Raw genomic sequence first — 288,358 nt, 5'->3', positions numbered from 1 at the left:
AGTTTTTTTTTTTAAATTACATAAGTACAAATTAAACTGCATAGAGAACATTTTAAAATAAGGTGATTTTAATATTTTGCCTTTTGTGACATTCCAGATATATTGCATTAAGTTTTGTTCATTTTTTCCTGCATTTTGACGTGATATCCTTTTTTATATATATAAAAAAGGATGATGGAAGTAATTATATTCTCACGTGGCTTGTGATGTTTAGGTTTGAGGAAATATAATTATTTTTGAAGTACAGGATAAAATGGACAAATCTAGATTGTGTCTATGATGCACACCAGCTGCTATCATAGAAAACAGAATGAACTCCCACTAACTTAAGTGGGACTTGCGGAAAATGTGCTTAGGGTCAGGCTACATTGGTAGTGCTATCCTCCCAAGTCATAACCACCGATGTAACATTCCTTGGGAATTGTGAAGAGATCATTATGGATGTGTGTAAAAAGAGTGATTTTAAACGGCCTTCAACTGTGGTGGGATGCTGGGTGCTGAAGAGCTGAGTCTTAAGTTAATTTGTTAGAGAAGGGAATGTGAGTAGGAGGGAATTTAATGAAAAAGAGAGAGGAGGAGGTGAATAGAAGGGAATGTTAGCATTTTAGACATCGGAGTCATGGCAGACTTGTATGCAAGGATGAAGGAGAGTGCTTTTCACATTTCTGCTGTCAGGGATATTCTGTTCCTCAAAACTGGAGCTGTCTTCACATACCCTTCACAACTTCCTGCCTCTGTTCCTCAACAATAGCAGAAAGGCATATGTGAAGAGTAGGGGGGGTGATATTTTAGCAATGTAGATTGCAACACCCGAGTACAGAGTGGGAAACAGATAAGAAAAATGAAAGGAGAATGAACAAACTAGGGAACTGACTCTTATGCAATTGACCATATATAAAACCTGCGGACCAAGGTTACACAATATCTAGTTTCCTGAAAATATTACTTGACCACAACATATTTAGTGCCATGCTGGCAGAGAAATAAGTCCAGCCCCACTTTACAGACACACCCTGTTAGTGATGATGACCATGAGTGTGTTATACGTGTTCACAGTACTTTACAGAGAGATAAGCAATGAGATAGGTCCCTGTTCCTAAAGGGAGGACAATCCAAAATAGATAGTGGTGAAATAACAGAGGAGAAAGTTGTTTCAAACTGAGTTGCAGTACTGGTTCATCTATCTCAGTATTGTCTACACTGACTGGCAGCAGCTGTCCAAGATTCAAACTTGGAGAGTCTTTCCAAACCCTACCTGGATAAGGCATGGAACCTGGGTTGTTTTGCATGCACAGCCTGTTCATCTATCACTGAGTGACCCATACACAGTGAAAGAAACTCTGGGCACATTTTGCTGCACATGCAAATGTAAGCCTTGGTAACAGGAATGAGCATTAAAGAAGATAAGCTACAATACATGTTTGGGGTTGTGTTGAGAATGTCTGGGGGCATTGGCACAATAAGCTGGGGAATAATATTTTATTTAGTCATTTATTTTATAAATCTGTCTGATCCTTTGTTATAAACATTTCCAGGCTAGCTAACAATACTGGATAAAACTGAAACAACCATAAAACCACAAAAGAATAAAATATTCAATGGATTTCTGGCATTAAAACCATATTGTCAAATGTTAAAAGGCCTGGGTAAATAAATAAGTGCTGAAAGGACAATGCAATTCAAAAGCTGTTTAAATCCACGCTTTTTCATTTAAGCTGCTTTTGTCTCGTTTAACTCGGGGTGCATTCGTATCTACCCTCTCGCTCAACTGTAATCCAGCAGAAACAATAGCAGTAAAATACTAAATTTTGGAAGACGGAAAGACACGCCAATGGGGACAAGTGATTTACAACACAGTGAGCTGGTGGTGAGAATACAAAACAGACTTTGTTTACAGCTGACATTGTTGATGAAGTAAACTACTGTTATTTGAGAGGAAAGTTGTTAGTGTGCCCTTACTGGGTCTGTACCAGCTTGAATGAAACATGCACAGTTTAAGCACCTTGCGGCCCACAGAATGTAGACTACACCCAGAAGCAATGCATGGCATACAGCTGAACGTACAGTGGGAAGCTAAAATGCTGGAGAACCATGTTGTTCTTTCCTAGTATATTTCAGACTTCTCTTTTGGATTTTGTATGAGAACTGGATTACAAAGTTGGAGTAAAAAATTGGTACCTATTGACACCAAGCAATGATTGCACTAGAAAAGGAAGACAGCGACTGTGTGACATAGCATTCCATTTGGGAATACTGCTTTCCCTTGCCACAATTCTATTACTCCTCTTTCTCCTCTCTGTTGAAGCAGAATCTATTATGAATGACCTATTTCCTCTCTCTCCATTCAGGCTTACTTCTCAGAGGTCATAAAGCTGCTTATTGCCTATAGGTGAAGACACATATGGCGGAATGCTCCACCATGTAAAAAATGTCTCCACACATAGATTTGCCCCATCCATATATAGCATTGGAGGAAAAACCGCTCTAGAAATTATTATTCATATGAGAATCTTCCAAACACTCCCTCCTATTTCCTTTATAGTAAAACACAACAGAGGAAAAATAATTGCTTCCTGAATACCCTGAGAATAATCCTTGTGGAAATTGTTCAGTTTGGTTGTGCATTTTTTCATGTTTCATTTATTGTTCATGATTACTTTTGTTATGTTGTAGTTAAGTACTTTTTCATGTTGCAAGTTGCCTTGAGCATGGTTTGAATTGTGGGAAGGTAGCATACAAATAAAATTATGTATGTATGTATATTGAAAATGCACAAAATTTATCAGTAATTATCAGTAATAATTAGCACAGCAATTATCAGTAATAATGGCAACTCCAAAAGTTTCTATCTTAGCTATTGTTAACAAAGATTATAATCTTCAAGTATATGCTTATATTGAAATATTGGAGATATCATTTTAGGCTGCAATCTTAAATACACCTATTTGGAATGAGCACAGTTGTATTTACCTTTGAGTAAACATGCATATGATGGTTATTACATCGTTATTATTTATTAAATTTATTAGTTGCTTTGTCTCGGCAGGGCAACCCAAAACAACTTACAACCAACTATGTAGTTCACCAAGAAACAATGGTTAGAAAGACACAACTCTGCAGGGGAAAGGTGCATTAAAACAGCGAAAATAACACAACAAAATGCATTGCATGAGGGGGAAATGGATTGCAAAGTATGAACATTACCGAAAGCAACATTTAATTAGGTATCCCATTTCCAACCATCAAATTTGAGGTATTAAGCCATGAGATCCCAAACAAATGAGGCTTGTGTCTGTATTACTGACTTGGAGCTTGTGGTTTAACCTTGAGGCTATTAATGGTGCAGTACCACGCGTGTATCCTCAGAAGTAAATCCGAGGGCAGGTAAAAAAAAAACCAGGCATTTGTAAAACCTAGCATAAATTGATTTTGGGACATCCTGCCTTTGCATCCTCAGGCTTTGATATCAAAGCACTCCTAGTCCCAGTGACGTGTCAGGGTTTGCAATATCACTGCAGGAAGGTCTGTCGGGAAGCTTCTTCCGTGCATTTCCCAGCCCTTCCCGCGAGGCAGCTGCGTCGAAGGCTGTAGCTAGCTTGGACATGCCCACAGCTTAAACTCTTGCATCCCAGGGCTTTTCTTTTTGTGCGTGTGTCTCCACTGCGCAAAAAAGAACCGGGCTCTCTCCCGTCCCCAAAACCTTTACTATTCCCCGGCTTCCAAGACGTCTCAAGACTTGCGCTCGCGGGCACTTTTCCTATAGTCCTCCTCCTGCTGCCCTTTAGTATTTTATCCGTATTGATTGCAACGCGCGTCTGTCGGATTTACACGCTTCCTTTTAACCAACTGTTGCGGGGGTCGCTTCCATTCGCGCGCCACGGCGCCTCACGCCACCTTGAAATCTTTCCGTTTTGAGGATTAAGGTTCAATAAACACATCTCTGTGCCTTCAAAACAAAAAAGTTTCTCCCTGCCCCTACCCCTGCAACAGGTTTTGACACAGCTTAATCTCGGTCGAAACTCATAATATATAATATAATTGATATAATAATACAACGTAATATAATAACAGACACATGCTTGTGGCGTGTTTCATGTGAGCTTTATTTTATTCCTTTTTTCTGTTCTGTGGAACAAGCAGCCTGGGCAGAGAAAGGGCACGAGAGAGAGGCGGGGCGGGGGGGAGGGTGGAATTCAAATGAATAACCGCAGGCGCCCTTCTCTCCCTCGCGCCCCCTCTTCCCGCCTCTTTTTCTCTTGTCACTCCAACCCTCCCTTCCCAACGGCGCCGCTCCTTTCCACCTTTTGCCCCGCCTCCCTTCCCCTTCCCCCGGCACGTGACGGGGGCCTCTGACGCCGGGCGGCGCGGTGCCCTGGAGCTGACACTCGGCGCGGAGCTGAGGCCGGGAGGGGGCGGGGCTCCTGGGCAGGCAGGCAGGCGGGCGGGCAGGAGGGAAGAAAGGAGCGAGCGAGGCGAAGCGGAAGGAGGAGGAGGAAGAAGAAGCAACAGCGGCGGCGGGGATACCGCCTTGTAGTCGGAGCGACCTGGACCTCCGGTTTGGGTGAGTGGGCCGTTATTCGGGGAGGGGGGGGGGAGCAGCGTGCTGTGCTGCGCCTGCCAGAAGTGGGTTGAAGTACCGTGTTTGGGGAGGGGGCGTTGCTGGCTTCACGGGGTTTATTTCTCTCCCCCCCTTCCTTTGCAAGGAAGAACGGAGAGACACGGTTTCCCTGTTTGTCCCTTCCCTCCCCCCTCCCCCTGTTGCGCTTCTTGTTTAATTAAGCCGGAGCAACTCTTCTTCTTCTTCCGCCGCCCCTTCCTCCTCCTCCTCTCCCCACCCCTCCCCCGCCTGCGCCCCCTATCAGAAAAGCGCCTTGTAGCCTCCGCCCCACCCCTAGGTGGAGCGTGGAAAGGTGTGCGGAGGGAGGAGGATGAGGGACGGAGGGGAGCAAGCCCTTTAAGCCACACTTTCGGCTACTCCGGTGGGAAAGCGTGACAGCCGGAGTTTAAAGGGGAGCCGGCGGTGCGTCATGTGCACACGACCGTGTCAAGTCCTAATGCTGATAGACGTGCTGCGTCGGGTTTCCTCCTCGCGACACAACCCCGCCCGCCCCCCGCTTGACCTTGGGGTGTTTTCATTCTGCGACAAGAGCAGGATGGGATGGGGGGATGACTTGTTGGTTCCCTACACAGTAATCACTTGGTAACTCTCGTGTGTGTATGTATGGGTGGGTTTGTAAGGGCAGGTGGGAGGAATGGCAACCCCACCTCTGTCCGCACTTGGGCCCAGTTTTAATTTGTAGTTCGCTGTGCCTTGACTGGTACAGCCTGATTCCGCAAATATATATGAATTCTAACTTTTAAGTGTTTCGTTTACCCTTGGGAGCCAGGGCAGTTTCATGCCTGGAAGCATTAATGTTTGTGCAACTGATACACAGATCGATGCTATCTCTCTGTATTTTGCCTTGTGTCAAGCTGCCTGTGTGGAGAAGTATCCTAAAGTGGTATATTTTGCTTCTGCAGTAAAAGCCTAATTTGGTTATAAGTTATTTTGTGTTATGCTTACACAATCTATATGATATTATTATTATTATTAATAATAAATATAATAATAATAATAAATTTGTCAGGGTTGCCCAGGGCAACCAAAAGTGACTTACAACAGAGTCATACATACAACATACAGCTTGCAGATGTATGTATAGTTGACCAAATAATACAAACACAGAGAGACATTAAAGGAGAGTACATTGTGTTACTTCATTTCTCCAGTTAGGACAAATTATGAAGGAGGAGAATAGCTTAGTTACCAGCTTGAGCGGAAGTTCTGCATTCTCTCTTCCTTGCCAACTGTCTATACAGGCCTTAAAATGATTTGAGCCTTAGTTAGTATGAGTTAACCACAATGTATCAGTCACAGACTTTTCTAACTATTTATAGTTTGCAATTGTAGTCAGCACAATAACAAAAGAGTAGAATAAGAGAGGCAAGTAACTGATACGATGTTATTCCCTCCCCCTTTTAATAAAAACAACTTTGGGGAAATTGGCTTTTTAAAGCTGTTTGGCATGTAAGTACACTATGCATTCAGATTATGAGAAACTGAGTTTGTAATCAAGTTTCAAGAAAGGTACAGTTTGGCTTTTATTTTAAATACCATATTATTGGAGAGCCCATTGTTCTCAAATGTTCCCTAGTGTAGGTGTTCAAGAAGGAGCTGACCTTTTTTTTGGTAATTGATATCTACTGTCCATGGTTACAATCTCTCTCTGTGTTTAAATCTTTAGGCTCATTTTGAAAGTATTTCATATAAAATTGAGTACAAATGAGTCATACCAGCTGTCAAGCAAAATTATTCTGATGAAATTTCAGCGTGTGAAATTGATTTCCTACAGCAAATGTGAAGAGAATGTTGTTATGAAACTCATGGACTTGGCCTTGCATTGCGTGTTTGCTTTTCTGCCATGGTGACTAGAAATGTTTCTGTTACCCTTTCTCCAGATGACTGTGGTGTACTTTATTCTTGTCAGAAATTTTGATCTTAAGCATCGAGAATAATGCAAGCCTTCACATTCCTCTGATGGACAGAATTCTGGCCTGAAGTGAAACTTATAGGTTGCAGAAAAATTTGCATAAAAGACAAAACTGTTTATGCCAGGGGGTGTGCATTAGGTTCTCAAGTGATAGGTATCCAGAAATTGTGGGCTTAATGAAAATGTGCTTAAATTAAAGCTTGTTGCTGAGATGCTGACAAGTAACAACATAGGAGAAAACATCAATTGTGCAGAGGACAGTTGGCTGGGTTTTATTTCATCTGGCCTTCAGTTGGTAAGAACCTATGACATGGGGATCTAAATGTCCTCCAATATGACTTCAATGACTAACTTTGTTTGTATCACAACATCATTAATGTGCTCCTTGCAGCTGTAGGGGATAATGTTTGCCAGCACAATAGTCTGCGGTAAGAACCAAATGACACTGAGAGAGCTTGTTTGTATTTTTGGTTACATAAATAGTAGCGTAGTTTTTTTTTCAATTTTTGTTTGGACCGTGTTATGATTTTTTGATTCTGAGCTTCAGTTATTACACCGAGTGAAGCAAATTATAATTGGTTTTAAATAGTTTCCAGGATAGGAATTATACACAGATATGTTATGATGATTCTGTTATACTGCTTTCTAACCTTCTAAATGTTTTTGTACTCTTTTTTGTACAGTTACTGCTGCTTTGAAAGTAAGGTTGGATTCTAGTACAAATTTCAGATCTTGCTCACCCTTTGTTGACTCACATTGGTTTAGTGAAGTGTGTGGGCTTTAATGTCATGCTACTTCACTTTTATTGCCTCCTACATTACATCCACTCTTTGAAAAGTGCAAATTTAGTGTATAATACAGTTTACCATATCCACTGTTCTAATGCTTACAGCACACCTACTCAGAATTGATCCCCTTTGGCTGCATTGGCACAGTGTTTATGAGCTGGTTGCAAGTTGTTGTGTTTTGTTTTTTTAAAAAGCAAAACATGATTAACATTAACTATGGTTTTTTTTTAATTTGGATGAAACAAAAGTGAAGCAAACTCCTGACAGTGGGAGTGGTGGGGACTTGAGCTCAAGGCTTGCTTGTAGTTTGTTGTTGCTCAAGCACACATCAAACTGTGGTTTAACAAAAGGAGGAACCAATGATGTGTGCTACAGATGCTTCATCATCCCTAACTGTTGGCTATACTGGCTGAGGCTGGTGGGAATTGAACTACTTTTAGCAGCCTTAGCTGGTACTGCCAACAGTATGGATGTTTAGAGTTGTGGTTTAAAATATCTGTAGGGCACCACATTAACTACCCCTGGTTTAGCTTGAAATACAAATGTAGCCATTAAGTTTGGATTGAAGCCTTAGTATTCTCATAATGCTAATGATGGATGCCTCTTCATTTTTATCCTACCCCCTCACAAGTCTGGTTGTCCTTACCAACCATTGGCTACAGCAGGTGATGCTCATTTAAGTACTTAAAAGGGGGGTGTGTGCGGCTTTTGAGAAATGGCATTTGAGAGATGGATTTTGTGAAATTAGAGCTGCTGCTCAACATTTGAACAGAATACAAATTTAAAAAACACTTCGGTTGGTTATTCCAGCATAAATAGATTATTTCAGCTAGTTAGGTAGATGGATTTTATTCTCCAGTTGTAGTACTTCCATCTCTTGTGATGATTATATATGAAATTAAAGTGACAGGAAGAAATAATTTATAGAAACAAAAAGTGGATAAAACACTAATTATTGGTGGCAGTATTCTATAAAGTTACAGTCTTTCTCTTGTAGTTTTAATAGGGCACATATGTTTTATTTCTGGAGCTGACTTTTCTATTCCCTCTTAATTTACAAATTTTGGTCTCAGTCCAACAAGATCCTTAAGATGCACTGCGCTGGAGCTGAAGAATTTCCCTTACTCCTCATGTATTTTCTTTCATTTGTTCTACATTACAATTGGCTTCTTAAACATGAAGATATTTTAAAGAAAATGTAAAGCGACTTATAGTTGCAAAAAGTTTTAAACAGTTGCATAGGCCTATTAGCATTAAAAGTTATTCAAGAGACACCTGACACTGCCTGCGAAATCTCTGCTGGAAGAGTGTTCCATCAAAGGATGGTTTATGCCACAAACTAGGCCCAAATGCAAGACCTGTGCTCCTTCACACTCCCTCCCTTCTAGTCCCTCTTAGCTGTTTGTCGCTTTTCCCATCTTTTTAAGTATGTGTGATATAATCAGCTTTTAATTAATAGTTTTTACTCCTTACCTGTTTTAAGTCTTATGTGTTCTGTTTATCCGTATGCTGGTCAGTGACCGAACTAAAGTTTGATGCTGATACTGATGCTGAGTGTTCCATAGCATGAGACTGAGAACACTAAATAGCAAACTTCTAGTTGAGGCCAGTTGGGCCTCTAACATGGATTAAGGTGGGATATAAGGGTCCAGGTGGTCCTTAATAAAATATACAGATATCCACATTCAAATGTACATCTCTATTCTGGGAACAACAAATCCTGTGTGTCTAGCGCTGACTTCTGTAAGCATGCAGAAAACTTTTGTCTACTTCTAATGGTGTTATTTCTGAACCAGCTCAATAAGAACCATGGGTACATAAATGACCTAGGAAGGATACTTTGACTTGCATACTCCCTTTCCTCACCTTGCATGTTGGAAATACTTCCTGGTTTGTGGCAAACCATAGTTGTTTGTTCCATCAGACTGAGGTTGTGTTTGGCATGCAAACCAAGTCTGGAAGCTAGGATGACACTTTGGTTTGCAATCTTGATTTTCAGGAGGTCAAGTGCAAGCCATATCTTGCCAGTTCAGATGACAGTACTAACTGGTTTATTTTAAACTGGGGAGGAAATGAATTACAGTGCATGAGAAGGATAAGGGAGTCTGTGAGCCCAAGTGTTCTTACAGTCTCATTTGCATATAGTCAAACCATCTTTTGGAATTCAGTTGAAATAATTTCCTTCATTGTGAATTATCAGTGTCTGTTGCCTAATCAAGGATTAATCTTTGCTATTTTGTTTGAACAGAAACAACCCCCTTTTGATGTTAAATGTATAAGCTGGGTTTTTTCCCATGTCCCACTTTAAAGACTTTAAGAGGAAAGAAACCCTACACTAAAATAAATATATGTAACAGCTGAAATATCTGCAATGTGACCTTGGCAAAGCTGTTTTATTAAAACGTGGGAAGCATGCTTAAAGAGTATATATTCTTATTAACAGTATCCTGACCTCTATGGTTCATAAGATTAGGTAACAGAACTTGAAGGGAACACTTTCCAAGATGTTTGGTAATGATTTGTGATTTATTAATTTGATGGCACTACAGAACTCAGGAGAAGTAATACTAAAGGGATATCTGAGCAGAATATGGGAGCCAAATTAAGCGAAACCAGTCTTTTATTCCTCACAAGGTTTAATAATACCTGAACTAAATAAATCCTCTACGTAATCATAGGATTGTCTTGAACTAAAAAAAGACCTGATCCATTTTGCTAAGTAACTGAAACAATAGGCTTAGTAACAGGCAAAGAGCAAGAGCAGAACATATATGAGGGTCCAGAAAAAGTTATTAATGTTTAACGTACTATCTTACACCTATGCAACTTGTGGGCAAAACCCCCCTCTTGTATACCACTTTAGCAGAATATTTATTAATTTCATGGAATAAGAGTGCAGTGATTCTCAAAAGAGTAATCTAGTAATGGGAACCTAGTAGCTCAAGAAAAATTGGTAAGTGGGTGTGATATTTCTGAAAATGGAAATTGTTATATTTTATTTATTCCACTTTTCAGGATACGAATCCTCTTGCAAATACAATCAGAATATATTAATAGAATTACAGGACGGGCAACTTCCCATTTGTGTGGGGTTGCATTTTGGGTCATTGCGCACGTCAGCGGTCTCATGTAAGCCTGCCCCGTTCCACCCTCTTCTGGGGCTGAAAATGATGTGTGTGTCAGTGGTTGTGCATCAATTGAACATGCACAAAATGGTTGCAACCTGTGAACAACATCAAAGCACACCTAGTCATCAGGATGCTCCCACTTAAAGTTGTAGTTAACATTTTTCATATGGTTATGCCTAGAAAGCACTTATATTTATGTACACGGCTATTCATCCATGATCAGAGTTTTCAGTACCCTGAATTTTACTTAAAATGAATCCTAGGTTAATTTGTTGTCATGTACTAAAATATGTGGAGGTATTCATTGAATTTATTGGGATATAGCACACCACACAAATTTTTATTGAATTCCCTCAATCCAATATTTCAGTTTCAACTAATTCTGACAATTTGGAAAAAACTTTTCAGATATTTACAGTATACTGTATGTGAAACTTAAAAAACAACAGCTTTTGTTTGCCTAAATGTAAGCCAATTAGGGAAGGGGAAACATTTCAGAAAAGTTTCTGGGGAAATTTCTAGTTATGGCTCTGAGAGAAAAAACTTTGCGAAAGATTTGGTTAGGCAGTTCTTCCCAAATATGAGACTAGTCAATAAACAGCATGCAGCTGAAACTCCTTTGTGGTAGTAACATTTTTTTTCCCTTACAGGGGGAAAGAAAGACCATAATGTGGCTTACCTTTCACGTAGAAAGGTGAATACAGTTTCTTCCAAGAGATGGCCGACAAGAGTGGAAAGATTCTTTCAGGTCCATTATACATCGAAGTTGAATATGACTATGAATATGAAGCAAAAGACAAAAGGATTGTGATTAAACAAGGGGAGAGATACATTTTAGTGAAAAAGACGAATGATGACTGGTGGCAAGTCAAGAGGGATGAAAACTCAAAGCCATTCTATGTGCCAGCACAGTATGTGAAAGAAGTAACTCGCAAAGCACTAATGCCACCTATCAAGCAATTGGGTGGGCTGCCAAACAGCTCTTTAAAACTTATGCATGGGCTACAGAGGTCAACAGAAAATGTCAATAAGTCTCCGGAGCTTTCTAGTTTTGGGAAATCTTCTCCAGTTCAAGTGTCTAGCACAGTTCGGGATGCCAATCAGAATTTGGGACCAAACGTTAGCCCAGGTCAGAATTTTGGCCTGAGCTTGGACCTTTCCCAGAATAATGGGAAATTGAATGAATTTCAGTTCCCTAAAGTTTCCAATCAGAACAGAACATTCTCTGTGTCCCATTTTTCTTGTTCTGAATGTGTGGAGATAGAAAAGACCAGCTTTTCGCAAGAACAGTCCTGTGATTCTGCAGGAGAAGGCTCAGAGAAAATCCACCAGGATTCAGAATCTGGAGATGAACTCAGTAGCAGTTCCACAGAACAAGTGCAGGTAAGATGAGATGCATCACAGTCACATTTGAACTATTGTGTGTCTTAAAAAAAGGTATGAAGTAACAATTTAGCAAGAAGCTTGTTTATGTACACAAACTTTTTATACCAAATGTATAAGAACTAAGCTCACTCAGCTACTGCGTGTTAGAATAGTGAGATAATACTTAATATTTCTCTGGTGACACCCACCTGGTGGTTTGTTTTTGTGCAGCTATCCATTGATTTGCCATTTTTCAGAAATTAACCCTTCTTTGAAGGGTTCATTAAGCATGAGAAGGATGATGGAAAGGATTGGATCAGTTTAGCCTGTTATGGTCAACATATGTATCCTCTTGCAGAAATTCTTATTAAATTGATAGAAATTTCAAATGGTCAATAGAGCGGAAAGCTTTTAATATTCTGTAGCACATCTGGGAGGTCAGTACTCGACACTGGGTTAGACATGCCATTTTTATTCACAGAGGTTTTGGTAGTTCTTATCAGCTTATTTTTAGGAATCCCTGAGCTGTACTACTACAACAACTGTAGTACAGATGCATTCAATGGATGCTAGCTGTTTCATGTCATCCTTGTTATTTTTTGATGTAGCAGCCATCAGTGATGATTGATACACCTTGAGTTGATAATTGCCTATGAGGGTTTTGATAAATTGATGTGCCCTGAACAGTGAACATAATCTTCATAGCACTTATTATGTTATTAATCCAAATTAGCTGACAGCCATCACATGTACCACTTTCACATTTTTTTAAAAAAAGTATTTATTTATTACTCACCCTTCACCCTAAGGTCCCAGAGCTGGTTACAACATTAAAAACACAATAGTAATACAACTTAAAACCTCAACAATAAGGGGTGTTCTCAAAATGTACCCCTCAAGTGTCAAAAGCTAGGGTAAAGAGATTAATCTTCAACGTTGTGTAAACTTCAGCTGTGTAATGAAGTTGAAAGATGTGCCTTTGTGGGGGGCAGTTTCACAGCTTAGGGCTGCCACAGAGAACGCAGTCGCCCAGGCTTCCACCCCCTGAACTTCCAAGGGCAGAGAAACTAACAATAAGGCTCCCTCTGCCCATCTCAGCACTCCAGGGGGTTTGTAGAGAAGGAGGCTGTGTTTAGTTGGGGCCTGAGTCATTTAAGACTTTAAATCAGGGGTCAGCAAACTTTTTCAGAAGGGGCTGGTCCACTGTTCCTCAGACCTTGTGAGGGGCCTGACCCACCCTCTCCCGAAAGGACCCCCCCCCTGCCGCCACTCACTGAACAGCCGCCGACGCTGCCTCGCCTTCTGCAGCATTGTCGCCATCCTCAGCCTCAGCCAGAGGTCTGCAGGGTGCAGAGCCCATGCCGCTGGCCTGGGCAGCGGAGGCAGCCTCCCTGCCACTGCTGCTTCCTCCCGCTCAGCTCTTGGCCATATGTGGCTGCCTCAGTGGGAAGGATGCCCCAGAGGCATCCGCGACTTTGGATTGGCTGCAGGAGCTTCGAGCAGCCAATCCGAAGCCAAAACCGCCACCCGCCCAGAGGCGTCCGCAGCTTTGGATTGGCTGCAGGAGCTTCGTGCAGCCAATCCGAAGTCGTGTCAGTGTTGCGGAAGTCAGTCCCCGTGCGGCGAGGCCTCCACACCGTGCTGGTTTAGCGCAAGGACTGACCAAGCAGGCAGCAGGGTCCATGGGCCACATCCAGCCCCTGGGCTGTAGTTTGCTGACCCCTGCTTTAAACACTAATGTGAGCACGTTGACTTGGACCCGGAAACAAACTGGCAACAGGTGTAGCTATTTTAAAACGGTGAAACCCCAGACAGATTGAAGTTTCTGAATCACCTTCAAGGAAATCCCCACATAGAGTGCATTAAAGCAATCCAATCTGGAAGTTACCAAAGCATGGAACATAGTGACCAAGTTACCTCTATCCAAATGGGGTTGTAGCTGGTGAACCAGCTGGAGCTGAGAAAAGGCACTTCTAGTCACTGAAGGAGCCTGAGAATCCAGTGACAAGTGTTGAATCCAGGAACATCCCCAATTGCTCTCATAAGCATTTTTTATTAGTGACTTTGGCTGATGTTGGTATTTCCAAATAGAAGCACTAGGGAAACTGTACTGAACAAGTTTGATAAAACTTATAATCAGAATGCAGGAGTTATACAGATGTCCTGTATGAAAACCACCAGCTCCCTGTGGACTGACCCAGTGCAATTCAAGAAGACCTGTTATATGCAATACAGTATGTAACAAATGAAAAGTGCAAACAGGTCAAACAAAGTATGGCAAGCAGTTCTTCTTGAACAACACTCACTTGTAGAGCCAGTTTGCAGTCTGGATAAGGCTCTTGGACCTAATTTTACTACTGGGTACTCAGGTGTCAGCTATATATCCATGCTGCTTGGGGGTGGGGAAGTGTCTAGCCTCAGAATGCTCTCTCTCATTCTCACTAGGCAAGAAACAGATCTGTCACAGTCTTAGACAACAGTCTTAGAAATTTGAAACTGTAACATTACAAAATGGGTGTAATATTTTATCTAGGTATGATGCCCACAAGCTATGTTACTTTCAACATAGCTATGAGTGGTGAAAAGCTGTCATAGCAATTAGACATCAACATTATTTTAATAAGCAAGAAAGACACCCTATAGCCTGGTTCATTGCCCTGCAGAATGTAGTAAACTATAAATATTGTAATAATGTGATTATTCAGTTTGTAACTTCAGCAAAGTACATCAAAATTATGATTGGGAGAGTTTAGGTTCAGGAAATCAAATTACACCAAAACTGGACTGAACTTCATCCCTGAGGAAAACCAGAACCATTAAATGAAAGTCTGTTGGAACTGAAAATGGAAAGAAAAATTCAGGCTAGTAGATCAGAATAAGAACAAGCAAACTTGTTTCCTCTAGATCAAGCAGATCTAGAGATTTAAATGCCTGCTAGATTTTACTGAACTACCCTCCTGCTTTTTTTAAATCTTTCAATAGTGACCATTGTTTGGCAGAAATCAGCTGGGTAGAAATTAAGGTCTTTGCAAGCTGTTCTTATGACTGTTTGTTGCCAGTACATGAAGTTCCAGGCTGCGTATGGTTACCTTGAAAACAAGTGTTAAGCTAAGTGAGTGTTAGCACTATACAGTGAATGTGAGATGTCAGTTCTCTTTATGCCAGTTTATGTGGAGGCCGAAGAGCGTTCTTTCTTCATTAGATCCTACTTTTAACAGGGTTTGCTGTCTGTGTCTTGCACATTTTAAAGTCTGTATAAATGCATTTTAGAAAATAAAAGAAGTTTGTGTTTGTTGTACACAAGAGAGTCTGTGCAGCAGCTCATTGTGGGTTGTAGGAATGCATTCCAGTTTTCTTTGTTTGAACCTATGAGAAGCCTCCTATCAGTTTTACGGGGGGGGGGGGGATGGGATTGAATTTTCATTAAATAGGTTGTGCAGCAGGGCATATACATCCCTTATGTTCCTGATTTTGCGTGGTCTGTGTTAGATTCTCACTGTAAATGTAGAATACCCAATGGCACAAGCATACACAAGCTTCAATAAAAAAGTGATACTCGATTCAGTGTTTTAAAAAAGTGACTATGTTTCCTTTCTCCTCTTTTGGTGAATGGTGAACACCACAGGATGTATTCTCATTTCACTCTGTTATGTGACCTTATGTTCCAATGGAACTGCCTTTATTGTGGCTGTCAGCAGCTCTCTGTATTTCTGTGGGAAGGATGTGTATGGCTTGCCTCTGCTTACTTGCTGTTGTGCGTGGTGGGATTATAATTGCAACAGCCTTGTTTTCTGATTGTGGGCACAGTTGCTTTCTTTTGGTCTCAGTTCCACAGCTGCATTGGGGATCCCTAATAAACACTATGCATTTTAAAGACTTTTCTGCCACACAGACTCATCTGAACTTTGGCAAGATTATTTTCTTCATCAGTGCCCTATCTTCATGTAGGAATTAAAAGTGACCAATGCTTGCTGGTGTTTTGAAAGCAAGAATTTTGCTGATTGTTTTTAATTGTCAAATTATTAAATAATCTATATCTAGCTTGCATAACCATGAATTCATGTAACATGTACATTGAAGCAAGCAGTACTTAATTTGGGGAAGGAAGAGAGTGTGAGGTGACCATTAGGCAGCTCCTTATTTGAATATACAGTATATATAACCAATGTTAAATCTCTGTAGGACTAATTTTGGTTTATCTGGCCTGTTGTTGTGGATAGGACTCTCACAATAATGCAGTCAGCTTCCTGCCTTCTTGCCTCACACCTATCATGTTTGGTGAAAGCCAGTTGGGGGAAGGGTGTTGATTAGGTAGGTCCAGGATGTGGTGAATGTGTCTTTACACGACAGAGTGGTGCATTCTGCTCTTAAACAGATGTGAAAGTGTGTTCACTCCTGAAGAAGCCCATCCTGAATCCTATGGTTTATAACAACTACTGCCTGGTTGCAAATACCCCATTATTGGGTAAGGGGATAGAGAGAGTGGTGGTTGTGCAGTTGCAGGAGTTCATGGAGAGTTCAGATTATCTAGACCCATATCAGTCTGGGTTTAGGCGCAGTTTGGGACTGTATCAGTATTGGCTGTCCTGATGAATGAACTATATTAAGAACTACATAACTTTTAGAAGACATCTGAAGGCAGCCTTATATTGGGAAGTTTTTAATATTTAATGCTTTATTATGTTTTATATATTCTGTAAGCCACCCAGAGTGGCTGGGGAAACTCAGCCAGATGGGTGGGGTATAAATAATAACATTATTATTATTATTATTATTATTATTATTATTATTATTATTATTTATTATTAAGAGTGGGACGGGGGTATGGGACATTGCTTCTTTTTCTTGATCTCTCTGTGGCTTTTGCTACCATTGACCATGGTAATCTCTTTGGCAAGCTCTGTGAAATGGGTATTGGGGGTGCTGTTGGACAGTGGTTCCTGTCCTCCCTGTAGGGTTGTATCTAGAGCATTGTATCTAGTTGTAAGGTTGTATCTAGCATTGGGAGACTGTATTTCAGCTATGGTGTATCTTAGTACAATCTTGTCTCTAGTGCTGTTTAATACTTGAATGCAGCCTCTGGATGTGGTCATTCAAAGTTTTTTTGGGGGGAAAGGGTCATCAGTATGCTGATGGCACACAGTTCTACTTCTCTACAACATCAGCGCCAGGAGAGGATGTGCATGATCTGAACCATTGTCTGGGTGCAGTGGAGAAATGGACCAGTAAGTTGTGCTTGAACCATGGGAACATGGAGGCACTGTGGTTTGGTGGTTCCCATGTCTACGCAGTTGGCTAAGGTCGGGGTTGTGCTCTTTGTCTCTGAAGTCCAAATTACTGCCTATAGCTAGTAAACCAGATGTAGCCATTCTTGTAAATTAGTAGTGTGGTCACAGTGATTTATGTATTGGCCACCTCAAGATTCTATTATTTCCGTGTGCTCTATGTTGGGCTATCTTTGCACCTGGTCCGACAGTTCCAGTTGGTGCAAAATGGTGCAACAGCTGGACTGTTGATGAGGACCGATGATTGCCAGCAGATACATGCAGTGATCAAAAGCATGCACTGACTCCCCATATGCTACCGGGCCAGGTTCAAGATCCTTGTATCTGCTTGGGTCTAGGATACCTTGGAGACTGGCTGCCAGATCCCTTATATCCCTGCCCAATCAATGAGGTCTTCGTGGGAGTCACTGTTAGTGGTCTCCCATGGTTCAGATGCATGGCTCATATCCACAAGAAGATCCTTTCCCTGTTGAACGTACGGGGCTTCTGAATTTATTCCAGCAAGCTTTCTAACTGAATTCTGATTTTATACCGCTTTACTCATTTTTAGGCTTATTGTATTGGGTCTTCTGTACGTTACTAAGAGACAACCGTAATTAAGTGGTATATACATTGTTGAAATAAATAAAAAATTATAACACAATAGGTAACAATGAAATTCTTTCTTCAGCCTGCAGTGCACGAGATCTTAGGGGAGGGAAAATGAGCTTCTGGACATGTTTCGTGCCAGAGGATGGACTTTTGGATTTGTGGCCACCTGTCCTTATCAGTAGGGATGGGGCAGAGGTCTTAAGAGGGAACTCTGGGCACTGTTGCTCCCGGAATGCTCTAGTCTCCCTTTTAAAATATGTGGTTGCTTTGAGTAGAACTGTTATGGTGACATATGCTCATTAACTTTTAAAATCTGTGTGAAGGTGCTCAGTGTAATCTTTGTATGTTGTGTAAAGGAAGTTCATGTCTGATTTAAATGCTTGCCATACTTTGTATCTAATGTATCATTTATAGAGAAGTTGCTATAAGTAGCAAGTTGGGTTAATAATTACAAATATAGGCACTGACCTATTTGCAAAGATTGCTCTGTCTTTCATCCTCTTTACTAATTGACTATTGCATAAACTGTGAGGGATTATCACTAGGCTGTGTCTTGCTTTGATGAATCTTGTGTAGTAATGATCTTGCAAACAGATTCTCTCCTACCACTGCAGGTTTACCTTGAAAATATGCACCTTGCTAAAAACTGTAACACTGCAAACACACACCCGTAAGACATATTTAAATATCTCTTTTGAATGACTGTCTCCCTCAAGTTCAGATTAAGTGTATTTAAAATGTGTCTTTTGTCAACATGGCTGATCCCACACCCCCAAGCAGGCCTCTGGTGGTGGTGAATTTTCTTTATATGCCATCTTTCTTTCCAATCAGGAGCAAAGGGTGGTATACAGCGTCAGTAAAATACAATAAAGTCAAGAACACCACACTTTAAAAACCTCCCTACATGCAACAGAAGAAGACATAAAACAACACTAGCATATTTCAACAGCTGGCTCCCCAGGGCATTTAAAGCCCAGGTTGACCTCCTTAAAGCCCAGGTTGACCGTGTCTAAAGCCCAGGTTGACCCCTAAAGGCCACCAGTGAGGGGAACAAACATGCTGCTTCAGGGACAGGGAGGGCTCCCTAATTCCTGGACCAGAGAACCCCATATTCACAGGACCTCCATCTTATTCAGCTTTAGTTCATTGGCCTGCACCAAACCATCATTCCCTCTGGACACTGGTCCCCTACCTGCACAACCTCTTCAGATGGGATGGATGGGTAGAGCTAATTGTCATCTACATACAGTGGTGCCCCGCAAGACGAATGCCTCGCAAGACGGAAAACTCGCTAGACGAAAGGGTTTTCCGTTTTAAGAGCTGCTTCGCAAGACGAATTTCCCTATGGGCTTGCTTCGCAAGACGGAAACGTCTTGCAAGTTTGTTTCTTTTTTCTTAACACCGTTAATACAGTTGCGACTTGACTTCAAGGAGCAACTCATAGAATGCAGTGTACATAGTAGCCTTTTTTGAGGTTTTTAAAGACTTTGGTGATTTTTGAAGCTTTTCCTAAACTTCTTTTGCAGCCATTTGGTAAGTTAAGCTTTTAAAACTTTTGTTTTTGGGGGGGTTGGATTTTGGGTTGGGGGGTTTGGAATTCAAGGACTTGGTGTTGGGGAGGGGTTTGCAAGAATCTGGAAGCTTGTGGTTTTTTCCTGCATTTTTATGATTTTCTGTGACCATTGGGCCACTCTGCTGTTTTTTTTAAAAAAAATTCTGGATTTGAATTTCTGTGTGCTGGGTGGCTGGGGGAACAGTTGGGCAGGGGTTTGCAAGAATCTGGAAGCTTGTGGGTTTTTTTTCTGCATTTTTATGATTTTCTGTGACGATTGGGCCACTCTGCTGTTTTTTTAAAAAAATTCTGGGTTTGAATTTTGAAATGCTCTTTACAGTATGTGTTACTTTAAAGAGCACTTAATAAACTCTTGTTGTACCAAATTTGGCTTTGTTTGGACTTTTTTTGACCATAGGAAGGCATTAATTGATTTTCAATGCATTCCTATGGGATTTCGTGCTTCGCAAGACGAAAAATTCGCTAGACGAAAAAATTCACGGAACGAATTAATTTCGTCTTGCGAGGCACCACTGTACTAATAGCACGGTGCTCTAAATCTAAAGCTCCCAGTGGTTTCATATAAATTAAGAATAGGGAACTTATGGCCCTCCTGATGTTGTTGGACTCCACCTCCCATCAGCCCCAGCCAGTATGGCCGAAGGTCCAGGATGATGAGAGTCATCCATCAACATTTGCAGGGCCTCAGGTTCTTCATCCCTCATACAGATTTTAAATGTCACTTTTGGTGGGGGGGGTTGGACAGGATGGAACCCTACAGGAACATAAAGACACATCTAGTCCAGCATCCTCTTCTGACAGTGACCAATGAGATCCCCATCAGAAGCAGCCCACAGCAGGAAATGAGTGCACTAGCATACTCGCCACTTGTGTTTCCCAGCAAGCAGTATACAGAGGAATACTGCCTCCCATAGTGATGGTAGAACACAGGCGGCATGCCTAGTCCTATCCTTCGTGAATTTGTCTAACCTTTGAAAGCCTTCAGGGTTGGTGGGCATCACTGCATTTTGTGGGAGCAAATTCAAGAGTTCATTTTATGTACTTCCTTTTGTCTGTCCTCAATCTTCCAACATTCAGCTTAATTTGATGGCTGCAGGTTCTAGTAGCATAAGAGGAGAAAAATGTCTTTCTCTCTGCATAATCTTTCACAGCCTGTATCATATCTCCTTTTACCTTTCTTAATGGTCCTCAAAGGGTATTGACCTATTATGATAAACAGTATATTTTTGCTCCTATATCACTTGCTGGATAAACCCCTTCCTATATTTGAAATATGGGCATGGTCCGTCCTATTTGTGCTATGAGTCAACAAGATTGCTAATTATGTTCAAACCTGTTGATGCTAATATATGGCTTTGAGGAACTGGGTTGAGCACCATCCTTTATCTTGTACCAAGTGGCAGATGGTAGTCCCTTTCTGTCACAAATAATATTATGCATCAGAATGATGGATTTGAAAGCATAGAGATTCCATACCTCATTACTTATCCTTGATTCTCAGTTGCGCTCTTTATTCTTTGTTCCATTTTATTAATCTGGCATTTTTGTTCTTCTACAAAAGGAATGAAAATAAAAATAAACAAGATGGAGGGGGAGGGGATGGAGAGAAGACACTCCATTTTGTTGCAACCAAAACAAAATGGGAGTGAAGTTCTCTGGCTAAATCTAGCTTAAAATTGTTTTTTAATGAACAAAATGTTAACTTGATTCTACATGAAAGAACTGTTTTATATGCATAATGACTCATAGGTTGCTTTTGAAGGTTCAACTGGAATTCAGGCTAGATAAAAGTCTGCCCACCAATATTTCACATATGTTTCTGAATCTATTAGTTTTAGTTAATAGTCAAATTCTTAAGAAACACATTAAGATTTGCAGATTAAAATTTATTTGATGTAGTCATAGCATCATTTGATACCTTGCAAGAAGAGTGAGGGAACTGGATCTGGTCAGCAGGCCAAATCCTTGTCTCAACACACTTCTGCTGGACAGGTAGGTGGGACTGTGCACCTGTCAATCTACGGATGTCACAGTGCTGTCAGATGACCTGCTTTTGACCACATGGTTTGAAATCAAACCGCGTCAGCAAAAATGTGGGTGCAAGGCTTCCCAAAGCCCAACAGTCAGCTGATAATTGGCACTTGGGATGTGATGTGCTTTACAAGCACTGTTGATCAGTGGTTCTTGCAAAGTCCCTTTTGTGCAAGCTCTGCCTTTACACCAGATATGACATTAGGTGTAGGGCATGTGGGTGTGGCTTGGATGAATCAGCTTCATGGGCCAAATGAACTAAATCAGTCCTGCAGGGCTGGAAATGCCCTGTCTCTGCCTCACAGCAGCATAAAGAACTAAGACTCTTAATTCTTCTGTAGGCTATCATTCTCATTAGTAGATGACTTGAATCTCATTTAGTTTTCTGTTGTGTGACACAAATTTTAAGCTAGGATAAATATGTGCTTAGGAAAGCAGCTAATACATGTTAACTAACTCACTGAAGTTAAGCTGTGGGAAATGAGGAAGGGGATTTCTTTAATTTTTTGCTGGGAACAGCTGTGTGAACTATGGTTTAATGGAAACAAGCTGGTGCACATTGCAAGCCTTGACATGTCTATATCATAGAATCATAGAATTGAGGAGTTGGAAGGGACCATGAGGATCATCTAGTACAGCCCATATATATGGTGCTATTTTTAAAAAGGGAAGAAAAGAAAAGAAAAAAGTTTGTATCTCAAGATAAATCTCAAGTGTTAAATGAAGCACAAACCATTTTTGTGTAAACCAGGTCAGTGAGTGCAATTAGAGGCATTGTTTTTCTAGTATAAGTATCAATGTAGGCATCCCTGTTTCCTAAATGTTTTGCGTGTATTTTCTTATAGTGTAAATATCTGGTTGAGCTAACCTGAGAGAGAGAGTAAAAGCAGTGTGGTTTACAAAGCTTTTTCAAGAAAAGAATGGTTTGAGATGGGCTTTCTTATATTGAGGTGCATTGCATGGTTCCCCCCCCCCCGATGCCAGACTTAAATGTGTGTTACATTTTCTATTCAGACCTTCTTCCAAGGAGCTTATCTAGCTTCTGTGTGAGAGGTAATGCTAAAGGAATATGATTTCACCATGTGTGATAGAAACCATTGCCCATATACAATAGTTTACTAGGTACCCTAACCATTTTAGACTATTTGTTGGTTAGAATATGGTAGCCCATACATGCTTTGTTCCAGACAGCAAAACCTTGGGAGCTTATGAAAACAGAATCTGTTTGCTTTCAGCTGCTTTAAGTGGCCAAATATGATATTGAGGCTAGAGGTGCATTGCAAATTGCTGACACCCACAGATTACTTTTATTGTTGCTAGCCAGACGACATGATCGTGGCGCCTTTAAGACACTGAACACTGAAAGCTTCTCTTGGTATCACTGTTATTAAAACACTTTATCAAAGGTGGCCTGTTGATTTTATGTAAGAGTCCAAGGAGCAGACTTCTTGAACTTTGGCTTTCTACATGCTAAACAGATTATTTCTACTTTATTCATGGTGGATCGCTTCTGCTGCGTATGCTCTCTGTAGGCAGCATTTGTTGTTTTCTGTATTCAGAAGATTATTTTGGCTCAACAATAAGCAAATGAAGAATGAAGATGTGGCAACACTAGACATGCAAAGCATTCAAGTAAGTCTGCGGACTAAGTTTTCTTTTTTTAAACTTCCTGTTCTGGCTCAGCAGGTTGGTGAAATGGGGGTTTTTATATGTGCACATGTGGAATTAGTATTAACCATGGTATTAACCATCTGCATTAATGTAAAATGTTTTGCTAATACCTTAAGGAGAATGGCAAGAGGTGGTCCTGTACGTATTACAATAATATTTGAGATACTGATGTAACTGTGCCTACATTTGAGGAGTTAACAAGTGTGTGAAATAACCAAGAGACACACGGAGTAATTGCTGAGAAAAGCAGCCCAACTTTTTCTTCTAAAGGATACACAGATATTTTGGCTCTTTGTAGTTTACATTATTTTAAGAGAAAGAAGGCAAAATACTAATGTTTAGAACTGTTATATTTTTATAGTTGTATAAAATGTCATAAGCAAATGGTAAATTGTGCCTCCTTGTTCTTTTGTACTGGGTTCGTTGGTATCCCGCTATCACTTCCAGGATTGGCATGTTTTTTGTCCAATGTAGTCAGCCCTTTTCCTATCTAAATAGCTATTGTGGTGTCATTAGAATTTCTGTTTGCATACTTTATATCTGGCAGATTACCGGTACTTTTCTTTTGGCCTTTTCATAATGTGTTAATAGTTTTCCTCAGTATTACTCAGTGCTGTGATAGGTGGCCTTCAACTCTTTTGGAAGTAAGTATCATAAACAATTTGCCAATTCCTTCGTTCATTTCCATTGATGGTGGTCTGGGTGTTGTGTGTTAAGCGAGTTTGGGAATTGTAGCATCTCAGAAATGGGAAGTGTGGAAGGAGACGAGAAACAAGCCAGAATGCATAATTCAGGCTTCAAATAAACATTGAAGACAAGAACAGTAATAAGTTACTGGATGAGGTAGATAACCCCTCTAATGCCAGAATCTGATTTGGGCATAGCTTGAATAAGCAATTGATTTGTGGACAGAGCACAGTTAAAAAATGTACATAGGAAAACCATCTAGTGATAGATGACCTTTGCAAAAAAATGAAAGTAAAGAAATGCTATACTGCTTCATCTGATGCATTTTTTTAGCCTTATATAGTTCAGTTTAGCCATTTCAGCATATTCCCACATTTTCCTAATCCATTCATCTGTCTTTTTTTTTTTTCATTTGCAATAATTTGTAAAGAATAATCAGGCAGCTGTTAGCATGTGACTGAATAGTTCTGAATGTTCTCCTTTTAACGTATATATCAATAGTGGATCTAGGCTTAGATATTTTAGTATTTTTTAATAATTATATTTGTTTTATTGCAGAATTAATTTGTGGCAAACTATGAATTTCTATATTTTGCTTGCGTTGTTGGGAATGAGCAGACAAAGATTATTGCCATTGTGTTACAGCGATGCTGATATAAATGAAATCCATGTTCTTCCTGCCGAACACAAATCAATTAGATTAGTCCTCTGTAGGTAAGATAAAGGGCATATGAAGGAGGGGAACCCAGATTAAATGGAACATTTTTTTAAAGAACAGACTAGGTTGATAAAAAGCTTTACAACCAGGTCTGGTTTATATCTGATTTTGTATTCCTTTAAAATGTTTACAGATGTTTTAAGACACCAGAATTTTGTTTGTTTTTAAATAGAAATAGCATAGTTTAAGATGAAAAAATGTATTTAAAATTTAGACTCATATTCCCGTTATTCCTCTTTTTGTTTTGTTTTGTTACGGTGGTACTATTTTCATCTTAAAAACAAACCCAAAATCTGCCTTTTGAGATGTAGCATCATTAATGCAAAAACAGGCAATGTCCCCTATTATTATAGGCTTTTTCACCCTTTGTTACTCTAGGGTACACCATGTTATGAGTTACCAGAATCAACCACTGTGGGGAACCTGTTTGATCTTACTCACCCATATTATATTAATAGAGTATCTGAGCTCTACGCTAAACTTAGTTTCCAAATGAAGGATATTTATGACTTTGCCTGCCAGTCGAAAATGGATATTTGTTCTCCATCTCATGCCAAAGCCTTAATCTACTCTGTAACTACTAGCTCATGCTTCTGGAAAGGTTGGGCATGTAGGTTTGCTGTAGACGTAATAATTGGTCTATTTACATGTGGCTAGATTAAGCAACCCTGTTCCTTATTTGGGGATTCCTTTCCATTTAGCTTCAGAACTAAGTAGTTTGCAGTGCTTGAAAAAATTGCACCAGAGTTGCAAATTTATAAAAATTAGGGGGAAATGCTTGAGTGAGAGCAGGGAAGTACAGAAGCCCACAATGTGTTTTCAAACCATGATTAAGAGACTGGTTTCTATCTGCAGCCTGGATATGGTCTGAAGGCATATGAGACTACCACATTATTGAAGCTAAGCAGGTGTGAGGTCTGTTTGGATGGGTAAAGCACTTGGAAACCACACATAAACTGCTTGGTAGAATAAAAATGTACCGTAGTTAAAATATTTAGTCATATAAATATGCAGATTGTCCACAGATTGTTGCATGGCTTAGAATTAGCTGGACTATGCAGTTGCTAGTAACTCCATGCTTTCACCCAAAACTCTGCATTTGCCATGGAAATTTGGGAAAGTGCTTCTTCTCTGATTCCAAAACACAACAGTGTGGCTGTAGAAATTTCACCTCCCTTATATTTGGGGACCAGGAACTTCTTTCAGCTAACTGGTAATACATGTTCCTCATGTACAGATTGTGTAAGAAAGACACATTCAGTTTGAATGCTAGAGGAATACCATGGGATGAGTCCGCAGAAAGCAAATTCCACAGTATTTCTATAGCATTTAAAGGACACTAGTTGTATATCACTGTGGATATGACTGAACCAAAGTTTAGTACATAGTAGGTCTTTTGTCTTCAGTAGGAAAATTAATTGTGTGATTAACATCTTGGCTAGATTAGAGCTGTTGTTTTGATGGCTGTAGGAAGCATTTAAATTCACTTTTGTTTTGAATTACAAAATAGGAAACTTGATTTCAATGAATGATCTATGTTTCTTTTCTCTTACTGAGTCACTAATACTTTTAAAATGAGTCAAATCTAGCTCAAGTTGCAAGAGTAGCTATGCTTCTAGTTTTTGTAAATTTCCCTTTTCGGTAAACCTAAACATTATTTATGTTCCATCTTTTGATTCCATCTTTTTTGGCTGCCCTCTGTGACATTTGACATCCCCCCTGCAGCCTTCTGAAAGTTTGTTAAGCGAGGCTTTGGGAAGGAGGAGTAAGGTCCCTGACTTGGCCTTAGAGTTCCCCTGTCTTCTTCCAGAGCCTAGTTAGTGCTTTTCCTGCTTTGTGAAGGAGTTGGGAGGGCTCAAGGACTCTGCCAGAGCCCCACTCCTCCTTCTCAAAGCCCTATGCCTCACTTAGCTGGGTTTGGGAAGGCAGCATGCGAGTACAAAGGTGGACATCAAGTTTTGGCCTCCCTTTCCTCTCCGGTGCAACAAGACTATGTGCAGCTCATGCGTTCCATGTCAATGTACTCTTGCAGCCCACTTGGTAAGAAAAGTTGGATTGCCCTGGTACAGAGGAACAAATGTCCTGCATCCCTTCAGCAATGCTTGATCTGTTTGTGTTATTATACAGTGTGTGTGTGTGTGTGTGTGTGTGTGTGCGCGCGCGCGCATGCCCGCACATGTGATTTAAAAATGAATTTTAGGACAATCACTCAAGAATGCGGGGATCAATAGCTTTAGGATTCAAAACTAAAGATCAGTTCAGGGAAAAGCGGGAGTCTTTAATAGGTAATTATAATCTTTAGAAAACCTAAAGCTGTATTTATTTTTAAGAAGACTTTAGAATATCGTTGTGTCTACATTACATATCAGTCTACCTGAGATAAGTTATCTGAATAGATATATTTGAGGATTTTTTTGAGCTGTATTTTCCACATAGTAATTAAACATTTCTGTACATTTTCTATAAAGCGTAATATATTCATGTTTTGTTCTCAGATAAGCAACAACTGTTTCATGTGCTTTTACAAACTTGGTGAATGCAAAACCTTGCAAGTGAAAAGTTAAGGTATAGGGATTTTATTATTTTGCATAACATATACTATTTAGAATTTGAATGCAACACTAGAAAACATCGTAGTTCCCAACCTCACAAACTTTGCACTGGTGGGAAGTTTAGGTCCTCTTTTTGTTGAGGCTTAGTAATGGCAGCTCTTATCGAAAGCACAGTTCTGTTTAGCAAACCCTGCAGGAGGTGTACTTCAGGTCCACTGTAATCACTCCAGGGCTGTAAATGTTGGGGCAAACGGCCAAGTCCTTCATGTCCCTCTGTGTAATTCAATCGGAATTTTAAAAAACACAAGTTCTATACTTAAGTTTGGTTATTTTTGTAGGGAATGTGTAATTAGTAGAAATAATGAGTGGTGAAGGGAGGAGGTTTCTATTCTTGTGAAAACAAAGGATTTGGGTAATGAAACCTATTAACGTGCCTAAAAGTTGATACATAGATTTTGATAGTCTTTTTACAGGTTGGTACAGTATGCTGCTGAGTAACCGCTGTAGTTTAGTAGTGTTTCAAGTAATCCATCATCAGGCAACACAATAGCCTGTGCAGGACTGCCCAATGCATTTTGCTTCTGGAGCTACAGCAGCACATAGCAGGTGCCTTTCTTCCAGCAATCAAAGTGCATAGTATGCGTCTGATTACAAGTAGTAGGGAATCAGAGGTGGGGAAAGTGCTATCGTGCTCACCTCCAGCTTGTGAGTTCACATCATCATTTTTTATTTTTCTATCTTACAATACTTAAGGCGGTTTACAAGCTGAAGAAACAAAAAATGTACAACTTATAACAATCTAATGCAATACAAAAATGTGATAATAAAACAAAACTTTTAAAAAGCAACCTACATCAAAAAGTAACATTCAACAATTATTAGAATAGTACGAAATAATATCTACATATAAAAGTTAAATAGAAATCCTCTCAACAGTTACAATAAATACTGTATTTTTTGCTCTATAACGCGCACCAGACCATAACACGCACATAGTTTTTAGAGGAGGAAAACAAGAAAAAAAATATTCTAAACGAAATAGTGGATATATGATTTTTGTGGTTCATGCTGTGGCCACAGGCATGTGATCTGACAGTGAGTTTGGAGTAGCCCAATGCAAAAATCCTGAGGATCCATGTGGATCCATGCTTTGTAACCACGGAGGAGGGAAGGAAGGGGAACCATGGATCCTCTGCTCACAACTGCAGCAGATCCCCCCCCCCCGCCACCCACAGGCATTCGCTCCATAACACGCACAGACATTTCCCCTTACTTTCTTGGAGGAAAAAAGTGAGTGTTATGGTGCAAAAAATACGGTAATTTCTAAACTATAATCAATAAAACAGTGGCAAGCCACAGTACATAAAATAATACAATACAAATGGAGAAGCAGAGACTAGAGGGTGGGGCAAGGCAGGTGGAAGGAGGCCTTGCCTGATGAAATCTCTCTCCTCACAGTTCTTCCTCCAGGCACAGCTTCCTTAGGAGGAGTCCCAGGAGGAGTTCGCACAGAGAGAGCAGGATGCTGGACTAGATGAGCCTTTGGTCTGAACCAGCAGGGCTTTTCTCAAATGTTTATGTTACCCAAGATCAGCCAAGTTCTTATGGCACTTGAGGGAGAAGATTCCACAAGCATTTTCCTCCCTCCCTCCCTGGCAGTGAAAATACAACCATAATACATGCAATAAAGAACAATTTGCTACCTTTTCATGATACACCAGCCATGTGAGGTGTTGGCCTGTTTTCTGCCTAATAATAGGACTTATCTAAGTACCTTTATACTAAATTTGCAACTAGAAATATTGGCAATGAAGTTTCAAAAGCATAATGATTATCCTGTGTTATAAGAAAAAACTGCTCCTTTTCCCTTATGGGGTATCCAAGAGCCCCTATAGAGTCCTTAAGTTGGTTCTCTATCGGTAGGAGAAAATAACAGGCCAATCAGAGAATATTGAGAAGCAAAGCAGCTTCTAAGCCTGATCTTCATTAAACTGTTGCAACAGGATGCTCACTCACCACACGTAGGAGGAAGGAGGAACCCAGAACAATGGTGTGCAAGCCCTTATATAGACTTTTGAAATTGCCCACCCTGTAGCTCAAGACCATCCCCCAAAACATCATACATACATCACAGAAGGAGGTGGTCTACAACAGAAACCCTGTCTGCCAGGATACCTGATAATGGCCAGTGATTGCTTTACTTGGGCAGCCCGGCCATTCTTTTGTGATGGTAAATACTTTAATTCCTGAATCCAAGTCACAGGCTCACCCTATTCATACACAAAGGTGCCCTAAAGACAAGTAAGCAAAAGACAATGGAGAGGCTTTCCCATTTCCTTCCTCCTTGCAGAGAAACATTTGAGGTCAATTTGGGAGAGTCAAAATGGTTTCAGGTTTGCTCTTCTTGTAGAATTTCAGACACATGGTTTATATACTTACGTATGTGTTTGCCTTGTAAATTTATGAACATTTAATTTATATATTTGAGACCTTAAATTCTTATAACACCTCTGTGGTGCTTTAGCACCCAACAACTAACTGAACAACTAACTGTAAATCATTTGCTGCCTTTTCCTAAAGAAACCCAAAGGAAGAGATAAACTGTAGACTTCAAGCAGGATGGTCACTGACAAAACTTTGGACAGGAAACTGTCAGCTTTCAGCAAACCACCAGAATTACTGTTTGTGAAGCTTAAGAATTCGCTACTAAGATCTGTTCTGCCTCCAGTATTTTCCTCATTTCATTACTGTGCTGAAGGGCACTGGCGGAGGAAGAGGGGTTCAGGGGGAGTGCACCGCCCCCGGCAGCGCGATCCCGGTGGGGTGCCATCGTGGCTGCCCCCCACCTGCGCTGGGAGCCATGCCCCCCGGGACCCATGCCAGCCACGCCCCTGCCTGCTCTCCACCCCCCACCCCCGGTGCCAGAGCATGAAGCTCCACCACTGCTGAAGGGTCAAAACTTTAAAGGTCTTTGATGACTAAAACGACACTAGTTGACTAGCAAGTAATTTCCCACGAATGCTTCCTTTAAGGAAGTAACTAGTACTTTTTGTTTTTTGCTGAAATAATAGACAGATCAGATCAATTGGATGGGGAAGTATATTTAAGGCTGGAATGTGTAATTTGGATATTTTTCTGCAACACATTTCATTGATGTTTTCTTGAATGCTGAAGTTTTTCAATTGCAATTTGCTATTTGATAGTATGCAGAGATCCAATGCACTTTCAGTGAGAGTTCGTATTTTGTAAGCCCTTTAATGAGTTGCCGTGCTGCTTTATTACCCTATTACAGTTTTTAAATGAGAATGTTCTCCAAAGAGTTGCTGTTCTAGCTGATCCTCTGAATGCTGAGTGTGGTTTTATAATTGAGCCACGTGAATGTGTGTGAATGTTAAGGTACCCAATAATTGCTTTGTCAGCTGTAAACTATTCTTGCCGTCTCAGCTATAGGGCACTGTTGGTTGAGGCATTTCCTTACTGATGAGGGCTAATGGATCGATGATGCACAGCATTTTATTATTAGTAAAGTGACTTTACACTAAGCCCTCACAAGATGTTTGCTTGTATCTGTTTGTTTTAAATGATAAAATACAAAGTGACTCATTTTAGCAAATCCGATGACGTGGTTCTGTAAAATACTGCTGCTGAGGAAGCTAGTGACTTTAAATTAGAGGTCCAGACAGTTATGATTAGTTTGTTTGCTTATTTTTCATACTTATAGCCCACCCTTCTCTAAATGCCCCCAGGGCAGCTTACAAAAAGCAACACAATTAAAGTAAGTTCAATGTACATACAAATAAAAATAAAACCACAAAAACAACCATTAGATGAGTGGTCAGGGGTTTCACACAACCAGCTTTAATTACCCTTACATTTCTTGGCTAATTAGAATAAATGATCCTTAGTCTTCGCTGTATATATTTGATCCACTGACCTTTATATTTTACAGCAGGGGTGGGGAACCAATTTAACAACTGAGCACACATAAGTGTAACATCATTTATTATAGAATGTATGGAATTACTATAAAACAATCTCACTAGTTTGGCGTCAAGTATAGCAACACCTTCAGTTCTGTACAGAATTGAACCTGGAACCATCTGCATGCACAGCATCATCTCTACTAGTGAGTTATGATAATTTCACCCTGGGACTAGAGTCTTCAGAGAAGGCTGGAGTCGAGTGCTGTTGGGGCAGCAAGATGCTAAACACAAACTAGGAGAAACCCACTTAGTCTCTTGCTTGCAATGTCTTCATGGCTGGACACATCATGCCCAGAAGAAGGAGAATGTTGCTAGAATGGTTTCTGTTTGAGAGGCATTTTAATTAGATTAAAGTCTTAATTGGCTGATGCTTGCAGCTTAGCATAATGCATATGAAATATTTTAAATCATGCAGATTGGCTTGTGTTTAAAAGATGAAACAGACATTAGTCTTAATATGTTTCCCATGATACTGCCTTCTCCATTAGGATGAGAAAAGTTGTGCACGCAAATCAAATAAAAGTATTTTTGTAGGAATTGAAGCATGTCTTGAAATTCATTGAGCTATCCTACTGTGAGCAAGGCTAGGAGCTGCTCTTTCAGAGGTTTCACACTGGAAGAGGAGGCTCCACTTCCTTCTGAGCGTTCGGTGACTGTAGGGAGTACTTGGATTCTGTCAGGCTTTCCCTAAACCTCTGGATAAGGTAGTGCAAAATTTTCTTACTTTGAAACTTCTTACCCTAAGAAGTTTAAGCAAAAATATAGTAAGTAATCCTTTGACTTTGTTTGTATTGGTTGAAATGGGACCAAGATGCAAGGATTTGTTTTCTCCTACTCTCGTCTTTTCTGTTTCTTTTTATTTTCATGGATAGATATGATTGGGGTTTCTTTCTGCTTACTTTAATCTGGGAGGTTCGTATCATAACCTGGTTCACACATTGCCTTTAACCATAGTTAAAATAAACTTAACTTGGATTCCACTGATGGGTTTGTTTTTCTGTTTTTTGGTCAAACTATGGCTTGTTTCCTGGCAGGACCAAGGGAGGGGTGAAACACCTGCGACTGCCAGTAGTATACACCAGAACACTGCTAATAATATTAAATAATTAAATTATGTTCATTAATTGTAAAAAATGCTATAAAATGCATTTTTAAATCATGTTAAAGCAAAGTTATTTAGGTATGGTTTAATATGATGTGTAAACTGGGCTATTGTTTCACTTTCTCAAAGGACAGAATAGAAATAAATCTATTCAGGTTTGCTTCATCTTTTGCTAGAATAGAAGATTGAGGAAAAGCTAACTAGGTTAAACTGGTTTTGGTTCGTTAGCTCTACATCACTAAATATCATCCTGTGTGTGTGTGTGTGTGTGTGTGTTTCTGTAACTTTTGTGTTTTGTGTAGCATTATGTGAAGGAATGAAGCAAAACAGAAGAATTGGCCCCATATTGCTCAGGAGTAAATGGTGTATTAAGTGGTCCAGGTTTGCTAGGAAATGCTTTACAGATATTTCAAACATCTGCTGGGGTCCACAGCAACACCATTGGCCCAGAAGGGCTAAAAAAACAACCTCAAACTAAAATTATTTAAAGCACATGGAGCATATAAAATACTGTAGGTGGTTTGGAAAGCAATTAACGGAATTAGTGTTCAGTTAATATACAGGTATTGGGCTCCACAGTGACATCTAGTGGGCAGTCTCTTGCTTGTTAAGAGTTTTTAAAGAAATAGCGAATTTGAAGTGTTTTGCTTGCTGTATCATTAGCAAGCTTTTCAACATGTGCAGTCTAATTTAAATAAATCAGATCCAAGTATTAGGAAAAGTTTTGCTCAGTGAATGGTTTGTTAGAACCTGAATCTACAGTGTACTGTAGTTAAACCTATGTTGGTGCAGACCCCATTGGTAACCTGGATGGAGGCCACTGGGAATCCAATTTAAGAGTAAGATATAAGTTTAATAATCAAAACATAGAAGTTGAGTGTTCTTACGATTGAGGAAATGTTTTCAGGATACCCCAGGTAGTATTTCAGAATTCAGAAGTACCAGGTGACTTTGTCGACTTGATGGAGCTGAAAGTATGTTGTGCCTTCTTGGTGGGGCTTAATGTAGTGACTGAGACAGAGCTGTGTAAATAAGAGTGAACATACAAATTGGTGTGGGATACATTAGGAAATGGCTACTGGACATAATGGTTAATAAATGATTCTTGCTGTTCAGAATTGGGGCATTCCAGATACTAGTGCTAAAGACAAATAGGACATTTCCTATTTCCTCTCTCAGAAACCTTTCTTTATAATTAAATGTCCTGTGGATATTATATTTCCCTGTTGACATTAGCATGGTGTAGTATCTTTTTCAAAGAACGAGCAAATATACTAGTTTGTTAATGCACCACAACCCTATGCATATTTACTCAGCACTCACTCCCACTGAGTTCACTGGGACTTAACCCCTGATAGATGTGTGTAGAATTGCCACCTAAAAGATAAAGCAATGGAGAGTATAATTTGATTAGCCTAAAGACATGCTCATTTTTATGGTGTCTTTTTTTATTTAGAACCAAGAATAAACTTCAGCTGTGCTAATTTCAGCGCTCAGAAGTTGTGCTGTATCAGTGAACACACCTAACATCTGCATACATGGAAATTGTGATTGCACAGTTCAAGGGACATTGTGCTGAAGAGAGGGAGCTGTGGTAAAGGTTAAGATAAAATCTCCAGTTAACCACATCCCTGGCTGTTATGGTTGCTGCAGGCCTCTTGGGTGCGTCCTTATGCAACCCCTAATCTACCTGCTATAAAACTTACATAAAACGATTAAGCTGAAATGAATAACCTGACATATTAAAATCTGCATCCCATGCTGGCCTAATATTGGCCACTAATATAAAACATGCACAAAACAGACTCTGACTTTGGTAGAAATGGAACTGCTTTACAGATCATGGGTTTATGCAATTGCGCTTCTTTGGTGTGGAATAAATATGCAACACTGTTTCCCCTGCAAGTATTAACCGAAAACAAATATCTGTGAGTGACAGATAAGCAAAATCTCACACCACTGGTAAGAACTAAAACCCCCTACTTCTGATAGCTTGTGGTTCTGGGGATTCATTTATAATAAAGGGATGAGTCATATACAGACTCCAAGAGCATCCTTAACCAGCATCATGCAAAGTTGATCCTGTGGGTTGCAGCTTTTGTTGCACTGGATATTCCTTGGTACAGTGGATTTAGGTGTGCTAAGATAAGATTGGATATCTACTAGCTTGTAGTGTACAGATGATGAAATGGACAGGGTTTTTTATAGCATATTATTCACATTTTCATAGAACCTTCTATGATCGTTCATGGTTTATTATGCTTCAGTTTTGAAAAAGAAGGATGTTGATTCCTGTATGTTTTGAATTCTTGGGATATACAGTGGTAGAATCATCTTTAATTTTTGAGGGTAGGTGAGAGAATTCTTCCTGTGAAACCTGTGGAGGTTTTTGACCCTTTATAGAGAACTGTTCCCTGTATTATATTTGTCTTTGCCATGTTTTTTAAACCCTTGACTTCGACTCCTGAGTTTGAGACCTTTGGATGAAGAATGATGGAGAATTTTTTTGATGTCATTGCTTGGCTATTCACTGTACATGTGTACAGTCATACCTCATGTTACGGACGCTTCAGGTTACGTGTTTTTAGGTTACAGACCGCGGGAAACCCGGAAGTACTGGAACGGGTTACTTCCGGGTTTCGCCACATGCGCAGAAGCGCTAAATTGCGCTTTGTGCAGAAGCACCGAATCACGCCAGCGTCTGCACAGACACGGTGCTTCAGGATGCAAATGCTGCGGGTTGCGGACGTCCCTCCGTCACGGATTATGTCCGCAACCTGAGGTTCCACTGTATAAAGTTATAATAATCCTTTCTGGCTCAATTTCCACTATGACAAGTCTTCCAGACCCCCCCCCCCAATGTAGCAACTTACTCTGCACAAAGGCTAGCGGTGTTAGCCCTAGTGCTCTAGGCTAAGCTGTTGCATTCCGTTTTTTCTCTTGTCCAAGACTTCAGCTCAGAGCAGACCAATTCAGGACGATGTGGGCATCTTCAGAGCATGCCATGGAGCACCCAGCCCCTTCCAGTTTGCTTTTTTGAAATTGAGTGACTAGTTTTGTTTGTTTTGATTGATTGATTGATTGATTGATTGATTGGAGGGTCATTTCCTTTGAGGTGGGGAGGGGTTGCCTTTTTCATGGTTGTCAGTTTTGGTACAAGAGTGCTGCATGTTGTTTTGAAGAAACCGTTCTGAGCATTGGCTGGTTTTTCTTCTGTGAAATGGATATTTTGTAGATCTCCAAATAATGCCCCTGCACTCCAAAAAGATGAAAGCCTCTGTCTAACACTATTTAGATATAGTGTATGTACTGCACTTGGAACCTTTGGGTTGAAGAGAAGAATGCAAATTTAACTAATTTAACTAAATCTCAGCCTCTTTAAATCCATTGGTTACCTTTTTCTTTTTTAGCAACTTCAGTTTATTTGGCTGTTAAGTGTTGTAAAAATGTCTTGTGATGAGATATTCTTTGGAGTTTAACACATATTCTGATGTACAAATTTTGCTGCAATGCTCTCAATGTTACTATCATAATATTTTAAGTAAAATGCAATTTCTTTTGTTGCAGCCAATCACACCACCAAGCCAAGGAAGGCCAGATTCACCAGTTTATGCTAATTTACAAGAACTGAAAATATCTCAGTCTGCACTCCCACCTTTACCTACAAGCCCTCCAATCCAAATTAATGGGGAATGGGAGACCCACAAAGATACTACAGGACGCTGTTACTATTACAACAAAGGAACACAAGAGAGAACCTGGAAACCCCCACGTTTCACTCGGGATCCAAGCATAAGTAAAGCAGACTCTGTGAATCAAGTAGATCAAGAGGTAAGTTTAATTGATGCTAACAGCATCCAGCAATGATGGACAAACTTCAGTTAAAGAAACCCAACCAACCAGTGGTTTTAATTTTCCCACCTCAGTTATGGAACTATTCATTGAGCTTTTTGTTTTAGTTTATTGAGGAGGATATCGGAGCCAAGTCTAATCAAATGGCCCTTGCTTAAAAGTCATGCAACAGAAGCGCTTGACCCTATTTCCCCCTTGCTTCAAAAGAGGTCCGGGGACAGCGGGGAAGACGCACTGCGCTTCCCCGCTATCCCCGGAGCTTGCGGGGCAAGCTTCGTTTTGCGAAGCAAGCCCATAGGGAAATGCGTCTTGCGAAGCGGCTAAGAAAACGAAAAACTCCTTCGTTTAGCGAGTTTTTCGTCTTCCGAGGCGTTCGTCTTGCGGGGTACCACTGTAGTTATAGTTTGGCTTACAGTGATGTGTAAACTAAACCATAATGTAGTAAGAGCAGGGGGAAACCCTTCCCAGTTTTACTGATGTTTACATCTTTAACATGTTATTACTGCAATAGCTTCTTGGTTTCCTTCTCCATGGTCTCTATGACTTTGAATTAGCTTCTTATGTCTAGTAGTATGTGTGGGTCTTTGCCAGATACTCTAAAAACAATTTTTAGTGTCGTGACTGATGTGTCTTAACATTAGCAGAAAGAACAGAAGGCCTTACTTCTAATGAAATGTGTCTATGTGTCCAGTCAATGTTTATGGGCTTGTTGGCAGGGGAAATATTGACAAGCATATGGAAAGCAAAAGGGAAGAAGTGGAACTGAGAGAAAAGAGCTGTTAATAGCTTGGGGGGAGGGGGAATGTAAAAAGTATATTTATTGTCTAGAGCATTATTACTTTTGTGTGTATCCATGTGTGTGATACTTTTTCTTGCGCTTGTTTTAAGGTGGCATAGACTTGCCTTCCCCAGTTTTATTGACTGACATTTCTGCCTCTTCATTGTTTGTTGGGTTGGATTACTGGTATGTCATCTGATAATTTTAAAATAATTAAGCATTTTTAGTTTTGTTACCTTAGATTTAACAACATTAACTGATATCTTAAACCTAAGTTAACAAAATAAAGTTATTGAGGGTCTTTAATAAGAGATGTGATTCTCCTTGAATTAGATTTTATGTATTCATCACATGTTTTGGGAGTGCCCAGAACATCTTTCAAAATGTTTCAGGGTTCAACTGGATTTTTTAAAAAAATCCCTAAAGTTGAGAATAAATTATAACCATTTCACTAAGTATCTGATCCCCCCCCTAAATGCCTTACTTTGATATACCGTAGATTTTTAAAAATTAAAATGTATTTATATGCTGCTTTTACATAATTGTGCTCAAAGTGGCTCACAGAGTGAAGACATATCAATATTTGTATACAACAAATGTACAAATTTGTAAACATTTAATAAATTGACATTTGTGTATGCATTGGCTATAGTTAACAAACAAAAGTTTTTTCCTAAATTTATCAATTATTTTGAAATTTAGAACAATTATCATAAAACAAATACTTTTAGTTATCAAACCTTTCATTAATTCATATAACTAAAAATATAAAACAGCAAAATGCATAAATATCAAAATATTAAGCTTTTAAATAAATTACATTCATCTATCAAAGCTACTCTTATCTTAACTGAATTTAATGTATCTGGACACGACTAAACAATTAAACAACAGCAACATCAAAGCAGCAGCATTTCACTACATCAGCCAAAATTCCAGGTACATTAAATTCTGTTAAGATAAGAGTAGTAGAACACTTGACATTCTTCAGAGGTTCAGTAGTATGAAATTTTGAGGGGTTTCTTGATTTTTTCCCAGTATTGTTAAATGAATGTCCTGCTTATAGTGGTTGCTCTTCATATTTCATATTTCAATTTCACTTGAAATTTTGATTGTGCCATATGTAAAAGGTAAAGGTAAAGGGACCCCTGACTGTTAGGTCCAGGCGAGGACGACTCTGGGGTTGCGGCGCTCATCTCGCTTTACTGGCCGAGTGAGCCTGCGTTTTGTCCGCAGACAGCTTCCGAGTCATGTGGCCAGCATGACTAAGCCGCTTCTGGCAAACCAGAGCAGTGCACGGAAACGCCATTTACCTTCCCACCGGAGCGGTACCTAACTATCTATTTGCACTTGACATGCTCCCAAACTGCTAGGTTGGCAGGAGTGCCATATGTAGATCTAGATGAAAATAGAAATATATATTCAGGCCTATTCCCAATGCTCCCCAGTGTAGAATTTTCCTTTTTCACAGCTTCTGCATACTGTGCTAACTTCTTCATAGCTACCCAGTATGACACCAAGGTCTTGTTCCTGTCAGTCACTGGCAATTCAGATCCCATTAGCATGTATGTGAAATTACCATTCTTTTTGTCCCAATGTGCCTATTTTCCATTTGCTATTTTACTGCTCGGTCACTCAGTTTAAATGTATCTTTTTGGAGTTCCCAGCAAACACTTTTTGTTTTAACCTCTTCTATCAGTTGGGTATCATCATAAGAACAGCCCTGCTGACCAACAACCCTTCTAGTCATGCATCTCACAGTGGCCAACCAGATCCCTTTCACCAGCCAGGTTGACTACCTCACTACACATCCCTAGCACTAGATAATTTATGAACAAGTTAAAAAGCACAGGTCGAAACACAGAACCCTGGGGCATTGCACTTACTATCCCTCTGGTGGGGGAACTGTCCATTTCTGCTTGCTGAGCAGTGAACATTCGCAGGGAAAAATTGATAGGAAGACAGAATGATAAATATTAAGTGTTTATAGATCACACTTTTCATAAAAATACTACATACATGCATAATTTTATTTGTATGCTGCCCTCCCACAGGTCAAACCATGCTCACGGCGGCTTAAAACATTAAAAGAATGCATAACTATAACATTTAAAAAATATACAACCAAACTGAACAATTTTCACATAAATCACAGGGTCTAAGATAAAGATATAATAAACCAACAGCAATACCCCCACCAAACAATACCCCAGCCCAAGGGTATATCCCCAACATATGGTATACAATGTACAAAATTACAGTAACTTTGATAAAAGCTTGTTTAGGAAAAGAAATTCCTGTTTCAAAGGACTTTCTGAGTAATGGATTTCAATAGATGTCTGAAAGTAGGCAGGGGTTATTTCTTCCAAGTCTCTACTGGCAGGGAGTTACACAGGTCTCAGGACCTGCCACAGTAAAGACACAGTCCTTCGTAAAGGCCAACTGAACCTCATAGGTGTGAAGAACCCACCAGAAGTTCCCAATCAGAGGATCTCAATTATTAAGGTGGAACATAAGGAATCAAGCAGTACTTGGGGGGCTTAAAGTGCTCTGGGCCAAAGTTGCTTAGGGGTTTGTGAGTTAACACAGGCACATTTGTCCCTGACCCAGTAGTGATTGGCAGGCAGCGCAGTTCGCTCAACAAGTTGCCAGTAATCTGCAGGCTGGTTGTTGCACTGTGCCCAAGCTGGAGCTTCCAGATTAGATACTCCCATCCGCTGCCTATTACCTGCAAGTGCCCACCTGCAACCACATTCTCATCAGAGCTCATGTGGATCTTCTTTTTTTGCCTCAGACTTCAGTAGGACGTGTATTGTTCCTCTAATGTAATCTCAGCTAAAATTATTCTTTTTCAACTCTGAAATGCCCAAAAGGCATGTGAGTCTCACCTGACTAATCTCTTCCAAAAGCTTTCTGTTCAGTAATAACCTGACCTTTTCCCTTGGAAGTAGATTGTATTTCACTTTCTGCCTCTTAATTCATTTTTCATTTAAAGTTTTGACTTCTAATCAAGTTCTAACCTCTTCTAGAATTTGACCTAATATAAATTCTCAATACTTCTGTATGTTTGACCATTTATAGACTCTTTCATCACAAGAAAACTCCTACAGTTCTTGTAACAGCCAGTCAGATAGTCAGTATGGTTCTCCTCCCAAAGGGTGGTCAGAAGAGTTGGATGAACATGGCCAAACGCTATATACCAGTGACTATACTAAGGAAAAGGTACACACTTTTCTTCATCACGTATATTCTAAGCTAGTAGAAATTTAGTAAGTAAGAACTCAAATAGGTGTGATTTTGTCATTAGTGGTGGAAAAGTATTGCTTAGTGACAGTTTCTTCCCACTCCCTTGAACATTTTTGTTTTTTGCTCATTTCTAGGCGCTTTTTTGTTTGGTCTCTAATATATTTGGTCTCTTATATATTAGGACTGTACTGTGTTTAGCTTCCACTTTTCCTGCAAAAAAATTATGTTTAGAAATGTCATTGTACAGTCTTATATGTACTCTGTAGGTTTCTTATGTTAGATAGCAAATTTTTAAAGTTTTGAATATGTATTACCAACCCGGTACTGTATCATGTTTGGCAAGTTATAAACTTCAATTAATTTTCTTATCTGTGGACTGCATAATATCCCATTATCAACAGCTGCTTTCCCTCCCTAATGTGTTAAAGGTAAAGGTAAAGGTACCCCTGCCCGTACGGGCCAGTCTTGCCAGACTCTGGGGTTGTGCGCCCATCTCACTCAAGAGGCCAGGGGCCAGCGCTGTCCGAAGACACTTCCGGGTCACGTGGCCAGCGTGACATTGCTGCTCTGGCGAGCCAGAGCTGCACACGGAAACGCCGTTTACCTTCCCGCTAGAAAGCGGTCCCTATTTATCTACTTGCACCCGAGGTTGCTTTCGAACTGCTAGGTTGGCAGGCGCTAGGACCGAGCAACGGGAGCGCACCCCGCCGCGGGGATTCGAACCACCGACCTTTCGATCGGCAAGCCCTAGGCGCTGAGGCTTTTACCCACAGCGCCACCCGCGTCCCTTTACTTTTGTTTAACAAAAAGTAACTCTAAAAATGATGCTTGAAGGAGATGCAGTTCTCCCCTCCCTGCTGGAATAAACAGATTACTATCCTATTAATGTCATCTATAAAATTCAATATTTGAATTATGAGAAGCATAATGATTAAAACTTTGGAGATTTCTATATTAAATCATCATCGAAAACAACCGTGTGCCTGGTCACACTAGCCACAAGGCAAGACAAACTACACTCACTATCTCCTCCTACAAAAGAGAGGAAAATGGTGACACACTTGGTCTCCAGAACCAAGGTCTCTTGCTCTGAAAGTGGAGAGTCTTGGGGACGGGGCTGTGCCATGTGCTGCCTCCAGAATAGAGCTCTATACTGCTGTTGTCCCCTTGGACAGATACTGGCTGTTTTGACTGATCCCCATTTTTATCCCCCTCTAGCAGTGTGAGTAGAAAAGAGAGTAAAAGCAAAATCTAGTTCCAGTGTGTGTGCCATTCTATTCAGACTCAGCAGACATTGTTCCTACTTTTCATTCTGTTCCCCACCTCCCAAAATACTGTGAGAACAAGCTGTGCTGCATTTGAATGATGGATATATCTGAAGAGCTATGTGAGAGACTGAGTTCTGAGATACTGCTTAGATCAGGGACTCCTGTGGATTTTCCTCTTTTCTCTCCTCCAAAGCTTTGTTCTGTTTAGATGCAGTGTGTTCAGTGGGGGGCGGTTGTTGTTGTTTGCTTGGTTATAACTATTCAGGTAGTGGAGAATTGCCTTCAGTTATAATAGTTGGGCATTTAGCCTACAGTAAACTGTTCTTCCACTAAAAAGAATGAAATGTACATCCAATTTTCCTTTAATATGTTAAGCAAGATTAAGTTTTCCTAGTACTATATGATAGTCATGAGTCACAACGCTGCACCTAAAAACACCATTACAGACAATAAGACTTCTAAATCAATGCACTTAGGATCATATCCTTTGGAAAACTATTGTTAATTGTATGTCCTAATGTGGTGTGTGTGTGTGTGTGTGTGTGTGTGTGAGAGAGAGAGAGAGAGAGAGAGAGAGAGAGAGAGAGAGAGAGAGAATGAATTTTACTTTAACTTCAGTGAAGAACTTGGTCCTCTGTTGAAATGCAAAACTTGTGGAGCTCTTCTTGATTGCAGAAGCACTCCACTTGACTATTGGGAGTATGGGAATGCCTTGTGTTACAACAAGAATATGTAGAAGCTAGACAGTTATGCCTTTGTGGACAAGTGGGTGATTTTTTATTTTGGTGTACTGCTTAGTGCCTCCTGATATCTGGGATTCTCCTGAAATCGGTTAGGCTCAGTAAAACGTGGTATGATTTTGTTCTTTTCATGTTCTTAAGAAAAAGTGTCTATTCAGGATTGTGTAACATGGCTAGTTATGCCTTTAACTGTGATTTGTTCTGAAGCATGCACTCCTACTTTTTTACCTTAAAATGCTGTGGGATAGGGGTTTTAGTAAAAAAAAAATATATACTATGGAAAAATAAAGTTAGCCCACCTCTTAAAGGGTTCTTGCCTAAGGCAGAAGATTTTCACATGCAAAATAACCCTATTTTGAATAAAATAACAATATGGCTCTTTTTAGAATGTCTTCAAAAATGGAGCTGCTGTAGTTGACAGTAGGGAGAAGAACCAGTTTTATGTTGTAAAAAAGCTGCTGTCCTTATTTAGAAACCATGGGACTTAAATGTGTATGAAGCAGAATTTTAAATCATTACAATTATTATTTCTTACAATATAAATTAATTGTGGCAACAAAATACTGTGTACTATACATTTATTATAGTTCCAGGTATGTGACCAAAAATGCTTTGATCGGACAGCCATATTTCAGGAATACTCTAGTTCTGGATTTCCTGGACTAAAGGGGTTGGCTGGATGGCCTTTTAACACCCCCTCCCTATTCCCAGGTGTGATTCCTTGGATCTTTATAACCAGCTCTGGCTATATAAAAATAGAGGTTTTCTGTCTGTGTGTTTGGAGGGGCTCAGAATCTGAAGTATTTCTGTTCTCCCATTTGACATATTTATAAATTAAAGATCTGGGGGTTTTTGTATTAAGTATTTTATAAACTTTTGTTTCTGTAGTGGATAAAGCATGTTGATGAACAAGGTCGGCCATACTACTACAATGCAGATGGATCCCGGTCAGAATGGGCACTGCCAAAAGTGAGTAACCAAAGGAAAACAATGTTTCCAGCTTCGATCAAAAGCTGTATCTTGCTGCAATTCATCCCAAAACACATGGTTTTTTATATCTCTGGAATAGGTGTTGATGTGTACTCTGCTATTTGGCAATCCTCTTGAAACCGATTTTGCAAAAAACAAAAATCCTGTTGGGCCTGCCCCAGAACTTAGGCATGCCCACATTCAATAAGAATATCCCCAGGCATAGTGGGAACCCAAGATTTTTTAGAATTTTAAAAAAAAAGTATTATTCCCCACCCTCCTTCCAGGTCCATTGAGGACTGAACATGTTTGCTAACATTAAGTTAGTTGAGAAGGAAAACCAGAAGGGAGGGTGAAAACGGAACTGACGGGAAGCTGTGAGTGAACTGGAAGATGGGGCTGAAGCAGCCCAGGAGATTTCCAGACCCTGCTGATCAGCTGGCAGGAGAGGCTATAGCTGAGAGAGAATGCAAGGAACACACATGGGGCGAGGAGGAGAGTGGGAGGTAGACGGTTGTATCTCCTCGGCATCTGTTCCTTGGCTGCATTTCCCTTCATTTCTCTCCTCTCTTTCCCCCTCCAAGAGATTGTGAAAGAAAATTGAGAAAGTGTCAGTTAGAGGCAATCATTTCAATGTCTGGGTGGGTCACTTCCTAGTTCACAATGGCAAACTATTTTTAAATGTCTCCAAGACAGAATTGAAAGTCACCCATAGAAATCCAAGACTTAATGTGGCAGGAATTGGACACCTGCTTTTCCGCCCCCCCCCCCACAAGGTAGTAGCTAGAAGGAGAGTCACTGCTCTTTCTAACTCATTGCTTATTTAGTGTGAAATATTTTTATTTCTTTCTTTTAAACAAACTTGCTAATACAAAAACTGCTAATGCACCTCGTTGTTTGCAAATTGCCTGTTAGGAAGGGCAGTTGTTGGGAGAGTGTAGTTCATGACTGCCCTGCAGTGCAGTTAACTGAATTCTGCAAATTACTGTATTTTTTGCCCCATAGGGCGCACCTAGTTTTTTTTTGGGGGGGGATAAAGAAAAAAAATTATTTCCCCCCCCCCCAGGCACGGGGCTGGGGCGGGGGAAGCCCAAGCTTCCCCTGACCCCAGCCCCCAGAACAGGCTTGCGGATAGCTTCAGCGAAAGCCTGCATTTGCCCCATAGGACGCACACACATTTCCCCCTTATTTTTGGAGGGGAAAAAGTGTGTCCTATAGGGCAAAAAATACGGTAGTCTCTGATTGGCTTGTAACAGTCCTGTAGTTTTGTCTAGAGGCATTCCAGGTTGAGCTGATGCTGTGAAAGCAACTCACAACAACCCTGCAGTATTTCCCTATTGCTTTTATACCTGAGTTGGAGATTGAGCTGAGAGTAGCATACAACAAGTCTGCAATGCCTATTATTAGAGAGAGGTGGTACTCTGAACTTTGGACAGCTGTGCAATGTATTCCACTGTTAATACTGCAGGCCAAAGCTGTGCATTGGCTGGCCAGGGCAAATTCAGTACTCATATGCATGGTGAAGCCACATGCTCTACTGATGTGCATGTGCACTGGTTGAACATCAGTTATTGATGCTTTTTAAAACATCACATGAAATAAGATCCAAGTTAGAACAGGGAGTTTTGGCTTTAATGCTAACTTTTTTCCAATCCTTTCAGCTGCACCCTCAGGTGACACGAATACACTGTAACATTTTATTGAAGAGTCCCAGTTATTATTTGTAATTCCCCCCCCCACCCGCACACATAAGTGGACAAACACCTTGAAATAAGGCCATTGACTCTGCAAAGAGCTGCTTTTCAGCAAAACCATAAGCAAAGGGAACAGTCATATGAACCAGAACAGTGCACGGAAAATAGGAATTGGCAAATGTGCTTATGGATTCATTGAGATGTTGGGAGAATTGTGTTTCCTTTGCCTCTGTGATCCTAGAAGTAATGAAGCTGACTCCTTCTTAAATGAAGTTAAAATATTTGGAACTAACTTCAGAGCAAGCATATTCTCTTCTCACATTTTCCCAGCATATTGATGCATCCATAATTACAGTGCAGGAAAGTCTGTTTTTGAAGAACATCATGGGGACGTGAGAATGTTAATTTGAAGAACATTGAGTGGCAAAGCTGTTCCAAATTTAAGAAAAGGCATGAGAGAGGTCTCTGAGAGACAAAAGAATGCAGGAAACAATTGAAAACTTTAGGCTTTATATGCCATTGTTTTCAAAATATGGCCCCAAATCCTTCAAGGCATTGGAGACGTCTGCTTTCAGAGTTTGTGCTTCAATCCTTTGCCATTAAAATATTTGACATCAATGTGCATAGCAGTTTGCAAGGCCAGGCCTTTCCATTGGAAGCCTTATACAGCGTAGATCAAGTTCTAGGCCAGATTTTTTTCCCCAGCCCTATAATTGCAGAACAGTTACATCTTGTTGTTAGAAGATGAGCCTGAGATTTTGGTGTGTTTTACTGATATGTGTATTGAGGATACAATTTGGCTCAATTTTGATATGATTGTATAGTTTTATCATTAGCAAAAGGCTGGAATTTCAGGCATGTAAGCATAGTTGGTCATAAGTCAAACCATTTTGTTAAATATCTGGTTTTTGGGGAAAGGGGCGCAATGTATCATTTTTGTAGAATAACACTTTAAGTTATTTAGTTACACTCCATCTCTAGGTCTCTCCTATCATTCAGAACTGTTTATATTCAGACATGGAACTAAACCATGCTCCTCCAGTCCATTTTCTAGGGCCATATCCCAGTCTTTTACCTCTTCTTGACATGCATCTTTGGTTCATTGGTTTTGATTCTGTCCAAAATGCTGATTATGAGCTTTGGAAATAAATGTGTGTCACTCTGGGATGCTTACCCTGGGCTGCCTAACAACAGATACCATGCAACAGGTTCAACCTCAGTGTTGGCCAAAGAGCTCTTCATTTCTGAAAAGCATATTGGTCATTTTTGTGCAGAGCTTCCTTGTATTGTGATGAAATATTGTCATGCTACTGCACTTGAGACTACTAGGATCGATGCCACTTGTTGTGTAGGTGATGAGACTCAGTCAGTCAGTCAAGTTTATTGCTTATAGCCAAAGGCTGCTGCAATGTATGCAATGTCATTCAATAAAATATATACTATTTTGATACAAAAACTTGAAACATTTACTTTATCAAAACATGACCTAATCTGCACAAAGCTATAGAAACTCCTTAATATACAAATTGAAACATTAGACAATAAAATTTATAAGCTGAAATCACCGCGGGGCCACTGATATATTCATCAGTCTTTATTACGGTCCAGAGACCCAACAAATCATTACAGAACAATGCACAATTCATACAGCCTACCTCCAGGTTAAACAAGCATTTTGTTCAAAAGATAGGGATCATTGGTTCTTGCAACCACCGATAAAAACTTTGCCACTGCTAATGTTCTAGCATTTGTCCGGTCTTCCAATAGGAACCTGACATAGTGAGCCTCTGATTTTCCCGGGAAAGGTACCAGCAAAGGTAATATCAGTTCAGCCCTGTCTTGCTCATATTTTGCACAGTGCAGCAAAATATGTTTTATAGAATCGATGTCTTGAGCACACGAGCAAAGTCTGTCCTGGTAGGGAACTCCTCTCAAACTGCCAGCTAACACTGCAGAAGGAAAGACGTTTAGTCTGGCTTTGGTGAAAAGCCTTTGATAATTTGGTCCTGTCAGGTTTTTAATGTTAACTTAAAGACATGCCCATACACTAATATATTAAAAGATGAGACTCAATATACCGTATATAGGGGCTGATTTCCTTTGACAAACTGCTGTGTGTGTTTTTAAGTGACACAAGATTGGATTTTTCTCTTAATGATACTGGCAAATCTTAATTTGGATAATTTTTCTGACATTTGTGGCACTCTTCTTAATGCCTATAGCTTCCTTGAATTCAGTACTAGGTTTGGGGAACTGAAAATTCTTCATCAGGCTCTACAACTAACTGAATGAGGTATGATACGCATAAGCTAGATATCTCTGTCTTCCCTGTCATGTCCCTTATCCTAGACAAGACAGACTTGGAGAGGAATAAGAAATGAACCAAGTTCTTTGTTTCTAGCCTAAGTTGAGAGCCAGAAGGAATACTCAGCATGCAACGTAGCTGCCAACTTTAGTCTGCAACCAAATGTACTGGATCAATTAATGCAAGAAAAACACTTAAGTGATTTGATTGGGGAAGGGGTGGAAATCAGTTATGCCACATACATCTAGGATTGTTATCCATTTCCCCCTCATGCTAATTTACAGACAGCCTTGACTATTTTTATCTGCTTATTAATAACAGAGATGAATGGTAGGGAAGGTTCCAGGAATATCAATACTGTCACATTTTGTGCTCTCTGCATTGGAATGAGAACACTTCTAATGTTAATTCTGATACTTTGTATTTGTTTGTTACCAGTGGATTTGGGAATGAATTTGGAAAATTAAGAGCCTAGGAATAGCAGAAAAGTCTTCATGCACCTTTGTAGAAATGTTGGAACAGCAATCCATTATTTTACGTGGAAGTGCCATGTAATATTTTAGATTTAGTAAACAATTTTTTATCATAGTGGTACCTCAAGAATGGTACTCTGGAGGGAAAGGGTTTATAGAAGGGCTTGGCTTGTACCACAGTAGGATTATGTTGACCTATGATACCAGCCTAATGGAATTGAACTAAAATGCCTCTGAATAGACTGGAAAATAATCTGTAAGCCATGGTATCAACTTTTTCTGCTGTATAAAATCTCAGCTGCCACTCCTACTTGGACCAATGTAATTAAGCCCAGTATGACACTAGTGTCTTTCTGTGTGGCCTTACTACAGATTTGATTAATTGATTGCGTAAGTATTGCATGGGCAGGAGGCATATTTTGTATGTACTGTAGGCTCATATACGGTCTACCTTCTGCAGCCATTCACAGCAGAGGGAGAGGATTAGCTGAGGGGGAAAACGGAGGGAAATTCAAACCCCACCTACTGCAGACAGGTGAGTCACGGGTGCTTACCCCATGATTTATGCAATGCCCAAAACAGAGACATCTGTAAAATAATAGTCCTCCCCCTTGCAATTCTTAATCTGGCTACTTTATCAGAAAACTAGAGAATAAAAATAGGCTTCACCTTTCTTATTCACCTTCCTACAAACAACATAGCACATGACTCCCCAAGAGTAATTTCATTTGTTAATTTTGACTAAGATAGCTATTCATGTGTGCGCATCTTTCCTCACATGACTGGTTCTGTTTCCTCCACTCACCCACCCCAACTCCTTAACCAAAAGTTTGTAGGCATGAATAACAGTGTAAGTGGCATTGCATGGGTTGAATTAATTCACAGAATGTTACTACCCATTTCAGCATGGTTTGGAATCCATACGGACACATGGGGTATCTCTTATCGCCTAAGCAAATTGATTGTAACTGGCAAAGCAAGACTGGTAATATTACTGTGTCAGTTCATAGCAAACATATACTGCTTCAGACATAGCCTTAGCAATTCTTAAAACAGTCCGGTAAAAAAACCCAATTCTTTAAAATACTGTTCCCACATTACAGACTGAAGGCTGGAATTGAGAGATGGTGACTTGCTTAAGACCATCTAGTGAATTCATGGCTCAACTCAGATGATTTGGAGCCACTTTTGTTGTTGTTGTTTAGTCGTGTCCGACTCTTTGTGACCCCATGGACCAGAGCACGCCAGGCACTCCTGTCTTCCACTGCCTTCTGCAGTTTGGTCAGACTCATGTTTGTAGCTTCGAGAACACTGTCCAACCATCTCATCCTCTGTTATCCCCTTCTTCTTGTGCCCTCCATCTTTCCCAGCATCAGGGTCTTTTCCAGGGAGTCTTCTCTTCTCATGAGGTGGCCAAAGTATTGGAGCCTCAGCTTCAGGATCTGTCCTTCCAGTGAGAACTCAGGGCTGATTTCCTTAAGAATGGATAAGTTTGATCTTCTTGCATTCCATGGGACTCTCAAGAGTCTCCCCCAGCACCATAATTCAAAAGCATCAATTCTTTGGCGATCAGCCTTCCACTTTACTATACTATAATACACCTTCTGGGATTTTGTATTTGAAATACTTCCTTGACAGTCAGATCTTCTAACTGCATCCATCCTGTCAGTTGCTGCTCTCTAGCACATGCCAATGTTCCCTTAAGAATGGCTGTGCCCTCATATCTCCATCCCTTCTAGTTCGGCACCTGTTCAGATTATAGGACTTGCACATCTTGACAAAATATATTTCTAGTCTTTGTGTAGTTCAGTTACCTTACTTCATATTCTACATTATGTATTATTTTAGGGTGTGTGCTGTTGAAGTAACAAGGTTTTTTAAAAACACACACACACAAAAAGCTCATCTGTCCCAGTTTTACTGCTTCTCAAAGCAGACAGGTTGTATATTATAAAAACCCATAAGCAGGCATGCTCTGTCTGTGTAGAGATAGCACTTGACCATTAAACCAAAGACTTAAGGGAGTCTTCACTTCTGATCACTACAAATGAGGACAAAACCGGTATAGTTAGAACCACGGGATTATTCTGCGGCAACTTCACCCTTCCAAACTCATAGAAGTTGACAATGAAACTGTACTTTTAAAATGGGCAGAAAACTCCACCGTACACTGAGCAGAGAAGAGCTTTGAAAATGTACCTGCAATTGAGAAGATGAAGGTTTCCAAAGAGCCCTCATTTAGTTCTGGGGTTCCCTCTGGTTTCTTTTCCAGTTGCTTTCTTTTTGTGAAGGTGAACTGCTCAGCATGTGGCAGCTGTAGTGTAACCCCTCACCCTCCCAAAGTAACCAGGCTATGAGTAGTCTGGATATATTCTGGGATGTGGTCTCTGTTGCCTTATTTCAGAAACTTTATGTGCCTGTTCTGTTCATGAGGTTGAGAGGAATACCGTATTTTTTGCTGTATAAGACTCACTTTTTCCCTCCTAAAAAGTAAGGGGAAATGTGTGTGCGTCTTATGGAGCGAATGCAGGCTGCCCAGCTATCACAGAAGCCAGAACAGCAAGAGGGATTGCTGCTTTCAGTGCGCAGCGATCCCTCTTGCTGTTCTGGCTTCTGAGATTCAGAATATTTTTTTTCTTGTTTTCTTCCTCCAAAAACTAGGTGCGTCTTGTGGTCTGGTGCGTCTTATAGAGCGAAAAATACGGTATTTCTCTTTCTCTTCTGTATTGTTTCATCCTTTCATAATGTTAATGGGTTGGATCTCAAGTTCCCATAAGTGGAAATTCACTTACACGATGCTGCTGCTCCTGCGTGAAGGGGGGGGAAGGAATAAATTTTTACTGATTCTTCCTGTTTTGGAGCATTGTGGGACCTTCCAAAACTACCTTCCAACCCAGTCTATTTCAGTGTAGTGAATGGTGGTACTTCTCTAGAGATTTTTCAGAAAATTATTTAAGTGAGAGAACTGTAAATTATATGCAGTTATACTCAGAAAGGATGTTTTAGGAAAAACATGAGTGTGTCTAGATTGATTTTTGCAGTAGTGTTGCTGGGTATTAATAAAGTTTTTGCCTGAAGTTATGCCACAGGGGAGAGTCCTCCAATCATAGAATTCAAGAGAAGAAATGGTTGAGAGCGAAAACGAAGTTAAAATTCATATATGTCAGGGGTTCAGGAGTGGAGGCACAGGGGAAGGAGGAAGCGGAGAGCGAAGGGGAACAATCCGAGGGCAGTGTAGGTGAGGAAGACAGTGGGGCAAGAGATTCCACGAGTCTGTCCAGTGAGTCGGAAGATTCACAGAAGGGGGCACCCATAGCCAGGGCAAGGGGGTTCCCGGGAGGGAGGCACCAGGAGCAAGGAACCAGCGGTGACTCCCAAAGCAGCAGCTGGAGATCGGGACCAGCTTCCCCAACGGAGTGTAGCGGGGGGGAAGGGTCCCACGTGTCAGGGCCGGCTTCCCCTTCAGGGGAAAGAGAAGATGAGTCAGGACTGGCCACGCCCCTATCGCTGAGTGAGGGAACAGAGGGGAAGTCAGAGCCAGCTAACCCCCCCGAAGGGGGAAGCAGTGAAAGGAGCAGCGTAACGGTCAGGAGGAAGGTTACCGGCTGGGCGCGCGCGCCAAGTTCAAATGCACAGGCGCGCGGGACAGCCGGGAGCGCAGACTGGGAGCCAGGTCCTAAAGCACGCCGGAGGGAGGGGGAAGAATCCGCGGACTCAGCATCAGAAGAGTCCAGAAAGGGCAGCACCCCAGCGGGCAGAAGGACCCAGAGGAGAAAGGAGCAAAGGAGGAGGTGGAGCAAGGCTAGGGTCTTGAACTGGTGTTTGGGGGGAGGAGATTCAGACGGAGCTTCAGCGGTCTAGGGTTGAGATGTAGAGCTGCGCGCCGCGGCTTTGGAATCGAAACTGAACCTTAATAAAGACTTTTGTATATAACAAGAATTGGCGTTGGTCCTCTGTGAGCTGGGACCTTGGGCAGCTCTGTCAATATAACTCTGAGAGGGCATTTTCATTTGTGGCACTTGAACTATGGAATAGCGTTTTCCTCCTTCCTTGAATAGCTTGGTACCCTCTTTGCCTGCTTCAAATTCTTTTTTGTTATTATTATCTTCATCCAAAGATCACAGGAGTGTTCACAACATGAAAGTACAAAATGAGAACACAAAATACATAATAAAAACAAAAAACACAAACCAATAGCTCTCCTCCCTCCAACACATTTTAAAGGACATAGAATGTTAATCAGCCAAAGAGAAAGAGAAACATTCCACAAATAGGGAGCCACTGCAGAAAAGGCCCTTTCTCATGTTGCCATCCTCTGGACCTCTCTTAGAGGAGGCACACAAAGATGATGATGATCACAGGCTCTTAATTATTTAAACAGGCACTTAAAACCATTTTATTATGACAGCATTTTTAAAAAGTCAGAGCCTATGATTATATGGATTTTAGTTTGCTGTCTGGACATTGTTAATATCATTTTTTACACTCTTTGTTTTGCTGTTAGGATCATTATAATGTATACATATTTTTATTTTATAAGAAACATTGTGTATATCTTATCATAAAAAGGTGGGATATACTTGCCTAACTTAAGAAATGTAATACTTTCCAGTAACATACAAGTTAACATACAAAACCTCAATTGATTCTAATTTCTCTACTTTGCATGTAAAAAAAAAAAATACTGATTGTTCTCCGGCCAAATATAGGAGTGTGTTCAGCATTTCCAGTCTGCCTTGCCTTTCCCTGCACTGATTTAATGGCAAAGAAACCTCCCTTCACAATTCAGAATTCTGTTTATATAGCATTCTAATACAGATTTGAGTTTTCCCATGTGTGTGGTTGTGCATTCAAAATAACAACATCCCCACACAAGAGAGAGGATCAGCAGGCTTGGGCTATGCGTGTGTGCACCCTGGAGGTTTGCAAAATACCTGCAGACACACAAAATCTGAAAGGAAAGCTCCAAGGGAACAAAACCCCTAAGGGAGAAAGTGGCTTATGAATGCCCGGGAGCATAGTTCACCTTTAATATTGCAGCTCAGACTCTTAAGAGCACTGGTTCTCAAACTTTTTCCCTCTGGGCCACACTTTCAGAATAAAAATTTGCTCATAGCACACCAATTTTTTTAATTGATAAATACATTGGAAAACAAAAAGCAACAACTTTTAGCAGTGCTAGATTCTGAAAACTGTCTATCCATATTCTGCAAATTAAAATATTATTTTTATACTAATACTATGCTTCTTCCTCGTCTTTCTTTGGCAATCACTCGTAGCCGAGTAAGATGGCCTTCCATAAACATGGTTTTAAAAGTGAGACCGTAAGTGACTGTGGAGGCCAATTCTGGATCCACAGTGGGGATGTAGGTTTCCAAGCAGGAGTTGATCATGGTGAAGGTTTGCCAAGTGTGCTTTCCTCTTAGCGCATTTCTCCCTTTCATCCTGAGTTCGAGCATCTTCAAAACCCATGACACCTTTTGGTAAAGGCTGTTCTCCAATTAAAGTGCTTGCAGGCTAGTGTTTCCCAGTTGCTCTGCTATACTATGCTATGTTGAAATGGTTAATTTTTTTTTTATTGTCCTTGAATCTTCCTGCCACACTTGCTGTCCTCTGCTGTAGTATAGTTCACTGTTATAGGTTGGGATCTTGTGCTGAGAGGGTAACTTCCAGTAGCCCTATAAATGAGTTCACTTTTAATACAGTGGTACCTCGGGTTACAAACACTTCGGGTTACAGACTCCACTAATCAGGAAGTAGTACCTCAGGTTAAGAACTTTACCTCAGGAATGAGAACAGAAATCGTGCCAGCAGTGGAAGGCCCCATTAGCTAAAGTGGTACCTCAGGTTAAGGACAGTTTCAGATTAAGAATGGCCCTCCAGAACAAATTAAGTTTGTAACCAGAGGTACCACTGTATTGAACAATGGTGGCAGTGGGGGCGAGGTTACATAAATCCCCTCCCCACTTCTTCCCAAGTCAAATTAAATACTTAATTGCATGGAAAATCATCATGTTCCATTGGTTTATCAGTGTTTCTCAAACTTGGTTCCCCAGACTACAACTTCCACCAAACCTAGCAAGGAGGACCAGTGGTCAGGGATGATGGGAGTTGTAGTCCTGCAACAGCTGGGGAACCAAGTTTGAGAAACACTGATTTAGACTGAGACCAGTTTAGGGTTGCCATATTTTGAAGAGCAAAAGAAAGGACGCTATGACAACTCATTTTAAATACCCCTACTATATGTAGGTTATAGAAGCTGTGATATGTTGCTGAGGGTGGCAGGAGAAGAGGAAAGCAAGTCTTCAACCACTGGTTAATGTTATGTCTCATCCAGAAAGTATAGCCAGAGACATTTTCGCAAATATAAAAAATCCACGCAGACATAAATTTTACCCCTGAAAAAGAGGACGTGTCCTGGAAAAAAGAGGACACATGGCAACTCTAACAGCTGCACTTTTTAAATGTTCAAAAACTTTTAATACATTGGGTTGCATTCAATGAAGTCATCCTGACAACAGACATATTGAGACTAGTTGTCATGGCTGCCTTAAGTCCATTGATTTCATTGGAATTACTCTGACGTAAGTCTTCATTGGATGCAACCTGTAGCATGTGAAGCAAGACCCAAGTTACTCCTTTCTTTGAGGCTAACTTTTTGTTTTTTGTGATAATTTTTATTCATTTTTTAAAAAAACAGACTAAGCAAGACATCCTAACATACAAAAGAGTTAGGAGGGTGGCTGGGCACAGAAGAAGAGGAGGGGAAGAGAGGGAGGGAGGGAAGAGGAAGTCTGTTTAAATTGCTGCATTACTCTTTGTTAGATTATGTGCCATTTTAGGTTACTGCCCTGAAATTGCTTCTTCCAAATCATCCCTTCAACTAAATTGCTTAAACAGGGTGGTTTATTAAGGCCCTGTAAGCTTATTCCAGTAATTTATATATGTTTATATACAAGGGGTGTGCAACTTAGTCACCAGTTAAGGGCCGTATCTGAAATTTATATTAGTTAAAGGACGGCACCATGCATGTTTAAAGGGCATTGAATGAATGTAATTGTACATAAGTAAATGGCAGATGCCTCCTACAGCTGCACAGGAGAAACTGCACTACTTGCTGCTACTTAAGCTACCTTCAAGTATGAAAAGCTGCCAGGCCTTGATGTAGACGTAGCAATTGCAAAAGTTGGTTGACTGGCTTCCTTGCTTCCAGTTTTTCATGTTTTAACTATCAGGCTAAGTTTTCTATGTAGCTATTTCCCTTCCTGTAAAATTGCTTCCTTTAAAATTAAACTTGTGTACATGAAGACTTGATTAGTCCATAGTGGGTGGGATATATAAGGGCCTCATGTGTCTCCATCCTTGGTTCTGCATGGCTCCATCCCTGGCATGCCTTGACACAGTGCTTTGGGTTTAGATTCCCTTCGGCATGCATTATGAAGACCTTTTGCTGAATATGCAGGTAGCTGGTTGGAAATCCTTCATATCTTGATGCGAGTGGGGCCATTGCACTCCAGAGCCCTTATTCAGTAGAATAATTTCAGGACTAAAAGCTGTGGCATGCTGCAATGCCCCAGGCCCCTAGGCAAACTTCTGTTGACTATTTCAGAGGAAAGAGGTGACACATGGCGGGAAGTGTAGCCTTTCTCTTTGCAGGCTTGTATATGTGAAAGCAGCTAAGAGTGGATTGCATGTGCTTCAGCTGCCTTTGTTTCAGTACAATACATTTACAGCGTATGGATTTCCTTCTGCTTTCTTTTTTAATAGTTTAATGCTTCACCACAGCAGCAAAGGGAGATTATTAAAAGCAGGAGTCTGGACAGGAGGCTACAGGAACCAATAGTTTTAACAAAATGGAGGCACAGCTCGATTGTGTTGGACACTAATGACAAGGTAGGAATGTCCTAAAGAATATACTGCAGTCTGATCTGTTGTCGTGTATTTTTTATTATGTATATTTTCTATTTTACTGTGCACTAAAAAAGAAAAGAAAAACACTGGTGCAAAATGGTTAGAGGTTGATCCCTGTAAGTTACATACAGTGCAATCCTATAAGTTGTCTACTCAGAAGTTGCACTGATTACTCCCAGATATGTGGGTGTAGGGCTGCAGTCTTAGCCTGACTAATTGTGTTTTCAGCAAAATAATTATTGTACTGTTATGTTTGCTTTCTTACATTAATGTAGATTGTTTACTTTGTGTTAGATTCAGAAAAACCATTCATTTCAAATGTGCTCTTATTAAAGCAAACTTTGCTATGACAGGCTGTACTTGTTTTCTCCTAAAGAAGTCAGTGGTACAGAACCTGCCTTGTACCCCTGATAATGGAGTTGCTAGCTTTTGGAATTGGGCTCCTACCTTGGCTGTCTTCCCAGCAGCAGTTTTAATGTCTTGCCCTGAGCTCAGTGGCCTGATTTTTTTTGAAGTCATGCAAAGTCATAGTTAAGCAGGAGCTGGGAAGAGGCTCAAGTGAGCCCCAGGTTCATGTGGTTTTCCCTTGTCTCTGCTCCTCCTGTGTGACCAGGAACAGTAGTTCAGCATTGTTTATTTTCAGTTTCCCCAAAGCTTGTCTCATTGTATGCAGCCCTGACTTATGATTTAATAATCAAGTCTGGACAGCTTCAAAACAAAGCCAATTTCAGACCATGAGTTATGAAATCGGCTTGTTAAATTAACCTGAGTTTGTTATACACCATGAAACTTGGTTTGCATGCAGTGGCAAGCCAATATTCAATGAAAATAAAAGTAAACACAGTCTACCTCCTGGCCGTATGGAAGGAGTAGGGAGGGGCAAGGTTTCCTAAGGCTAATTCCAGCTTGTGCATGATGCACTAAACCATAGTTTGGTATACATTGCCACCAACTACAACATTTTTATTTGGTTAGACGTCATTTATATGTTGCTTTTGTATCTTAAAAAAAACACCTCAAGGCACAGTGTATGTAAGATCAAGATTACAAACAATAAAAAAGACATTTGAGACAAAGCAATGGGAGCAAGGACGACCAGACAGTAAAGCAACAGGCACCAATGCAAAGATTTCGCCTGTCCCTCTGGTTCTGCAGTTATATGAAAAAGTATGTTTTGGAACTGTCTTCTGAAACGGAAGTAGTGAAGAGGCCAGATATGTTTCTCTAGGGAGAGGGTTGCATAATGTGGAACCCACAAATGAGAGACAATTGTGTTAAAGCAGTGGTGGCCAAACTTGGCCCTCTAGCTGTTTTGGGACTGGGAATTAGCTGGAGGGCCATGCTTGGCCACCACTGTGTTACAGTCTCCCACAGTACCACTACTGCATGTGTGTGAGAGAGTGTAAGTGGTGCAAAGTCTCCAAAGGTGGCCATTGGGCAGAATCATATGGGAACAGGAGGTCCTTGATATATCCTAGCAGAAGACAATAAGGTCATCAAAGCTCGGGGGGGGGGGAACGGGACGGGACGACCGCAAGAGTCTTTTGGGTTGTGGCCCCCCGTTTGTGCTCTCTCCAGTGAGGCCTGCTTGGCACTGGCATAAACAACTCTTCTTCTTCTTCCAGGCATTTGTCTGTTCTGTTGGATGTTTAAATTGGTTTGCTTTGTTGTAGTTATGGTATGTGTCTCTATTGTGGGGGGTTTGGGCAGTGGTACTGCTTTTAGAATTGTATTGGAAAATGCATTTTTGCTGCTATCCCTATACTGTATGTTTTTATACTATAAGTTTCCTCAAGACAATTTTTAGTAGAAGGAATCTAAGAAACAGAATATGTAAAGATGAATCTGGCCAAAGATGGCAAGGGGTTTAAGTAAAAAAAAAAAAAAAAAGTAACTGGCAACCAAATGTTGCAGCCTGGAGATCACATGTTCACAGTCATGCCCTCCTCTGATCTGGTTTTCCATTCCACCCCTGACCCCAAGCCAAGTTAGCATCTGTGGTTAATGACTGTACAAGGGCAGTTCTTGGGGTCCTTCTCTCAGGGTTTTCCCACCAGGCTTCTTGTACATTTCTGCCCTGTCTTCTCTATTTGTGTATGGCCTGTGCCATTTTGGCTACATAAGCGTTGGTGCTTATGTCTTAATAACAGAAATACAGGGAATTGCTTTTTAATGCCCAAGTTTACAAATATTTTCAGTACTAAATAAACTGAACAAGAGTTTTGGAAGGAGATAGGTATGAATTTCAGGAACCTTTAACCTGTCCTCAAGCGTAAACAGAATTTCTCTTAGTAACATAGTTGCCAACAACACAGGAAAAGAAACTACAAAGCAATTCTTTCTGTATCAGCTATCCCTGCAGGAATTTTATTCTGCTTTTTAACAAAGAATGATCATTGGCCTGCCTTCAGGAAACATGTCCCCAATTTCTTTCTAACCTCCTTAATATTTCAAGTTAGCAGATTTTTGGGGGTATGTGTGTGGAATGCATAATTTATGCATAATTCAAAAGCTTGACACTCTCCAAGGATGCAAATCACTTCTGATTAGATGACATTGGAATATACATTATTTTATTATGTTCAAGATAACAGACTCTATGAAGCAATAATGATATATTAAAATAGTTCTTGTATTTTTACAGTTGCCAACTAATTCTTCTGATCCTCTCTTGCCTAATCCTGCATATTTGTTCTCAACACACCATGAGCAAGTTAGTATCTGACATATGATTTATCTATAGATAGTATTGGTAGATAATTAAAATTGTGCAAGGAAAAAACTGTACTAGAAAAATTAATGAAAGGAATGACTGCTTTAATCTGAACATAACTCATTGTCATTCCAGTATCTCAGTATCAGACACATTTTCTGTTATGTCCAAATTCTGTAAAGCTTAAGGAGATTCTACTTTATTTCTGTGTTATAAATATTTCAATACATCTTTATTCCTTAGGATTCTCCGGTTGCTTCAAAGACCGCTTTTCCTGAGAATGAGTATTCTCCTTCCTCACCAAAGCATCAAGCCACAGTCAGTATAAATATTGTCATACACAGATTGTTGAGCTCACTAGTCTGAGGCAAATCCATGGTTGTTAAAGTATGCCGAACATTGTTACACTTCACATAGTGGATCATTCTGCGTCAGGAAAGAGATTGAAGCCACTTCTTGTGTTGGGCCTTCTCAAAGTAATCAACTTTAGCGGCTTCTAGAGCAGTATTTAGAAGATGTATATCTTCTATTGACTTGTAAGATATATAGGGTTTAGTCATGTCCCCAGCATTGTTCAACCAGGCAGCTTCATAAGAACACTGTGTGCAAATAGATCAACAGAAAATGGAGGTAGTAGTGTTATCCAGTCCTTCTTAAAGGAGGCATTTTGTCCTTTTTAAAAGCAGCCTTGTTGGCTTCTCATAACATTAATAAACACAATACTGCTTTTCCATATTGCAGTCACTGGTGCTCTCCTTTCTATCCTGTGACCCAGTTAGATAACATCAGTCACTAGCAGTTCCTCACACCTTGATAGGGAAGTCTGCCTGATACTTTTGAGATCTGTGTTACAAAGGAAGAGTGTATAGTTTGAGTTCTTACAGCCGAGTCTTACAAAATGCCCTTGTACACTATTACTTTAGATCAGGCCAGGGAACCTGTGACCCATCAACCCCAGCCAGCATGGCCAGTAGCCAGGAGTGATCATCAGTATTTACTTGAGATGGATAAAACAGACTCAGTAAAGAATCTCAATGAATTTCTTGTTTTAAAAACTCGCTCAGCATCTAAATCACATAGCATCTGATAAATAATAACAATTCGTTAAGGTGCGGATAATACCAGGTGTAGACAACTGCATTGCATTTCCGATGGATTTGGCAATCTGTTTTGTCAAGCAAACACAATTTTTAGGCGCAAGCTGTTTACCATGAATAAACTGTGAAAATAGAAATGCTTCTGATATTGAGAATATATAAGTTTTGTTTTTAGGCTACAAATAATGAATAGATGTAAGCAGGTAGGTTACATCAGTTTTAAAAAATGTTGTGGCATAGTAACGTTAGTTAAAAATCTGGTTTAGCACATTTAGGCTGCAATCCTATACCCCCTTATCTGGGAGCGAGCCCCATTAAATTTAGTCATCTTACCTCTGAGTAGACACATATAGGATTGTGCTGTTAATGTTAAGTTCCAGGAACCACGTCTCTGCAGTTCAGGTGTCAGCTATTTAGCTCTTCTTGAAAGTAGTTGTGGAAGGAAAGAGATTATTTTCTAATTTAAAGGAATAATGAGCTGCTTTTAAAACTGATTTTCCGTTTGTTCTCTTCCCCAGGACCAAGAGAAGTATGGATTATTAAATGTGACAAAGATTACAGAAAATGGGAAAAAAGTTCGGCAAGTATCTCCAGCACACTTCTAAGTTTTGACATTGAGGTATTTTAAATTTGGTCAGGCAAACGTTCAATCATCAAAGCAATGTAAGGTTGCAAGTGGGTTACTTGTCAGCATATTTATATGCAAAGAAACCCTGTTTCAGTGAAACTTAAAGGAACTGATCAGCATTTTAAAGCCTGCAGCCACACTCACCACAAGGAACATGTTTAGGAAAGCAATTTTAAGTTTCTTGGATTTTCTGGGGAAGTTTTCTGGAAGTGAGATAAATACAACATTTTTGCAGTGTTATTGGTTGAAGCCAATCTGTAGTGGCTCTCTTTGCAACTGTTAGGGTTCTAAACAGAGCATTTTAATGTAAGAGAATAGATAGAATAAGCCTGGCTACATATTGCACATACAACACACAAACGTGATATAGTGTGTGCTGTAAGTTTGAGCTACTGTGACTCAGGCCCATGCTAGGAGGTGGGGACAGCTGGGCACACTGGCCCCAGGCTTTGGAGGGCTCAGCTGGCCAGGGGCCCCTGCCAGGAACCAGCTGTCTTTTTGTTTGAATTTATAGCTTTATTCCCACCCCAGGCCTCAGACAAGCTCTGTACAGACAAGCCTGATGTGACTAGTTAGTCTCAAAATAAAGGGTTGCTTTTATGTAGCATTCCTGTTTCGGTGATTTCAGTAGGCCAAATTGGCTTTTTGTCAATAACAGCTATACCAGTAGACACAGTGATACAAAGGGTCATTTGTCAAGCACCACTGGGCGGTCTCAGTTATTTGATCAATCTCCTTGACTGTGTACAATTGCCTACCTCTCCTACAGAAAAAACTGGATGTCATCATGGGCTGTATTGCAAGGTCCCTCGTTATTGTTTACCAAGACTCAAGGAGGTGGGACTAGCTGGGTAAGTACTGGAAAGTTACTGTATTTTCAGACTCCTCCCCCACATCTCTACTGTTAATGCAACCATGTGGAGATACGTGCATCAATGCAGTACAAGTGATTGCAGGGTGGGGGTTAAAACGAGCAGCTCCACCTAGTGGAGAAGCTTTGTTCTGTATGAAGTGGCCCAGGGCCATGGCACAAAGAAGTGACTCTTTTAAACTGATGGAATTCAAAATGGGGATTTGTAAGCACTCCCAAGCCATCTGAAATGCCCATATTTCCCAAGGTTGGTTAAGACAAAACAAAAGTAGACCCCTTGTCCAGCCCACTAAACGTCAATAGCCAACAGGGCCATGGTGGAGACAAGTGTTGCGGTGGGAATTTAGGAATATAACACAGGCAACTCCCAGTTCATGCAGGGGTTACATTCTAAGGCATCATGTGTTCATGTGAAATTGTGTGTTTTTGAAACACCATTGAAAAAGCCTGCAAACCGCTGCTCCACTCCCTTTTGTGACTTTTTGGGTAACTTCTGAGTTCAGCGTGATGCACGTGTGCCCAGTTGCACACATATCGGACACGCCGAAAACAGTCATTGCATGTATGGGCAGGTTGTGCAATGTCTGGGGCAGGGAAGCCCTCTCAAAACAAATTGGCAATGTTTGTTTTTCCCTCCAGAAGTTTGGGGTCAACCAATCCAAGCCAGAGTTCACAGTGGATCTCAGGGGTGCATTTGTCGACTGGGCTTCTAAGGAGAAATCGAGCAAGAAGAATGTGATTGAGGTGACTGTTTTTGCCTAACTTTATTTTGGGTACTTAACATGACCATAGAAAAAATGGGTAATGAGTTAAGCATTTTACAAAAAAATATTTACGACAAACCTTTAGAAGTCTTATAACATATAAATGTGAATATTTAGGTGGCATATAATTGTCTTAAACTGTTGGGTTTTCTTAGAATAGATAGGGTATAATATAGTAATTGACCTAGCAATCGGGTATTTTGGAGCAACAGATAAAATACGTACTTCCATTCTAATGCCCAAATTTCTTTTATTTTAAAGCTGAAAACACGGCAAGGAACTGAATTATTAATCCAGTCGGATAATGACATTTCTGTAAATGAATGGTTTAAAGTTCTTAATTTTGCTATCAGTAACCAGGTATGTACTTAGATTATAAACTTTTTATCTGCAAACCATCATAAGTTATTGCTCTCCCCACCACCATTCAATTTCTACCTCTTGCTTGACTGTTTGATGAATACTCCACCCTGAAACAACTAACTAAACCACAATATAGGACCAAAGCAGCACTTGCTCTGGAATTTTGAGACACATCAGTGGATGAGGATTGTTTTTAGAATGTTTTTAATGATTTGTTTCCCGCCCTGGGCTCCTTTGGGATGAAGGGTGGGAAAACTGAATAAGATGATGATAATAAAAATAAGCTAGTGAGATCATTATCTTTATTATGGCCAATAGAGGAAAAATCATCACCTCAAATAACCACAGAATATATTTTTCGAAAACTAAAAAGATATTCTTGTAATTCTAACTGAGGGTTGTGTCCAACTAATGCTTAATGTACCTAAATTAGCCAATAATTTCAGTGGGTCTACTCTGAGTAAAGTTTAGTTGACTGCCAACCACTATAAGAATATATTGATAAAAGTATGTTCAAACGTTGAGATTCTAAAAGGAACATTATCTAGTAAAAGGCGAAAGATTTATACGATCTGAAGAGAAACCAGAGTTCTAGCTTATGTCCTGAAGTATATACTGTGTGAGCTGAATTGCAGCCAGGTCTTCAAGACTTGTTTGGACCATTTCTTTGTCCCCTGATATAGTCCAATATTATTTTGGGATTGAGAAGAGGCATGTGCAGATGTATGTGTGTTCCTGTACTGCAATTTCCGAAGGAATCCCTGCAGTAGTGTTTAGCATGTGGCGTTGATAAACTTGTGGCATTGCACCTAATGATCTTGTCACTTTCACTGCTGCATATACAGATTGATTCTTGAGATACTCAAATGTCTACCAGTTCTGTCCCAAGTGGACAAATATGTCTTGTACAGATTTATTGGTGTTTCAGTTTTGCTTGGTCTGTTAAAGATTTGATTTAGCTACTGAAGAAAAGGACCTTCTTAAGCAGGAACCTGTTTTTGCACTTTCTGTAGGCTCTGAATTGCTATTGAGTGATGCATATATCTGTGGTTCCTCTTGTACCTTTGTTCTGAATTCCTCCTGAATTTCCAGGGTTAAAGATGATTTTTCCTCTGATTTACAAAGAGGAAATAGGTTAGGGTAGAGAGGGTTAGAACTGATTTATAGCTTTCTAACTAGGCTTTTACATAGTAAATCTGTGGGGGCTCAGAGCAGTGAATGTGGAAAGTTAACTATTTTGTTGATTGACTTACTTGAGAAGGAAAAATGCTGGCTTTTGCAATCCTAGAAGGAATTTTAGAGTGGAGAATCATGGTGTTTCAGTATTTAGGTCAAACAATTAAGTTACTTACTAATAAAATAACTGGCAGTTTGCTTGAAATGCTGTCCCAAACATCCTGTTCCAGGTACGTAGCTTTACTGGGACACTGCCAGTAGCTTTCCCAGTTTGCACAAGATTTGCCTGGCACTAACTGAATGATTCCATCAGCGTCAGACGTTTAGCCGAGAGAGTCAGTAGAGCTTTGTTAGGTTGACTTAACTGTATAGTTCAGATCTTTTGCTTGAGAAGACTTTTGCCAACAGGTGTTTCCAGAGTATGAAACCACCAAGACCAATTTTCAGTACATATTACAACGGTGTTGCATCTTTGTCATACTTTGTACAAACAAGAGTGATTAACTTGCTCGCAGCAGTGAAAATTCTGCTTGCAAAAGTGATTTACAGATGCCTTGTGGATAGGGAGTCCATTGGAAATCTATGTTCCATTGTAAAATGAAAATGGCTTCAAAATCATTTTATCAGTTTCATTAAATCTTGTGTTAGTAATTTTGAAATCATCCTAATAAAGAAGAGCTGTTAAACGTGGTAGCAACAAAGACATTCAATCCTTTTCTTATTCTCAATAGACAGTCGAGTCTGATGAGCCATTCGATGATGAGGTGCCAGATTCTCCTGGGGTGGAAAAACAGGACAAAGAAAAGGACCATAAAGACTCCAAAAAACTTCGTTGTAAGTTTAAATTCAGAGTAAATGCCTATGCTTCAATGCCACCACTGGCCACTTCTGCCTGCTGTTTGGTCAGGGGCATCACCAGCACAGGCCAACAGGGCTGGGCAGAAGGATTTCTCTGTCTCAACTACGCCAACTCCATGGGAGATTGGATTGCATTATAAATCAGTCACTTGAGTTGGCTTTGGGGCAGAGCACAGCTCTGAGTTGAGCAAGTGAAAAGAAGAAACCGTCTCCCCTCTCTGCCATAAATATTTGGAACTTGCCTAGTGGCTACTCTTGTAGTTGATATTCAGATTTGATATTATATTGCAATTTCTTCTTCTGAGGATTTCACCTTCAGCACAGACTATGTTTTATAAATTAGGACAAAATAGCTTAAAACACACCAGTTTTTTTATATGCAGCTTGCTTGTTTTTCGTTTGCAGCAATAAAATTATCTGGCAGCATTGATGCTTCAGAACAGAAAAAGACCAAAACGAAACTGAAGAAATTTTTAACCCGCAGACCCACATTGCAAGCAGTCCGTGAAAAAGGCTATATCAAGGGTAAGCTTTTTGTTTTCAATATTTGTAATAACCCTTGGCTAGCAGACTATTAACACCAATTTCTTACGTCTGAGTAGGATAGCTATTTCCTCAGGAAATAGCAGTGAGCTTGGTTGCTTGCAGCATTAATTTTTTAAATCCTAGATAGCTGCACATTGAAGATCTGTGTTGGTATTAAATTCAAAAGAATTTTTCAAGATAAAAATAGTCTTCCCAGGGAAGATTCTTTGTAATCTCTCTGTCCACAATAAAGAAAACATTAAGCATGAAGTTCAGCACAGGCATGTTTTCCATTTTTTAGAGGAGTCCTCAACTTTAAAATATTTGGTGTTATATGGTTCTGGTTTCTGCTTCCACAGCTGTTTTTGCTGTTCTTCTTTCTGTATGTCTGGACAAAAAGAGACTACTTGCAGCATGGGATTGTGATTGGGCCTTCCTGTCCAAACTTACCTGGCGTGGCTTTCACTTATACATTCCTATGTGGAGGGAGAATATCTTCTCCCATTAGTTCCCACAAGGACTTTCTTTGTCCACTGTAGTCCTGTAAAGAGGGAATAAAATAACAGACACCCAAGACAACCACAACACATCCTGTGACATAACACATTTGTTAGTCTTTGTTTTTACTGCAACAAAATAACATGGCTTCTCTTCTGGAAATCTTCCAGGAAAACAGAGACACAGCCAAAGCCTTACAGCCCTAAGAGGAAATAGCCAGCTTCTCAGTATTTCTTAGCTCTCCCCACCCCAAGGGTATCTTATGTCCCTAGGAAATACAGCCTTTGAAGTGTCCACGTTAAAGACCAAAAACAGTATTATTCTGAGGATTACACTTAACATATTTGTGTCCTTGCAGCTCTAAGGCTCATTGGGTTGAGAGAAAATACTTTTCTCAAGATAACCCAGAATGTTGCACAGACAGTCCCTTTCTGTATCCATATATGGATCTGTATACAGATGTTTTCAGTAAGAAATGTAACACACTATCCATCAGATCACACTTTTTCCTTTGCAGGGATGCAGTGTCAGGCTAGACTTGTCACTGAGCAGAGGAGATTTGCCACTTAGCCAAAAATCAGTTTGTCTTCCAGGTTGTGTGCTCTCACCCTGCCACTGGTGGTGGTGAGCACTGCTAGAAAGTTGGGCAAGTTTTCTGGTTCCACCGACTCTAAGGCCTCTTTCATTTCTCCCAATTCGGGTCAAACTCGTTCACTCAGGAGCAACTTTATGCCATTCTCAGAGGGTATAAGGGTTTTTTGAAACTGCTTTTCTCTGGAAATATTACAAATTAGACCTATAATTAGTGTAAAGTTCAGAAGACATCAGGGTCTGACTTAGGTCATTCTGTCATCTGTTGCCCAAAAGGAGCACATCTTTAATGAAAGAGAATTTTGCCCAATCTTATTGTGAAACTGTTCCACACAAAAAACCCAAGTCCTTTCAAAAACCTGGAATGAAGGAAGGGGGAGTCTTTCCACACGGGGGGAGGTTATGTTCTTGAGTATGGGTCTTAAGTGCTGTGCCTCATTTTGTCTCTTTTTGCATGCCAACATTTCCGCTCACAAGCAGAAGGGAAAAGGTAGCCGATTTCTCATTCCATTCTGTATGATGCTGCAGTGGAGTTTCAGGGATGTCATCTAGCTTCCAGCAAAAGGGAGAGAGTAGATTCCTATAAGCTAGCTGCGCATTCTGGCTATATGCCTTCCGAGGCCCAGAGCATCACATTACAGTCTTTCACTAATTTAAGATGTGAAATTGAGGGAAGATGTACAGCAGTGCTGACAATCTTTTGTTGCTGGCTTCTTTGCATGGAAGCAGAGGGGTTAAGCAGAGGAAACAGCACCTGGAGAAAAGGGGCCATCTCTCTCTCCCTCCCCGCCCCCCAGGCTTTAGGGCCAGGGAACAAACAAGTACAACCCCAAGTCCCTTCCTGAAAGGACAGCCCTTTTCTGCAAAATGAAATAACCTGCTGGAGTACAGTACAAAAGGTGTCACAATGGGCCATGTCAATATCTTGCTGCCTGCTAGCAAGACAAGGCTGGTTGGGAATCCCCTCCAGCTGGTATCATTTTTGTTGGAAGTCCTGTTCACTCTGAGAAGTTCAGCTCAATCACTTGTAAACTGCTTTCTTTCCCTGTTTTTCAGATCAAGTGTTTGGCTGCAATCTAAACAGCTTGTGTCAAAGAGAGAACAGCACTGTGCCAAAATTTGTGAAACTGTGTATTGAATATGTTGAAGAACATGGTAGGTGAAAGATACCTCACTTTTTAATATTAATGTTTTTTATAGTAACTGGTTAGAGGCTTAGTAAAATTTTTACATAGAAGGACATGTTACTACTATAGACACATATCGGGGCATAATGTACACTCTGTGAACCATAAAAATAGTTTCTCAGCCCTTTTCCTCCTTAACTACTGGAAATGACTTGCTTAGAAACTTTAGAATCTTTCCATTTTTAACTATTCCTATACAACTGTGTTTTAATGCTTTATAGTGCAATCATGGCCTATTCAGAAATATGTCCCCCTGAGTTTAATGCGAGTTACTTCCAGGTAAGCATGTAGGATTGCAGCCTGATTGTGTTCCTTCTGCTATTCCAAAAGGAGACACAGTCTACAGCTTCAAAAAAGAAATGCAAGATTATGTTGTAATAACAAGTTTGTTTAAATACCTTGTTGACCTCCAGAATAGCTCACTTTGCCACATAGATTTAATTTTAACAAGTAGACAGAACTTTTCAAAGCATTAGCAGAAGCAAACTTCTCAGTCTATTTGAGTGCCTGCTGCTGCAGCAATGGAGAGGTCGAGGATGACAGACAGTGTACTCCACTCTTGATAGTTGCCTGCTACCACCATCTGTCCAGTTAAGCCTTCAAATGCTGGGCAAAATTACCAACTTCAAGAGACTCTAGGAAAAGCAACAACCCCAACACTAAAGGACAATTGGAAGCCCATTGTGATGGAATATAAGGAGGAGTTTGTCAGCAAATGCTGAATATTGTATAATTCTTCTTGTTTATGAAAATTGTATCACCTTTTTGAAGGAGTGTAATCATTTCTTTTTTTAGTGCATTTTATTAAAATAAATGTTGTTCATTCTAAAACATGAATTTACACCTATAAATGCAACCCGCGGCGTTCGTAACCACTTACTGAACAAAACTTTAAAATTTGTTCTAGGATTGGATGTTGACGGGCTGTATAGAGTTAGTGGCAATCTTGCAGTAATACAGAAGTTGAGATTTGCTGTTAATCATGGTAAGTTGCTATACGTAACAACTAGTAGTTTGCAGTGTTAACACTAAATTTATTTAGTTCTTAGCATCTGTAAAGTACAGTGGTGCCTTGCAAGACGAAATTAATTCATTCCGCAAGTTTTTTCTTCTTGCGAGTTTTTCGTCTTGCGAAGCACGGTTTCCCATAGGAATGCAATGAAAATCAATCAATGCATTCCTATGGAAACTGCCTTCAGACCAGGTCCGGGGACAGTCTGTCCCCCGACCTCTTCTGAAGGCTGGGGGGGGCAAGGGCTTTTCTTCCCACCGCCAGTCTTCAGAAGGCTGTTCTGAAGGCTGGTGGTGGGAAGAAAAGCCCTTCTCCCCACCTCCCGCCCCGGAAGCTCCGGAGACAGGAGGGCTTTGCTGCAGACCGCCAGCATTTTAAAAGGCGATTTTAAAATGCTGACGGGCGGCAGCGAAGCCTCCGCTGTCCCGTCCCAGGCGATCTTAAAATGCTGGCGGGCGGCAGCGAAGCCTTCGGTGCCGTCCCCCAGCATTTTAAAAGCCCCCGGGACAGGGGAGACTTCTCCGCTGTCCCGGGCGATCTTAAAATGCTGGCGGGCGGCTTCGCTGCTGCCCGCCAGCATTTTAAGATTGCCTCGGGACAGCGGAGAAGTCTCTGCTGTCCCGGGAAGGCAGGTGGGGGGGAGCAAAGACTTTCGCCCACCTCCGGCCTTCAGAAGAGGTCCAGGAAGGCCGGCGGGGGGCGAAAGTCTTTTGCTCCCCCCGCCTGCCTTCAAAAGCCGTCGGAATAGCGGAGAAACGCGCTGCCCACCACCGGCCTTCAGAAGAGGTCCTGGACCTCTTCTGAAGGCCGGCGGTGGGCGAAAGTCTTTGCTCCCGACGGCCAGCATTTTAAAAGCAGTCCTGGATAGCGGGAAAGCGCAGCGCAATTCCCTGCTATCCCGGACCGCTTTTAAAATGCTGGCGGTGGGGAGCAAAGCCTTTCGCCCCCGCCGGCCTTCCTGGACCTCTTCTGAAGGCCAGAGGGGGGCGAAAGGCTTTGCTCCCCACCGCCAGCATTTAAAAGAGGTCCCCGGAGATTTCCCTATGGGCTTTCTTCTTGCGGAACGACTCAAAAACGGAAAACTCTTTCGTCTTGCGGGGCACCACTGTACCAATACATCAACTAACAAATTATATTTTGTTTATGAAATACTGTATTTTTCGCTCTATAAGACGCACCTAATTTTTGGAGGAGGAAAACAAGAAAAAAAATGTTCTGAATCCCAGAAACCAGAATAGCAAGAGGGATCTGGCTTCTGGGATAGCCACCGAAGTCTCTCCCGGGGAGCGGGATGAAGGCTCCCCCTGACTGGAAGAGGCTGCACGCGGCTAAGCTGCCCTCTGTCCCCTCCTGCAAAAGCCAGCCAAGAGCCGCGCGTTCTTTAAAGGGAGCGCGGCTCTTGCAGGTTTTTCTACAAGGTGGAAAAAAGGACAGCCCGTCAGCGACGGGCTGCCCTTCTCCCTCCTTGGGGAAAAGCCCCCAAGACACGCTAGGCACGGCTCTTTAAAGAGCATGCGGCACTTGGGGGCTTTTCTGGGAGGTGGGGGAAGGGCAGTCCGCAAGAGCCGCGTGAAGCCTCCGCAGGGCACAAGGAGCCTTCATGGGCTATCCCAGAAGCTGCGCAGTGCTCCCTCATACTGTTCTGGCTTCTGGGATAGCCCTCGAAGCCTCCGCAGGGCAGCGGGTAAAGGCACTCCGTTGCCCTGCTGAGGCTTCGCGCAGCTAAGCCAGAAGCTAGAACAGCGAGAGGGAGCGCTGCGCAGCGCTCCCTCTCCTTGTTCTGGCTTCGCCGCGCAGCCTCCATTCGCTCCATAAGACGCACACACATTTTCCCTTACTTTTTAGGAGGGAAAAAGTGTTTTATAAAGCGAAAAATATGGTAGGTTTTTAATCTTTAACGTGTGTGTGTGTGTGTGCACATATACAGTCATACCTCAGGTTGCAAATGTGATCTGTGTGGGAGGCACGTTCACAACCCACAGTGCATGCACGTGATGCAATTTGGTGCTTCTGCGCGAGCGCTGAAACCTGGAAGTACCCGGAAATAACCCATTCCAGTACTTCTGGGTTCGGCGCAGTGCGCAACCCGCAGCATTCGTAACCCGAGGTATGACTTTGTGTGTGTACACACACGCACACACCTTCATACCTTGTTTGAACATTGTATTCTAGAATAAGAACTGTGATGGCTCATGTAGCTAAACACTCTAATACTGTATCTGTTTCAGATGAAAAACTGGATTTGAACGACAGTAAATGGGAAGATATCCATGTGATTACAGGAGCTCTGAAAATGTTTTTTAGAGAACTGCCAGAACCACTATTCACTTACACTCATTTCAATGACTTTGTTAATGCAATCAGTAAGTATATGCTAAAGAAGCCTTCCACCCTGAGACAGTTGTATAGCAACTGCAGAACTACGGCCATGTCAGACAGTTATACAAAAATAAGATACTGAGTTGCAAAATCAGAAAGCGCCCCCCCCCATTCAAATTTCACCTTGGTCATGTCCTCACTAGGATTGTGGCTTAAACAAATCACAGACTGTTGGCCTCAGAACTTCATACTCATCTGCAGCGTTAGGATAATACTGATCTACTTTGCAGGCTATTGTTAGAATTGCAACACAATTATGTATGGGAAGTGCTCTGAATATTCCTTAAAGTTGGACTGCACACCTGTGGCTCTCCAGATGTTGGAATCCAGCTCTCATCAGTCTTAGCCAGCATAGGCAATGGTTGGGGAGGTGCTGTTCAGCCAGACCTGGAGGGCTGAAGGTCAGCCATTCCTGCTGAAAGGAAACAACAGAAAGCACTTAAGTGGATAGGTGCAGAGAAATGATGAAAATCAAATTCATTTTCAAAGTGAGGCAAATAGTCAAGCAGTGCATTATATTATGCAGAGCACATATCCAAGCAAAATGAATATGAAATTCAAACTGTGTGGATATGGTCCCATCTTTTAAAAATTCCTTTTGTTTATCTGAAACATATGATTTTCAATATAGCGAACAATTACACATGAACATGCACACACATTTAATTAAGCTATTTCACACATGTGGGTGAATCACTTAATTATTTTCTTAGCTTTTGTAAACAGGGAGAAGTGTAAATATATACCTAAGAGGGACAGTTACTTTTTGTAGTGAACTGCCCATTCCCAGGTTTCATTTAAGCCGAGTTCCACAGCATTAAGATGCTGTAGAAGTCTCAGGAGTCAATTCTGCAAGAGGCAAATACATTTTCTCTAGTTTTGTTGTTGTAGAATGGCTATGTTCACTATGGCCACTAGGTGGTAATATGCATTAGCTAATGTCCTTGCAATCAAACCATAAACAGTGAAAAGCAGTGTGCTTAAAAGTTCTCTCTCCCCCTCTCCCTCTCCAGAACAAGAGCCTAGACACCGTGTTCATGCTGTAAAAGAGCTGATTAAACAGTTGCCAAAGCCAAATCAAGATACCATGCAGGTGCTCTTCAAACATCTCAAGAGGTAAGTAGTGCATGGAAGAAAAATGTGGCTCGGTCTGTTTTTCACATCCACAAATGAAGAAACATGATGAAATCACGTTTCTATTTTGCTCTGGAGGTCACCTTGCCCAGCCAGTCCCAGCCCCCTTGTGCCTGCCTTCTAGAAAAACAAGTTCAAGCATTGCTTTTTTAAACTCAGTTTTGTGTAAATTTGTGGTGGGAAAAAGGGGCCAGACCTATAAAGGGGGTTTAGCTGCCTGTGAGAGGTCTTGATATGCATTGGTGCAGATATATGTGGCTGTGTGCTTCCCCAGGGAGAAATGGAGACTGATCATGCTGCAAAGTTCCAGAAGGATACAAAAAGTATGCGCAGGCTTCATTCGTTTTATAATCTGAGAAAGCATCCTGTGAATGTGACAATTGCTTAGTTGAAGCTGTTTGCACATATCAGTGTTTCTGGATTAGGATACCTGCATACAGAATTTCATTAGGGAAGTTATTATGCTATCTGCCTTCTCGTTTGTGATATGAATTTGTATTGGAAGTTCAGTGTTTGCTCTCTCCCCTCTTCTCTCTCAGAATTGTAGAAAATGGAGAGAAGAACCGAATGACCTATCAAAGCATAGCCATAGTCTTTGGTCCAACCCTGTTGAAGCCAGAGAAAGAGACTGGCAACATAGCTGTTCACACAGTGTATCAGAACCAGATTGTAGAATTAATCCTACTGGAATTGAACTCCATCTTTGGACGCTGAATTTCTCCGGTGAAACTGGCCTTAGTAGGAGAACAACTTGGTTTCAGCAGAAACTGCACCTCTTTTGTACATTTATGCATTTGTGGACCAAGCAGCAACTTGATGTTTTTTGCACTTTTGTGGGAGAGGGAAGAGTGTGTGATTTGTTTTACCTGGGCTTTTGTGGAACTATTAAAACTTATTTACAGTTCACTTAATGTTGTGAATGTTTCAAGGTTTTAAACTGCATAACTAGTACACACTGGATTCCACGGGGAGAGAAGCTAAGCCTCGATCTCAAACTGGATAACCTGGAATAGTGTTTTAATATTGATTTTTAATTTTAGGTTCACCACTTTGTTTTGGGGAATATAACCCCCATAAACTGACTTTGAAAACCTCCATGGGCATTTTTAGCGAATAATTACATAATATGCTTACGTGTTAAACCATAAGATCATTCCTGTATCTTGTCCACAGGGTTTCTGCATTCCTATTTGACAGGCTTAAACAAATGCTAACAGTGGCCAGTGTAAATTCCTCACGTGAGGTTTGCTATTTTATTGTTTGAACTTTGCACATATTCTTGCTGGCTCTCTTGAATGCACACTAGTATTACTTCACACACTGAACTGGTACACGTATCCTGCAGAGGATATGCCATGGTCTGTGATGAACCAGAGCTTTCAACTAATAAAGTTCATTTTTTCAGGATATGTTTTGGGCTACACTTTACCTAAATAGTACCTAACAATCCTAACTGAAGGTTGATTTCCACACTGTACTGAATTATTGTCATGAACCTGTGGTAGTGAAATTGGATGTAAATACAGAATTAATTCTAACAGTGTTTTTTTTTTCTTTTTAAAAAATATCTATATACACTGTTGCATATAGTTTCAGAGTACCTCCTTGTCCTACATTTCTAATAATGGTGTAGCTAAGTAACTGGTATTGTGATGCCTCGAATGGATGTCTGAGTTTCCACAGAGAAATGGGCTACTTGTGCACTTTTAAATGCTAATTACATCTGCATGCAAAGAATTGTAATGCAAACGGTACTGGAAAAATACTGAGTGTGCTTGCTTACATGGTTAATGCACTACAAGCAGAGCCTCTGATTTATTTAATATGTACAGGAGCTACATTAGAGAAATGTATGACAAATTCTAACATCTATAAATAGCAGAAGCCTATGCTTGAATAGATGGATGTTCGGATATAATGAAAATGCTAAATTTCAGGATTCCTTTTTACATTAATAATGTAGATTGATTTGTAAAATAGGTTTCAGATTTTTGTTACAGGAAATGTGGTCTGCTGAAGATTTTTTTAAAATGTATTTTTCTAGACTAACCGCTGTATCTGACATTTGCTATGTGGGATCTGAATAAAGAAAATTGTTAGCTGTTTTGGAATTTGATGCTCCAGGTTTGGATGGTATTAGATTGCAGTGAAACTGTGTGTACAAGCTAGCATATCACCTGTTTGTTGGTAGCAATTGAATCAGGTACTGATTGTATTAAAATCTCTAAACAGCCTTTTGAAGTAAAAAGTACTCAAAAGTGACATGCAAGCAAGAGTGAAACACATAAAACCACTAATTGACTTAATCTGAAAACTACTGCTGGTGTTTGATCCCTGTGAACACAGAGGGCCTGAAAGATTCTTAAATCTTACAGCCTGCTGTGAGCCAGAAAACCTACTTGGGGGAGGCATTCCAAAAGTGTGGCACCACTGCAGAAAAGACCCTGCTTAATACATTATGATCACAGAAGTTGAAGGAGTGAATTAATTTCTTAAAACATGCTGGGAGAAATCCCCTCGAGGCATTATAGGGAAGTACCAGCATTATACGTTCAGCTCTGAGTTCGCATGTGTAATATACACCACTCACCTTTTTGCCTTAAAACTGATCACAATATTCTCCCCCAGCCGCAGCTTATTCTTCAGGGAAGTCCCTTGTCAAGCGAATGCAGCAACTTATCTACAAGGTAACCAGATATGCATTACAGTAAATAATTATTGTCCTTCAGAAGGAATGTAGTTGCATCTGATGAAAGACATTTCTTGCAAATCACTTGGGCGCTCAGGTGCAAGAGGGAAGTCAATGAAAATTCCTTTACGCAGTATTCTTTATGTACCCCCATCCATAAATCAGCTGCCAGCTATCACTACCTGGATCTTTAGAATATAAGCAAACTAGTATCATCACAATTAAGATTGCCCTGTTACACACAAGTGAAATGGTGTGAAGCAGTGGTTAAAGTTCTACACCAGGACTAGAGTGATAGAAGTTCAGAATCCTACTCGGTTTCGAAGGTCAGTGGATAGTTACAGAATAGACAATACCTCTTAGCCTAGCCTACCTTACAGGGTTGTTGTGAAGACAAAATGGGGGAGGAGAACCAAGGTTTGCCGACTGCACTGGCTCCCAGTTAATTTCTGGGCCCAACTCATAGTGGTATACAAAGCCTTAAACGGCTCAATAGCACTGCAATACCACAAGGACCACCTCTTCCCATATGAACTGACTCAGACCCTGTGAACATAATCTGAGGTTCTCCTTCACATGCCCCCTCCATGAGAGATTTCGAGGGCAGCAACACAAGAAAGGGCCTTTTCTGAAGTGGCTTCCCACTTGTGGAATGCTCTCTCCAGAGAGGCTCAGTTGGCACTTTCGTTGCATATCATTAGGCACCAGGCAAAAACCTTCCTCTTCACCCAGGCCTTTCACCAGTTAAACAAATTACAACCTTTTAAACCAAACAGGATGAAGGGTGGCATATAACTCAAATAATAATATTTAATTCCCTGAAGGAAAGGAGAGAAATAAATATAGTGAACACCTACACCACCTTTCTAGGTGGCGTAGTGCAATTTGATGATTAATGGTATTGAAAGATGGCATTGGATATTTCAAAGAAAAAAGAGTGGTATTCTACCTGTCCTTAAGCAAACATCACGAAACAGCCCTACTGAAGCAATTTGGCTCAGGTTTCAAGCCAGGTGTTGGTTCAGTATTTATTAGTAGACTTGGATCTATTCAGCCATTGCACATGTGAAAGGGCACTACAAGTCCAAAGTGATTTCAGGCCCATGGCTTTAGCCCTGATCTTCTCCAGTATGTTCAGGTCAAACACCTGCAACAGAGAAGCGATTTATGCTTGGGCCAGCTTTCTGCAGTGTCCACACCAGAATCCCTGCTGCAGGCATTTGTCCTGATCCCATGGGAAGCGGGAAAGGGCTGTGTGACAGCAGGACCTGAAGGTGTGGTCCCACAGGTCCCGCGTGTTGCCTCTTCCTGTGAGTAATGGCTGAGCAGAGTCGTTCAAGAAATTTAGCAGCTCAACGTCTCCTGCTTGAAACCGGTCTTCTGCCAAGTGCTCAGTCACCTTGCCAAAAATAGTAAGTTACGGAATGGCTAGAAAAATTCCAAAGTAACTTGGATCAAATTGATAGCTGCTTAATTAGAAACCAAACTTCAGTTTCCTTCAGAATTTCTCCTGTAAAGGAGTAACTGATAATCTCTTGACCAATGGTGTCAGTCTCTGTACTGATCTGATGTGATAGGTAAAGGTCACATGCTAGCTAAACATCTTCAAGCATCTTGTCAGTTCTGGGATACCAATAATTGGCTCTGACTTGAGCAATTGGCATAAGCAGAGGCTGTAAGAGATTGCTAATGACTCTCTTTTCCTGCCTAATACGCAACAGAGGAAGGACCAAAGAGGAATGATAGATCAGAAGCTTTTTTTGTATTAGTGCCAGGTTCAATCACTGGGATTCCCAATTCATAGAATTGCAAAGTTAGAGGGGACCACAAGAGTCATCTAGTCCAACCCATGGCAGTGCAGGAATCATTTGCCCAACATGGGTCTTGAACTCACCACCCTGCGATTAAGAGTCACATACTCTATGAATGGAGCTATGCTCTCAGCAGAGCTGAAAAGACTCATTCTGGACTCTTTGGAGCCACTGCCAGTCACTATAAATTGGCATTAGACCAGATGGGGCAGTGCACTGACTTAGTCGCACATGACATGTCCCACAACTTCCATGACAACAGTTTCCTGAATCTAAATGCTTTTTAAAAAAATGTGTGTTGCAAACCGGTATATATCATGGCAGGAATTGTTTTCATCGGCATTGACAGGCCTTTACCTTTTCTCAAAGGCTTTGTAAATTTTCATTTTCTTTTTTTAAAAAATGAGCAGAAAAGTTTATGATTTATTTCAGGGAGAAAACTTGCAAGTCCCACACTGAACTTAAAGCACATTGGCACAAATGAGCAGTTTAAAATAACCGGAGTCAGGCATAATGTTTGCAATTAGCATATCAAAGCTGTCAGCTCTATCACATCGGGATCTATTGTCCTGAAGTGTGGCTGTGCTACACTGAGTTTTGCTAACTCAGGCATCGCTTTGTTGGAAATAGCTGCAGTGCTTTCCTTGGGGTGCTGGAAGGGAGGCCACCAATTAGTGATATCCAGAATACCTTGCGTTTTGCAAATTATGTAACTTTGTTTAGTCACCATAGATTGTGATGGCGGGTTGGGAACAAGACTGAATTTGATGCTATTTTGACTCGGGGAAGAAATACCGGTATATGTTTAATCCCTCACATTTGCTTTAAGCAATACAATCTCTTATGATCTTTTATGTCACACTAACTCTTTACATGTCCCTTCATTTCACACCCTGGTAGGAGTACCAAAGACCTTTATAGACATTCATTTTACGCCCTTGCCTGTATTGGGCCTCTGCAGATTCCTGACTCCCTAACAGTCGTTCATAAGGAGGGAAGCTGCATGGTCAAGAGTTGCGTTCAGTTTCCCAAAGCTAACTTCTTGGTTCTTATGCTTAAGCTTGAGCACAGATAGTAAGTCATTTTTCTGTGACTACCCAGCTTTATGCCAAGGCAGAAAAGAGCAGCAATCTGTTGGAATCGCTAATTTATACGCCGTAAACTTTGGCTAGGACAAGTTGGACGCAGTGCTCTGAAGAGGGCAGTTGCTGAATGTCTAATGAGGCATTCCAAAGCCACGCAAGAGAAAAAGAGACGCTCCCAGGAATCTTAATGAGCTCCCACAATTGCAACACTGTGTGGATGGAGCAGCTGCAGAGGCCGTTTTCTGCCGGATCAAGGCCTTACAAAACACCCTGTCCCAATAAGAATGGATTAAGTGAATATTTTCTACATTGCAATTTTGCTTAAAGGAAGCATTTGTAAAGCATTCCTTTAGAGAGGGTGGTGGTCTCTGTCTCAGCTCCCCTTTACCCCTCCAGAGAATAAGCTAGAATTCTGCATTTTGATTGATTTTATTGATCAAAGAAAGTTGATTTTTTAAAAACCAACAACCAAAAAACTTGGCTTTGACCACCACCTGCATTTTCCATTGCAGACAAATGATTATGCAACAATCCATAAAAATGTGTTCTACAAAAGCAAGCATTACTGCACATGTAGAACTGGCTGCCCCTAGCTTCTTTTTTTATAATGGGTTGCAGAAAGTTTGTTAATCCATTTAAATCTTGCCCTTTAAATTTATTTACACAAAAGAAACATTTTCTCCAAGGAAAAAAAATCAATCTTCTCCCTTCTGCTTCCAAATAACAGATACAACAAGTGCCCACTACGAGGACAGCTGCTTAGAAGCCATCAACTTCCTGCAGGTTGTTTATTTTGACCTGCTACCGCAGGTGGAGCTTAGAGGCGGCAGACAGGAGGGGGGCCATCTGCAGTTAATGCAGCAGACATCTCTTGAGCACCTTTTGAGTGCAATGAGATTTTTGTTTCAAGGCGCAGCAAACTCATGCGGATTTTAGGCAGAAGGAAGAGGGAACCCCAGCTGAAGTCTAAAAAGCTTTCTCTGTTTATTCACAAAGGGGAGGCCAAACAATGTACTATTTGTGCATAGGAGCCAACTCCTAGGTCCCAAGGTCCCTTTGCCCCTCCTAATAATATTTGCGGGGGCCACCTCCCATGTTGATGGGCATTCAAATGGGGTGTGCGCGCGCCACGTCTTGTGATCAATTATGTGGGGTGGGGCTTACCTGGCCCCTCCCCCCAATATTTCATTCAAGTTGGCACCCCTGGTTTTGTGTGAATATTGAACAAGCCTATTTGCTATTGAGCTTTTAAAAAGAAAGAAAGAGAAAGGAGGAAGGAAGGAAGAGCCCAGACAATGTGCACACATTCTTGCAAATGATCAGCTTGATAACTGATACAGTTAGAGAAGAATAAACTTATATAAGGGATATGATGAGCAGATTCCCAAACTAGCCTCAGTTTAACTCTCCCTTCATATTTAGGAGTACGAATAACCAGAAACCAACTTCATTGCTAACCAAGTGTGCCATGTAATCCCATACATCCTAGAAAACAAAACAAAATGATGGGTGCACATGGAGACAAGTGACAATTGAAAACACGCTACAACAACATATCCAATTCTCCAAAAGAAAAACTAAGGAAAATCCCCCAAATCACTAAACAGGTCCACACAGTCCATGCTTAAAGCATGGAAGGAAAAAGTAGCCACTATTCCAACATGCAGCACAAAACATCCAAACAATAACATGGCAAGCCAAAGGCTTAAAGCACCTAACAGACTTATTTAAAAACAACAACCATACTGACACAAGAAACACAAGACAAACTAGGGGACACTCAAATACCCTGGATAACACACTCCCAACTGCATGTCTTCTTAACAGCCCAGCAGTAAAAGCAGAAGCCACTAAGCCTTTGACCACCTTCGACCTACTTCCTAAAGTACAGAACTTTAATAAAAAATAAATAGAATAAAAATCTATAGCAGGACCTGGTGGTTATAAACACAACGAGCTGTTCTGTTAGCAGCTTAAGGCCCAACTGAGCCAGAGTCTGTCCACACACCATACATGTAGAACATATTTTCCTGTCCCCCCAAGAATTTTGAGAACTGGTTCGTTAAGGATGCTGGGAGTTGCAGTTCTGTAAACTGCTGTTCCCAGGATTCTTTGAGATGTGTGTGCTTTAAAGGCAGGCCGCTTATGCTTTTGGTTTCAAATAGGAGAATGAAGCACCCCTGCAACTTGGCCACAGTGGTGCAAAAGGAATTCAAAAGTATGCGAATCCATTGAACTCAGCAGCACTTACTTCTGAGTAAACGTGCAGAGGATTGGTCTGTAAATCATGTTGCAGTTTCCAGTTCCAAACTATTTTTAGTTATCTTTTCCAAGACTTTGATACAGCTTTTGGCGCTTTCGCTCTCTCAAACCACTCATGTCATTCCTTTCCCCTTTTTGGTAAGCACGGATAGATTTTCCTGCATGTCTTCAGCCGCCCACCTGCTATTTTGCCTGCCCTGAAAGTCAGTGTGACTGGAGATTGTTTGTTTCCTTATTTGTACAATCTCCTCATTGAGAATGTCGGCAGGAATGTGCACTGCCTGGCAAGCGCCCCAAATTCGCTGCTTTGCCTGCAGACAGTGTAAAAAGGGCTTGAGCAAGTCCTGCAGTTGCCTTCTAATGAGCCTGAGCTGGAAACGAGAGACACTTAACTGATCACAAATGTACTTGGAACAACTCTCTCTTTCCTTATTTAAAACGATCAAAATGGCTCTCTTTTACTAAAGATGAATGGACAATCATTATCCTAATGCAATGCAAATTCATTTTATGCTAATTTACTATGTACCATCCATAAACCTGCTGTCAGTGTATTATACCCCTATATTCAATTTGAGGAGATGTATAATTTCATACACTAACAATTTACTTAAAAAAGACTCCTACATGCCAAGATCTTTGGTAAGGGGTGATCAATCTACTTAAAAACACTTGATAAAGGGGGGGGGGGCGGAACCACTCGATAAAATCAATAATGTCAAATACTTTATGTTCAAGCAGCTGCAAGCATTATTTTGCTAATTGTATTAACTGGAGATTTGATTGCATAAAGAGCCTATTCTTCCATTAGTAACAGAAAAATAAAAATAAATTCATTTTAATATACCCTTGTTATGGGCAAATAACTGTGGAGGGTCAGTAGCAATAAAACAAAATCTCTTACAATACAATCCTAGGCATGTGCACTCAGAAGTCAACACCATTGAGCTCATCGAGACTCATCCTGTCGTAGTCTCACTGCTGAGCAACAACGTGCAGAGCTCAGTGGAGTGGGAGGCCAGTCAACCAGAAGAGTCTGAGGTGTACTTACTTGGAGGCCGAGACAGCATACGAAGTCAGGTCCAGTCCTAGGGTTGGGCGAACAGCAATCCGCATGGTCAAACAGTCCAAAGGTCAGGTCAGGTCATCCAATGATCAGTGGTCAGGATGAGCAGGTAACAGCAAGGCAATACCAGAAACTACAAGCATTGTCTTCAGCATCTGACTGCTGCTGGAAGCTCTGCTTAAGAAGGCTGAAGCCAGCTGGTTCTCATCAGGGCCTTCTCCTGTGTGTCCTTGAAGGCTGATCAGCTGCAGGTGGAGTCACTCTGCCTTCTCCCCCTTCAGGCTGCTGTTCAGCAGGCGAAGCTGACTCCTAGTCCATGGCACATTCCTAGGAAAGTGTATATAGGATTGCAAACTGAATATCTAGTAATCTTAGGATAAGTTTAAAATTAGACTCTTATCTAAATTGCCTTTGGCTTCAGTCATAGAAGATCCTAACAGATATTCATAGATTTCATTAAAAAAAACCCTCATATAGGTATAAAGATCTACCAAAGTTCCATCTAGTCCAGCATCTTGTTCCCATAGTGGCCAACCAGACCTACACTGGATCCTCAAAAGCAAGCAAGGGCGCTATAGACCTCTCAAGAGGTATAGTCCTCCTTATCAAAATGGCTGACTGCATGTTATGCACAAACTAGTATAACAGAACTGCAGGAATGTCTCATAAAATGAGAAAAGCAGCTTGTGTGGGGTATTTTAAACTAAGAAGCAGTGAGTGATTAACCCTTTGGGCTCAGCCACACTTTGCTTGTGCCATGCCTAGAATAGATGGGTCCGATCAGCTTTCCGCCTGACCCACACTTTCTAGGCATGGCCTGAGTGGTTTTCCCCTTGCCCTGCTCTTTAGTGATAGATCAGAACAAATGATAATTTGCGGAAAAAACCCAAATTGCTGTTTGAACACTAAGGAGCAGTTTTCTCTGGATGAAAGCAGTGAGACAAGAGGAATTGTGGACAAACCCTTTGCCAGCCTGCCATTTCCTTGTTCCAAATCATGCTTTTTACGTGGTTTTCCGTGGACTGATGTTTGCTCTGATTCAGTGGCAAAGAGCAGCTTTTCCAGGGAAAGAGCAACCAGTAGGAAAGGGAGGAGGATTTAAGCTGGATCCCAAGTCCACTCAGCTTGGTCATGTTGGCTGGCAGCCTGGAGTGAAACACTATTTTAAAGGCTTGCTTTCCCTCTGGCAGGCTTAGCTAGCGCAGCAGCGGCAGCCCTGCTTAACTTATGCCACTGTGTTTTCCACCCGCTTCTTGTGCATAGGCTTGCTCCTGTTCTTCACTCAAGATTCTGCCTTCCTAAGTTGCTTCTCCTATCTCTGTCTGTCTCAGTATCTGGGTTCTGCACATGCGTTTGTGCATAGAGCTTAGTTGTGTCCCAGTTTGCCCAGTACATTGTTCCAGGTCTCACTACACAAGAGTGAGGGCTGGTGCCCATTGAGACTAGCAGGGCAGAAGGCAGGGAGACCAACAGCAGATGGGGTCAGAGTCAATGACAGGCAGAGATTCACCTTGGCTGGTTGTAAGGAACAAGGAAAAAGGGTAAGTTCTGTTTTGATAGAATCCTAACTTTTAACTGCATTTCTGATGTACTAACTGCTGCTGCGGGACGCGGGTGGTGCTGTGGTCTATACCACTGAGCCTCTTGGGCTTGCTGATCAAAAGGCCAGCGGTTCGAATCCCCGCAATGGGGTGAGCTCCCGTTGCTCGGTCCCAGCTCCTGCCAACCTAGCAGTTCAAAAGCAAGCCAGTGCAAGTAGATAAATAGGTGCCGCTCTGGCGGGAAGGTAAACAGTGTTTTCGTGAACTGCTCTGGTTTCACCAGAAGTGGCTTAGTCATGCTGGCCACATGACCCGGAAATCTGTCTGTGGACAAACATCGGCTCCCTTGGCCAGTAAAGCGAGATGAGCGCCACACCCCCAGAGTTGTCTGCGACTGGACTTAACTGTCAGGGGTCCTTACTTTTAACTGCTTCTGCAGAAGCTTTTCCACTGCTAGGAATTTTGCTTTTGAGCAGACAGCTGCATTCCTTTTTAAGGCACAGAAAACATCTGGTACCTACTAACTTTGTTTTTCATTAAAGCCAGTTATTCCCAAGCAGTTTTAAAACCTCAACAAAGTAAGAAGATGTGATGTCCTCTGGCTTTGAAAATTCAAGACTCTTCTGTGATTCAGAATTTCCACTACTGACAAATGTGATTTGACAGGATCTCACTTCACATGGGACCAGCTCTTCCCTTATTGTGCCTGCCTGATTTTGCAGGGCTGTTTAGTCCTAGGGTTTTCTTTCTACTCCTCTAGCGCAGTCTGTGGTGGAGTTTATTACAACAGCTCCCTTAGCAAGCCCAAAAATTCAGGCAGCTGTGTTGATCCATTACCACACAGAAACTTCAAAGAGCAACAGAACATAGCACACTACCTAGTTTCTTAGATTCAGCATGACTGCAATCCTATGCATGGTTTTCCGGGGCTGAGCTCCTTTGAACTCAGTGGTACTTACTTCTAACTGCATAGGTTCAACTTGTAAAACACATTGAGCTTTAACAAAAGATCTTAGCCAGCTGAAATGAAACCTTTCAGCTTTTAATTAGAAATGAAAACAATCTTGCAAATAAGCATCACCACATAAACTGCTAACATGAAGTTAGACCTCCATGAAATAAAAGGGAAAAAAGTATCCTGTCTCTGCTTAATTATTTTCCTCCTAGCTTGCTGGCAGGTGTGGAGGACATTTGGCCCTCCAGATATTGCTGAAATACAACTCCCACCAGCCTCAAGCATGGCCAAGGATGATGGGAACTGTAGTTCAGAAACATCTGGAGGCTCAGAGAGTCCCCACCCCTGCTTTATGGCTCTGCTAATATGTCTCAAAGAAACTTGAAAGCCTCCTTATCACCTCATTCACTTGTCAAGGCAAGGAGATTCTTTCAAGTATCCTGGTGCTCCTGCAAATTATGTCATTGCTCTTGCTCTGAGAAAAGTCCCAGAGCTGCAACCCACTGTATCTCCTAAATCTGTATTTCCAAACCTTGTCTGCAGGGGGAAAGGGACGACAGCAGAGAGATTTTCTTGTTTAACTGAAAACATGCACAAGCTGAACACTGTTGTTTGAAAGTGTGTGATACTCTCCATTAATGGGGGTGCCCGTATATTGAAATAACTTTTAATACCTGCTGTTTCCTACTGTGGTAAATGGTGCTGTACTACAATATAAAGAACATTACTACTAATAGTAGTAGTAATAATAATAATTTCATATTTATACCCCGCCCATCTGGCTGGGTTTCCCCAGCCACTTTGGGTGGCTTATAGACTATATAAAACACAATGAAGCATCAATCATTAAAAGCTTCCCAATACAGGGCTGCCTTCAGATGTCTTCTATAAGTTGAATAGTTCTTTATCTCCTTGACATCTGAAGGGAGGGTGTTCCAAAGAGAGGGTGCCACTACTGAGAAGGCCCTCTGCCTGCATCTCTGTATCTTCACTTCTCGCAGTGAGGGAACCAGCAGAAGACCCTTGGAGGAAGGTACCTTTTTTCTGTGTAAAATAAATGTGGAATGCTCAGTTAACACATTTCCCCCCTCTATCATATGCTTATTGCTGGTGTGGAACCAGGATGATCTATTCTAGGGAGCTGCATTCTTCTCATAAGGGAAGGAGTCTTCATCCCAGCTCAAGCCTTTTGTTTCCCCCAAAGGCTGCAAAACCTTTGCTAAGCTGTTATTCGCAGCATAATTATTCCCCTTTAATGCCTCGGAAACCTGAGATTCTTGATGACTCCGACTATGGGGACAGGGCCATTTTTCATGGGCTTTTTGAAATTTGCTGCAACAACTGAGTAGAGAGTCTCAGGGGAAACCCGGGGTGGGGAAAAGGATTTGGCAGTGCAGTTTCCTTGAAGTCATAGGGGGGATCTCTCAGGGCCTCTGAAACAATTGTTTAGGGACTTCCGGAGGCGGCGCGAAGGGTAATGGCTGCCCGTTCCTGACTGGGAAGGGGAGCTCCGTCCGAAAACGGGTCGTCCGCTACGGCGAAGCGGAGACCCACACCGGAAAACTGCAGGCGGCAGAAGCCTGCAGCCTTGGGACCCGGCGGGCGCCTGAAGCTGCTCCCGAAACGTTGAAGGGACCCCGTAAGGGGCTCCGGATCGCGGAGGAGGCAGCGGCGCTGAGGGTCGTTCCGCAATCGGCGGAGAGAAGCCGCGAAGCCGTTGCCAGTGAGCGCCGACCTTTCTTCCTGGATTTGGCTTTCAAAACACAACAACCCGTGAGTAATTGAGACTTTTAATCGATTGGAGACCAATTCGAGACCAAAGTGCTGTATTTGGCTGAAAGCGGAGGACGAAAAAGAAAAAGGAAGTCCGTCTTCCGCCGCCATTGAACTTGAACGCAAAGAGCTGGAGGAGTGAAGGCTGTGAGTAACCCTGTTTTTTTTATGATTGGATCTGGGCATTTATTGAGGCGTATTTAAGACAGAAAAGGAGTTTAAGCACTGGACTTACATGCTAGCTTGGACTTTGAAACCCCTTTCTGCTAAAGTTATAATTTTAAAGAGAGAAACCAGGTCTGGAACTGCCTGATAACAGTAACAATCAGTTTGCAGACCCAAGCAGCTGGATACAATAACTGGGAAAATCTGAGAGGTACGAATCTTTGCTACTTTTTAACATCAACTGAAGTACCAGCAAGCACTGTTTTGAGACATTGTGACTATATATTACCAACTCTGCTAAAAACTAAATTTGGAAGGTTTTTGGACTTTAACTTTTACTTTTGAGTAATCCTTCCGAGAAGACATTTTAGGCTCCCCCTAGAGGTTTTTGGACTGAACGGCAGTGACTTTATTTTACTTTCTATTTCTTGGCCTGCTGGCTGAGTGCTGCACCTGGCTTGTATCTTTCTCATGGGAACAGTCAGTTTGACCTTGACTATTAGATAAGTTTGGAATGTGTGGCGCAAAGAAAAAGGAGATTAAGGAGACTAAGGAAAAAGAACAAAGACCAAGAACGAGACAAACAACTTTAGCCTCAACTTTACAGCAACGTAGATCATCTGTGCCTATTTTACTCTCTGAAGAAGAAGCGGCCTCCTTGCCACAGGCAGGGGGAGGAGAGACAGAGGATTTGCAATTGGAGGATATGGCCTCAGGATCAGCTTCTTCTATTTTAGAAAAAATCTATGAAAAATTGGAATCTTTGGACAAGAGAGTGGAATCTTTGGACAAGAAGGCCGACGAGCAAACTGCGAAAATAGATCAGAACACAGAATGCCTAAATAGAATAACTGGGCAGGTGGCACAGAACACTCAATTGATTGCAAAATTGGAGGAGGCTTCAGGGGAAAATAGGAAATTGGTTGAAGATACGAGCCAAAGACTTGGACAGTTGGAAAAAGAAGTAAGACCACTCAACAAACAAGTGGGTGAACATCAGACCTATTTCTCGATGATTGAATTGAAGAATAGGGAGACTAATTTAAGGATAAGATCTGTATCTGAAGTAGAGGAAGACAAACTGGCTGAGTTCCTGACCAAAATAATCTCGGTGCAGTGGAAACTTGAGGAAAAAGACTTTTAAATTATATCAGCTTTCAGGCTGGGAAGATTGATAAGAAAAGACAAACCCAGAGACTGCTTGATAACACTGAGAACAAAGGAGGAAAGGGACAAGATCCTGGGCTTACATTACAAAAATCCACTGGACATTCTGGGTAAAAGAATTGAAATTTATAAGGATATTCCTAGACAGCTGTTGGACCTGAGATCTGAATATTCGGAACTAGCAAAACTATTGAGGAGCAACTCAATCATCTTTAGGTGGGACTTTCCTCAAGGATTATCATTTACTTTTAGAGGAAGGAAGATTAAAATCAGAACATTGGAAGACAGAGATAAATTTTTGAGCCAATACGGAGAAGACCTTCACAAAGGACTTGGATCACTGCCGGAGCCCGGAGCACCAAAGGAACCGGCACCCTTGGATGATAAAGTACCACCCCCTGAAAAATAACCAGATTTTTACAGGATGTCTCTGCAACTTCTGAGCTGGAACATAAATGGCTGTAACATTCCCGAGAAAAGGAAGAAAATTTTCCATATATTAAAAAAGGAACAATTGGACATTATTTGCTTGCAAGAAACACATGTGACTAGGCTCCACAGAAAAATACTTGTAAATAAAAGACTTGGCCAGGAATTTATATCTTCGGATAGAGTAAAGAAGAGAGGAGTAGTGATATATGCAAAGGAGAGCCTTTCACCTAAATTATTATTTAAAGATGAACAAGGCAGAATCTTGGCAGTTGAAATACAGCACCAAGGAGAAAAAATTTTGTTATTAGGAATTTATGCACCAAATGAAGGGAAATCGGAATTTTACAAGAAGTTGCATGAGAGCATGCTGGAATATCTGGACTTTGACAACATCATTATGATGGGAGATATGAACGGAATTGTATCAACCAACATGGATAAGTCGCAAAGTCAAAAAGTTACTAAAGATGGCAGACTACCAAAGACCTTTTTTGAAATGACAGACAATATGGACTGGATTGACATTTGGAGAACGAGAAACCCCTTGGAAAAGGAAGGAACATTCTTCTCTGAAGCCCATCTGACCTGGACAAGAATTGACCAAATATGGATTTCTAGATGTCTGGCACCTAAGGTCAGAAAAGTGGAAATCTGCCCAAAGACCTGCTCCGACCATAACGCTTTGAGAATGGACCTGACATTAATACCATCCGGCTCCTTTCGATGGAAGATGAATGACAATCTATTTAGAGATCAGGAGATTATTAAGAAGGCCCAAAAAGTTTTGAAGGACTATTTTGAAATAAATTTGAACACAACGGTGGAAAAAAGAACAATTTGGGACGCGAGTAAAGCCGTGATGAGAGGGTTCTTAATACAACAGAATGCTATTAAGAAAAGGAAACAAAATGAAAAGAAAGATAAGATCTTGGAAAAAATAAAAGAGTTAGAAAAGAAGCTAAGAGGAAACCCGAAGTCGCAGCCGACTCTGAGAGAAATTAAACTCCACCAGGCACAATATGCTAGACTGATCAATCAGGAAATAGAATGGAAGATTAAGTCAATGAAACAAAAAACGTTTGAATCGGCTAATAAATGTGGAAAACTGCTGGCTTGGCAGTTGAAGAAGAGACAAAAGCTGAACACAGTTACAAATCTGGAAATTGAAGGAAAAAACATCCAGAACCCTGTGGAAATCAGGAAATCCTTTCAGAAATATTTCAAGAAGCTATATACTCAAGGGCCGCAAAATGAGGTTGAGATTGAACAATTTTTGGAAAAGAACAGCCTTAAAAAACTCACACAAGAAAATAGATTACTCCTGAACAGTCAAATAACACGACAAGAAATTGAACATGCCATTCAGAATACGAAGCTGGGCAAATCTCCAGGACCAGATGGTCTTACCTCCAAGTATTATAAGATAATGAGTGACTATTTGATTCAACCCTTAATGGAGGTCAGCAACGAAATTTTGGAGGGAAAGAAGGCGCCGGAATCGTGGAAGGAAGCTTTTATCACGCTGATACCAAAATCAGAAACTGAAAAGACACAACTTAAGAACTATCGCCCCATCTCCCTTTTAAATGTGGATTATAAAATATTTGCTGATGTTTTGGCAGGAAGACTTAAAAAAGTTTTGAATGAAGTAATTCACAAGGACCAGGCTGGCTTTCTCCCAGGTAGACATATGTTTGCAAACACAAGGAACATTATTGACATTTTGGAACTTTTGCAAACAGACATAAACACTAGAGCAGTGCTGATATTCATAGACGCGGAGAAGGCCTTTGACAACATCTCTTGGAAATTTATGAAGGGAAACTTAAAAGAAATGGGAGTGGGGCGGGGTTTTGAAAATGGGATTGATGCGATATATTCAGAACAAAAAGCTAAACTGATAGTTAATAATGTGGTAACGGAAGAATTCAAAATTGAAAAAGGAACACGACAAGGCTGCCCGATTTCCCCTCTGTTATTTATCTCAGTTCTGGAGGTGCTCTTGAATATGATTAGAGGTGACCGGTTGGTGAAAGGGATTCAGGTCGGAGCGAAACAATATAAACTGAAAGCTTTCGCAGATGACCTAGTTTTGACATTGCAGGAGCCAGAATCTAGCACGAAAAGAGTTTTACAACTGATACATGACTTTGGTCAGGTTGCAGGATTTAAGCTAAATAAACAAAAAACAAAGGTGTTAGGAAAAAATATGACAGAAATAGAGTCAGAACGGTTTCAGAGAGAAACAGAATTATCACTGGTGAAAAGGGTAAAATACCTAGGGGTTAATATAACAACCAAAAATCTGAGTCTATTCAAAGATAATTATGAAAAATGTTGGTCTGAAATTAAGAGAGACTTGGAAAGTTGGGCAAAGTTGAAGCTTTCTTTGTTAGGCCGAATTGCTGCAATTAAGATGAATGTGCTGCCAAAGATGTTGTTTTTGTTTCAAACATTGCAAATTGTGGACAAAACGGAGTGTTTCCGGAAGTGGCAGAGAGATATTTCCAAATTTGTCTGGCAGGGCAAAAAGCCCAGAATCAAGTTTAAGATATTAACAGATGCAAAGGAAAGAGGGGGCTTTGCCCTGCCAGACTTAAGGTTGTACTATGAAGCCGCAGCTTTCTGCTGGCTAAAAGATTGGCTACTTCTTGAGGACACTGATGTTCTAGACCTGGAAGGTTATAACAATGCGTTTGGTTGGCATGCATATTTATGGTATGATAAAGTTAAGATCAACAAGGCCTTTAAGAACCATATTGTCAGGAAAGCAGTGTTTAATGTCTGGACAAAATATAAAGACTTATTGGAAAATAAAACACCAAGGTGGCTTTCACCTTTGGAAGCTAAGGCCCGAAAAGGAACCAATATGGAAGCCTATTGGCCAAAATATTGGGAATTGTTAGAAAAAGACGGAGACAATTGGAAATTGCAGAGTATGGAGAAAATGAAGGATAAAGTGCGAGACTGGTTACACTACGCTCAGATCAAGGAAGTTTTTAAAAGTGACAAAAAGTTAGGATTCCAGGTGGAGAAATCGAAGTTGGAAACAGAGCTGCTAGAACCTAAGACTAAGGTACTTTCAAGAATGTATAACTTGTTGTTGAAATGGAATACACAAGACGAAATGGTTAAGTCGGCTATGATAAAATGGGCACAGGACATTGGGCATAACATTATGTTTGAGGACTGGGAAAGGTTGTGGACCACTGGGTTGAATTTTACTGCATGTAATGCTTTGAAAGAAAATGTAATGAAAATGATATACAGATGGTACATGACCCCAGTTAAACTTGCCAAAATATACCATTCGTCAGATAACAAATGCTGGAAATGTAAGGAAAATGAAGGAACATTTTACCACCTCTGGTGGACCTGCCCTAAGGTGAAGGCCTTCTGGGAAATGATATATAATGAGCTGAAAAAGGTATTTAAGTATACCTTCACTAAGAAACCAGAGGCCTTCCTCCTGGGCATTGTCGACCAGAAGGTGTTAAAGAAAGACAGAACATTTTTCATGTATGCGACAACAGCAGCAAGGATATTACTTGCCAAGAACTGGAAAACTCAAGATCTACCCACACTGGAAGAATGGCAGATGCAACTGATGGACTATATGCAGCTGGCGGAGATGACCGGCAGAATCCGAGACCTGGGAGAAGAAAGGATGGAAGAGGACTGGAAGAAATTTAAGACTTATTTACAAAAATATTGTGATTTAATGGAATGTTAAGAAAGATGCTTGGTTATAAACAATTGGCCATCACTAAAATAGATCAGGAAATGATGACAAGAGAGATTAAGAGAAACAAAGTTGAAGGACAATTATTTTAACGTATTTTATTGGTATATAAGTTGGAAATAAGATGATAATTTGCTTGACAAAAACTTATTAATGATGTAAATGGGAGCGGGAGGCGTGAGGAAGTTCAAAGATGACAGGAAACTTTGTTAAAGCAAAAAAATACTGTTTATTATTAATGTACTTTTTTCTTTTTTCTTTAAAAATCTTAATAAATATTTTATAAAAAAAAATGAAACAATTGTTTAGGGGTTTGGTTCAGTGTGTTGCACATTTATTTTTAATAATAGTTATATACTGCTAACTCATGTAGATAATGCCCGAGCAAATATAAAACCACAGTAAACATATCAGAAATATAAATGCCATAACTGGCCAATCACCTAAACTCCATCCAACTGAAAAGGCCTGCCGACACAAGGTGGTTTTCAAAAGACATCTAAAAGTAAGAGCACCAGAAGGTAATAAAAGCCTGCTGGATCAGGCCATCTAGTCTACTCCCACACTCTCCAGTGTTGCCATCAGGCCATCTAGTCCTCCATCCTGTTCTCACAGTGGCCAGCCAGAAGCCTATGGGAAGTCCACCAGCAGGACCCGTGCCCAAGAGCACTCTATCTACTTGTGATTCTCAACAACTGGAATTCAGGGCCATGTTGCCTCTGACTGTGGAGGCAGAATATAGCCATTGTGACTAGTAGCCACTGAGAGCCTTGTCCTCTATGAATTTGTCTAATCCTCTTTCAAAGCCATCCAAGCTGGGCATCATCATCAGCATTTGGGAGAGTGAAACCCATAGTTTAACCATGAGGTATGTGAAGAAGTATTCTCTGAAGTTGCGCCAGGAAGAACTTTTGCTGACTTTCTGTAGCATCATTCAGGGCGGCACAGAATGCCTTGGTACTATAAAACTAATGGAGCTTATGCTTCAGGGCTTCTAATCCTGGAGGGGCCCCAGAAGTGACTTTAGTCCCCATTGCTTAATTTATGGGGGGTAAAGACCTGACTTGAGTCACACCATTCAGACCATTCTATGATGCATCATGCATGTATATAACATTTCCCTAATTTTAGCCCCCCCCCCAAATAACTTGAAAACTATAAGGCATAGGGAAAAATTTTTTGTACCAGTGACTTTGACATGTGAAATAATCCAGTACAGCATTTTTTTCTCTCAAAATCTCAGATGTAGTAGTTAATTTAAAAATAAATAAACTGTGATGATCTGTCATGGAACAACCCAATGAAGAAAATAACTGTGGTTACTCAGACCTCATTGCTGGTCACAAAGGGGGACCCATAGCAGTTCAAGCTTCAGGGCCCCCAAAATGTAGGTCAACCTGTAGAAGGCTCATGACCAAAAAAATGTATGCCGTGGTGCCTAGGAATTTCTCCATCCCACTGACCCCTTTTAAACCAGTGTCCTTTCCCCAAAGGTGCTGAAAGATCCATCTTGGTGCTGATTCCTCTGAAGAGCCTTTGCTATGCCTGGTGACGAAGAAGCAGGGTGTCTTCTTGCAACATTGGAGCGCCCAGCGTGGGAGTAGCATGACTAAGAATGGCAAATGAGGTTAACTGCTGAAGGAGGGCGGGAGGAAACCACAATTGCCCCTAAGGAAGCAATTCTTGCCATTTCTAAAAAGACAACCACTACCTCTCTCTCACCGCCACCGATAACACTCAAGAACGGACAGGATGTTGCTGTGCTTTGGAAATTGCTGCTCAGCTACAATGCATATGAAACTGCACCTAGGCTGCAGATTAGAAGGCTATTGATTTTATCCATCACTGTCCAGGGGGAGAGAATAAGGATGGTGCCGTTTTCACTGCAGGCGGAGGAGGAGGGGAGGGGGAGGCCCACACTTGCATTCAAATGAGCTGGTGACTCTGTGCCTGAGCTGCCAGGGCATGAATGCTAAGCAGCCTCGTTCCAGGTTCAATCTGCTCAGTGCCTAGCTAATAATTATTCTCTGGAGAAAACCCTACAGGAGACATTTATTCCTCCCTCCTCTCCTTCGCTTGCATCTCCCTGGTATTTATGCAAGATTAAGGAGCCTGGTTACGCTGTTACCTCTCTGATTGGTGCTCTATTTTAAAGCACCGGCCCAAGCCTTTTCCTGTAGACAAGAGCAAGAGGAGCCTTTCTTCCTCCCCACATTTCTCTCCACCTTTTGTATGAAAACGGCGGCATGGATTGGCTGTTCTCAGGATTGCCTCGTGGCAGGCAACCAATGAGGAGAGGCGGGGAGGATAAATGGTGCCAGACTCCCAGAGGTGCTGTGGCACTGTGTAATTATTGCTCCAGACAGCTGAAAGCAGCAGGGCTTCTCCTCTCTCCTGCTTCATTTCAGCCTGCCATGATTGCTGGCACAGAAAGATGCTGATTATAAGTAAACATTAATTATGCCCCTGCTATCATGCCGGTTGAAGTACAGTTATCTTAACAGAGAAGCAATCCTATTGCTTGCCCTTTTTAAAAGCAGAAAAAGCACTTCCCAAGCTGTGGGTTCAAGCTTCTAAGTGGCTTTCTTGTGCAAGGAACACAGGTTCTCCTGCACAGCTGGGGATGGAGAGCAGCCTGTTTTGTAGCTTGCCGTGGGCAAGGAGGCTCCGAGACAAAACTTCGCTTTATTATGGTGCTGTGTGGCCCTCTCGGAGGTCCAGAAAGTCCTAGGCTCCTTCCAGCTTTTGAGACCCCCCAAGCACAATAAGCATACAAAAACAAAACAAGGCACCGAAGACAATAAAATGTGACAGTTTTCTAAGAATATATGATGAGTGTGTTAGATCAGGCTAATGGCCCATCTAGTCTAGCATCCTGTTCTCACAGTGGTTGCCCGTAGAAAGCCTACATTACCTATAAATCCCTGCAGCAATCTGTTCAGTGACAGCTTCTCCATCATCACCAGATGCAACTTCATCCTCAAGAGTGAGGTACAAGCAAGGCCATCCCTGCCATTAGGCAAAGTGAGGCAGCTGTCTTAGGCGGCTGTTCCTGGGTGGCAGTGGTGAGGTTGGGAGGAAAGAGCTGTGTGTGCCACATGGCCTAAGTCTTCTTGCTATCCTCAGGTGTGATGGAGGACAATGTCCCATCACCAGTGTTAAAGTAACATTCAGCTGGCACTTTGGTTGGCTTCTGTAAGAGGAACTGTGGGGTTAGAGGAGCTGTCCTCTGCCTCAAGCAACAAAATACTTTGAGCAGGCCCTGGGTATAAATGGCAAGATAAACTACCTGAAGTCACATTCTGAGCTCCAGGAAGAATCAGGGTCTCAAAGTCCACACATTTTGCAGCCCATTTAGCAATCCTTGGGCTGGCTTGACCAGCTTCTCAGGTACTGAAGAGGGAAGGGATGACTGGTGTATACAAATAAATAACAAAATGCCTGACTGTCCAGAAATATGCCGAAACTTCTTTTTATAGAAGCCTGAACAAGATTCTCCTGAGTCAGGAAGGGGTTGGAATGCTAATGGTAATTCTCCCCCCCCCCAAAAAAAGCTAAATTGACACACTCACATGCATCTTCAGCGACAACTGCTTACTTCTTAAGATGAAAAGGGCTTAAAGTCTGTTTGGTGGAAAGGGAACATTGGCTCTCCTCAAAACTCTTGGCACTCTGCATCCCCCTCAAATTTCACGTATCTCTTTAGGAGGCAACACAAAGGGGCTGTCAATGGCAAACTGTGTCGCGTACTCTACGCGGCACTTTCAGCAGAGACGCTAAGAGTTCCAGGTTTTTCCAGTGCAGTCTTTTTTTAATGTGAGTTATATACAGGCATATACAAAAGAAACAGTCCATACAGAGTACTTACAAACGAATACTCTCCTCCAGCACAACCACCACACCCAGTGTTAAACAGGCTTTCCTTTTAAAGCAGGTGATTGCCAATCACACTCCTGTTGAGTCACTCTGACCCAGCAGAGTATTGCATCATCCTGCTGAGGCCTGCAGACTTATCCAGTATCCTGCGAATCCCAACAAACTGCTGCACTAGCTCTGAGCAGGACTTGCTCAGCCCCAAGAAGGATCGAAGTTGATCTTTGTGCTTCACAAATGGCTTTTGCTAGGTCTTATTTTGGCAGCATGCCCGCCTGAGAATGCTTTACAAATTACACCGTGTCTGTCTAAAACTGACATTCTGCCCCGTCGATAGCGCCCACATTACTGAAACTCTTATGGGACGCCTTATTTAATTGTGCCATGCTCAGGTTCATCCTTGCTGCACACCAGAATGTAATTTTGGAAAATTTTAATGCGCCCGCTTTCTCCAGATGTTGGACACCATACATTATGGAATGCAGATGCTGCGGAAGCCAAATCAATTTTTTGTTGCATGGGAATAACATTTCTGGAACAATAAAAGCTATGAACTTATTGGATTCTTCTGTTACAGGAATCCACCGGTAGGTTAAGGATAAGTTAAGGGGACAGCAGTCTACAACAAGGTGAGCTGGGGTTTCTCAGTGCTAGGAAGCCTGCTTTACAAAGGGTAAAACCCCTGGTCCATTTGCTCTCTACTGTCTACACTGACAGGCAGTGCATGTCCCGGGTTTGCCACCCCTACCTAGGTATGCCTAGATTTGAACCTGAGACTTTCTGCCTTGAAAGCATGTGCTCTATCAAATAAGCTTCCCTTGAAGCACGGCTGGGGAACCTATGGCCTACAAAATGTTGCTGGACTCCATATCCCTAATCACCTCTATCCATATGCCTGTATACACTCTCAAATAACTAACAGGTTTGCAAGAAAGGACTTTCCCTTGCAGATGCCATGCTGACTCTGCTTCAGTACGGCTTGTTCTTCTATGCTTTAACAATACTTTCCGCCAGTTTTCCAGGGACAGACATTACACTAACAAGTCTGTTATTTCCTGGATTCTCCCTAGATCCCTTTTTAAAAATGGGTGTTACATTGTCTACTTTCCAGTCTCCATACTCCTTTCTCAATCTTCATCCTTCCATTTCTCCCTGAGAATACAGTAGTGGGAAGCCTATCCCTAAGGGTCAGACTACAGAGACTCTAAAGTGGTGACAGGGAATCAGTGTCCTTCCACATTCGTTTTGGATTACAGCTCTATTGGCTGTGCTATCTGGGAATCATGCGAGTTGGAGTCCAACAGCAACTGGAGAGCTGCAGGTTCCCCCATCCATTTCTAAAGAGATACACTTCATAAGACAAACAGAACAAACTGCAAACTATAAGGATACACCACTGTCTTATAGTACTTTGCTTTGGCTAGGCAGCTACATTTTTGTAAAAAACACCACCACCACTACTCATGCTGTTCTTTGATGGAGCAACAAGCATTATGAGTGAGTTGGAACTTCTTCATTCATCTTTTCTGAGAGGCTGGGGGCTGTTTTTTCCTCTCCTGCTTACAGCACCCAACACTTCAAATAGGCACCGTATTTTGAGGTACTAAATTTTAGAAATGCACACACAAGTCTCCTTATGTGGTGCAATTGCACACATCGTTGGAGTAGACAATTACAGCGACTGCCAGAGTGCTCTTGAAAGGCAGCCTCTGCTGAGGATAAGATTTCACTTTCTTGTGACAACCCTGCATTGCAGTGGAAGAGTCTCAATTTGATTATCTGGCTGTTCCATAGCTCTTATATTTACAACCTTGCTGACCTCTGGGGAAAGGGTAAGGATAGCCAGCCAATCACTCTGGAGCCATTTCCAAAGGTCAAAGCAAGAGAACATTCACTCCTGGTAATTCACAAATGCTACATCTCTGAACCCTGGTCCCTCTGACAAAAAATTGGCAGAAGAACGCAAGTTAATGTGAAATATTTATCCATTTCTAGGGCAACTGTCTGAACACAAAGCATTAACCTCATTCTTGCTTCAGGTTTCAAGGCTACAGACTGAAGTGCTCTAACAGGACCTGAAATAGAACTGATATTTATTAATGGATGCTTTTGAATGCTTTCCCTTTTCAGTTGGAAATATAGCTCAAAGTAAGTTCATGATGGGTTCCTTTGTCCTTTTATTTACTTGCCTCCCGTAGGGCTGCTGACATGCACAGCCACAATATAAACCATACCTTTTGGAATAACTTGCACTCCTGTCCAGTAATGAGCCCTTTGAGAGATTGCTTCACTGCAAAATCATGAAGGTGCTCATTCCCATCCAAACATTTCTGAGCGCTTTTCCAAATAATTAAGAATAAACATAGGGTCATAGCTGTCTTTGCTGGCATATCTGCTTGCTATGTGGGTGCGGCGTAACAACCGGACTTGCCCTGCTTTGGTGACATCATTGGTGGTGTGTGACCCATCTTAAGTGCAGAGTCAGACAAGTCATAACACCGAGCTCTGTCACAAGTAGAGTTTCACACTTCATGCTGTCAACACAATCCATGGAATTACTTCTAACTTTTATGGCGAGTTAAAACATAGCCAGACCATCTTGACTCAATGGAATCAACGCATCTTAAACATTTCTGACCGACTCCACCATCTTCTTAGAGATAGAAATAAATAACCCACAGGGTGTGTGGGTGTGGGTGTTTGCGTGCGCATGTGTAAAACACTTTTACAACATGCAAAATGAGCATATTGCTACAAGCAAAGTGCTGGCCCAGTATGGCTGAGATTAATGTAGCTCTCAGCTTAGTGAAGCTCCATGTCTCTCCCAGCATCAGCAAGTGCTGACACCAGGGGTGAATGTACCGATGGGAGGACAAGGTGCCCTGGAGAGGCTGCAGTAGCTCCACTGCTCAGCAATGGTTGGTGCTGTGAAGGAATCAAAAAAGGAGACCAAAAGACAGCACACTCACATACTCAGAAGGGAGGAGAAGGCTGTGGGGATGAAGGAATAAGCTATAGTCCCAGCTCAACGTACATAAGGGAGCCTGGGAAACCACTGTAGAAGGGTGTGGGGGCCATCATAGGTTCCATGATTGTGACTCAAGGAAGCTAGGCTCATTTCTGCCTCTTTTCTGTCAAAGAGTTTTCTGCCTACCCTGCCCAATCTGTGACACTAGGGTAGTTTGGGTAATCTGTGTTGGAGGCTTCATTTCATACACAACCGTACCCCAACCTTCTAGAGCATTATAGTATAGATAAGCACTGGGAAAAGGATCAGGTGTGCCCTTTGGAGGAACAAAGGTTCACTCAAGCAAGCAGAGACAGGCAAGGCCTCTGCTTGTCCACAAGTTCACCAGGCGTGGTGGACAGAAACAATCTCTTGTAAGTGCACCAGCAGCCTCAAGCACAGAAGACATCACCACTTCCTTTCCAAGGGTTTCCTCTTGCCTGCCACATTAAGCCAACCACCCAGATGCATTTTTTAAATGTAGCAGCCTGAAGTGAATCATGGACAAGTTATCAACAGACACCCCCTTGCTTAAAAATCAGATGAGAGTCCCAAATAGCACGGTAGTTGCAGGGGAAACTGACAGCACAACCTAACACAATCCTTGCTCAGGCAGAAGTCCAACTGAGTTCAGCGGTGTTTGATCCCACGTAAATGGGTAAAGGATTGCAGTCTAAAACATGTATAGGCAGGTTGAGAAGCTGGTAGGGAATGCTTGTATAGATAAGACAGCAGAGTAAAAATAAATAAAATTGAACAGTGATCAAGAGTGGATTTCATTTACTGTGACACGATGTTCAATTCTGTTCATCAGTATGAAGCAAAGTAGAAGACCACAGTGGTGCAAAATCGATATTTCTATGTATTTGAGAGCAATGGCATGTATTGATCCATAAGCTGTCACATGTGGAGGAGGAAAGGAGAAAGTATGACCAAACCAAAACTAAAAGAGTTACTGAATGTTGTGCATGATAAATTTAGCATTCCTAAATTTGAACGCTTAGACCCACTTGTGGTGTTTGTACAGAGCCCCCAGTCGTTTCACGGACTATTGACCTGTACACCACCACTTTATTCTTCCGCTGCCACCAATTTTGTGGAAAAAACCCAGGGTTCCCCAGTGAAGTGTTGAGTCTCAGTCAGGTAGGGCTAACAATGAAGATTAAAGTTTATTTCAAACACAAACAAGTTTTAAAATATATTTGAAACGCTGTCACTCTATTCCCTCTCAGTATTGTCCCTGTCTCTAACTCACTCTGACTCCTCTATCTCTGCCCCCCCAAAGAACCAACCAAACTCTCAAAACCTCTGGGCTGAGCCTCAAAATCAGGTAGGCTCCGCTTCCGGGCTTTCTTATTGGTCAACCTATTAACCTTTTCTCTCCCCCAATACAAACGTATCCCCAAAGAATGGGCAAACGCCACATCACTTCACAGTATCTTTGACACTGAAACCTATCTTGTACACCAGCGGCAGACCTACATTCTGGGGGCCCTGAAGTTTGAACTGTTATGGGGCCCCCTTCACAACCAGCAACGAGGTCTGGGTACTCACTGTTTTCTTCTTCAGTGGGGTTGTTCCATGGCAGGTCACCATACCTTTACAATATCTTTGCTACTGACTCTCAAACACTGGGATTGTTGAAATCTATACAACAGCAAAACAATCATTTTGAATTGTGCAAATTGTGTGAATCAGGTCTACTAGACCAAAAAACTTTAAGCAATGTGGACTAAAGTCCCTTCTGGGGCCCTGAAGCTTAAGCTCCATTAGCTTCGTAGTAGACCCACCCTTACCAGACACACATTTTTGCATGCAGCCAGGAAGAACATGATGTGGGCATCCACTGCCTTCAACCCAACGTTTCCCCATTCCAGGTGGCAGCAAGGAGACTGTGGCTCATGCTCTCACTTAAATCAATGGGGCCTTGGTAAATGCCTTCCTGTACCATCTGCTGAAGATGTCTTCTGAATGTTCCCTAACATGTTTGCCATGTTTCTGAAGACAACAGGAATGGACCAAGACGGGTTGTGGCCCATTATTAGTGCCTGATTAATCAGAGTAGATTAGATTCTTCTTTTGCCCTGCTTCTAAATCTGTGCCCTTCCAGTTAGCAAAGTTAGGGCTTTTGGTTATCCCAGCTGCAAGACTTGGCTGGCGAGAACAGGATTTGTCATGTGTGCCGGCATCTTCAAAAGATAGGTGGCTTCGTGCAGAGAAAGTGCAGCTGGCGTTAGAAGAAAAGCTGTCTCGTTTCAAACGGCAGCACATGAAAAGTGACCTGCTATTTACTGATCATCTTGCCATGTCCCCTAAGAGGCTGGTGATGTTTCCAGCTACTTTGCTACTCTGAAAAAGGTGTTCCTAGGGAGACCCAGCTGCTCCTCTATTCACTTGCTATGTCAACTGCTTCGCTTTGCGGATGTAAAGGGACCTGCTCTTTAGATACTGGTGGGGGAGGGGGAGCAGGAAAAGGCTCTCTTCTTCACCATACATTTTCTCCCCCCTAATTTAGGTTTAAAACAGCTTCAGTCCTTTTCTCTCTAACCCTTAAGGCTCCATCTATGCTTCAATTACTCAGTCCAGTTTAATATTCCCATCAATAGACCAAAGCCTTACAAATCGAGTCACAGTAGCTCCAATAGCTTTTCGGATGTAAAAAGTACTCCCCGCCCCCATCCAGCTATTCCATTCATTTATGTAACGAACAACTTGATTCTATTACTTACTAAGCTACTAGCACATCCATTCTTCATCATTATTTCATTCATTTTCATTATTGTTTTCCCCTACTTTCAATGGGCGACCCAACTCCTCTTCAGATCCTGTAACTTCTTTTGGCAGGATCTGCACAAACCTGGCTGCATCATTCCAAACCCTGCTAGTCATATTCTGTATCAATTGAAGCTTCCAAGTCATTGTGGAGATCTTCAAGGGGAACCCCACATATAATACAAATGGAGTAATCCAGCATAGATCACTGTGACCAGACTACCCTTTCACAGAAATATCTGCAGCTGGCAGAGGCTTCTAGTGACAAAGTTTCTCCAAACTGTGTGCTTAAGAACCAAGAATCCCATATGCAAAGATGTCGGCATTGAGAAAAGCTCATAAAGAAATAAAATTTTCCAAAACATGTCAGGCAGAAATGAAATTCTTGAGAAAAACAGTAGTTTTCCCTCTGGATTTTGTGGGGGTCTGTTAGAGAAAAGCAAATATATTTCCTTCTCTTGAGTTTGTAGTGATCTAGCCAGCTCTTGCTTAGAGCCTCTGTGTTTAAGTTACCTCCACTACTAAATGCTGAACCATTTTGTTTATTGTTATTTTCCAACTTGAGACAAATGTCTGCTATTTTTCTCTTTTTGATCTATCTCCACTCATCCTGTACATGTCTGCATGAATAAGGCCTTATACCTCCAGAAACTCCAGATTACTTCAGTCAAATTTATTCAAGCTGTGAGGTTTGCTAACAACATGCCTCCCCACTTTGTTTTGTATGATAAATTGTACCTGCCTGCAGCAGGGTATAAAAGAAAACAGGGAAGGAAGGAGGAATTTGGAGGGTGAGCTGTAAAGTGGGCAGTTTATGGTTAATTCACTTTGCCTGAATATGATACAATCTGCAACCAGAAATGCTTGTATCTTCCTTTCCTATATCTATGTTACACTTGCCTGAGTAACTGCTTTATTTGATGCAATCTTCTTGACTGGATGCAAAGACCAACAAAGTCCCTGTACCTCTAGTAACTGGGCAGAAGGTTGAATTCCTCCAAGTGCACTTTATCATGCAGGGATGAAACAATCTGTGTCTGCAGACATTTCCTCTTCTGCACACTCTTGTGGCAGAGCAGCCCAGTTTCCCCTTCTACTTGATCACCTTATAGATCAGATGTTCCTTGCTGCTATTGAGTGCAATGGTCCAGATTCATACCACATGTTTCCATACCTCAGTATCCAGAGAAAGGTACTGACCCCTTGCCTTTTACTAATTGAAAGCCTTTCATTTCAAGATGTATTTTTTATACTACACTGACATCTGCAGGAACGCAAAATAGATATGGTTATCAGAGGGAAATTAAGGTTTTTAAATAATTTAACCAATCTTGCGTTGTAGATAATGGCTGTGTTAGTCTGTTTCTGAGACGCACATTGGACACACAGTTTCCACAAGAAGGTGCTATCTATTTTAACAGCCAAACCTTACAGTGAAAGCTGTGCTATTGCTCTATGTATTAGCAGACTTTAATTACCTCTTGCTGGTGGAATTGCTCATATGCCAGCATGTCACAGGAGGCCAAAAGAGTGCAGGACTTGCCAGCTGCAGACAGTCAGTTAGGTCAGGGTTATGCAGAAATTAGACTCACAGGAAAGCTGACACAAAACTTGCACTAAGCGTTTGTGTGTGTGTGTGTGTGTGTGTGTGTGTGTGTGTGTGTGTGTGTGTGTGGTTGATTGTTCTATATGGAAAGAAGGAGCTGAACTTGACAACACATAGTGCATATCCTACTGGCTGTTGTAAGTCTTGCTAATTTCTTTTTGAAAATCTCATCCAAAGGTATTTAGCCAGGAGAAACTTAAAGAGCAGTTCAAAGATTCCATGCCACCATTCATTTGATAATGAAAAACCAGATATGAAATATTTGTAAGAAAGCTTTTTTCTAGAATATACTGTATTTTTTCATGTATAACACGCCCCAATGTATAATACGACACCTATTTTTTGGAACTGCAGAAAAAAGGGTGGGGGGAATTGCCCAAGGTTGTTGAGCTTTTTTGAGGGGAGGGTCACCGCCACCAATCGCTCTACAGCAGGGGTCAGCAAACTTTTTCAGCAGGGCGTCGGTCCACTGTCCCTCAGACCTTGTGGGGGGCCGGACTCTATTTTTTGGGGGGAAAGATGCAAGAGCACCACAAGCCCCGGTGGCTGCTCACCTGTGTCTTGTGAGCGGCAGGGGCTGGCGGTGGCGGAGGGATGATGAGCGGCGCGCGAAAGGGCTCTGGAGAGGGGCTGCTTAAAATGGCGGCCATTTGAGTGCTGCTGCTGGCACCAACAAAGCCCAGCCCCCTTTCTCTTCTATGCAGGGCGAGGAGAAGCCAGGAGGAGGGAGGGAGGAGGCACAGCCACCACCGCCGTGTAAGGGAGAGGGAAAGAACGTGTGTGCTTGCGATCCACCCGACGATTCCCAGACCGTCCATGGGCCAGTTCCAGAAGGCAATTGGGCCTGATCCGGCCCGCGGACCTTAGTTTGCCTACCTATGCTATACAGCCTGCCCACCAATGAAAATAGCACACATCACCATGGCCACCACTCGTCTGCACGCTCACCGCCAAAAGCCCACCTGCACTCTCGAGGCAACCCCAGACAATTGCACACATGCCTCGCCACTGTCATAAATAGCCTGCCCAAAGGCCTTGCCGCAGCAACCAATCACACACCCAATCACCGCTGCCAATCTCCTGCTGGCTACTGCCAACAATTGCCTGCCTGCTATTGTTGTATAAGATGACCTGAAATTTTTGCCTATTACTTCTAATGAAAAAATATCATCTTATACATGGACAAATATGGTATATTCTTCTGAGGATAAATGGTTATCCCCACAAAACTCCCGAAGCCTAGGAAAATGCATTCATCTGGTCTTAAGACATTACAAGAACTAGAGAGGTTTGCATTTTTGTGGCTGCTGCCAAGCAGCATGAGTAAGTAATAAAGAGATCCAGGTCTTTCTGCCTTTCACAATATTAGTATATTTATCCAGGCTCCAGGTTTATGAAAAACCTTTCAACAGTCAAAAATTGAGAGAGATGGGAATGATATGACATACAGTTACAGTGACACAGGGCAAAGAGAAAGAGCTGTGTGCGCACATGATCTTGGAAATTGGACCCAATCACAAGGAGTAATGTGGTTCTCCCAAAAGCTCTTATAATGCTATACCCACTCTCCATAGGGTGAGTCCAGGCGAGAAGCAGGCTAGCTGATGGAGTGCAGTTTATGGAGATAAACTGGTTGAAAGTAAGAAGGCAGGCAGGCATGTGGTAGTGGTTGTGGTTTAGGGCAGACTGAGGCTTGTTTGTTTATTAAATTTATAGCTTGAGCTTCCTCCCAAAGGAGCCCAGGCTGAAGGGACAGTCATCCCTCAAGAGAGGGGCAAGCACATGAAAGTAGGTGGGAAGATGCAGGAGGCAAATATCTCAGAAAGGCACCATGTAGGAGGAAGAAGATTTTTCTCCCTCCAGCCTCAATGCAGGATAAAGCATGTCATTATGTCACTTTTGCTTTCTCTTAACTAAAAAGATTGTTGATGGGACTGTGGGTAAATTGTCACACCCTCAACATCAACAAATTAGAACTGCATGATTTTCAATCTCTGCATTATTTCTGAGAAAGGAGGAAATTGTGGACTGAAGGCTTCTACCTTCAGACCTTAACAAATTAGGAAGAGCAAACTGCACATGAACCGGTTTTGGAGTGAGTTACAAAAATTATCTACTGAAAAACAAAAGACAAGGAGTTTAGGGCACTAGGTACAGCCAATCCTCAGAAATTATATGAACTGGAATGGGAGAAATCTGCGGAACCTTATATAATCCAGTGAAAAGTAGCCCAAGAAAATTAGTTGAAAATACAATTCACTGCCAAGGTAGCCCAAAGTATTTAGTTGAAAAGCTAACTTGTGCTCTCCCCATGTTCTAGCGGTAAGACAATAAACAAAAGTTGATAATACTGACCACTAATTGTACCCCAAAATCTATTGACTGATGCAGATTGTAGGACCACCTTGTTGTCATGCTGGCAACTGATACTCTTGCTGAGAGACAACCTGTATTTTCCTAGAAAGAATGTATTAAGCTTGCTTACTGTTGTGCATTTTTTGGTTTTGGGGTGGGTTTTTTGCAGCACAAGTACTACCTTAGAGAAAATTATCTGATTATCCACAACATTTGGGAAATTGCTGCAGTACTTTGAGGAAAGGAGTTTGGATCCTTGCTGAATAATGGCTATGCGTTTTTGGTGCTAAAAACTCACGTCTGGCTCTTAGACTTGCCAATCTCTGAATGATGGGAGTCTTTCCTGCAGCTAAGTTTGCAACAATCAACTGTTCTTTGGTGGTTCCTGCCAAGTGCAACAAAAGAAAACATAAATTTGCTGCTTTTATTCCCTCAACTCAAAGCTATTTTTAGCCTTGCATGGTCTTCCATTTAGATTTGTCATCCAAAGATTCCAGGGTCCAGGATATTGTACGACTTCCAGCTATTGTAGACATTTTAAAGACAATTAACGTCACCGAAGTGGTCGTGGACAGGAACCTCAGATGGTTTCTTTGTTAAGGCCATTCACTGGTTTCATCAACAATCAAAAACAAACTGCAGGATTGTTTACACAAAGGCATTTGCTGTCACCTTTATTTATACTTATATTTATAACTATCCAGGCAAGGATATTCATGTGGTGTTTGACAACATTTATTATTATTAGAATTTATGTACCGCCCTATACCCGGAGGACTCAGGGACAGTTCACAGAATAAAATCACAATATAAAACCACAAATTACGGTATATAATCAAAATAATATCAACCCCCTGAAAAAACCTCCACATTTAAAAAGGGCATAGTAAGATAAGAAAAGTAGAAAACCAGAAAACTAATTCTGAACCTAAAAACTTTCTAACTGCTAATCAATGCATTGTGAAAACAAGCTACAGGTAACCTGTGCACAGAGCAGGTGAAAAAATTTCATTGCAAGGGGCGAGAAGACGGTTCTGTTTCTATAAAACATTCATGTCGTGTTAGCCGAGCATCTGTTAATCACTTGGTGCTTTGCTGCCAGCTTTAAAGATAAAAGAACAGGTGAACTTCACCTAATCAGGTTTATCTTACTAAGGCCTAATTAATCAACACATTATTTTTACAGTGATGGCCTTGGGCGACAGTAACTTTTTTGCATTATTTTCACACAACAAAGTACCACATCATTTCTTATGGTGAAGCATTTGGATGAGGGGCAAAAGCAAAACAGCAGGAAATGGTGTGAAGGCATGTGATGCTATGAAGATCTGGTTCTAGTCAGATCCCGAATGCGAGACCACCTGCGAAACCTTGAAAACTATGATGGAGGAATGGTGGGATACAAATGTTCTAGATAAGGTGTGAGGAACCTTTGGCCCTCCAGATGCTTGCAAACGACAGCTCCTGTCATTCCTGATGATTGGCCATGCTTGTTGGGGCTGATGGGAGTTGTAGTTCAGCAACATCTGAATGGCCAACACCTGTTCTAAATACATAGACACCTTGCTTGTCTTAAAGTGTCTCTTAAATGTTGTCTCTTAGAGAGACAACATTTTCCATACTCCTCCTAAAGAGGCCCACGCTGAAGCTGGAAGTGTTAGATAACTACCACCTAGTTGCCAATATCTCCTTTCTGGGCATGGTGGTGGAGAGGATTGTAGCCAGTCAACTGCAGATGTACCTGGATGAAGTGGATTGACAGACCCATTTCAGTTTGGCCTTAGGGCTGGGTATATTTACTGAAATAGTCTCCCTCACTGAAGACCTTTATTGGGAAAGGGATGAGGAAGCTCAACTCTGTCCATTTTCCTTGATCTCTCTGTGACTTTCAATACCACTTACCATGGTATGCTTCTGAAAGGACTTGGGGTGGGGAGATTTGAGATACTGCGGTGATTCCACTCCTTTTTGCAGGACTCTTACAAGAGAGTAGCACTCAGGGACCACAGCTGAGAACCAAGTAACTTATGCTGTGTGGGGGGGGGTCCCCTCAGGGACCCATCTTTCCCCATGTTTTTAAAAACCCCACAGTCACCAAAACATGATCTAACTTCATTGGAAGCCCAATGTAAGGTGGTTGGGGTTCCTGGTGTAGTTCCCAAGATAGTCTCTCCCCCCTCAAAGGAATTCATGAAATAAAGTACGTACCGCAAAAAGTCTTGAGGTATCTTAAAAACTAACACATTTCTTATGTGGACTTGTTTTAAAAAAAACCCCAAACATATGTAGGTTGACAACTCTCCGCAAGCCGCAAACAAAAACATTCTGCCAACCTTGAGAAGCAAAAAGAAAATCTGAACATGTGCACAAACTTAACAATGCTTTCACTCAATTTCTGCCTTGGACCGGTCACCAGTTCTCAGCATTAACTATCTTACACAGCTGTTGTGAAGATACAGGTAAAGGTAAAGGGACCCCTGACAGTTAGGTCCAGTCATGGACGACTCTGGGATTGCGCGCTCATCTTGCTTTACTAGCTGAGGGAGCCGGTGTTTGTCCACAGACAGCTTCCGGGTCATGTGGCCAGCATGATGAAGCAGCTTCTGGCAAACCAGAGGAGAACAGAAACACCATTTACCTTCCCGCCGGAGCGGTGCCTATTTATCTACTTGCACTTTGAAGTGCTTTCAAACTGCCAGGTTGGTAGGAGCTGGGACTGAGCAACAGGAGCTCACCCCATTCGAACCGCCGACCTTCTGATCGGCAACCCCTAAGCTCTGTGGTTTAACCCACAGCGCCACCCATGTCCTGAAGATACAGGATACATAAAATGACGGCAAAAGGGGATTTAGTGCTTGTTGCACAACCATCACATTCTGATTCCTTTAAGCAGAGTGGTGCATCTCTGAACTACATCTCTGAACTACAAATACTTCTTTTTTCCTGCAGCCTGCATAATCCTCCCCCTAATGACAGCACCAGGGTTTCAACCAATCTAAATCTGGCATTATTACTGCATGTTTTAGATCCACGAGTTCCAGCGGGGGGAAAAACCTGCTTCCAAACATGCTTCGTTCTCCACACCATACATTTAAAGCACTCTTATACCACTTTAACAGCCATGGCTTCCTCCAAACAATCCTGAGAACTATAGTTTGTCACTGAACTACAATTCCCAGTACCCTTAACAAACTCTGGTTCCCAGATACTTGGGGTAGCAAGGTTCAATCCCTGGCATTTCCAGTTTATAGGATCAGGTAGCAGCTGGTGCTGATGGTAAAGGCCTCTGGCTGACACCCTTGGGAGACCCAATCAGAGCAGGCAATTTGACGCTGGAAGGAAGAATTGTCTGACCTAGTATAAGGCAGGTTTCCTGTGTTTCTAACAGCTTATGGTATCAATTTTTCAATAAAACCAATAATCATTGCTTTAATTGAACAATAAATAACCACGCCTTTGCATATTGTTCATTGTTCAGGTAACTCCAGTGTTTACTGGGGGTTATTTTGTCATGGTGCCTTTCTGTTTGGGGGTGACGTCACCTGTCAGTGAGGCATGATCTTCCATTTAAGCAGGTAACATTTCTATGAGCCAGAGATGGAACCAGCATCCTCACACACACATTTTGGCCATAGTTACATTGGAGAATCAGCTTCTCCTCTCTCATGCCCATTGCAGTCCCCAGTCATTCTCCTCCCCCCAATCCCTCATAGCCTCTAATAAGGAACCCCTCCCCATGACTTCTCTCCCCACTTGGCTAGGTTTTCTCTGCCCTTCACGTTCCAACCCCATCAAAAGGAGTGGCTGCAGCCAGAAATGGCGCTTTTATTTATTTATTTGATAAGGAAACGTCTGGAGTGTTTTGTTTTTAAATCTTTTATGTGGCCTCAGGGGGATCGGTAATGGAAGAACTGGCAGGAGGCAGGCCACGCTAATCGTCCCCCGCGATCCCACGCCGCCTCTTTCCGAGAGACTTTTCTGACAGGAGACTCAGGCCTTTGGGACGGGAGCACAGGAGTGCTGATAAATATTTATCACTCCTGCCATCGTTAATTCAGGTACCATTTTTAAAACAGAGGGCCTGTAAGTTAAATAAAACCGGGAGAAGGCATGTATATAAAAATGGCAGGCTACAAATGTTCTCCCTTTGCCTAATTTGTTTTATAATTTGCTGGAAGCTGCCCAGAGCAGCTAGGGCTACCCAGTCAGATGGACGGCATAGTAAATAATAATAATACTAATAATAATTACTATTACATACACACCCACCATATAATCCCATTAAATTCAAACTGAAGAGTGGGCCAAATCCAGCCACCTCTGCCCTTTCCCCTCCTCATTACCTAAACCTCATTGTTTTCAGATTTGGTAATCCAGTGTTGTTTTTGCCTGTAGCTCAGTTCCTTCCCCACCTTCTTGTCAATATTTCCATTGACTGAGATGGCAACTGATGAGGAGCCAATCTATTACTAGCTTCCTTCCTGCTTTACTCACCCAGCATCCCTTTCCCAAGACCAAACTCTCTCTCTCTCTGTCTCTGTCTCTCTCTGTCTCTCTCTGTCTCTCTCTCTCTCTCTCTCACACACACACACACGTCAGACCATAGCAGATGTTCATACTAGCTTTATTTTGACAGCACACATGACACCATTCTGGCTCAGATCAAAGCCTTGGAGCAAGACTCAAGAAAAATAAGATTATTTTAGTCATGCTTTTTATTTTGGAAGGCTTGGGGCCAAATTCTGTTCTGTGTGAGCTCTGCTTGGACCTTCTGAGGGGGCTAAAGATTCTGAGGATTATGTCAGAGCGTGTCTACACAATACACTTAAAAATGGTTTTAACCTTCAGGGCTTCCCCCAAGAGGATTCTGGAGAACACAATCATGTGAGGCAGGCAGAAGACTTGGCCATTTGGAGCCCTGCACAAACTACAATTCCCAGGGTCCTTTGGGGGCAAGCTTTGATAATTCAAGTGGCATAAAGGCAATTTGAAAGAGCTGCCCTCAGAGATATCTCCCCTCCAGCTCATGCTTTTAAGAATATTCATACACTTTAATTCAAGGATGCAAACTATTAAGTCACTCTGTGGGTCACACTTTAATATTTTTATGAAGTGGGCTACATCACTATATTAACCACAGAATTTTTGTTACAATTTTAACTCAGTGTTTTGCCTTTGAACTCTTTCTCTTTTAAACCCTCTTTATTCATGCTGCACTACTGTACTGTTGAACCACTCTCCTTATTAACCCTCCCTCCTTTTTTCTGTTTATCTCATATATTTCTAAGCTATCTTTGAAGTCTATAGCTTTACCTTGTTCTCTTGGAAGGGAATCCCATATGCAGTGATTTTTTTCTGGGAGGATGCAGGGGTACGCATACCTCTAAACATTTTGTGAAACTTTGTACTTTTGTCCATTTACTGTATTTATTTTCTCCGATTTGAACTATAAAATGGTGATTTTCTTGAGTCAAAATGAGAGTACCCCTAAACATTTTTTTTAGAAAAAAAGCACTGCCCATATGACAGGAGCCACTCCTAAGAAGGCCCTGTCTCTAATGTCAGCCAGGCTATTTGTTCTCAGAGGCAGCCACACAAGTAGGGCCCTCTGAAACTGATATTAAAACAACTCGCCTTGTACTCTCTCTTCACTATTGCCAGTCTGCTCGCTCATCTCTGTTTCCCTCTTCTACAGCAACAGGTATCACACTTCTCTGTGTGTGTCCGATCCATATCACTGTCTCTTCTCCCTCTACATCACCTCAAGTCACTCTGTACCCTTGGCTCTGCTATGCTTATTATTTCTATTCTTTCTCTATCCCACATTTTCTCAGGCTGTGTACAGACCATATGTTTAAAGCACGACTTTTCTCCCAAAAAATCCTGGGAACCATTGTTTACCTCCACAAGAACTATGATTCCAAGCACCCTGAACAAACTACAGTTCCCATGATTATTTGGGGGAAGTCAGATGTTTTTATGGTATGACATGTGTACAGCATCAGTCTCCTCTTTTAGCATCTTCAGCCTCCCCCTGGAAACTGCTTTAATATAACAGTGCTTAGGTTTTTCCAGCCTTGCAGCAATTCCTACAATGTAGGAGTTTCAGATATAGATGGGTCATGCAAAACACTAGCGATATCATAGTGTGCCTCTGAATCCAGGGCAAAAGCAACACATGCACTCTCGCTTCTTTATGCCCTATTCTTATGGGTGGGCCTTAGATGTTCTCACACAACCAATGGCTATTTAGAATTGGCCCAGGCAGTTGCATATTGGCAAGGAGGAGGTTGAGGTTGGCGCCTTGATCTGATGTTGTGCAGGCTTGCAGTAAAGTGTTTTATGGAGGTGACAATGGTTTCTTTCTCCTATGGTTCTGCATTTTTTAACAATGTGAAATAAAAACAACTGGGACTTGAAATATCACACACTTGTAAACAGAAAAAAGATAAGGGATCTGGCCTTGTATGAAGAAGCAGAGAATGGAACTTCCTCCCATCCCATTTATGCTAATCTCACACAGAGAGGGTGTGATCTGGTAAACAGAAAACTGTGCTTGGATCTTGGATATTAAGACAGAAGCTAGAATTACAAGCACTTTGTGCCATCTAGCAGAAACCTAAGCTCTGGTTTGGGCAGAAAGCTCTTGACTTGGGGAGTCGATAGCCATAAGTAACAAACCATATTCTGCATCTTTACTTATAACTATTTGGTGAAGTGCCCCAATAGTTCCACTGAAGCGTTTCTTATTCCAAAATCTGCCCTGTCTACAGTTGTGTCCACTTTCTTACTTGCTTCTTGACTTGCTGTGCTCCTGTCATCCCATTTAGCCAGACTGCTAACCTGACTGAAATGGTTGCCTGTCTTCTTCTCTGGCGATCACTTGTAGTCAAGTAAGATTGTCTTCCATGAATGGTGTGTCCGTAGGTGACTGTGGAGAATGTCAGATGGGGCTGTAGCTCCTCCCCCACCATTCTCACTTGCCCCCATACACCAGAACTCAGGTGTCTCTGCCACAATAAGGGCTAGAAACTTAAAATGTGCTAAAATGTAAATAAGGGTAAACCTTCCACTGCAAACTAAGGGAGCAGGAGGACAAGCAATGTTTCTCAATGTGATGTAAACAGTCTCCAAAGCATCTTATTTCTAGAGGGTGCCATTTGTCTGCCTCCTTTTTGCGTCTCTCTGTATAATTTTAAACAATATGCCTCCATTCCAAAGCAGGATTTCATGTTTCTGGTGCAAAAATGCCCAAGACTGGGAGTGAAGTTTGCATGCTTCCTCCTGTGGTTGCATCCCTGCAAAGGACCCATTTTATGCCCACTCCTGTTTCATGCAATACAGTAGTGTGCTATGGCTGTTGCAACAAACTCAGGTTAAGCCTGGAACTTGGTGGTGGTTGGATTTAAGCATTGCTTTGAGTCAACCACCAGGGGGAAACCTGATCAAACATTCTTCAGTGGCTCCCGCTTCCCATTCAGCAAAAGAGTTCAATTCCCTGCCCCTGAATACTTAAAAACACCAGTTCACACTGCCATATCCTGCTAGACGTGGCTTGTCCACCATTCAGTCGGCGGCAAGGCTCTTGGTGCTGAAAATAGTGTTTCATCTAATCTTTTAAGGGGGGTTGGGGAAATTATCCTACTTTGCAAACATATTTTTCTGGAGGCCACACACATTTCCAGTGGGTGTCTATTTGCTGTATTCCTATCAGCTTAGAGAACAGCCTGTAACCTCTGAGCCTGCCTGTCTGGTTATAAATTCCAGTCTGTTCCTCTAAGCTGAATATAGAGAGCAGCTGGCCGAAGCTAAATGAATAACACTGTCTCGCAAAACAATGGGGCCAGGCCTAACATGTTGCACAGGCATCTATTTCGAGTTCAGATATTTAAAGACCAAGGCAGCGTGACAGTCACGTTTACAGTCAGGTCCCAGCAGTTACAGGCAGAATGCAGACTTGGGCTTCAGACACAAACAAATTAACACCTTCAGCATTGCATGCGTCAACGTAGTAAATGGAGTTTGCGTGCAGCTCCACAAAGAATAGCCTGCTAAAGGGTTGGCAGGCACTTCTTATTTTACAGCATGGATTGCGCAGAAATATTTTCACTTGGCGGAGGAATCTTTCTGAAATACCAATTTTAGCTTCCTTCCTTCCTTCCTTCCTTCCTTCCTTCCTTCCTTCCTTCCTTCCTTCCTTCCTGTTTTACGCCCTCATAAAGGAAATCTTGAAAACATGACTAACTTCTATGTATTTCTTTGTCTATCGCATTTGTTCCTCCAGGGAACTTAGGACAGTGTACAAGGGTTCATTCCTTCTTCATGCTCACAACAGCCCTATCAGGTAGGCTGGGTAGAGAAACAACAGGCAGAGCCGCACAATACGTTTAAATCACATCCAATGCACATTTAAAATGCATGACTTCCCCCAAAGAGTCCTGGGAGCTGTAGTTCACAGTATTGTTTTGGGGAGCTAATGTGCTTTCAATGTCTACTGGATATTCTTTAAATGTATAATGTTGGCTGGTCTCAGGTTGCCCAGTGGGGCATGTACTTAGGACGATGTACTCAGTACTCAATGTACTCAGGACGAGTACTTTTAATTAATAATGTTTCTTAATCTTTTCATACATCATAATATGGTATCTATTTCTATCTATCTATCATCTATCATCTATCTATCTATCTATCTATCTATCTATCTATCTATCTATCTATCTATCTCTCTATCTATCTATCATCTATCTATATCTATCTATCTATATCTATCTATCTATCTATCTATCTATCTATCTATCTATCTATCTATCATTATCTATCTATCTATCTATCTATCTATCTATCTATCTATCTATCTATCTATCTATCATCTATCTATCTTCTATCTATCATCTATCTATCTATCTATCTATCTATCTATCTATCTATCTATCTATCTATCTATCTCTCTCTCTCTCTATCTATCTATCATCTATCATCTAGTTGTAAGTTGAGACAAAAAAATGTTGCAGTAAGTGACAACAAACAAACATTTTTTCCTTTTGTAGCAATGCCAAAAATACTGCCTGAAGACCGAAGTGTGGGTCACTGGTTAAAGTACAAGTTTTTTCACAGGACTAGAAACACAGGCATGAACAAATAAGATTGAGTGGGAAGATTGCAATGGCATAGCTATAAGGTAAGTGCCAAAGCTGGTCTTGTGAAGCAGGCCTGGTCTGAATCATCTCCTGCCAAACATTTGCTCCGCTCTGCCCAGAACATTATGCAGATGTTATATCCGCATGTAGTATTTTCACTTTCAAGGTGCATGGAGGTCACTAGTTAATCAGCATACCCAGAAAAAAGTAACATTCAAAGTCATATCATGTGGATCTTTGTGCTAGATAAAGCTAGCTTGCTCATGTGGTCTATATTTCATTCTGTTTCGTCCCCTGGCTTCACTTTGGAGGAACATACTAGAAGCCTTCACAGCAAACATGTCCTCCTCCATCACTTTAGCCACTTCTGCATCCTGACCCAAAGCACGTTTACTTGGCAGCATTACACTGACTTTAATGGGGATTACGCCCAAGTAACTTAATTCAAGGTTGCAGCGAATACTTTGCAAATGGCTTGATATAAAGAGAAAGTGTTTGGCGCTGCTTTTGGATCAATGCCTTCTGTCTTTGCCAACCAGATCTTATGACCACTTTTTAAGGACCAGTTGCCTGCAGGAGTTATTTGACCTAACTGCTCTCTCCAATACCATCAGCTCTTCTGTTCTGTTTATAATCTAATTGCTTGATGGTACTGTCTCCCACCGAGAACATTTCAGTGGGTATGAATCCCTCCAGCCTAAACCTATCATCCTGCTGTCCCTCTCTCCTATTCTGTTTTGTTACTCTGGTTACTTGGCTGGAGCCATGAATGACTCCAACTTGAATTAGAGCTAATAAAAGTCACAGAGTCTAGACACTGCTCTGTGCTCAGGCCAGAAGCTGCAGCACCACCCCCAGGCACAGCCCTCGCCTCTCGCAGAGCACAGAACATCCGTATTCTCCAAGGCTTCCTGCATGGCCAATGGGACACCAGCTCTTTATGTCCCAGGAAATGTATCAAAATCCCTTCTCAAGAAGTGACAGGCAACCAGGGGGAATATAAACCACTTCCACGTTTCTCGTATGAATTCCAGAGAGAGAAAAGAAACCCTCAAGACTGTCTAGCCAGGACAGGGGAGTGACATTCACAAAACTTGTTTGCAGGCGTGTCAATTCAGTTAGGTGACTTTTTCTTATCTCTTCTGTTACAGTTGCTTGGATCTGCCTCGTGGGTGCACACACACAGATCTCCCAGCTTTGCCTTGGAAGGCAAAGAGAGAAAACTCTGAATTATGCACAGTGTGCACTGACTCGGAGCTAAATTGGCTCCCACCTGCTACAAGTCCCAGGGAAGCATTTGGTGTTACTTGCTTATAAATAGCATACACCTCATGCAAGTGCTAAATTAAATTAGACTTAAAATATTCACACAGCCTACACCTGGTTAACTGCTAATGGAACCTAACGGTTGCAACATGAGTAAATGCTCTTTTTTTCCTCCTCCTACTTCATGACTGTTTGTCCCACTCTTGTCAAACATGGTGATTATTTTGTTTGTTCTGGTTGTAATATTCAAAGCTGCATTTTTGCTACTGTACTGTACTGTACTTCCAACGTAACACCCTCTCGCTTTCTCACCCAGTTGAACGTTCTGTACAGGGAGTTGTTCCCATGGACATAATCACATGAAGGAACTAACATCTGACCAGTACGACCGATTCATAGGGGTGCAGCAGCTCATTTGCTTATTTCTTTGGGCATTTAAAGCCTACAAGAGCTCCCAGAATGGCACGCAACATGATAGAAAGAGATATATGCAGCAAAAATCAAGCAACAGAAATTCAAAAAAACCCAAACAAAACAAAAAAACCCCAACAACCTGAGAATGAAAAACCAGAACAACACTTTTTTTTCCAGATGTAACGCTCGAGCGGATCACTACCAGGAAGTGGTATCTGTCAATGTAATCACACCAGGTCAGACTTCCTACTCTCATAAAGATGCATACAGGGTGATATTCTGTGTAGGGTGTTTTGGTTTTTTAAGCACTTAGGATATTGCCTTATACTGAATCTGAGCTTATGTTGTCTCGGGGCAACTCTGCACGGTTTGCAAACCTAACTGGCTATTTCTGGAAATTGCTGGAGTCCAAGTCACAGGGTCTACTGATCACCCCATCTACATGCTAAGTGACATTCTCAAAAGGTTAGAGAGACAGGATTCTACCTTGCAGAAGCATGTTGTTTTTCAGCAAGACTTGTTCTTCTACACCAGGGGTAGGCAACCTAAGGCCCGGGGGCAGGATGCGGCCCAATCGCCTTCTCAATCTGGCCCATGAATGGTCCGGGAATCAGCGTGTTTTTATATAAGTATAATGTGTGCTTTTATTTAGAATGCATCTCTGGGTTATTTGTGGGGCATAGGAATTAGTTCATTTTTTTCTTCTTCAAAATATAGTCCGGCTCACCACATGGTCTGAGGGACGGTGGACCGGCCCACGGCTGAAAAATGTTGCTGACCCCTGTTCTAAACACTTGGTAAGTATGTATTTTATAACTTTTTAACTTCAAGACTGGAGTATTGCAGTGCACTCTATGTGGTGAGTTTGGAAATTGCACTTAGCACAGAATGCTGACTATTAGCAGGCACCTTTGCTATATTGTTTTAGGTGCCTACTAATATATACTTTAGCTATAGCTGTAGATATTAGCAACCCTATCTGGGCATATAATTTAGTTATGTATAATTTTTTCTAAATTTTGCTGATTTTATCTGTATATTATTGATAATTATTTTACTGTTTTATGTACACTGCTTAGAGTTTTTGACTGCAGTTTATAAAATTTCTTAAATAAATCTTTTTTCCAAATTACCTTTTTTCTCTTTTTGTTTTTATTTAGATTCGTTTATTTTATCTGATTATATTATGAAAAAGCTTTAATGAAATCACATTATTCTTAGTAATAAATTTCTTACATCTGATTGTCAGCATCTTGGACCTTTCCTGATCTGAGAAATATGTAAATATTATGGAAGTTTGAATAAATCAAGCTTTCTGGAGAGAACTGGCACCCTTGACTTTCAGCTTCCTTTTTCATAGTCCCCTTATTTTTTATCTTTATAATTTTCCTCTTTTGAAGCCAATGTGACTGTTTTGTACCCCCTTATTCACTTATGTGTATACTGCATTTTGGAGCAGTATGATTCACCAAAACCAGGTCCTGGAACTCTCTAGGGATTAAGTATAGCAACTAGCATGGGTTCTCTTGACCAGACTCATATCACACCACTTTTGAAGGATCTGCACTGATTAATGATTCATTCTCAAGCCCAATTCAAATTGCTTATGCTAACACAGGGATCGGCAAGGTTTATCTTGCCTGGGCTGGATCGGTCCCACAGAGATCCCTCCGTGGGCTGGATTGTGTGCGCGCCCGCAATTTTTGGCGTCTGTGTCTGCGCAGACGTGATTCCCAGCATCTGCACATGCACAGACGCGATTTCTGGCACTGTGGAAGCGAGTCCCTGCATTGCACTGCGCTGGTTTAGCGCAGTGCGCGAGCGGGCACCTCAGTTCGGGGGCAGCTGGTGAGCTGGTTAAATGACCTCCACGGGCTGCTTCCGACCCATGGGCCTTAGGTTGGTGACCCCTGTGCTAACATAAAAGGTAAAGGTAAAGGACCCCTGACAGTAAAGTCCGGTCATGAACGACTCTGGGGTTGTGGCGCTCATCTCGTTTACTGGCCGAGGGAGCCGACATTTGTCCGCAGACAGTTTTTCCGAGTCATCTGGCCAGCATGACTAAGCCGCTTCTGGTGAAACCAGAACAGCATACGGAAACACCGTTTACCTTCCCACTGGAATGGTACCTATTTATATACTTGCACTTTGACATGTTTCGAACTGCTAGGTTGGCAGGAGCTAGGACTGAGCAATGGGAGCTCACCCCGTCGCAGGGATTTGAACCACCGACCTTCTGATCAGCAAGCCCTAGGCTCAGTGGTTTAGACCACAGCACCACCTGCCACCCTGTTCTAACATATAAAGCCCTAAATGTATTGGGACCAAAATATCCAAAGGAACAATTCATCTGCAGGGCAGGCCCTTATTGTGGTCCCAACACGAGGTGAAGTTTGATGAGTGGTGGCATGTGAAAGAACCTTCTATGCAGCAGCACCTTGCCACTGGGAGGACCCATCGCCAATCCTGCTAACTTTTCATTGGTTGGTGAGTACACACCTCTTTACTATGCTATGCAATTTTGCAGAGACAATACTACTGCCTAAGAAAATATAAGTAACAGAAGCAGAGAAATCTCAGGTGCCTTCAGCTCAGCTGAAGTTGTGTACAGAAGGTTTACAGTTTTCCAAATATATATTCACTTGGAATATAGACATCAAATTTGGGGAAGCTTGCAGTTAAGGAGTTCTGGGAAGGTAAGCAGGAAGGGAAACAATATTTGTTTAGAGTTACCATAATTATTGCATTGTTGTTCTATACACACACACACACATGGATACAGCATATACTAACACATCACTACATATTAATATTCCTGTGGTTGCAGATCTCCCACAGAAACAACTAAGTTTGAATGATCCTTCAGGTGCCAAACAACATGGATACTAACAGCCGATGTCTAGTGCTTAGGGCTTTGGAGATAAGCTTTTATGACGTTAACATGTAAATATTCCAAAATCTGGATTTATAATATAACTCACTTGCTGAATATGCATACCTGAAACATCTCAGCTATACCTGTCACTGCTAATTAGAAAAAAAAGGTCTAAGGGGCTTATATCTAAGCCTACTTAATACGCAGAAAACTATTCAACTGTTATCACTTGAGCTGGGTACCTGAAGAATGTTTAACTTGTTGGTGAATTACTTAAAACTGCAGATTAATAACCAAGTCTGTCCTACTTTTCTGCAGACATGTGATGATCTGTGTAAACAGGCTTTCAAGCTACACTTGAATTAGGGTCTATTCAGAAGACCACCTAAGTGGGTATTAGCTGCTAGAAAAGAGTAGATCTATCGGCTGGCTGTACGAATCTAATGCCAGGCATTGTTTATGTAAACCATTGTGAACATCCGTTTTTCAGCTATTTGTGTCAGTCCTCCAGAATCTGAATCTTCTGTATCATAGCAGGTACACAGAGCAGGTTCAACATAAACTGGGAACCCAATCTGCAGGTTCTACAGTTCCTTCGCAATGATTGCTGTGCTGTGTGAATGGACTCTTAAGAGTGAGTTCCCAGTGAACTTTGGAGGTGCCACATAAATGTCTGAGGGAGGCAGATGAAGGCCATCTCAGAGCCAGCTCCAGCTGGATGTTCCTCTCCTCACAGACTCACACCCTGGGCAAATTTCCACCAGCTATCTTCTGGGAATGATTCTAGGAGAGAAACAAGGAAAGCTGGCGGGGAAAATCATGGCCTTCTCTAGCTCAACTGTCTCTTCCCTGCCCTCTCTGCACTTTCTACCACCATGTGCTCTATGGAAAGGATTCTATGGAAAGAATTGTGATAGTTTAATATTACTACTGTGATTTCATTAAAGTCTTTTTTATGTTTCTTATAAGGCACCTTGGAAAGATTAGCGTCCTGAAAGAGTGGATATAAATAATCGCAATAAATAGGAGGAATGTTATCGATGCTGCTGCTAGGCAGTTTCATTTTGCCTCCCATATCCATTTGTGAGTTCTAGGAAAAAAAGAACCCATTCAAATGGTGAGCAGCACAAGGTGGGTAGGAAGAAGGAAGGTTTGAAGATCACGCCAACCCAGCTTAAAATGAACTCCCACCTAGCCTCCCTACTGAATTCAAATAGTGCAGAAAAACCCTAACCAAGTTCCTAAAATAGACTATATTTAATAAACAAACCAAACCGGTTCTTGACGTCAGCTTAACATTACTTCAGTAAGTTTGAAATAGTATCCCGACAATCACAGATACAGCATTTCAAAGTTTGAAGTGTCCAGCTTGACAGCTTCCCAAAGACTGGACATGTAAAAGTGAATAGAACCGGTGCTTTTTTTCTGGGGGGATGCAGCAGTACTCATACCCCTAAACATTTTGTGAATCTAACGGGAGAAGAAATTACATTTTAAAAAAAGTTTTAGTTTCTTCTCTCGCATGGTGAATTGTCATTTTCATTGAATAGCATGGTGAATCGTCAGTTCTGTTGCTACCCCTGATGGCGGCCTAATTTCCTGTCATGGTGTTTTCAGAGTCTCAGATGGAAGCGAGTGTTTAATTTGTGAAGCAGTGTGGATGTGTGGTGTTTTACTAATGAAAGTTTGGCCTCACTGAGGGGCACTATTGCAATATGAGTAATGCATGTTCTTTGTACTTTTGTCCATTTACTGTATTTATTTTTCCTGATTTGAAGTATAAAATGGTGATTTTCTTGAGTCAAAATGAGAGTACCCCTAAACATTTTTTTTTAGAAAAAAAGCACTGAATATAACACACAAAAATGCTGAGTGTTGCATATTTCCCTAAAGCTCAGTATGGAGAGAATCCAGAAGTAATGCTAATGTTCAAAAATTGGGGGCCAGCCCAACTGATTCCCAGTCTTTTAGTTTCTGTTTTCTGTGTTTATATTCCTGGCCAATAGGGATCCAAAATGGCAGCAGAGTTCAGTTGGTTCCTTCTTTTGTTTCCCAGTGCAAAGATTTTCAAAGTGACCTTATGAGAACATATGGGAACAGAGGCCACAATCACACAAACCATTATTTCAGTTTTCACAGATGCACTTTAAAATGGCAGGACACTTTGAACTGGCAGGACACCGAGGAAGGGGAACGGGATCCTGGCGCGGGGTGTAGCCAGGACTGGTATAGACTGAGACAAGCTGAAGATGGGGAAGGGGAGGTTGGGGACTTAGGAGGTACTCACCAAACATCAGAGGACATTGCAGGGGCAGCTGACAGTTCAGGGGAGCCAGGAAAGGGGGACACCTCACCAGAATCAGAGGTGACCCCATCTTCACAGGCACAGCTAGCTCTGATGCACCAGGGACAGCAGGAAGCACACTCCAGGAGACTAACTCAGGCAAGGGAAAAAAGCCTAGCTCACTACTGGAGTAGGTGGAGATCATGGGCCCTGTTAGTTCTGGGATTAAACTCGGGGCAGGTGAGAATCACATGTTTCATTAGGAGGAGAGACACAGCTACTCAGCTGGAGCAAACTCAGGTGCAGCAATCAAGATTGGAAAGGATAAAAAGGAAGCAAGGCAACAATTCTACGTCTACTCAGCTTTCTCTGTTGATGAACTATGGCTTGGCTGCTTTGCCCTTGGGACTGTGTCTCTTATCTGCTGGCACACCAGAGTTCAGGATACATCTTGTTGCCTGAGTACTTGTTTGCAAGAACACTGCAGGGTTAGAGACTGCATTTCATATTCTCCACATGCTGCTGTCCTTCATTGAGATTGTGACTATTGCACTACAGCAGCCTGGCTGGGTCTGAGTTGTAGCCCAAAACATCTGGAGGCCCTCAGGTGTGGAGAAGAATAACCAATAACACCAGGACATCTCTATACAAAAAGTGGTTTACAAACAATTTCCTCTTCTCAGGGAACTCTGGGAAATGTAGTTTTTAAGATGAATTCAGGGGGACTAGGAATCTCAGCATTCCCACTAAACGACATTTCCTAGGATTCTTTGGGGAAAGCCATGCCTGTAAGCTCGTATAAAACCAACAGAAGGCTGGACATAAGTCTCCTGAGAATAAAAAAGCACCGTGTATTATTCCTTTTCTTTTAAATTTCCCATTGTTGCTGCAAAAGTGGTGTGAGTGCAGGTGTGCATTTGAGTGAGTGAAGCAGCTGGCTGACCACAATGCTCATCCGAATGTGTTTGGATCAGTGAGTGGCAACTTGTACAGGATCGGCCCTGCAATGAAGCCTGACCACCATAACCACTGTGGCCTCTAAACACATTCCCCGCCCGAGTGTTATATCCTTAATAGACAATTCTACATTACAAGGAGGCAATGCATTTAAATAAAATCTGCACCTGCTAGTTCAGAAACATAGGTGCAAAAGTAGACATTTAAAAAGAAACTGAGTGCATTCCATCACAGCGGAGAAGCCTGTGGCCGGGTGACTCGTGTGCCTGCTCAGTCTGCTGTCCAGATTCACACATTCATGGGCCTCTCCTGCTATACCTTCTTCGGGTTGTCTGTCTTGGAACCAGGCTTGGACTGAGCAGCCTTTCCAAAGGACAAGGCCTTCAGATAGAGGACAGTCCTACAAAAGGTTTACTCCAAAGGCCTGTTGCCAAGGCGATGGGGGTAGCCAAGCAGCAGTGCCGAAGCCTTATGGCCTGGGCCCCATTCACAATGGGTTGTAGAAAAGGCCATGCAAGCGGCTTCGGCCTATAAAACGCTTTTGGAAGCAGAACTGCTCCTGGCTCTCCTCTTGCCGTAGTGCGGCTCTGCCCTCCCGCAGTCTGAGATTTAAAAGCCCAATCTGGCCCAGTGTATAGAACCACCGAATGGGGGAAGGGCCCCTGGGGATAGATAAATAATGGACTCCAAACTCCCCTCAGGCCCCTTTTATATACTATTCAGTTTGCTGAGAGGAGGTGCTGAAAAGAGCCTGTTCATATTCAGATGTCTGCTTTTGTCTTGATGTTCTAATTTAGGGTGGGCCCAGTTAAACACTTGAACGCCCTCACAGGCCCCTGCATTGCCCAGAATGAGATGCGCTCACATTCAAGGAGAAAATGTTTATTTTATTTATTTTTAAACAAAACAAAACAAAATAGAAACCCTAAACTTCAGCACAGACCTAGCAGCTCACAGTGTTTACGTATGATCAAATATTAGGCTGACTTAAAATGATTCTCCTCCTACAAGACAGTAACACCTGAAATTCTCCCCTCCCCTTTTTTATTTTGGTAAAAGGGCAAGGATCAGGAAGTTTTGCACAGCTATGGGAAACAAAAGTGTATCGATTCAGATAATTTCTACACAGGGGTATAGTTCAACTGAGATCATTATTTAACATGCCACATGTATCTACTGTAAAAAAGGCTTTCAAAAAAAAAACCCTAGACTATATTTTAATGTTTTAAAACCTAGAGTTGGACTTTTGTCGCTCTGCTTCTTGTATTTTAGTGGCAGATCTTCTGAAAATTATAAGAATCAATATGATCCTAAACAAATACTGTTCAGTTTCTCCAGGCTGTTGTGCATCATCATGGCATCAAAATGCAGGCATGTCTGAAGAACATAGAGCCTGGTGCTGCAGGGTCACCTTCATAGGCAAATGGATCATACTGCGAAAGTGGGACGCTACCAGGTTTAAGGAGTGGATTAAGGAGTGAAAGAGCTCCTATATATCACAGCTCATGAATGAACAGGACACAGGGAAAGAGGGAGGGAGGGGGGAATTCAAAATATCTGATGGAATTTCTTAGAATTCTATGCAGTCTGAATATCAGAAAACAGGTTTCTTTCCTTGTGCTACCCACCCATCATCAACACAATGTTTTATTTTTATTTCCTTGCCTCCTTGCTTTCTGTTTCTCCTTCAAGCAGAAGAGTTTCTCCTTCAAGTCCTCAAAATATTAAATTCCTGCACCACAGTAACTCAGAGCATGACCAGCCCTGTTCTGTGAAACAGAATCCAAGTTGAGAAATGGCTGGCACCTACTATACATAGATGGAACAAGCAATATATGTTGTTGAATATTGTATGTAATTCCAGACTGAGTGACTGTATTCGTACTTAAGCCTTATTTGGCCACTCTAAACAGGGGTAATTGGAATCATCCATTACACTATAAATGAAAAAGTGTATCAGCTGGTAAAGAACAACTTCCTCTTTTCCATTGGCCTAATCCCAAATCCAACCATCTATTATAGTCAGTGCCATTCAATTTCATCTGAACAGATTTACACAACACACAGCTGGCAATCATATAACACCCGCAATTTTTTGTGCAATTTTTTAATGTATCCTTGTTCATTGAGTTTACCCAAAAACTGAAAAGGGTTAGCTGTTCTCCTTGTTTCTGGAACTAACTGGTTCAAGAAGAGATACATAACACAGAACAGTGTAATATGGATATTATAATGCCAATTGCTAAAGTAGGCAACATTTGCCGTTAGATGCAGCGTAGTCACTGGATAATACTGAGAAATGACTGATCCATTCTGATTGTTACCGAAAACAGAGTGATGGGAAAAAACCAATAATATTGCAAGCAGTTACATACTCTGGCTGTGGGACATTGTAATGGACTTGCCTATGGACCTAGAGACAGCTAATGAAAAGATACATGAATTCTCCTAACAGATTTTTCAAATGCTTAAAAGATCTTTACTCCAGAGGCAAAAGTGGATAGAGCCAGTGCCAAAAATAGATGGTACAACCCCTTTCCCCACATTTTTGCCTACATGAAAGTAGGCCATGGGCTGCATGGAATTAAGCTGAGGTTGCTCACTCCTGATTTGATTTAGCAGGGTTTTTCCCACAAGAATGCAGACATGCCCATCAGTTTCCTACAATACTTCTTGAAGAATCACAGTGGATATTGTTTAGTGTCTGTTTAATAGATTAAAGATCCTAACAGATAAAAAGTCAGGAGGGAAAAGCAAGGGTTGCAACAGCAACAACAAAACCATATTCTTGGATTCTTCAGCAGGAGCTGGCTGGCGGGGTGGGGAGGCATTTTAATTACATCTCTAGCAAACGGAGTGCTGCTTTCATGAAGTTTCCAAGCTGCTCTGCAGTTTGTTCAGGTGACAAGCAAATGTCTGAGCAGACATATGGCGAGGTGAGGAATCAGTCTGTGTGGGTTGAAGATAACACTGCCAACTCACCTTCTGCCACTGCTGGGCAATTAAGGCAATTCAGCATCTCAGTGTGTTTTTCCTGGATGTTTACAAGTGAAAAAGGAAGAAAATACTTGCAAAGTCTGGGTGTGCTTTGATTGCTATTGTGGTGCTTCTGCACCTGAAAACTGTGCAGTAAAATGGTCTTGGGAAGCTGCAGACATTAATTAATCCTGTGATTTCTAAAATGACTAGGCAAGGCCATTCCCCACAGTCCTTTTGCATGATGAAATAGTAATCTGAGAAACATAGGAAATATACTAGGCCAGACTTTTTGACCACGTAGCTCAGGGTTAGAAAAACTTTTTCAGCCCACAGGCCACATTCCTTGCCTGGCAATCTTCTGAGGGCCACACGCCAAACTTTGTCAAGTGAATTAAAATTACTGTGGAAAGTATAGGGCAGCTCTGCTATTCAGGTATTTAGGACTATCTTAGATTATGCGATCTTTGAAGTCTGTCGATCAAGATGTGGCTGGCTTTCCTTTAATATCTAAGACAGGGGTCAGCAAACTTTTTCAGCAGGGGGCTGGTCCACTGTCCCTCAGACCTTGGGGAGCGGGGGACTATATTTTGAAAAAAAATATGAACGAATTCCTATGCCCCACAAATAACCCAAAGATGCGTTTTAAATAAAAGTAAACATTCTACTCATGTAAAAACAGCTGATTCCTGGCCCGTCCGCGGGCCGGATTTAGAAGGCGATTTGGCCTGATTTGGCCCCCGGGCCTTAGTTTACCTACCCATGATCTAAGATATCCACTATACAGTAGAATTACTTTTTTTGTTTGTTCTTGTTTTACACTCCAATTTTATCTCGCAATTGCACAGTGTTTGGAGATCCTTAATTGCTTTCCTAGCGGAGACTGTCATCAAAGCAGGCGAGAGCAAGAGAGAGAGAAAAAGGGTAAAGAAAAATAAAACACCCGTGATAGATTAACTTTGGCGTTTAGGGCAAGTTTATCACCTTAGGGCATGAATCAAAGAGTAAAAATAATATTTTACCAACGGTAAATCTCTTTGGAAGCGAATTAAGATGGCTGCTGTGAAGAAATGCATTCAAGCTCTTTTAGCAATTACAGCAACATCAGGAGCAGCTACTGCAGGGACCGTTTGGGGCACACAATATCCCCTTCCCCAAGGTTCTTCATTCATAGTAACTGGAATGGAGAGATAATATTTGCCCCGCAGACATGACACAGTGAGTCAGTTTTACAGGGCATCGCCGCTTGTCCCTTTGCAACTGTGGGTTGAGGAAGCTGCTCCCCAGTGCCTTCCAGCCCTCTCCCACAGCTGGAACAATAACAGCCTATGCCTGTCTGGCTAGCCTGGATTATAATCCGGCAGCAGCCGTGGAGGATCTCAGGTGGAGCTTTACATCATCTTCTAATGTAAACAGCATTGTATGAGAGCCTGACAGTCCCCCAGGATTTCCACTGAGCAGTGATTGATGCGAAAAGGGATGGAATTGCCATGATTCGGCATCAGTCACAGTTCTCTCTTGGCTCTAAAGCTGACCCTGTTAGCACAGTCTGACTTGGATCATTTGTCTCAGAAGTACCGAGGGATTTTAAAACAGCTGTGGATTCAACCATTTCAAACGGGAACATACTTCTGGTTTGTGGTAAGAATAAACATACATCATATGCTCTTCAGAGCCCAGGGGCTCCTCGTTCTTGGCTTGCTTTCCGGCTCTCTCACTCTCTTTCTCTGCTGCTGCTGCACTTTCTCTCTGCTATTCTCCCCCCCTCCCCTCCCGGCTTGTTTCCACTGCTTTCAACTTACGCCCACCTTTGTCCTCGCACATCTTCCCTCCCCAAATTAATATACTTCCCTTTCCATCTCTTCTGATATAAGTGAGCAGGTGGGTGGGAGAAGTGTGTCCAAAGTCGAGAAACAATTGTGCATTTGGCTGTTTTGTACATCTAAGGCAGGTGGTGTGTCTTTGGGGTTCTGCTTTTTTGTTTTGGTTTTTCAGCATCTTAAACTAGCTTCCACTTTGAACAGCATCCAGGCAGCGCAGCAATGAAAGAGATGCAGTAAAGTGCAATAAAGATGAAGCCTGTCAGTCCTGCTGCATTTCTAGTACGGCTGGCTTCTCAGAAGTGTAAGCTTTCAGCGATGAAGAAGAGGGCCTCTCTGCTGCTGCTGCTCTGATTATGGGATTCCCTTCCCGCAAAGGCTCACCTGGTGCCTAACCTAAGAGCCTTTTGAAACCAGGTGAAGTCCTTTAAAAAAAAATGCCATTGGGACCGATTTCTGGGTTTTACATGCTGTTATGGTGCTTGAACTCATTTTTAGGGATGAAATTGAATGCGGTTTATAAAGTTTTGATTCAGTGTTCTGAAAATGTTCTGTGACTGGGAACCTTGAGCCAGTCACAGTTTCTCAGCCTAATAATAATAATAATAATAATAATTTATTTGTGCCCCACTCATCTGACTCAGCCACTCTGGGCAGCTTCCCAATTTATTTATTATTTATTTATCATTACAATTTTGTCCAGCTTCTCTGAGGCTCTCAAAGTGACGCACATACTCCACCCCCACTCAATTTTATCCTCACAACAACCCTGTGAGGTTGGTTTTTTAATCTTTAATGTTTTATTATGCTTTTTATAAATGATGGAAGCTGCCTAGAGTGGCTGAGTCAGATGAGTGGGGCACAAATAAATTATTATTATTATTATTATTATTATTATTATTATTATTATTAGGCTGAGAAACTGTGACTGGCTCAAGGTCACACAGTGAGCTTCATGGCAGTGTGGGGATTTGAACCCTGGTTTCCCAGACCCTAGCCTGACACTCTGGTCACTACAGCATTACTTGCTCTTTGCAGGGGAGACTGAGTTCGGTCCTTTCAGACCTTCCCTCTTAATGTGGAAAGACTGTGAATGGAGGAGACTGTCACATGTGACCTGCACCCTCCCTCCATGGACAGAACTTTTAAAAGTACCTGGATAGCATTACCTGTGCCTTTTCTGTCAGAAATGGGATATACATTCACCCCAAAGGGCTTTTGATGTATAACATATTTTAGCTTGACAACTGCTAGATTTTAATGTGTAACATCTTTTAACTTCACCACCACTGGCTTCCATGGTGCTGATTACAGTATAACAAAATGTGACATTTGTATATGGCAACATCATAGTGTTTTATCCTTTTGCTATAAGCTGCCCGGGATGCGGGTGGCACTGTGGTCTAAACCACAGTGCCTAAACCACCAAGCCTCTTGGGCTTGCTGATCAGAAGGTTGGCAGTTTGAATCCCCGCGATGGAGTGAGCTCCCATTGCTCGGTCCCAGCTCCTGCCAACCTAGCAGTTCGAAAGCACGCCAAACAGTGCAAGTAGATAAATAGGTAGCATTCTGGTGGGAAGGTAAATGGCGTTTCTGTGCGCTGCTCTGGTTTCGGTGTTCCATTGCTCCAGAAGCGGCTTAGTCATGCTGGCCACATGACCCAGAAAAACTGTCTGTTGGCAAACGCCAGCTCCCTCAGCCTGCAAAACGAGATGAGCACCGCAACCCCAGAGTTGTCTGCAACTGGACTTAACGGTCAGGGGTTCTTTACCTTTACCTTTTTTTATATATAAGCTGCCCAGGCTACAATAGTAGAAAAGCAGTATATTCATTTATATTATAAATCAGCTTCCCATAGGTCAGCAGTACCACGGTTTACTGGGAATGTGATGTGATAAACTATGACTAGGCCTTGAATGGAGCCGCTGCAGTAGTGTGTGTGGTTAGGCTCACCTGCTCAGGTCACCTGGAGGGGCAAGCGCCATAGCATGGTGCCTCTTAGTTTCTCCTGCACAAAGGGGTCAGGTTCGTGTGGATTAAACTGTAGTGGGCCTAAGGCATGTAGGGTTGGGGCTGTCAAAATATTTCACACACTTCAGTTTCGGCAGAGGTTTCTTGGGAGCCAGTATGCAGGTTTCTGCCTGGACCTCTACAGGTGTGAATTAGTATGCCTGATTCGCACAGGTCTCTTCCAATTCAGACAATCTCAGGATGCCCTGCTCCACTGAGATAAAGTTACCTGCTTCCATCCGCTTTCCCAACTATTTTTCTATCTTCCGTCTCTTTATTTCCTCTGCAGCAACTCCATCCCAAGAGACATCTGCTATGAGGAGCGATAAACTGAGAAACGGAATAATTACCACAGCTTGCGCTGTCTCAAACAACCTTCGGTGCTCACATTTAAATTGCTGGCACGGAAAGCCAAGAATATAACAGGGTAAAACAAGTTCCCAACCACATCTGCCCCAAAGCGAATGATTCTTTGCCACATGAAGGAAACTGAAGCTTTTATTTACAGACGTCCTCCAGCCGGTGTTAAATGAAGCCAATCTGGTTCCCAGGATATGATTCTACTGTGTTAAATGATGGGAACATTACTGTGCCTTTCTCCCCCATTGAGGACTCTGTGGCCTATCGGAGAATTGCAAGTTGGGAAGGACTGACTTGGAATCCCATTTTTCAACGCAAAGTGGCTACTTCCCACCCACCCCTCTGAAGTTAGCCCCGGAGGCTGTGTGGGATGATCTGTGGGCTTCTGATCAGAGGGAAAGAATGGCAGCAGTTTTATTCCAAAACGCAGCTGTGGATTAATATCACAAAGAAGAGTTTAGCCGGGCTTTTTTTCTTTTCTTTTCACAGTTCATTCACATAATGAATGTGAATGTCAAGACACCTTCATCTGAAGTCTGAGCGCTTTGGAACAAAGCAAAACAAAACAAATTTAGTGGAGGTGTCAAGTTTCAGGAACGCAGGAGCGGAGGTGGCGAAAAGCTCCACACAGGCTCAGCAATTGCTTTCTCTTCCATCATCCTGCCTGGATAAAATATGACCACACTCCTGTCTTCTGCTCCACCCACTCCCAAAGGAAGAGACGGTTGAGAATGTCTACAGCTTTGGTGCGTGAAAGGGCTGCAGCTTCTATGAGACAAGCTGTATTTTTTTTGGGGGGGGGGGGAGAGAAAGAACACCTTTTAGAAACTAACTTGGAGTAAATTTGAGGTTAGGAAATTCTCTGAGCCCTTCCGTAGTAGCCCTTATTAATATAAGCTTGTACTATTAGCACAAGGCTAAGCATCCGATTTTCATCAATTTCCCCTTTGTGTTGCAGCATCTTTGCTATATGCCCTACAAAGAATCCCCCAAGCCACAAGAACACCTCTTCTTAGGGGCATGAGAGGTTGCAGTGGGTAGGATGCCTTGCCATAAATCAGATATGCACCTTGCACAAGCAGAAATGTAAAACCCTAGTGCAAAACCAGTGTAGACAGGAGTGTGAACATGCTGGGAATGTGGAAGGCGTTGAGGCGTTGCTCCTGATGGTGGTAAATTGCCCACTTCTCCATTGTCTCTTGAGACAGTCAGATCTCAATAACAGGAGCACACAACCATCCGTGGTCAAAACCGATAGCCCCCCCCTTATTTTAAGTGTTCGAAGCACTAATGAATTCTTACAACTAGAATGTTCACCCTCATGCTGCAGACGGCACCAAGAAATGGTGACTCATCTAAGGCAACAGGGAGTTTTCGGCAGAGGTAAGATGCGAAACAGGAAGCTCCGATCATAGGTGGCATCCTTAGGACACAATTAGACAAGATAGCAGGAGAAGTGCAGTCAGCTTTCCTTTCCTGAATGTTTTAAAGAATCTAAATGCACCCACAGAGTAGAACTGGGCCACTGTGGAAGAGGAGGTGTTAAACAGCCCCCTTCCAGATTCCTAGAAGCAGTCTTCGCTGCATAGGTGTTGGGGGTTAATTATATTATCTGAAAGGAAGCAAGTGCAATCAACTCAAGGAGCCCCCAGGGGAGATTTTTTTTTTTGGGGGGGAGATAGCTCCAAAATGCTGCCCTCCCAAGGGGCCTCTGGAGCCATCCCGTAATGCCACCAAAACTTTAATGGGCCTCCTACTTTTGTTACTGCTGGAGGGACTGTTATCACTTCCAGTGTCACTGCAGGTAACATTTGCACAGACAAGTAGTTCAATTTCACACCTGCCCTCCATTCTCTTTATTATTGGCTATGATCTGGTGTACCTGAGACATTCTGCAAACAACCACAAAGGAGATCAAAAGAGTTGATGGTATCTGTGCTGATGAAGCACAAGGCGCAGGGCACTTCTAGCAGCCCAGGAGCCATTGCAGGGCAATGCTTTCCTGCCCTGGTCAGAAAAAATTATAGTTACATCGTGAGCTCAAAGTAACATTGGAGGAACCGCACTGTAGCTCCTTCCCAAACCACTGTCTCTTCTTCAGGAGCAAAGGTAGCATGGAGGTTTGCAGGGGAGGAATAAAACACATTAAAATGCCTCTGAAGTCAACAAATAATTACTCAATTAAACAAATATGAAAAACCTAAGTGGCTATCCTCAACCCCAAATTCAATCCGATCAAGTTTTGGTTCTGGAAAGAGATGGAAGGGAATGGGAGTACAGGCCAGAGCCTGGGTGCCACAGCTGACAAAGTCCTATCTCTGGTCTCCACACACTTTTCTCCTGAAGATGGTGGGGAGGGTACATGGAGCAGGGCCCCCAGTTATGACTGCAGAATATGGGACAGGTTCTTTGGGCAGAAGTGGTCCTTCAATTAGTTTGATGGGAGAAGATAGGTCTCCACAAAGGAAGTTCGCCTGGTGCGTAAAGGTGTGTAATGAAGGCGCCAGGAGAACTTCCCTGGGGAGAGCATTCCACAGATGGGGAGCCACTGCAGAGAAGGCCCGTTCTCATGTTGCCACCCTCCGGGCCTCTCGAGGAGGCGGCACATAAAGAAAGGCCTCAGAAGATGATGGGTACATATGGAAAGAGGCGGTCCTTGAGGTATTGTGGCCCTGAGCCATTTAAGGCTTTATAGGTCAAAACCAGCACTTTGAATTAGGCCCAGAAACTAATTGGTAGCCAGTGCAGTCAGACCAGGATTGGTGTAATATGTTCAAACTGTCTTCCAGTGAGCAACCTGGCACTAGCTGAAGTTTCCGAACCGTCTTCAGAGGCAGCCCTAACCGTTTACCTGGCAGTAGCCTGACCTGTAAGAGATGGTTTATCTTACTGGTCAGCTCTGTCAGCATATTTCAACAGATTACTACATAAATTTGAGAGCCTTCATTCTGCATCTGGTCTCTATTATTTACAGGCTTTTAATTCACTGAGTAGTTCTGCCATGGACTTATCCATTACAAAATACCTGGCAGGTCATTGCATTGGAAAGGGAGTAAACGGGGACGAAACACCAAGCGGGAAGATGCCTGGGAGGCTGAAAAGAAAAAAATTCACAAAGGTTTCGAAAACCACATCTTTCGAAGATCATTGATAGAGGTGTGGGAGAGGTACAAAAATTTGTTGGAACCTAGACTCCCCCACTGGATTTCACCATTAGAAGTGATGAGCATGAAAAAAATCAATATGAGGGGGAGGTGGATAACATATGGAGAATTGGTAATAAGAGAGGGGGGGAAATGGAAAATGAAAACTTATGAAGAGGTGAAAGAATTTGTTCATGACTGGTTACATTACTATCAGATTAATGAAATGTTTAAAAAAGATTGTAGAATGTGTGGGTATGAAGGTAAAGAATCAAAATTTCAAGCGGAGGTATTGAATAATGAATATAAAAATCTGTCTAAAATGTATAAAATGTTGCTGGAGTGGCATACAAAAGATGAAGAGGTAAAATCAGTAATGATACATTGGGCAAGAGATTTTGGTTATAATATACAATATGACGATTGGATGAAATTATGGAATGAAAGGCTAAAATTTACGGCATGTACTGCGTTGAAAGAAAATGTAATGAAAATGGTTTACAGATGGTATATAATGCCAGTTAAACTGGCTAAAATGTACAAAACATGCAATAAGTGTTGGAAATGTAAAGAAAAAGAAGGTACATTCTATCATATGTGGTGGGAGTGTAAAAGGGTGAAAGGCTTCTGAGAAATGATATATAATGAACTGAAAAAGATGTTGGAATATACGTTTGTTAAAAAACCAGAGGCAGGGAGAACAAACCCTAATAAGAAGTTGGTACCTGTAGGAGCCAGGCATGTTGCCTTTATAAAATAATCTTATTCTTTCATCACAAATTGTTTTATAGGCTTCTGCTAGTTTTTGTTTATTATTTTAACAATGGTAAATACAAGGTGAATGGGGAAACAGGGAATAAATATGTTAAATAAACAGTGCAGCAGGGGAACCCCAAATTTAGAATTGTGCTACCTGGCAAATCAGCTTAGCTATTCCAGTTATTACAGAAGATATCAACAAGCCATGGGTTCATTTTGAATCTGAACAGATAGAGGGGCTTCCCTTTCATGCCCTGAGAATAAATTCAGAAATAACCCACATATAGCTAGTCATTTTCCCCAGTGTTTCTGTGTTGACAGCAGTGGATTTGGCACTTTCTAATTTCAGTGGCGCCCTGTGTGACACTAAAATTTGGCGCCCCCTGTTCTCATGCTCTGTTAGAGAGTTTGGATTTGATATCCCGCCTTTCACTCCCTTTAAGGAGTCTCAAAGCGGCTAACATTCTCCTTTCCCTTCCTCCCCCACAACAAACACTCTGTGAGGTGAGTGGAGCTGAGAGACTTCAGAGAAGTGTGACTGGCCCAAGGTCACCCAGCAGCTGCATGTGGAGGAGCGGAGACGCGAACCCGGTTCCCCAGATTATGAGACTACCGCTCTTAACCACTACACCACACTGGCTCTCACCAAAACACCTCTCCCCACCCCCAAACTGATATGGAAATGTGGAGAACTGAGGGTTGGAACTGAAATGGCCAGATTCACCCATCCCTAACTCCTGTTTCAGTCAAAGTGGGCACATGCCCACATATTGCCTAAGGCAGCAAGTAGGGAAACTTTCTGCCTTCAAGGAACCCTTTCTGTACTGACTTGTCTGCTAATGGATCCCTGCATGTTGAAGATGATTTGGGAGCATCTCCCAAGGCAGTCCCTCAGTTCTCATGGGAGGCTGGCCACTTGGGGCCCAACTCACTTCCAATTGCATGGTCTAGAAATGCACCTGAGAGCACCTCCTGTGGCGCTGTGCATGGGCAAAGGAAGACCACCAGTGCTGAGCAAACTGGCAGAGAGGGTGTCTGCCTTGCCCCACTGCGCTTTAACCCCCACCCAGGAGCATGCCCAGTCGGCGGTGATTGGCTAGCTAAGCCCACTCCCAGAGGGCAGCCCTGCCCAGAGCCAACGGCATGGTCAAGCGCCAGCAGGCAGGCAGCTAGTCTCTGGCCCCCCAGCCAGATCACCGTGGGGCCCTGGTCATGCCCTGGTCAGGCCACAAAGATGCCCACCGAATACCTTTGAAACAGAACGTATGTGGAGGCAAACAGTCACAGTCACATCAGGCAGCAGATTCCCAAAGAGCAACATGGGCAACACTCCCCCAACCAAGGCTGCAAACCAGTTTCTAGTTAGAAACCCCTCCCTCTCCGTCTTTGACAATTCTCGCAGCCAAGCTGTCCTAAATCTGAACACCAACTCTCGTTTCCAGATACCGGATTGCATATCTTTTTGTACTCCCCACTGTCCCAGTTCTGTAAACGTGTCTGTGTAGGAAGGGTGGGTCATGTTTGAAACGTAGCATTTCAGTTCTACATTTCTGTACCACTTTTCATGCTGATCTCTCACTGCACAACAAGCCCAACCAAATGGGAAGGCCAAACCGTCTAGTTACCTCCATCAGCTGAACTTGGACTGCCCCATCTCACCTAGGCAGGAGTGGGTGCTGTTCTCTAAAGAACTGCCAGTTTGCAATCTCTAATAGCATTATTGCCGCCTGCTGTGGATCACTGGGGAGTCTTCAGTGACACAAACACAGAGATTATGCAGCAGGGTAGGGTGGATCGTGTCCAATATCTGCAGCACAGCTGCTGATAGTGGCTCTTTCAAGCCAGCTCTTATATTGTTGTTGTTGGCTGTGTCCCAAGAGCAAGCAATGCAAAATCCCAGTCGCTTAAAGTTCCCCCCCCCCCCACCGCTGTCGGTTCACCATGATGTATGGCTTCAATGTGTTCTGTAACCTGCACATTGCTTTGTAGAGAAATATAATTAATTGTGAGCCACTGCTCCACATATGGGTGTGGGGGGGGAAGAAACGTGTTTGATTTGTTTATTCAAAACATTAACGTTTTTTAATTCCCTTTTTGCTTTCAGGCAGAAAGGGCAATGGGGGTTAAGCAAAGCACCCCTGGTTCCTGGAACTTCAAAAAAAGAAAAACATGGAGTTGGGAGAGAGAGAGAAGAAAAGAAACCTTGCTCTTCTGGAAAGATCTAAGATCAGTCACATTATTTGAGCCAAGTATATCCAAGTCCCAGATCGCACTGACATGAAATCTTCCGTTGGGGAGGATCTTGGCTATGTGCACATCTTGGAGCGGGACACGAAATGCCCTCTGTGGCCTTGATCCTGCTCTGTGTTCTAAGTGACTATTTCATTATTTAAAACAAGGTGCAGGTTTAATTTGACCCTGAGAGCAAGCAAGAAGGTTTCTATTTGAAGTTTCCTTTTGTTACCAAGGGCACTGAAAGGTTCTTGACGTCACCTGTATTGCAGATATTAATATTGCGCAGCTTGAAGCAAAAGGGTGATTAAAAAATGGACTCCCCTTGGAACATAAATTGGCCAGACCCTCAAGCAGCAAATTGGGATGGGCCGCCCCTGGGGCAAATAAAGGATCAGCCAGAGCAGGGGGGTGGTAGAAATAGAGGTTGCCAGAGGAGCAGTGGGACACTGGCCAGGGTAGTACTCTCCCACACAAAAAGCATCTCACCTGGGCCCCCAACAGACCTTGCGGTGCCTCTGCCTACAGGGTCACACTAAAGCCTAGTGATAACAACGATGTGGAAAACCCTTGCCTGGGCAATATTACTGAATGGTTCTCCATTCCAAAAGAAGTCCCTGAGCCTAGAAAACTAGGAGTTAGGGAGAAGGTTTCTAGCCTTCCTCCTAGCCTCTAGCCTTCTATACAAAGGTTGTGTGTGTGTGTGTTGTGTAGGAACGTTTATTCATGTGAGCTTCCACCTGAAGTGACATGGGCTTACCACCCCAGGGGGTACTAAGTATAAATTAGCACCTGAGATGGTTATGAAGCACTTCAGTGATGGTTGGACTGTACCCTCATTCAATACACACTGACAAAAAAAGCCAAACATATCTGGAAAATACAGTGGTTGCATGAATCATTGTATGTGAAGACGTTTCTGTGGGATCCAAATGTTATGGAACAGTTTCAGAAGATGTCAACATCCTTCGCTCAAATGGAGCCAAGCAGGTTCTGCTACAAATCCCTGACACAGATTCAAAAGGCATGACCCTAATCTGTTTCCCTCGCCAACTGTTTCTGCTGGAAGACTTCCAACTGAAAAAACACGCACATAAGGACCACTCAAGGACAGGAAGCCATGTTAGAATTTTATTCCACTTTTGACATCATGGTCAGGGAGTGGACTGGAGGTTAACAAGCTTCAAGTGATCTACTAATTCCCCTGTATGTGTTGCTTACTTGGCTGCTCATAACTTCTGCCAATTAAATGAATGTCTTGGTACCAGTCCCAGTTCTCAAAGAACATGTTGCTCGCTCAGAAGACTGTCAACAATTCCTGAGAATACTTTATCCCCTCTGATATAAATTCATCTTTATTCACAATGGGCTGGATCCAGTGCTTGTTTCTCTTCCTCCAATAAAAGGAGTCCTCCTCCTCTGACTGAATGACTCTTTCTAGCAACGGAAGGACTGCTCCACTGGAGAAAGGGAATATTTGGATCTCAGCATTATCTAGCAGAGCACAACAGGGCTCTCTGGTCTCATATGTTGTTGGACTCCAACTCCCATCATCCCCTGACAGCTTAGCCGATGGCAAGGGATGATGAGAGTTGTAGTTCAACAAAATCTGTGGCCCCACAATGGAAGAACACTGGACTGGGAGTAGCAAAGTCTCAGGAAGAGACCTCTTGTTTCCTTGAGCAAGACCATTGGCGCCAATAGGAGTCTTCCCTCCTCCACCTTAATACTAATTGCTGCACAGGGTAGGGATATTTCCCCAGATCACAGCTGGGAAGTGAAGATTTCAGCTACCGCTCCCCACATGATGCAGGGCTGGTCACAATCATGCTGCCTGGGTCTCGTATTCAAATTCAAAGTAGTTCCCTACAGAAGTTGCTGGACTGCCACTCCCATTATCCCTGACCACGCAATAACATCTGTAAGGCACACATTCACTACCCTGCCCTAAATGATGCCCAATCAAGGTGAGGCAGTGAGCTAGGTGGGATATTTTTTGATGCTATGCTCGTTGGATGTTTCAGCCTGGTCTGGAGAGACTCAGATTCCTATTCATTAATGAACAAATGGCCCTTGTGAGCCACTGACTCCCATGTTTCTCTCCCCGCCCCCATATCACCTGTCATGTGAAATTAGGTAAATTGACTTTGTATTATGTGGATGAGTGATTTCTGTACTGGAGTTGGAAGTGAGCACAAGCTACTCCTACAGAGTTGCTAGTAGATGATGTTGTGCATCAAATCTGAGAATATACTAATATCGCCTCACACAGCGACTCCATATTAAAGACAAGTTAAACTTTTCCAAATTCACTATTATTTTATTTGTATGTGAAAGCAAAAGTCTCTAATTAGCGAAATACGGACAAAACCAGTATCTATTTTGTCCCTGGGGTATTCAGACTGTTGCTGAATGGCCACTTGTAAATACATAACTTTTTATCTCTCTCTCTCAGATGTGCATGTCTGTTTGTGGGTCCCACAGAACCCGCAGCTGCTCAGTGCAGTGGAGAAATAGTCACATTTGGGCATTTTAAAAAATAAATAAAATCCCACAAATAGATTGTTGCTCAAAGCAATTAAGGAAAGGCAGTTTATGTGCATTAGTACAATAGGCATAACAAGTAAAATACACCAACAACAGCAGTGGAATTTCAACAATTGCATTCCATTTAAAACATATCATTAGACATACTAATAGGGCAGTTAAGAATATCCAGTAGCAATGGGACCAACATTATACCCACATTTGTTGTTGTTTAGTTGTTTAGTCGTGTCTGACTCTTCGTGACTCCATGGAGCAGAGCACGCCAGGCACTCCTGTCTTCCACTGCCTCCCGCAACTTGGTCAAACTCATGTTAGTAGCAAGTCATTTAGCAGTTCATATAAGCAAACCTAAGAATAAGGTAGCTCACCCATATCAAAGCAGCAGCAAAAGAGAAATTTCACAGCATTGTAAAATCTGGTTAGCCTATTCTTGTTCATGGGTGTATTTCACCAAAGCTACAGTTCTGCTAATAGCTTCTAGCAACTGGGGCAAAGCCTCTGCTGTACTGGTGCAAAGGAACCATCTTATAAAGCAAAACTGCACTGGTTGTGTGTTCTGGAGAGTTGGTACAACACAGCAGACACTTCACTCAGGTCACATCTGCACTATGCATTTAAAGCAGTACTATCCCACTTTGCAGAGTTGTGGCTTCCCTCACCTAACCTTGGTAACTATAGTTTGTTAAGACTGCTGAAAGTTGTTAGGAACAGACCCTCCAAGCACTGGCAGAGGATGGGTGGTGCAGTGGGTGTGGTCTGCCCCGGGTGTCATCGCTAGGGGGTGTGACATCACCGCCCCGCCCTCCTGGGACGCTCGCAGCGGGCGGCACCCCCTGGGATGTTCGCCCTGCCCCTTGTGGCAGCTAGCTCCTCCCCCACGGGCATCTAGCCCCGCCCCTGGGTGCACAGCATGTGTGCCACTTCAGGTGCCAGAGCAGCTAGCTCCACTTCTGCCTCCAAGTGTTCCTATTTTCCAGGGACAGCCCCAGATATACAGAAGCTGCCCCAGTTTCTCATTTGATCTCATAACATCCCACTTTTCCTTAGGTCTTAGGATATTCCTATTTTCATCGGAGAAATGTTGAAGGGTATGGAGTTATCCAACACCAGAGACATTGGAAGGCAGCTCTGTATAGGAAAGTTTTTAAATTTTTAATGTTTTATTATGTTTTTATATATGTTGTAAGTTGCCCAGAGTGGCTGGGGCAACCCAGTCGGATGGTATAAATATAATAATAATAATAATAATAATAATAATAATAATAATAATAATAATTGAATAGGACATCCCTATTTTAATCGGAGAATGTTGGAGGGCTTGTAGGAAGTGTGTGATAACATTCACTTGATGCAACATGATGTAACCTCCCTGCAAACAAATCAAAATGAATCCTCAGTAAATAGGTGGCAATGTCTAGTCTCCCTGCAAATGAATCAGGATGAATGCTGAACAAATAGGTTGTCTGGAAGGGATCATTGACCCCCTACAGGCTGTTCCCCCCTTTCCATGAACACCTGTACACCTTGCTAGATTCCTGGAAGACTCCACCATAGTACTTTATGCCTTTATAAAGTACCCTCAGGAAATATTAGCTTCATTCGTACAGCATTATGTAATAATGGCTGTTTGGGATTTAAATGAGCTCCTCTTTTTCCTTACCTTTCACTCGATAACAAGAGATGTTTGAGAGACTGACAAGTGTGTAGGTTTCTATCCGAAGTCTCTGCACCATGTTTTGTAACAGAATCACAAGATATAGATGTAGAACACCTCTTTCTCTGCTCTGCATGTTGCTTCAACCTTTATTTGGAGGGAAAGTGTCAGGCAGTGAATCCTCCTAGCTCTTAATAAGCGCTCCCTTCCATTTGCCAGAGACTGGCACTCAATTTCTGCTGCTTGCACTTGTTCAAATAGTGGCTACATGGATTAAGTCTTGTTTTCTGAAAGCCAGTTCCTTTGCCTGCTGGTGCACTCACCCATTGCATATATATATATATATATATATATATATATATATATATATATATAACCCCACAGGGACTTAGAACTGGGAAAAGAAGAAGAGGTCTTTATAACCTGATCCCCTCTCCCTGCAAGAAATAAAATGCTGCACTTTTCTGATTGCAATTTAGCTGCAGGCAATGGATTAGCAGCATGTGGGAGGCCTACTTAGAGCCAATGGTAATTTGATTGCTGTGTCCTGGCACTAAAGCACCTTGAAAGGCTTCATTTTATCTTTGAATTTGAATGCATGTAGCTTTCCAGGCCCATTGAACCTAATGATCACACAGAGAGGGGTTGCACTGGCACTGACCCAGTTTGCACAAACCAAACCATGGCTTAGCATGAACTAGCAGATATGAGGGTTCTTAGAAGGTTGCAGATGGCGTGCTCCTCCTCTGGTCTTACTGGACGTAAAACTAGTGTTATGTCTGAACCTGGGCTTGTAGTTTATTTTGCTCCAGGCAAAGCCGTAGGTGGTAAGCCAGAGAACAAATCTTGGTTAACAGCTTGTGGTTTGCCCCGAGAGAAATAAACCACAAGCCTGGGTTCATATATAATGCTGTGCCAAACCATGGCTTTGCTTTCAGTAGTGCAGCAGGAGCAGAACTGGAGGAGGCACAAAGCAGTCATGATCTGATCTTTGGGAACCCCCTTGTTTGGCTTAATATCATGGGTCATTTCAGGTCCTGAGGCTGTTTCTTGTGTCTTCTGAACTGGGTGGAAAAGGCATCCGTTATAGATCATGGCACTCCTTTCTGTATGATGTAGGAATTGGGCTTTGCTGTGGAAGCACCTGTCTCTCCCATCAATACCGTATTGGCCCGAATATAAGTCACACCTGAATATGTCACACCTTTAAAATCAGAGGGGGGGAAAAAGAAAAGAAAAACTACCAGAATATAAGCCGCTCCATTCCTCGCTGCTCCTGGCAGCATACTGGGTGGGTGGGGAGCCACGCTGCGTTGCCAGCAGCCTTCCCCTTCCTCACTCTCCCCCTTCCTGGCCTTAGGGGAGAGGATGAGGGACTACACACAAGGCGGGAACCGCTTTGCCATGCTCCTGGCGCTGTTTGCCCCACACTTCTGGCTGCATACCATAAGGTTGCGAATATAAGCCGCACTTTAACTTTTCACAGTCAGAATTTGGGGGGGGGGGAGTGCTGCTTCTATTCAGGCCAATATGGTATCCCCCCCCCCCATGCCAGGGATGTTGTGATACATCATCACACTCTCCATAGGATCCCCACCTGCTGTCAATATGGGGTGGCAGTTCAACTGCTCTCCTCACACCCAAGCCAATACAGTGGTACCTTGGGTTGCATACGCTTCAGGTTACAGACTCCGCTAACCCAGAAATATTACCTCGGGTTAAGAACTTTGCTTCAGGATGAGAACAGAAATTGTGCGGTGGCAGTGTGGCAGCAGGAGGCCCCATTAGCTAAAGTGGTGCTTCAGGTTAAGAACAGTTTCTGGTTAAGAACGGACCTCCGGAACGAATTAAGTATGTAACCAGAGGTACCGCTATATTCCATTCACCAGCTCCTCAAAGAGTTTTCCCTCCCATTTTATATATCAGACAGGCACCATCTCTGTTATTTTTTGACAACTGTTGGCACTTTTTCCTCCAAGCCTTTAAAGTGAAGCTTCTTATCCCAGTCTGCATCGGATGTGAAATGCTTTTTTCTTTTCTTTTCTTTTCAATAAAAAATGTTTTTATTGATGATGTTTTTATTCTTAATTGCTTTGGGCTGTTTTATGGGAATTGATTCATAAATGAAATGAAGCAAGCAAACAAGCCGAGATGCTGAAAATATTTGTCAATTAGATTTTTGAGAAAGCTCTTCCCAGAAGTAGCACACTTTCTCTTTGCGATTTAGACTATAGAGCACTGTGCCCCTGGGGAATGGTTTTCTTTTCTTTTTAAAATCTATCGCTTCCAGGTGACCTGTTTATTGAGCATGCATCCTAATTTGTTTGCAGGGAGGTTAGATGATGCTGGTTCTTTACTAAGCAGCAATTCTCTTTGCAGGGAGGTTAAACTGCATCGCTCCCAGTGAGCACTATTCCCCCTTTCCAGTGCAGTATCCTGTCACTCTCCTCATAGCAAATGCCCGCCTTTTTCAAGGGGAAGCAGGTCTGTTGTGCAAGAGGGTCAGATCAACTTTAATTGTGTAACCTGGGTTTGCCACTGTGTGACTGAACCCCACCCCAAAATTCTAACAGTCTAGGAAGTGCCCCCCTTATCAGTACACATCATAGAGGTTAATCGCTCCTACCATTTCTCTTAAACTGGGAACTCCTAGGGAAGAAGTAATTTAGCCTGATGCAAAGATCCTTACAGGCGCTGAGAGACCTGGAAGAGGTGCCTCATCTACCTGAAGTTCTAAGCAAGAGGGCAGTCTAAGAGGGTTTCCCCGCCTCAGAGCCTGCCTCACATGGGTATGAGTGATGTGGGAGTTCCCAGGCGTGTTCCTTTGGCTCACAGTATTATTATCAAGATAGAGAGTGTGTGGCAAAATAGTCATACTTCGTGTTTCTAAAAGCAGAGATGGGGTCCCTTTTATGTCAAAGTCTGCATTCCCTCAAAAGAAAACTATTGGAATCTGCATTTCTTGGTGGTGGCCAGACCCAAAGCCCAAACAGCCGACCTGTGTTCTTTCTGCCACACTCGCCTCTTCTTTTTCTGACATCTCTCGCCCTGCCCTTATCTAAAGGAGAGTTACCTGAAAAATCATCTTCACCCATACCAGCTGGCTCACACGGTCGATGGAGTTTCTCCTCACATCCCTGCCTAGGCAGGTTGGCAGGCCCCAGGTCTCTTCCGCAGTGGCCCTGCATCCCTAGAGTGGTGGGGGCCTGTGAAATCCAAATTATCCATCTCCTTGAAATGTACACCAATTCAAATGTGGGGGGGGGGGAACAACCCTGGTATTCATGCTAATTGTATTTTTGTTTTTGTGTTTTGGAAGTTTACTTGCTATGCTGGGGGAGGGGGCTGCACTTGACTCACGTGTTGGCATTTCTTCCTCTTTCCATCCTCTCAAAATGCCTCAAAGGGGCCTCTGTATTATGAATTAACCATCTTGAGAGCAGACAGGAGACATCCTGCTTTGCAGAGAAATAGCACACACTGTTTTATAGGCATGATAACTTCTTCCTCCCAACTCACCATTTCGAGGGAACACCTGTGGAAACAATCCCCATTCCTTGTCTTGTCTCCATTGTGTCTGAAACGGAGATTACAGCTCAAAGGACGAAGACGCATCCCTCTTACTTGTTTGTCGAGCAGTCTGATAAACCACTGGCAGCCCCCCCCTTAGTGAAATGCAGCCAGAAACTGAAGAAGTGTGCTGAGGTAGCGTTGCTGAAGAGATGAAAACAGTGGGAGACAGAATGCCTGGGCGAAGTCATTAGCAATCTCTAATTATACAGACAATTTCACAGCCTAATGCCAAGGTGACTCAAGAGTTCGGTAAACATCACACATTTCATTCCCTCCCTGTTATGTTTGGTCCATCCTTCATGGAGAGCCTGGGCTGTGTTATTTGTACCACCAACTTGCCTGGAGGCCATGAAATGGTTTGATGCAGAGGAATGCTGGGAGGAACCAGCTGGGGAACCATTAAGGGAAGAAAGGCTCAGAGCCCGGACAGTGGTGGTGGGACTATGATGCTTGGTCAGAGGGAGAAGATTGGGAAGAGGAGGTGTCGGAAGCTGAAGAGGTAATAGGGCTTAGTGAGCTGGGAGAGTCTGTGGCAGAGAGAAGTCCAGGATCAGAGGCTGAAGTTGAAGCTGAAGCAGGCGAGTGGGAGATGGGAGGTCAAGAAGCAGAGGTGAGTCAGGCTGGTAAAGCATCATGGGAGGCTTCCCCTCCTCCTGTGACAAGCTCTCCTCCTGCATGCCTCCCAGAACTAGGAGGGGAGTGAAATGGGTGTAGCAAAGGGACAGGCACAGCCTCTGATTGCTTGGAAGAAGCCCTGGAGAGGAGATATAGATGATCACGGAGAGATGGGGACCATCTCAGCAACTGATTTCATGGAGTAAGACCTATAGGTAATGAGCTGCTGGGCTGATTTGGCCTGACACTCAGTCAAGTCTGTGAAAATAATGATTTTGCTACTAAAGCGCTAACTCCAACCTTCAACTGTGCGATTTACTGATTGGCTCGTTCTGCGACACTGCATGATGGCTGGTACACAGAGGAAAGATGGGAAACTTGTAGCCCTCCAGATATTGTTGAACTACAGGTCCCATCAACCATGGCCATTAGCCATGCTGGTGGGATGGAGCTGATAGGGCTTGGGAATCCAACACCTTCTGGAGGGGCACAGATTTGCCATACCTGGTATACAAGGAGGGCTTGTATCATGAGAAGACTCCAGATGGTGAAAGACAGAAAGAGAGGGTCACATGCCAAGCACAACCTTACAGGATTCTTGTCAGGGAGATCAGGGCCAGATTTAAGGGTATGTTCTTGGAGGCGGGGTTGCCTAAAATTAATAGTGTAAAGGCAAAGGAAAAGAAGTAAGCCTCCAAGTACGCTTGTTTTCTTAAAAAATAATAATATGGAAAATAACCAATAATTTGTAAATTTATGTTTTTAAATGAAATTAAATATTAATCTGCTACAAAACTGCTTTGTGTATATGACACACTACTTGTTGCAATGCTTAGGCGTAAAGCACCCTAAACAAAAATTGGTTATTTGTTCTAAATATATAGGACTTGCCTACTTACTTCAATGGAGAAAATGCACGATTTTAAACAAAGCCATTTCCTTTTCAAAGAGTGTAGCTACTTTGTTTTGATCCATCCACCCATCCAATCTAGCAACAGAATGATTCGAGTAATGCATTTGAGGACATTTTGTCTACGTTGGGCAGCCCAGAGAGACTGATACTTTCATTAAACATCTTGTAATACACCCACTTCTGTCAAGATACCATAGTGCTGATTTTTAATCAGTTTAATCCATTAGTTAAAAGCAAGACAGCTGAACAAAACAAAACCCCATCTATCAATTGACAGCCCTAAACCATAAAGCTGTTTTCACCTGACACATATTCTTAGCTTACCCTCATGTTTTGCCAAGAAACGAGAGAGGACGGACATTTCAAACGGGCTTGAAAAGTATTAATTTAGGAAGTGGAGGGGAAGAGAATTATGCAAACTAGTCTGATCATCCCTAGTTCCTTACTTGGGAGTTTATTGGAAATGACAGGAAAATTTTAAAGAGGGATTTTGAGGACATTATATTAATAAAGCAAAACAAATAACAATGCAGTTAGAAGCAATTATTTATGTCTGAATGCATTATGTGGTTCCACTGCACCAATTAACCCAGACTGTCTCCCACTCAGTTATTGCAAATTGCCTCCTTTATAATTGTATATGCAACCCTTGGAGGATAGAGGCTATGAAATCTTATTTACCCAGAGTTTATAGCACTTGCATACCAACATTTCAAAGCCAAGCTCCATAAAATGTCTTACAGATGAAATATCTGCATATACCAGCATCAGGCTCTGCAGCTAATTAAATCAATTTTTTTAAAAAAATTAATTTTCTATATGGTGCACTGGACAATACCTGCACACAACTGTGATGTATAGACTTCCATTATGAAGAGATGAGTAATGCGGTGGATGTGTCTGTGTGATGCGGCAAGAGACACATGGGAGCAGCATTACTACTTTGATGAAATGTTCCCAGAAAGCCTGTGTGAAGCTAGATAAATGTCCTGTCCCCGTGATAGGCTTTTCTATAGGAAACAGTTGGAAAGTGCTAAATCACCTGTCGGATGAAAACAGGTACACTTGCTTTATGATACGTGAGCGGGGCTTCATAGCAGCAAGTCAAATGAACAGGCTGTTTTCATGAGGTCCAGCGCCATGTCCTATCCAATAATACTTGCAACATTCACTTTAAAATATCATTGTCTCCACAAGCTGAAAAACACACACACCCCTTTTCACATAGGGTTGGCATTATATTTGTATTCTATTACCTGGCAACATCTCTCCCCCCTCAGATGGCAACACACACAATTTTAGCATTGGAAGAGACATGTGCTTGGCGGATCGGCTTGAAGGGAGGAGGTCACACCAATATGTACACCTTGTGTACCTGTTAACTCCAGTTTGACAGCATGCTAATTGCAACTGAAAATCCCAAAGTTCAGTGCTCTTGTATAGCAGTGCTGGAATATTGATAGGAAAGAGAATTCACAACAGTGAGATTCTGTATTTTAAGCAGGATGATGGAAACATTGTAAAAACAAACGTGACAGACAAATTAGCTTATTAAGCCACTTTACAGTGTGAGCTGACAAGAGCTGCTTTTAAGACATAGCCCTTTCATGGCAAAATAGTGCAGGGGAAAAAACCACAGAACAGAGATCTTAAAAGGGAGGGGGAATGAATAACAAATCTTTAGGCCAAATTTCTGGCTGAAATAGTTGTATTTTTGTCATTGAAATGGGAAAAGCAACACCTCTGTACATTTTTATAGGGTGGCGAGGAAAGTGTGGAACCGCTGAGTTCACTCCTGTTATCTCACACCAGAACAACAAAATGGGATTGAAGTGAAATGCCCAGTTTGCAGGCAATAGGCATTTGTGGTGTGATTCGTGGACTTGGGAGGGTTTGATTGGAGGAAGCGAGTTCAGATCAGAACAAGCAGTTCCATTAGCCTGCTCTTTTTAACCGACTGACACTCTTGCTGGCCTCTGCTCAGCCACCCATACGGATTGTTTGAAGGCTAGAAACGCTGATCTGCTTGAGTATGAACCATTCTGGCAGGGGAGAATACACAGGGAATTGCATAAGGCCCTCCTTGCAACAGAATCTCACCCCAAATATATACAGCACATTTTCTTAAGCGCTTAACAGGCAGTGGGGCTTATGCGGTAGAAGCAATCTCCTGATGTGTTGATATCAGATTCCCTTTTACAGCTCCTGGACATCTGGCCAGTGTGTTAGGTCTGCAGGACTAGCTTCCTGGTATAAGATGTGAGAAAGGCCACAGACTGGGGCAGCTAACATCATGCCATCTTGATTTTGTTGGACTCCAGCTCTCAGCACCCCTGCCTATTAGCCATACTGGTTGGGGCAAATGGGAGTGTGAAATCCAAAGTTGGAATACATCACTGCCCCAGATGTCACATCTATGCCAGCCTTCATTACCTCCACTGGCTATGAAGCAATAAGCAGAAAGAACCTAACCCGGCTTGTGTCAATGGAAGTAGCCTGCTAGGTATCCCTGGCCCCCAAGTGTTTTGGACTTTAAACACCTATAACAAATGATGAACTTGACTCGCTTGTTAATAGGCAGTCAGTGCAAATCTTTCAACACAGCTGTAATACGTGCAAAGCTGGTTGTTCCACTGAGCATCCTAGCAGCTGCATTACAGAGACAAACACACTACTATCCATCGGCTCAGCCTATTCTGCAGAATTAGTGTGATGTGAGAATAAAAATGAGCTCCATGAATGCTGCTGCTCCGAGTTCCTTGGAAGAAAAGTGGGAAACAGATGTTATGGCACTTGATAATATGGGGCATTTGTGAAGTCACCGTCCTGGAGTGATGAAACTGAAGCAAATATTCAGGCAGGACTTACTTTTTTCCCATTTAAGGACATAAGACAAATTACAGGATACAGAAACTTTTTATTAAACCTTTATTTCATTCTCAATTGTATTGTTACTCTTCAACGCACACCTGTTAAGGAAAAGATCACACAATCAGATTTTAGGGGGGTTTTTTGCTTCCGCGTTTTTCTGTTGCTCACTTTTATATTCCCAATAATGCTTTGCCACTTGAAGTTAAAGCCAGTTTTAAAATTGCTTTAAAGATGCTCACCTGTCTTCTTTTAAAAAGAAGTTTAAAAGAATAATCTGCGGTGCCCAGCAGTATAACTAGTTGTGTTTGAATAGGTAACATACAACACAGATGTGACACCAAAAGTCTGACAAATTGTGAGTACTGTTCCCTCTTTAATATTGTTGTTAGGCTGCAACCTAGAGAAACAAGGTGGCATCTTTATCTTCTGGCTGGGCACTTTTGTATTTCTTCCTTTCAAGGCAGAGAACAGCTAATTAACCAAATGGAAAAAAATATCAGAGAGGACAGGAAGTTCTGCAACTGAGCATCACGTGTAATTTGGATGCAAGGTAGTAGGAAGTGCTTACATAAAAGCCATGTGTAAGACACCGTCTTTCCTTTCCTTTCCCTTCTTGCAACTTACCCTGCAGGAAGAAATGCAAGGAAACCACGTTTAGGAATCATCTGGCTGCACCTTTTCATTAGTGTATTAAAGAAACACCACCTGAAATCAAAATTAGTGCACAAAGCCACCCTATTTCCAGATGTGATCAAAGCTTCATCCCTTGTTTGTGGCAGCAGCAGCAACAGTAACAACGACCTGTTCCCTGTGCCATATAGAAGAGAATTTACCAACAGCAGAGTTTACCAACAGCAGAAGAGTTTACCAACAGCAGAAGTGGAAGATAGCTCTCATGGTTAGCAGGCATTGATTTGTCCTCCGTCCATTTGTCTAACCCTTGTAAAGTCATTCAAGTTGGTGGCCATCAGTACATAGCAGATCCTCACTACACAGTACAGTGGTACCTCGGGTTAAGTACTTAATTCATTCCAGAGGTCTGAAACTGTTCTTAACCTGAAGCACCACTTTAGCTAATGGGGCCTCCTGCTGCTGCCGTGCCGCCAGAGCACGATTTCTGTTCTCATCCTGAAGCAAAGTTCTTAACCTGAAGCACTATTTCTGGGTTAACGGAGTCTGTAACCTGAAGCGGATGTAACCTGAGGTACCACTGTATATCTGGCACCCCCAACCTGCGGCCCTCCAGAGGTTTTGGCCTACAACTCCCATGAGCCCTAGCTAACAGGACCAGTGGTCAGGGATGATGGGAATTGTAGTCCAAAACATCTGGAGGGCCGAAGGTTGGGGATGCGTGCAGCATATCCATTATATTTTATCACAGCAAGTTTACACTGGCCCTAAAAGCAGTAGCTGAACCGGTGTTAAAACTAAGATGTCTAGCTGGGTACTTTTTAGATAAAAAAAATTATAGTAAGATTTGGAAGTTATGAACTGAAAGCTCTTAGTTGAGAACTTTTGGCCCAAAATGTACTAGCGTACCTTCAAATTCTTCCTAGGTTGGCAGGTACCCTTTCACTTGCCACAATGCCTAGAACATCACTTTGTTGTGAGGGTGTTCTGTGGCCGGGGGAAATGACCATGAGCCCAGGAAGAGCACCAGGAAATTCCATGCCCTGCTCTCAAATTGTCAAGCGGTTTTTTGCAGCCTGCAAATGAAATTGCAAAAATGGGGAGCTTTTCATGCAGCATTAGAATTGGCACTTGAATCCCACTCATATACAGTACTTTTTTTTTTTTAAGGAATCCCAAGAATACTGATCAGCAGAATTGTCACTACTACAGGTGTCACATACCTGTTCTGCATATGTAAGCACTCCATCGTTTAGTGTGGCAGCACCTTCACTTTCGAACTCCCTGCCTATTGATATCAAGTAGGTGCCTTCACTGTATTCTTTCCAGCACCTGCTAAAAACAGTCTTGTTTAGACGCTTTTAAATCTTAATTTATTTCAGTATTTCAACTTTTGTATGTTTTAACGTTGTGTTGTCACCCCCCTTTATCTTTTCGTAAACTGTTTTGAGGTTTTTTTTTGTTACAAATCAAGTGGTGTATAGTTTATGAATAAATACCATAATAAATAAGGTGTGCACATGGTTGGAGACTTGCAGAACAGCTTAATTGCGCTTACTCAGAAGTAAGCCCTGTTGTGTTCAAGGGGCCTAACTTCCAGATAAATGTGCACAAGACTACAGCCTTAAGTAGAAAACTTTATTTGGATTCCCCCCCTCTATTTTTAGAAGTATTTCCAGGTTCATAACTTATTTACTTTGCATTTCCCAAGTCAGCATTTCTAGAAAAAGAGGACAAAAAAAGGACAAGTTATGGGGGTAGAAATTTTAAAATGAGGCATTAAGAGGTTTTGAAAAAGCATTTTCAGAACATATATAGAAGATAAAATGCAGTTACATGAAATACAAATTTAACTTTGGTTAAGAAGCCTTTAATACATTCTCACATTATGTTCCAAACACATTCAATGCCAATTTACCTTTGTTTATTGTTGAGATACTAATTTCATGATTATGTCCAAGGAGAAGAGCCTCAGCTTTTTACTTCAGTGAGTAGATTAGTTAAGCAGCCATTAACTCCTACCTCACTGGGAGCACATATCTTGCGTGATGTTAAAAATAAATGCTCTTATGCAGGAACAGAACAACATATGTATGTATGTTAGTGGTAGAGTGGCATGAAATGAAGTACATGATGCTCACTATGAAAATACTTTTGTGTAGAAAACAATGAACTGATAGTATTTTTTCCTTTTGATGTATGGAATGATTTTGACCATTTTAAAAAAAAGGTAAAAAGGAAATCTTCCAATTTCAAAAAAATGCATACAGCAGGGACATTAGCTCATTTCCTTTCAAAAGAGCTCAATGGTATTCTGCAGCAGGTGGATCAAACAAGAAAACAAAAATTATAATTTAGCAAGGTGCTACCTAGACCTCCCTGCTGATCTAGAAACCAAGGAACAACTCTATAAAGAGCAGTTTCCTAGTTGCTTCCACTTTAGTTGCTGACCTCAGAAAACTCACTAAACCACTCAAGTAATCCATTTGCCTACATACAACATATGCTTCTTCTAACAGACTTGTTTCCCAACCAAGCTCAAAGTGGTTATCTGCACCTAAGCAAAGTCTGAAGGCAACAGATTTTCAGGGATGCATTGGAGATCAGTGACAGGTGGTTGCGGCAAACACACATTCATTTCTACATGCTGCCATGGTCTCCAGTTCAGTTATTATCTTGGGTTTTTGCGGTGCTTCAAAGTTGTCCCCAGGACAAAGGAAAGCAAGCTTCCAGAAGCATGTCAGATACTGCTGCTGTATATAGAGTGCATGCTTTTGTTTTTCTGTTGAGAGCATCTGTTGGCTAATGCTGGTAAGGATTCCCAATCCCCAACACAGCAGCAATTTTGAAAATTTAGAATGTGAAAGAATGGGAGCATAGCAACAAAGGTGGAGGAATGCAAAAATTTCTCTCAGCCGTGAAGCTCAGTAAATTTACTTTTTTCTTCACAGTAAAAGGTCTTGCTTCCCAGTTTCTCCCATTACATTTGCACCTAACTATCAGTTCTACAACTGAGGGGAAAGTCATTCCAGTTGCTCTTGTGAAAGAAACAGGGCACACGCAGCCTCAGTGATGTCCCACGGGAATGTGCCAAACAACCCTCTCCTTGCTTTTATTTCTGCAATAATGACAGTAAATCAGGCTTGTTGACGCTTTTTATTGTGAGATGGGGAGTCTGGTAGAAAACTAGAAAATGACCATGATGTAACAAGGAACTTAAAAAAAAAAAAGAAGTTTCAGATTTGTAACTCACATACATGAATACAGGAACAAATTGGCACAGAAATGTTAAACATTGTTCCCAACACTGTTTAGAAGATTATTCTATCTTGGCTTAGCTAAGGAAATGAGTGTTTTATGGTTAGGCTAAACTCTTAATAAAACGGCAGAGCATCATGCTATTAGTCATACAGTGAATTTCAAAATTTAAGAGCTTTATATTAAAAACTGGGAAAAGGTAAAATGAATTGATTGCGATTGTAAAATTGATACATTCCCGTTTTAATTCTTCTCTTCTACAGTCCAAGGCAAGTATAAATGTTAACATAACACTGTTAAATCAAATCTCAATGCAAGAGAACCAATTGCATCTCTACTTTAAATCTTATCAACTTTCCAAATTTTCATACTAAAATATATTATTGTATTAATACAAACTACAGTATTATACACTACACTGTGTAATAAATAAAGAAATATAAAAATAAGACACATAAATATAAAAGTTTTCTAAAACTAAAAAGGTACATATGTCAGTAAGAAGGGTATTAATACTGCCAGGTTTGAAAACATACAGTACAAAATGTTGCACAGATCTAAAAACTAAAAGAAATAAAATAATACTGATAGGTTAAAATCAGCTAACATTGTCAATAAATGGGGTCCAGAATAACTAACATTTGGAAACATTTATGAGCCCAATAACATATGATGTATGTGTCTGAAATTAAGTGAACCAATAAAACAAATTAAAAATTTCCCTTCGTAATTACTATAGAGAAATTCTCCAAGTAAGTAATTAAAGAAAAAATAATACTGAAGAATTGCATTATGAAATGTACCAGTGCTTTTACTTTTCTGATGGCTAAGTGTTCTTCCCCCATGATTTTGTTTTACAGAAGTTCAATATAAATCAACAAATGCTAGTTATTGTAGGCCACACATTGGAGAAAGGCCGGTCAGAGCCTTTAAAATACTGAGAAATGGCACTTACAGCACACAAGGTCTTGCATAAGGCCAAAGGAGATACAAAGCTTCATGTCATATCCTTCATATTTTAAACTACATACTCCAGACACAATTACAAACACTGATTTTGACAACTTGGCTGTCCTCACCAGTATTAACACTGTTAGTCCCTGCAATCAGAACCCCACCACAATCTTTTCAAACTACATTTTCAACCATATGAGTAAGAAACTTCAATTCTTCTATCAGCTGCTTCCTTAAGGCTAACAATACACTTTAAATGAGAACATGTTCTACTAACAACATCTAAATGTTTTAAACTGCTACCTTCTAAGCTGAATTTACAAAGGTAGTCAAGCACTGTTTGGAACTGCATCATACCTTTCTGCTTAAGGGAATCTTGTAGTGCAGAAGTTCTCACATTTTAAAAATATAATAAAATACTGAAGCGGAATTAGCAGAATTGTTTCACTGATAAAATCAAAACAACGACAACAACATAAATCTCTCCCAATTGTACAGTTGAAAAATTGAACCAACGAAAAGAAGAAAAAAAAGAAAAATGATTTTTGTTTTAATACTGATAAAAACAAACTGATGTCCAACACATATCAAATAAAACATGTTTCCTACAACATGTTAAATATCTGCTTCCAAAGTCACCATGTTCTAATCTGTTTCAGGTCACAAACTTGTTCCTAACTTTGAAAAGTGTGAAAAATTACTAGGTTTGAGGTTCAGGCACACCTGGATATATATATTTTTTATATTTTCTGTTTTTTTTTTCTTTTTTGTTACACAGTAGTGAACAGGAATCACAGTGCACAAGCTACTGTGCTTCCATGAAAAAGCATGTAGAGTACAGAACAACCTTCATTGCCAGCCGAGATTTCTCTGCCTTGTACAAAACCACACCATCAGTTAAGCTTTATTTGCTGCCGATTCTGACATTGGCTCTTCTTTCTGTATATCCTCTTGTTTAGCACTGCTTTCTTCATTTACAGCTTCCTTATCCTTCATGCTACCTTCACTTATTTCTTCCTCCTCTTCCTCCTCTTCGTCTTCCTCCTCTTCGTCGTCTTCCTCCTCCTCCTCCTCTTCTTCTTCCTCTTGTAATTTCCCACATTCTTTTCCTTTTGGCGGCTCCTCCTCCATCTCTTTGTCTTCCTCTTCCTCCTCCTCCTTTTCGCTGTCTTCCTCTTCCTCCCTCGTCAAGCTCTCTCTCTCATCGGAGTCGAGCTGCGAGGGGGAAGCCCCGGGCCCTGCGTGCTCATTACTTAGCCGCCCCTGCGCCGCCTCTTCCTGTTCTGTGCTGTCGCGTTCCTCAGCTTCCCTTTTGCAGTAGGAGTAGCGGTGATTCATGTGCTGGGAGTAGGACCCCGAGTGCGAAAAACGTTTGCCACATTTGTCACATTGGTAGGGCTTTTCTCCAGAGTGCAGTCGCATGTGTTCGATCAAATGATGCTTGTGTTTAAATGCCTTTTTGCAGATCCCACACTCATGAGGCCGCTTACCTGAAAAAGGAAAAACAATATAACTTCCAGGCGTGCGTGTTGGGACTCAATCACTGCACACACAATCAGAGGTCCCATGATTTTTTTGGTCTTTTTGAACAATCTTGTTCACCGTTTCACTCAAAGACAAAACTAAACATGGCTAACACTTTGACCACTGATAAACCTCTTAAAGAGTGGAGGATGGGAGAGGCCTTTGGCATCTAGTGTTACCTATATCTAACTGATCACTTTCTTTCTTGTTTTATCACTACAGTGGTACCTCTGGTTACGTACTTAATTCGTTCTGGAGGTCCATTCTTAACCTGAAACTGTTCTTAACCTGAAGCACCACTTTAGCTAATGGGGCCTCCTGCTGCCGCCGCACGATTTCTGTTCTCATCCTGAAGCAAAGTTCTTAACCCGAGGTACTATTTCTGGGTTAGCAGAGTCTGTAACTTGAAGTGTATGTAACCCGAGGTACCACTGTAGTCATATTCACTTTTTAAAAATTCGCCTGTATCTAAATGAATTAGATACAACTTGTTATGTTCTTGTCTTGATCCATCAAGGCAGCTATATTGTCAGCCTTCTGTATCTGCAGTCAATGCAAATGGACACCTGGATGGGCAACCTTATCTGCACAATCTTGCTCCTCTGAACCCAATTTGGAAAGGCTGGAGATGCCTTTTTACGTGAATGGTGAGGCATATTCTCACCTGTGCCTGACTACTTCCCAATGACTAGAGTTGTCCCTGGATTGACGTAATAAACTCAACCCATGTACCTTCTTGTTCACATACCTGTGTGTTCATATTTATGTCTCAAGAGTGAGCTACTCTTCTGGAATATTTTGTCACACAAATCACAAGCATACATTCCATTTTCTGTCTTTCTCATCTTCTTCTTCGGTGGTGTGGAATCCGAATCATTCTGATCCTCTACATTTGATACACCTTCTGAGCTAGTGTCTTGTCTTTCATCCTGAGAAATCAAGGAACAACATTCTTACACCTGCTGAAATGCAGTGAACACAACAGGCAGTATGAAGTTTTTTTTTTACGTTTTGGTAAACTCATTTAAATCTCAACCACATATATGTAGCAACATCTCTCTCTTTTTATGAACCTACCACTCTAACTTTGCTAATAATTGGGGGCTTGAAGATTTAGGTTAAATAATTGCCTGATGTTCAGGCTTTCAAGTAGAACAGAGAAAGCTATTCAACAGTTAAGAAGGGAGATATCAAAGGCAAGAATGTTATAGACTAAAAAATTGTAAGAAGGCACTTTGGCAATGTGTTCCTTTGGCTTTCTCAAATGTTTTTAGTAGTAGCATATAGGTGCTCCAGATTTCACTACTTTGATACCAGTTATGAAGAAGTAAAATAATCTTCCAATGTACTGTATGCGTTTAAGTGTTGTTTAATTTCACTCTCAATTATATGCATATATTTCTAATGCATTGCCAATGTACCTGTGCTAAAAGTTCATCCTCGACTATTAAGGCAAAATCCCCCAAAAGTCATTTCAATTCCAGCATTAATGGTATCAGCAAGCTAAAAAAGGAGACTTTCTAGCAATATATCTTAATAATAATGTGATCACTACATAATCAGTCACTTAGAAACTGATTTCCCTCAGTAATTTAATAGTTAGACCAGTGACACATATTAGCTGCATCCTAAAACATATGGAGAACAAGGTACAAACAGCTGCTTGTGCATAAAAAGGAATATGGGGACTGGGTGTCTGGCCTGCCAGCATTTGCATCTAGCTCCCAGGATGTTAGGTGCATTACTGCATAGCAGACACTCATGTAGCAGTAGAAACCTCCCCACCTGTTGCCTCATTAACTAGACATCTACGCCAAGGTTGGCTTTTCCTGCCTGGACTGTGTGAAGACTCCATGTTAGCAGCAGTCAGACAGTTTCCTGTAACCAAACTACAGCTGGAATGAGTCCTTGCTAGGGATAGCAGCACTTGTTGAGGTGTCTGTAGCACACCTGACTAATCACCACGCTAGAGTTTATATAACCTAGGCATAGGTAAACTCGGCCCTCCAGATGTTTTGGGACTATAACTCCCATCATCTCTAGCTAACAGGACCAGTGGTCAGGGATCATGGGAGTTGTAGTCCCAAAACATCTGGAGGGCCGAGTTCGCCTATGCCTGATATAACCCATTCACACTCTCTGCCTTTGACTTCATCTGCCCTTATTGCCATTTAATCTGACTGGCTATGGCAACAACATCATGGAATAACATCTTAGACACCTGCAAACAGAATCATATGGCTTATTCGGCTGATTAAAAGGCTAAAAGGCATTGGGCTAAATGAGGATAATGGAGATGGAATATGGCACTATAATCAAGCAGTAACCAGAGAAATGTAACAATATAAAAAAGCCACGAAACAATGCAATTATTGGGCAGATCAGTATTTTGCAGTAACATGCACATTTCTTTAGGAATGATCAAAATGAGAGAATATTCAGTACAGGGCTAAAAATTTGGTTACAAAATTAGAAAATGCAGGCATTGATTGTTAAAATACCCCCCCAAAATATTTTGGAATGTGCCTCAGAATATAATGGACACAGGTCAAAGGTGTGTAACATTACCATTGTAGAGGCTATGATAAGTCACGTTGTGTAGGCATGACCACATGGAAAAGGAAATTGCAATACCAGACTCAGTTCTTGTCGTCATCTGCATCTAGTCCACAGTAAAGCTAAATGGTGTCTGGCGTATGGAATGAAAGGCCTTGCTTACGTTAAGTGTGAGGTATTTGCACAGAAAATTCATTCTAACTCGTATTAGCTAAATGCAGATAGTCAGAATAATCTAATATTAGCAAAATGAACACTTCATTCCCCCCACCTTATTTTGTGACTTTACATGTTTGCCTCATTAATTAAAATACATAATCATATATTGGTTCAGGTACCTGACTTCCATTGGCCTGCATCTGTTTTGGTGTTTCTTGAACTGTAGGGTTAACGGTGGTTGAATACGTATAAGCTACCTGTGGGATAAGAATGGTTTGCTTATTGGCAGCAAGAGCTCGTAAGCATGGAACACTGTTCTGGTCAGCAATGGCAACAATTGTAGGTAACTGGGCAGTGACTGTAGGTATAGCAATATTAATGGGATTGGCACTTGGTGGGATTACATTTACAACTGGTTCAGAGTCTGTAATACTGCTGTCCTTTTGCGGTTCTTTTTTTGCACAAGTCAAGTTCAATGGTTCTTCTTGGACAGAATAAGCACTGTTCTGGTAAACACTAGTTATAGTAGATCGCTCTAATGTTTCTCCATGTTGCTTTGGTAGTGAAAGGTCAAGAGGTTCTATTTGTGGCTCTTCCTGGACACCTTCATTAAGGTACACGTAACCCTGTGAATTTCTAGATGAAGAGAGGTTAAGGGGTGATGGGGATGCTGTGTTACTCCGCAAACCATTCTGAGCTGATCCTGTTGATACAGTCTGCGGTTTATCTACCTTGAGGGAGCTTTCAGAATTAGACGTGCCGTCCTGGTGTTCATTTGCCGTTTCCAGTCCTGCGCGGTCATCATTATCCACAGAATTTTTTAGTTTGTCAGGTTCAGGGGAAGATGGTCCTGATGATGGTACAGAAATTTGGCCAGCTTGCATTTTTTCAAACCACTTTTTTACAACATCCAATGGCAAATTGACCGAGTCGGCAATTTTTGAGAGCTCTTCTGAGCTTGGTTGTGCATTTAATGCATAATAGGCTTTTAGAATGGATAAAAGATTTTTTAGAGGGGGTTGGCCAGGAGATAGATTAGCCTCCCCTGTTTCTGGTGAAACAGAGGCTTCGGACTTCTCAGCTTCTGCACCGCTGAGCTGAGATGGCTGAGTGGGATTTCTGATATCATAGTGCTTTGATTCTTGAAGTGCATTGGATTCTCCTGGGCAGTCATCACGAAGAAGGCAAGTGCTATCATTGGTCTCTCCATCAAAGCTTTTTTCTTTCTCCGATTTCACCCTAAGATCTTCTGGCAACTTTTCGATTTTGCAGCTGTTTGTTGGGGCGGGGTTTTCTTTTTTCAGATTCTGTGGCACAACCTGAAGTTGACTAGGTTGCTCCAAACTGTAGTTGATGATAATTTTGGTTGTCCCATCTTGATCAACCAAAGGAAGACTGATAGCTGAAATGAGGGAATGTCCAGCTTGCTGTATGGATGCAGTGTTGATTGTTTCTTGTTCTTTGGATGTAAGAAGATTGGCGTGACTGTTCTCCAACACTTGTTTTATTACATTGCCATCAACGGCAACTTTAAGTACATTTTGAATGTCACTTAAGTTGATACTTATTGGAGACACCAGACCAACGGTTGGCAAAACAACAGCTTGCACCACACCCTGAGGAGAACTGGTTGCCTGTAACGGGCCACCACCACTAAAAACCCCATTTTGCAAAGGGGCTGAACAGTTGATTCCTGAAGCAACCACTATGGGCTTGAATTCATAATCCACAGGTTCAGTTTTAATTTGGTTAATGGGGAGCTGTTCTTGTAACGGCTTATTCTCTATCTTTTGTCGTACTTGTGGTCTTGCTGGGCTACCCGGCGATGCAGAAAGGGAAGGGGAAGAGCACTGAGATGTCTTGAGCCCTGATCGTGCCCGGCCATTCACAGGCACCAAACCAATACATTTCTTACTGCTTATGTGAGAGCTGTAGGAACCAGAATGGGAAAAACGTTTCTTGCAGTTTGGGCACTCATATGGCTTCTCTCCTATAGAGGCATAAAAAAAAGAAAGAAAAAAGCCATTATAATCTAGGAATCTGAACTAATAAATTATAGCTTGGATTGAAAGAGTCTGGAAGGATAATATACTAGAAGGCACACATATACTACCCTTTCAAGTAACTTTGCACCAAAGCCTTCAAAAAACAATGCAAAAGGCACAATCCAATGAATGTTAGCTATCGCTAAGTCCCCTCAATGGTACTTAAACATTTAACAATGCATTTTCCCTCCAAAGGTAGGGATTTAATCACTACTAATTTTTTCTGGACTGTACTACATTTTCTATGGGGAAAATAATCAAGATTTCACACATTTATAAAATCTGCACATCATCTAAGATAAGTGTCCAAAAGCTCATCTGTTCAGCTGAATCAATAAATGGCATTGTACACCCCCCCCCTGTGCCAGAAAAGGGCAAAAGAAGTTTTTTTAAAGGCAAAATCCAAGAAATGGATGGCATATGACAGCTATAGCTGCATGAACCAAACATTTAACCAGCAGAAATAAAATAGCTGCGCTTGCTGTTCCATAAATGCTTGCTCCAGAGGTAATACAGTACTTTATCTCAGGTAGGATCTGTAACAGTTCTTGTGGTTTTGCTTGCAGAAGCTGATGCACAGATTGAACATCATATCTGGATGTTATTTATATTTTCTCGTGCAAGGTATAAAACAGAGTTGCTGGGGAAACCCAGCCAGATGGGCGGGGTATAAATAATAAAATTATTATTATTATTATTATTATTATTATTATTATTATTATTATTATTATTATTACCCATGAATGGAAAATACCTTTGGATACAACCCAACAGCAATAAGTATAAATTTTAAAATCACCACTTCTCAGTACCAACACTGGATATCCAATGGTTGAAACAACTTAGTGCCACCTTACAATTTAGCCAGAACAAGGGTCATACAGTCAAAGAACAGCTTTGATAATGTACAGTAAACCTTCTTTATTGAGCCTCCTTAACATATTTTATGTGCTTTCACTATATCTTACCTAATTGCTGACAAATTATGTTCAACACACCAAAACACATAATTTATGCTGCAGGCTATAATTTGGTATAGTTTTAACATAGCAAGTGGTATGCAACACTTTATACTGACAAGCAGGACTTAAGATATTTACCACTGTGGATTCGTAGGTGTTCCTTTAAGTGATGTTTATATTTGAAAGCTTTTCCACATTCAGTGCACTTGAATTTTCGGTTACCACTAGATTGAGTTACATGTCTCTGTAAGACAGAATGTAGATATCAATCAGAAGATAAAGAGAAAACAGGTATAACGAAACACACAAGTGAGGAATCTCTTATTTGCAATAGAAAAAAAGGATAAAATTTTAATAGAGTTAAAAAAAATCATCAGGTGATTGAAGATATTGCTTGTGAAATACAAACTAGCAAGAAAACGGGTGAGCAAAGTTAGAAAAATAAGCCACAAAATAAATTTGCCCTCTATCAAAATTTCAGGTAGAGACTGTATTGGCATTTTACATGTCTAGGAAATTCAACAAGGCATTCCCTTATTCTATTTGTAAAAGACATCCAAAGAATCTGGGTTACGAGACAAAGAAACATGAAAGCCTGTTTAAATTTTAATTATTTGACTTGATTTTTCCATTTACATGCTTCCGGCTCTTACTGTTGGCCTCGAATTCCTTTATGTAACGACATCACAGGGCTGCTCTAGGGAAGATGGTCCAGTAACAAATGCACTCAGTCACAAATCATTCTCCAAATAAATACACAGAAATCATATTTCAAAAGTTAGTAGAGCTCACATATAACTAATAATCAACATTAATTGAAGCCATGTAACTATCTTGTAAAAAAAAAAGAACCAGTCAACACATTCTAAAATATTTGCAATATGATTTAGCCCTTCAGGCCTACTTATTTTTTAGGACTCAACAGATAAGACATGGAATTGAGATATTTATGCAAGAGTTGTCTTTGTAGTAGATAATATTTTTACCATTCAGTGGAAAATTTGTTCTTTCCTGCATTTAAAATGTTTTTATTAAGCACACACTAATTGGATTCAGCTAAGTTCAAAGTTACATAAGAGTTAAGATTCCAGAAATCCTTGTCTACCTTGATACTCGAGAAACTTTCTGGAAATAAAAAAAGATGTCTCAAGCAGCTTTCAACCTTTATACTGTACAGTGGTGCCTCGCAAGACGAAATTAATCCGTTCCGTGAGGCTCTTCGTATAGCGGTTTTTTTGTCTTGCGAAGCAAGCCCATTGACAGCTTAGCGGATTAGCGCTACAGCTGTCAAGCGGCTTCCAGCGATCAGCTGTTAAGCGGCTTATCAGCGGAACAGCTGATAAGCGGCTTAGCGGCTTAAGAAAAGGGTGAAAAAAGCGGAAAAAACCCGCGGGGGGATGCAAGATTTTTTTTGTCTTGCGAAGCAACCCCATAGGGGAATTCGTTTTGCGAAGCGCCTCCAAAACAGAAAACCCTTTCGTCTAGCGGGTTTTTCGTCTTGCGAGGCGTTCGTCTTGCGGGGCACCACTGTATATATTTATACTGTACTTCACTTTGATCTGAGCTGCTCAAGTCAAGCTTCCACAATTCAAAGGTGCCCAGGGCTCCAGTCTGCATTTGGTAGAAGCTGCATATGCTCATTCATGACTACTCAAAATAGTATCCCACAAGGCTGGTAGGTTTGAGAAAATACGTGCATTTCTGCCAATGAAGTGGAAACATTTTGCCCCCCATCTACTGTAATTCATTGCACCAACAAGGGATCCAGGGAAAACACTTCTATGAAATGGAACAAAACAAGAAAGGGCTGCTCAGCTCACTGCAATATTAGAAAAAACAGCCCATACCTGGCATTGAAGTGAATGTACAGGGCAATATGCAGAATTGTCTTGTTATTGGGGTGAATTTGCTTTAATAAAAAGAAATGCAGTCCATAGCAAACATGTTATCAAGAAACACAAAAAAAATTGTGCAAATGTACTATTTTACTAGGTTATATACTAGTCCTAATTTATTGAATCACAAGCCAGTCTTTTAAAGCCCCATTAATTTGGGGACATAGATTCAAAGCTTGTGATTAATTTCCCCATTGAACTTAACAGTGCTTATTTATGGATTTTTGTATCCCTATAAATGCTCATCTGAATTAGGCATTTTTTAAAGTTTTGCAGTGAAATCTCCCCCATTATCTTTAATGGAACAGGACTGGAACAGCAGTTCGCATGGCAGACTCTCCAGTGCAGCTTTCCAACAGAGAAGAAACAAGTGAAGGTTCCTGATTTGAAATTGTGACCCACAGCTATGGATCCCCTAACAGATACAAGGAGGCAGAGAAAATCCATGATATATTGCAGGCAGTTATAAATAATTAAAATAAACTGGCTGTTTACTAACTACACACAACAGATGGATCAACTTTGTGTTAAAGGCAGTAAGACATCAAAAGCATGATAATAATAAGTGAGGTGAATTGTTCTATATACGGCCTCGGCCCAGTATACCTGAAGGAGCGTCTCCACCCCCATCGTTCAACCCGGACACCGAGGTCCAGCTCCAAGGGCCTTCTGGTGGTTCCCTCCCTGCGAGAAGTGAGGTTACAGGGAACCAGGCAGAGGGCCTTCTTGTTAGTGGCGCCCGCCCTGTGGAACACCCTCCCATCAGATGTCAAGTAAACAAACAAATATCCGACTTTTAGAAGACATCTGAAGGCAGCCCTGTTTAGTGAAGTTTTTAATGTTTGATGATTTATTTTTAATATTTTGTTGGAAGCCGCCCAGAGTGGCTGGGGAAACCCAGCCAGATGGGCAAGGTATTATTATTATTATTATTATTAATAATAATAATAATAATAATAATCCCCCCAGTTGTATAATTAATTGAGACTGGGATCTGGACTTGCCAAGGGCCATTAAGCAAATTAATGGTTCAAACAGATAGTGCTCATCAATCAATCAATCAGGCCTACAAATGCTCTATATGCCCAATAGGGCATTATGTATATCCTACAAAGAGGCCTCTGCTGAGTCCAAAAGTTGTTTTAAAAGAAACCTTTCAGCCCAAAAGTTAGGGTTTGGGGTATGTGTGCAAGAAAACAACTCCACTGCCCCCTCCCTTTGCTCAATTCACCACTCAATTTATGGTCCTGCCCATGAGGACAATCACATTTTCAGGTGTTGCTGGGTGGCATTTTTCTGTATAAACTCATAAGACTGCAGAGTGAGGACAGGAAGTATAACTCTCACTCTGACTTCTTGTGGCTTCAGACATCTTCCTTCTGGAGTACTATGGGATGCCCAAGAGAACCAGGAATCACCAGCAGCAGTAAATCTGCCCCACCTCAACACATTGCCACTCCCAAATCGAGCCCAAGAACAAAATAGTGTGTGTGTGTGTGAAAGACATTTTGCCCAATACTAAATCAAACACTGTTGTGACTATGAAACTTAAATTCTTAAGGGCATGGAAGAGACATGCTGTCCTTATACTTTTTATAAGACCACTCTTATACTTTTTAGACAGGGAAAACGTTTGCAAAAAGAACTTGGAGCTAATGAGAAGCAGTGTTTCTGGTCTCTAGGTAGCTGTTCCACCTGTGCACATTTCTTCCATGCTGAGGGCCACTTTATACATAGTGGTCTCCAGGTGATCACACCTGGAGCGCATTGAAGCTGCCACTGAGTTAACAATATATAAGGCAGAGCACCCAGGGAGGCCTCTGCACCATGTGAACAACGTAGACATGGAAGACTTGTTTTCATGTCCCAAATCATTTTGACTCACACAAGTCACAATGGCTGCATATACCATATTTTTCGCTCTATAAGACGCACCAGACCACAAGACGCACCTAGTTTTTGGAGGAGGAAAACAAGAAAAAAAAAATTCTGAATCTCAGAAGCCAGAAGAGCAAGAGGGATTGCTGCGTAGTGAAAGCAGCAATCCCTCTTGCTGTTCTGGCTTCTGTGATAGCTGTGCAGCCTGCATTCGCTCCATAAGATGCACACAAATTTCCCCTTACTTTTTAGGAGGGAAAAAGTGCGTTTTATAGAGCAAAAAATACGGTATATATCTGGTACTCAGTCCCCAAACAGGAGCTCTCGGCAGGCCATGCAATGTAAATAAGCAATACAGTAATTCTGCAAATTGCAGATAAAATGCAGGCTGGCTTCTAGACGATAAAGCCTCATAACTTATAAGTGATTTAGCAACTCAGTTGTATTTCATATATACATTCCAACTCTTACTGGGCATTGCTATAAATAAATGAGGAGGAATCATAATAAATAGCAAAGTCATTCTTGGCAAGTCACCCTTGTTAGAATGCCACGTTCTTGAAAAGGCTTCTTGGGATCCCTTTGTCAGAGATTCATGACAAGAAAGCATTTTGTCAGGCTTCCAATGTCAAGAATAATGGACTTGGAAGAAATTTTGGAACACCTACTTTATGAATCAGGAAAATGCAAGTGAAGCTATGTTACAAATGTGCAACCAATAAGAATATCTATCTATCTATCTATTATCTATCTATCTATCTATCTATCTATCTATCTATCTATCTATCTATCTATCTATCATCTATCATCTATCTATCATCTATATCTATCTATCTATCTATCTATCTATCTATCTATCTATCTATCTATCTATCTATCTATCATCTATCTATCTATCTATCTATCATCTATCTATCTATCTATCTATCTATCTATCTATCTATCTATCTATCTATCATCTATCTATATCTATATCTATATCTATATCTATCTATCATCATCTATCTTTAGGAATATATACAAATATTTATAGAAATATATGTATATTCCTGTTTATGTAAATATGATATTTGAAGCAGAAGTTACTAACCACAAACCCATCTAAGAAATATGCAAAGTTCACATATTTTGGTTGCTTCCAAACGTAGAACAAACCACACTGAAGCAATAAAAATGAGTAGTTTATTTATTTATCTATTTAATTTACTAAATATTTACTGCCATTCATCTGAGGATCACAGGGCAGCTGACAGTATTCTGCCACAAAGTTTGAATTTTCTTGCCACAAGTTACTGTTTTTCTTAAACATATTATGCGGTTGCCCTAAACCATTAGTCTTAAGAGGGGAAATGTCCAGTAGAAATGTTAGAATGCAGCACAGTAGCCTTGGGAGGGTGGGGGGTTGCTCTGAAAAACAGATATTCATCTTTTAATAAATAAAAAATATTATCTATTTTATGTTGACCAGGTGTTGGCGGCTGACCATATTATTTGCAAGACACTGTGTATTGTTTGTATATTGGCTGCCTGCCAGAACATCTCTGAGGTGTGATATCTATACAACAATCTGCAATCACTCGTGCAATTGCTGTAGTGGCATCTGCATGGTGTCAGGAGCAGCGATGGCCCCAGGTTACTCATCTCTCATGATTTTAGTTTTACAACGTGCTTCACTTCCCTACATCATGGGTGGTATTATTTCACAGCTTTATCAGTGTTTCTGTAAGTCTTTCCCTTCTGTAACTATCAACACCTTTCCCCTACAGAACTTGGTTTAACAAAAGTTATCACATCACCTGCTCTCTCTTGTTATCTGTGACTAGTATGCCGATAATTCTCTATACGAAGCCCTGAGGCTTTTGTTCAGCAACAGAATCCAGAAATGAGCAAGAGAAAATAAACCTAATATATTAGTGTTATTTTCACCTAAGGATTCTAATAAAACCATGCAGCGAATACAAAACACTCTGGTAAACAAGCTTTGCTAAAAGCTGTTATAGTCTGGATTCAACTAAGTAGGTGTGTTAACGGGAGGCAGTACAATGGGTCCTGCTATAGGGCAACAGGACTCCCTGCTTTCCTTCCTTTGTGTTGCTCCCCAGTTGGCTCTGGGGATATGGAGAAACACCACAACAGTGCATAGGGACAGAAAAGGAGACCGTCCCATTGGGCAAGCTGAAATTTTTACATTGATAGAACTATCAGAAGAGCACAACATCACATTGCTCCTGTTATACTAATAGCACATTGTTGAATATATATCAAGGCAAGAATAGTCTAAACACACTTGTATATGCAAGTATACTCAAATGCACACAATACCAAAATTGTTTAAGTTTCAAACAGTGCATTGGATATGAACTTTATCACTTACTTGATCTCTTCCTGATTTATGTGATGTCATATGGCGTTCAAGTTGTGTTCTATATGCAAACGTGTAACTGCATAAGGAGCAACTAAAGTTATCTTCATTTTTTTCATGGCGATATTTAATGTGTTCTTTCAGAGAGGTAAAGCGTTTGTACCCTCTATCACAGTAAGGGCATGTAAGCAGCTGGGAAAATGCATCTGGCGTGCCTGAAGAAGAATAAGGAAACATTTTAAGGGGCTAATTACTGCAGCATAGTGTATAAACAAATGAATCAGTACATTTAGGGCAACATCCAAAACTGTTCACCTGAAAATCCACTTGCACAATGGGACTCTTGTTTTTTCTCCCCTCCCTCCAGTTCAACATACACCCCAACCTGAAGAGCAGATTTGGGACTGCACAGGGGGAGGGAAAAGCCCTGTTGTGTAGGTGGATGCCTGCCTGCACTGCCCTGACTCTTACAAATTGTAAGATACAAATTGTAAATAGATATCTAACAAGTTCTGAATTTCTTAGGATAGCCTTAATGAATGGTGAAATGACCCAATAGCAATGGGAAAGGAAATTCTACACCCACACTGACACATACCCTACTATAGCACAAATGCCATTTTGTACATATCCAGTTAGAAGTCCTAATTACTTTAGTGATACTTACTCACAGGTACATGGGTACAGGATCACTCTGAGTTCCTTTTAAAACTGATTAAAAGCTTCCAAGTCACTCACCATAGCTCTTCAACTGTTCGTTTTCATATTTTGATCAGGGCTAACTCACAATAACTTTGTGGGGGTTTTACCAAACACTTCTAATTTCTTTATAAAAGAATACAAACTGGCTACTAATACTAGTAAAGCTAGCCAACCCTTTAAAACGTAGTTTTATTCTGAAGACATTTCACAGTGGTTAATACTAAGGTTTTTTTTATGGAGTGCCATAAAAAGGCACTTCCTATTAATTTGGAATTTACTGCTGTAAATTAACATCACATAAAATTTCAAAAGCATTTAATATATGGTTCATTCCATATCAAGTGATCCAACTTTTTTACTTCATGTCATCCAATTTTCTTAATATTGGGTACAGTTGTTGAATGATCAAAACTAAATTTAAATCAAAGTTTTTAATTTTTCATCTCACCCCATTTTTTACTTATGAGGGTTTGAAATTTCAAAAAATTGAATTCAAAAACAGGATGAGATGAAAAATTAAAATTTTCCATTTAAACTTAGTTTTGATCATTCAACAAGTGTACAAAATATTGAGAAAACTGGATGACATGAGGTAAAAAAGTTGGATCACTTGATATGGAATGACCTGTATATTGGACACCATAAAGTGTAGTTTGGCAAGGACCTTATCCACAGGATTACAATCAGACATGGTGGAAATCTGAGATCAGATTATTGGACGTCCCCAGTCCCCAGCCCTTAAAAGAATCCATGGGGACAGGGAGCTCTGATTTTGATCAGAACAGTGGCATCTGAGGAAGTATTTAGCCCTGGAGCACCCAATACAGTAGCCTTGGGCATCACAATGCCTTCAGACATCATTCATGGTGGCTGAGTCCCTCTGCATCTTTCAATGTGCTAGACAGAGAAGAGCAGGCCTCCACCTGCCCAACGCTCTTCCCTTCCTTTTCCTCAAAATGCCCCAGAGCCCTAGGTAGAGCCAGACACATTTTCATAGGAAAGGAAGAGTCCATGCTTCAGCTTGCGGACACCAGCAGAAACGCTTTCAGGAAAGAAAAAGAAGAGGGACCCTACCACTGACTTGTAAGTTTGGAGGATCGGGGTGTGTGTTTTGCTTTTTCCTTGGTGGTTGTTTGGGATGGGTGGATTTGTGTGTGTGCGTCTTCAGTGGGGTGATTAGGGCTCGTCTTCTGCCTGCCCTTTAAAATACAGGGGTTACCTGCTCTCATAACTCCCTGAAGCTGCTGCACTGTGTATGTGTGTGTGTTTTCTTTCTTTAAAAAGTTCAGTCAAGAAAATGGTGTGGGTAAATACTCCCTCCCAGTGCCACAGTCTATTTAACTTTGGATGCCTTCCTGTGGCTGCAGTTAAAATAAAAAATTTAAGGTCCTCCGGTATTGCATATGCTTTGGTTTTAAGAAGGACATGAAAAAGGGGGAAAGAGGAAGTGCAAATGGGAGAGAGAGGCTGTTCTATTTTCCACATTGGGTATTGCTCTTTCAATTCCTACTTTTCAGCAAAGATCCTTCTCACCAGCATCGGCTTGTAGGGCCACTTCCACCTTATTCTGCCCTATGCAACTGTTACTCTTTCCACCACTGCTTTTAAGTCCATGCTCCCTATTGAAACCATGCAGTTTCTTACACCCTGCACAATACTGGCACAAACATTTCAACAATAATGACTGAGAGGACCAGTCCTGCCCCTGTAAATATATGTCAGTTACAGTGGCATTTAGCACATGGACTTAGAAGAAAGAATCTATGTGCTTAACCCTAATGACTAGTAAGTAAATCAGATTTGAATTATAAAAGTATTAATATATGGAGAATATGAGACACACACAGGATATCCTAATGATAAATAAAATTTTAACACAAAGGTTATATTTTGGATTTTGGCTGCATTTTAAAGCCTATGGTTTTTTTCTGTGGAAATGCCATCATTCATACTTTCTATTTCAAAATGGAAGCCAATGTATACAGCACTTGCTTCCAATAACCCCATTTTACAAATTATAGAAAACAGAAGTAATATTAACCATTTTCATCCTGGCCACTGGCTTCTGGTGTTCCTTGTCTTTGATCCTCCTCAGGTGCTTCAGGGTAGATAACTGCTGTATCGTCTTGTTGCAGAAATTCTTCAACATTAGGGTCATGATTTTGTTCATTTTCTGCATCAGAATCACATTCATCTTCTTTTACTAGAAGTAAAAGACAATTTGTGAAGAATGAGAGAATTTCAGTAACAGATATTAGAATTCGGCTTTCATTTTTAAAGGAGAGACATGTCACAGCCTTCATAACTATGGAGAGAAGCTTGAAAACATGTGGACAATGATATAAAAGTCTGGGCCAAAGTCTGCATGCTGGAACAAATAACTCTTTATTTCTCCCTTTTTGGTCACTTCATTTAAAATACTGACAAGGCTTGAAGCAGCATTATGGTAGCTGCAGCAGCTCTTGAAGAGAACTACAATGCCATATAGGAGTTCTTGAAGGGAACTAGCCATGTTCCTAGCCATAGAATGTCTTAAGTCTGTGCAGCTGAAAATGATGGAGGGAGGCTGGGGGAAAAGGGCTCCCTTTTGCTTCCTGTGATGCCACTGCTTCCAAACCACTGCCAACAGCAATAGCTTTGAAACTTACAGGAACGTAGTACAGTGGTACCTCGGGTTACATACGCTTCAGGTTACATACGCTTCTGGTTACAGACTCCACTAACCCAGAAATAGTGCACCAGGTTAATAACTTTGCTTCAGGATGAGAACAGAAATTGTGCTCCGGTGGTACAGCAGCAGCGGGAGGCCCCTTAAGCTAAAGTGGTGCTTCAGGTTAAGAACAGTTTCAGGTTAAGAACGGACCTCTGGAACGAATTAAGTACTTAACCCGAGGTACCACTGTAACTGGTGGTGGTTTGGTGACATCTTTCTGAACTCTTGGGATTTTTCATGAGAACATAGAAAAATCCCAACATGCCAGAGGAAAGCCCCTGGTGTTTCACTCATCACTACCTTCTTGATATCTCATTCCCTGCTTACCTTCCCTTTAATGCAGGCCTCCGGCTCCTATACAAATCTTTGCCCCAGGACTCAGTTATAGAAGAGAAGACCTTAGCAGTGTAGAAATAGTTCATGCAACTCGCAAACTGGAGTTCATGATATTATTAAGTGATTTGCATTTAAACCTCTACACTCTCTGCATCCTGAGCTAATTTGGCAAGTCTTACTCCATATGCCTCCTGATCTAAAAGAGGACTACCTCCTTCTCCGTGGGCCCTCTCCACCCGGGATTAGGCCCATGGTTTTTTTTCTGTCCTAGCACACTGCTTAGAAAACTCCCTTCTGAAAGAAAGCCTGCAAGATACAATCCATAAGGATTGTTAGAACAATGGTAAATAGATTTTTGTTCTGCCAGGCTGTAGAATGTTGATTTTAATTCTGACTTCTGGGTGTATTGTTAATTTTAAATATTGCAGCTACTGGCTGGTTTATTTTTAAACTCTTCTTTGAAAAAGCAGGAAGAGAAACAAAACTGTAAAAAACAAACACACCCATGAAAGACGCTAAAAAGACATGTTGCATACACACGCCCCCCTTGCCTTTTCAAAAATGGCTAACCTCACTTTTTCAATCTTTGAAATCCTCAGTTTAGAGCACTGGAAGAAACAGCAACAATCCAGCAGCTCCAATTACCTGTATAGAGTCTATTTAAAATGCACTCTTTGGCATCACAGTACAAAATGTATATTCATGCATGCAGCACTTCCTTTTCATAGCTAAGTATGGGAAGTACAGCATGTGTAGGAGTTTGTATTGTGGTAGAGAAATTTCTGTTTCTTTTTGCTTACTTCCTTATTTTTTTTATCCTTTTAACACTTCGGTAATTGCATTTTCAAATACATCTCTATATCCCCAGAATATTAACAAGAGCTTGCAGTATGAATAATAATTATGGGAGACAACACGCCCTACAGAGGTGTACGTTGCTCACCCAGAGTTGGGATATAGTGCCAATTTAAAACCCCATGCGAAGAATCATTATTTTCCATACAATTAAAATAAGGCAACTACAGTAAATAAAGCATCCTTGGCATATTGTGGCTTATTATATATAAGCTCATTTTACATACATTGTTAAGCATAAAATGTAATATTAAGGTATTATGGCTAATAGTATTACCTCAGCTGGGACCCGTCATAATGCTCTGTTGTGATCTTGCAACAGACCAGAAGTAAATTGTTCATCCATTGCTCTTGTTCCCTGAACCAAAAAGCAGCTAAGAGGCTGTGGAGGCACTGCAGTCAGTGGAAGGGATTGCTCTGCATAATTTACTAGCAACACCTCAAAACGGCTCTAATGGGAGTCTAAGCCAGTCATCTTCACTAGTCATACTTCAGGCTTCATGTGCAGACAGACAGACCAAAAGGGTGAGGGGTGGCAGAGGAAGACAAATAATAGCCTTCCTCAAGAACACGCACTGTTATGTAAACCTCAATGATATGCTAAGTACCACAAACACAAATGAAGGAATTTGGTGACAAATACCTGTACATCCAGATTCATCTGCTTGAGCTTCAGGCCCCAGGATTTCCTTTGCTTCTTTACTAGCTAAAATAGGACAAGAAGAGAAGCTTAGAACTTTACATAATCCAGAAACCCTCATTTGCTTAAAACACCTTTTTGTCTCTTGCCACCAGAGAAATGCACACCCTCAGACACCAGCACCACGGTCAGCAAAAATTTTCAGTTACACAACAGAAAGCAGACTACAGCAACAAGCTGGAATTCAAAAGTCTTGGTTCACTTTCTAGCTACTCTCTCTCACCGGGCTATTGCAAAAGGTACAATTTCTGGTGCCTCCTGCCAAAGTCCAGTTGGAAGGGACCCTCGCTCTGCAGATTTGGGAAGCCCAGACAATTATGTTATTTGAACATGGATAAGACATTCTGCTGCATATTTAATCATGGTTGCCTCTTTTGCATAAATAAGATGTATGTTGTGTAAAAATGCTCTGAGCATATTAACAACAGTACATGTTAGAAACTCTCTCCAGTGTCCAAATTCAAGGAACAATATGTTTATTTACTATAGTAGTAAAAAAGAACTTAGGAGTTTGAATCCTAAAACTAAAGGCAAATGTGGCATAATAGTATAAAATTAGAACATGTAATCAGAATGTTTATCAATAGATTTACTAGCCCTGATTAACGTTCTTGTAAGAGTTAAGTACAGTACAGAAATGAAAGTACTATGCAATGTTGCTACTAAGCAAAAGCAGCAAACAGATGATGCATTTTCCAATCACTTATTCTGCTATATACCAGTCTTGTATTGACTGCTAAGCTGCATCCAACCAAGGCATACTTAGACATACAAGATTGTTGGTTCAGTGGGTCTACTCTAAATATGACTTAGCTGGGTACAAACTGTATTTATTTATATCTCACTTGTCAAAGGTAATTTCTGGTGGAGTTCCCAATATAAATAAAACTGTATAGAGACAGATATATATATATATATATATATATATATATATATATATATATATATATATATATATATATATATAAATCCAACAATCCAATATCAGCAAACAAAATTCGAACAAATTTTAGAAGAATTGTGGATCATTTTAAAAAACAGTTTCATATCTATTTTAAAAATATAAGCAGAAAATTTGAACAAGGGGTATTAAACCCCATTAAAAGCCTGCACAAACCGCATTATGCTTTCCTGGCATCCAACTACAGTGCTGTTTCTGCCTACTGTTGATTAGGTTTAATTTATGGACTTGTAATGTTTATGTCTTACACGGTTAGCTTGTTGTACTGAGCCATATGTAACTTGCCCTGAGACCACATGGTGTAGGGTGGGTTGCAAATGCAAAATCAATAAATATAGTGATATATTAATTCTCTTCTGTCAGTACTAATTAACAGGCTTGCTGCTATATTTTGAATAATCTTGAAAGGCAACCTTGGTGCACTGAAGTTATCCATCTAGATGTTATCAGGGCCTTGATAACTTTGGCCAGCTTTCATTTCTGTAACGTTTCTTTCTTAAAATATTGATAGTGGATTTGGAAGTTGATGGCCAAAACAGAATCTACATACACAGGAGATTCCATGTGTGCTATCAAAGCATGGCCTTCAATTGCATGAGACACTGCCCCACTATTTATACTGTGTGTATGAGTTTAGAAAGTGTCTAGAAAACTGTGCTAGGATCTGTAGGAAAGACCTTGGGCTTGCAGCTGATGCCATTTAGAAGATTCCTCCTAAAGAATTCACAACATGCCTCTGTAAATAGCTCTAACTTAGCCCTGGAAATAAAATTAGGTTTAAATTCAAATGTGAACATGACCCTGGAGAATGTGAATTATTCTTGGGTATACTCTACTTCATTTAAGAAGTTCTACCTTCTTTACGGATGACCTAACAAGCACACACAACCTTTCAAGCAGCAAACTTTAGTTAAGTATTGCTTTAGTCACACAAGTACAAATACAGAGATGTGCAGATAGGTCATCAGACTATTCCCAAGTGATAGATTTAAGCTAATTTATTATGTGCAAACCAAATGTTTACCTCAGATATCTATCATCTATCTATTATCTATCTATCATCTATCTATATCTATCTATCTATCTATCTATCTATCTATCTATCTATCTATCTATCTATCTATCTATCATCTATCTATCTATCTATCTATCTATCATCATCTATCTATCTATCTATCTATCTATCTATCTATCTATCTATCTATCTATCTATCTATCTATCTATCTAATCTATCTATCTATCTATCTATCTATCTATCTATCTATCTATCATCTATCTATCTATCTATCTATCTATCTAATCATCTATCTATCTATCTATCATCTATCTATCTATCTATCTATCTATCTATCTATCTATCTATCTATGATCTATCATCTCATGCTTCCTCCTGTTACCCCTCCTGCAGATAAACCAGATTTCAAAAATTAAAACTAGAAATATGTAGTAGCAAAAGAAAAATTGCAATCCTTCAATCTAGCTGTCCATTTCTTAAAACTGAGAAATGTCATATAACAAGAGACTGGGTTGTTGCTTTATTCCACAGAAGGTAGTTCAAGGAACTTCAAAGCCTTGACCTATGGTACTCAGATCTAATGCTTTTCCTGTTTCTTCAGAAGAGAGGTGAAACGTCTGTAACACCAAATATTTTAAGTATTCCATATGATACAAAATTTATTCAACTGGGGTGATGATGTGAGAAGCTGAGAGAGTAAAGGCATGGGCTTAGAGAAATTTATCACAAGAATAGAATTCTAGGAGTGAATTACTTTTTCTGATTGGCATTCTCTGGTAGTAAAGTTGGGAGAGTGCATTGAGATCTAACAGAAGTGACAGACTAATTGAAACCAACAACATGTACTCTAGCTATCTTTTTGTAGTATCATCACAAAAAAGGTTACTTCATAGAGGCACGTGAGTGTCTTCCTGTTGCAAAGCAATTAAAAATTGCTCATTTCCTCTGCTGGAACAGAAAAAAGCATTTAGGAAAGGAATCTTAAGGAGTTTGTGGAAGTCAGAATTCAATACTGCTGAAGCAAACAAACAGAATGGTCAGCAGGCTTGCAGAGATTGATATCTAACTCTGCAAAAGTTAAATGGTTATAATAGTGATAAAAGATCTTGAACATAGTTGGCCTTCATGTTTCTTTAAGTACCAAAGAAGACCTCGTTGTGCTGGGCGAAAAAATCAACAAGGTAGTCAAGATCTGAACAACATGAACACGACTTAAATGCAGAAGAAAATGCATTTAGACCCCCCTAAACACTCCCAGCTTTGTCAATAATTTTAGATTTCATAAACCAGAAAAGACACAGCCCATGCCCATGCCCATGGCAACTTGGCATCCCATTGAAAAAGAACTCCATGGCTGGTTAGGTGGGGAATAAAGGCAAAGATCCTAGGAGCATAATAAGTTCTTATGTCTGATCATTACTGGTGGGTGTCAGAGTAACAAGCTGAGGAAACAGAAAAACTTGAGTCTCAAGATCTAGCAAATCCCTACTGCAACATCCCAGTGAACTGGCAAGGACCAAGAAGCTTTTGAGCCCAAGTAAATAGTGATTAAGGCTACACACATTTTCATGTGAGCAAAATTCCATGCAACCTGACAAATTAAACTCATGATAAGGGGCATATGAAAGCAAAAAATGTCTACAGAAAGACACATAGGGCTTTTAATGAAAGAAACTGTAGAATGAAGTAATACTTAATTGAAAGCAACCAAATTTGAACAGTGGACAGATTTTGCTCAGACACCTGTTTTCAAAACCAAGGAGGAAGGTGTTGGCGTAAGTAAAAAATAGGTATATAGAAAGGAGAATTCCTTAGATTCCAAAATCCAGATTTGGGGGCAAGTACTCTTTGGTGAGAGAAGCCCTGCAGAGATTTAAAATCACAAAACATGCAGCAAAGTAAAGTGTGGAGATAGACCTTAAAAATATGCTGTGGTGAGTTCCAAAACGTCCCTCTTCTCCCAGCAAAGCAAAAGACCAAAAGTCCAGTAAGTTAAACATTTGTTTACTTACAAACTCTTCAACATGTGCTTTTCCATACAACATTGAAAAAAAGTAGCACAGGAAGTAAAACTTGACTTAATTACAATGGTGAAAGTTCCTAAATTATTGTTATAGGAACTGAAGAGCGGCTTGTGAAAGCCATGTGGCTAAGCCAGAACAACCAGCTTAGACATCTTCACATGGTGAGTTCATCAGGTACACTGAGAGAGAACAATAAGCTTAATTGCCTATTTCCCCCTAAGGTAAGCGGCAGTGATGCTGCTAAGCCTGGCAGGACAGCTTATTCTATGGTATTAACACCTTTATGTATTAATTAAACTTAAAGCATGTTGGTCATATAAGGCTGGTTGTCCCACAGAAAAAAACCTGAAAACTTTATTAATCCTGCTACTTCGGAACACAACTGGTACTATTAAGCCAACCCCAGCTCACAAGTCAATGGGTGTGGGCACTTCATTTACATGGTAGAATGAGTGGCACAAGTCTCTTCTCTCTGCCATACAGGTAACTTCTTGTATGAAGCAGGAACTCTATCAGCACTAGGTAAAATAGGGTGGGGGAGATGATCTACCTGAATCAGGGCCAAAAATAACTGTTATTTGAGCTAGCAGTCAACAACTGTTCCCCTTTGTTTCATTTTTATGCAGAATATAGTCATTTCAGTGCTGTGCAATTTTGTAAAAAGTTAATATATTGCATTAATATAATATATTATAACATTAATATATATGTTTGCAAGGTCTTTTTAGGTAGAGACACTGATGATGACACATACCTTCATCTTCCCAGCAACTGTTTGCACTTCCTTCTCTTTCACTGCGTTCTGGTAATACTGCATGGTCTTTTGGCAAGTCATCATCTGGCACGCTGTTATCACAATCTGCTGCATCTGGTATACTTTCCTCTTCAACAATGTGCAATTTGTCTTCGTCATCTGAATCAGAATTTGTTTCTACGACGTTATTGTAATTGGTAACTGCAGAGAAACAAAACGAAAGATCAGTGTAACTATGCTGTTTAGTAACTTTTGGTTTCCAATGTGTACTGACAATTTGCTCTATTTGCTGACTTAAGAGGCCAGGCCTCAATTCCTGACAGGCAGCAGAATACTATAGTAATCAATGGTAAAACACATTCTGCTCATGTTCAGAGGCAGCTCCTCCTTTGAGGTGACTCAGATCAAGACCTGTAATTATGGCAGTTCTATTTAAAAAAATATGCAATGGCAAGAGATCCACAGCAGTTCTTACAGTATAATTCAGTATAATTCTGAGTGTATATTACTACAAAGCTAGTACAGTGGTACCTCGGGTTAAGCTCTTAATTCGTTCCGGAGGTCCATTCTTAACCTAAAACTGTTCTTAACCTGAAGCACCACTTTAGCTAATGGGGCCTCCTGCTGCCACCGCGCCACCTGAAGCACTATTTCTGGGTTAGCGGAGTCTGCAACTTGAAGTGTATGTAACCTGAAGCGTATGTAACCTGAGGTACCACTGTAATGCATAATACTATGGTTTGTTGTTGATGACCTGTGACCACTCTCCATTGCTCTTAAACCTTGTTCCAGGATGGCAACAGCCTTGAGTGGCACTGCCCAAGAGGCTTGGGGACAATGCAGGCAGCTCTCAGTGTGACTTCAGTTAGAATATTGTTGTTCCATGCCAGCTACGTATTTGCACTAACAATCAGACTATGTTAATAATGGCTAAGAGCTTTTTTAGAAATCAAGTAGCAGAGAGCTAGATATCTCAACACAAACTGTTGCATAGCAGTTGCATCGCATGCCTCCTCTAAATGTATGCTACTTTGGCTTCCATGATGGAAGAAAGAATGGATTTAAGAATCCATTAAGTCCCGCTGGTCCCATTTCAAATTATTTTCAGCAAATTTGTTGTTGGCTTTTATTTTTCATATGCATATGACATGGGTACTTGCATTAACTAGGTAATTTCAATTTGATTATACCACCCATGGGCAATAAGGATGTATCTGAATGCTTGAGTAAACAAAAAACAAATTAGATAAACTTAGAAAACAGATCCCCCTAAGCAGACCTCCCCCCATAGTGAGCATGCTCAGAGGGTACGCAATGCTGACCAGGAAGGAAAGGAAAGAGAAGTGCTAAAAACCAGAGGGGATGGAGTATTGTGTAAAGACACTGCTGACTGGCCGGGACACTGAACAGGAGCACCTCATACGGCAATGTTTCCTTCAAAGCCAACTTGTAAAGGGTATTAGTCTAGTTTTGAACCATCAAGCTAATACTGTTACAGTTCTACCACACATTAACCTTTACAAGTATTTATTAAGGATTTCTGCTTCAATAACTAAAGCTGTTTACCATACCAATCTACAAAGCTAGAGGCTACCGCTCCCTTAAACATAGTACTGCATGTCCCCCCCTCCATCCCCTTGGTAATACACGAGCACAAACAGCACTTTTGACCCGTCAGACATAGTTCCTCCTTCAGCATATGAAACTATGACTCTATGGTTTTACCTATTGCTAAGATTTTTTGATGGTTGCCTGCTTCTCAGAATGAAAGATTATTTATGTAGGAGATCCAGTTATATCTTTTACCAACCAACCACACACACAGCCCTTTAGGGAAGCTGACCTGAATTGGCACACACATATGGACTGTATTTGATTTGACCAACGGTGCCAGAGGAAGGGTGCATAGTACTTTTTAGGGATGCAGGTGGCACTGTGGTCTAAACCACTGAGCCTCTTGGGCTCTCGTTGCTCTGTCCCAGCTCCTGCCAACCTAGCAGTTCGAAAGCACACCAGTGCAAGTAGATAAATAGGTACTGCTGCAGCGGGAAGGTAGACGTTTCCGTGCGCTCTGGCTTCCATCATGGTGATCCGTTGTGCCAGAAGCGGTTTAGTCATGCTGGGCACATGACCCTGAAAGCTGTCTGTGGACAAACACCAGCTCCCTCGGCCTGAAAGGCGAGATGAGTGCTGCAAACCCATAGTCTCCTTTGACTGGACTTAACTGTCCGGGATCCTTTATCTTTTTTAAAAAACAACAACATTTGCATAGTATTTTTCTTACAGTACCCATTTGTTCTTATCTAAAAGCATCTCTGAAACCACTGTTAGCCCTGCAGAAATGATTTTGATTGGGAATGGTATACCGTACAGCATTAGAATAAAGTGTGAGACACTCCCCCCCCCCAAAGTGCTACAGCTCTGAGCAAATTCAAAGCCCCCACCCCTGCTTTCTGAAGTGAAAATAAAAATATTGGGAGATCCAATCATGATTTTCATGCAAAACATGCCCAGAGAGACTGGTCAAATCTCATCAGTTGGTTGGTGTGCCATCTAACAAAGAAAAATTGTAAGTTATTTTTAGTCATTATTGAAGACTGTCAACGTACTGTCACCAGATGGAATATTACACGCAGCATCACTGGATGTAGCTGGTTATAATAAAATATATGTTTATGATCATGTCCTTGTGGTGGTATAACTCCTACCACTCCTTCTCCCATCTCCCCTCCAAAAAATCCCTAAATTATATTTATCAAACATAAAGGTGCCTTATTCATAGTCTTTCCCATATATAAATATGGGCACAGCTTTTGAAAAAACAGGGGCTAAGAGACAATTGTGAGCCTGGCACATGAAGTCTGCCCTCTTAATACTATCCATTTCCAAGAGTAAAGAAATATACCAGGGAGAGAAAATTGTACGGCTGAAAACGAGCAGCTCATCAACGCTCAACAAATTATCTCACAGGCCCAGTGAGTCATCAGCAGAGACTAGGAGTTAAAGCAGGATGCAGAGCAAATAAATGCTGTCAGTTCTAACATGCAATGATGCAAGTCAATACAAGGACCATAGGGGAAGCAAACATTCACCTTTGCCCCAGAACACCAGCTATTTGACCTGGGAGAAAGTTATATCTTTTCCCCCAAATTGGACAAATACTCACAACCTGAGCATTTGGAGCTACAGTGAGGGGGGCGGTGAAAGTATTTGATCCCCTGCTAAATTTGCCCATTTGCCTTCTGACGAAGAAATGACCAGTCCATAATTTTAATGGTAGGTTTATTGTAGCTGTGAGAGACAGAATAACAACAGGAAAACCCCCAGAAACCCAGAAGACAAAAGTCAGAGATTAATGTGCATTATAAGGAATGATCCCTTTGCAAAAGATGACTTAGTACTTGGTGGCAAAACCCTTGTTGGCAATTACAGAGGTCAGACATTTCTTGTAGGTGGCCACCAGGGTTGCACACATCTCAGGAGGTATTTTGTCCAACTCCTCTTTGCAGATCCTCTCCAAGTCAGTAAGATTTTGAGGCTGATGTGTAGCTACTCGAACCTTCAGCTCCCTCCACAGATTTTCGATGGGATTAAGGTCTGGAGACTGGCTAGGCCAGTCCAGGACCTTAATGTGCTTCTTCTTGAGCCAATCCTTTGTTGCCTTGGCCGTGTGTTTTGGGTCACTGTCATGCTGGAATACCCATCCTTGACCCATTTTCAATGCCCTGGCTGAGGGAAGGAGGTGCTCACCCAAGATTTGATGATACATGGTCCCGTCCCTCGTCCCTTCAATGTGGTGAAGGTGTCCTGTCCCCTTAGGAGAAAAACACCTCCAAAGCATAATATGTCCCCCTCCATGTTTGATGGTGGGGATGGTGTTCTTGGGGTCATAGGCAGCATTCCTCCTCCTCCAAACACGGCAAGTTGAGTTGATGCCAAAGAGCTTGATTTTGGTCTCATCTGACCACAACACTTTCACCCAGTTCTCTTCTGGGTCATTCAAATGTACATTGGCAAACTGCAGATGGGCCTGTACATGTGCTGTCTTGAGCAAGGGAACCTTGTGGGCTCTGCAAGATCTCAGTCCTTCACGGCGTAGTGTGTCACCAACTGTTTTCATGGTGACTATGGTCCCAGCTGCCCTGAGATCATTGACAAGTTCCCACCGTGTAGTTCTGGGCTGCTTCATCACCATTCTGCTGATCATTGCAACTCCACGAGATGAGATCTTGCATGGAGCCCCAGACCGAGGGAGGTTGACAGTTATTTTGCATTTCTTCCATTTGCGAATTATTGCACCAACTGTTGTCACCTTCTCACCAAGCTGCTTGACAATAGTCTTGTAGCCCAGTCCAGCCTTGTGCAGGTCTACAATCTTGTCCCTGACATCCTTGAACAGATCTTTGGTCATGGTGGCTACTTTGGGATCTGCTGGATTGATTGCTTCTGACAAGAGGTGTCTTTTGTATAGGTACTGTAACGAGCTGGGATTACAGGTAAGACCTCTCCCTTACAGCAGGTGCCTCTAATCTCAGCTCATTACATACAGTGAAGATACCAGGTAGCCTGACATCTGGCTGGTTGATAGGGAATCAAATACTTATTTCACTCATTATAATGCACATCAATCTCTGATTTTTGTCTTCTGGGTTTCTGGGGGTTTTCCTGTTGTTTTTCTGTCTCCCACAGCTACAATAAACCTACCATTAAAATTATGGACTGGTCATTTCTTCGTCAGAGGGCAAACGGGCAAATTTAGCAGGGGATCAAATACTTTCCCCCCTCACTGTATCTGCGGTGTCTTCCATAGTAAATACTGAATTGGGACACGTCTTCATACTATGTATCACCCAAATTCAAGTTAAGACAATCCTAATGCCCCCGAGAAGTAACCACACCTCTCATTGAACGATATCAATGACAATAAACCCAGCAGAATTTTAAAAATTGCACTGAGAGATGGAGAAACAACATATCCCTTTAATATATGTGCAGCTTTTGAGAGATTGGTGTTAGCAGCAAAACAGGCAAAAGCAGTAAACTGGGAAGAAACATAAAGCAGGGGAAACTGAAATCCAACAGTTATAGGGGGAGAACTAACACTGGGAGTGAAAGGTGAGACGTGTACTACATACAGTCCCTTGATGATCCAGTTCTTGATCCAGAGGAAATGCACCAGCCTTAATTATAACTGAAATTGTTATAATTTCAGTTAAGTGAACAGTTTTTTTTTTTAAATTCAGTTATTTGATTCAGACTACTTTAAAGGCAACTGAAATGTTGAAAATAGAAGATTGAATACTTCAGCAAAAACTTTAGGTACCAACTACAGTCAAAGTATTGCAGGAGATTCTTAATCTCTCTGAATTAAGTTATCTCTGGAAAAAGAGCTCTGAAGAACGCGAAATGTGTTTGGCTTTAAGTAAATGCATATTTTTACCCTTACTGAATCAATTTCTTTTTGAGCTTTGGCTAGATAATTTGCACCTGAACTGAGGTGAGTAGAAAGAGTTAATGCCCTCCTGCACCTACGCCAATTTCTTCTCCTGGCTGACCCCCCCCCCCATGGCATGTATTTTAAAACACATGCAAATGTGAGGATTTATTTAAGATAAAGTTCAGCCCTAATGAGCAAATCCAGTCACAAACTGACCATACGAGTGCATGCTATAGAGAATGGTATCTCTAATCATGTCTGAATTATCTAGCATACATCATTTTGTTTCTTTAGGTACAACACTAGGGTTTGGTATCACACAGTTCAATAATGTCCAAGAAGTCAATCATGGAGAAGGAACTTTGGCACTGAATCAGCTGGTTTTCAAAACAGGGGTTAAATATTTTATCACAGCTCAGTGATGTTTCCCCAACTGAAAATACAGTCCTGTACAATGCTATCTGAGGTCCTTCCAAGATTTCCTATGCCCGTTAAAGCTAGGAGATAACACATGCGTAGCATTTATGCATTGCACTGCAATGTCCTTGTTTGTAAAGATCAGACCAAGGCTGCCTTTGCTGCTGAATTCTCATTTTATGGACTTCATGGCTTGACTCAATGCAGATTAGCCCACTCATGGATATTTTGTATGGCAATGACACACATTATTAGAAGCAACCGCCACAAAAAAAAACCCCCTCTGCATACAACTGGACCAATCCATCCAGTAATAGATTTTCAATCATCAGCCATGGCACAACCTTTTGAGATATGTTCTCTGTTGCAGCTTAAGAGAAGGGGCCCTGAATTTCCCAGCTCTCAATGCTAACTTTCAGCTGTTTAGAACCACATGGTTATTCATGTGATCACTGATTTGCTCTGTTGATTGCTGTATGCATTATGGAAAAAAAGAACATTAATCACTGAGTACTTTCTGTTGACAGTAGAATAGTGGCTTGTTTCTCTTCACATCTTTCTTGTGCATTGTCTGTTTTAGGAATACACATGGCTTCTGGAGTCTATTTAGAAATCCAAATAACTGTTTCACACACATCCCCAAAACAAAAGGGGGAGGGGAGAGGTGAGTTTCCTCATACATGAGCAGCTCAGTCATGTTTGTATATAAAGTTGGTGTAAACTGGGCCATAGCTGCAGCTGGGAGTCATTTTTCTAATGGATGCCAATACCTTCCTAGTCATCACAATTACTGGCTGGATCACTTTGGCTGGATCACTTTACATCTCCTTATGATCAAGACCATATAGATAGCTTTAGGGCCACAGCAGTCCAGCACCCAAGGAGTGAATGCATAGGTCCGGACAGAAGACATACACATTTTCCACACACTAGAGCTGCACTGGAAATATTCTCAACACGTTCAAAAGTATTTATTAATATCCAGGATTCAGCTCCGGGTGTGTGTGTCCACAAGCAAGAGTTGAATGAGCATGGCAGTATCTGGCTGGTTTCCCTGATTTTTTTTTAACTGTACTCCCAAACCAATTTTACAAATACACCACATTGATGGACAAATGTGTGAATGTTAACACAGCACTTTTAAACATAAGGCAAGGGGGAAAGAACTAAAATAATGGCACATATTCGCTTGAAATATCGATCATTCTACTTGCAAAGCTGGAGAAGGCAAAGCACACCTTGTTTGAGAATTTGCTAGGTGTTTTGTTGTCAGATGTGTACAAAATATACTGAGAAACACTTTCTGAATGGTACTTCTTTCTTAACGGTGCAGTAACTGAAATGGAGCAATATCTGAAATATTCTCTTTTTTTAATCTGTTTGAATAATTATGATCCATACTTTCATAATATATAAAGGTGGCTTACAAAAAAAGTACATTTGTTAATGCACAGATGCAACACAAATTATTCAGTCCTAGGATAACAAAAACACTGCAGGTACATTTTTACCACTTTATTATCTGATAGTATAGTACAGGGGATGGTTGGACAGTGTTCTTGAAGCTACAAACATGAGTCTGACCAAACTGCGGGAGGCAGTGGAAGACAGGAGTGCCTGGCGTGCTCTGGTCCATGGGGGCACGAAGAGTCGGACACGACTAAATGACTAAACAACAATAGTACAGGGTAAAGGGCCACATGCCTTAGTGGGCGGGACCAGAGGGAAATGTGGGCAGGCCTTTTTTTTTTTTTTTTTTTGCAATGGACTAGTTTATACACACACCTCTTTCTATCCTCCATCCAGGCAAGCAACAGGGATTATTAGAGTTCAAAGACACCTTCCAGCCAGGCAAAAACACTGGAGGGCTAAAAGTAGGACTCGTGAGGGGTAGGGCCTGGGGAAAGTCTTAAGGGCCAGATCATGGAGGGCCACATTCAACCTCTGTGCCTGAAACTCCCACCTCTGGTACAGACACACCAAGTATGAATTTACAATGTTCAGGTGTAGTAAGGGATGCCAACTTTAATAAAACACCTGGGGGGCAGGTAAGCCTTGCCCTGCAGCACACACACCATTTGAATCAACATCAACTTGGGGGGGGCGCACCCTCAAATATTTTATTGGGGTGGACAAAAGGAGTTGGTTCCTATGGGTGTAGTCAAAGAACACATGTACGAAACAGCTAAGAACATTGGTTATATAAAACCAGGCTGTATTTATTTATGTTTTGTTGATGTTACATTGCATGTTGTACTCTGCCTTGCTATATTTTTATGTCACTGTGGATTATAAATTTGTAAAGAAAATAATCCTCGCTTCCCAGGACCTTCACATGGCACAAACAGTAATGCCACACAGATATTTTATTGTACGTTACACATTGGGGGTATAATGTTCTCTTCTTTCTCACGCACCTTTCAGATTTTATAGGTGAGTTTCAACCTGCCAGTTTCCATCAGAATTTTATGAGTTGCTGTTTCATCCTTTTTTATGACATTTCATTCCTTAAAAAAAAGGGAATAATGCATCTGGCTGGGTATTGTGGTGTGAATATTAATAGCTGTTCAGACACTAGCATAAAAATTTACACTTACAATTGGAAGATGAGAAAAGGGAGATGAAATAATTTTAAGACTTACAGCTAGAAACTTTTTTTTTAAATAAACCACCCATTATTCAAAAATGTTGAGGTGGTGTACAAAAACAAAAACAAACCAGGGTGTTTATGACTTCTTGTCTCATGCTTGTCTGTCTTTCCACAAAAGGTATAGTTTCACATACTACTATATGCCAGCAGTAAACCATGAATTTCCCTCAGATTGGATTATGGACTTCTACCGGGGGGGGGGGGGTGTGTTAATGAATCTAGCTGCCTATCCAATAATCCATTTTAACAGACCACATATTAAGGGACCCCACCCCTTAAAATGCAATTAAATAAACAAATAATGAGCAATTGAGCAGAAATGCAGTGTTCAACATGTCTTCTTTAAAGACACCACTGATGGGGGGAAAATCCAGTTTAAGAGTACTTTCAATTTTGAGATTCTAGCACAAGAGAAGTATTGCCTAGAATTCTCATATTTCTTTCAAAGCTTCCTCCCTTCATGACTAGATCTGCAATGAAAACCTCCCTCTTCATTGTTTTGGAAACTGGATAAACATTTTCATTTTGATCAGAGTTAAAGAGAACCAAAGAAACAGTTTCATATAAAACTATTTAGATACCAAAATACCGACTACACATTTAGAGTTCCTGATCAAGTACAATTGGAGGGCAACTTCAAATTTACACTCAACTAACTAAATAGCTGATAAGGGCATAATTATAATAAATATGTACAACACAGCATCATTAGACACATAAATGTAAACCGACACTGAAATGCCCATGTTAATTTAAAAAGATATATTAGTAATTCACTAACCCAAAACTCACCCCCTCCCAAGAATACATAAACTTACTATGCACATGTCAAAATGCAGATATCAGCTTAGAATAAATGAGGTAAGATTGAGCAGCATAAATGTTCTAACAGCAGTCTAGCAAACAAGGAGCTGTCAACGTCCAATAACCTATTATTCACACCTCTTTAATCACTGCCATGGAGTCAATTATAAATAGCCTCATACATTTTTAAATAAGGTCATTCTGAAATGAAACAAAGGCAGTAAATATTCCAGAACATAAAGCAATTCAAGTTCTAAAATGTGTCAAAACTGAACCTTTTTAAAGTGTTCAGTCTGAAGACAGAACCAAATGTTGTTATTAAATGGCATGAGTTAAAGTTTCACGAATACTGTACAACAGAATAGTCAAATCATCATCAAACAATGTGAGTAGCAGGAAATAGCAATTTATTTATTTCACAAAATTTATAAACTGCTTGATTGTTAAAAGCAACAACAAACCCTTATAGTGCTTTACAAAAATATAATACAATAAAATCAAGAAACAATTAGAATTTGCCTTTTTCACAGCAGCTATACACTGGGTCAACGTCTTTACTGGACTATTCATTATGACCCCAAGGTCGCATTTCTGGTCATTTGCTGCCAGTTCTGTATAACTAAAATTATTTTTTTGCCTCTACATGCATTACTTCATACTTGTTTACACTGAAGGGCTTCTGACATTTTACTACCCATTCACTCAGTTTGGAGAGGTCCTTTCGGAGCTCTTCACAATCTTTTTTTGTTAGTGACCATTAACAGTTTAGTATCATCAGCAAACTTGGGACATTTCTTGGGACAGGTGATAAGCTAACTCGTGATTGCTTTTTAAAAATTGGCCATTTTTCAGCCCTCTTGTATGAAGGCTGATCTTAGGGACAAATTACATCTTTTTCTTAGATGATCAGCAATTCCACATTTGAGTTCTTCGAGAACTTTTGGGTGGATGCTATCTGGCTGTGGCAATTTGTCAGTTTTGATGTTGCCTAGTTATCTCTTGTCATCACTATTTGCCTCAATTTCTCAGACTCCCTTCCTGAAAAAGTTAGTTCAGGCACAGGGATCTGCTCGATATCTTCTGCTGTGAAGACAGGTGCAAAATGTTCATTCAGCTTCTTTGCAATCTTCTTCTCCTCCTTTAGCACACCTTCAGATGCCTTGTCACCCAAATTACCTACCTAGCCAGTAATGTACTACTAATGGGTTTAAATATTTTGTTCTTGTTGGCATTTATATTTTTAGCAATATGCTCCTCAATTTCTTTTTTAGCACCCCTTATTCTGCCTGCACTAGAGTTTAGGTTCCTTTTTGTTCTCCTCATTTGGACAAGACTTCCATTTTCTAAAGGAAGTCTTCTTGTGTCTAATAGCTTCTTTGACTCTGCTCATTAACCATGCTGGCATCCTCTTGGCCTTGGTGGTACCTTTCCTATATAAAAGGAACCAAAAAGGAGAAGAACAGTTACTTAAGTTTTTTCCTCTGATACATCCCAGTATTTTCATGTTTAGTTTCTTCCTTGAAAATGTTACAAACATTTTTAGCTGTTCATTAAAAAAATGTTGTTAACCTGACTTTACCCTGAATATAAACTCAAATGGCCAGTTTCTGGAATTGACTTCATAGTACATGTAACAAGGTGTTTCTATTAAAGTACAGATTCAGAACCTATAGCTTGATCCTGTTATTAGTCACAAACAACTTCCCAAGTTCAATGGAACTTGTTCCCCATTAAATGTGGATAGGATTATGGTTTGAGACACTGCAAGATATACACCTCTAAAACCACTTCCAGACCTTTGCTTTGTAAACAGAAAACCCTGCTAAGAGCTATTTGGAATAAATATATTGAGCTGGTATAGTCAACAACCAGTTGGGACCCTTGACAAAATAGAAACATTTATTTAAAATACTACCCAGAAGTTGTGCCTTGCACAACAAATTCCTCTACAAGGAAAGTGAGATAGTACACATTCGGCCAGAATCCTGTACTCTTTTCAAAACACGACAGTTAGACAACTGTTTTCAAGTTGAAAGAACAGTTGGGGGCAGTATAGATATTTCTATGATCACTGAGAGCATATGGAAATCTTAAAAATATTTTTAGAAGCTACTTCCTGCTGTGCAAAAGTAGTGAGGATTAAAATCACCTAGCAGTATTAGAGAGGAACTATGACAACTTCTACAAGCAGAAAATGGCTAAGCTAAGCTAAGCAAGTGCTTTGTAGATTCAAACTATCAACCTTAATAGTCTGATTCCTATCTATTATGTCTAATCCTGAAACCCCATTGGTGGAGTAGGAATAAAGGATAGCATAACAACAGTGGGATATATATATATATATATAATTTTTGCAACAATCATCACTTGCTGTGCAGAAACAGTAAGCAGGCCAGAAATGTGGGCTGGAGCAATGGGTGTGTGCAGTGGCCCCAAAACACACTAAGCAGGCCCAGTGAAGAGAGCAGGGACAGCTAGTATCAAAACAGTGGCCTGTCAACATGCCCTGCCCCCAGGACTTTAAAAATACTTTGTAAACCAGAAGCAAGAATGCCTTTTCAACAACACTATACTGTATAAGTAACCGAACCATCAGCTAGAATCCAAACCTAGAGGAGGGGATTAGACACACCATTCATAAAGCTTCAAACAGGCTGGGATGTTACTACAGATCCCAAAGTCTAAAAATAAATCCTAAAAATGCACTATGAAAGCTAAAGAGGAAGCCATCCACACTCCACGAGCCATTTACTAGTAGGGGAACCAGCTCGTTTTCTCCTGCTCTGGAGGGTAGCACCCATACCAATGGATTCAAGTTACAAGAAAGGAAATTCTGAATAAACATCAGGAAGAACTTTCAACAATGGAACGAACTCCCTTGGAAGGTGGTGGACTCTCCTTCATGGGAGGTTTTTAAGCAGAGGTTGGAAGGCCATCTGCCATGGATGCTTTAGCTGAGATTTCTGCATTTCTGGGGGTTGGACTAGATGGCCCTCAGGGTCCCTTCCAATTCTACAATTCTATTATCAACACATGTAAGGCCCAGGCCTACTGTCCTCAGTTAATGTCAGGGACAGCCTCACTACAGACTATAATGGAGGTAGGAGGAGGAGGGGAAAAGCTAGAGCAGCACTTCTATCCAGTCTGTGCATCTTCCAACTGTAATGGCTGCAAGGATAACTTGTAATTCCCCTCCCCCAAATGCACCCACCCACTCCCCTTTTAACAAGAAATCCTTGCTCGGGTTTTTATTCCATCCCAATATATCTTTGTCAACATCAACAACCAGTTTTGCAAGTAGAACACAGAACACATCTAATCTGTGTTACTGACTAAAGTGGTACCTCGGGTTAAGAACTTAATTTGTTCCGGAGGTCCGTTCTTAACCTGAAACTGTTCTTAACCTGAAGCACCACTTTAGCTAATGGGGCCTCTGACTGCAGTGCAATTTCTCTTCTCATCCTGAAGCAAAGTTCTAAAACCTGAGGTAATATTTCTGGGTTAGCGGAGTCTGTAACCTGAAGCGCCTGTAACCTGAGGTACCACTGTACAGTCTAAGCCAGGGGTAGTCAACCTTTTTATAGCTACCACCCACTAATGCATCTTTTTTGATGGTCAAATTTCCCTACTGTCCACCAGTGCTCGATGGAAGGAGGATTCAGCTTGTGCTGTAGAACCCCCTACCACCCACCTAAAATCCTGTAACACCCACTACTGGGCGGTAGGGACCAGGTTGACCAAGCAATGTGATGTCGTATGGGATGCTATGGGACACAGTAATATGTGAAGCAGCAGATAGCAGTTGTTTCAGATGTCCTGTGAAGACTTCTGTTTTTGGCTCAGGCCTTCCATGACCCATAAGACTGGACCCTGTTTTATGTGTTTGAATCCTTTGAATTTATGTACTATTTGGTTTTATGTGTTTTTATAGGGATGTCTTATTGGTTTTAGCTCGTGCTTTGGGTCGATGTCTGTACAGCACATGGACAACTGGTGATATGCAGCCCTGAACTACTTTCCCTGCATCCCAACCTCTTCCTCCCTGCCGCCCAATTCAATAAAGCCAGAAACCATTGAGGAGCAAGCTGGCCAGTGCACTCCTCAGCTGTTCCTATAGCCAATCAGAAGGGCAGCAGGGCAGGCCAGTTGGGGCCTCAGTTTGCGGGGACAGGGAAGTAAATACCTCCATATCCCCATACACGTATCCCTATAAATCATACCACTGAGATCTGGAGACGGGAAATAATGATGTGCACATATGCACGCATTATAGTTTTTTAAATTCTGGATTTAAGAGAGTAGAAATTGCAGGTGCAGTCAAAACCATACCATGGTGGGGTTATTTTTGTTATTACCCAGACATGATACACTAGGGGGGATGGATGTTTGGGCTAGCCTACGGGAAGAAGCCTATCTAAGTTACAGGAGCAGATTCCCTTATGACAGATCTGTCTCTTTCATATTTGTCATGGTTTAGTAGGAAATATGCCTATTCAGGCACACAGTTTTGTACACAACCACACACAGTAAGATATACCTGCAGAGATTCTGTATCAGTATGCATTAAAATATACTAGATGAGTATATCACAAACATCAAGGGTGGACAAAACTCTAGGCAAGAATGAATACAGATTGTGAAAATTAGTAGGTCAAACCTTAAGCACATTTATTGCAAGCATTTAAAGAAATCTTCCTGCATCAATTAAATATTGCTCCAAAGTGTAGTGTCAGAAGGACAAATAGTTTATCTTAAAATTTAATTAATTTAAAAGTTTTATACTCCATTTTTTGAAGCTATGCTCCACAAGGTGGCTTACAATATTTTAATACACAATATTTTCACTTGAAATAAGAACCAAATCTACTTAGAAGAGCAGTTTCAACTCTCATCCCACCCCTCTCAATTAGGATAGCTTCACTATCTGAAGCAGTCGCTGCACTAAGGCACGGCAAGTCTGGGTTAGTTATCTGTCAGATGCATAACTGATCTGCACAAGACCAGACATGTCCTGCTGATGCTTGCATTGTGGCAAGAACCGTTCCTAATTGTTGTGGGACTGTTCATCCCAGAATGGGATCAAACACGAAACAAACCTATTATTGTTCCAAAAATACTAGTCTGAGGGTTTAAATTAAAAGAAGTGCAACTGGGTATTGGAATATTTTGTTTGTTTGTAAATTCTGATAACTGAGGTTTGGACGTCAGCACGTTCTATCAGATAAAAAATTGTTTTCATGGGCCTCTTTAGAAGTTTGAGATTATGACTTGAAAAAGCTTTGAAGATACAATCTAACAGAATAAATAGTACTTTTGGGTGCATCAGAGAGGAGAATACCAATAGTACCAAGAATGTGTGACTTGCTTTGAGCCATTCCAACAAGTGACTTGCTTTCAGCCCTGCACGTGTTGACTTAAGGGCCCATTTCCAGTATAATAATAATAATAATAATAATAATAATTAAAAAAAAAATTTCTTGTATCCTGCCCATCTGATTGGGTTGCCCCACCACTCTTGCGGCTTCCAACAGAATATAAAAGAACACGACAAAACACCAGACATTAAAAAGTGCACTATAGATCCCTGTGTATGCTCCATTTTCTTTCTGTAAAATAGCCTGCAGCATTTCAAAGATGAACAAATTCATTAAGTGGCCTTTGGGGCCGCAGTTTCAGATGGAACAGAAGCAGACTGCCTATGCAAGCATCTTGGAATAGCTATTCCAGGTTGTCCCAGGGAAAGTGTTAGTTGGATACCTGCTTGTTCAAAAGCTTTCAAGACCCTGTCCAGAGACATATCACTTCAAATGGGACTGACAGGCATCAACCTTGCCAAGATCACACTGCTGCCATTCCACCCATTTCTTGCCTGGATTGCTTGCTACCTTCATTTTCACCAGCCTTGCCAATACCAGTAGCTATTTTGTTGAAAATTAACAGGATTTGGGAGATACCCCCCCCCCGCAACAGGAAATCTGACAGAATAGGTGCAAAACCTATTTCTCTGCCCTTGGTCGCACTGGTCTATATGAAAGTAAAGAGAATGTTAAACAGCTACAAAATGACTGCAAAGGGAGATTGCTAAAATTCTGCTGTCACCGGTCACCTAAGGAAGCACACCAGTTTTTTTTTGGGGGGGGGGGAGAGGATTAGAGGAAATAGAGATGGTATCAGAGAGACTCACATACTCCTGTTTTCACAGAGGATGATATTATTGCACATGAGAGCCTGTGTGGAACAGAGACAAAGCTGGAAAAGGGAGGCCAATGAGAGCGGATGAGCATCTGCAGCAAATAATGTTTTGCAATGTCTTCCTTTCAGCAATTTATATACCACTTAACATTGTAGTTTCTAAGATAAAATCAGTTAAAATCAATCAGAAAATCAGAAAAGCTTACTTAAAATGCCTGCTGAAACAGAGGTTCAGCAGCAACAGGGCCTGTCTGATGTCATCCTGAAAGAGTTCCACCAAACTGAGCCTACCATGCTGAACACACAGCTCCTGGGGAGAGTGGCAGCCCAAGACATCTGGTCTGCACCAGGTTGGGGAAGACTGCTACGGGGCCTAGCTGATAAGGGTGGCAATCATGTCCTTAGGTTCACATTGCTCCAAAGAGACATCACAGGTTTATAAAACTGTGGCCTGCGAGTTCCTTTCGGTGGTCTTCAGAAAGGCTGTGGATCTGCTAAAGCTGACAAATGTCACCCTCTACTTAACAGAGCTTGGCCGCCAAAACAGGCACACCCAGTACTTCAGAAATATGAGTTGTGTGTTTTGATGTGCAAATCGAAACTTTTTTTATTAACAAGTCCGTCAAGACCCCGGAAACTTTCAAGTGATCCATTTTTAAAAGTTTGGGTATGTAAAACCCCGAAAGCAAGGGTGCTTAGGGATTATAAACCTTCTCAGAAGTTATGAAAGAAGCAAGCTGGGATCAGAGTCAGCAAGACTAGATGACCCTTCCAGCTCTACAATTCTATGATTCTATGAAAAACTGAAGAATCTCATCCTGCCTTCATATTTCAGACTTCTCTATACTACCACGTCCTGCCAAAATTATGAGAGAGAGGAGATACTCCATTACCATTCTGAAGGATATACTGCTTCACCTACTGTTACTGCTATCCATTGCACTGTGAAAATAACTTTATCTGGTCAAAGCATGGCTGAGGAGAAATTGGTAAGATGTGCATTGTTTCATATTGACATGAACAATGGCAGTCTATGAACAGGGGTCAGCAAACGTATCTGAGCATTACAGTGGTACCTCAGGTTACAGACGCTTCAGGTTATAGACTCAGGATGAGAACAGAAATTGCTTCAGCATGAGAACAGAAATTGCGCGGCGGCAGCGCAAGGTCCCATTAGCTAAAGTGGTACCTCAGGTTAACAACAGTTTCAGGCTTGGTATTGCCTACTTCAGGTGACTCTTTCCAACCTTTCTATAAGGAGTCTTTTAAACTGGAAGTGCCAGAGATCGTATCTCAGACTTTGTGCATGTGAAGCAGGTACTACAGCCATAGTAATAGTAATAGTAATAATAATAATAATAATAATAATAATAATAATAATAATAATAATAATAATAATTTATACCCCGCCCATATGGCTGAGTTTCCCCAGCCACTCTGGGGGGCTCCCAATCGAGTGTTAAAAACAATACAGCATTAAATATTAAAAACATCCCTAAACAGGGCTGCCTTCAGATGTCTTTTAAATATAAGATAGCTGCTTATTTTCTTCACATCTGAAGGGAGGGAGTTCCACAGGGCGGGTGCCACTACCGAGAAGGCCCTCTGCCTGGTTCCCTGTAACACCACTTCTCGCAATGAGGGAACCGCCAGAAGGCCCTCAGCGCTGGATCTCAATGTCCGGGCTGAACGACGGGGGTGGAGACGCTGCTTCAGGTATATAGGACAGAGGCCGTTTAGGGCTTTAAAGGTCAGCACCAACACTTTGAATTGTGCTTGGAAATTTACTGGGAGCCAATGCAAATCTCTCAGGACTGGTGTTATGTGGTCCCGGCGGCCACTCCCAGTCACCAGTCTAGCTGCCGCATTCTGGATTAATTGCAGTTTCCGGGGCACCTTCAAAGGTAGCCCCAAGCTACAACTGTTGGCCACATCATTGTTATCCAGGTAACTGGAATATCCCTATGCAGAGTCAGAGTGTACGTAACTTGCCCTGAGTAATCCACCAAGGTTCATGCCAAAATTTGAAGGCAGGAGAACTGAGATACAGCTAAGACGTATCCAGCACTCACCTATGGCTCAACAACATTTTTCAGCCAGTTAAGCATCCTTAGCTTGAATTTCATTAAACTGTTTCACGAGTGTTCACAATTAACCTCTTGGCATGTCTACAAAAAGGACATCAGATAAAGGCATCCAAGTTCTAAAAATAGTTGAGCTACAAAGTAGTTGTACATTTTAATCAACTGGTCCCTTAAGACCAATTAGGAAAACGTTCTCTTTCTGCTCTGTACTAATCTGCTCAAATATTTCAGAGATGGTACAATTAGAATCCAGACAATTCTATTTGGGAATAGTTTTACATTGCAAAGGAAAAATTAGACGTGGCTCATGTTAGAGGAGCAACCTATTTGTATCAATTCAATTAATCAAAGCCTTAGGTTAATCCAATGTGCAGCCAACACTTTGATATGTTGAATCGTCACATCTGTTTTAAAGCCTCACATTTTTGTGTCACTTCGTTATATTCCATGCTAACCAATAAGTGATGGTTTTGTATAAAAACCTAACACTATATATTTTTTTACTATTAGCTTGCTAGTTGACCAAAATACTCTTAATTTTCCTGCTTTCTTTCACAGCAATTTTGTGTATTCTGATTAGGCAAATTCTGAGATTGTCAGCCTTAAGGTGACAGAAAGAACTATTAATGTTTACAAAAATCACTGCTAGCTGCTCTAACCCTATGGGATAGGATAGGATAAGATAAATAAATTTATGTAGATTTATATAATTTTTGATGAATTAAGGGAAGATAAGAACTATTAACTGCTTAAAAAGGCACCCCCTTTAGCAATTTTTAGCACATCTCTGCAAAAAGGAACAAGAATATCTGCCTACTTAGAAGCTTTGTTTGCCCTTGATGATGTCATCTTATTCCCAAGGACCAACTCAAGAAGCATTGCCTTACTGTAAATGAAATTTATTTACTTTCAGCTACATCAGTACATAGCCAGATCTAACTGACTGGAATAACTTATGAAGATGGTAGTCCTAACTTTGGATAGTGAGTGACTCTAGTTAACACATGATGCTAAACTTTGGTTTGGTTTGCTTAATCATGGTTGGTTGGCTGGTTGGTTTGATTGTATGAAGCAGTCCAACAGCTTAACTATGATTTGTCTGTTTCTAGCAGACATATCCAATGATGGTTTGTCCTTATCTGAAAACATAGTATGTTTTATTAATCATGGTTTGTTTGTCCATTCCAGATGCATGCCAAACTATAGAGCTATGCAGCAATAGCAGCATAAAAAATACTGACCTCATGGTTAAACAGCCTTCATTGGTGCTTTTTTCTAAGGAATTCCCTCTTAACTTTGTCCTTTCCCCACCCCACTCCTCCATGACTCGCCCCCCTCAAAAGGCAGACCACCTCACAGCTGCTGCCCTACAGAGGGAAATTTAGGGTGACCACAATACAGTACTACCTACTAACATCTAATCTGAGATATACAGTGGTACCTCGGGTTACATACGCTTCAGGTTACACACTCCGCTAACCCAGAAATAGTGCTTCAGGTTAAGAACTTTGCTTCAGGATGAGAACAGAAATCGTGCTCCGGCGGCACGGCGGCAGCAGGAGGCCCCATTAGCTAAAGTGGTGCTTCAGGTTAAGAACAGTTTCAGGTTAAGAACGGTCCTCCGGAACGAATTAAGTACTTAACCTGAGGTACCACTATATAGGAAAGCATATGTAATGATACACAAATCTACCTTTTTAAATTGCAAGTCACTTATATGTGAATTCTTTTTGAAAAACTACAGGGATAAAACAGTAGATGCTGAAGAAGATAAAAAGTGAATGTGCCTATAAGTAAAACTGAAAAGGCTAAGAAGTTCAAACTCCTTACCGTACAGAAATATCCTTGGAGGGAGGAAACACTCAGCAAACTTTCATCAACTCACTATTGCCCACATGCCCAGCCAGAGTCCAGTGCACATTTTTGCTTTTCTTCAGTGGTGCCAAGTGGAGAGAAGTAGCTTGGAATAACTGCACATAGGTATCACAACATTCCAAAATCCATCACCACTGAGATGCAAGAAGCAATAACAGAAAACCATCCCACAGTGCATGTGCATTCCAAATGCCACCATCAAGGCAATAGCAGTCTCAAGGTTCACTGTTCCTTTCTTCTAACCAAGAGGAGGACTAAGCTGAAGACTAAGCTGAGGAGGTGACTCTAGAAAAAAACCAACATTTTCTGCTGAACCAGACGATCACACTACATAGTGTGAGAAAGAGATCCTCTCAAAGTTGAAGACCAGTCCTACAATGAGTTGGTGGGCAACTGAGCAGCAGGACTTTTGAGGATAGCTTTGAGTGGTATATAAATTTGATGCAATACATAAAATAAAATAATCCTACTGGATTGACCTTTCACAGCTTCAAGTAAAGAGACATCCCTGTCCCAAAATGTACCTGGTACAGGCAACTCCATTCCTACCCCACAACAAAACTTTTTATTTCCTCCCTTAAGAGAATTTTAGACATATACATAGAAATTAGTTGTAACATGTCCTTTCTCATCTTTGTTCTTTCTTTCACATGCTTTAAGGCAGTGAACAGCACCTTGAGGAAGCAGAATTCTGGGCTTCCCCTCAACTGTAGAGAGATGTGGCACTAACAAATGTGCAAAGGGTAGCAAGACTAAGGAACAAGGACTGCATATAGCTCACAAAGGACTTGGTGGGGGAGACTTGAGGGAGGAAGTAAGGGAGGTGGATGTAGATGCTGTACTAAAACTTACATGTATCACTTAAGCTGTTATATCTGCTGTGGTGAGAGGAATGGGTTGGACTAGATAACCCTTGGTCCCTTCCAATTCTCCAATTCTATGATTCTACGAACATTACTGGTGAGCAATCTGTGTCAGCAGTTGCTTAAAGGTAGCACCTGACTCCTTCATAGCTGGCAGGGCCATGCATTCACTCCTCTTTATAATGCTCGTTATGACATTTCTTGCACATCAAGTGGAAACTTTTCTATCCCAAGATCTGCTTTCTGCTCATCCAACTCATTAATAACGGCATCCTTCCATTTCCCAAAAATCCACGTGGCCATAAGGGGAACCAAGAGAAGGTACAAAGGGGAGGCGGAAATTCCTAGTAAGCTTTGCAACAAGAAACTTTCCTTTGGAAGTTGAATATCTGAAATAGTTTTATGTTCACATGCCTCAAAACTGCTTCTTTTAAGTTAAGAAAAGGTGAAGTACTAAAAGTATGCACAGAAATGGTTACACTGTTTATTAATTAAAATGTTTTCTTATTAAAATGAGCAGTTTTTGCATGAAAAAGTTAAAAAATATTTTTAAAATGTCAACGTGTCTAGAAGACTGTTGTGCAGTGATCTTATTGTAAAAATGTTAAGATGCTGATGATATGTAGGGTCACCTATTCACCTATTTAAAATTTGCAAAGAACTAGGCAAACAAACAAACACAAATAATTTTGTTCAAAACCCACAAAAGTTACCTGAGTCTTTTTATTAGCATTGGGTAACCTATGGAAGTCTGGAGATAGAAGCCAAATAGCTAAAGGTTTACACACTACTCTGAAGTCTGCCCAGTCACGATCAGGCCTTACTTTGACATAAGTCACGGAGATTTCATTTTTGTTTGCTGCTCTTTGTTGTTGTGAGAAGCAACACAGGAAAGAAAACAGTACAAAATTTGTTCAGGGCTCAGGTTCCTATATTCCCGCACTTAATGTCACGAACTATTATGGCAACTTTGGTCTTTATTAATAAGCTCATATGAAAGGATATTTTAAAGACATTTATTCTAAAGGTAAACAAGGAAAGTAGGCAGGATGTATAAAGGGCAACAAGATTGAAATGCAAGACCTTGCTGTAAAAAGGAAACAATATAAATAATTCTCTTTTTAGTTCTGAATTAACATGGTTTAATGAACTAATTTGCAGAGTTTAGGAAATATTATTTAAAGCAATGGGAACCTTGATTTAAATCAATCCACTCTTTGCACAGAAAGTTTAGATTTGAAGTTCTGTATGTGGTATATAGAAGCTGTGCTGCAGCAATCTGTTCATTCAGGATTCAATGCTCCAAAAGGGGGAAAAAAAATATGAGAGCCCTCCAGTGGCCAAAGTATCATCCATGTTTGTACATAGTTCTGGTTTATGAACACACAGACATTTCCAGACATTTAAAAAGACAATTCATATGGAGTACAGATGACTCTCTCTGCTGCCCCACACATATGTTTCAAAAGTTATTATTGAGCGTTAGTAAGAAAAATGCATGGGAGTTTATAGAATAGATGGAAGAGTATAAATTTTAAACTAAGCCTCCAGGAATTATAATAACTGTCCTCCTGAATGATGTGCTTTACTGCCAAAGTTTAGTTTGGTCTTATGAAATGCAATGCAGTGAATACAACACAGGGCAAAATATATTCTGCTATGAAGGTTTATATTTACCTACAAACTGCCATCGTCCTAGAAGTTGCAAATGCACTATCATTAGAATTTAATTTGATCCATTTCCCTCAAGTCTGAAAATCAGCAATCCTGATTTTTTTTGCCCAATCTCTAATGTTTATTGAACACTTACTAATTTCTGCAGCTTGAATCTCACTTTTTATTCATTTACCTGGTATCCTAAGCGAGTTTCCTTTATGCCAATTCAGGGAGACGTGGCAGAACGTGTTTTGCATATGCTACAGTGAAAAAAGTTTATTAAACATCATCTGTTCTGTTGTCCTAAACAACTCAATGCTGCTTCTATTTATTTATAGCTCCATCACCGCCAAAAAGCTCTTCATTACTTGCACAGTAATGATTGCTACTTAATTCTTCAGCTGTTCCAAGTTTTCTTCCCATTCCACCCTCTCTAAAAACACCAGAAAAACCTGCTCTTGTTAATATCAACATTCAAAACAATCCAATGCATTTCCAACTGTTACACAAATGGAATAATCCAGACTCCAAAAGTCTAAGCCCTCACCTGACAGTGAGTCTGTGGGGATTAGGTTCAAAGCTTTAGATGAAATATTGCAGGGTATGCTTACTTTTTTAAAGTATCACTCATCTTGGAGAAGCTGGGCCTGAGCTGTCTATCTGGATAAATACCTCAAAATAGCAAGGAAAGCAAAAATGTTACATCACTTTAGCTTCCATGAGAAAGAACCGATGCCAAATCATATGATACACATTTATAAGGCTTGTAAATAGCCAGCTGACTAGTCACCTGTGGCAAGTAAGAATCCCACTGAGACAAGTGGACAGTCGAGGGTAAAGCAGTTTTTAAGGCCGCATATAATATGCTTAAGAGTGGGCTAGTTAAATTGTATATGCTAATAAATGTTGCAGACTTATTTGCAAGGCAGCATTAAACATTCAGTTGGGAAAAATAGCTACATGTGTATTTTACAGTAAACTTTCAAATTTGCTTTCAGCTGAGCAGCTACCACTGAGAGGCTCCCTCAATATTCACAAGTTAGCTCCAGTAAAGCATAACAGGTTAATTAGTTTTTAAAAGGTCTTTCAAGTCATGGTTCACACATAAAGCAATCAAAAGTACTCATTCAAGCTCTATTCAACAGGAAATGAAGCAGAAAGTCTAGCAGACATCTACCAGAGACAAATGGCAGCTTCTTCATGTGCTCACGTTATCTGCTGACCTTCATTATGAAGACAGAGGATCAATTTAGACCCCCAAATTAGCATTCACCTATCATTTCCCAACTTGACCCTGGATTAGAAAAAATGTGTTCACCCACTTTTGCATATTGAGACACACTTGAAAAAAAGATCTAGATTCACAGTGCTACTAATTTAATATGCCCTTTTCAGTGTACATAAATAGCAGCTATCATTTAAGACAGGTGTTTTGCTTTCCAGAGCAATTATAATTTTCCTCAAATCAGTGAACTACTACTGCTTTTTGAGAATATTTTGGTCACACAGGTGTACACTTCATCGTTTTCCTGCCCTAGTCCTGCAACACTTGTGCCTGATTTTCCACTGTTTGCAATATTGTTTGCTCTAAGGAACCTCGCTTGCATAAACTTCCACCTTGGCCCTTTTGCACATATGAGTTCCCATTTATGAACATACAAGCAGCCCTGCTGGGTCACACCAAAGGCCTATCTAGCACAGCATCCTGTTTCACACAGTGGAAACACAGATGCCTATGAGATGCCCATAAGCACAGCAACAATCTCCTGCTATACTGTAGCAATTTATCCATTGGCCAGTGTAAAAAATGCATGCTTGACTCTTACGGTTAAGAACCAGAAAGGTGTTTATTCTAGGCTGCCCTAGCACATTATGCTGCAAACTCTTCTATATCTGGAAAGCTTATGTAATTTTACTGTTTTTTATGCTTTTGGTTGTATCTTTTGTACTGCACTTATATTTTTCTCTCATTTGCAAGCTGCCCCACAAACTAATTTTGAAGGGCAGTAGAGAAATTTAATAAAATAAAAGATGCATAGAACAAACTGAATTCCCATTGCTGGGCTCTTGTTAGGTCTCCACCCAGCTTGGAATAGGATCATTGTAGTACTGTCCATGCTTATCAGAGGAAATGAAAAGGTATTACCGTATTTTTTGCTCTATAAGACTCACCTTTTCCCTCCTAAAAAGTAAGGGGAAATGTGTGTGCATCTTATGGAGTGAATGCAAGCTGCGCAGCTATTACAGAAGCCAGAACAGCAAGAGGGATTGCTGTGCAGCGATCCCTCTTGCTGTTTTGGCTTCTGAGATTCAGAATATTTTTTCCCCTGTTTTCCTCCTCCAAAAACTAGGTGCGTCTTATAGAGCGAAAAATACAGTATTTTTGGTATCGTTTCCTTCCCCTCCCACCACGTCTTGCCTTGCTGTGCAAAATAGTGCCAAGGGGAGTTGCCACTCAAGAATGGAAGTGGCAAAGGAAGCTACTTTCCCCTCTCCTTTCTCCTGAAACTTTCCTGAATAATACATGAAGGGGAATTGCATTCCATGGCACATATGCCTCCCCTAACCCCAACTCCTCCTTCCAAGATCCTGTAAGCTGTTTGAGAAGATCAAGTCTCTTCCTATCCCCTTCCACCATCCTCCAGGTAACATCCAACTGCCTGCATCTAAGCTGACTGCATGAATTTCTATCAAAAGTAAGAGCAACTAAATTCTGTATAAATAATGTATGCATATTAAATATATAGGCAAGTGGAATCAAACGTTCTGCTTGAATCATTTCTGCCTGAAAAGAGGGGGTGGCTCTCTCATCTGTAGCTTGTTTTCACCTCGAAAGAACACTCAGTCTAAGAGGACATTCTGGAGCAGTAGGAAACACAGCAAAGAGCAATGCTATATGTTGAAATTAGCGTGGGGAGGCAATGATCTCCTTGTGCATGAGCAAAAGAGCTTATTTTTCCACTGGTGGATCTTGGGATTCAAGCCGAAAGTAACCCTAGCCAGGTCCCCTATGGTTATAGTTAAAAAGTATCTACCCGGCAAAGCCACAAAAATCATTTATCCTTGGGTTGACAAAGGGTTGACATTTATCCTTGGGTTGACAATTATCATACAATCAGACTCATAGAATTGTAGAGTCCCAAGGTATCTAGTCCAACCCCCTAGAGTGCAGGAATCTCAACAAGAGCATCCATGCTGAATGACCACCTGTCCTCTGCTTAAATACCTCCAATGTGGTTTCGTTTATGAAATAGTTTTATATAGCACTTTTAACTGCACAAAGAGCCAGTGTGGTGTAGTGGTTAAGAGCGGTAGTCTCGTAATCTGGGGAACCGGGTTCGCGTCTCCGCTCCTCCGCATGCAGCTGCTGGGTGACCTTGGGCCAGTCACACTTCTCTGAAGTCTCTCAGCCCCACTCACCTCACAGAGTGTTTGTTGTGGGGGAGGAAGGGAAAGGAGAATGTTAGCCACTCTGAGACTCTTGAAGGGGAGTGAAAGGCGGGATATCAAATCCAAACTCTTCTTCTTCTTCTTCTTTTCGATTATTACAAATCCTCACAAAATCCCATTTACAAAAAGAAAACTGGGAGAATGCATAAAAATATAAAGTCCTGCTGGATCAGAACAAATGGGTATCTAGTCCAGCATCCTGCTCTTACTCTGGCCAAGCAAGTCCTTCAGAACAAAGACCTGATTGCAACAAAATACAGACACTACTGAATGACCTTACTAAATGGCTGCCTTATCACACACACTATTAGTGAAATCATTAAGTTTTAATTCCCTGATACAGTACAGTATCAGGTACAGTACTGATGTACAGGTACATACAACAGTATAGTAGTTGTCTGATACCATAAGTTAATAATTTCCAGTCAAACATAATTTGTTAATGTAAGCAACTGCTACTGTGAATCACTATTAAGATGGTTACTTTCTGAGCAGTAGAAGGCTATATAGCAGGCATCCGCAAACTCAGCACTCCAGCTGTTTTGGGACTACAATTCCCATCATCCCTGACCACTGGTCCTGTTAGCTAGGGATGATGGGAGAGCTAAGTTTGGGGGTGCCTGCTATATAGCAACATGCAAGTAGCCAAGTCAAAGGGAAGACCTGCTCAGATCAGTTTTACATTATGAGCACTAATATATTTTTAACAATTCTTATCCAGGTGCCTGGTGAGATTCTTTTACTTTTTTAATACAACACAGCTCTGGGACATTGGGTGGATGGGAGGGCAGCAAATTAGTTAACAACTGTAAGACCGCATTGAAGAATGCTGGAGGCCATAAAAAGTCACTTTATAGAAAGGTCTAACTGGCTGTTATCTGTCAAGTGAGTTCCAGGCAATGTTCCATGTTTTCACTCACTTGCCAAGACTCCTGGTGAGCATGATTAGCCCAAGCATTCCTCCCAACCTTGGTGCTGCAGAGGTGGGTGAAATCCTCTCAATAAATGCACAGCAATAGCTGCCCTCCCCCTTAGCTCCATGTTTTGGAGGAAGCGTTGGAGTTGTTTAGCCACAACACTGTGGCAGTGACCTGAGAAACTCTATCAAGCAGGGACACAGCAAAGACCTCCCATAATTTGCTGTTCCTTGATTGCTCTGCATTTGAAGCTCCCAGAGTGGCCCAGCAACTGCACCAGGAAGAGGAGGGGAGGCCAATCAAGGGCAGCAAAAACCTCTGAACCTCTACTTCCATGCCATCCATGAAATGGCCTTGAATCTAGTGCTGATCCAAGCATGTTTGCTGCTTAAAAAAGAAAAGAGGGTGGACGGGTGGGAGAAACAATGCCAGGCACCAGTAAAAACATTTGTGTTTTTTATTTATTTTAAAAGACAAACCATGTTTTCTTCCTATTTGAAAAACAGGACAGGGGAAGAAGAGTTGCTTTGGGAGTTGCACGAAGGCCAGCCAGTAATCACCAAAGCCAGCTCCTGCTGGAAACTGGTTGCCCCCCATCCTTGACCTCCAGAAGGAGGCAACTAAGGAGCCAGAAAAGGCTTAAAGCTGTGTTCGTATTTATGCACCCTTAGACACTTTGGGACACTAGTACTACTGCTTATTTGTGGGATTTTAACACTCTCAATCCAGTGGTTCAATGTGGTCGTAAATAACTCATCACAGTAAAAGTCATAAAACCAATATAAACAGTGTAAAAAGGTGGAGGCAGGTAGTCTACATTCCACCATCACTGGCCAACAAAAGCAGAAACCTAACAAGCTCTCTTAGTCTTAAACATACAAAACATGGGTTCAAATATATTTCTATGGGAAGGCATGTTTTTATACTACACTGTTTAAAAAGATCCTTTGACGTTCAAATGAGCAAAATTAAAGAAATACAGTAATACCTCTGGTTACGAACCGTCCTCCTTGAGAAAGCTTCGGCTAACCTGGAAGTAGGTGCTCCTGGTTGCGAACTTTGCTCCAGGATGCGAACGGAAATCGCACGTTAGAGGAGCGCACGCAGTGCGAGTCCCCATTAGCGAAAATGCGACTCAGGTTAAGAATGGTTTCGAGTTGAGAATGGACCTCTGGAACAAATTAAGTTCATAAACAGAGGTACAACTGTAAGGCACAACAGGATAATGTGTGGAATACACATGGATATACAGTGATACCTCTGGTTACGTACTTAATTCGTTCCAGAGGTCCGTTCTTAACCTGAAGCACCACTTTAGCTAATGGGGCCTCCTGCTGCTGCAGCACTGCCGGAGCAAGATTTCTGTTCTCATCCTGAAGCAAAGTTCTTAACCTGAGGTACTATTTCTGGGTTAGCGGAGTCTGTAACCTGAAGCATATGTAACCTGAAGCGTATGTAACCCAAGGTACCACTGTATAGCCATATCCAAAGAGCAATGATGTCAATGCACTCAACACACTTCTGATGAAGCAGTGGCCATGGGATGTTTGAGAAGGTAACAAACAGTTCTGTTGAAATCTGCCTGGTTGCTTCTGTTAGACACCTGGACAAAAGAGAAATCTAATATACTCAAGTTTGCAAAAGAAACAAAAGAGGGAGTTTTGGAAAAGTCAAGGCATTCATGCAGGAAGTAGCTTTTGACTGTTTTAAGCCACAAACTGGTTAAAAAGAAACACACAACAAAACCAGCACAAAGTTTGAGAGATGAAAACAGATACTCAAAATCCTTCCAAATCATCCTTAATACATTGCATACCAGCTCTAGAAAGCAACATGATATGCAGTTTCAGCAGTTATAAAGCAAAGTGTGCTACCCAGGTGCTAAAACATCATTCCAACCCCAAACCAAGCCTTAAGTAAATAGAATTACAATTGTCAAGGAATTTGAAACAAACTATGCATTAAAACCAGTTGAATATTATATTGTAATATCTATTCCAAGGCATGTATTTTAGGTTGTCTTAACACTCCTAGGGCAGACCTGTACTGCTATTAAACACCTTCACAGGTGGTAGATAGGGCAATTAAAAAAAAAAAATGAACAGTAGAGCAAATTCCAGGGGAAACTCACTGTGAAATATGAGGTACTGAACAACAAAAAGTCAGAAAGTCAGCTCCAGGGCATGGTGGAATTAGCTGGATGCTATTACTATACATTAAGTATTCACATTACCCAGGGGCAGAAGAATGGGGGCGCGGTGGGTGCGGACCGCCCGGGGTGTCACCACTGAGGGGGATGACAAAATGCTGGGAAGCAATCGCTGCGGGGCCTGCAGTGCGTCCGAGCCACGCGTCTCTCCTGGGAGAGACGTGGTGGCTTGGGCGGGTGCAGGCTCCATGCTGCCCAAACGGTTCGCCCGCCGCCTCCCCCCCCCCCCAGCTACAGGGTGGCTGAGTGGGAGGAGGCTGGCAGACTCCGGAGGCCGTGCGGTGCCCCCAAACCTATGAGCGGCTCACCCCGCCCTTTGGTGCGCTGACCCACGCGCCCAAGCAGCTTCCTTCTCTGCTGACATTACCTCATGATACTGTGTAACAGGTAGTCAAATATACCCCTTTATTTGTTTTCTTGCAACCCAGTTCCAGCAGAAATTGAGTATAAGACTGAAGTGGCAGACTATGTTCTTGCAAACAGCAACAATCTAGTCAGGCTCAGAAATAAGGATTAAGTGGTCAATTAAGCAATGTAAAATGCTACTTGAATATACCATAAACCAAGAATGTACCTGTGCAGTGACTGATATTTAGCTGCCTATATTTAATTGCATTATTCAATAGCTAAGGCTTGAATGTGAGCTCTTTGCTTCCCAATGTTGTTGTCAGCATCCATTTGTTTCAAGAGACAATGCAGTGTGCCTCTGGGGACGAGGTCAAACCACTGCATTAGCAGCACCAAAGTGACCTCCCTGGGGTTCAAGCCTGAGCAGTGTGTACGGATGTCATGGTCTGCCCTGACAAGATCCCCCCCTCAGTCTCACTGATTTGGACCAAAGGAAAATGGATGCTGCAAGTCCCCCCAATTTAGCCTGCTATGGGAAACGATGCAAATATCATAGGAATGCATCTTGGGGGTGTGATTGCTAGGGCAAAACATCACTTGCCCTACTTGGCTACCTGTGGAACATTAGCAATACTATACTGTTGTTATGCATGGAAACATTTTTCACTCCATGTAAAGTAGTTGGACAGTCAACGCACAGACATTTTGGAATCATTTAAGAATAAGAACTGCATATTTTTTTCATTAATAAGACCACCCCCCTTATTTGGCAGCATTCACAAAAGTTTGCATATGTAAAGCTAATGAAACCCAAAATTAACATGTCTAACTGTCTTGACAGGTATCAAACCTTTCCCCATGGGAACAAATTACCCAGAAAAATACTAGGCTTGCAATGTTTATAATTGTTTACATTTTAAGTTTCAGCTTATGTTTTAATACATATTTTCCAAGAGAAAAATCTATTTTAAATTTATGTTTCCAAATCACAACACCTATTCAAAGTCACTATCGTCAGAAACACCTTCAATCCAAACTGCTGGATTAGGAAACTTTTATTCATTGGTACAATTCTGACACATCTATCAATCAGTGCAAGGTAGCTGAAGACATGAGAGGAGCATCTTCTTCCTTGGAATGCCATGTGGTTGAAACTATACTGCACTGCCTGCAGAATATTACCTGTCACCCAGATGATGGCAAGCACCTTGTCTTCTAAATACAGTGGTACCTACAGTGGTCCTGTTTATGAACGATTTGGTTTATGAACTCCGCAAAACTGGAAGTATGTCCTGGTTTGAGAACTTTACCTCGGTCTAAGAACAGAAGCCAAAGAGTGGAAGGGCACCGGCGGTGGGAGGCCTCATTAGGGAAAGCGCACCTCATTTTAAGAATGGTTTCGGTTTAGGAACGGACTTCCGGAACGGATTAAGTTCATAAACCGAGGTACCACTATAGTTTAGCTATTGAAGAATAGCTTAACTGATCTTCAGTTGGCAGGTTGGTCAAAGTCTAAGGTGTGTTACAGTAACCACCATACACATATATGGTAAAAATTAAGAGTTGTGCCCCTAAATGCATGTTTGGGTTAAATATGGTTCCTGAGTTTGAAAAGGTTGAGGACTATATTCTGAGTGTCAGCTATAGCCAACTGTAGGGAAGCAGTCATCATGTGAAATGGAAGGAAATTAGCCACAACTTGGAATAATACAGCAAATGGAATCTCCGTTCCATACACAGTTACCAGAGCCAGCCAGCCAGCCAGCACACTCTTCCCTATATTTGTATGAAAATTGTGCTACCAATGATGGATGGGCATTAGTGCCACAGAAATGCTAAATAGCAAAATTGTTCCTGTTGTACTAAATATTGTCTGTTCACAATCCTTGGGGAAGATGCTATCCAATAATCTAATTTCCAGTTGTGTTACCTCGTTCACATGAAAAGTACTCATTAGCAATCCTAGCAGGAAAGGAGGAATCTTTTTTTTAAGCCTTCATACTATTCTGTTAGGACACATCTGCTTGAGTATACTGGATCTGATATTATTGGACAGTCTATAATGCACCTTGACAGTCTTTCTCTTGCCCCTCCCTTGTGTGAACAATTGTACATGAATGCTATGAGATGCATTAGCTTAAATAAAATGAGAGGAAGCACTGCATACCTATGCATATTCGTGAAAGAAAATACACAGGAGTCTGTTCTCAAAGGTTCTTTATATATGGGAGACCATGAGCTTGTTTGGATGGTCCATTCTGTGTAGAACTTATCTAGCAGGACCGAGTGTGAATTAGTCATCTTTGGTGTACACAAAAAAAGTATTCTGCTTTCTATGGCATGTTTATGGCACATTAAACACACTTATGTAGGCATGAGAATAAATGTCACTGTTTACAGTAAGATCTCAGATTCTGTATGACAATTCTTAGGCAACAACTATTCCCTTAAGCAAAATTGCATATAATCAGGATATTTAATTTAAAGGGTTTAAAAAAGAGTAATTGACCATTATTTTTTGTAAATGAAACTAATAATCATATCACTGTTTCCTACATATGCTTAGAATTCAATCTGTTTTACACAGAACCATCAGGTTTGAACTACTGAGCCTATGGAGAATCATCCATAGCGATCATCCTGAAATTTTCACTGCTATAGTGCAGTGAGAACATAGATCAAAATAGCTAAACACATCAACTAGCTCAATACATAGTGCTTAAGACTAGCTGTGAACAGAGTTTAGCAGAAGACCAGTAGCCGGTGTGTTTAACTTGTATTTTCAAACTGCTAGAGAACAGTTACCCATCCCCCATAAGCCACTACAATAGTGTTATGATAAATGTGGGATTACTACAAGTTGACCCTGTGTGCTTTGTTCTTCCTCTCCTGGGCACACCAAGTGAAAAGATTTAAATACACATCTGATTTCACAAGCATTCAGGCTCAAAGAATGTGGTGAAAGTGAAGTCATACACAGGGCATTTGAAAGCTCTCCTGTGTCAAAGGTTGTTAGTTTTTCAGCTGCCAAGTAATGTTTGATATGGGTCTGTCAAGTCTCTGTACACTACATATTTTGGCAAAATCTTGATTTGGCAACCAAAACTTACTGTATTTTTCTCTGTAACAAAATTAAGATGCCACCAGCTTGTGCAAGTACTAGCAATTAGCCTTCAAACTAGTTTTAGATCATTTATAAAATGTGAAATATTATTTACTAAACAGACCCTTCTGAATTTGGGCTTTCAAAAAAATTAATATATTATTGGAATTCCAAGAAACAAAAGTTTGTTTCAGGATCAAGTGGGTAACTGTTTAAAATTCTAATAACCAATTAGAAATGGTCTTTCATATGCAATGGCAGCCAAAGATTTTATGTGATACTGCAGCAAGAGGGGGGGAAAAACTTCCATAAAATGTTAAATGCATGGTATCTCACTCCTTGTAGGCTACTATTTTTTAAAATAAACTTTCTACTGCATTATGCTGGCAATGTGTCAGATCAAGCAGATTTTAAGTATATTCGGTGTGACTTCAAAGAAGTGAATATTTCAGACTGAAGTTATAAAGATGAATGAAATTACAGCACACAAAAGAAAACTAAACTGTGTGGTTACATTTTTGGAGAAACTGAAATGATAAATTGAAAAAAAATAAAATAAAGATGGTAGGAAATATTAGCTGCAGCTGGAATATTGATTGCTAATTAATAGAAAACCCAACAGTTACCATCAATCAATATGTGGGAACAAGCAACTTGGCACAGAAGATTAGTGTATAAAACATACAAGAAATCCTTCCCCCCCGCCGCCAAAATAGTAGCAGCACATTTTGAAAGATCTTTGAGAGTCAGAGCTATGAATATTTAAATTTACTGAATGTCCAAAACAAAAATATCAGAAAGGCCATACTGGAAATATGTTATATATGCATGATAAATATTAAATAGCAGCAAAACAAAAGATGAGGATTTTATTTTTTGCAATTAGTCCCTTCTATTTTTGTTATGACTGTAAAAGTCTCTTTGGCAGTACTGTATGTTAAATATTATGATGAAATCTGAAATATAAAAATTGCAGTAGCTGTCAAAAAACTGCACTGGTCTCATGCCAGAATAAAATGTCCAGTTGCCTCCGTTGATGAGTTCTGTGCAATATGCAAAATGATATATTTCAAGAGCTTAAAATTGTTTTTCATAAGAAATTCGTTTTGATCCAGTCGAGTGGCATCACTCAGCTCAGTCCTGTTATTACTAAGTTTACAAAAATGCCAGAGATTCTTGCTTTTAATGATATAACTACTAATGCTTTAGAGTCTAAAAAGAGGAAGTGGATACATCTTAGTAGGTCATGCCAGAAATAATGATCTCGAACTATGCACAGAAACCAAAGCTGACTCTCAAGAATGATTGAAGCAAACCCCTGAGGTGCTGAACTGGAGAGAAGTTTTTTGCTGTCCAAATAAGTCTAGAAATGAAAGAAAATATAGAATTTGTTCAGTACACACAACAGACTGTAGTTCAATCCAGAGTTCCAAGAGGATGCCCTGCGACCAGAGGTTTTCATATTCACTTCAGAGGGGATGTGCGCATGGAGTGGTGCTCAAAGTGAATGTAAAATAAAAGGAGGATTCCACTAATGCAGGAACTTCACATATTAATCACAGCTTTCAGATCAGGGAGTTGCTGTACTGCAGCCTGACTGCATTTGGAATTGTTCCCAAATGCTGCAATTGATCATTCCTGACAGTCTAAAAAAAGACAAAACAAAACAAAAACCCTCTTTTGTGGAGGATATTGGGTTGGCACTTTACAAATGCAGATCTCAACTATTCATATTGGCATAGATGCAAACATGTGTAATAACTAATTGTTTTAACATAAGCTGTTTTTAAAGAGTCTTCAGTGGCCTCTCATTTGTAATTCCTCTCCTCCCTTTCATTACCTTGGTAATTAATAAGTCAGAGTGTTTCAAATTCTCAACTAGTTAATCTAAGGCCACTAAAGGTCATGGACACTAGTTGTGCTAGAAATGCCAGATTTTTGAAAAAGGTGTTTTAAGTAGACCAACATTGACAAGCAATTTGTTCTGATAAAGTAGTTTTTTGAGAGATCTTAGTGTATACAACAGACAGTGCAGAGTTTATTATGTGCTCAATGACTTAATATTCATCCTTTTCTGGCAGAACAGTACGAGTTTTATTGAGCAAACATTCCTGAAGTCACCCAATTCCAGCTGCTTTTTGTATAGCTTCCTATTACTGTAATGACTTTCAGGAATCTGACCATCCATCAGTCTAAATGGATACATTTGGAATAAATAATTCTAACTTTGATGCTTGCCTGTTTCAACTATGTTCTGGTCATCTAGCAAGGAGTACCAGATTCAAAATTTTATTCCCATAGCATCCTTAGAGTACATCTGATGTCTAGATTAGGTCACCTACTTAATATATGATTATGATTGATTGGATTACCAGGGCGGGTCACAACAATTTAAAACGCAACATTAAAAACAGTTTAAAACAAATTACAATCACAATAATATGATAGATTCTAAATACACACACACAAACATAGTGTCAAAAAGAGACTTAATTCAGCATATGACAATATAACTGTCAGATCCAATTCAAGGTGCTTGTACTATTACACCCAGCTCAAGAGCTTAGGATACAAGTAGCTGAAAGAGCATCTTCCCAGTACCAGCCAAGCCATGGTTTGCGTAGGGAAGGCCCTGCCTGTGAAATTTTGTTCACAAGAGACAGCAATTCCTCAGTTGGGTGCCCCCTGTTCTGTAGAGATCAGATTGTCCCTTGCACAGTGGCACCTTAAGAATAATTTGTTCTAGTAGGTCTCTGGAGCAAAATGGGAGTGACACCATTTGTATAAGGTAACATTATTATTATTGCTAGGTTTTGCACTGTGCTTCTACTTTTCTTGAATGCTGGACTATTATAGTTAGCCACACTGGGCTCCTGGGAAAAGGTGGGGTGCATGAATTGAATAATAGACACAAAATAATTTAAACTAAAATATTCTTCTGCCCCAAAGTTGGTTCAGAGGCTGACCATCAGTGATTCACAATTCCACTTTCCAGAGAGCATTTAAATTGCTTTTGGGGGAGAGCAAGAGGGTGATTAGGGGTCCCAAGCTTCCAACTTGAAACCAGGCAGGGGAGGGAACTCTCCTCTCAGTTGTGCAGTGCTCAAAAACACAGTTCAGCTACAGGGAAGACGAGGGCTGCCATATTTCAAAAAAGTAAAAACCAGGGCACACTGAAAGTTGTTGGCACCGCCTTTCAGAAACCCCTCCTGTCTTTGAAATGGCAGCCCTAGGGAAGAGACCCAGGGCTGGAGGTCAAGTTGGAGAATCCTGTGCCAAAATCAGAATCCCAAGACACTGTCAAATGCCACTGCAGGAAAATGCAAAACCATGGCCACCTCAGCCCATGTTTGGAGCTGGCAAGTGGATGGAGACTATACCAGCAGCTGCACTAGGCTTCTGTAACTGCAGGGACACCCAATCTATTTATCCAGTTGTGAAAGCTTATCATGGAATGTAGGCTTTCAAGAGGTGCAAACAGGCCTGGGAGGAAAATCCTAACAGTGATCTCTTTACACCACTTCACATACCTGATATGCTGTGGTGGCACCATATATTTATAGTTTCCAGTTACATTATTATTTGTTTTATATGTACATCCTTCCATCATATAGCCGGATTTGGCTATGTGATGAATTTCTGATGGAAAGTGAGCTTCTCCCATTGCTCTTACTCTGAATTGGGATGAGGGGAAAATAAGAGGGGATGTGATTCCACTGCACAGCCAACAGGGCAAGGTATCCTGTCTAGTGAGCTATTTTATTTCATTGCCTGCCAGGGCTCAGTGCAATACTTTCACCCTAGTTTGATTCTCGTTATGTAAAACTCCATGTGGATAGTTGGGACAGAAAGGAGATGAGCAACTGAAAGCATATCACATTGGAAGTACAGTGGTACCTCGGGTTACATACACTTCAGGTTACATACGCTTCAGGTTACAGAGTCCGCTAACCCAGAAATAGTACCTCGGATTAAGAACTTTGCTTCAGGATGAGAACAGAAATTGTGCTCTGGCAGCGCGGCAGCAGCGGGAGGCCCCATTAGCTAAAGTGGTGCTTCAGGTTAAGAACAGTTTCAGGTTAAGAACGGACCTCCGGAATGAATTAAGTACTTAAGCTGAGGTACCACTGTAATGCAGTGCGCTTCTCTGTCAACATTCAATCCCCCCTAACTAGTAGGGAGTAGATCATGAGGGGAAATGTCAACCTGGGGCTTGCTTGGCAACACGGATCTCTTCTCTTTTCTCTCCAACTACCGCCTTACAAATATGTTTCACACCTTTCCACAAAGGAGCAATGAAATGTACTGTAACTTGGAGAGAGGGGTATTTTGCTAGATACAAAACTGTTTAGCACCGTCACCATTTTGTTTTACAGCAAGTTTTCACATATTTTAAAGTAACAGTACTGAGAGTCACCAACATGGCCCCTGTGGCAATCAATGCACCCACCCACGAAAGGCCTCAGTAAATAATAATACATAAGAAATGGTTAGTTCTTCTTCCTGCTCAGTTTGCGTTTGCACTTGGGCTCAGCTTCTTGTATGCTGAACGTGTCCAATCAAACATGTCCACATTTCACTGGATGCTAGGACTGGACAGCTACCAATCCTTCCATTCCAAACCGAAGTGTTATACCCATTGCAGCTATTTTGTAATTGGCGCCAACAGCACTTTCTCAAAATTCAAAATGTGCCAACTGGCTCAGAAAGGCTGATGAACCCTGGTATTGACTATATTTCTGATAGTCTATGATACTTAACATCCTATTTTCATGCAAGATAGAATAGAATGTATGTGGGATATTTAAATAACTTCCCCACCTGTTGTAACTGGCCATAGATCTTGAAGTTATGGAAACAGGAAGTTATGAGTAGTGGTTTTATAATACAGCAGCCCGGCCATACTGGAACATGGAATATGTTTTAAGGAGTTATCTATTCACTCCTCCACTCCATTTCAAGCTCAAATTTCAGTGGATGTAAACAGTCATCCCATGTGACATTGCTTTTCCATTTGAGAAGAGAAGATTCTGTATAGCAGAACAATCTTCTATTAAACCCAAAGACAACAGAGCAGCACACACTACACAATATTTCTGTTGGTCTGCTGGATCCAGCTGCCACTCAAACATGGTCCGCTTGCAGCCAGCCAACATGCAGCTAGCAAGAGAAAAAGACAGCCAAGCCCTTGCACTGGCAAGTTGACCTATTGTATTTTACAGTGCTTTTACCTATTGTATTTTACATTGCACCTGAGGGTTGTTTTTTTTTAATTTTAAACTGAATTGTAAGTATGAATAAATCTTTGGCCATTTTCAAAGAGAAGAAATAAAGTGACTCAGCATAACTGAAATTTCTGCAAGAAAAGTTTCTCCCCATAGAAGATTTTTTTAAAAATGTTAACTTTACGTACTCCTGATCATTCTTCATTTTGTGTAGTCTTAAGCCCAGGCAAGCAGACCAGAAGCACCTTTCTTTAGTTACCATCCTTAGCTAAGCATGAGCCCAATAAGCAGTAGCTGTTCTGCAGACAGCATAGTAGTTAGTCCAAATAGGCCTGTGTCAAACCTCTTCATAGAATGGTTAGTACTGGTGCAAAGTGTATAAAAATCCCCATTCATTTTTTGCTGATTAGTGTGTGTGTTCAGCAGTGCTGTCTGAGAGGTTGCATTCCTTCGTGGTAATTCTTACATATACAAACTTCCTTGGAAATATCCTAAACAACAGTTTGAAAGCAAACAATGAACAACAAAAAAAGAAAGGGTAGAGAAGAAACACAATGAGATTATTCAACCCATCCACTTCCTCCTGTGACAGTAATAATAATAACAATAATTTTATTATTTATATGCCACCCATCTGACTAGGTTGCCCCAGCTACTCTGGGCAGTTGATATACGAGTTATATACCCCTTTCCTCCCCAAGGAAGAACAGGTACCACACATTTCTGTCCCGTTCACTTGCCAAAAACACCAGTACTAGATTTGCCCATAAAGGGCAAATTCAATCAATAAAGGGATTAAAACGGTGAACTCTCTGCCCCTCAAATACAGAAGCAAATTATGGGGAGGGGGTTGTCAAAAGAGGTAAGAGCATAGCTGTCAACCTTCCCTTTTTTTGCGGGAAATTCCCTTATTCCAGCGCCGTTTCCCGCTGCTTCCCGGATTGTTAGATATCCCGTAGACTGTCCCTGGGACAGGTGAGGCTGCTGATCCCTTATTTTCAAATCTGGCAGTTGACAGCTATGGGTAAGAGGTACCAGCCTCATGGACAAAGATACATTAATACAGTAGCTGCTTTTTGGCTACACAAATTCTCAAAGCAACTTACAAAAGATACAGTACATGCTAATAATAATAATAATAATAATAATAATAATAATAATAATAATAATAAAGATACAGTACATGTATTACTCAGCATTCCACTTCATCAAGCTGAGAAGCATTTGCTCCCTGTTAAGCAGTGGGAGAGGCCTAGTTCCTCCTGCCCAGCAAAGGAACATGGTAGATCTCAGGGGAGCAGTTTCTTTGGCAACCTTAACTTAAAACTAGTGACGTAACAGACCCATAACAGACCCCACCTGTTTTTGCATAACCTGGTACAGATGAGTTATTACCGGACATGCTGCAGCTGTACCCACCATGCTGCAGACAAAGTTTCGACTTCTTGGTTGTCTTTTACAGTTCTCCTTCCCCAAGTTCCAAAGCAGGCAAGTGCTCTACACAAATGTCCCAAAAATATCCTGTGACACAAAACCAAGGTGTTTTGGCTTCCTCCATAGGATCTATGCACTAGCAGTATTTTAAAGAGTTTTTATTTTAATAAAAACATGTTTGATGTTTTTATTATGTTTTTAGATATGCTGTAAGCCACCCAGAGTGGCTGGGGAAACCCAGCCAGATGGGGTATAAATATAACAACAACAACCTCTGATTCAGCTACCACACTTAACTTTTCAATTGCATCACTTGGAATGAGTATGGGTAACTAATAACGGAATAGGAGGAGAGAGAGCATAAAGCCATCTTCATACTCCTAGTCCTTCTTACAATCCTAACAGAGAGTGATACAACCAGAACACAACATTGAACTATCACAACCTACAAATGCACTATTGAAAGAGACATGCAATTAAGCAGCCTGGAAAAATATTCCCAGAACATATGCACTTTGTAATCATCATATATTTTTTAATCCTGTAAAATTAACTTAATTACAATAAGATCATTTGAATAATCTATAAAACTTCTGAGTTCTGTCTCACAGAGATTATTTCACCATCTTAAAAAGAATGGCAATGCCAGAGTTGTGCAACAAAGAACTTTCAGGAAAAATTGTTTAGTATACAGCAGTGTTTCCCAACCTTTTTTGGGCAAAGGCACACTTGTTTCATGAAAAAAATCTCGAGGCACACCACCATTACAGCCCGTGACGTCAGCGCGCAGCGTCACGCCGGGAGGGACGCACGAAAGTGTAAGTTTCAATTTTCCCCCCTCCCCCTTGCCTTCCTTCTGTGCCAACCGCCAAAAAGCCAAGAAAAAAGCCAAGACTTTAGGGCAGCAGGTCGACACGGAAGAAGCTCCTACCTAAGGACAGGTGCGACGGCCGTGTCCTCTTCTGCCACACTTGGCAGCCCTGCCTCACGGTCGTGACTCCCACCCTGATTTCTCCCCGCAGGTCGAGCGGCACAGGCAGCCCAATGTGTCCAGCCCAGACACAAGCCCCGCTTCCCCACTCTAGATCCTGAATGCGACCAAGTGCTCTGGACTCCCGAGCAGGGTGGGAAAGAGGACTCGCATCTGGTAGCCTCCGGGCTCCTCGCCTGCTCGAGGGATGGCATTACAGGCAAGCTGCCGGCCGTCGCCATCGCCGCCCCCTCATGCGAGTGGACCTGCCCGGAGTGGTGGGCCGGGGGAGGCTCGCTCTCTGTGGGGATGTGGCCCGCACGCGCGGCCCCGCTTCCTCCTGCCCAGGGCTGAGCTCCTTACCCGCGATCTCGGTCTCGCGCACGCGGATCCCACTTATTCCGAAGCTCGCGCCACTAGCCGGGGCTCTCACACTGTGCCAGGGCGAGGCGGCGCGGCCCACTGACGTCATCGCGGCTCGCCGCCGCCCTCGACTTCCCTGTTCCCTCCCCTCCCTCGGGTTGCCGTGGTTACTGAGGACTGCAAGCTGCTCGGGCGAGCGTGGGGCATTAAGTGGGAGAAGGAAAATTAAAATTAAAACTCACCTGAAGGCCGCCTCTCCGGATATCTTTCGAATTTTTTAATTTTTCCCGCGGCACACCAGGCAACGTCTCGCGGCACACTAGTGTGCCGCGGAACACCAGTTGGGAAACACTGGTATACAGGTCTTCACAATATGTATGGCCAGGGCTTTTTTTCCAGAGAGCTCAGCTCTGGCACCTCTCAGGTAGGAGCCATTGCCATTCTAAGAGAAGTTCATAGTGAGCTCCAGCACCTCTTTTTCTAGAAAAATAGCACTGTATATGGCTGCTAAATATTGAATAATTCTAGCCAAGTGACCTTAAAAAAATAACAACCTAAGAAGACATCATCAGCAATCATATGATGGCAGCAAAGTAGAGTGTGCTTTAGTTTACTGGCACAACCAGCATTTCCTTATTCGAAGCCTTCCAATAGCTTACTATAGATGAGTTTGTGTGCCTTAACAGATTGCATAGAATTAGAATATTGACCTGTGCATTTGCACCTGCCTGATCCAGTAACAGCAGGATGCTTGAAGATGTCAGAGAAAAATGGCCCCATTATCAATATGTCACTTGGTATGTTATCATGTTTTATCTTGGTGTACACCAAGTTTCAAAAGTTTCTGACAATGAAGTACTAATTTGTACAATAATCAATTTTAAAAATCATGATTGTGTCACATGGCACTGTGGTCAGCATGCTAGACAACCAAAACAGCAGAGACTGATCATTTCCTCTTGCTAGGACTCAACTTCCTGTGCATCACTTCACCACTCGTACTATTTTGCAAAAAGAGTGCTGTGTTTTACCGATGCTGTCCAGAATGATATTGTCTTAAACATCTTTCTTCCTATTAAGTTCTCAGAATGGTTATTTTGAGACTGAAACCTTATCTTCACAGAACATCACTGAAGTCACTGACAAGAGTTTTGCCTAGTCGAGCACTTTAAGACTAATGACCTAATTTTGTATCTTGCCCTTTCCCCAACATACTTCCAATAAGCTCTAGACTGGCATACATAGGGTTTGCTGTGGATACCCATGGGTGTAGTGGTATTCTTAAAGCTACTCTATCAGACACAAAGTACAAATAACCAACTTAAATCAAAAACCTTAATTACAAAACACAGTGTTTCATCACGATCTAAAACTTTAGGATAGTATTTCCATGGAAACTGTTGACTAGCTATCTTTACTATGCTAGAGATTTTCAAGTTACCACAGGTATCATGTTTTTCACAACATTTATGAAAAAAGAAGCACAAGAAAATAACAAAAATGGATGTCAAGCGGCACTAACACCTGCCAACAAGCAATTATTTGCTTAATGCATTTATTAAGAGTATTTTTACAGCTGGCTATATATAAACTTGGCTATCTACTAAATTGTGGCATTGTTTACTAGTCATGAGCGTACATCAATGTTGAATGTATGATGCTGTGTAACATTTAAATATTTGCATTCTGCAGAGAGCTAATGCATTACAGTAGTGCAATTTTCTTTTTAAAAACAATCATTACCCAGAGGAGTCACCTGTTGGCGATACAGTTCAAACCCTAGGGGAATAGTAATTTATGATTCAGAGGATAACTATAGCAACTTTTATGTCGCGAGCAGGGGTGGGGAACCTGCAGCTCAAGCGCATGGGGGGGGGAGGCAAATGAAGATGGCGGAAGGATGTGGCAGGGGGAGAGTCACCCCCAAAGCAAAAGTTTAGACTTTTGGCCAGAGTGAGCCACCCTTCTCTTATTCAACAGTTGATTATTACTACAGTATAAAGGTAAAGGTACCCCTGCCTGTACGGGCCAGTCATGTCTGACTCTAGGGTTGTGTGCCCATCTCACTTAAGAGGCCGGGAGCCAGCGCTGTCCAAATACACTTCCGGGTCACGTGGCCAGCGTGACGATGCTGCATCTGGCGAGCCAGCACCAGAGCCGCACACGGAAACGCCGTTTACCTTCCCGCTATAAAGCGGTCCCTATTTATCTACTTGCACTTAGAGGTGCTTTCGAACTGCTAGGTGGGCAGGAGCTGGGACCGAAAGACGGGAGCTCACCCCGCCACGGGGATTTGAACTGCCGACCATTCGAATCCCCGCGGCGGGGTGAGCTCTACAGATTACTACAGTATATCAAAACACAAACACATTATGTACATTTACTTGGGATTCAATTAGTTAAGGTTTCTCCCTTTTAGGTCCTAATTGTTTGAGACCAGAGTATCTGAAGGATGAATTTGCCCGTATGAGCTCACCCATACATTAAGCTCCACGGCTGGGGCTCTGCTCCATTGGCAGTGCTGCAGCTGGTGATGCTGGAGACGGCCTACCAGAGCTTTGAAACAGGCTGCCTTGGCAGGATTGCTTGTCACCCACCCTTTCTGTTTTTAGGTACAGGGCAAGACATCACAGTTTCGGTGAGCATTTATGGCTGCCATTTGGCATATTTATTGCTGCTGAAATCATAGTTGCTCTGTTGGGTGGCTTACAGGTTTGTTTGTTTGTTTTAATAAATCAGCAGAGTGCTATTGGCTAGGCTATTAATATATTATTGTTATCTCATTTCTGTTACTAGCTGCAGAAAGGTCAGATAAAAAAACTTTAGCAAATAAGGGATTTGTGCTACACACGGCAATAAGTGCATCTGCCCTAGTCATCTTACTTTCATATAGGGAATCAAGGTTGTGATAATTTGCCCAAGGCCAGTGAAAAAATGCAGCATAAAATATTTTAACACATACAACTAGGACCTCCTAAATAGCACCCATGGACACCAAAACACCCTTGGACGTCTGCTTGATGCCCACCAAGGCCCCTATCCCTCCCAATTTATAAGGTTTTTTTTTCCTTTTTCATTTGGGGCTTGGCTGCTTTGAGAGAGAGCTGCCTGCTTTTCTACGTGTTTTGTTTGTTCTGGAGCACGTGTAGATTTTTACCTGTTTGGGAGGCAGGGTGGTTCTGAACATTGCCAGCTTTTCTTCAGTGAAATGGGTATTTAGATTTTCAAATATCTCCTGGCTATGCTTGCTAAAGCTGATGAGAACTAGAGTTCAACAACATCTGGAGGTTAGTAGCCCAGCCCTAAATAATATTTAGCATTTTGTTGCTGATCTACCCTTGGGTTCGCACTGTCCCCAACACACTAGTCACAAGTCCAGAGTTAAATTGTTCATATGCTGCCATGTTATCCATACCTGGAGAAGCTGTGGTTAATCTTAACTACGGTTAGGTGAAACAAGACAGCTTCATAAACTATGGTTTGAAGTTGACTTGTGGCAATTAGCTATAGTTAAGAAGAGTAACCACACTCTTTGCTTCAGATAGTGCATTACACTGCAATATGGAAGTTTTTGCTTTCCCTCATAGACACCCTAGAGGAGAGGGGAGAAAAGAGCATGAAATCCTGAGGTTTGTTCTCATAATGCTAAATCATGGTTCAGGGTTATCTCGGAATGCAGCCAAGTTGTATGTGACCACACAAAAGCCTATAATGACAGTTTTACTGCTGACACTCTCTGAACACTCTGGAAAAAATACCAGTATCATTGTAGGGGTTCATATAGTGCAGCAACTAGAAGTGTGCAGCAGGAAGTCCAAATCTCACCATAGCCATTAGCTTACTAGGTAGCACTAGAACACAAGAGCAGGTCTGCTGGATGAGCTCAGAGGCCTATCTAGTCCAGTATCCCATTTTTCAATAGTGGCAAACAATATCTCTATGGGAAGCCTACAAGCAACACAGCAGGACAATGGCCTTCTCCCGTCACTGGTACTCAGCTGGAGGTAGTACATAGCCATCACGACAATTAGACACTGGTAGCCTTATCGTACACAGTAGGGAATTTCATTATTTAACTACAGTGGAACCTCGACTTACATATGGTTCTACTTACGTATGATTCCAGTTACGACCTTCAGTAGGTGCTTTAACTTATGAACTTTCCTCTAGATAAGAACAGAGGCCTTCCTGGCAGCCCAGAGCTCGCCTGGCCAGCTGCGGAGCAGCGCTGAGGCTTCTGCTGCCCAGGAGAGGGCCCCCATCCCACCCCTGAAGCTGTGGAAGAGGTGCCGCCTGCAAGAAGCACAGCAGGGTTCACTGCAGCCCCAAACCCCACCCAGGAACTAACCTGAGGAAGTCCAGAGAAGAACCTGGCCGGGCAAGAAATAAAAGTGACCCTGGCTGAAGTGAATCAGCTCTTTACTGACCCTTGCTCCACCCCCAGCTTGTAGCCAGGTAAGCCTACCCACCCTCAGTGCACGTAAGAAAAAAAAAAGTTAGTTTTTTTCATCTACAATGCTGTCTTATTTATTTTATAGTAAAGTACATTGATTATTTGGAATGCGGGTGGCGCTGTGGGTTAAACCACAGAGCCTAGGACTGACCGATCAGAAGGTTGGCGATTCGAATCCCCATGATGGGGTGAGCTCCCGTTGCTTGGTCCCTGCTCCTGCCAACCTAGCAGTTTGAAAGCATGTCAAAGTGCAAGTAAATAAACAGGTACCGCTCATGCACTGCTCTGGTTCGCCAGAAGCGGCTTAGTCATGCTGGCCACATGACCCGGAAGCTGTACGCCAGCTCCCTTGGCCAATAAAGCGAGATGAGCGCCGCAACCCCAGAATCGGTCACGACTGGACCTAATGGTCAGGGGTCCCTTTACCTTTACCTACATTGATTACTGCCTTCATTTTATAGATCTATGGTCTCGGACAGTAAAATCCGTGTTAAATTGCTGTTTTAGGGGGTCTTTTTCATAGTCTAGAATGGATCAATTCACTTTTCCATTACTTTCTATGGAAAAGTGTGCCTCTAGTTATGTATGTTTCTAGTTATGATCGGACCTCCAGAACAGATTATGGTTGTAAGTAGAGGTTCCACTGTATGTGTTGTGTGAACTGGTACATCCTTTTCATTTAAATTGATTCTCCCACCATTCAGCTTCACTGGACGATTCTAGGTTCTAATATTACGAGACACTGAGAAAAACTTATCTTCTCCTCACCAGGTATATCTTTATACACTTCCATGTCTCACTCCTTAATGTTTTTCCCCAAAACATAACATCTGAGCTGTTACTCTCAGCCCCAACCCAACTTGCAAAATGGAGATAGTATCTTACACAGGTGTTATAGATGAGAGAATGGAAATAAAGTACTTTGAACAATCCAGAAGGACCATATATTGTGGGAAAGTATTTAGGAATGTTACAAATAAAAAGTATACATATTCAGACAAAGCCAGCCATGGCCATGAAGAACTCTGTGGCAAACCACAATTGACCTAGCCATTGTTACATCATACGCTCCTAGATTTGGTTGGGGAGGTAGGTTCATCTGGAAATTGATTGCTCTTTGCCTTTAAGGCCAAGGCAGCCAGAACCTGAGTAGACATCAGGCAGTTCTTAGGACAGCCCAGTCCTACTGACACAGTAAACAACTTTATTCAAACATGTACTAAATCCACCTTGAGGACCTAAGACATAGAAAGCTGAGAAATAAATACCTGAAATAAGCAAGTGCTATAATCAGTCCAAAGTAAGCTGTACCATTTAAATGTAACAACCAGTAGCCATTTTAGATTAATAAAGTGATTTGCATAGATCTCTTTATTTGCAAACTTCAAGAACACAACAGAGAGCAGAAGCAAAACTATACAGTGTAATACTGACAGACCACTAAATAGTTCAGGACACTTTTATATGAAATTAATAGATTTATTTGTATTAGCTCAGATGACGTTTCTGTATTTGCCTAGACTAGACATGACAGCTCCTGTGCAAAAAAACCACGAACAAACAAACAAACAAACAAAAAACCGCTGCTCCATTTGAGCAGATTTCCTGACTCAAGTTCAGATTTCTAGCGTCAAATATTCATGTTTAAGTCCACACATCTTGGAATTCAAATACTGCAACTGTCAAATGAGAGGGCAGTGCAGTGATTACATTTAGATATTAAAAATGGCACATACCTCAGGTATACCTACATTGGTGCACAAAGATAATACACCTTTATACTGTTAAGGGGGGAGGGGGAAAAGAAAAGGTAGTTGATCAATGTATAGTTTAATAAGAGCCAAAGGCAGTGGAATCAAAAAGTAAGTCCTTTAAAAAAATTACACCATTTTAAAAAGGTGTGCACTACTCCATTAAGACAGCAGCGGTACTTAATCTGGTGTTACAGCTAAGTAAAAATCACATTGCTGGAAATCAGTTTATCATAGTCTGTCCTCCTTAAGACTGGAGACAGGAAAAATATTACACAGGATTAGCAGGAAGACATGGTACCTATCTTTGAAAGGCATGAAATCAACACCATCTTCATGGAAGAGATTTGATATAGAAATAATTTCAATTGTCCATTTGTGGGAAAGGTTTGAGGGTTAAATTTCCCTGGCAATTCTGATCGGTAAACATTTGCAAGTCAAACAGGAACCTACTGCTGAGAAATCTCTATTATCCGGCATCTATTATCTCGCCTACCCAGTGATGGTTAATGTAGAGCAGTTCAAGTTATTCTTTATGTGTTAAAAGATTATAGTATAATCAGAACCACTCAATAATAAATCAAAGGCTTTCCTTCAGAACCTGAAAACACTGGGGTGACGATTTTAACCGAAATAATGAAAAATGAAAAGATACCTGGAATAGGATTATATCCCACGCACCTTTTGTTTTCTACGAGTCATGCATGCTGCAGACGAAATGGTTTGTGCTAAACAGCCTCAAATCTATTTTTCTAATATTAAGCACAAAGGAACAACACTGACAGCAAGCATGGTAAATAAATATCTCCCTTGAGAACAAGAGCAGCAGTCAGGAGCGCTGACATGCATGCTAGAGAAACCTCACACACCATTTTTTCCCTACCTGCACAAGTTGCCATTTGCTGCAGCCGTCAAAATCCCTCTTCCCCCTCTTCCCTGGTTGATTTCAAAAGGAAGGTTTTCCGGCAGTCTCTCAAGGCATCTACTAATATGCTTTACAAGTATAATATTCCAATTAAGCGTATCTTTAAGAGAAAATCCATTTTCTTCCTTGCTCAGGTAAACATGTTTACAGCTCCTGCCCGGAGACTGGGTGGTTCAGACTCCCATGTCACACACATGTCGTCAGCAACAAGAAAAGCCCCCTTTCTCTATCATTAACATTTTAAATAAGGTAAGGAGAGAGGAGCACTTTGCAAACTTACCTTTAATATTGCCTCAACATTAAACAGACCACACAAATGCGTGCTCTAAAACAGGAAATTAGCATTACAATATCCCGTATATATCCTGATACTTGCTATAAATAAACCCACCCCATACAGAGCAGGGAGCTACTAGTTCAGAACCACCCGATCAACTAGTTAGTCGATTAGAAGGCCAATGTTTATGTGCGTGTTTCACGTTAAGTATCAGAAGTCGTAGCGCCCTCTCACCCGGGGAAACCATAATTCCTTCTCGGAGATATTAAAAAAAAAATCCTGTCCAAAACGTCATGATCTCGGACCAACCACTAGAACCCTTCCAATCCATAACCGTATACAGGAAATGCCAAACGAAAGCTTAAAAAAAAAACTACCAAGAAAGGTTACAAAACCTCCCGTTTTACATCCTAAGAAGTCATCAGTTTTCCCGTTATTTTTTTTTAATAGAATACATAAGAAGAAAAATCCAACAACATAAGTTTTGAGTATTTATTCCCCCACTTTTCAACGCAGGTTTCAACTCATTTCAAAGTAATACGTATGCATAAGGGGGGGGGGTGAGAGAGAGAGACAGCCCTTAAATCTGAAAAGTAAGCGTCATTCCTTATATAGGCTGTAGCAGTTGTTCCTAGCCAGCGAAGAAAGGCGGGGAGGGGGCGCAGCGGACAAACCGTTACCACCCATTATTATGATTATGATACAAACAGGTACCTCGAAATCCAAGAAGAGGGCGAGAAAGAGAAACTTGGCTGATTCACGTCCCCTCCCCAACCCACACAGAAAGAAAGCCTTCCTTTTGCTCTCTCTCTCCCCCCGCACCCCAATCACGTTGATAAAGGAGGGGAGAAGGGGGGAAAAACCCACCCACCCAACCTCACAGAAACACTTCCAACACTTCTGCCAAGATCTGGAGGTTGGCGGGGGTGTGGGAGGAGAAACAATATGTTCAATGGCTACGGAGATAAATCAACATGCACTGCAGGCACTAAAAGAGGCGGAGGCGAAAGTAGCGGGGGGGGGGGGAGAGAGAAGAGGGGGGAGCAATACATAGAAGGCAGAGGAGGAGGGGCAGAGAAAAGGAGGGGGTCCCTTTCCAGGGCAATCTCAGGGGTGCGCATGTGGTGCGTTTCCCTTGTAAAAAAATGGGGAAAAAAAGAAAATCAATACACACTGCAGCAAGCAACAGTGCTTCCCCTCGCCTCCCGCTTTCCCCCCGCTTCTTCCCCAGCCGGGGCCAAAACACGCCACACGCCAGAGAACGAAGTCCCCATTACAGTCATCCTGCCCTCGACGTTTTTGTTGCGTGTCTGGCAAGCAGGTAGTTCGGGAGTTACACGCAGTTTCCTCTGGATCTCTCCCCCCCCCCCACTCCAAACTATGAGCCTTAGCGCACCATCCACCCCCCACCATCCCAAAACAACAACAACAAACTATGGGGGGATCGCGAAGACTGGAGGTGGGAGGCTCGGGGGGGGGGAAGCGCCGCGCTTCCCTCGGGGACTTTCCCCAGCGCGAGGGGAGGAGAGAGAGGAGGGGAAGTGACCCCCTCTCCCTCCGCAATAGCAAAGTCCCCCCCCCCCGAAACAAAAAGTTTGGGGAGCGGGGTCGGAGGGGGCGCCCCTTCTCCTCAGAGGCCGGCGAGACCCGCCTCAGCCCAGGTAATAAGTTTCCAAGTTGAGGTGAGGGGGGGCCCGTTATGAGGTCGAAGGCGCGGCCTTCCTCTCTCTCTCCCCCCCCCCCAAGAGAAGGGACCGGAGTGACTAGGAAAATAAGAAAGAAAGACACCCCCCCCCGGCTCCGCTTCGCCCTCTCGCTCCTGAGGGAAAGAAGCCGGGGACGGGCGGCGGCCGGGCAAAATGAAGGGTGGGACACGGGGGAAGAGAAAGAGGAGGCAGCGGGCGGCGTGTAACGGTCCCCGGGCAGGGCTGATCCTCGCCGGCGAAGGAGGCTCGAGTGGAGGAGGCACCGCTAGGCGGAGAAGGAGGCAGCCCGGCGGCGGCGGCGGGGAGGGAGAGCGCGAGGCGGGGAGGGAGGCAGGCAGGCAGGCAGGTAGCGGATCTAACGGTGCAGGGCGAGCCGGGCTCCCGGCGAGGAGCGCCCGGGAAATTACTTTCTACTTCTCGGATCTGCTTCTGTCTGTCTTCTTTCTTCTTCTTCCTCCCCCCCCCCCCGTTTCACTCCGCCCGACCCCCGGCCCGGTCCCCCCTGAGCGTCCCCGGCGCGGCGCGGGCCGTTGCCCGGCGGAGCTGACTGACCGTTATTGCGCCTCGGGTTCGCCTGCTTCCTGCGCTTACACCTGGGGCCATCCGCCATGATCCTCTCGCTTGTGTCTAAATGCTCCAGTCACCTCCTCCCCCCTCCCTTCCCCCCTCCCCCTCGCCGCTCTCCCCCCCCCAACCCCCGCCCGGACCTGGTTTACGACACTGGGTGGTTGGGTGTATGTGTGTGTCTGTGTATGTGTGTGCGCGCGTGTGTGTATATGTCCTTTTCTCTTTTTTTTACTTTTTTACATCACCTTCCTACACCTAGTGCTCGGCCGCCGGAACCTTGTTGCCAGGGGAGACGGCCGCTTTACGGCAGCACGTTTGAACCGGCAGGAGGGAAAAGTTTCTTCTTCGCCCCGCTTGGGCGCGACGCAGGTACCCGTGTGTGGCGCACGGGGCGCGGAGGGGGCGTCAGAAGGAGGGCCGGGGAATGGGAGGAGGAGGATTTGGGGTTAGAGAGAGAGAGGGAAAGTGCCTCTGGATGTGGGGTGTCTAAGGGGAGGGCCCAGAGGACGACACGGATAGAGAGCGAGAGCGGTGCCCTCCGGCGCAATGGAGCCGGGCGAGCGCGCGTGAGCCGCTAGTGCTGGAGCCGGGCGAGGAGGCGCCGCTAGCCGCGCTGTTATTATTATTATTATTATCATCCTCATGATCACGGATTGCAATTTGTTGTCGCTTTATATCAGTACAGCACAAGCACAAGCACATCCGTGCATCCGTATCAGCCCAAAGCGAACTAAAGGGAAAGCAACGAAAAGGCTTGCAGAGAGATAGAGAGGTGAAGTGTGGATTTGTTGTTTACACGTTTCATTCCTACGGTGTTTTTGTGCGCGTGAAGTTTTCGCGTGTGTGTAAGTTGTGTCCTGGTTTTACCGGTAGAGCTTGGTAAAGCATCTTAAGTTCAGGAGTGTGGGATCATGCAGCTCGTTCATGTGTACACTTGCTGGTGGATTACTGAATTGTGGGGACACGCACGGCCGGCTTTACTGTCGACACACGACTTCCCAGGGCTTCTGTTTGAACTGTTAGCTCGCTTAATGTAGATTATTTACTTATTTATTTAGAGTTTTAGACAATTCATCATGCCCGCCCCTTCTGGGGGGGAAAGTGACAACAAGGCGATTTACAACAAAGTGAGAAGTAAGATGAAAAGAATACAGAAGGTTCTAAAATAATGCAATCTTTAAAATTCACAACTCATAAAAATGCACGGAATGGCCATTTATTAAGAGCCACAGTAGCAGCCAATTGATTGATTGCATTCGTAAAGCCCACCTTTTTTATCCAAAGTGCTGAAGGTGGTGTATGTAGTTCATCCTCTCATTTAATTACCACAACAACCTTATAAGGTGGGTTAGGCTGAGAGGCTGTGACTGGCCCGAGGTCACCCAGTGACCTTCATGGCTGAGTGGGAATTGGAATCCTGGTCTCGTAGGTCCTAGTCTGATACCCTCTCATCTGATCAGGTCTCTCTTCCAAATACCTGCAGAAAAAATGTGTTTCTTTGCCAGCTGCCCGAACCGGGGCCAGATGCAGTTCAGTAGAAGAGAGGAACTTGTGCATGCAAGGAGCCACCACTGAAAATGCTCTACCCCCCAAAAAGAATGCTAATGGAAGTGAGGAGAAAACGGAGCTACTTTGGTGAAAAGGAAGGAGAAAGCAGACACATGGGAACATCACGGGTTCTGAATCGCCACCCTGACTTGAGATTTGGTACAGTTAGTTGACAATGAACAGGAAAATAACCATGAATTGCAATAGTGCTCAGTTGACCCGTCAGATGATTGCCTCCTAACATGACTGGTCAAGTATCTTCAAATACTGGATGGACATCTCCAATGGCCTATGGCCATTTATTTGGGAGCAAGTCCTACTGATGTAAGTGCAGCTTACTGCTGAGTAAGCATGCATAGGCACAGGTTGCAAAATGGTCTTAGCCTATGGTTTTGAATAATTTCTTTATATATTTAAAATATTTATATACCACCCTTAAGCCAGCCTTCCATTACAGGACAGTTAAATGCAAAAAATAAGAAACAATTGCAGTATGTTTAAAAAGTGCATTACAGGCATACCTCTGGTTGAATGTGCTTTGGGTTGAGCGAGTTTGAGTTGTGCTCCGCGGCAACCCAGAAGTAACGGAGTGCGTTACTTCCGGGTTTCGCCGCTCGTGCATGGGCAAACGCTACAAATGATGTCACGCGCAGATGCGCAGTTGCTTGTTACGTTCGCTTCAGGATGCAAACGGGGCTCTGGAACGGATTCCATTCGCATCCTGAGGTACCACTGTATGGTGATAGTTATGAGGGGCTGTTCTGCATGCTTCCTTTCCACCTCACAGTGCAGCCTGTGCCATCTCACACCCAGTCATCAGTGGAATACAGAATCTTGAGTTGAATATGAGAGTAGCATTAATGTTAGGAAATATGCAACATGCACCTGTCTACGCAGTGTACTTTTTTGTATTTAATCTTTCATCAGAAACATACAAATGCTCTTCATACAAACAATGCCAAAAGAGAAAACAAAATACTAGATGCTTGTTCAATGTGCACACTGTCCATGAGGAAGAGACAACTCCAAGCCATGTGTGCATCACACAACCTCACACAAAATGACAAAGATACCTTGGTAACAAGTTCTTCTCAAAGAGTTTTTTGGTGGGTGGGGGTTGTTATTGTTCCCCCATGACAACTCGCAACCCTTTCAGCTTGGCATAACACCAGTGATGTGTAATCTTTAAATTGGCTGGCCACATGACCTGGAAGCTACCAGCAAAAATAAAATAAAATCTGATTTGATTTCTACAAAGTAGTTTACACACAGCTTCCAGAAAAATGAAAAGCTGCACCATCCCAGGTCCCAGATTATTAATTGCTCGACTACTGCTGACATCTGCTGAAGGCTTCTGACCCAACAAGCATTCACAATAGAACAACTTTATCACATATGATTTGAAGCCCCTTGGAGTATATTTCTGAACATGAGATGAAGGGACTGGTTGTTGCCTTCATGCCTGATTGCTGCGGGAAACTAAGCATTGGACTTCTGGCCTAGAATAACAAGTGTCTTAAACAGATTGCTGCAATTGAACACATACTTATGAGTTGAAGTGAATTGTCCCATTGAAGAAAAAAAGAAGAGTTATTTCTGAGTAAGCCTGCATTGAACTGGGCTACAGGAGAATGAGGTTCAGTTCCTCAGGTGGATTATAACAGAGGAGTTGTACTGCTTAGAAAGCTGTGCATTAGAGCGCTGTTCCTCCTCCAGTTCTACAATACAGTTTCACCTGCTTGTCTAATTGCTACCTCCGCCTCCTCCCTAGATTACTGGCAGGGATTTACTTGTCATGTACTTAAGCCTAGGTGTTACCATAGGATGATTTGCATAATTATTACCTTACGGGACTTTTTAAAAAGGCTAGAAGGTAGATGCCAAGCATCAAGCAGCACCCGAGCACAAGAGCATTTCTGCGATTTCCAGCAACTGGTATTCAGAAGGATACTGCCTCCCAGGGCCGGCTCACTCATGAGGCAAGGGGAGACGAGCGCCTCAGGCGGCAGCAACCACCAAAACAACAGATCCTGGTGTAGATCTTTATTCTCCCTCCTTGTTCCTGTGGTGGATCTTCACTCACCTCTTCGTCCCTTTGGGATGCCATAATGGGACGCCATTATGTGGTTTGCCTCAGGTGTCAAATGTGGAGGCTGAGCACAGCCATTGTGGCTAGCAGCCCCCAGCAACCATGTCCTCCATGAATTTATCTAATCTTTTAAAGCCAACCACATTGATGGAGGGATGCAGGTGGCGCTGTGGGTTAAACCACAGAGCCTATGACTTGCCAATCAGAAGGTCGGTGATTCGAATCCCTGCGATGGGGTGAGCTCCTGTTGCTCGGTCCCTGCTCCTGCCAACCTAGCAGTTCGAAAGCACATCAAAGTGCAAGTAGATAAATAGGTACCGCTCCGGCGGGAAGGTAAATGGCATTTCCGTGCACTGCACTGGTTTGCCAGAAGCAGCTTAGTCATGGCTCCCTTGGCCAATAAAGCAAGATGAGTGCCGCAACCCCAGAGTCGGCCATGACTGGACCTAATGGTCAGGGGTCCCTTTACCTTTACCTTTACATTGATGAAAGGTTTGGGGCAGTCTGTATAAAAATGCGTAAGTGATGATAAACATATAAAAATACATTATATTAAGGGAAATTGCTCTGCAAAAATGCGTATGTTAGGGAAAACTACATAAGCGAAATGTGTATATTTGGATTAATTTGCACTAAATTGCTGATAAATTTTCATGGGATTTTTTTTTTATAAAACCCAACAAAAAGCTTGCAAACTGAAATTTGGAGAGCTCAACTTGATTGGAAAAATGAGAAACTGAGAGAAACCAGAATTGGCAGAATCACCCATCACTACTCAAGGACATGTATTGGAACTGGTGCTTTTTAACTTGTTCAGAAATAGAGTAGCCAAGTTTTCTGATGACACCATATTATTCAGGATGCTAAAAAGAAAAGAAAGGAAGAACAAAAGGATTATGAAGAGCTGCAAAACAATCTCTCCAAACTGGGTGAATGAGCAATAAAATTCCCAATGTGGTTCAATGTACACATGTGTAAAGTGATGTACATTGGAGCAAAAAAGAGATTCACATTATATAGTGATGGGGTCTGATCTGGCAGTGAATGATCCAGGAAAGTTATCTTGGGGTCATGGTGAATAGCTCAGTGAAGACACTGACTAGTGTGCAACAGTTGTGAAAATGATTTTATTTTGGCAATCATTAGGAAAGGGAATGAAAACAAAACTTACATGATTATCATAATACAAATAATAATACAAATGTACAGTTCTGGTTGCTTTTGCATATTCTTTTAATTTTTTAAATTATCTACAGAATTTGGTTCGTCTGGAGCAAAAGATCGGCTAATCTTACAAAGGCAACTCAACACTGACAAGGAGGTACCATATAATCTGGACTCTTGAAAGTGCTTGATAAGACAAATGTAAGCCTTGATAGTAGAAGCACAGACGTAATCTCACCCGAGATGCAGCACTGGCAAAATATTTTGGAAAGAGCCACTGAAGTTGTAAAAGTACTTGCTACTCAAAACAGCACTGCATCGGAACACAGATATCCTGTTCATGTTCAGCAATAGCAATTCCTTAAAATGGTAAAGTTAATACTGATAGTTGAAGCCACGGCTTTGAAATAATCCATTAACAAGCTATGCATAACCATTATCTAGGCAAATAATCGAAGTGAGATAATTCAGTTCTTTGCAGTGCAAGTAAACCAAAATTTTTTGGCTCTAATCAAGGCAGCAAATTATTCTGCACAGTTGATGGTAGTCACTAATAAATGGCTTTTGTTGCAGGGTGTGTGCCAGAGTGTCACAGAACATTCCACCGACAGGAATATGCTCTGGCAAAGTCAACCTGGGAGCATTACGTGAGGCTTGAAAATTGTGGAGTCATCCTTTGCACTACCGGCATTTAGACCTTTTCCTTATCTGGCCCTCCAGGTTTTCAGTAAGGAAAAAACAAAAGTACAAGGGTGCAGTTTTCCTCCCTTGCTCCAGGGATCCAGAAGCAAAATGACAAAAATTTACTGCAGGGATGCATCCGGCCAAACCTTTTGTCCAGGTGTTGTCTCTCCTGTCATTTTAAGGAAGACACATTTTTGTCCCATGCAGTTTACCAAATATGGATTGGAAAGCACTTATTTTAAAGCTCAACAGGCACAGACCTGATCAGTAATTGGGTGACCAGTGTAATGTTCATGTGAGAGCAGGGTCTACATGTTTTCACACACACTACCCCAACTGTGAAACTACCCAAACCACTCACCTGTGAGAGCGGGTGAGAAAGAAACTGTTGTGGTCAATTTTCCTTTCACCTCCATGTACCTGGAGTTTTTCATTTTGCTGAGCTATCCAGCAAAACCTTGGCATTGCTGATAATGCCAAGGTTGCATGTTTGATCGCTGTATGGGACAGATGCATATTCCTGCATTCCAACTCCACGATTCTATGCTGAACTTTTTCCACTCTCCTGGATATGCAAGAGTCAGAGGTTTCTACATACAAATATACCTCTTTTTTCATTCTCCAACAGGTTCAAGAAGACAAATATACTCAGAAGAGTTGTGAGGCAGGGTCAGTGAGGGGTGGGGCCATTTTTATCGCTGAGATTCTCCCCATTAATGATAATTGCATTCTGCCCCATATATCTAAATCTTTTATTATTATTATTATTTCTTTCCAAGCTCTCAGTTGTCTTTGTAGATATTATGATTGTTTGTTGATAGCCACACTCCTAAATACTTCACTTTTTCCTCTATTTTCCAGATGGCAATTTCCCTTGATTCCTTTTTAGCTTGGTTATCCATGTTCTCAACTAACATTTTGGTTTTATCTTTGTTTATTTTGAGACCTGCCAATTTTCCAAGTTCAGTTATCTCCTTTAATAACTCTAGTGTATCTTCTTGAGGTTGTTCCAAAGTTAAGACAAAGACTCTCCTCTCTGCAAGAGAGGGGAGTGGTTGTGGGCGGGAGCCCGAGCACCGCCCAGCAGGGGGCGTTGCTCCCTGCCTCCAGCTCACCTGGCTGGCACTCACGCCCCCCCCGGTGGCCACCCAACCAGGTGCCGCGGTGGGGGCGTGTTCAGCAGCCTTTTGCTGCAGTGCCAGCCTTTCCCTTTCCTCATTCCTCAAGACAATATCATCTGCAAAAGCTTTTGTTTTGTAATTTTGCTCACCCACTGTCATTCCTCTAATTTTATCATTATTCCTAATCCTTTGCAATAGAATTTATAAGGTAAGAATCATAACAGAGAGTGGGCACCCTTGTCTTGTTTCTTTCATCAAATTGCATTTTTCTGACCCGATGTTATTTCTTATAATGTTTGCCCGTTGTTCCTTATATATAGCCTTGATACCTCCCAAAAATGCTATTCTTATTTAAAACAATCCCAATACTTAATGACACACAATGTCTAAAAGATTGGCAAAAGGATCTGTCTAAGTTTATCTGGAGAGGGAGGAAACCTAGGATCAAAAAAATAAGATTCTTATTGCTATAAAAGAGCAGGTTTTGCACTCCTAGATTTGGAATCGTATTTTGAAGCTGCTTGCCTGTATTGGATAAAAGACTGGATATTGCTAGAAAATACACAGTTGCTAAATTTGGAGGGTCATGATGTCAAACACGGCTGGCATGCCTGTATCTGGTATGGTAAAGCAGGAATACGTAAAAGCTTCACCAATCATGTCATTAGAAAAAAACATAATTAGGGTATGGGAAAAATACAAAAACCTACTAGAAAACAAAACACCAAGGTGGTTATCCCCAATAGAAGCTGAGACAAGGAAAAAAGAAATGAATGATAACAGGGGTACCTATAATGAATTGTTAGATTTTTGAGAATGAGAGCCCAAAATGAGGAAAATTGAAGAGATCAAAGAATTTGTATTGGACTAGTTAAATTATCATCAAATCAATTCAAAATTTAAGGTAGATAAGCAGTTGGAGCATGCTCTGGTTCATGGGGTCACTAAGAGACGGACACGATTAAACAGCAACAAGCGATTGGAATTTGTAGAAAAACCATCACAATTTGAAAAAACAACAACCCTAAGATCCAGAGCTAAAAATTTATCTAAAATGTATAGGGTCTTGATCGTTTCTTGGGAAACGAAAGAAGAATTTGCAAAATCATCTATGATCAAATGGGCACAGGCTGTGGGTCATAATATTTATTTAAACCTGTGGGAACATTTGTGGAAAACAAATATAAAATTCACCACTAGTTACACACTAAATGAGAACTGTTTAAAAATGATCCACAGGTGGTACTTGACTCCAAATAAACTAGCTAAAATGTTTAGATCTAAATGTGACTTATGTTGGAAATATAAGGAAACAACTGGAACATTTTATTATTCATGGTGGTCTTGCAGATTAATAAAAGACTTTTGGGAGATGATTTATAACGAACTTAAGAAAATGTTTAAAAGAACATTTCCTAAAAACCCAGGAGCTTTCCTTCCGGGAATAATGACAACAGAAATACCAAAAAAATCACACTACGTTATGGATGTATGCGACTACATCTGCCTGAACTTTGGTAGCAGAAAAGTGGAGAACAGATGCATTACCATCACGAGAAGAATGGCACCTTAAAATAATAGATTATATAGAACTTGACAGCATGACAAACAGATTAAGAAATAAAGACAATAAAAAAAAGAGGGCTGGGCATTATATACAGATTTTGTGGGAAAATACTATAACAAGAAAATAAGTGTAACATTGAAAAAATGCTCAGAAGTAGACATGACAAAATGCGACAGTATGGTAATAAAAATAATTTAGTACAGCAAGAAAATGCACTTTGAAAAGATATGAGATAGGAAACCAGGAAAAGAGTGGAACGTGAGATGAAATCAAGGTTTATAAGAGTCAATTAAATTGGAGGAATAAGTTTCTGCTTTATTTTAAGTTATGTTTTTCTTTTTTTCTTTCTTATTACCTTGTACTTGACTGTAACACAGTGTGCATTGATGATATGATTAAATTAAAAATAAAAATAAAAATCCTGAGGGCCAGCTAGAGGCATGGAGGGGCATATCAGGATCTGCAAGATCCCAAGCTGCTTCTTTCCCCATTACACCTGAGAAACAGCCTAAAATTGTATGAGGTTTGATGAAGGGTCACAGCTCATTGATTTGTATACAGAATGTTCCTGGTTCAATCTCCAGTGTCTCTAATATGGGCTGGTAATGTCTGCTGCCTGAAACTAGAAAGTTACTCCCAGTCAATATTGAGCTAGGTAGGCAAAAAATCTGACTTGGTTCTTCTTGTCAGCCCTGGAACTGGCATAGTTAATTCCCTCCCTTTGCAGCCCATGAAAGAAGAAATGAAAGCTGCTTTTCCTGTGCAACTGCAGTGCTCTGCCAGATGATTTCTCTCTCTCTCTCTCTCTCTCTCTCTCTCTCTCTCTCTCTCTCTCTCTCTCTCACACACACACACACACACACACACACCATAAATAAACCCATAGAATTGCTCAGCCTGCACAATAACGGCTGTCAATACCTGTTTTCTCCCTTAAAGCGTAAACTCTATAAGGAAAAGCATTTACAATTGAGTTGCGAAAATATTTACAAGTTTTCAGATAAAAATAATTTCCCAATACAGCTTTGAATTTGTCAGAATGTGAGATAACCGTCCATTGCTAAATCCGGCCACTTTCCCCCTTTATAACTTTACAGAAATTCGCCTCTTTCTTTGTCCTTGGTCATATCTCACCTTAACTACTGCAGTCTTCTCTCCAAACTTTTGTTGTCTCACCTTTGTCCACGTACATCCATCCTGCACTTTGCTGCCAAAATTACTCACCTCTCATCACTCTGACCGTGTGACTTCCTTAAACCCCTTCCCTGACTTCCTGTACACACATAGATCTTGCACAAGCTTCTTGCCATCCCCTTTAAAAACCTCCTGGCCTTGCCCCTCCTTATCTCTCTGTACTTATTTCCCAACAGGTTCCTTCCTGTGAGTTTTCCTCATCAGGCTCTACCACCCACCAATGCCTAAAGGTTTCCTGCTCCCTGAAATGACTTCATCCATTTTCCCTTCCTGCCCCTTATGCACAGAACTGCTTGTTGCATGATCACCTTAATCCCTTTTAAGTCGCACCTCAAAACTCAAGTTCTGCGGGGAAACTTTGCCACATCTCACCAATCCTAATTTAACTAAGCCAAAGTATATGTAATTGAAGGAATCACCTCTCTCTCTCTCTCTCTCTCTCTCTCTCTCTCTCTCTCTCTCTCTCTCTCGCTTATCCATGCCTCAATCTCCCCCCCCCCCGCCCGCCCCAATTCTCTGTTGCTTCCCTGTGTCTATATTGTAAGCGCCTTGGGGCTTACAATATATGTCATTCTTGTTCTTTGTAAACTGCCATGTACATAGATGGTACTATAAGTAAATAATTCACAGTGCTTTTTAATATCCCAAGGCTTGGTGGTGAGTGGAAAAGGATTATGGCATTGACTTTAACTTGGCGTTTCTTGGAGGGGCTAAGGATGCCACTGTTAGCCGTCAGGTGGCCAGAGAGATCGGGACCTCTTCCCTAGCTGTGCCTGTGTTTGGAACGTGCAATTAAATAGTGGCATCTTTTCATCTAGTCATTCCCCCCCCCCCCTATATTTCCTCTATCCTTCAACAATCCCTGTGTTATTTTCTTACATCGTCTCCACTGTGTTAAAAGCTTTCCATTCATGTTGCTGCCTTTTTTGCCTAGCATGTCTAGCCATTGTGCTCTGTACTCTTAATGATATCAGTAAACCTATCCATGCAGATCAGCATCAGAGTGAGAATGACATTCACATTTCCCCACGCAACTGGAAACGCACTCATTTAGATGCACCAAATATCTTGCCGAACCTATTGCTGGCTGGAAGCAGGATAAACTCGAGCAGCTTTTGTCACCCAGATGGATGGTTGGATACAGAGGTCGGGAACCTCAGGTTCGGGAACAGAATCCAGTCCTCTTGTCCTCTCTATCTGGTACTTGGGACTCTCCCTAGGCCAAACCCCCACCAGCCCTGTCCTACATTGCTTCCTTGTGGATAGCTCAATTGGTTAGCGCATGGTGCTGATAACGCCAAGGTTGCAGGTTCAATCCCCGTATGGGACAGCTGCATATTCCTGCATTGTGTGGGGTTGGGCTAGATCCTTAAGAATCCCTTCTAACTCCATGATTCTATGATTTTTTCCTTGCCTGGATTGTGTCCTTGAGCTATGCTAATGCCTCTTGGTTGCCTGGATAGAGATGTATACGTGGTGCTATAGAAGCCTTTGTGTACGTGTGGTAGGAATGTAGCCTGCTATGAAAAAGTAGGAGTTGCCTCCATTGCTCTGCCCAATGTACCCTCTGTTCCCATCAGCCACAGGTAAGCAGTACCTCCGAAGCATGTCCGCAAGGGACTATGGCCCTTAGGCAGAAAGATCTTCCCTACCCTAGCTTTAAGGGTGTGACTGCCTGGTCTATCTGTCAATCAGATCCTTATTGTAACCCTCCTCAACTTTGCCGTCCTCTTAAATAGCTCTTTTCCTAGGAAAACGTACAACACTTTTAAAATGACTACCCTTCAGCGCATCGCAGCGTGTTGTAATTACTGCCTTGTTTCAAAAACTCTTGGGTTCATTCTTCACAGTGCCACAGAAACTAATTCCCATAATGCCCCATACTTCGGTGTGAGTAGTCTCTTGTCAAATATGGTAGCAGCAAGTTATGTAATATGCCAAAGATAAATTATTTTATTTCAGATTTCACATCAGGTTGCAAACAAACGGGTTTCCTGACGAGTAACAAATGTTTTATTTGTTCTTTGTTTGCTGTGATTGCCATTGCCTTGTTATTAAACACTAAGGCGTCAAGAATATTGCCCCCCTTTCCATATGGTGTGTTTTTGTTGCCTTCTGCAATGTATGTGCTGTTTCTGGCATCACTCTTTTACACACAGCAATCCTTGCTATTTGCTTTCTCAAAATATTATGCCATTGCTCATTTGGCTTTCATTTGGAGCAGTTCTCTTAGTTACAGTCTCTATACAGCTGGCTCACTCAGTACTCTAAATCTTAACAAGGCTTCTTTAATTATTTCACCAAATAGGGTTTTCATTTATTCTTTCTTTCATGTTCATGCTTTTATTGCAAGCACATGTCAGGGATGCCGTTCATCTGTTATGTCCTCTCATTTCTTGTTTTAAATTTCAAAATGCTCTGCATTTTGATGGCATACACTGGCTGCCAACTAGCTTCTAGGTCCAGCTTCAAGATATTAACATTGGAATATAAAACCTTTAATGGCTCAGGACTTAATACTTGATGGAACACTTCTCTGAAGCTTTGCCTACCCAGGCTTTAAGATCTGGTCCCATGTACAACTGTGCTTCAGAGCGTGCAGGCACAAGACAGGGCCTTCACTGTTGTGGTGCCCGAAATGCGGAACTGCCACTGAAAATACACTTGGTCCCTGTCTTGTAGCCTTCTGGCATTCATCTTTTTTTCTTATTCTTTTAAATTACATTCATTGGGCATAGCTGAGCCTATAAGTTATGTGTCTGCTTCACAGATGTATATACTGCTGGATTATTATTATTAAGTTTATGGTTTAATTTTACATAGAATAAATTTCGTTGGATTAGATGTATACCATTTTGAGAACTTTCAGGGAGAAGGGAGCTGTAGAAATGTGATAAATAAAAATTATGAAGTGCTTCTTAGCAATATATGCTGCCCCCAACTCTACTCACACATATACCTTGTGTCCAGCTAAGACTGTCATCCTATGAAAAGTTAGGCATTTCTAAGTTGCCAATGAAAGAAAAATCTTCCTTTCAAGTAGCCAGGAGCTACTTCCAGCTGGATTCTTGTAATTCACTTTGCATGGAGTTGCCCTTGCAGACTATCCAGATGCTACCATTATTAGAGCAGAATGCAGCGGCCAGAATGTCAACTAGTCACATGATTCCAGCTAGCTGGAATCATGTGACACCTATAAAGGATTCTAAAATATCAACATTGGCTGCTTGTAGGCTAAATGTTGACGGTGATGTTGATGTACACAACTTAGCACCCAAATATCCAAAGGAGCGCCTTTCTTTGTACCAGCCTATCAATGACCTTAGATTTTGGGGAGGGCCTTCTCATTGTTCCACCTCTGGGAGTGGTGCATTTTGTGATGATGTAGGATAGGGCCGTCTCCGTACCCCGTAGGATAGGCCCTTGACTCCGTAAGTCAAATGAGCTTATTTCATTCTGTTTTCCAAATCGTGTCCTCTCACATTTCTCAACAGTAATTTTATACATTCTGCGCTCTATTCCTGGCCAGTCCTTCAACATTTTGGCACACTGAGTAACAATTAAAATGCCACCCCTGTTTCCTCCCTGGCACATGACTGGCATTGCTGTCACCCACCCTTGTCAAGCTCGACAAGGGTCGTATCCTCTGGGGCACACGCCACCTGCTTCTGCTATGCTGCCTCCCAACTGTTTGTCAGGCAGCCAGCCCTGTGCTGGGGAGCTTCCAGGGTTGCCTCTCCGCACTTGTGACTGTGGCTCAAGTCATGCCTGAGGACAGTGCTGGCCATCGCCAAATAGCTGTGAGGCAGATAATGAATTGCACTGGAAAGAGAATGTGCCCAGTCAACTTGAAAGGGGTGTGTGTGTTTGGATGTGTATGGCAGTGTATGTTTAGCAGTGGTGGGGGAAGAAAGGAAATATCCCTACTATAGGCAATTGCCTTGTGTCACCTGTGGAAAAACTGGCCATACCATGAGCTTCCTTAGCTAATTTATTTCCTACAAAATCGGAGCAGCTCCTTTGCTATCAATTAGGAGTGTGTAGCAGCCAGAAGGTTTGGTTCAGATCAGATCCCATTTGGGGGTTTCAGAAAACAGTCTGATTTAGTGTAAAGTGTTTTGGATGGGACCCAGTCCAGTTTGGGTCCAAATCACAATCCTGAAAAATGAAGCTTTTTACATGTCCTTCTGCCCCAACAGCTTTCTACTATTAATGTTGTGATTGCACTAATTAAACACTTAGGGATTATTACTGGAATGCCCAGTAATATTATTGTTAGGATGTAGGTAGGATCGAAGCTATTCCTCTGCTACCCAGAGTTTTCCTTGGGCAGATAATGCTTGTATTAGGGTTTTGTTTCCCTAGTCACAGGTGGTTAAAAAAAGCTGAGGGGGAAAGACAATTTTCAGGAATGGAAGGGGTGGTGTTGTTGTTATTTTTTAAGCTGATGTGACAGAGATCTTGTCAGTTACTATTTCAATTTTCCATCGCCGCACTGAAAATTGCATTGTGTCATCATCATATAGATTATTCCGAGGGGAATTATGGAGAGTCGGAGTGGGCACCATGATGGGAAATTAAAATGGCATTTCTGACAGGAATGAAGAAAAAGGAAGTGAGGACATCCTTTCAGCCTCTGACCTGACACCCTTCCAAATTCAGAAAGTTCACATTGGTAAACCTGTGGCTCAGTCTTAGTTTCTGTTATAGCTTGCATTTGTCCAAGGAGGAAACCTGAATGCTGTGTTTTTGTGTGAGAGTGTACAGTGTTCATGTGAAAAGAATTTTCCCTCATAAAGGAAAAAAAATCCAAAATGTGTTTAGCATTTATAATTACAATACAAGAGAGAGAGTTGAGAACTCTTCCCTCTTTTGTTTTCTTCTGCTAGTTTAGGACCTTTTCTCTGACAATTATAAAAATGACCATACCAGAAGACATGGTTCTTATTCACTAGCTGTCTCCCAAGTACAAAATCTCTATAAAAGAGAACCAAAGAGGAGGAATGTCTCAATGGGAAGATAGGTGTAAACTCTCCCAGTAAAAATCTGCTGGCCACATTAGGTTTTAGTTAAAAACCTAATGTACCTTGCAGAATCCGCTCCTGAAAGTTCTCAGTATCTTTTCTGAAATAGATTTCTCCTTAAGAAATAGTATGATGGTAGTCCCACCAAATCTTGCAACCTTGTGGAAGTCGCTGCTTGTTGAGCATAACAAAAACCTAAGGGAAGGATGGAGACCCTTCACAAAAACGGAAACCAAAACGAGGAAGTTGGTGCTAATCAGTGACTGCTGAGAGGCAGGATGCCCAGAGCTAGTGGGCCAGGAAACCTCCGTCCAGAAAAAATACTTTCAGTGGCGGGTCATGAACTCTTTGTAGACTTGATTGCATGAGCAGGATGGTATTTTGTGACCGAACAATTTGCAAAGGTCCTGTTTGTACAGCGAGAACATTTTTAGATGTTCAGTTGCTCCTTAATATATTTATATCCTGCCTCAAAGCTTTTTCACTGTAGCTTTATTTATTTAAAATGTTTATATCCCACTTTAACAAGAAATGTCATTGTAGCTAACGGCAGCACATAGCCATAAAAACATCAAAAACATCATAAAAAGTCAAGAATAAAATTACACAAAAGCAGCAGCCTGCAAACCCCAGTATTGGCAGTAGTTTTTTAAAAAAATCCCAGAGTAGTCAGCCAGCACAAAAACCTCCCCTCCAAAGTCATGTGCTCACTCAGTGGTGAAATGCAAATAGTGATGGGGCTAGCTGGGTCTTCCTGTGAACATTATTCGAGGGTGTTGACATCATCAGTGAAAACGCCATGCTCTTTTCGCTCAGTTGTTCATTGGAGCAGTACGAGTTCTTCCACTTAAAGCAGTGAAAGCAAGTGTAGTATAAAAACTCTGTTCTTTTAATTCCCTTAGGGGAGGAAAATGTAGAAGGGACTTGTGAAATCCTACATGCGAACAGTGAACTCAGTTCTCAGCGTGGTTCCTTACATAGCCCAAACAGTTCAGGAGATGGGTACGCCAACGTTTACAGAAGTAGAAAACTTACTTTTTTGGCCGGGGACGACTACCCCTTAGTGAGGGATGGGGTTGACTCCTACAGTCACTGTGTATCAAGTTGAGTGTATCAAGTCACGGGAATCAAGTTGAGGTAGTTCGTCTCGAGGGATGCAAAGCACTAGGGACCAGTTGCCAACAGATGTTGAATGGATGAAACCAGGATGCAACAAACAAATATATGCTGCTGCTTAGATAACAATAAAACACAACTTGCTTGATCCAGGATAAGGAAATATGCCTCATTAAATTCCACAGGGTTTACATCTGAGTTGTTTGTTTGTTTAAAAAAACCTTTAAAGCCCTATAAGGCCTAGGACCCTTGTACCTACGGGACTGCCTCTCCTGGTATGACCCACGGTCTGCAAATAATAACATCTTGGAGGTCCTGGGCCTCAAGGAGATTAGACTGGCCTTGACCAGAATGCTCTGTCACAAGAGACCAGGGCCCTGTGGGATCTGACATCTTTCTGCAGGGCCTGCAAGACGGAGCTGTTCTGCGACCAGGCCTTTGACCGGAGTTCAGTCTGACTCCCCCTCTCTCTTTATAAGAACTTGCATGAAAGTGGCTCCCCAACTTTTTTCACAGGCTCATATAAGATCAGTATAAACAGTTAGGCCTGGTGAGCATTTAAGGTCCCCATCCCTAATTTGTGGGTTGCCATTTGATTAGATTTCACTTTGATTCTGATATTTTAATTGATTGCTTGATTTTATGGTAATATGTTATATATTTGATGTTAGCCACTCTGAGCCCAGTTTTGGCCGGGGAGGGTGGGATATAAATAAAATTTAGTAGTAGTAGTAGAGATGGCTGGGATTCTGCTGTAAGTTGCACTGAGGTCCCATTTAATCAGTGCGATAAATGAGACATGACACAAAAGTGTCATTGATTTCAATGGAAACTCAGAGGGTTAAAAAAAAGCTTGGGAGAATTAAAAATGGTTTCTATTGGTGCAAGGAAGAGAGCAATGTAGGTGCTAATCGAACCTCCTTAGGGAAGGCATTCCAGAGGCAGGGAATGATGAACTTGAAGGTTCTCTCTGTTGCCACTTCCTGTCTGTCTCAGCTCATGTTGGGGCCAAATGGAGGAGAGCCGATTATCTCAGCACACAGGAAAAAGAGTTTCATTAGAGGTTATGCGGCTTCCCGGCCTACTGCAGTATGTGAACACATCTCCTTTAACCCATTCTGCTGTGCTCTGCGGTCAACTGAATCTAAGCACTGCTTTTCACATTACTTTTGAAGGTCAACTCTTGGGAGTTGTGTGCGTCTCTAAAGTTCTGTGGGAAAAGAAGGATCAGACTAAAATAATGCATCTAATCTCTGAGAGAAGCAGCATGTAGGGCAAAACTCCAGAATCCAGAGGCAGTGCTTTATGTAGATGCAAATATTACGGTCTTAATGTTGCATGGATCTTCCGACACTGAACAGTCTTCTAAAGTAATGGGCAAGTAGCCCTAAACTCTATTAAAATCTAAAAGGACTTATGTCCATTTAATATTTGCAGCATTTCAGGCCATGACATTACTCTAGCATGGGTTTTTACTGATTCAAAGCTGCAGTACAATGCAGTGAACGGAATGGAGTTGTGACTAACTTCCTGGATCCTGCCCTAGATCCCTCTTCTTTTTCTTGTTTAAACTATCCCAAGTGTCTAATTCTGACTTGCTCTTCTAGATCCCCACCATGTCTTGGAACAATTTGTCTTTGTGCTATGGCCTGCAACAGAACAATTCATTAAAGCTTTATTTTCTGTGGGGAAAATGTTGGCAGTAGTTACTCATCCACCTGTCTGCCTTAATAAAACGCTAATACATAAACTGAAATATGTTTCTTTTGGAGCTAACTTTTAGATGAGCGAGCACAATGCCTGGCTGAAGAGCCAAGGCCCTGATCTAAAGCCAACTGAAACCAATTATTATTCCCATTAGTTTCAGTGATCTATGGTTTGGGCCTCAAGTACATCTGCTCTCTCCTTTTAAACACACAGAAAGGGTAAACCAGTATGTGGTATTGCTGTAGTCAAATGCAGAAACAGTTCAAGGCAAGGAAACGCTCAACTACATGGATTTTATTATAACAAATGAATGTATGGCATATGGAAATATACGGTTTCAGATATTTGCAAAGAACACAGTATGTAGGCATATTGTGAGCTGTTGCCATGCTCCTTAGGTTTCATTGCAAAGAAAAATGGTGTCTGACATTTTCTGTGTGGACACACAGAAGTCGAGTGCCAAATATCTCCGACATGTGATTGGCCTGAGATTTTCTCTGAGCAATTGATCCGCCACACTTCTCGTGGTATACCAATAAAATTCCCCCCATTCCAAAATTTTAGTGTGGTGGAGCGGCTGAGGTGAACTAGCCAATTTGGGCTCACAGAATTGTGATCAGTTCCATTTGGCTTGGCTGACTTCTAACTGGGACATAAAACCTGAATCAAGCCATTTTTATTTTACTAGTAAAATTTGCTCTTGCTTTCAAAAAGGCTTTTGATAAAAGCCCCTCACCAAGGACTCCTGCATGAATTTAGAAGGCACGGGTGCTTTTGTGAATCAGTAAATGCCTAGGAAACTGGAGGCAGAGAGTAGGGATAAATCGACAGTTTTCCCAATGGAGGGATGTAGAGAGTGGAAGATTAAGGGCAGGCACAAGAAAATAATTCTTTACACAGCGCATAGTTAAACTATGGAATTCTGTCCCAGAAGTGGCAGTGATAGCCTTCCCCTCTATGAATTTGTCTAATCCTCTTTTTAAAGAAAAAGAAAAAGCTTAGGCCCAAAGGGAGAGTGGCAATGTTTAATAGAGGCCTCTCGAAGGAGAGACTCAGTCACCTTTTGGAAAATAGAGAACTGGTTTCAGGGCAAACCGGTCAACTTTAGATCAAGGCCTAGAACTCCAACATCTTGTGGAAAAATACACCTCAAGAAAAGGAGGCTCTCTCTACATAGCTTTCATAGACTTTAAATCTGCCTTCGATTTAATATCACAAGACAGGCTTTGGGAAAAACTAAGGGCCTCAAACATAGACAGACGTCTACTGCGTCTCATCTGCAGTTTATACGAAAACACTCGGGTCCGGGTTAGGTGTGACCAACAGAGCCGTTTATCCAAGGAAATCCTACCATGGTGTTAAACAAGGCTGTGTCCTTGCGCCTACTTTATTCAACTTCTATATTAACTCCTTAGTAGAAAACATGGAGAAAGAAAATGCCCAACCCCCTAAATTGGCGGGTACACCCCTCCTGGTTCTCTTATATGTGGATGACACAGTTCTAAGATCCTTCTCCTGTGTAGGCCTAAGAAAACTTATAAGATCTCTCACAGTCTATTGTAATGCCGAACAATTAACAATTAACTATAGCAAATCCAAAGTTATGGTGTTCTCTAAACAAATAATGAGATACAAATGGAGAATTGACAATCGACCTATTGAACAGGTATCGTCTTTTAAATACCTGGGTATAACCTTCCAGGAAAAGGGCTTGTGGCATTACCAGGTTAAAAATACTATTGCAAATGCCCAAAGATCTACCAAAGCTATTATAAGGTTTTTCTGTGGAAAAGGGGGCCAATATATTCCGGCAGCCTCCCAGGTCTTTGCTGCAAAAATTTTAACACAACTGAAATATGGCTCTCAAATATGGCTCTGCAGCTTATCTAACCTTGCTCCATTAGAATCATTCCAAACTAAGTTCCATTGCTGCCTGCTAGGGATCCCTTCTTGTGTGTCTAACATAGCTGTCCACCCGGAGGTCAGGCAAATCCCTGTTGGCGCTCAGATATGGATTCTAAGATCCATTATTGGTTAAAACCTATCTTTTTCCCTGTTGGGTTGGCACCCTTAACCCTACTGGATTCCTACCAATCCAAATGGAAAGCTACACTGCATGAAAAGGTAAGAGGCTTGGGGTTTTCCTCACAGGCCCTGATAGCTGTAGGTTGTGAGAAAGCTAGAGCAATAATCCGCCGATGAATTTGGAATGTGGAACTGCAATGCCACGTGAGCGAGATGAATAAACAACCAGCAATAATATAATATATAATATATAAGATAATGCGAGAGGATTTACCCCAGCAAATTATTTGGCAAAATTACAAATACCTAAATACAGACGGTCATTTACCCTCACTAGATTCAATGTGCTGCCATCCGCCTTACTGCAGGGCAGATTTGAGGGTAAACCATATGCAGAATGAGTCTGCTCCTGCGGCTTGATGGAGGTAGAAACTGTCTCATGCCTTTTTATGCTGCCATTTCTACGGGGATATACACTTTGTATTTATTACCCCTGCTATGCAAAAATCTCCAAATGAATCTGAACTTCAATGTCTAAAATCCCTGGTAGAGGACAAGGATCCTGAGATCACGTTAAGGGTAGCCAAATTCTGTGCGGTGGCCATAAAACTTAGGGAACAAGCTTTGCTATCATATTGATTAAGGCCTTAAATGATAATTTTAGGTTATCTGTTAGTGACTAAGTCTTAATTTATATATTTTTTAACTGTTGCTATATCTGTATTGTCCCTGTTACACCTAATTGCAAATTCAAATCCCTATCATGTGTTATGACTTCCTTGATATTGTATTTGGGCTGGAACTGGTCTGTGATGGAAATAATAAATTCTTATTCTCATAGAATCATAGAATCATATCATAAAATCATAGAGTTGGAAGAGACCACAAGGGCCATCGAGTCCAACCCCCTGCCAAGCAGGAAACACCATCAGAGCACTCCTGACATATGGTTGTCAAGCCTCTGCTTAAAGACCTCCAAAGAAGGAGACTCCACCACACTCCTTGGCAGCAAATTCCACTGTCGAACAGCTCTTACTGTCAGGAAGTTCTTCCTAATGTTTAGGTGGAATCTTCTTTCTTGTAGTTTGGATCCATTGCTCCGTGTCCGCTTCTCTGGAGCAGCAGAAAACAACCTTTCTCCCTCCTCTATGTGACATCCTTTTATATATTTGAACATGGCTATCATATCACCCCTTAACCTCCTCTTCTCCAGGCTAAACATGCCCACCTCCCTTAGCCGTTCCTCATAAGGCATCGTTTCCAGGCCTTTGACCATCTCCTTCTCCCTCTCCCTCTCCTTCTCCTTCTCCTTTTCTTTCTCCTTCTCCTCCTCCTCCTCTTTTTAAAGCCATCCAAGTTGGTGGCTATTGGTGGCTGCTGGCCACAATGACCATTTTCTCCATCTGTTGCTGGAGGCAGTAAGCCTTCAAATATCTGGGAATCACAAGAGGGGAGAGTGCTGCTTACTTGGGTCCTATTTATGGGCCGCCCACAAGTACACTGGGGAAAACAGGATGCTGGACAACAATAGGCCTTTGTCCTGATCTTGCAAGACTCTTTAAGTTTACAGGTCTCCTAACAACTCTCAGCACTTTTAACAAACCACAGTTCCCAGGATTCTTTGGGGTGAAACCATGACCATTTAAAGTGGTGGTGTGATACTGTATTGTGCAGGTGGGGCCCTAATCACCTGGGTGATTCCACCAATCCGGGCTCACGCAGTGCAAGGGAAGATATAACCATGTGACTGTTGCCTATGAAAAGTGAAAATAGGAACAGCCTATTGCGAAATGTCCAAGCAGCTCGGCCAGAAATGTTGAAAAGGGAGATGGTTTTTGACACTTATGAAAAGGATTGTGAAAAGCTGTGCCGAGTTTTCTTTTCAGCCTTATGTAAGAATATAATAAGCAGGTTTGCGGTGACTTTCCAAAATACAATAGGCACCTAAGCTTTCCAAATATATAACCAGCCAGTGAACGCTGTAAAATATTTGTATAGCTGATTAGCACTAAGTAGAAGAGACACCTACTTTAAAGTATCGCCCTGTAAGTGAACAAAGGAGATTGGGGGCGGACAGAGAGAGAGAGAGAGAGTCCTTTTGTATTTTTCCTCCTGCTCTCCCACCCTTGATAGTAAACTTCCAAGGCATTAAAGGTAGACTAAACAAGAGGCAGTAACAATAGGTTTGCTTCTCCTGGTTTTTAACATGCAAATGCTTAAATTGCAAATCCCTGAACACCATTCTAATTAATAAACAAACTCAATGTGGAATCTATCTTCTTTCATCTGAATCAATAAACAGAGAAGTCATGAGAAAGGGACCTTTTCCCTTCAGGGAGCCATTTCTTGTTAATGTTGACTCAGATTGTTAGTGCTTACACTTGTCCTTGTCCTTGTGTCATTCTACAGTACTTCCTTTTTAACCACCCAACTTCATCTCTGAAGATCTTTGCAAAGTGGTTCTTCATGCATGACTTTCATATTTATTTATACCAGTAATGAATATTAGCTGCCAAAGTAAGCTTACTAAATTGAAGTAACATTTAATTGCTACACCAGACATTGAAAGATGGATGTCAAATGTCACCTTAATTCATGTCAAAGCATTTGTTGCAATGTGCATTTGAAAGATACGCTTTGAAGAGACAGCCGAATCTCATCATTTCTGAAAATGTACTACCTGCTGTCATGAGCAACGACCAAACTTGGCCATAGATGAGTTTGGCCTTTGGTTCTCAAACAGCAACCCCTTATGCTATGTAGCAAAGCATGAGGGGTGGGGGATTTCAAAAGATGTTTACGATTTAAAAATAAAATAATGTATTTTCTCATTTTTACCCTACTTTTAAAAAAAACAAAAAATCACCAACCTGCTTATAAGTGCCATATTTTTCCATCTATAAGATGCCCCCTTTTTTTGAGGACTCCAATTTAAGAAAATGGGGGGGAGATCTATCCATGTATAAGACACCCCCAAATTTTGGACATTATTTTTTAGGAAAAAGCCTACTCTTACACATGGAAAAATACGGTAATCGCCACAATAAACCTAACATCAAGAATAAAATAGAAGCAATAAAAAAACAATAAAACAGTTCAGCTTTAAAGACAACAGACACAGAAATCAGTTCTTAAAAGGCTTCTGGGGTAGAAGAAAAAACATTTTCAAAACACCCTTAAAAGCAGACCATGAGGAGGCTTGGCAGGTTTTCCCTGGAAGGGAATTCTACAATCCTGGTTATGTTTAAAAAAGTGGGGCTTAATTTTGATGCTTGCCCAATGAGTCTAGAGTTTAAAAAGAAACCAGAGGCTGAGATGATGAACTTACAACCTGGGTAGATTTTAGGCAACAGGTTCACATAGAATCATAGAATTGTAGAGGTGGAAGGGACAGTGAGGGCCATCAAGTCCAATTCCTTGTAATGCAGGAATCAACTAAATCATGTGGTGTGCAAGTATGAGATACAGAGAGAGTATATAGATAAACACACACACTCAAGACCACTGGACATCTCAACTAGGCCGTTTAAATCCCTGCACATTGCTAAAATTTTAAAGCAATCAGCAGGCTGTATGTTTGTGTATTTTTGAAAGGAATCTCATGTCTTCTATTGCCCATGCGAAGTTTGATTCAACTTGTCTACCAAAACCAAGTATATTCAGCCCCCCCCCAGCTGACAAGGGGGAGAGCCATATAAACATCAATGCAAAACAATTCCAGTTTTAAATGAGATTTGAGTTCATAATACCAGTAGCTCAGGCAGTAATGGAAACCTGTGGTTTGTTTAAAATAAAAAAGGTAGCTTGACATTTTTGCTTTTAATGAGAGGTCATGCAGATTCTTTTTTCACCTATTTGTGTGTCCCCTAAAACCATTTCCAATGACAGCATGAATCTAGAAACTGGAATTTTGCAGAGGGCCAGAATTCTTTTTGCTAAGGAAGTACAATTCCCTTCACACAGTTGATTTTGTAAAAAACCAGCCAGGTCAAACCTGCAAACGTCTCTTCATTGAAATGAACCCCCTGACATGCCTGCGTTTGCATGAGTGCAAGCAATCGGGGGATCTGCTCTGAATGTTGTAGACAGAGCTGCAGCCTGTATTAAAACACCAATGAGCTAGGTCACACTTTCTTCTGCATCTCACCTATGTAGCTATTTGTCCTTAGATTATGTAGAATAATGTGGAGGGAAAGGCTGAGGATTGCACAGCTCTTCCATATTTGTCTTCCAGAAGCGCTCCCCCTAAATGAAAAAGCAAGACACAATGGTGGATATTGTGTTTACATATAGCAGAACTCATCAATATCCACAACATTGCTATCTGGCGCCATGTTCAGATTAAGGTATCCATTGATATACTGAGGAGAGAATCCACTAGAGGACTGAAAGAAAGCCACAACATAAAATGTTCTTCTATAACATCCATGATGTTCTTTTATGCTCCTCAGGAAGGCAGATTCAACATGTCCAAAGAAGGGTTTGCAGGGACAAGGTAATGGGAAGGCTAAAAAGAAACATGGTTGAAAGTGCGAATGAAGGTTCATAAACTAGGAAAGCGGCACATGCACACTGCACATAGGGAGCAGAGATCAAATGTGTAAATGAGCTAAAGGGTGTAGAACATATTGCCTTTTTTGGCTCTTGAAAGCTTAGGACTCCGAAGGTCTTCTATATTCCGTGTGTGCCTGCCCAAACCTGATGATATCACCAGATACATTCCTTCAAGTCGTTCCGCTTTGTGAAGTCAGATGGGCAATAACTAGAGGGAGAGGCACAGTGTATGTGGAACGCCTTCCCCAGGGGAGGTGTGGCTGATGCCAAACCTGATGTCTTCTCAGCACCAGGCAAAGAGCTTTTTATTTGACTGGGCTTTCCATGACGCACCCTGACGCATACTTAAAATGGTGCTTTTTCTGATTCTATGGAATTTATTTCTCTGCTATGTTTCTGTTATTCAACTGGTTTCTCTTATAGTTGACAGTGTTTTTATTGCTTTCATGCCAAGCTCTTATGCTGAGAGTTCTGTAAACTGAAGAGCGGCATGTAAATGTTTAAAATGAATTTAATAAATACTTATTATCGGTGTCCTTACTCTTAAGAAGGGCTGTTTTGCAGCTTACTGGAAAGTCCTGAGCAGTAAAGGCACAAATGAGTCACACATCTCTTGCTTGTGCTTCCAGGTTAATACGGGAAGAAATCGTGCATCGTATTTGCAGGCAGATTCACTGGAGAGTGATCCCAGGCGCCATTTCAGATTTCATTGAGTGACAGGTAAAAGGCTTATTAAAGATTAAAGATCTGCTGTTAGATCTCTTCAAATGGGCAGAGCACTCTTACCAGATCAGGGAAGCTGCTGGGGCAGATAAACTACTAAATCCAAAGCCCTGCTAGACCCAGAACTGGAGGGAGCAGTTCCCACCCCCATTTCCCTGTTTTTGGACATAATATTCCCCGTCCACTTTGGTCACAACAGGATGGAAAATCAACATGCCAGCGCTAGTACTACCCCTACCCCAAATGTGTGGTTGTGTCAGGATCCTGATCTGTACCACCCTGGCATGGCACCCACTTTTTTCATTGGCAGGGGTAACCCAGAGGTGTTTCCCTGCCCTCTGTGCTGGCTGGGAAAGGGCTTCCAAGGGCAGATTTCCCTCTTTGAGGCCAGACTTTTTCTGCATGTGCAGAGGAAGGTCCATGATATCCTGCAGCCTCTGAGACAAGAGGCTTGTGCCCTAAATTTCAAAAGGAAGAGAATGCCAGTGCAAGGGATCAAATGCTGTAGCTGGTGCCATCATGCCTTATGAGCAACAGTGTACGTTTCAATGAAACACAACGAGAAAGAAATAAAATATAATAGAATACAATTTAAGAGAATGGTGCCGGGGTGCTTTAAAATACCTCCGTAGGAATGATCGCAAAAAACTTGTGCCTTTGATAGGAATATCTGGCATGAGGACTACATAACCCAGCAGCGGTTTCCAGTGTGGTGCCTCCCGAATGTTGTTGCCCCAACTCCCATCTTCCCTGATCATTGGCCAAGTTGGCTGGGGCTGATGGGAGTTGGAGACCAGTATGTTGCAGATCCAGTGAAATGGCTAGAAACAGAGGAGCTTCCGAAGAATGGAAGGCAGAACATAGGAAGGTGCCTTACACTGAATGCCTCTCCAGCATTTCAGACAGGGCCCTCTCCCATCCCTACCTGGAGATACTGGCAATTGAACTTAGGAATTTCTGCACGCATTTCGAGAGGGGACATGAAGGGTTTCAGGCAGGGGACATTGCCAGTCCTACCCAAAGAGGCTGGATATTGAACCTGGGACTCTCTGCATATATATCAGGAGTTCTGCTCCTGCACGTTGGTCCTTCTTCTCTCCTCCAGAGGAGACTGACAACAGCAACAGGGACGCGCTGAGGAGGGCAGTGGGAAGCCCCCTTCACCAGCCTCCCTGGTTAGTGCTGTTCCTACTGGTCTGGACGACACAGCAGAAATCTGTCTGTGCTTACACACAAAGAGAGAAGCAAACGTTGGTACTTTCCGTGGTAAATTCCTTCTCTGTGTAACTAGAAATATACAGCAAATTAATTGTCACAAAGAGCATCAGAGAACATTCAAAATCACACCACATAGTTTATCAGCACCCAAATAGCTATCATTAGAGTGTCTTTTCAGGGCATTAATCTGCATGTGATCGAATGTTATATGAAAGCAAAAAATGGGAACACACAGAGCGCATTGTAAAAAAGCAAGCTTTGCTGAAGAAAGGAAGGAGGGGGAAGGATATGTTATGTAATTCAGGCCTCAAGCTACAAACCATAGCAAAAACCAGGCAAGGAACTGAATTGCGTGCATAATAATACTCTAGCAGCGTACCGACCGGAGAAATTATGATCATTCGTGAAGGAAATGTAGAGCACTGCATCAAGGCATTATATGTGAATACAAAGGATCCATCACTTTTAAAAGCTTATTCCTTTAGGCATGGTGTGCTTCTTATTTAAATGCTGCTGTATAAAGCATTTCTACATATGTGCTTCAAAACTCTATTAGATAAAACCCACCCATCCAGCTGCTGATGGTCTAGCTTTCCAGTAGGTGCACCTAAGGGCTTCCTGGAAAAGTCCCCTTCTCCCCCCACCCCACCCCAATGGAACACATCTTTCCCTCACTATTAAATGCACTGTTGTTTTGTTTTTAAAAAACATTGCTCAATTTAATCTCATTTCAGATAACCACATTCAGATTCCTTGACTTGGGAAGCTGTTCTTAGTGATAGCTAGTTCACACTCTAGAAGGTTTCTGACATCTATAGCATTTAGTGGCAGAAACTAAATGCTGGGAAGTCTGAAACAGGGATGTGTTCTTGCAAACATGCAGCGGACACACAGCAGAGAACTGTAGCCAAACTGAACTCCCCAACACATGTGCACCTCATGTCCCTATGTGTTTACCAAAACATACCATATTCACACAATATGATGCTCACAGCTGCAACCACCCCTATGTACAGGGCAAACGCGCCTGCAATATAAAATGTGAATTTAAGAGGCAGCATCTATGATTCTGTGATCTGCATTACAGACATAAACTGCTTCAGCAACCCCTGTTAGGATTTCTGTTCAGAACTTTATCTCTCAGCATACAAGGCTGTTTTAAGGATGAAAAAGACGCCTATAGACGCTTACTGAAGCTTTATCCTCAGTCCATGCATTTAATTGATAGTTGTGTTTTTACCGTTGCAATTATTAGCAGGGCTGTAAAAATCTGGGCACCCAGTCACTACTGGCACCCCAAAATGAGTCCTGCTGACTGAGCTGCTGAAGAGGGCAGGACATGAGTTGTTCTGCCTTCTGTGTGCGCCCCAGTATGTGGGACCTGGTCACCTTTTTCTTTTACTTCCTTAGCTCCTCCCCAAAATCAGCTGCCATTTGCTGGAGGGAGGGCCATGGTCCTAGGTAGGCTTTAACCTCTGGAAGAAAGGAAAGGGAGGGGATGGAGACCAGAACGCGATTTGTCCTCTTGCTGGTGACCTCATTTCTGTTCCTCCATTCTCCCTTCCAAATCCCATTATTATTATTATTATTATTATTATTATTATTATTATTATTATATCAGTTCCTAGGTTTGCAGTTGCTATTGTTTCACTCCAACTCCCATCAGCCCCAGTGAGCCTTGTCAATGGGCAGGGACGATGGGCGTTGAAGTGCAGCAACATCTGGAGGGCCGCGAGTTCCCTGTTCCTGTTTCAGAGATTTCGGCCAAATATTTTTAGTCACTCAAGAAACATCCTAACCCTCCTAGCAGTCAGTCAGATCGTGTAATGGGAAACTTTGTATAATAAATGCTTTGTGACCTGGCTTATTTTCCCAAGTTCACCGTGATCCCAATGCTAATGCTCCTCTGAGCTCGTTCTAAGGACATTGTACTGTAAATATTTTGAAGCCCGATGTATTAATTTGATGCTGGCTGTGAGATCTTGAGACTAGCAGGACAGGAATGAATGCTTTTGCTGAAGGAGGGCAGGAATGGCAACCGTTTTGCAGACAGAAATCTCACTGGGTGATTAATTCGTCTTCACTCAGTCAGGCCGTAATCCTTGCATTGTGCTTGCCTTTCCCAGTATAGTTGAAGTGGCATGGGATGCTGGTTTACAGCAGCCTCTCCCCAAGGGAAGGAAAAACCTGAGCATTTTGCAAATGTTCCAAGTGACTATTTGCAAAGTCCCTGCTACCTCTTTCCCTTGCCCAAGCCCTGCTCCTAGAAGGCAGCATTCCCCAGCCTACTGGGGGCTAGAGTGGGACTAGTATCCCCAGCAACCTGAACAGGAAAAAATATGCACTATGTGCAATTTCTGCTGAGCTGGCCCTTGGGGTCCTTCTGGGAGAATCATGCAGAGCATCATTTTTGCACCTGAGCTACTAGGATTTGTTAGTCCAGTTCAGTGTTCAGCAGGAAAAACAATCATCTACAGTGGAACACTTGAGATACCACCACAACCTCCTCTGCCTTCCTTCTGGCACATGGCAAACCTCTGGGATGCCATGGGGATGGAGCCATGGTGACTTGCAGGGTTGGGGTGAGCACACCCTGATCCTGTTCATAAGTACAGGATTGCTCATAACAACCCTAGTTTTTGTGTGTGTTGGGGGTGTTTGTGTTGAAAATTGCATCTCCAACCTGTAATCTGCATGGTTCATATTACCATTCCAGGATTCTGCCCCTTCATTCCACTGTGTGTGTAGACCAGGCCTATATGGGAATGTAAGAATCTTGCTAGATTAGATCAAAGGCCTTTCTAGTTCAACATCTAGTATAAAATCATGCATGGCATGCAGATGGGTTTCTTCATTTCTCATCATACTAGCACTCAGGGCCCTCTTCCCATGAAGGTGAATGTTAGAAGATTCAGGACAAAGGAAAGTATTTCACCCATAATTCTCTTTCTACAAGAGACATTGGTGGCCATCAGTGTGGACAGCTTTAGAAGACAAATAGACAAATTCATGGAGGATATGCTGGGCGGAGCTAATGGGACTTCTGGTCCAATGTCTGGAGCGCATACTGTTGACCTTCCCTGCAGTGCACAAATATTATGGAAATTCATGTCCTTTTGTGTGGGGGGGGGAATGTTTGTGGGGTTTTTTGGGGGGGTAATGTGTAAGCAGCCCCCCTACCTGAGGCCCTGTCTTTCTGCATGCTGATGAAATTAAACACTCAAGAGATTGGCTTGGAACATTTACCTTTGTGCAAAGAAAGACCACGGACCATCTCACTTTACAAATTTCTTTTCAACAAGTGACGTTTTCCAACACAAATGGAGAGGGAGGCATCTGAGAAGAACGAATGCTGTTCCTAGCAAAGTTGAATCAAGTCCAGAAGAAAACAAACATTTCTGCTCCAATATCAGGACTTAGTTTGTGTGTATTTTTAAAAGGATTTAGGATTCGGTCTGCTTCTCACTGAAGGTATTGGAAAAATGCCCAATTGATCTTAATGGAGATGGATTACATCCTTGGACCCCGATCCAACTGCGCATGCAACATGTAACCAGTGCCAGCTTAGGGCATTTTTCTGCATGAGGCGGAGCCCAAATGGTGCCGCCCTGCTATGATAAGAAAAGTCTTGCTGCGCCATTCAGACACTTAATTCCTGCCTTCATTCATCTCCCCTCCATGGTGCTGTCTAAAGCTGGTCACTTCACCCTCCTGTATCGCAGTGCCAACCCTGACTCCTCAACTTTTAAAGAGCCCATGGGCACATTGAAAAGCCTATAGAAAAAACTGTTAAGGGCATTTCACAGAAGTAAAAGTGGCAATGCTTAGACATCCACCCCCAACAGGCAAAACACCCCAACAACTAAGGGGTTGCACACACCCCAACAACTAAGCACAAAGATAAGATTAGGAGGCTAACCCACTTAAAAAAAAAAGGCAACTGCCCACCTGGGCAAATTCTGCCTTTCAAAACATTAAAAACGGGGATGGGGGCTTTGGATGCCATTGTGTCCTTGAGCACCATATTGGGGACCGCAGGAATACACAGTCCCCATGGCTGGATTGGACCTGGCAGTGGTGTGTACAGCATCTGTCTTAATCCAGTTAGGTATACATGCATAGAAGCAAGCAAGAAGCACTCCCTTGCTGGTGCGAGGAAGTATCTTCTAAGGTTCTTCCACTATTTTCAGAATAAATGCAGAAGAATGGGTGACCTCACAGAGTAAATATTCTTTAGTATAAGTTAAGAATGCTGAAGTCCTGGCTGAGCAGCTGGCAGTGACCTCCATCAGCAAGTTCCCCCTTTTTTGGCAGCAGTTCCTTCCTTTTGCTGCAGAAGAGCTTAAATGTTTCCTTGGATTCCTCAGTGACATGCAGGCAAATCCAGCAGCGGAGAACAGCTGCAAAACAGGCAGCAAATTCAGAAGAAGCTGAAAATTGATTTAAGGGGGAGCATTAAGGACAAAGCAAGAGCTTATCATGACTCTCCCCCCCCCCCCCAATTCTTTGTTAACACATTGCTTTCTCGAAAGATAAAGCATAAAGCTGTTTTCTTCCTTTGGACTGACCAAAAATGCAGTTGATTTTAGGACTGCTTGGGGTTTTCTTCGCTGATTCTGGACATAACAGAATGGGCAGATAAGTACAATTGGTAAAGAAGTGGATCATTATAATGCTTTCTGTTTTTCATCTCAGCTGAAAATAAAGACCTGTTTTCCTATTTGGAGTATCTTGCAAGGTTTTTCTGAAGGTGTTCTCCACTTCTTCTTGAGGAGAATGGACACTTTTACACAACCATTTTAATCGTTTAGTACTTTTTCATAGTACCTACAGGTGTGTTTGGTGCTTTTGACAAATGATGCAATATGCACGTTCCTGTCCACAGTAGCTTGCAAAAAGAGACGGAACAGGGATGTGGGGGTAGGACAGGTGGGAGGGAAGGAACAGAGCACAGGGATATGCATGCAAATAATTATAGGTCCAAATTTAAATTTGAAATGGAAGCACAATAGTAAGTTGCAGGATATATTATTGAGTTATATGTTAAACTATAAGAACTCTCTGAAGAGTGGACGAAGAGGGAGAAGATTTAGGTGGAAAAGGGAAGCAAAAAGATGCACCTTTTTTTCTATGCTTCTTAAGAGAGGAAGAGTGACAAATGTGTCCAGGAAGACCATTCCAGACGTAGGGAAAAGGAAGAGATAACGGACAACAAATCAAAGGAGAATGGTCAGGAGGAGCCTAACTGTTGAACGCCTCAAAAACTAAAACTAAAAGCAGAATATGAAGGGGGAAATTAAAGATCCAGTTAAGAGGTCAAAAGAGAAAAGTAGTATGATCATAATGAATTCCAGAGGGGTAGCTGTCTTAAGCTGTTGGTAGCAAATAAATAAATAAAAGCCCCACAACACTGTTTTTTATATTGTGGCATAAACTTTTGTGGACTGAAGAGTGGGGCCATGAAATGCACAGGAAATCAGCAAGTCTGTCAGAGCCCAATGTGTGACACAAGTTTTTCTTGCAAGGCTAATTTAGCACCTAAGGCGAGACAAATAGTTTCAAAGTGCTTATGTGGTGTTCTAGTCTTGACTGGAAACAAATTTGTTGATTAAATTTTAGTCCAGTGTGAAATTGCAGCACCACTGTTTGCAATACATTTCCTCTCCCCCCATGCCCCCCCATATGTGTATAATATACCTGCCAACAGAGATGTCCATGAAAGCCTATTCAAGAATAAATATGATCCAGCATAGTCCTGTGGGTGTTTGCTCAAAAGTAAGTCCCACTGAGTTAAGAGTGCATAGGATTGTTCCCTTCATGTGTAAGGTAGAGCGTTAGTTTGATCAGAACCATTGGTGATCTGGACCAAGGTGGCAGAATTCTGGGATGAGAACAAAGGTTTAAGGCAAGCCAACAGCATGCCTCAAACATTGCAATATGATAAAAATGATTAAAGACTGAGCCAATATCTCTGGACTAGAAGCAGAAAGAAAAAGGTAAATAGTAGGCTTTCTGAAAGCTACGACAACCTTGTCCTGGAAAAGGTAAGAAGAAAGGACGCAGAGTTTGAGAAATACATTATCTATGTTTCCCAGACACCAGGTTGTCCAGTTCCTGCATCTGCAAGTTGCTGCAAATTTGTTAAAGCGATAACGCTGAATGCGGACACACCTTCTGCCTCAACTGACACAGTTACACAGAGCAGTATGTTATCTGTTGTCCATTAAGTACCTTAGATTGCCCCGCCCACTGTTACTGTTGGTGTATTTTGAGCAATAAGGAAAGTCTACAACACCACTTTGTTTTTGGTTTTAGCAATGCAGTTTACAAAGCAGGAGTGGGAAGCTATGGCCCTCCAGATCTTGTTGGAATCCGATTCCTGTCATGCCCAAGCCATTGGCTCCACTGCCTGGTGCTGATGGCAATTGCAGTTCAACACCTGGAGAGCCACAGGTTTCTCCCCACCACCGTCAACCTGCTATAAAGCGTCCCACTGTTTTCAGTTCTTGGCTGCATGGACCAATGGCCCTGGCAGTATTAGCATTATATACAGTCAGACCATGGGTCCATGTGTTGTCCATCTTCTGATCTTCTGGGTTGCCTCTTCGGACCAGCAGCAGCTCTTCAAACATAGACAGAGATCCTTCCAGCCTCACTACCTTAGAAGGAGATGTGAGGAACTAAACCTGGAACTTGGTGCACGTAAAGCATGTCCTCTAGTGCTGAGCTGCAGGTCCTTCCCCAATAAAACAGTCCCAGCCTCTCTGCTCTTCACGTCCCGACTTTGCAAGGTCGTGTTTACAGAGCTATATGGACAAGACAAGGGAAAGAACATGATGCTTATACACATCTCTCTTCGCAGGCTGCCTTTTATCTGCATTTGCCTACCTTAAATATCAACATTGTGACTTTGGAATTTTGTTATGAAGTTAAAAGCTTAAACGAAAAACTTGCTTCCCAGAGCAGCCAGAAATATTTGAACACTTAAAGGCTTTCTGTCTGTGATTCAGAGATTTATTTATAAGACTGCTGATTTTGGGACATCAAACGTATACATTCAAACTGCAGGAATGAGTCACATTTGTAGGAGGTAATTACTACCAGAAAGTACATTCTAACTTTTGTCGGTTCCTCTTTAAAATGTCCACTTAAGAGTGCCATGTTCTAAAAATAGCATTCTTTGTTATGTGCTCAGTAAAATCCAGCCTTACTGTATGCTGTGGTAATCTATGGAGGTTTAGCCCTGTGGTTAAGGGCATGTGGAGGCTTTACGGGAGGGCAAGTCCTGGACCATTTCAGGAGCGGCGGCCTGGTTAAAAATCACAAAAGCTAGTGCACCGATGCTGGTCTTTGTGGGCGCAGCTAACATTTGCAAACATGATACTTCTGCAGCACAAACCCTGGAAATGTTTTGCAATGCTCTTTGGCAGTTAGGGAATCCAAAAATTATACGTGAGAGGGATTTCACAGTTGGAGGACATTCCAGGCATGCATGGTAACTTATCCTATAGCAAGGGTGGGGAACCTGTGGCCCTCCAAATTTATTATTGGACTCCATCTCCCAGGCAGCATGGCCATCTGCCAGGAACGATGGGAGGTGTGGGCCAGCAACATCTGGTGGGACACAAGTTTCCCATCCCTGACTTATAGTGCGTGGCTTTGGGATCACCCTCTATTGAAGGGCTGTGGCCTTCCAGATGCTGTTGGACTCCCATCAGATGTAGCCAGCATTGCCAGTGTTCACGAAATGATGGGGGTTGTGGTCCAGCAACATCTGCTGCAGTTCTTGACACAGTACTTGGAGGATGCATTGGTTCCAGTCCCTGGCTTGGAGCTATTTTTGGCTCTTTTGTCCAGTCCTTTTCCTGCTCCAGAACTTCAGCTGTCTCAAATCCCCACCCTCCCAAGATTTATTCTTCAGCTCCCATGTGTTCAGCTGCCCTTGCAAACACTGTTCCAAATGCCCAGTAGGACATTGCACTCCCAATGCGCTACTTTGCCCTTATCCTTTCTTAGTTCACTGGTGGCAAACTTGCCCTTCCAGCCTGGTTCTGCAGCATGAAGCCTGTTTGTTCAGTTTGTTGAAGCCCTGGCCAAGGCCCCGCCCTCTGTCTGAAGTCTGTCCTGCCCAGACTGGAAAGGGGGCGATCTGTCAGCAATGCAGGATCACAATCTTCCGCTGCCTTGGAGTCTTCTGAGTTACTGATGACTTCATTGGATCTTTGAAGTCTTCTTCTTCTGGCAGATCAGGACTACCCTTCTCTCCTAGCAGCAGGAAAGGTGAGAATCAGCCAGCTCAGGAAAGGTGAGAATCGAGGGAGGTGGCTCTGTGCCGTGTCCAAAAGCACAGGTCCCTGAAACCTGTCATTTCCAGGGGAGAAATGATTGCAGAGAGCTGGTAGGAGAGGCGAACCGGACAGCTAATTGTGCCAAAAGAAGACACTGGCTGGAAAGGTCCAATGAGTGTGTGCATGTGTTGTGCTCCTGCAGCTATCTGTGTTCATGCCACCTCTGGGTGTCCCCTCTCTCTGCAATTTCCCAATTAGCTGAGCAGCAGGAAAGAGAACTGCCCTCCAAAATCACAACACGTGATGTGTAATAATGCTGATGAAAACTCCTCTTCCTTTAGAGGAGTTTGTATCAGCATTACTACACATGTGTTGTGTTTTGGGCATGTGTGGTCTGCATGTGTGCAAGGGGGAATGTGGGGTGGCGATGCCCATTTTTGCTTAGGCCACACCTCTTGAGGGTTGGCTAAAAGGGAATGCAACCCTCTGGCCAAAAAAAGAGAGGTTAGTCCCCAGCCACCTGCTTTACTTGTGCTATTGTTGCAAGAATTTCATTTACAGCACAAGCCTAGGCATCTATACTCTGAAGAGTAGGCCTTTCTCACTGATAAGTGGATATTGGATTGCAGCCTTAGGTAAAGGGACCCCTGACCGTTAGGTCCAGTCGTGGCCAACTCTGGGGTTGTGGCACTCATCTTGCTTTATTGGCCGAGGGAGCTGGCGTACAGCTTCCGGGTCATGTGGCCAGCATGACTAAGCCACTTCTGGCAAACCAGAGCAGTGCACGGAAATGCTGTTTACCTTCCTGTCGGAGCGGCACCTATTTATCTACTTGCACTTTGATGTGCTTTTGACCTGCTGGGTGGGCAGGAGCAGGGACTGAGCAATGGGAGCTCACCCCGTCGCAGGGATTCGAACTGCTGGCCTTCTGATCAGCAAGCCCTAGGCTCTGTAGTTTAACCCACAGTGCCACCCACGTTCCTATGGATTGCAGCCTTAGTTTAGCACATATCATTGCTGCCTTACTAGCCAGGAGAATTCTTCCATTTGCTTCTGCGGTTGTTTGTTACAGTTATTTTGCATTTGCGAGAATGATAGCATGGTGCAGTTCTGCATAAATGAATACAGGTTATGAATCAGCGTGGAATTGAGCCTAGTGCTGTCCTCTGCCTGTCACAACCTTATAAATTAATCTCCCCATGCAGGGGATTATGCCTATTCCAAAATGCTGCCATCGCCCTTCCCACAGTAATCTCTTTCAGTATGTTCTGAGGGTGGTTGTTCCTATCGTTTGGTCCACCCTACAAACAAACAAACAAACAAACAAACTCACACACTTCATAGCAGGGATTTAATTACTCTCATTAGGGGCATGTAGTGTGCTGTCATACCACAACGCTATGGTTCAAAAACCCAAAACAAATAGATGCAACTGTGATCAGCAAGACAGACCAGACACGTTTTGAGTGGTTACTGCACTGTGGTTACAAATGGAATGCAGAGACTCCCCATTCAGTTCTGTGGGCTATGGAGCTATTCCAATAAGAAGTCTGATCATGCATCAGAAGATATGTGTCCACCACATATTTTGAGCCAGTCATTTTTAGGTCACCATCACTCCTTCAAAGAAGGTTTGATAGAACAATGGCCCATGTAGACAGTTTTCACGGAGGTCCATCAAGCTACCTAGTAACCATACCATGTAGTATAACTGAGTCCCGGGCCTCCTCGACTGCCTTCCATGCTGCTAATCAGGATTATCATTGCTTGCAATTTTGCTGGCAGCAAAGCTGCAGCCCGCCCCCCCCCCCCAGTAAGAAAGATCAGGAATGGGCAGATCTAATAAAAACAGAGCAAGTCAAACAAGAAGCTGGACCTTGAAACTGGTTCCTTTCTAGGTTTGCTATGTAACAAGCTGCAGGTTTTCATTTCTGCTCCCCCCCCCAGAGATCAAAGCCAACATTCCTTCTAGTTCTGTTGCTCCAGTTCCTTCATTTCTTGACTCCCACATTATATCCAGTCAGGTGATCATGCAATATGCATAGCTATATAATTAATGCCAAGAGTTCATCACTGCTTTCACCCAGTTGTTTATAACAATGGGAATGCTGTTTGTTTAGAGATCTAACCTCTTGTCCGTGGAGTGAGAAAACCGTTTTCCATTTCCATTTATTATATTTTTATGCCGCTTTTGACTCACACGTATCACAAAGCGGCTCACGAATAATAAATAAGAAAACAGAGTGGAACGTCACAAATATAACACAAATCATATAGAATAGTTAACAAATCACTAAAGCCACCACATTCTAGAAAACACTATGACTAAAACAACCTAAAAAAAATAAGCTAAACAGTACAAACACAAGCAGCATCATATAACCATTTTCCTCTGTCTGAAATGTCTTACTCTATCACCTCCACCGTGGTTCATCTATGGTGCCTTTCAACTAAAACTTCTGCTCCTCACATGGTATATCCCCTTCGCTCTTACAGTTTGGACTCTTGATAATGCCTCTTTCCATGTTGTCTTATTGGAATGTGTTTAGGTGAGAGGTGGGGTTACTGTGGCCCTATTGTTGGATATACCAACTCCCCTCAGCCCCAGCCAGCATGACCAACTGTGAGGCATGATGGGAGTTGTAGTCCAGCAACATCTGGAGGGCCACAGGTTCCCATCACTCATTTAGATGCTGTGCAAGTTTGTTACAGAATCCGAACCTGTCCTATTTCTCACCATACTCTTCTAACCACCACCCACAGCACAGTTTTGTTGTTGTTTCGTCTTACAAACATCCCAGCTACAACTGGTTTATGAGAGTTCGACTTTTGTTCTGGTTCTTAAACCCTGATTTTTCAAAGCCATTTTTGCACAGCAGGCATGAGGAACCTTTGGGCTTGAGGTGTGAGACATCCTTCTCTCTTCCATTCTCTCCATCATCCGTTCTTTCCCTCTCTGACACACACGTACGTACTTTTTCTCCCCTTCATCCATCATTCATTCATCCTCTGGTTAGTGTGTGTCAGCATCAGTCATGCACATTTCAGGAAGAACAAAACCTTCATCACACCAGGCCAGCAATGAAATGAAAGATTTAGAGAGTCAGAGGCTCAGACCACTTCCAGGTTTGGGGACACACAGCCGTAATAAGAGTAAGAATCTTCAAAATATTGAGGAACATACTGATGGGAAGGACAAGGGTGGGGAAATCTTACTGTTGCACAACCATGCGTTTTAATTATTGTATTGTTTATACATGTTATGCCTTAGAATTAGCTGTGTTTGTTGTTAAATAAAATAGCTTTGCGTGTTCTCCCATATGGTTTGGATTTGGTTAGGAGGGTTTGAACCTATTTACAAGCTTAGCACTCTTGGAAGTAAGAAGTGAGGTCCTCTTGTGAGAGAAGGGTTATTGGTTTGCTCTGATTTTGTTTTTGTTCATTATGTCTTTTGTGTCTTCATTTTGTGTTTTTATGTTGTGAACCGCCCTGTGATCTTCAGATGAAGGGCAATATACAAATAAAATAAAATAAAATAAAATGAGTCAAAACTGTGATGTGTTGACTCATTTTATATTTTAGAATAGCTAATGCTCTTCTAGGCTTCATCAACAGAAGTATAGTGTCCCGATCAAGGGAAGTAATAGTACTGCTCTATTCTGCCTTGGTCAGACCACACCTGGAGTGCTGTGTCCAGTTCTGGGCGCCACAATTTAATAAGGGTATTGAGAAACTGGAAGGTGTGCAAAGGAAGGTGACCAAGTTGATCAGGGGTCTGGAAACCAAGCCTTATGAGGAACAGTTGACAGAAGTGGGGATTGTTTAGCCTGGAAAAGAGGAGAGTGAGAAGAGATATGATACCCATCTTCAAATATCTAAAAGGCTGTCACATGAAAGATGGCGCAGGCTTGTTTTGTCGTAGCCCTGAATAACTTGTGTTCAGGATACCTTAAGGACTGCCTTACCTTGTCCTTCCCAAGTCAATAACTCAGATAATCTGGCAGGCACTATAAGGGGGGGCCTAAACACTGGAGGCTCAACTTCTCATTGACGTGACTCATGCTTCAGGTCCATGGAGGGCCACTAATCGTGCTCCTCCATGGAGCAGAAGCATGAGTCACGTCAATGAGATGTCAAGCCTTCAGTGTTGTGGGCCCAACTCCCTCCTACTAAATATCAGACAGGCACCATCCCTGCTGAGTTTCAGATACCTGGCTAAAGCGGTATTATTTCAGAAGGTCTTTGCATCATGAATGCTTCTCCCATTTTATTTTATTTTCTTAAAAAAAACTAATGTTCTTCCATGTCTTTAAATTTCTGCAGTTGACTTTATGTTTTAAGTTTTGCATACTGTGTATTTTTATTTGTAAGCCACTTTCAGACTTCGGTGGTGAAAAGTGGGATACATTTTTTAAAAAAAAACAACAACAAATAAAATTAGATGTGAAATGGGACATATTCAAGAGAGCCACTGTATGCTCTAGCCACACACTTCAGTAAGATCAAATAAATAAATAAATAAATAAATAAATAAATAAATATTGAGAGTTTCTCCTACCTAATAAATCCTGTTGAGGCTACAGCTTGGATAGTTAAAACATCTTTAACAAGACCTAAATCACATTATTTGTAGCTCTAGCACTTACATGATGTGTTTGTTGTCAGAAGTGGTCCTCTTCCTCCTCCCAAGCTTGTTCCTTTTTGTGTGAATCACCTTCGCTGGAGGGGTTCTCCCGGGAATTGGGATTGAAAGGGGATTACCAGGAGAAAACTCATCATGGCTTGCCTGTAAAAAGAAACCCTTTATTGAAACAACTTGCAGCCCAACCTTACAGTTTCCTTGCCAGGCTTTAACTCATTGAAGCTCTAAAAAAATGCCCAAATATTTAAACATCAGTAATTAGTTTTAACGGAAAATATTTGTTTTTTTAAAAAACCCAAATCTTGGAGGGAAAACAAACCAAGAACCCAAAGGAATAAATGAAAACTAATGTGGGAAATTCCAGTTGGATCAAAGTAATTGAGCAAACCACAGTTCTGGATGGCTGGACATGAATGTAGGATGCATGAAAGAGATTCTCTCACATCCAGTGTATTATGTGGGGATGTTGGCTGTGGAAGGAAACAATGATAAAGAAGCTTATAAATGCGGACAATTTGTTCAGAACCACTGTTTTATTTAATCATGTCTTGGTGCCAGAAGTGGACTGTGCAGTAGGTCTTACACCACCACCTATCTATGGCCAATGGAGACCAGCCTTACCAGTCAATGATGGCTTGTGCACCAATAGGCCAGGCCATGGTGGCTAAAAGACCCTGCCTGCTAGAAGAAACTCTGGATTGGGTTTGCTCATTGGCCTGAGCAGCAAGGGAAGGGGCCAGAACTCAGTGATAGACAGGGGTGGGGCAGAAATTTGATTCAGTTCACATTTAAAGGTGAACGTCTCTAATTCACAATTTCTGAAACAGTATGCGAGCTGAAAATCAGCCACCCTTCAAAATTTGCAGTTCTCCAGCCAAGTAGTGTGTACAGAAATGCATGTGCTAGGATAAATTGTGCATAAGAATGCATGTGTTAGTGAGAAAATATAGAAGAAGGCGTTATAGACTTCTCTCTGCCACAGGCTCCCTGCCCCCACTCACAAAGCCCTGTTACCTCTTCAGCTTCCAACATCTCCTCCTCCCAGTCTTCTCCCTCTGACCACTCATTGTCATCTCACCACCAATCCCTGGCTCTGAGCCTTCTTCCCCTGGGAGTTCTCCAGCTGGTTCCTCTGATCCTTCCGACTGCATTCAACTGGTCCCTGATGTTTTCTATAGGTGCTCTAAAAATTATATGTAAGGACAATGGCCTTATTAATACATGGCAATGCGTTGGAGGTTGAGAGATGAAGAGGGCAAGGGGCATTTGGGAATGCAAGATCTCCAGATCTACCACTTTGCAAGAGCAGTTGTAGAGATCTGCTTCCTGGTGGCCACTTTTTAAGAAGTAGCCGCATCCAATCTTCGTTTGAAATGCTGTGTGAAGTCAGCACTGTGTCCGACTGGTTTGGTTTTCTGCAAGAAATGGTGGAAACCATAGGAATTGCTAGACTTAGAGGGGTTTGATAACAGATTTGGATGGCATGTGTATTTATGGTGTGAGAAGAAGAAAATCCATAAAGGTTTTGAGAACCACATCTTCCGAGGTCCTTTAATTGAAGTTTGGGATAGGTATAAAAACCTATTAGAACCTAGAGTACCACACTGGTTATCTCCATTAGAAGTTATGAGTATAAAGAAAATTAATATGAGAGGCAATTGGATCACATATGGTCAATTGTTATTTAAAGAAGGAGGAAAATGGAAAATGAAATCATATGAACAGGTTAAACAACATGTATATGATTAGTTGCATTACTTTCAAAGAAATGAAATGTTTAGGAAAGATATTAAAGAATGTGGTTATGCTGACAAGGATTCAAAATTTCAGATTGAAATAATAAATAATGATTTTAAAATTTTATCCAAAATGTACAAGTTGTTGCTAGAATGGAATTTGAAGGATGAAGAAGTCAAGTTGGTAATGATACATTGGGCCAGAGATTTTGGTTACAACATACAATTTGAGGATTGGGAAAAATTATGGAAAGAAAACTTAAAATTTACAGCATGTATGATGTTAAAAGAAAATGTTATGAAAATGTTTTACAGATGGTATATAACACCGGTAAAATTAGCGAAAATGTATAAGACATGTAACAAGTGTTGGAAATGTAAAGATAAAGAAGGCTCTTTTTACCATATGTGGTGGGAATGAAAGGCTTCTGGGAAAGGATATATAACGAATTGAAGAAGATACTTAAATATACATTTATAAAGAAACCAGAGGCCTTTCTGTTAGGAATATTAGGAAATGAGATAAAGAGAAAGGATTGTAAATTTTTCCAATATGCAGTGACAGCTGCAAGAGTGTTACTGGCCCAGAAATGGAAACAACAGGAAATACCGACGGTGGAAGAATGGAGAATGAAGCTGTTAGACTATGCTGAGTTGGATAAATTGACTGGGAAGATTAGATATTTAAGAGACCAAAAGTTCATCGAGGACTGGGGGAAATTTGTGGAATATCTGGAAAGTATAAGTGAGGGACAGATAACGCTAGAGGGATTTAAAGAAGCACTGTGAAAATTGAGAAGTATTGTTTAAAGGGAATAGAAAAAGAAAGGTATAAATAATGACAATACAAACCTAAGGAATGCGTAACTTAAATAACGACTATGGATGATTTACGGAAAAGCTGAAGGAAGTCCAGAAAAGAAATAATTTGTTAAAAATTGGATGTGAAATTAGTATGTGTTTTTGTTGTAAACTAATAAAAAATATTTAAAAAGAAAAAAGAAATGGTGGAAACCATGAGAGGAATACCAACTGCCAGGCCATGATCAAATTGCAGCACCAGGATAAAAGAAAAATCCGCACAGCATCATACAAGTGATAAAACACATTTCATAGGAGGCAATGGGTAAAACATATTACTTGAAAAACTCTGGTAGCCTTTGACAATCTGCAGTTTGAATCTGATATCCGAATCGATGCCTGCTCTGTTATGGAGTTATTTGTTTGCCGTTATGGAGACAAGATGTTTTTCTCCGTAGAGACATCCCTAAACCAGCTGGCAGAAGTCAAGGAATGAGAATATAAGTCTCAGCTGACAAAGTGCAAAAAGAATGTTCACAAGCATTCTTGGAAATCTTGCTCTTAAATAAATAAATGGAGTAAAATACCACGAGGAAGACAGTGGGATAGGATTAATATTTCATGACCTAGTAAATTTCAGTAGTGAATATTGCACTCATGCCAAGTTTCTTAGACGCTTTTAGAAACTGAGCATTTTCTATCGGCTCACCCAGCAGCAAAAATGAAGGTGCTTAGACACGATGCCTTGGGGTGGATCAGTCTGTCAATTTTGGTTTCTCTCAGTTTCTTATTTTTCCAGCCGTAAATTCTTTTCACCCCATTCCGGCATCAGTTTGTGAAATTTTCTTGTTAAATCTTCATATTAAAAACTGAATACATTTTCATATGCATTTCTCATACTATCCACACGTTGAATGTGATTTTGCCCAGTGCATGCATTTGCCCCAGAAAATTCCCAAAACATAATGTTATTTTGCACATTATTTTCACTAATATATTCACTTTTGTGCTCTCTTTTTGGGTTGGAGAACTGTGTCAGAGGCGGCCTTATTCTGAAGGATAGCAGTGTTTCAGTTCGCTTATTGATTTGGGCAGGGAGAATTAAGTGGGTTTGCATGAAAATACTCCCCCATCTGTAACAGTGCCCCTATCTTTGAGGAGCTTCGGGCTTATTGAATGTGGCATAAAAAGAATGTCCAAGTGTCTCACCTCCCCATATAACTGAATATAGAACTAACAGTTCCAAGTTTGGGGCAGGGGTGACAAACCTTTTTGAATCCAAGGGCTGTAGCCCCTTTTGAGTGACCTACCAGATGTTACATACAAGTGGTAGTGTAATTTAATGAATGTAATTTTTTACCTTTGCACAGTGGGCTAGTCTAGACACACACTCCCACACCCGTCTCTATCCTCCATTCAGGGCAGCAAGAGCCATTATTAGACTCCAAAGACACATTCCAGACAGGCAAAAACACTCAAGGAAGGGTGTGAAGCAAGTGAGGTCAGCATGCTGCCACATTCCTGCTCCACACATGGCCACTAGGGATGCTTAGGGAATATGATATTTGTGAATCTGATACAAATCAACCATCAATATCTCCTGAGCTAGTGCCCTGATCAGAATGTCTATTTCCTTCGGATTTCACCCATCTACACCTTTTGCAATGTGGTTTTCATTTCCAAAAATGCATCACCAGGCACTTAGGAATGCATATTTTCAGATAAAGTACACTTAGAAATGTGTACAGTACTTTCATAAATTCAGATATACGTTTTTGTGCATTTAAAAAATGAACGAACAGTTAAATGCAGAGACAGGATGGAATGGATTTATGAAAGGCTATGTGGATTGATACATCCATCCTTAATAACCACCTATCCAGATTGTAAATGTTGCTGGACATTTTTAAAGGGGTGTTGAAAGTTCTCAGGAGTATCTCTGTTTTTGTCTTTGAAAATGCTAGGAGGATATAAAAATGCACGAGAAGTCTGGTGAATTAGACACAGTCTCCTTGCACCAACTGCACCTTCTGATCTGATGAGAGCAATGCAGGCAATTGTAGCTGGATCACTCTCAGCATTTCACAGGTGACGCCAGACAGCCAAACTGGTACTGCTGGCTCCCAGGTTGGCTGGTGCCTTCTCACAGTCTAGATAACATATCACTTTGGGCCTGACCTAGGCTGGTCACTTATGCCTCATGAAAAAAAGAGGAAACACATCACCAAAAAGGATGGCGAAAGAAGACACGGATTCACATTACATTTGCATAAGCATGTACACATGCAAATTTAAAAATAATTACTGTAATTTAAACAGGAAAACATCTCAGCAAGGTGAGGAAGTGCCCTGCGTGTCTGCTCAACCTGCTGTCCAGGCGCTGACGGAACCCCTATCTATCTATCTATCTATCTATCTATCTATCTATCATCTATCTATCTATCATCTATCTATCTATCTATCTATCTATCTATCTATCTATCTATCTATCTATCTATCATCTATCTATCTATCTATCATCTATCATCTATATCTATCTATATCTATCTATCTATCTATCATCTATCTATCTATCTATCTAATCTATCATCTATCTATCTATCTATCATCTATCTATCTATCTATCTATCATCTATCTATCTATCTATCTATCTATCTATCTATCTATCTATCATCTATCTATCTATCATCTATCATCTGTCATCTATCTATCATCTATATCTATCTATCTATCATCTATCTATCTATCATCTATCTATCTATATCTATCTATCTATCTATCTATCTATCTATCTATCTATCTATCTATCATCTATCTATCATCTATCTATCTCTATTGTCTTTAAACCACACTTTCATATGAAATATTGCATGGTGGTATATGCAATACAGTATTAAGAACATAAAGAATAAGATATTTACACTGGACGGGAGCCAGACCACCATTCAAACAGTGGACAGCTTCAAATAGAGGATTGTCCTCTGTAAAGGAGGCCATCCTCAATCTGATAGGTTCCCAAACTGTCTTCTGTGGTCCTCCAGTGGCCCACAAACTTCATCCAAGGGGTCCATGGCATCTGTGGATCTGTGAAATATTCATGTTAACTCTTAATTGTGCTTTTAGTGGTTATGTCTGCAATTTGAATGGTAAGACCATGAAATGTAGTTGACAAGAAATAAAACCAGCAAGAAGAATGCAATTAAAAATAATACAGTGGTACCTCAGGTTAAGTACTTAATTCGTTCCGGAGGTCCATTCTTAACCTGAAACTGTTCCTAACCTGAAGCACCACTTTAGCTAATGGGGCCTCCTGCTGCCGCTGTGCCACTCGAGCACGATTTCTGTTATCATCCTGAAGCAAAGTTCTTAACCTGAAGCACTATTTCTGGGTTAGCAGAGTCTGTAACCTGAAGCGTATGTAACCTGAAGCATATGTAACCTGAAGCATATGTAACCTGACGTACCACTGTACAGCACCTAGCACAGCACATTACAATTGCTACAGGTTGTACAATGACAATAAAGGTACAGTATTATTGTTATTACAAGAGGGAGGAAAATCAACAAGTGGCCCATGAAGACTCACAGCAATTTTCAAGTGGTCCATGGGGGGCGGGGAGGCTATTTGGGTGCCACTGCTCTGGCTTCTAGGGCTACATTGAATACATTCTGCCTCACACAACATTACTCATTCTGTTTGCCCTCCAACTGGTTGCTCATTTCATCCCCCTGCCTGCCATCTGCCATGGGAGGCCTCGCTCAAAATTCACTAAGATGTCCGGAGTTAATTTCGCCCAGCGTGTCTAGGGCTGATTGAAGAAATCTGCTATTGGCACAAATACAAAGCTTTTCACTATTTCCATATTTAAGTTGGATCAAGCTTGCTGGGAAGGTTGCTCTTCCAAATTAATATAACACAGCTTTATTGAAAATGTGCCGTTGCCAGAAGTGGCTCGCGATGATGAGATAGGTAAGGCACGCAGGAGGGCAGCAGCCTCCCCATGTTTGAAGTCGTGTAACTTTTGGGACCTCAAAACGGCAAAAGTTCCTCCCGCTTTTGTTCCTGACCTCCAGCAATAACTCTGAGCGGGGGAAGCAGCATTTGAGTCTGTGGGAATTCGAGCCTGTAAAAACATTTTTTTCCCCTTTTGAGTGCTGTAGATTGCAACTATCCACAAGCTTTGGGGGAAAACAGTAGACTTTACCCTCATGATCCAATCATCCATTACTTGCAAAACCTTCAAAAACCGGGACGAGGAGAGAGAACATAATATAAATATTGCTTCAAGCCTCCTTGTCTGTATTCTCAGGGTGGTTGTTTTTTTAGTGTCACAAAGACCCTTAATACACATTTAAAACTTTGTCTGTCAAGAGGAACCTTTTTGACGCTGCCCTCATTGTTATTTCAGGGTCTTGCAGATGAAATATAATGTTTATGGGACTCTGAGATTTGCACTTGTTCGTGTGCTATATATACATTGGGTTTATAAGAGGGAATGACCTAAACCACCTTGTTTTCAGGCAATGATTCCCAAGGGTGGCAAAACAGTCTTAAAAACCAAGCGGGGGGAAAGGAGGCTTATAAATGTGTTAAATTGCTGGGGGTAAAGGGGTGGGTTGATTCCCTATGTGAATTTCTTCAACGTTTCTCATTTGAGAAAATATGCTTAGGATTAGAAATAAATTTTAAAACAAGCAGACACCTCAACCTTCAGTCACAAGTGTGTTCATATTTCATGCGCAGCTTATTCGTTTCAAGGTTTTTCTGTGTAATAACGTGCCTGTAGAACACACAAGTTCTGCAAATCATCAGCTTCAATGTGCAAATTTCTTCAGTCAAAATAGAGGGGGGGATGCTTTTAAATGCCAAGGTTTCAACAAGAACTGGACTTATTTAACCTTGTTCTGTTTATTGGCCATACTAGTAGTGCTGCATAAAAAAAATTCCTTCTGTTTTTAACTACATTCCTCTGCCAAATAATGCTGAAAGAAATTCCTTTGAAAATTACCAAATAAGAGAAAACTTTCAGTTAAATTCTCATGGGCGAGATATGGGATTTACTTTACTTTCATGGTAGCCAATGTCTGTATTCTTCAGCCATCCTGACTTCCTGCATTTCCTCAAAATCCCACAACATCATTGGCTGGGATTTCCTGGGCCCACTCCCTTGGCTCTGCTGAGAGGGGCTCCTCATCTCCGCCAACTGTTTCCATTCAAGTGGGGCATTAGATGAACTTTGTAAATTTTAAGAACTGGTTCCTGAATTTGCTTTTTCTCCTCCCCCCTTCCCATTCCCCTTTCCTTTTGTGTCATGTCTTTTAGATTGTAAGCTTACAGGCGCAGACTAGGTGTGTACCGCCCTCAGATCTATGGATGAAGGGCAGTATACAAATTTAATAAATAGCAATTTTCATCATCATCATCATCATCATTATTTGTTACTGGTGATTTTCTGTAAGCCACTCTGAGAACTCTTTTTGGCTCAAGAGCATGGTAAAAGTGCTATAAGTAAACGGACACGAGCCCCGGTGACAGGCAGGCAATGAAAGGCCTCTGAATTGGTGAGGCCAATCCTGCCATGGCTTTTTCAACCTGCCTTGCCCCCTCTCCAGCCCTAGGAACCTTCATGAGGGAACTGTTAGCCAGAGGAAGGACTGTGAGGGTAGAGAGACTCTTGTTTTCCATCAGGGGGTACTTGGTTTGACCTTTGCTGTTCCAGCTCAAGTCTGAGGAACCTTTAGAAGGGAGTTGCTGCCACAGGGAATATGTATACAGTGGTACCTCGGATTACAGACGCTTCAGGTTACAGATTCCGCTAACCCAGAAATAGTACCTTGGGTTAAGAAATTTGCTTTAGGATGAGTACAGAAATCGTGCTCCGGAGGCATGGCAGCAGCAGGAAGCCCCATTAGCTAAAGTGGTACCTCAAGTTAAGGACATTTTCAGATTAAGAACGGACCTCCGGAATGAATTAAGTTCTTAACCCGAGGTACCACTGTATGTGTATTTGAATGAGCCGAATAGAGTGAAAAATTGCGACTCATGGGTTGGTGGAGTGTGTGACCTTAACAGTGCTTCCTTGATCTTTCAGTTGCTGTTTTGTTAAAGTTGTTAATACAGCTTTATAGATGAATGCTGTATTGATTTGTTAATCATATAATATGACTTTTGCTTTAATTGTGATATTTCAGCTGATTTTTTTAGTTGCTGCTTGTTAACAGCGTTTCATAGATTGCAATTGTTTCCCTGATGGCTTGTTAATCGTTCTATAAGATTTATGCAGTATTTGTGATGTTCTGTTACGTTCTATCACTGTATTTATTTTTGTAAACGGCTTTGGGATTCATTTGAATGAAAAGCAGCATAGAATCATAGAATCGTGGAGTTGGAAGGGACCACGAGGGTCATCTAGTCCAACGCAGGAATCTCTTTGCCCAACGTGGGGCTCAAACCCACAACCCTGAGATGACGAGTCTCATGCTCTGCTGCCTGAGCGCTCTCTCTCCACAGAAATGCAATAAATCAAAATCAAGGAGACCTTTTCATTCCTACCCAACAGTTCAGTTATTCTGTGATCCTCAATTTTCTTGATGGCTTCCAACATCTTCTTCATATTCACCTTCACCACCCCAGTCAGATATTTTTTTAAAAGAACAGCAACAACACAAACCCTTTTCTTAAAATTGCCAGACTTTTCTGCGAAATTCAGATTAGAAAGCAGCCACTCCCAACGTTCCAAAGGCTTCATAACTTTTGCTGATGTAGCAGAAGTGTTTCCTTCTGTCATGCGGTATCCATGTTCACAACAGAAATGAGCAGGAAGTCGCCTGGGGGCACAGGAGCCAGCTCCTAGGGGCCGAGGGGTCTTCACCCCACATATAAAATATTTGAGAGGCCCTTGAGTAAGGGGGTCAAGGTATGAGGTATACAAGATTAAGCACAGAGTGGGGAAAGACAAGTTCATCTGCCTCTCTCATAATACCAAAATACTTATGAAACTGAGCACTGGGAAATTCAGGAAAGACAAAAAGAAGTATTTCTTCACACATGGATATTATTATTATTATTATTATTATTATTATTATTATTATTATTTTACTACCAGATGTAGGGATGGCTGCCAACCTGTTTTCAAGGGGGAAGTCTGCCTCTGAATGCCATTTCCTGGGTACCACAAGCAAAAGAGAGCTGTTGCGTTCATGGGCTGCATGAACTTGGGGGCTTCCCTCAGGTACCTGAGCTGGATCTAGACACATCAAAAAAACCTTTCAGGAAAACGCGTTGTAAACCTCATAATAGGAAATCATGTTGCTGAAAGACAGGACTCCACATCACCATCTGTTGTCACAGGTTATAATGCACTTAAAACGCTTTTTCTTTACTAATGTAGCTGAGTCCCTGGCTGGCCACTGTGAGAACAGAGTGCTAGGCTAAAACGGGCCTTTGTTCTGACCCAGTAGGGCTCTCCTTATGCCTGATGATTGGTTTCCGTAATATTTCTCAAAAGATAGGTGTTTCTTTTCCAAACAAGTTCCTTTGTAGCAGAACAGTCTGAGGGGGCAGAGCTTGTTTGCTTGGAGGAGCTGCAAAAATGACTTATGTGTTTGTTAAAGGTTTAGTCAGAAGAGGAAAGAGTAACAAGGCACTGGTAGGGCTCGTAGATATTTTCTCCCTCTTAAAATGACTTTTCCAGGGAAATCTAGAGCGAAACAACAACTGTGAGCCATCCCTGATCTCTGGAAATTGATCGGTGTTCTGTTTTTATTAAAAGCGGTGCCACCTTCCACCTGCCTTGTAACCAGAGAGCACCACTCCGGCACTTCTTGTTCCCGTAGATTCCTCTCTCCTCCTGGACGTGCCAGGAATTTGGCTTTCGATGGGAGCCAGCATGGGTTAGATGTGGGAAATGGAAGAACTTTTGCAGCTGCTCCTCCTGAGTCAGGGAACAAAGTTTGAAGTGAGTTGAGTCAGTTAGCTGAATTGCATTTCTGAAGAATGAAAACAGAACAAAAAGAAAAGAGGGGAAAGAAGGAAGGGAGGGGGGAAATCACAAAGCAGATTTCCAGAGGCTGGTTTGTGGACAAAATTGCAGATCACTTGCAGATCAGAAATTGTCATTGAGTCAGATTCTTACAAAGGCCACTTCATTTTGCAGTAAGAGAGAACTAAGCATCCCCCTTGCATTTTTGAGCCTTATTTTGTCACACACAAAGGCAAAACTTAAGGGGGCTGTACTGGAATATATGAGATCAGGCCAGAGTCAGCTTCTAAAAATTGCTTGCTTTTAAATCTGAAATAATTTTACAATACTTTCACATACAATTAGCTTAAATTGATTCCATATCTGATGAACCTGTTTCTGTGTGAGTGTGCCCACTGGGGGGCAAAATAATGATTTGTGGATATAGCATATGTCAGGAAAAGCTTATTAGGTGTTTAGCAAGGGACTAAATTAAAGCAAAGTCATTTAATTTGCAGCAAGGGCTGTAATTAAGTGTGTGCCTGCTTGGAAGTTTCAAAGGGGATAGAGGTTTATCCCAGGCCACGCTGCATCGGGGGTCTGCATCCTTGAACATCTATTGAGGTCTGAGCATCCTGGGAGAGTCCGTCAGCAAAACCTGGCATCCAGATGCAGCCATTGCTGCCTGCGCCCTCTCTCCAGGCAACGAGCATTGTCTCTCCACACACAAAAACACCAAATCCCTTGGGAAGATCCCTCCCCCTCATGAGACCTTCCCTGGTGCCACAGATTTCAAAGACGGTATGTGGGCATTTGGGACTAAATGGGCCTCTGGCCTGATCTTGCAGGGCTCTTCTGACCTCTTACCTCTTCTAATCTCAAGAGTGCTGACATGCGGAGTTCACCCATTACATCTTCACAACAACCCTGTGAGGTAGGTTAGGCCAACCCAAGGTTACTCAGTAAGCTTCATGGAAGAAAGGGGGACTTTAACCCAATTCGAGCACACTTAAAATAAATAAATACTTCACACGTATACCAATTATACAAAGTCATATTCATTCATATAAAATAAACAGAGCAGCAACTTACAAACGCTACACATCAAGCAGATATCCTTATACTTCCCACTTACTTAGATAACCAGCAATACTAGTCCTTTCTTAGTCTCTCTCTTGCACTATACTGTCTCTGAAAGATTGTCAAACAAATTTGTAATGACTTTTTGAGGAAGTGACTTGAGGGTTGCATCCGAAACAGACAACGACAACACAATGATTCTTCCAGGCTACAGGTACTAGGCCAGCAGCTAGATGACAGAGCACAAGAGTGTAACACCCTCCAGATATTATCTGTATCAGAAGAAAACTATGAGCCCTGGTCTCCTCCCAGTTCCTCATTATGACTCAGCAACTACTCCACTGAGTCACCATAGTTATACTGAACCCCAAGCCAATTTCTGAGGAGAAGCAGAACTCTAGGATCCGTTCCAGAATTTCATTATTTTATTACAATATTTATTATTATTAGTCTCTGTCTCTCTTTCGCTCAGGTGTCTTCATAAGTAACGTGGATTTTCTTGATCTGAAACAAGACTAAGATTCCCAGTTTAGAAAACACACACACATACACACACACACACTAACTCTTCAACAGTTTTATTCAAGCAAACATGTGAAACACTTTCAAGGATTTGGGAAATTGGCCCTCACCAATACATTTCAGAACAAGGTATTAACTCTTGACTAGTTGTAATTATACCCTTCCTGTCTGTTTACAACATTAGCAGCATACTATTATCCAGGGCAACAAAGCACATAACTACCTTACATAGAAATAGCTATAGTAGAACTTTATGCTATACTCTAAGAGTCTCGCTCTCTTCCAATAAATACCGAGATTGAAAGACTCAGCAGTGGAGAACCTATTCTACTCTGCATACAGAAGGTCCAAGGTCATATTCACTGGAATCTCCTGGCAGGGCTGGGAAAGACTCCTGTCTGAAATCATAGAGAGCCATGGCCAGTCAGTATAGACCAGTGGTGGCCAAACTTGGCCCTCCAGCTGTTTTTGGACTACAACTCACATCATCCCTAGCTAACAGGACCAGTGGTCAGGGATGATGGGAATTGTAGTCCCAAACAGCTTGAGGGCCAAGTTTGGTCACCACTGGTATAGACAGTACAGAGATAGGTAGACCAATGGCCTGACTCCCTATAAGGCAGTTTCCAATGTCCCTAACTTGTGAGTGACACCAGAATTATTCCTGAAGTTCATTGTGGACAAGCATCTACTGGGAATATTTTGAGTATCTGCTTTCCAGGCAGAGCATTGGAGTACATGGTTTCAAGAGGCACTTCTGACCCTTAAGAAGTCACTGGGTTGGACTTGGTGGTACTTAGGTCCCCCTGAAATCACTGTGAAAAGATTGTCTAAGTCACACTGATTCATTGGGAACCAAGCATGACTAACATAAACTAGATCCAATCCTTTGGCAATTACAACTGCCTGTTGGCTCAGTTGGTAAAGAAAGACTCTTCATCACGGGGTTGTGGGTTTGAGCCCGATGTTGGCCAAAAAATTCCTTCATTGCAGGAGGATGACCCTGGTGGTCCCTTCCAACTCTTTTATTCTATGTGTATAGGATTGAGCTGTCAGAGCCTAGGGTAACGACAAATGGACTTGACTCTGTGTTGGATTGCAATCTATGACTTCAGGTCTACCATCTTTTTAGAGAGCATTTTGCAAGAAGGTGAAATTAACATGTGCATACTGTCGGCCTGTGTTCCCAGGAGACTGCCAATGTCTTATTATCAAGAAATGTTTTTGTATAGTTCCTTCCAGCTAGCTCCAACCTAGACAAAGTACCCCTGTCTTGCCATCGCTTGTGCTGAGTAGTGGCAAAATGTTTCTCCTACAGAGTACTGCAGCATTGTCAATAAAAGTGAATGGTGCTCACTCTTCATAATTTAAGAACCTACAAGCAATTTATCTCTTTTAGGCAGCCAGAGAGGGAGGGGGAATCTTTCTCTTACTCGTATTCTTACATAGAAACACGGGAAGCTGCCTACACGGAGTCCATCTATCTCAGTATTGTCTCTACTGACTGAAGTAACTCTCCAGAGCTTCAGGCAAGGAGTCTTCCCTAGTCCTCCCTGAAGATGTTGGGGAATGCAAAGCAGGTGCTCTACCACTGAGTTACATTCATTCCTTTACAGTTAAAGAACATCTAATGTAATGAATGCTATCCAAGTACTTTGCTAATATCTGGGTACCTTTGTGCAGATATTAGCAGTCTAAGAAACAAGTCCTCTTTTTCCACCTTGCTGGAATTTAGAGAATATGCTCTCTGGCCTTCCATCCTGTGCTACAGGAGCAGGCACAGAGAATCATATAATTATAGATTTGGAAGGGACCCTGAGGATCATTTAGTCCAACCCCCTGCCATGTAGAAATATGCAACTGACCAAACGGGGATGGTACCTGAATCCTTGGTGTTATCAGCACAATGTTCTAACCAACTGAGCTACTCTGCTCCATCTCACTGCAGCTACCGTGACCTCAAAGTTCCAGCTGCCGTGGAGCTTTTAGGGGGCCTTGCTCCTTCCTGAAATTTTTGGGAGGACCTGCCCCCACTCCCCCTACCTGGCACCCCTGTGCAGGTGGGGTAGCATGAGGAGGGGAGAGAAAAGGGGGTGGAATTGCACAGCATTAGAAACAACCTTTAGTTTCATGTTGGTGTGAAAGGAGAAGTGGGTATTCCCAAGTCAAACTGGTGTGAATGGAGATCCAATCCCAGTCTCTGATGCCCATGAAATATTGCTCTCTGCAGCATATTTTAGAGAGCCAACATCATTTCACCCTGTCATAGAATGAATGGCTATTAATATGCATCGATTGATCACTTAGCAGTAATTGCATCTGCTTCATTACGTGGGGAGGTAAATGTTCCTGTTCAAAACTCTTACTTAGAACTGGCTGTTGAAGGTAAAACCTGCAAGCCAGTAGCTCTGGCAATAAAAATTTGGGTAGCTGCAGGGTCTGCAGTGGCTTTCTCATTAGGATTCGGGAAACCATTTCTCTCCGTTGATATGGGAGAAATATAGAAGCCAGTTTGCCTCAATAGCTGAATAATAAAATCTCTCTCGCACAGACATTTCATGATGCTGCAGTTTGTGTGGGGTGTGAATACCAGAAGCATGGTGGGTGAGGCCAGTTGCTTGGCTGTTTTCCACCTGGGTGCTGACTTCTTTCCCAGTCCAGTGAGGACCGGATGGGTAAAATCCAACCAACTGGCCCCACCACCATTGTCCTGGCACCAGCACCATTGTCCTGGCACTTGAACACACACTGCAGTGTTGTTGGATTTCACAACAGGGAAGAGCTTAGAAACAGGTGTGAACTCATTCCTGCTTTACTTGATGTTCACCTGTGATTTATTCTGCACCCCAGGGGGGTTCAGAAATGCCTCAGTTTGGTCTAATAGCTTTGGCTGTTTGAGTCAAAGCTATTCAGACCATCTCCAGCTTGGGGGGGGATTATGAAATTGCTCTCCACGACAGGCAAATTTTTCTCCCCCTAAAGAGAAATAGATCTTGAGCTTTCCCAGAAGAATGGAACAAGGCAGTAATTTTGAAAGTAATACCAGCTCTCCCCACCCCCACCCTGCCCCACTTCCACCCATGCTGGTGCCCTGTACGCTATAGACTTCTTTGCATTCGTTTTTCTTCTTTCAGACACCGTTATGCTTCAACAGTCTTTGTGCACCTTTTTTGCATGAATACCAAAAATACAGTTTCTGAAACAGGATCCTGTCTCGTACAACCCTGGACCACTGTCTGCACTGATGGGGAGCGGATTTCTAGGTTTTCAGACATGTGTCTTTCCCAACACTACCTGGGGAAGCCAGGGATGGGACATGAGTTTTGGGTTTTGAGTTTTGTTTGTTTGCATGCAGTGCATGTGCTCTTCCACTGAGTGCTGTGACCCATCAGCACTTGAAGCCAATAGGATGCAAAGTGGAAGCCATAGATGTGCAAGTCAGGTGGCTTTTAAGTTTTCACTTCTAGAGATGAATTCAAACGTTGAGCAGAGTTTGCATGAAGAGGACAAATCAGGTGTTATTACTAGTGTTCTTTCACCACCTCCACTGCACAATCTCTTTGCTGCCCAGCAGAACTCTTCTGGGTGATATCTTCAGATATCTGTTGAGCTAGCTAACTAAAGGACTAGCTGCCTGAGAAACAGTTTCTATTCAAATGCGATTTTGGTTTTAAACACAGTATAAGGCAGTGTAAGGGACGCGGGTGGCGCTGTGGGTAAAACCTCAGTGCCTAGGATTTGCCGATCGTATGGTCGGCGGTTCGAATCCCCACGGCGGGGTGAGCTCCCGTCTTTCGGTCCCAGCTCCTGCCCACCTAGCAGTTTGAAAGCACCCCTAAGTGCAAGTAGATAAATAGGTACCGCTTTATAGCAGGAAGGTAAACGGCGTTTCCGTGTGCTGCGCTGGTGCTGGCTCGCCAGAGCAGCTTCGTCACGCTGGCCACGTGACCCGGAAGTGTCTTCGGACAGCGCTGGCTCCCGGCCTCTTAAGTGAGATGGGCGCACAACCCTAGAGTCGGGCAGGGGTACCTTTACCTTTAAGGTAGTCTCTATGGGAGTATATTGTATTTAATTATGGGATATCAGAGTTTTTAGGGGGCTAACCAGGCTGGGATAGCTGGGATAGCAGGCTTGTTGGTTTCTGAATGTCTGATGTAGATTTTCAGTTTCGTTGTTCTGTATGGGACAATGACAGTAAAGATTATTGCATCGTGTCGTAAAGAGCTATCACATGCAGGATGGAGCAAGCTTGTTTTCTCCTGCTCTGGAGGTTAGGACCTGAATCAATGGATTCAAGTTACAAGAAAGGAAATTCCGACCAAACATCAGGAAGAACTTACTGAGAGTAAGAGCTGTTCAACAGTGGAACAGACTCCCATAAGAAGTGGTGGACTCTCCTTCTGTGGAGGTTTTTAAGCAGAGCTTGGATGGCCCTCTGTCGTGTATGATCGAGTTGAGATTCCTGCATTGCAAGGGGTTGGACTAGATGATTCTCGGGCCCCTTCCAAAGCTCTACGATACTGTGATTCTCTGACATAAGGCAGCTTCCGGTTCATGGAAGGCTGGCAGGCGAGTTCAGAAAATAAACTCGGTTATTTCTGACTTTTCCAGAAACAGCCTGGTTTATTTCAACTCGAGGCAAGTGTGGGCAAGCTCATCCATCTCTAGCCTGAGTTCCACTGCTGTGGTGCTAATGCCTTTTTTCTAAAAGGTTCAACAAGAATCTAAAACATTTCTCTGCTTGTGAAATTTAATAAAGAAGGCAATTATATTGTTTGCCATCAGTAGTTGGCCCATTTATGGCCGAACTCAGCAGAAATATATCCAGCTCATAGTGAGAGCCAAGCACCTTGCGAAGCACATAGGATACTTTTTTTTACTTTAAAAGCTGAGTGTAGCTTTATGGAAATTTCTAATTAGGAAAGAGCCATTTATTGGACACACGCTGAAAAATATACTTACTTCTTTTTCCTTTGAAGGGCTGAAGTGCATGATAAGTTCCCGACCCTTTCCTATACATTTCGTATTTTATCTAGAACTTTTGACAAACACATATTTCTGTAGTTTCGCTTGAGTGTGTAAATGAACACATTGGGATCAGTTTACCTGTGGGATCACCTTAACCCACTCAACCACTTTGGTCTGTGAAACTGGTGCTTTTATAGTTGACAGATAATATTCATTCCACACTTCGGGGGGGGGACTGATATTTTTAGTGTGACAGCACCTAAACTTTGGAACTCCCTGCCTGTTGACACCAAGCAGGTAGCCTAACTTTACTCCTTTCACTTGCTTTGAAACATTTGTGTTAAGACAAGCTCTCCGGACAAATACCGTATTTTTCGCTCTATAGGACACACTTTCCCCCCTCCAAAAATTAAGGGGGAATGTTTATGTGTCCTATAGAGCGAATGCAGGCTGCACGGCTAAGCCCAAAGCCAGAACAGGGAGATGGAATGCTGCCCCTCTTGCCGCCTTCGCGCTGCTCCCTGACCTGGTCTTTGAGGCTGGCGGTGGGAGAAAGCAGTGCTTCCCCCCACCGCCAGCCCCACAAGCTCTGGGGGCAGCGGGTCTTTGAGGCTGGCTTCCCCCCACCGCCAGCCCCAAAGAGCAGGTCAAAAGGAACCTAAACCTCCGGAGCCCATAGGGAACTACCGCCGAGCTCCAGAGGCTTCGGGTTGCCTTCACTGAAGCCTGGAGCGCACTGACCCCTCTCGCTCTCCAGGCTTCCAAGGTAGCCGCCTGAAGCCTCCCGCTGCGCTCCGGAGGCTTTGGGGGAATGCACTTTGAACGCACCTTGTTTTAGAGGGGGAGAACAAGAAAAATATTTTTTTCCTGTTCTCCCCCTCCTATGGTCCGCTGCGTCCTATAGAGCGAAAAATACGGTAGATGTTGATGTGTTTTAATCTCTTTTTAGTTCGCTGTTATTTTTATTACCTTTTAAATGCTTCTAATTACTTGTTTTTAGTGATAATTTTAATATTTCTTATGAGCCACTTAGAAGTTTTAATGCAATATGGATAAATGTTGCAAGTCTATTTTGCCGAGGCTATTCTAGAATAGCACCAAGAGCACGTTTTTCAACAATGTGACGTCTGACAACTTCTTCTTCTCGTCAACTTTTTCTTGGCACTTTTCAGGGACGACAGCTGCTGCCTCAGTCCTCCTACCTCCTGCAAAGGGATCTGTGGCTGTAATTTCAAAAGCTTCGAAATGTGGAGGTTGGATGGCACCGTCATGACCTTTACCTTCAAAGCAGAAGACTATCCATTCTGTTTATTCTTCCTGATCCCAGAGATTTCCCTGCTCCATATGCTTATCCCTTAATAGGCCATTCATGTATGGAACTGGTCCTTGCTGCATTTGTTCTTGGCCTTGATATTTTCGGCATTTGCCTTTTCTAATCCCTCACAAATCTTCTATCCTCTAATCAGTAGGCAAATGGGCATCAACAAAGTTGTACAGTAAATACATCCTTAGGCAATCATAAGCCGTTGGTTATGTAGGATGCAAAAAGAAGACGTTGGCTTGTCATCGTCCCCCCCTTTTCTTTCCTGCTTTTCCTTTAATGTCTACAAATTCCTTTGAAAAGTCCTGGGCCTGCAGGAATCACAGTAGATTGCACTGTTCCAAAGCAGCCTTGATAATCAGAAGTCTTCCCAATTCTTAGAGCAGTTTAGAGTTGTTGGAAGAATTTTCAAAATGTGAAAGAATCTCCGGCCTTAGAATATGTTGATTAAATACCTGCCAGGACTGTTTGAACTTTAGTAGACCTGCACAGTTTGTGATCTGCAAAGCCTGCTGAAGGATACGGTAAGTTGATACCTTCCTCATTTGCCTGTATCTTTTCTCAAAAAGTGGGGGAAAGCCCAGGGCTCAGTGGTCATGCTTTGCTTGTCCCCAAGTTCAGTCTTTGGCAGCTATTAATGAGGTGGATGGGACACGGGTGGTGCTGTGGGTTAAACCACAGAGCCTACGACTTGCCGATCAGAAGGTTGGCGGTTCAAATCCCCACGATGGGGTGAGCTCCCGTTGCTCGGTCCCAGCTCCTGCCAACGCAGCAATTTGAAAGCACGTCAAAGTGCAAGTAGATAAAGTGAGGAAAGTCTTCTGGGCTGAGACCCTGGACAGCCACAGTCATACCTGCCCCAGAAAAAACAGGACATCCCATTTTGGTTGATGTGCTCTCACCCCCAAAAGTACTTTTTTGGGAGAGTGAGGCGTGGGTCACATGACTCACCCAGGAGTACATCCCGGAAGAAGCGCGTCACAGTTTTGGGTTTCCAAAAGTTGGACAGCATGCACTGCCAGCCTGTGTAGACCAGCATAGGTGAGATAGGCTGGAATCAAAACCATGGCTGCACATGACCATAGGCAGGGAGCTATTACCCATGAGATTTCAAGCAGTTACCATGAGTTTCAGAGTCATGTGCTTGGCCCCAACCCTGAATGTGATGGAGACACTTCATACCTTTGCAGACCAGTGACTCCATAGCAATACCAAGAGCACACATGCAAGCTTGGAGAAAAAGGCTTATTTGTTGAAGGCAAAACCTAGATCCATTGAATTCAATGGAAACTTTGCTGTTGATCTTAATAAGATATAGATTGCATTTGAAACTGTTTTTATAGTTGTATTTCCCAACTTATCTAGCTTATAGCATCTGCTCAATACTGGTTCATTTAAAGAGTTTTCAAGAGCTGTGTCCAGTGTTAATCATGCTCAGAACAGACCCACTGGAATTAATGGGCATGATTAACCAGCTGGAAGCTTGAGTTCTTCTGGGGCTGTCCTTACTGCAAATACTGCAAATAAATACCTAAGCCAGCACAAAATGCCTGTCAGGCACAGACTTATATGATACCTGGTGGTAAGAGTCAGCATGGCACAGTGGTTAGAGTGTTGGACTAGGATCTTGGAGACCAGAGTTCAAATCCCCACTCAGCCATGAAGTTTGCCTTGGACCAGTCACCATCTATCAGTCTAACCTACCTTACAGGGTTGTTGTGAGAGTAAAACAGAGAGCGGGGCAAACCATGTATGTCACCTTGAGCGCCTTGGAGGAAAGGTGGGATGGAAATGTAATAATAAAAAACTTATGTCCATTAATTTCAGTGGGTCTACCCTGAGTAGAACTTAGCTAGATACAAGCCATAGTCTGTACTTATACTCTGCTTATTAGTCATTTAATTTATTGTTATTAGTAATCATTATTATCAGGACTAATTGTGGGGTAATTATCCCCAACTTTAAAGAGTGAAGAGTCAAAGTTAACTAGGAGAATATAAAACTAAATAATGAGGCAAAATCTTTTACTACAAGAATTCAAAGCAAAGGGTTTTATTCTTTTTTTAATGTCTATAGTTCAAGGGACGCGGGTGGCACTGTGGTCCAAACCACTGACCCTTGGGCTTGCCAATCAGAAAGTTGGCGGTTCGAATCCCCGCAACAGAGTGAGCTCCCGTTGCTCGGTCCCTGCTCCTGCCAACCTAGCAGTTCAAAAGCACGTCAAAGTGCAAGTAGATAAATAGGTACTGCTCCAACGGTAAGGTAAACGGCGTTTCTGTGTGCTGCTCTGGTTTGCCAGAAGCGGCTTAGTCATTCTGGCCACATGACCTGGAAAAACTCTGTGGACAAACACCGGCTCCCTCAGCCAGTAAAGCGAGTTGAGCGTCACAACCCCAGAGTCGTTTGCGACTGGACCTAACGGTCAGGGATACCTTTACCTTTACCTTTATTTATAGTTCTTTTTGGGGGAGAGGGGAAACTCTGCCATTATCCTCTGCAAACAAGAAAGGTGGCAAAGTATTAAGATTGCATTGCTATTAGTCAGCAGTTTTTAGAAGTTCTGGAGCTATATGACATAAATATACATTTCCTCCTTACAGGTTTTCATTTTTGTCTGGAAATTGATGTGCCATCTTCAGAGTTATATGATTTCACTTCTCCTTGTTATCCTCATTGTGAAATCATGCTGTCTGAATATTTAACTATTTTGGTTAGGAAAAGAAGCACTCTGAAACAAAAATGTCATTTCGATACACTGACTTCAAAGAGCTGCATTAATTAAGAAGGTGGGAATGGTAAGATTTTAAAGGCTGATGGGAAGGTGACTGGGCAAGGAACACTCTCTCACATAGGATAGTGTGGAACGACGGTGAAATATTTCATTTCTGACCTTCCCCAGCAAAACCAGAGGTAGTTTCCTGTGTTGAGAAACATTTCTGCCTGATACCCCAGAAAGCCACTGCTGGTCAGAGGACACAGTACTGAGCTCGATGGAGCAGTGGTCTAACTTGGTAAATAGAGCATTAAAATTAATACTACAAATATTAAGTATATAAAGCCCTACTCCGCCTTTTTACAATTTGGATATAAATGAGTTTATACTCTTTGCAGTACTGATCCAGAGTCTTCAACTCAGCTTACCAATGGCTCTTATTTAGTGATCCAAATCAAAGTTGATAAAAGCCTCACATATATTTCTTCTGAACAGCAGATTTTCTTCAAAGACAGTATTTTAAAGAGATAAGCACCTACTACATTCCTTTGTTAAGTCTCTTACAAGGGGGCTTCTTCCATACATTTCGTGTCCTTGGGATTCTCCAGATCAATACCTGGATTAACCTGATGATTTTGTTATTTTTTTAAAAATAAAGTGGAATGCTTTCATTACAGATGCTCATGTTGTGGTTTAAAAGGAAATGATTCCTAAAAAAGGAAAGCATCGCATCAGTCTTGGGTTTGCTTTTGATTATGGCCTATTTTTGTGATTTTATTCTGGAATTCCCTTCAAGGTAATTTTATTGCCCTGTTTAAGCAACTTCTGCCATTGTCAGGGTTGACCATATATATATTGCACTTTCTATTGCCTACAATCATGAACAGTTTATAATTTACCATTATCCCCGAAGATGTTCTTGAAATGAGATGTTTCATCTCAATGGTCATACTTGAGCTGCATTTTCCAAACAAATAAATTAGCAGGCCTGTGGTATTGTTTTCAGGGTTTACAGGCCATTTGCATAGAAAGCTTTGTTTCTGGAAGAACCACTTAAAACTTAATATTCCTGTGAGCTACAGAAATATTGTTTTGGGGTTGATGCTTGGTGGAATGTATTTTACATTATGGTAGGAAAGAAGCCTAAATAGGTTTCAGCCTCTAGCAAAATATTAATCGCACCATTGCATAGAATGACTGCAGTGTAAAATTAATCCCGTTCTTTAAGTGACATTGTTTAAAAATCATAGGGAAGTCTTTTCTAAGAGAAGAGAAGGGAAACTAAAAGGTAAAGGTAAGGGACCCCTGACAGCAGTGGCGAAGCTGCATGCTCTGCTACCGGGGGCGGAGAGCAGGTGGGGGCGTGATGGGTCCCTGCGAGGGCCCGGCACACGTGGGGGTGTACAGCACGTGTCTGGGGGGGGGCGCCACGGTGGCACCCTACCGGAATAATGGTGCTGGGGACGGTCCGCTCCCTCCGCACTCCCGTTTCTCTGCCAGTGCCTGACAGTTAAGTCCAGCCACAAACAACTCTGGGGTTGCGGCGCTCATCTCGCTTTACTGGCCAAGGGAGCCAACGTTTGTCTGCAGACAGTTTTTCCGGGTCATGTGGCCAACATGACTAAGCCGCTTCTGGCGAAACCAGGGCGGCGCACTGAAATGCCGTTTACCTTCCTGCCGGAGCAGCACCTATTTATCTACTTGCACTTTGATGTGCTTTCGAACTGCTAGGTTGGCAGGAGCAGGGACCGAGCAACGGGAGCTCACCCCGTCACAGGGATTCGAACCGCCGACCTTCCGATTGGCAAGCCCAAGAGGCTCAGTAGTTTACACCACAGCACCACCCACATAATTTGCAGAAAAGGCAGAAGATCCAAAAGAATGAGATCCTACCAATGGCATTCGATTTCTCTTTAATCCAAAATGACTCTGATTTTAATCCATACTTTCAAATAGCTTTAACTTTTTTGGGGGGAGAGGACCTTTCACGTGAACTAGAACCATGATGATGAGTCAACCAGGAACAATTCTGGACCTTTTATATATGTTGGTCTCAGTTCTGCATCTGAACTCTTCACTGAAATGTGAGCTTCATGGGAAAGCTCAAGTCAGCCATGAGGCCTTAAGTATTTCTATGCAAATTACCTGAAAACCTTGAAAAACGTGGCCTGAAAAGCCAGCCTAGGAATATCCAAGGGGAAAATATGAAAAATGAAAGAACAAGCTAAAGAACCAAATGTTACTGCTTAACTTTAACTTACCAACTCTCATGGTGGATGCTGAATGTGGATAGCCACCACAGTGATCATATAACCCTTGATCTGGCTATACATTGAGGAGAACTGCACAATTATTTACTTCCTAGGATTTCTGACTGGATATAGTTGTGGGGTAGAAATTCAACTGACAACATGGGAACCCTACAAATGACCGCTGGGGTGGGGTGGGGACCATCTAATGAGGTGGAATGTTGAAGGTTTTAGGACAGAAGAAAGGAAGTACTTTTTACACACACCATTTTGTTAAAATATGGAGTTTATTACTGTGATATGTGGTGATGGCCACCAGCTCTGATGGCCTTAAGAGGGATTAGATAAATTTGTGGAGAATAAGGCTCTCAGCTGTTACCAGTTGCAATGACTAATGCCCACTACCTGCTGTAGTAAATTGGAAACATATTATGATACAGCCATCAGAACATGAGAATAAGCTGTAGCTTTGACCCAAATTACATGTTACAGGGAAACACATAGGGGCCAATGATCCACATTCTCCTCCATATCTCCCTGGTGACGTATCATTGAAAGAATGTCCCGTGTGATGTCACTTTGCTAGCATTTTCCTGGCAGGAAGTGAAGAAACATAAGTGTAAATTATTCTCCCTAGCTTTTTATTATATCTGCTCTTGTCGTTGCTTTACTGCCAACCAATTCTGTTCCAGTGATTTATTGTTTCACTTGTTTTCTGATTTCAACGCGTTTGTTGCTTTAGAAATCCCACGAGCTGCCCCTGACAGCCCTTGACTGAAGGACAGGATGGAAAGAGTTTAATTAATTAATTACATTATGCCACAATGTGCCAGGGAGACGGAGAGAGAAACACAGGTTGGTGGTTGCCATACATGTCCCCAGAACGTGGAGTGTTGGCAACAGTGCCAAGTAAAGGCTCAGTTGCAAACCCAAGTTTTCTGCTACATCATATAGAGCAGGGGCCCTTTTTCATATTTGGGGGCACATTCGCAAACCAGAGAAGCTGTCTTGGCCACCACACATTCCCAGCAACCAAGCACACATTACAACCTTTTCTATTGGCTATGGCAGAATCTTTCTTTCAACAGAATCTTTCAACTTCAGCAAGGGGAGGGTGTGTTTTGGGTGCTGGAGGAGATCCCTTAGTGTCTCTGAAGGTTTCTAATAATAATTCTGGCTGGGTTTTCCCACTCTAGTAGAGCAGAAGGCTCCTGGTTCAATCTCTGGCATCTCCAGGTAACCCTGTCTGAAATCCTGCAGAACCACTGCCATTCAATGTCACCAGCAATAATAACGATATGTATAATAATAACGATAATGGTGATAATTTTGCATCTCTGCAGCACGGAGCACCTCATAGAAGTTATAATAAAGAAAGAGGAATGTTTCCACCTTTGTTTAGTGCCAAGCACTCTCCAGCTCCCAGCCAGCATGCCCAATGGTCAGGGATGACATGACACTAAGGATGTTAGAGTGTTGTATTAGGGTCTGGAGACCAGAGTTCAAATCCTCACTTAGCCATGAAGCTCACTGGGTGACCTTGGGCTGGTTTCTCTCTCTCTCTCCCCCCCCCCCCAATCTCACTGGATTTTTGTTGAGTATAAATGATAAGGGGGAGAACCTATGTACCTTAAGCTCCTGGGATAAAAGGGCAGAGCATAAATTGTAGTTCAGCAGCAGTTGATATATGAAGTTGTGTGTGTGTGTGTGTTCCCCCCCCCCTTGCTGCCTCCTTCTTTTCCCTGTCTCTCCACCTTCACGCGCCCTGTCCTTTTGAAGATGCTACATTTGGTGCTCAGCAACCAAATGCTCCATGGTGGGATTTTTGTCCTTTGTACTCTGATGCGTACTCTGGAAAGAGTTACATCTATTGATCTGCCCAGTTTTGCCTCTGGCCCCACCCACCACTGACACACGACTCCCAGAAGGCAGAAGACTGCTCTATGGAGTAGGAGATAACACACACCTGGAACAGATTCATGTCAGAGGCTGGTTTAATTGATGCAGTCCTTCATAAAAAACAGTCGGGAACAGAGATTAGCCTTCTAATCCCATTCTGAATTCTGACTCTCTGGCTCTCTTCTTTCAGAGTCCTTGAAATTCCAGGATCTTGGACCATTTATTGTAGATGTCTGCTGGCTTCTGCCCGAGAATGAAAACAATTTGTTCTGACGGAGGATAATCCCTTCGGAGGGTGCACCACCAGCTGGCCGTGTCAAGGGCCAAGGTGCATCGTTCCTAGAAGCAGGATGTGGTCATGTGCCAAAGTCAGCAGAAACAAACAAATAACCATGTCATACCCTCCGTCCAAAGTCTAGTCTTCCCACCATGCCCAAACAGAAATAAAAACAGGATGCGGGAGCCACATCTAAATCAAGCGTTTAGTGCAAACATTTGCACACCTTGGAATGATCTTTGAGTTTTTTAAGGGAAGAACACCCTGGGAAACATCTCATGGACATCTGGGGACATTTTGTGGCATCTGTTTTGCAAGCCGGGAAGAATAAATCCTACACTTAAAAGCATTGGGATCGTTTGCGCCATACGGCTGATGACAGTGAATTTCTCTCTCACTCACTCTCTTTGATATGGTGAATCCACAGTCAAATATCTAGCAGGGTTTGTCTCAGTCATCTTTA

At 41.8% G+C, this 288,358-nt stretch overlaps 2 protein-coding genes and 5 long non-coding RNA genes across 18 annotated transcripts; 4 read left to right on the top strand and 3 right to left on the bottom strand.

Annotated features, from left to right (window-relative positions):
* The first annotated feature begins 4,379 nt into the window (after positions 1-4,379).
* On the top strand, positions 4,380-73,147 carry ARHGAP12 (Rho GTPase activating protein 12). Of its 10 annotated transcripts, none has more exons than XM_081931641.1 (19): positions 4,381-4,561; positions 11,097-11,829; positions 35,572-35,835; positions 39,716-39,856; positions 42,777-42,857; positions 55,097-55,222; positions 57,885-57,953; positions 58,197-58,271; positions 59,569-59,630; positions 60,448-60,529; positions 61,192-61,293; positions 61,575-61,673; positions 63,584-63,686; positions 64,116-64,235; positions 66,381-66,479; positions 67,419-67,496; positions 69,752-69,886; positions 70,916-71,018; positions 71,576-73,147. In XM_081931641.1, exons 2-19 carry the CDS (start codon positions 11,164-11,166, stop codon positions 71,748-71,750), a joined length of 2,580 nt encoding a protein of 859 aa, XP_081787767.1. In that variant the 5' UTR covers positions 4,381-4,561; positions 11,097-11,163; the 3' UTR covers positions 71,751-73,147. The 10 variants fall into 10 exon arrangements, with proteins under 10 accessions (XP_081787769.1, XP_081787772.1, XP_081787767.1 ...); XM_081931639.1 differs by having other exon boundaries at positions 4,382-4,561; positions 61,189-61,293; XM_081931643.1 differs by lacking the exon at positions 57,885-57,953 and having other exon boundaries at positions 4,380-4,561.
* LOC309353438 lies at positions 69,903-98,249 on the bottom strand. The gene is made up of 4 exons (XR_014161853.1): positions 98,159-98,249; positions 79,935-80,276; positions 73,627-73,716; positions 69,903-70,317 (listed from the first exon to the last, which is right to left on the bottom strand). It is a non-coding gene; the product is annotated as an uncharacterized lncRNA (long non-coding RNA).
* A 22,419-nt stretch (positions 98,250-120,668) lies between these two features.
* LOC309353427 lies at positions 120,669-130,418 on the top strand. Its single transcript, XR_014161839.1, has 3 exons — positions 120,669-121,401; positions 125,271-125,483; positions 127,366-130,418. It is a non-coding gene; the product is annotated as an uncharacterized lncRNA (long non-coding RNA).
* Positions 130,419-149,510: 19,092 nt separating this feature from the next.
* ZEB1 (zinc finger E-box binding homeobox 1) lies at positions 149,511-223,809 on the bottom strand. 2 transcript variants are annotated; one of them, XM_081931530.1, is made up of 9 exons: positions 223,689-223,809; positions 174,028-174,228; positions 169,216-169,278; positions 166,710-166,871; positions 163,979-164,181; positions 157,970-158,075; positions 155,004-156,814; positions 152,858-153,038; positions 149,511-152,075 (listed from the first exon to the last, which is right to left on the bottom strand). In XM_081931530.1, exons 1-9 carry the CDS (start codon positions 223,744-223,746, stop codon positions 151,483-151,485), a joined length of 3,378 nt encoding a protein of 1,125 aa, XP_081787656.1. In that variant the 5' UTR covers positions 223,747-223,809; the 3' UTR covers positions 149,511-151,482. The 2 variants fall into 2 exon arrangements, with proteins under 2 accessions (XP_081787656.1, XP_081787657.1); XM_081931531.1 differs by lacking the exon at positions 223,689-223,809 and adding an exon at positions 221,112-221,331.
* LOC309353399 lies at positions 222,150-283,510 on the top strand. 2 transcript variants are annotated; one of them, XR_014161802.1, is made up of 4 exons: positions 222,150-223,091; positions 248,126-248,216; positions 280,609-281,281; positions 283,358-283,510. It is a non-coding gene; the product is annotated as an uncharacterized lncRNA (long non-coding RNA). The 2 variants fall into 2 exon arrangements; XR_014161803.1 differs by lacking the exon at positions 222,150-223,091 and adding an exon at positions 247,175-247,437.
* On the top strand, positions 257,727-258,841 carry LOC309353468. The gene is made up of 3 exons (XR_014161883.1): positions 257,727-257,758; positions 257,840-258,360; positions 258,726-258,841. It is a non-coding gene; the product is annotated as an uncharacterized lncRNA (long non-coding RNA).
* Positions 261,470-271,956, bottom strand: LOC309353469. The gene is made up of 4 exons (XR_014161884.1): positions 271,577-271,956; positions 263,446-263,539; positions 262,372-262,511; positions 261,470-261,552 (listed from the first exon to the last, which is right to left on the bottom strand). It is a non-coding gene; the product is annotated as an uncharacterized lncRNA (long non-coding RNA).
* Positions 283,511-288,358: the final 4,848 nt, after the last annotated feature.

The sequence above is a fragment of the Podarcis melisellensis genome (genome assembly GCF_964234715.1).
Source record: "Podarcis melisellensis genome assembly, chromosome: 12".
Lineage (NCBI taxonomy): Eukaryota > Metazoa > Chordata > Lepidosauria > Squamata > Lacertidae > Podarcis > Podarcis melisellensis.
Note: the sequence above shows the minus strand (reverse complement) of the source record. Positions and strands in the feature narration are given on the sequence as shown.

Coding starts and splice junctions, on each gene's coding strand:
- ZEB1 (XM_081931530.1), bottom strand. CDS start 223,746: ATGGCGGATGGCCCCAGGTGTAAGCGCAGGAAGCAGGCGAACCCGAGG. Junction 166,872..169,215: donor AGATGAATCTGGATGTACAG/GTATTTGTCACC, acceptor TTTTACTTCTAG/TAAAAGAAGATGAATGTGAT. Junction 164,182..166,709: donor CAGTGGCCAGGATGAAAATG/GTTAATATTACT, acceptor ATTCTTCTTCAG/GCACGCCAGATGCATTTTCC.
- ARHGAP12 (XM_081931639.1), top strand. CDS start 11,164: ATGGCCGACAAGAGTGGAAAGATTCTTTCAGGTCCATTATACATCGAA. Junction 59,631..60,447: donor GAAAATGGGAAAAAAGTTCG/GCAAGTATCTCC, acceptor CCTCTCCTACAG/AAAAAACTGGATGTCATCAT. Junction 61,674..63,583: donor ATTTTGCTATCAGTAACCAG/GTATGTACTTAG, acceptor TATTCTCAATAG/ACAGTCGAGTCTGATGAGCC.